At 40.1% G+C, this 245,997-nt stretch overlaps 2 protein-coding genes across 6 annotated transcripts; one reads left to right on the top strand and one right to left on the bottom strand.

Moving 5' to 3' along the window:
- Positions 1–31,841: 31,841 nt before the first annotated feature.
- Positions 31,842–175,142, bottom strand: mid2 (midline 2). 4 transcript variants are annotated; one of them, XM_022760087.1, is made up of 12 exons: positions 175,002–175,020; positions 141,407–141,465; positions 102,768–103,651; positions 77,053–77,118; positions 75,085–75,180; positions 64,197–64,304; positions 59,048–59,196; positions 57,481–57,608; positions 56,914–57,057; positions 50,984–51,145; positions 35,409–35,616; positions 31,842–35,054 (listed from the first exon to the last, which is right to left on the bottom strand). In XM_022760087.1, exons 3-12 carry the CDS (start codon positions 103,593–103,595, stop codon positions 34,631–34,633), a joined length of 2,313 nt encoding a protein of 770 aa, XP_022615808.1. In that variant the 5' UTR covers positions 103,596–103,651; positions 141,407–141,465; positions 175,002–175,020; the 3' UTR covers positions 31,842–34,630. The 4 variants fall into 4 exon arrangements, with proteins under 4 accessions (XP_022615808.1, XP_022615810.1, XP_022615807.1 ...); XM_022760089.1 differs by lacking the exon at positions 141,407–141,465 and having other exon boundaries at positions 175,002–175,142; XM_022760086.1 differs by lacking the exons at positions 141,407–141,465; positions 175,002–175,020 and adding an exon at positions 125,583–125,709.
- A 22,699-nt stretch (positions 175,143–197,841) lies between these two features.
- LOC111232363 (TSC22 domain family protein 3-like) lies at positions 197,842–235,435 on the top strand. 2 transcript variants are annotated; one of them, XM_022759848.1, is made up of 3 exons: positions 197,842–198,622; positions 230,701–230,752; positions 231,481–235,435. In XM_022759848.1, exons 1-3 carry the CDS (start codon positions 198,282–198,284, stop codon positions 231,754–231,756), a joined length of 669 nt encoding a protein of 222 aa, XP_022615569.1. In that variant the 5' UTR covers positions 197,842–198,281; the 3' UTR covers positions 231,757–235,435. The 2 variants fall into 2 exon arrangements, with proteins under 2 accessions (XP_022615569.1, XP_022615570.1); XM_022759849.1 differs by lacking the exon at positions 197,842–198,622 and adding an exon at positions 229,833–230,139.
- The last annotated feature ends 10,562 nt before the right edge of the window (positions 235,436–245,997 follow it).

The raw sequence follows: 245,997 nt of genomic DNA, 5'->3' as shown, positions 1-245,997 counted from the left end.
GGATCAGTTTGTCTGATTTAAGATCAACCTCAAACCTAAACACACATTTTATAAACCTGTTGCTGAGGTATAGATGAACTTCTCTTGTCATACATCTCTGTCAGCCTTCTCTCCCGGACAATACGCCTGTAAGGTGGTCTGTACTTATAGCCCCCAGTGAGTCACACTGTCTGCCTACTTGGAGGGTTTCAAACTGGGGACATTTGAGCAACCTGAGAGCCACATTATGTGACAGAACATTGAAGCAAACAACATGACCTTTAAAGCTTGTTTTCCCCATAACACAGAGTAAACATAACTCAGCTTTATATGGAAGAGAATGGGCAGAGGTGGACCACGGGTGAGGATGAGAACAAAATGAATGAAAATGTAGGTAGAAACTGCAACTTCAGTCTGAGAAAATTACCCCTGACTTTTCAAACGACTTGTAGGCTGCAAGTGTAGTCTTTTCTTTGCAATAGGCGACCTTCAGTTTGAGAATGATAGCAGTGCTAGGTAGACACATGGGGGATGATTCAATGGAAAAAATTTGTTATTGTGTATGACTGTGAAAAGAAAATCCAAGCCTCCAAACACTCTGAAACTCCTTTGAAAACACTGTTTATTGTCTGAGCTTTTCGATCAAATATAAATTCAGAGCAGAGTTTTTTTGGGTTTGTATGTTTTTTTCTTTTTAGTTGTTTTGCGTTTAATAGTCATATTGGTTATTTTGATCAGACTACATTTCAGTTAAGGTTTTCATGAAACCACACTTTGTTACCTTTTTCCTTTCCCAAATCTGTCATCTAGAAATTGCATCTATATACTATTCAGCGGCTTTGCCAAATACATTTAGGAGGAAATGTAATTGGTGCCTGTATACAAGTCTTGCTATTACTACAACTAAACTAGAAGGCATTTTACTCTTGCAGTCTTTGCTTCATGAAGCACAATATAATAATACAGACAACGTAGAGATGACAACACAGAGCCAGATTCAAAACTTGAATGTTCCTCATTTTTCTGCCTGTCCCTGCCTTTAAGCCCTGGAAACCTTTTACACCAAGGTGATTCTTTTTTTATTAATCTCTCTTACTGAGTGTTTCCTGGCTCTTCGCTTATACATTCCAGACTGCCTCTGACATTTGTAACCATCAGATTCTGTGTAACCTCTTTTTGTGACACACTTTTCCATATTATGCCATAATATGTCCTGAACTGCATTATAATCATCAGTGTTAGCTCATTGGCGATGCTGCATGCATCTTCTGGCCTGTGGCAGATTCCATGCTCCAACAGCGGTGGTTAACAACAGGCTCTTCCCAGCTGACACATGCTGGTCGGAGAGAAGATGGAGTGAAGAGAGACCTAAGGCGGGGACACACAACATATCATGTACACACATGAACACACGAGCTTTGACATGGTTTGTGGAGGGCATACTTTAGAAATGAATCAATAAATTATACAAATGACATTGGTAAATATTCCCAAACAGTGTGAAGTATCTGCAGCTCATTACGAAGGATGATAATTGCTTGACTGCATGACAAAGAATCCCTATTAAAATGAACGAAAAAAATTTCTTCTGAATCAAATAAGAGAACCAGTGTTATCCCAGATCTTCAGTCATGCTTGCAGATGTCCACAGATTATTTCAATAAATCATTATTTGAAGCTTTTGGAGCAAAGTAAACAGTAATGCTCCAGGCTAATGTTGCGTGGAGTCTGTGTTTGCCAGACTCATTTATCAGTCGCATCATATTTCACTTCGTCTACAGATGGGTCAAAGCCAAAGTTTTAGGACAAAGTTTTGTCCCATATTGGTGAAGTTACTCACCCTCCGTAACACGGGAACCTAGGATGACACACGCTTGCCGGAAGCGTAGTGTTTTTTTTTTTTTGCAGGTTGTATCCAGTAGCTTTAACCCCCAAGATGAACAGTTTCATCACAGATGAAACTTTAATTCCTGTCTCTTACAATTTACATGTAGTCAGAAACTGTGTTATGAAAACTGGTAAAAATGATTTGTTTTTGGTAACAGCTTTAATCTGCAGCCTATACTCAGCAATTCTTGGATATTTTCTCCATTTTTCTCTTTGCTTTCTGTTTCCAGTCTTTTCCTGCAGAGCATGTTTACTGTAAACTGTCCTCAACAGTGTCCTCTGGCAGCAGAAAACACTCCACCAAGTGTGGGAAGTGTGGGGATGTCTACTATACAATCACTCTAAACTGATCTGAGGGAAAAAAAAGAAGCATTTCTGATGAAAATCATTGGATATTAAAGTACAAGAATTTCCTCTATGAGCTGTGTAACAGCTGCAGCTGCAAATGTTGATCTTGTTGGTGTTTGTGTGGGCCAAACAAGCAAGCCAAACTAGATTAGCCTTATGTCCTTCACTTCCTTCCCGCATACTTCATATTTTGTCTGCTATGAACTTACATATGAGGGTCCTACATGAACGCAACATTTTCTGCCAGAATTAAAACAGCTCTGGTTATTTCATATGATAGATTTCTTGTTTTCTCTGTGCTCTTCTCTTTGTTCTGAAGTGACTGGGTTCAGTTGGAAAAAGGTGTAGTGACACATGTCCTTACACCAATCAGGATCAATCAGTTACAATCTGATTAAAATAGGTGTGTTGTTTGGTTACTGCCAATCAAATCTGATCACACCACACCAAGACCATGTTGAGGAAGCAGATTATTGAGAGTTAAACCTCCTGAAACATGTTAGTCTAAACTTTAAACTTGAGACATGAACAAAATGCCATTTAATGTTGTTGACCAGATCTCCAGTCAAACCTCCAAATAAGTACTAGTTTTAGTAGTTTAGTCGTTTTATTTTCAATCTTCCTTTTCCATCAGTAAAGGCATACTTGACACTTCTATGTTTCACATACATTTATTGCAGAATGTTGTTCACATATATTCAGAGCTGAATGTATGAAATAAAAATAGACAAATGGACAGTACAGACACTCTCCTGTGCTACCCTTTTAATTAAAAAAGCACCAGGAGTAAATCAAATAGAAATAATTTAAGCTAGACCTTCTGAAGGCAATTGTGGGAGATTTGGCTGGACAAAATACAAAAACATGCCTACACAAATGATAAAAGGCTGAATAATTTAGCCTAGTTAAATCCTTAGCCTACAAGGCTACACTATCCAAAGAGTAATGACTCATCCTTTGGTTTAGCACATATACTGTAGATCTAGCCCTAACCTAATCATCTAGGTTTTTAGCCAAGAAGACAAGCATATTTACTGTGGGACCGGGTGACTGTTATCCCGTTGTGCCGAGTGTTCCTTCAGATGCAGAGGTATTTGCAGATTAATGTGTTACCTGCTTTTTTCACCACTTTCTTGATGCAAAAAGTGTACTCAGCTTCATCTGTGCTGCCTGTCTCACCTTGGATCTGAACCCAGAATATTCTTAAAAAGGGGAGAAGCATTTTTCGTTTTTTTTTAAGAGTCCTTTGTCCACAGAAATATGCACTTAATATTAGAGCTTTTGTAAGGCAAGGAAATGACACGTGATTTACTGCAGGAAAGTAAGAGGAGGTAGAGGAGGTGGGAGATTTTTTTCTTGAAGAGATGAATTTTTGGATTTAGACAGAATACAGTGTAGGAAGCTGTGAAGGTAAAAGACATTTCACCTTAGATTGAGTTTGGAATGAGGAGCCAAACTCAAAGCAGCAGCTGTGTGCAGGGCCTGAGCTAGACATGCAAGACTGGACTGTGACTTTGTGAATCCTTTTACAAACTTAAGGGTCTACACTTGCATTTTAAATGTGATGCACGCAGAGGTGTTAGCAGCCAGAAAAGAGGTGGAGAGAAGACGAGTGTTGACTGCGTCCAACCTATACTCACGTAAAATAGGGCATCATCCTCAGGCTACTACATGGGTGAACATCTTATCAGATTATTGGATTGTTACATAGACAGGCACGTGCACACATGAACATACAGTATGACTACACACAACAGTGCCGCTAAACAAATCCGACCTATCTTATCTTGCACTGGGAATCAGTGCATTAAAAATCACCTCACTCCCAAGCAGTTTTCTCTGTGGCGCTAACAGCACATATTGCCCTCATGAATAAGATAATAGAGCAAATTTTCCTTGACTGTTCAGGAATTACATTATGCTACATTAATGTGAATTATAGTCTGCAGAGAGGATTAATTTACACCAAGATTTTCTGCTATTTCTCTAATAGTTTATCTGCAGTGACTCTGCTGTTGAGCTGTCAAAATCTCTGTTAGTAATTATTTTCCTTCTGTAACAAGCCAGGATGCTGTGCTGTTAGCATTAATAATCCCTCTTCTTTTTGAGTAAATAAAATGCAATAAAGTTTCAATGGTCATGATTAGTAAGAATTTCCAGATAGGAGTGTATAATGTCTGCTGTTTAATTACAGGAAAAAAAAGTCAAAATTTAGGTTTAAGAGTCTGGAGGACGCTGACAATTTCACACCTCCGTTCATAGACCTTCTAAGGGATAACAAACTCTCAAACTGAACTGAAGATGAAAACTAATTAGTCCTTTCTTCAACACATGTACTGGAAGCTTCTTTTTTCAACATTAGATATTTCCCCTCTCTTCTGCTTTCATGTATGCATGATCCTCACATATCCCTACATCAAATTTGTATCCTTGGGGAATCACCTTTAACCTGACCTCTCTCTCGAAATAGCCTTTGCATTCCTGTGGGAATGGACTGATGCTCACGCCATCTAGCAAGCTGCATGGAAACTGTGTTTCGCTCAGCTGTGTGGAGGCTGTATGGAAAAATATACAATTTGCATTATGCATTGTGTATATCAGGATATTCAAGGCTGCTTTGGCAAGTCAGTGGCCTCTGTATTATATTACTGTCACGTTTCCTTAGGGAATGCATACATGAAAGTGGTACAGAAAGTTCTACTCATGTATACATGAATGAACTTCACGAACATGAACAGAGATAGACATAATGACAAGCTTAGTCACTCACACATCATCCACTGACTCACTCACTAACAGTCAATTTGTAGCATGTTTAAGTAAAAGGTACTGAAATAGAAGTTGTTTACACTCAAATTTACTTATATTGCAGAATGACAAATTTCTCACGCAACACAAACAAAAAACAAGTAACATCTAAATGACAGACAACCCCTTGCAGATGGGCTGACTGAAACAAAGCATACATTTATGCATCAAGGTGTTTTTCAATCTTATAATTACAATAAGTGGATTCCACAGGATTACCAATCAATTCTTCTTTTAGGATAATACTGGGACACTTAACTGCCACAAGTCCACACAAGTCAGCTCCTGATGCATTCTCGATAAAACAGGCGGAGCGAGAACACTGGATATTTGATCCATAACCTATTTGGCTAGGTGTGGACTTTGAACTAGAACATTACTTGGACTTTGACTGATCTCACAAGTCCAGAAAAAAACAACTGCAGAGAAGATCGCAGATAGAGAAAGGCCTATGGAAACATTAGACCCTTAAAATATCATTTACAAACCAATCAAAGACAGTTATTGTGTTATGTTATTCAGTATTTAACAGGAGGCTTAGGGGATCTTTGTGGTCCCTCACAGAAAACATGTAGAGGACTAATATAATAGTGTACACAGTTTTGACAGACCACGAGCCATATTATATACATGACACACTAGTATGCCTATTATGGCGACATTTTAATATTGGCTCAGGTGAAATGTCAGCTTGCTGTTGAAAGTGGCCAGTTCTCCACCCTGTGGATGTGTTTGCAAGAGAAGAGGACGGCAGATTTAGAACTGGTTCTAAGCCAACTGAACCATATGTGACCTGGTGGCCTTTTCTCCACGCCTTGTGCACATTACACTGTGATATTATATCATCATTGCGGTTCTTTTTGTTGGAGCTGGAGAGGAGAGAGAAGCTGTCCACAAGCTACTGTACACTGCTGAGAAATCTATATTCAGTTCTATTTCAGTCAGAGTCAATAGAGTGAGAAACGCAGCAGGCAGGAAGAATCCTCAAGACCAGGTTCATTATGATCAGAATGAGAGGCTCTGCTATTTATGGGACATCAAAGGTAGATGAGAGAAGGTATTGATGTGAAACTGTGTGGGGCGCTGCAGCCTGAGGATAACAGCATCGACTCTTCTCTAAGGGAGCTTGCTGTCCATGTCTTGAAATAAATTGAGAGGGGAAAAAAATGAGGCCAACCTTGCAAAGGAAGGACGTTCTCATCACAATGTTTGTCCATTAATTTGATCACATTTTACCACAATGCTGCCAGCACTTGCAGACCGCAGCTGTGTCTCAATTCAGGGACCGCAATCTTCGTATGCTGCATTTTAACACCAGTTGCATCACAATGGGCTGCCTCATTTCAAAGGCTCCTTCTATTGCCTTCTCCTGAGAAATGTGCCCTTCTTTTCCTGGGCAATGAATACACTTTGACACTTTTTAAATGTAAGATGGCCTACATGGTAGCAACTTAATCAAATAACTAATGATACAAATGTAAAAATACCAAGGGGCCTTAAAACTAAAATCTTCGTTAAAATAGCCATGTGTTGAGTAACTTCACCTTCATGAGGTGAGCTAATGAGCTAGCTACTTGTATCCGCTGCACTTACTGCAGCTCGACTGCACACATCTGGCCTATAAACAGCCATTGAAATTAAAACTGGGGTAGACAAAAATCTAGGAAGGAAAAAAAAAAGCCAGAATTTAAAAATACAGCTGCCCTCCTGCAGTGATCCCCTCAAGGGACATGCATTCGCTTCATGCACGCTCGCAACACAGCCTCAGCCGTGTGCCTTTGGCTATGGTTTGCAGAAGGCTAAACTATTAGCAACATTCAGCATAGCCACTCATCACCTGCTTTCATGGTAAATCTACCTACACAACCAACCTTTGATATTTACTTTACATTTAGATATTACAGTAAAAATGAAATAAGCTGCCTGTTACCTGTCCAGGAGAAGTACGACAAGTTCTCTCCATCTCTTAAATGCTTCACGGATATTCACCTGTATCCATCTGAAGGGATGTGCACATGAATCTGCATTTGTAGAACAGTCAATATGAACGTCAATAGGAAGTCTCCTGTCATGGACTAGATTTTTGAAAGCCAAGAGGAGGTGCAGATGTATAGTCTGCTCTCAGACCCTTTGAAGTAGGAAATGCTTAAAGGAGATTTAAAGAATTTTTGCCCGTTGATGCCCCAGCTTTAAAGCCTTCACTTTCAAACTTAAATACGTTTAAAGGTTGATATCTCACCAAGACTGTAGCTGTACTATAATTTATACTTATTACTTATTGATACTATATTATTATGCACAGAAATGGATCAGGTTGAACAAATTTAGACAGGTTGTGAATCCTGCTTGGTTTTCAGTCAGTTGAATATCACTTTTAAAGTCCAGTACAAATGTTGGGATTGATTGCACGGCTAACCTGTACTTAATTATTTACTAGTTTAGCTCCTCTTTGTTGGTGGTGTGATGCAAAACTTACTCTAACCTTTTATTTTGTTGTAGAGAGCAAGGAGCGGACTGCTCAGGTTATTGAATGGTGGGGAGGACAATGATGGCCTCATCAGGACCAGAAAGTCAGCTGTTGTACCTTGGAGGTAAGGCAACAACTGGTCATTTGTAATTCAGTGTCGCCATTTGCCCATCTTACGCTTGAAGGTTACACTTAAATTGCCATCCTAATATAACAACCAGTGGATGTGGCAATACCCTTTTTCTTTGTTGTGTGTGTGTGTGTGTTTTTTTGTAGGGCTGTCATACTTTCTTGTATATTTATTTTTTTAATTCAAAATGGGACATCGAGGTTAATGATTTCTAGGGGATTTTGTGTCTGTCACCTTTTCTAGTCCTCCTGTGTTTCCATCCCTTTGTTAGCATGCTTGATAAGCGTTCCCCTTTTCACTTGCTTTCTCTGTGATTAGGAAAATTCTTGAGAAAATGGGTCTGCTGAGGAAGGCAATAAACAAAAGCAAAAACGAAAACAAAAGAAAAACCTTGTTAAAAAATACAAGGTGATTTTAAATTGAAAATGTTTTTGTTTTAATCATGCAAGTTCATTAATACACTTCAGCTGAAATTTGTTTTACTGCTGTTTTTGTTGACTGCCATAATGGATTTCTTCTGCTTTAGAATTGCAAGTGTCCAGGGTCAGGAGAGGGATTGAGTGGGAAACCCCCTGCTGCAACTTGGTTTGTCCTCATGAATGAGATGTTGGGGACAAAGGGATACCACCACTCACTCACCCCCCTACCATCGTAATTGCCTCCATCCCTGAGGGCACACCAGGGCCAATTGTGGCTGTGGATGACCAGGAGAAGGAAAAGGAAAGCCAGCCAGAGAGAGAGAGGGAGGGAGAAGATGAGCTTCTACAGCTCATCAAAGATGATATGAGGCTGCAAAAAGAAACAAAGAGAGAGGAGAGCACAAAAAGAAGCACAAGAACAAGCTCTTCTCTCTACTTGAGCGAAATTAAATTGATGAACTAAAGTAAAGCACATATTGTGTATTTCATTCCCAGCGATCTTTACCTCTATTTATGTGAGTTATGAGTGTTGCATTTTACCGCTGTAGATGTTTGAAGTTGAACTAATTTGAACTATATATACTGCTGGGTAGTTTAATCCACAGCAATGCACCATATTCTATAAGACCATCATATGTTTGTAGTGTTGCTGTCCTGTGAGAACCACACATCTCCAAAAAGTCCACTTTTCATGAGCCCTGTTTTCAGCTTAGTGACAATGCATTCCCAGCTAATCCAAAGGAGAGTTAAATAGCTTATTTAGATCAAGGAGTAGGAGAATGTTCTCAAACCATAAAGATACAATTAATGCCTCAGTTTATCACAAACATTCACAAAATCAACACATTTTGAGATATGTGGTTTTCACTGGACAGGAAAGGTATGAAAAATTGTAATCTGAGAGTAACTAGTCACTACATCTGTCAGACACCAAGATAAGGTGGGGCCCTGTAAAGAAATAAAAAAAATGCTTTTGAAATATTTGTGTATGTGTCATAGGTGTAGACAATGATTTACTGTGCACACATGGAACATGTCCTCCAAGCAGATTTTTCAGTCTTCTGGGGGCATTGGTCCACAGCATGGACATTGTCTCCACTAACTAATAATTACCTTGGCTTTTAGCTGCTACTACTACTAGCTGCTGATCCATTATGTTCAGTAACAAGTTGCCAACTTTTTCCGTCTGCTGTTTGGTGCTGGGCAGCGAGCAAACAGTTTACAAGAGCTGCATCTGGAAACAACGCTGATGAGAGTGGAGAGAGTCAACCAAAAGAGTAATATTGCAACCTTAATCCCAAAACAATGAATTCAAAGACTCTGAAATGCAGGGATGATGGGCGGATGATACTTCTCTGATGCTTTGTCACTGCGAGCAAAACCTCTGATATTACACAGGGATCTGATCCATTGTTATTTCAAAGTTAGTTTTGAAAATAACAGTTGGAGGCCTTGACATTAGATCTTGTTACTGAGCAACCATCTGTGGCTGCATGATGACCTGGTAGCAATAGCTGAATTCTAAATGCAAGTAAGGGACAAACCCTTTGATAAAACCACAAGGACCTGTTTTTAGAAAGATTTTATTCTGATGGCATCACAGTATGCCCATAGTGTTTTATCCTTCCTCTGCCATCACTGCCATCTCTAACTCAGACAAGGCAGACATGTGAGAGACAAGGACAGTGACAGTGTGAGCATATCCAATTAAGTCAACATGTCAACCTGAAACCATCTGCAGCTAATGGGCTTCCATCAGCATGAAAGAATGATAAATATCAAAGGCGAAGACAGACAAAATGTGACAGCTTAATATTAATGATAATACAAGGGATCATTTAGATGGAGATGTTTTGGTGCATGGATCATATTCATGGATCAAAGAGTCAACATTGTACACCTAAAAAAAAAAAAAAAAATTGAGCTGCGTCGACTTTTGATTATGATCTCTTCCCAGAGAATGTTATGTTAAGAGTTTATATAATCAATCATAGTGCAGTCACTAGGCTTCAAAGGGGCCCGCTTTTGTTGCTTATAGTCATATTACTGTAAAAACTGCTTCAACAAAACTCACTTCTTCTGCACTGAGCCCCTGTTGTCAGTCTACATTTACTTGCATGGACCCTCAACGGGAATTTATTCCTCAGAAAGAGATTGTTCACAACTGTCTGAAGTTTTGACATTTTCATTTGGTGGTCTGTATAAGCTATTTCAACAAGGGTTATTCCATCATTTCTGCTACTGTCTATGCAAAATGATGTATGGGAACATATGCACACATTCTGACACCAATGTTTTTATCTTCAACCATCAATTTTAAAAAAGCACTGTAAACTGCAACCTTCAACTCCTCAAAGTCCTCAGTGTATTTTTTTTTAATCCATTAACCTGTGAAATTGGCTGTAGGGGATGATGAAGAGCTCCTCTGATACACTCTCCCCTATGGCTTATCCAAAACCTCTTCTGGATTGTTTCATCCAAATAGAAGCACTCAATCTTTAGGACAGCTTGGTCAAAAGAGATGCTGCACACTGACTGCAAGTGTGGGTCACCAATAAGTGCTATAGAGACACTTTTAAGGAACAGAACTGTCACAATGATGTGGAACTGATACCTGAATAATTTTATCCTCTCCAGACATCTAATATAAATCAGCAGAGCTCATGAAATGTATCAGTGAAGTGTACAATATCTCTAGAACTGTATGTTTTGATACTAAGAGAAAAACACAGCAGGGAAATGTTATGAGGAAGAACATGAAGAAGAGAAGTGGAGATGTACAAAAGTAATCTTTCCATTCTCTCATCACTTTCTTTCTAACATAATTTGGCTGCCTATACTTTTTTCATACAGTTTTTGCTTTTAAGGTTACAAGAGGAAAGTCTTTCAGGATGAGGACTTATGTGTTTACATAATGCAATCTTGAGTCATGTTGCTTAGGGTTGCTGAATCTTCCACAAATTCCCAAAGTAGCTGCTAATGTTACACTAGCATCCAGGACTGGCTTCCTTACTTCCTACTACTTTCTTTTGCATTAGCATAACCCCTAACACTGTGTCAGCCACTTCCAGTTGTGAGCTAACAAAAAGCATAAATAAATAAAAGATGCTAACTGCCAAGGATGTAGGTTTGGTCTCAACATTGGTAGGGACACAACAACCCTGCCACTCATCCAAAATAAAGAGACTGGCTTTTTAATGCTGTCAACCAAAGGGTTCATTAACATATAAGATCTGAATTTTCATTCAAGAATGCCCGTATGCAAGTGTAATATATGAAAATGTTTTGAATTTTCAAATGTGAAACATATGTACATATGAAGTAAAATCATATATGTATGTAAAGTATAGCCTATGTATTTAAGAATTACATATGATATCTGTTAGAAATTGGAAAAATATCATATATTGACATATATGCCTAGCTAATAGAAAGATGTATTTTAGTATGGCTGTTTTTATTATAGACATATGATACATAAATATACAATATATCTGCCCGAAAGCCTGTCAGTATATGTTCATATTATATATGTAAATATAAAAGATAGACTTGTATGTTTATATTTAAAAAAAAAATTGTTATATGCAAACATGTAATTTTAAGAAGCATGTTGTTTTAATAAAGTTGCATTTTAGTATTAGTATTTCATATATGTTAAAAACTTAAATCTTCATATAACCAGAGAATGTACTGTATATATGTCATAATAATATATCCTCTTATGGAAACATGACCCTTGATATACAGACACATATGTCAAATATATATCATAAGTCATAGTAAAGTAAGGCATTAAAAACATCATAAAAACATCATCGAGTAATAAGGCATAAAAACGTTAAAAAACGTCATGAAACAATATAGTATAGTAAGGCATAAAAATGTCATAAAAACATCACAGTATAGTAAGGTGTAAAAAAAATCACAAAAATGTCATAGTATAGTAAGGCATTAAAAATGTCATAAAAAACGTTATAGTATAGAAAGACATGAAACGTTAAAAAACGTCACAGAAACGTTATAGTATAGTACATAATAAAAATTCCATTGAAATGTTATAGTATAGTAAGGCATAAAAACGTCATAAAAACATAAAAGAATAGTAAGGCATAAAAATATCATAAAAACGTCATAGTATAGTCAGGCATAAAAAACGTGATAAAAACGTCATAGTATAGTAAGGCATAAAAAACTTGATAAAAACGTCATAGTATAGTAAGGCATAAAAAACGTGATAAAAACGTCATAGTATAGTAAGGCATAAAAAATGAATAAAAACATCATAGTATAGTAAGGCATAAAAAATTAATAAAAACATCATAGTATTGTAAGGCATAAAAAAATCATAAAAACATCATAGTATAGTAAGGCATAAAAAAACAGGATAAAAACGTCATAGTATAGTAAGGCATAAAAAACGTGATAAAAACGTCATAGTATAGTAAGGCATAAAAAACGTGAATAAAAACGTCATAGTATAGTAAGGCATAAAAAACGTGATAAAAACGTCATAGTATAGTAAGGCATAAAAAATGAATAAAAACATCATAGTATAGTAAGGCATAAAAAATTAATAAAAACATCATAGTATTGTAAGGCATAAAAAAATCATAAAAACATCATAGTATAGTAAGGCATAAAAAAACAGGATAAAAACGTCATAGTATAGTAAGGCATAAAAAACGTGAAAAAAACGTCATATACAGTAAGGCATAAAAAACGTGATAAAAACGTCATAGTATAGTAAGTCATAAAAAATGTGATAAAAACATCATAGTATAGTAAGGCATAAAAAATTTCATAAAAGCGCCATAGTATAGTAAGGCATAAAAAACGTGATAAAAACATCATAATATAGTAAGGCATAAAAAACTTGATAAAAACGTCATAGTATAGTAGGGCATAAAAAACGTGATAAAAACGTCATAGTATAGTAGGGCATAAAAAATTTCATAAAAACGTCATAGTATAGTGAGGCATAAAAAACGTGATAAAAACATCATAGTATAGTAAGGCATAAAAAACGTGATAAAAACATCATAGTATAGTAAGGCATAAAAAACATAATAAAAACGTCATAGTATAGTAGGGCATAAAAAATTTCATAAAAACGTCATGGTATAGTGAGGCATAAAAAACGTGATAAAAACATCATAGTATAGTAAGGCATAAAAAACGTGATAAAAACATCATAGTATAGTAAGGCATAAAAAACATAATAAAAATGCCATAGTATAGTAAGGCATAAAAAATGTGAAAAAAACGTCATATACAGTAAGGCATAAAAAACGTGATAAAAACGTCATAGTATAGTAAGGCATAAAAAATGTCAAAAAAACGACATAGTATAGTAAAGTATAAAAAACATGATAAAAACATCATAGTATAGTAAGGCATAAAAAACGTGATAAAAACGTCATAGTATAGTAAGGCATAAAAAACGTGATAAAAACGTCATAGTATAGTAAGGCATAAAAAATGTCATAAAAACGTCATAGTATAGTAAGGCATAAAAAACGTGATAAAAACGTCATAGTATAGTAAGGCATAAAAAACGTGATAAAAACGTCATAGTATAGTAAGGCATAAAAAACGTGATAAAAACGTCATAGTATAGTAAGGCATAAAAAACGTGATAAAAACGTCATAGTATAGTAAGGCATAAAAAACGTGATAAAAACGTCATAGTATAGTAAGGCATAAAAAATTTCAAAAAAACGTCATAGTATAGTAAGGCATAAAAAACGTGATAAAAACGTCATAGTATAGTAAGGCATAAAAAACGTGATAAAAACGTCATAGTATAGTAAGGCATAAAAAACGTGATAAAAACGTCATAGTATAGTAAGGCATAAAAAATTTCAAAAAAACGTCATAGTATAGTAAGGCATAAAAAACGTGATAAAAACGTCATAGTATAGTAAGGCATAAAAAACGTGATAAAAACGTCATAGTATAGTAAGGCATAAAAAACGTGATAAAAACGTCATAGTATAGTAAGGCATAAAAAACGTGATAAAAACGTCATAGTATAGTAAGGCATAAAAAACGTGATAAAAACGTCATAGTATAGTAAGGCATAAAAAACGTGATAAAAACGTCATAGTATAGTAAGGCATAAAAAACGTGATAAAAACGTCATAGTATAGTAAGGCATAAAAAACGTGATAAAAACGTCATAGTATAGTAAGGCATAAAAAACGTGATAAAAACGTCATAGTATAGTAAGGCATAAAAAACGTGATAAAAACGTCATAGTATAGTAAGGCATAAAAAACGTGATAAAAACGTCATAGTATAGTAAGGCATAAAAAACGTGATAAAAACGTCATAGTATAGTAAGGCATAAAAAACGTGATAAAAACGTCATAGTATAGTAAGGCATAAAAAACGTGATAAAAACGTCATAGTATAGTAAGGCATAAAAAACGTGATAAAAACGTCATAGTATAGTAAGGCATAAAAAACGTGATAAAAACATCATAGTATAGTAAGGCATAAAAAACGTGATAAAAACGTCATAGTATAGTAAGGCATAAAAAACGTGATAAAAACATCATAGTATAGTAAGGCATAAAAAACGTGATAAAAACGTCATAGTATAGTAAGGCATAAAAAACGTGATAAAAACGTCATAGTATAGTAAGGCATAAAAAACGTGATAAAAACGTCATAGTATAGTAAGGCATAAAAAACGTGATAAAAACGTCATAGTATAGTAAGGCATAAAAAACGTGATAAAAACGTCATAGTATAGTAAGGCATAAAAAACGTGATAAAAACGTCATAGTATAGTAAGGCATAAAAAACGTGATAAAAACGTCATAGTATAGTAAGGCATAAAAAACGTGATAAAAACGTCATAGTATAGTAAGGCATAAAAAACGTGATAAAAACGTCATAGTATAGTAAGGCATAAAAAACGTGATAAAAACGTCATAGTATAGTAAGGCATAAAAAACGTGATAAAAACGTCATAGTATAGTAAGGCATAAAAAACGTGATAAAAACGTCATAGTATAGTAAGGCATAAAAAACGTGATAAAAACGTCATAGTATAGTAAGGCATAAAAAACGTGATAAAAACGTCATAGTATAGTAAGGCATAAAAAACGTGATAAAAACGTCATAGTATAGTAAGGCATAAAAAACGTGATAAAAACGTCATAGTATAGTGAGGCATAAAAAACGTGATAAAAACATCATAGTATAGTAAGGCATAAAAAACGTGATAAAAACGTCATAGTATAGTAAGGCATAAAAAACGTGATAAAAACGTCATAGTATAGTAAGGCATAAAAAACGTGATAAAAACGTCATAGTATAGTAAGGCATAAAAAATTTCATAAAAACGTCATAGTATAGTAAGGCATAAAAAACGTGATAAAAACGTCATAGTATAGTAAGGCATAAAAAACGTGATAAAAACGTCATAGTAATGTCAGGCATAAAAAACGTGATAAAAACGTCATAGTATAGTAAGGCATAAAAAACGTGATAAAAACATCATAGTATAGTAAGGCATAAAAACGTGATAAAAACATAGTATAGTAAGGCATAAAAAAATTCATAAAAACATCATAATATACTAAGGCATAAAAAATTTCATAAAAACGTCATAGTATAGTAAGGCATAACAAAACGTGATAAAAACATCATAGTATAGTAAGGCATAAAAAACGTGAAAAAAACGTCATATACAGTAAGGCATAAAAAACTTGATAAAAACGTCATAGTATAGTAGGGCATAAAAAACGTGATAAAAACGTCATAGTATAGTAAGGCATAAAAAATTTCATAAAAACGTCATGGTATAGTGAGGCATAAAAAACGTGATAAAAACATCATAGTATAGTAAGGCATAAAAAACGTGATAAAAACATCATAGTATAGTAAGGCATAAAAAACGTGATAAAAACATCATAGTATAGTAAGGCATAAAAAACATAATAAAAACGTCATAGTATAGTAAGGCATAAAAAATTTCAAAAAAACATAGTATAGTAAGGCATAAAAAACCTAATAAAAACGTCATAGTATAGTAAGGCATAAAAAATTTCAAAAAAACGTCATAGTATAGTAAGGCATAAAAAATTTCATAAAAACGTCATAGTATAGTAAAGCATAACAAAACGTGATAAAAACATCATAGTATAGTAAGGCATAAAAAACGTGAAAAAAACGTCATATACAGTAAGGCATAAAAAACGTGATAAAAACGTCATAGTATAGTAAGGCATAAAAAACGTGATAAAAACATCATAGTACAGTAAGGCATAAAAAACGTGATAAAAACGTCATAGTACAGTAAGGCATAAAAAACGTGATAAAAACATCATTGGAATAGTAAAGAATAAAAAACGTGATAAAAACATCATAGTACAGTAAGGCATAAAAAATGTGATAAAAACATCATAATATAGTAAGGCATAAAAAACGTGATAAAAACGTCATAGTATAGTAAGGCATAAAAAACGTAAAACGTGATAAAAACGTCATAGGATAGTAAGGCATAAAAAACGTAAAACGTGATAAAAACGTCATAGGATAGTAAGGCATAAAAAACGTAAAACGTGATAAAAACGTCATAGGATAGTAAGGCATAAAAAACGTAAAACGTGATAAAAACGTCATAGGATAGTAAGGCATAAAAAACGTAAAACGTGATAAAAACGTCATAGGATAGTAAGGCATAAAAAACGTAAAACGTGATAAAAACGTCATAGGATAGTAAGGCATAAAAAACGTAAAACGTGATAAAAACGTCATAGGATAGTAAGGCATAAAAAACGTAAAACGTGATAAAAACGTCATAGGATAGTAAGGCATAAAAAACGTAAAACGTGATAAAAACGTCATAGGATAGTAAGGCATAAAAAACGTAAAACGTGATAAAAACGTCATAGGATAGTAAGGCATAAAAAACGTAAAACGTGATAAAAACGTCATAGGATAGTAAGGCATAAAAAACGTAAAACGTGATAAAAACGTCATAGGATAGTAAGGCATAAAAAACGTAAAACGTGATAAAAACGTCATAGGATAGTAAGGCATAAAAAACGTAAAACGTGATAAAAACGTCATAGGATAGTAAGGCATAAAAAACGTAAAACGTGATAAAAACGTCATAGGATAGTAAGGCATAAAAAACGTAAAACGTGATAAAAACGTCATAGGATAGTAAGGCATAAAAAACGTGATAAAAACATCATAGTATAGTAAGACATAAAAAAACGTGATAAAAACATCATAGTACAGTAAGGCATAAAAAACGTGATAAAAACATCATAGTACAGTAAGGCATAAAAAACGTGATAAAAACGTCATAGTATAGTAAGGCATAAAAAACGTGATAAAAACATCATAGTATAGTAAGGCATAAAAAATTTCAAAAAAATGTCATAGTATAGTAAGGGATAAAAAATGTGATAAAAACATCTTAAAATAGTAAGGCATAAAAAACGTGATAAAAACGTCATAGTATAGTAAGGCATAAAAAACGTGATAAAAACATCATAGTATAGTAAGGCATAAAAAACATAATAAAAACATCATAGTATAGTAAGGCATAAAAATTTTCATAAAAACATCATAGTACAGTAAGGCATAAAAAACGTGATAAAAACGTCATAGTATAGTAAGGCATAAAAAACGTGATAAAAACATCATAGTATAGTAAGGCATAAAAAATTTCAAAAAAATGTCATAGTATAGTAAGGGATAAAAAATGTGATAAAAACATCTTAAAATAGTAAGGCATAAAAAACGTGATAAAAACGTCATAGTATAGTAAGGCATAAAAAACGTGATAAAAACATCATAGTATAGTGAGGCATAAAACACGTGATAAAAACATCATAGTATAGTAAGGCATAAAAAACGTGATAAAAACGTCATAGTATAGTAAGGCATAAAATATTTCATAAAATCATCATAGTACAGTAAGGCATAAAAAACGTGATAAAAACGTCATAGTATAGTAAGGCATAAAAAACGTGATAAAAACATAGTATCGTAAGGCATAAAAAATATAATAAAAACGTCATAGTATAGTAAGGCATTAAAAAACTTGATTAAAAACGTCATGGTATAGTGAGGCATAAAAAACGTGATAAAAACATCATAGTGTAGTAAGGCATAAAAAACGTAATAAAAACGTCATAGTATAGTAAGGCATAAAAAACGTGATTAAAAACGTACGTTTCTGCTTGAGGTCCTTGCCACTGTTACCTAGTGCTTGCTTTTGTTAGGAATTGTTGGGTCTTTGTAAATAATGTTTTAAAGAGTAGGTCGAGACCTGTACTATTTAGAAAGTGCCTTGACATAACTTCTGTTATGAATTGTTGCCATACAAATAAAAATTGACTTGATTTTATTGTCTATTTTTTATTGTCTGTTGATCTACCTACATTTTATTGTACTATGGGAATCTTTCTTTTATTTCAAAGCACTTTGTGTCAAAAGTGCTCTATGGATAAAGTTATTATTATTAGTATTAATAATAAATCATAAAAACATCAAAGTATAGTAAGACATAAAAATCTCATAAAAATGTCATACTTTATAGTAAGGCATACAAATGTCATAGTATAGTAAGCCTTAAAAATTGTAATGAAAATATCAAGTAAAGTAAGGCATGAAAATGTCATAAAAATTTTATTAAAATGTCATAGTAAGGCATATTAAGGAATAAAAAAAACATCATAAAAACATCATACTATAGTAAGGTATAAAAAATGTCATAGAAATCTAAAGTATAGTAAGGCATGAAAACATGATAAAAATTTCATACTATAGTAAGGCATATAAAACGTCATGAAAACGTCTAAATAAAAGTTGTGAAAACATCATAATACAGTAAGGCATGAAAAAAGTGATTTAAACATCATAATATAGTAAGGCATAAAGTATGTTGTAAAAACGTCATAGTGTAATAAGGCATACAAATATCATAAAAACGTCATAGTATAGTAAGGCATAAAATATGTCATAAAAACATCATAGTGTAGCAAGGCATAAAAAAAGTCATAAAAACATCATAGTATAGTAAGGCATAAAAAATGTTATAAAAACATCATAGTATAGTAAGGCATAAAAACGTTAAAAAATTTCATAAAAACATCAAAGTATAGTAAGGCATAAAGTATGTCATAAAAAGGTCATAGTGTAGTAAGGCATAAAAACATTAAAAAACATCATAAAAACATTATACTATAGTAAGGCATAAAAATTTCATAAAAATGTCATAGTGTAGTAAGACACAGAAAAGGCATAAAAAAACGTGAAAAAAACGTCATAGTACAGTCAGGCATAAAAACCGTGATAAAAACGTCATAGTATAGTAAGGCATAAAAAACATGATAAAAACATCATAGTATAGTAAGGCATAAAAATTTCATAAAAATGTCATAGTGTAGTAAGACACAGAAAAGGCATAAAAAAACGTGAAAAAAGCGTCATAGTACAGTCAGGCATAAAAACCGTGATAAAAACGTCATAGTATAGTAAGGCATAAAAAACATGATAAAAACATCATAGTATAGTAAGGCATAAAAATTTCATAAAAATGTCATAGTGTAGTAAGACACAGAAAAGGCATAAAAAAACGTGAAAAAAGCGTCATAGTACAGTCAGGCATAAAAACCGTGATAAAAACGTCATAGTATAGTAAGGCATAAAAAACATGATAAAAACATCATAGTATAGTAAGGCATAAAAATTTCATAAAAATGTCATAGTGTAGTAAGACACAGAAAAGGCATAAAAAAACGTGAAAAAAGCGTCATAGTACAGTCAGGCATAAAAACCGTGATAAAAACGTCATAGTATAGTAAGGCATAAAAAACATGATAAAAACATCATAGTATAGTAAGGCATAAAAATTTCATAAAAATGTCATAGTGTAGTAAGACACAGAAAAGGCATAAAAAAACGTGAAAAAAGCGTCATAGTACAGTCAGGCATAAAAACCGTGATAAAAACGTCATAGTATAGTAAGGCATAAAAAACATGATAAAAACATCATAGTATAGTAAGGCATAAAAATTTCATAAAAATGTCATAGTGTAGTAAGACACAGAAAAGGCATAAAAAAACGTGAAAAAAGCGTCATAGTACAGTCAGGCATAAAAACCGTGATAAAAACGTCATAGTATAGTAAGGCATAAAAAACATGATAAAAACATCATAGTATAGTAAGGCATAAAAATTTCATAAAAATGTCATAGTGTAGTAAGACACAGAAAAGGCATAAAAAAACGTGAAAAAAGCGTCATAGTACAGTCAGGCATAAAAACCGTGATAAAAACGTCATAGTATAGTAAGGCATAAAAAACATGATAAAAACATCATAGTATAGTAAGGCATAAAAATTTCATAAAAATGTCATAGTGTAGTAAGACACAGAAAAGGCATAAAAAAACGTGAAAAAAGCGTCATAGTACAGTCAGGCATAAAAACCGTGATAAAAACGTCATAGTATAGTAAGGCATAAAAAACATGATAAAAACATCATAGTATAGTAAGGCATAAAAATTTCATAAAAATGTCATAGTGTAGTAAGACACAGAAAAGGCATAAAAAAACGTGAAAAAAGCGTCATAGTACAGTCAGGCATAAAAACCGTGATAAAAACGTCATAGTATAGTAAGGCATAAAAAACATGATAAAAACATCATAGTATAGTAAGGCATAAAAATTTCATAAAAATGTCATAGTGTAGTAAGACACAGAAAAGGCATAAAAAAACGTGAAAAAAGCGTCATAGTACAGTCAGGCATAAAAACCGTGATAAAAACGTCATAGTATAGTAAGGCATAAAAAACATGATAAAAACATCATAGTATAGTAAGGCATAAAAATTTCATAAAAATGTCATAGTGTAGTAAGACACAGAAAAGGCATAAAAAAACGTGAAAAAAGCGTCATAGTACAGTCAGGCATAAAAACCGTGATAAAAACGTCATAGTATAGTAAGGCATAAAAAACATGATAAAAACATCATAGTATAGTAAGGCATAAAAATTTCATAAAAATGTCATAGTGTAGTAAGACACAGAAAAGGCATAAAAAAACGTGAAAAAAGCGTCATAGTACAGTCAGGCATAAAAACCGTGATAAAAACGTCATAGTATAGTAAGGCATAAAAAACATGATAAAAACATCATAGTATAGTAAGGCATAAAAATTTCATAAAAATGTCATAGTGTAGTAAGACACAGAAAAGGCATAAAAAAACGTGAAAAAAGCGTCATAGTACAGTCAGGCATAAAAACCGTGATAAAAACGTCATAGTATAGTAAGGCATAAAAAACATGATAAAAACATCATAGTATAGTAAGGCATAAAAATTTCATAAAAATGTCATAGTGTAGTAAGACACAGAAAAGGCATAAAAAAACGTGAAAAAAGCGTCATAGTACAGTCAGGCATAAAAACCGTGATAAAAACGTCATAGTATAGTAAGGCATAAAAAACATGATAAAAACATCATAGTATAGTAAGGCATAAAAATTTCATAAAAATGTCATAGTGTAGTAAGACACAGAAAAGGCATAAAAAAACGTGAAAAAAGCGTCATAGTACAGTCAGGCATAAAAACCGTGATAAAAACGTCATAGTATAGTAAGGCATAAAAAACATGATAAAAACATCATAGTATAGTAAGGCATAAAAATTTCATAAAAATGTCATAGTGTAGTAAGACACAGAAAAGGCATAAAAAAACGTGAAAAAAGCGTCATAGTACAGTCAGGCATAAAAACCGTGATAAAAACGTCATAGTATAGTAAGGCATAAAAAACATGATAAAAACATCATAGTATAGTAAGGCATAAAAATTTCATAAAAATGTCATAGTGTAGTAAGACACAGAAAAGGCATAAAAAAACGTGAAAAAAGCGTCATAGTACAGTCAGGCATAAAAACCGTGATAAAAACGTCATAGTATAGTAAGGCATAAAAAACATGATAAAAACATCATAGTATAGTAAGGCATAAAAATTTCATAAAAATGTCATAGTGTAGTAAGACACAGAAAAGGCATAAAAAAACGTGAAAAAAGCGTCATAGTACAGTCAGGCATAAAAACCGTGATAAAAACGTCATAGTATAGTAAGGCATAAAAAACATGATAAAAACATCATAGTATAGTAAGGCATAAAAATTTCATAAAAATGTCATAGTGTAGTAAGACACAGAAAAGGCATAAAAAAACGTGAAAAAAGCGTCATAGTACAGTCAGGCATAAAAACCGTGATAAAAACGTCATAGTATAGTAAGGCATAAAAAACATGATGAAAACATCATAGTATAGTAAGGTACAAAAAACGTGATAAAAATGTCATAGTATAGTAAGGCATGAAAAAAAAAGGTCATAGTATAGTAAAGCATAAAAAAAACGCATAAAAATATAATGCTCTAGTAAGGCATAAAAAAGTCATAAAAATATCATATTATAGTAAGGCATTAAAATTTCATAAAAACGTCATAGTATAGTAAGGCATAAAAAACGTGATAAAAACATCATAGTATAGTAAGGCATAAAAAACGTGATAAAAACGTCATAGTATAGTAAGGCATAAAAAACATTATAATATAGTAAGGCATAAAAAAACATAATAAAAAGGTCATAGTATAGTAAGGCATAAAAAAACCGCATAAAAATATAATACTATAGTAAGGCATAAAAAACATGTTAAAAACGTGATATTATAGTGAGGCATAAAAAACTTCATAAAAACATCATAGAATACTAAGGCATAAAAAAGTGATAAAAACGTCATAGTATAGTAAGGCATAAAAAACATTATAATATAGTAAGGCATAAAAAAACATAATAAAAAGGTCATAGTATAGTAAGGCATAAAAAAACCGCATAAAAATATAATACTATAGTAAGGCATAAAAAACATGTTAAAAACGTGATATTATAGTGAGGCATAAAAAACTTCATAAAAACAACATAGTATAGTAAGGCATAAAAAACGTGATAAATACGTCATAGTATAGTAAGGCATAAAAAACGTGATAAATACGTCATAGTATAGTAAGGCATAAAAAACGTGATAAATACGTCATAGTATAGTAAGGCATAAAAAACGTGATAAATACGTCATAGTATAGTAAGGCATAAAAAACGTGATAAATACGTCATAGTATAGTAAGGCATAAAAAACGTGATAAATACGTCATAGTATAGTAAGGCATAAAAAACGTGATAAATACGTCATAGTATAGTAAGGCATAAAAAACGTGATAAATACGTCATAGTATAGTAAGGCATAAAAAACGTGATAAATACGTCATAGTATAGTAAGGCATAAAAAACGTGATAAATACGTCATAGTATAGTAAGGCATAAAAAACGTGATAAATACGTCATAGTATAGTAAGGCATAAAAAACGTGATAAATACGTCATAGTATAGTAAGGCATAAAAAACGTGATAAATACGTCATAGTATAGTAAGGCATAAAAAACGTGATAAATACGTCATAGTATAGTAAGGCATAAAAAACGTGATAAATACGTCATAGTATAGTAAGGCATAAAAAACGTGATAAATACGTCATAGTATAGTAAGGCATAAAAAACGTGATAAATACGTCATAGTATAGTAAGGCATAAAAAACGTGATAAATACGTCATAGTATAGTAAGGCATAAAAAACGTGATAAATACGTCATAGTATAGTAAGGCATAAAAAACGTGATAAATACGTCATAGTATAGTAAGGCATAAAAAACGTGATAAATACGTCATAGTATAGTAAGGCATAAAAAACGTGATAAATACGTCATAGTATAGTAAGGCATAAAAAACGTGATAAATACGTCATAGTATAGTAAGGCATAAAAAACGTGATAAATACGTCATAGTATAGTAAGGCATAAAAAACGTGATAAATACGTCATAGTATAGTAAGGCATAAAAAACGTGATAAATACGTCATAGTATAGTAAGGCATAAAAAACGTGATAAATACGTCATAGTATAGTAAGGCATAAAAAACGTGATAAATACGTCATAGTATAGTAAGGCATAAAAAACGTGATAAATACGTCATAGTATAGTAAGGCATAAAAAACGTGATAAATACGTCATAGTATAGTAAGGCATAAAAAACATAATAAAAACGTCATAGTATAGTAATGCATAAAAAACTGTAACAAAGATGTTATGGTATAGTAACGCATAAAAAATGTCATAAAAACGTCATATTATAGTAAGGCACAAAAAACATTATAAAAACATAAAAAAACCTCATAAAAATGTCATAGTATAGTAAGGCATAAAAATGTCATAAAATCATCATAGTATAGTAAGTCATAAAAAAAAGTCATAAAAACATCATCGTATAGTTAGGCATAAAAAACTGTCATGAAAACACCATAGTATAGTAAGGCATAAAAATGTCATAAAAACAACACAGTATAAGGAAAAAAAAAACTCATAAGAATGTCACAGTGTGGTAACGCATGAAAAACGTCGTAAAAAAAGGTCATAGTATAGTAAGGCATAAAAAACTGTCATAAAAACACCATAGTATAGTAAGGCATAANTATAGTAAGGCATAAAAAACTCCATAAAAACATCATAGTATAGTAAGGCATAAAAAACGTGATAAAAACATCATAGTATAGTAGGGCATAAAAAACGTGATAAAAACGTCATAGTATAGTAAGGCATAAAAAATTTCACAAAAACGTCATAGTATTGTAACGTATAAAAAACGTGATAAAAACGTCATAGTATAGTAAGGCATAAAAAACATGATGAAAACGTCATAGTATAGTGAGGCATAAAAAACTTCATAAAAACAACATAGTATAGTAAGGCATAAAAAACATAATAAAAACGTCATAGTATAGTAATGCATAAAAAACTGTAACAAAGATGTTATGGTATAGTAACGCATAAAAAATGTCATAAAAACGTCATATTATAGTAAGGCACAAAAAACAGTATAAAAACATAAAAAAACCTCATAAAAATGTCATAGTATAGTAAGGCATAAAAATGTCATAAAATCATCATAGTATAGTAAGTCATAAAAAAAAGTCATAAAAACATCATCGTATAGTTAGGCATAAAAAACTGTCATGAAAACACCATAGTATAGTAAGGCATAAAAATGTCATAAAAACAACACAGTATAAGGAAAAAAAAAACTCATAAGAATGTCACAGTGTGGTAACGCATGAAAAACGTCGTAAAAAAAGGTCATAGTATAGTAAGGCATAAAAAACTGTCATAAAAACACCATAGTATAGTAAGGCATAACAAATTTCATAAAAACATCATAGTATAGTAAGGCATAAAAAAAGTCATAAAAATGTCATAATATAATAAGGCATAAAAATGTCATAGTACAGTATTGCATAAAAAAGTCTTAGTATAGTAAGGCACAAAAATGTCACACTACAGTAAGGCACAAAATGTCATATGAAGTCAAATAATCATAGTATAGTAAGGCCTAACAGGATATAGTAATGTAAGGCATAAAAAGTCATAGTAAAATCAGGCATAAAAAAGTCATATTATAGTAAAGCATGAAAAGTCATAGTACAGTAAGCCATAAAATGTCATGGGAAGGCATAAAAACGTCATAGTGCAGTACGGCCTAAAAAGTTGTATCATGTCATTAAAAAAGTAATAATATAATAAGGCATAAAAAGTCATAGTATTTTAAGGCATAAAAAATGTCTTAGTAGTCATAGTCATAGTAAGGCACGTGCTCATAAAAATCTCCAAATTTTATGCCTATTCTTCTTTTTGGAATAATGGCACTGATATAGGTAAGCTAGTTAGCCGGACATGTAAACGTAATTACATTGGCACATATTAACAGTTTCATGCATATGTTACACTTTTTCTATTTTGTGTTTTTCTGTTTAGAAAGAACAAAAGAAGACTCCATCCTCCAAACTGTCAAGTATGGAGCTAAAGGGGAAGGGGTTTAGCTAATGGTCAAGAAAAGAGAGAATGAACCCGCTAACACCCATCCTGTCCACAGGATTCTTTCTCTCACAACTGTTAATCAAAATGTCAGTGGCTGTAACAATATCTGTATGAAACTAACACTCTGTCATCTCCATAGGGAAAGATGGAAAGGTAGAGATTTCAGCTGAGATCTCTTTAAAGCATATGAACATATCGCTCTCTTTCAGCAGGACCATCAAGCCTCCAGGGCTCTTTCAGATGCCACTGGGCCGGTTGATTGATTCCACCCTCACAGATTAATCTAGATATTGACTGTGTGCGGTGTGAGTGTTAGTGTGTGTCTGAGAGAGAGAGACGTGTCTGATAGAGACAGAGCCAGTGGGCTCGGTGATCTACTGCTTGTTTAGATCCTCATTTCCCAGGGTTCATAGCTCTCTTCCATCAACCCGCAGGCAGGGAGCCAAGCCTTTACTCTCTCCTCCACGGTGGTCTAATTCATCCTCACTTAGGAAAGGTAAAGGCTGACTATGTCTGCCTCAACAGGTCCAAAGGCAATGCATTTTTATCACTTCACTTTGATCCGTGCTCTCTGTTTTTCTTGTCTTTGATTTATTGTGTGGATTGTGTGATGTTGCTTTTTTTTTGTTTTTATGCATCATGCACTCAGAAGAAAAGGGAAAGGAAGCCTCGTGCTGAAGAATTTCCTTAAAGCAAAGGTTAAATAGACAAAAATGAAGCCAAGGGAAGAAAGCAACCTTATTACAAGACACGTGCAGCCACCCACATCTAAGCAGGCATAAACACAAAAACACAGGCAGCATTAGCCACATTTGCACTCCTACACACACTGTCAAACTCTCCCATTTGAAAGCAGATGAGCCTCTAAGTCAGCCAGATTTAAATAAAGTGTCTTACTCCAAAGCAGATGGCAATAAATGAGGCTTTTTCTTTGGAAATCGCTACATTCTGCTCAGGTAGGTGCAGTTGGAGCAGGTGTCTGTTAGTGAAACAGGCCAGGGGCTTGATGCAGATTAGCAGTTCATTATATCCAGCTGTGCATTTGTAACTCTGACAGACCTGAGCTGCAATGACGCCTCTGTCACACACAGATGGTCGTCGACAGCTGATGACAAATTTGGCTGGATTTAGTGAAGGGGGCAGTATTACTGTGAAGTGAATAGTAATGACACATTTTAATGTTGGGAAGAAAACCCTGGTTTACTGCACAGACACATAACACAATGACTGGCCCCAGACTTGCTTTTGGTCCAACTTCTTTCTCACATAAGGAGATATGTGTCAAACACCTGGGGAAGTAATAACATATGCTAACAGAAAGCAGTTGACAATGGTTTGTATTGCCTTTCCAATAATTGTGTGCACAACTTATTAGGTTATTGATTTGTTCAGACAAAATGCTATTTACCTTAATGCAGAGGAAATGGGACACTGAGTGTGTTGGGGAGAGCAGCACTCTGGATGCATTGAAAGATTCATGTACATCTATAGTATTTATAGAGCTGTCGAAATCAATGCTTTGAATAACCCACTAAAAAGTGCATAATTTTGTGCAACCTCTGTCTGAGAAACTACAGCAGCAGCAGCAGCAGCAGCAGCAGTGGCAGCAGCAGCAACAACAGTAATTTTATACAATTCACTGTATTTCCCAATGAAATCAAGTTTAAAACTAGACTGCATAAAGCCTTGGTCAGACCACAAAACCTCGGCTGGATGCATTTGTACATCCTTGTGAAATAGGTAGTGCTTGTGTGCTCAGTGACCAGTGTTTGCAGTAATGCATTATCTAGTAAGATGTTACAGTAATGTGATTACTTTTTTAATAATGACAAGTGTAGGGGTTACAATATGAAATGCATGAGTTACAACAGTTACTAATCTTTTATAGTTACATTTTTGGGGCAACATCTTTGTGGCTATACATCTACCAAATGCAAAGGAATGCATTTTCCAGTGACACCAAAATTATCTTATTTACATTTTGTATTGTTGGTTAACTAGCTTGGTTGCTGACAAGACAGTAAGTCAACACAATTCATTCCAGAAATGCTGACTGTAAAAAATTCTGCATCTCTTGTAGATTACTGAGAAGTAGTTTATAGTTTACAGTAGTCTACACAGGCAGGGCACTGTTAGGCCTTCATAAAATTGGATGTTGCCACACTGCCAACTAATCTCCATGCCTAATAGATCAGCACTGCCATGACAGTTTGCGCTTATTCTGAACATAGGACAATGAGGACAATTTTTTAAATGTCCTGCAAAAACTCACAACGGCAGTTGTAGCTGAATTACTGTCCTTTTTGGGAGACCTGAAGTGAGAGCATTACAATAATCTATTGCCTGCTGGTGATAAAAGCATACATTAGTCTTCACTATTCTCTGGAGAAACACATTATCTGACCTTGCTGAATTTTCAAAGGTGGAGTGAAGCAGTTTGGCCACATTTCTAATGCTGCCCAAACTTAAAATGAGACCACTCACATTTATACTGTATATTGTGATTAAAAGCTCATGATATAAAAGTATGCTGCATCCCCAGTAGACAAAGTTATGACCCATTCAGTTATTAGTGGTAATGATAATAATGCTAATAATAACAACAATAACAATAACAGCAACAACAACAACAACAACAACAACAAAACAACAACAATAATAATAATAATAATAATAATAATAATAATACTTGAATTGATGGAAAATGGTTTATCAGGCAAAAGTCAGGCCACTGTTGTGAAATGCTCCTCACCATGTAGACTTTTCATTCGCTATAATTAGAGAGTTGTTGTATGCTGCATTAGAGGCTTTGGTGACAAATGACTTAACGAGCTACACAGGGAGTCCTAATTATTCTGCAATTAGAAATGTAATTATGGGTTGCTCCAATGGCTTTCTTGCTATCTGGTTAGCAGTGTGAGGGAACAGTGAGCATCACATTTAACCAACAGCTAATCTGTCACACATGGAAAGGTAGATGAGCCTGCAATCACAGCTCCACTATTTAAACTTGTGAGCTGAAGTGGATGGAGTTAAGGCATTGAGGCCTGTAATCCATCAATACAAACCAAACTGGATTAGAAAAAAAGCACAAAGTACACCTTCAGATAAGCCCAACTACAGTATACACAGTAATCAAACTGCTGCTCTCCAAACCTCTCAAGCTGGAGATATAAAGTCATAGACCAGAGGCAGAGGTAATGGGTTGTAATTGGATTTCCCTCAGCCTTTCAGTGTTGAGAAAATTTACTATAGGCACCACGTGATGAGCATCAGTCCGCTAAACGTTAATCTTGTGTAGTCAAACTGTGTTAATGGAGCTCAAAGCAGTCTGGAGAAAGTTGAAAACAAACTGTTTGGTAAAAATGAAGCAGCTACCATACCTCAAAACAATTTATTATGTTAGAAATGATGTCAGAGTCCGGTGAATAATTTATTAATTCAGTACAGTCTTAAGTAATTTATCAATATTGTTGTTGTTCCCAAACAAGAAGCTTAACAGTGGTGCCGTTTATGAAGGTGGACCATTCTTTTCAACTGTTGTCCAATTAAATGACTGATAATGGATTTTTGTTATTTTACACACCTGTTGTTTGCTAGTAATTTCTTTCTAATTTGGTATTAATTACATTACATCGCTTTGATGAGTTTAAAAGCAGTTGTTGATTCCCGAAGGAATGTCCCTGAAAGAACATGTTATTTTGCCCAAGCAAATATTAGATCAACATTTTTTGATTTGATTTTTTTTTCATATACATTGAATTATATGTACATTTACATTTCTCATGTTCAGCTGAATAAAAGACTGAAAGTTATCTTTTCATTCATAAGAATTCATGAACTGGAAGTGTATCAACTGAACTCTGCCTCTATTTTACTTATAATTAGAGCAAAATTACACAGTTCTTTTCAAAAGACTTCTCTGTAATTATTAGGAATTAACATCCATAAAATAAAGGATTAGTATCTTTTCCGAGTTGTCCACTGTGAGAGACAGTTAAGATAGATAATAATGTAATGAGTTTTTACTTTAACTGGTTTAGAACATGCAATCTACACAAACTTTAATAAGCTTACACCATGTTGACTTTTATCTAGCTCAACAATGCCAGCGATAAACCAGAGAGAATTTGTTTCAGTCACAGCAACACCCGCCTTCTCAAAAGTGATGTCATTGCTGAAGGCGACATCAATGTTTTCATACTCCTTGGGGCATAAATGTCAAAGGGTGTGCTGTAGTTTGGCTACAATGCTCCTGACTTTGGGTAAAATCCATTAAATATTTGAACTGATTGTTTTGGGCCTTTTTTTTGTGTAGCACATTTTCTATCTTTAGGTCAGACATCTGCACAGATTTGCTTCTATCCAAGGTCATGGGTATGATGCATGTGTGTGATACCATATTGATCCCTGAGGGATATAATCAGCAGGGGAAGCAGAGTAGGGTCAGGAGCACAGCAATGACCTTGGAGCTGATATGGTTTCAGTACATTGCTTAGGGATATAGCAGGGCATCAACACAGGGTCACCAATATGAATGATACATATTATTTGTTTCTGTGCTCACACACTTTTATCATACCGTTTTATATGGTCGTCAGTATAAACTTGAATGGTTTTGGATTGAGATTCCCCTAGTGACACTGCGTGAGAACAGTCCTGCCTCACAGGAAACAAGCTACAAAATAAGTGAGCGCGTTGTTTATCGTTTCAGGGTCACTCAGTGTGTGTGTACGCCATGCTTGCAGGCAGTGCCTGGACCCGTGTGCCACAGTACTATTTTGTAGTAATGAGGCACTTGTGCCAGTGATAACAGATGAGGGCTAAGAGGGTATAGCCCTACTAACCCCTGAGCTCTGGACGACCTGCCAGCCTTACTCTGCCTTTAACTGTTCAGAGGCTTAGCCCCCTTTGGAAGCTTTGGGTTGAATTTGTGAGTGATCCAGAGCAATGTTTGTGTGTGGCATACCTCTCAAAAGAAGATTTACTACCAGATCTTTACACAATCACAAACCAGCTTACAAGTTTAGAGGCATTAAAACACCAACATTTTAAAAGGAATTGTTCAACCTTTTGGATAATAAGCTTAGTTGCGTTGTTGCTGAGAGTTAAATGAGAAGACTGATACCCCTCACATGTCTCTGTAGTAAATATGAAGCCACAGCCAGTTAGCTTAATTTAGCATAGCTGTTTTCCCTTGCCCCCAGTCTTTATGCTTCGCTAAGCTAACCATGGCTCCAAGGCTACTCCTCTAAGAATGGCTTCTTTTTGGATTCCTTCCCCATTCAGTCATTTTCTGCTCAAATACAAGCAAATCTGAATTATTCTTTGATCGCATCTTCTGCAAGAAGGAGGCAACACAACTAGAAAAGAATCTCGACTCCAACACATCTGGGATCAGACTTTTAATTGGACTTAAATTCACATAAATAACATTGGTTCATATATATTTTGTATATTATACAACTTTATATAATATATATTTCCCCCTATGATTTACATTCCTCTCTGGCTAAAATTATATCTATGGAAACAGGAAGCCTTGCATGAAAGCAAAGCTGCTCTTTTTGTGCTGTTTGTCAAGGTCCAAATGCCAAAAGGAGAGGAGCGTGTTTCTCTTTGAGTCGTAAAAAATAATTTACACAAACAGAAAAGCAAAAAGGAGAATCTATTGCATTGTCTCTAGGGTATTACACTGCACTACGAGGAGTGGGTAGCTATTGAAAATCATTCACTGTATATATTTTACTGTATTGACTTGTGACACAAAGAAAGAAAGAGCACTGCAAACGATCTGATATGCATGGCAATGAACATTTCTTGTCTTGTTTTTTTTTTTTTTTCTTTTTTTGGGGAAAAAAGAGAGAATATGTTTGACTCGAGATAAGAAACCTCATCATGAAGATAAGGAAAGAGTTATGAAACCTGCGGCAGGGTCACATAATCATGCAGTGACCCAGCCAAGCACACTTGCACAGATGGGTTGAGCTTGTCAGTCCGGATCACAAATCAACACGTGGCCGTTTCGAGGCTGTGACCAACATTATTCAACAAGATGGGTGGATATCTGGAAGTCAGGTAACATTCACTAATCTCCCTGGCAGAAAAAATAACCCTCCCCTCATATTGGAGCTCCCACTGTGCTCTCTTTGACCAGTGGATTCTCTCTGTCGTCAAGTTGCACTCAGGCAATCAAAACATCAGTCGTGACGGACGTGTTACAGAGTTGCCCTAAATAAACACTGCAGGTTGAAAGGTACACTGGGAGGCCATGACATGTCAGATTCTAACTTTCTTTCCATAGCTGAGCGTTTTCACTGGATCTTTGCTTTGATGTGTTAATAAGTAACCAAGGCTACTAGGAATTGATAGAAATCAGTGTGTGTTTGCAGGGTATGTCTGTCTTATCAAGTCAAGCAAATCATAGCCTGCCAATACAAAATGTTACATGACATTCAAGATCAAGTACATACCTGGTGATGTGTGAAGAGAGTAAAAATGGCCATAAAGTGTCAAGGTTTTCATGTCAAATCTAACACGATGGTATGCAAATCATCTGCCTGTGTCAACACAACCTCAAGTGTCACTTTATCACAATCCCTCCTTACACAACCTCTTAAATCTGCATAAACTGTGATACATATTTGATTGTCGGAGTCAGCGACGCTTCCTGAATATCAAACCAGAGAGAAACTGCCACCCACACACTACACCTTCAAAACCAAATAATAAGCAAACAATGGAGCTACAGCTGTTATTTGAGTGATGGGTGAAAGACAGAGTTCAAAGTCAAGTCTGTTGTAAGCAAATATTCAGGTGAGTGATGAAACCGAGATTTGATGAAGGTGAAAGAGCTACTTAAAATTACCCAGTGAACCATTGTGGGATCCTACAATGTATCATGCATTTATCACGACAAGGCCAACCTAAACGAAACATGACGTGTGTTGGTGTGTGTGTGTGTGAGTGTATGTGCATGTGTGTGTGCGTTAACAAATCACAGAGGAAAACACAATCATGCCATGACATTGCGACAGACAGCAAGTTAAAGTGTTAACCGCCCCCTTCCCTGAAATAGTCGAAAACAGAGTGAACTCTTTTTTTTTAAACAGCTATTAGTTTATCATCGTTTCATCGTGATTAAAATCCCATAAACATCATCATTATCATATCCCTTTTCTAAAGAAGATAATTTTATTATATGCTATTGGAGAGACCAATGGGGAGGGAAAGCCGCTGGTTGTGTTCAAAGCACAGAGAGAAAAACCCTTTTCAACTTTACAGCAGAGATTTCTGTTTTATTGCAAAGTGCTTTGAATGACCAGATTAGGTGTTTGCAAAACAAACAAAAAAAAGTTTTAACAGTGTTTATTGCAATAAACATTTGTATGTAATATCTAGTTACCATCATTAATTACTGATCATAAATTATTTTGTAAATATGACTAAACACAACCATAGTGCTAGTTGTCACTTCCTCTCCCCATTACAACCCTGCCACTTAGCTCCATCTATTCAAATACTCACAGAGGGGAAATAGTGTTAATTAAAAAGTGCATGAATATGTTGAGATTAATAATAAAAGTAAACCATCTTTTTTCTCATAAATAACACTTTTTCCTGTAGTTTTCAATAAACCTCTTATTATACAATTGGAGTAGTCACATGATGCAAATCTTCCCCCTGTGACCTTGTTAATATCTGGGAGCAACGTTAACACTTCCTGAAACTTGGAAGCTGCTGGGTCAAATCTAGGAGGAAGACCAAGGAAAAGACATCAACAACGACCACTTACAGCGACTGTGGGTGCAACACATGAACAGTGACACCAGAGGATTTTTTTAACGCTTCCCGTGCTGTGATGCAACACAAAAATTCCACAGCTAGCATGTATTTGTGTTAGCAAGGTGGTAGCATCTAACTCACACAGTAAAAACTCAAAGGAGACATATCTACACATTTAACTTAATAAATGTTTTGAGACATACGCTTGTTCACTTTCTGACTCTTGCCAAGAAAGCAAATACCAAAATTAAAAATACCAAACTAATCCTTTAACACTTAATTAAGATCATTTCATCAGATTTTTTATTTTTATTTTCTGCTGCCTCCGCTTTTGCTGTGTTTGTTTTAATCTACCGCAGGTGAGACATTTAGGAATGTCGCTGTTCAAATGTTGTACTTCAAACTCTAAATGGAGAGAACATTCTCCTCCTTGATCTTCTGCCTAGGGTCAAATCAAGAGGAAAATAAATCAAAAAGGAAGACCTTAAATGGTCAGGAAAACCAAGAGTCCTGCGCTACCCAATGACAGACCAAAAAAGCTCTCTTCCTCAGTGACTCCAGGGCATCAGATGAGTTTTACATCCACTGACGTTAACAGTCAACAGACCTTGTTCCCATTCACTGATGGACTTGCAAAGCGTTGGATGGCTACAAACTAACAACATTTTTCCAGACTCGTGTGCATGTTTCCATCACTTCCTATAATCCATAAAAAAGTAACTAGTCCACTCGTAATGAAGATTAGAGCAGAACTCAGTCACTCTGTCAGTGTCTTTCAGCCCCCAGTCAGCCTTTCAGTCACCGGGCCTGAATGGACTCTGATAGGCCGTCGGTGGGCCTTTCTCAGTGGCAGGTCTTCATTCCGGTCAAGTATGGCGACTCTTGTCGGCACAGGCCCATCTGCTGCTGTTGCTGCTCTTGCAGATCTGAGGCCAAACCATCGACAAAGTCGGGGACGGGTAGCCCTGAGAGTATCATGACTGACTTGTTCCAGATCATGAAAGTAGGTACAACGGGCAGGAGGAAGGAGATTTCAAAGGTGTGAATGTGTTGGGAGTTCATGGCATCATAGAAAGACAGCGAATTGTTGTCATAGTCCAGCAGGACACCCAGCCGCCTCAGCTGCAGGCTTGCCTCCACCAGCATCTCCTTGCCGTCGTGGCGCACCATAAAGTTGTTGTTGCAGCGCGAGAACACCCATGAGGATGAGTTCTTGCCGCTCCATTCGTTTTTTGGGGCTGATTTGTAAGCCACGCCAATGGCATACCTACAGGGAGGGAACATTTTGGAATGCATTAGTGATCTGAAACCAGTGTCCTCCTTAATGACTTAAATTGCACAGTCAAGCTACCTCATGCTGAGGACACACAAGATAGGCTCGGGCCCTTTGGGTCTTCCCTGCATGAAGAGGTCTACTTCAGAGCCAATTAGTGAAAAGAATATAATTAGAATAAGAGTATACACTGTGTGTGGGGAGTGTGTGTCTGCTGTGTGTGTGTGTGTGTGTGTGTGTGGGTTAGCATAACAGCCTAGATTTAAACTCCCAAAAGAAAAATATTTCAGTTTACCAAACCTCCTTGCAGGCTTATATAATGCACTCGTGTGCGTTTGTGTTTCTCACCATGTGGACGCTCCCAGCAGCACCTCCCAGTAGTGACACCCGCTGTCAATGAACACATTACCAGCTGCTCCATAGGAGCCCGTGCCACTAAAACGCTCAGGGGTGTGGCTCTTCTTCAGTGAGCTCTCGTCCTTCTCCATGGTCAGGCAGTCGTTGGACAGACGAAGCTTCTTGTGGGCCGTTTTCGGGTCCAACTTGAAGGGTTGACCTGGAGGGAGACAGAAGTTTGTGCTTTAAAGGATCTGTTACTGTTACTTCACTAACATCATTATCATTTCCACCTTTTTCACTACGACTGTTTTCCAAAGTGTCTTCCTGAAAGGCATAAAAACTGGAACATACATGTAGGAGAAGAAAAATATAAAAACTAAATATCTAATTGAAACTTCCATGCATTCCCTCAATGTACTGCAGAAACTGAAAGCAGTCATTGTGCAATCAAAGCTCTTTTTTATTGATTGAAGTTCATTGATTTAAATTTAAATTGCCTTGTTAAACAAAAGTATTTGTAGTGTGCTACAGAACGTGCTTCTTTATTTATCACAAACCAAATGCAAAAAAAAAACCAAACAAAAAAAAACTGACATCCTGAGAACCCTAAGCATAACTTAAGCTCATAAAGAAGTCATCATCACACACTGCATGAGAGGATGAACACTTTTGTTTCCCAAAATATCAAAGTTTATTTTGTGTAATATTCTACAGCAAAAATGATAGCGACAGTGTCGGATCTCTTCTTGCCTATTTACACTTCCAGCAGAAACATTAGCATTCATTTGAAGTCATGTTTCTGGACTGTTTTTGGTCTCCACCAGCTCCTGAGAGAGCTGCCTGGCCTGTGGATTGCTGCTGGGCATGTAGTATACAGTCAGCTATCCTGCTGTGTTTGAACATGCTTGGTAGAGCTGAGAGAAACTGCAGAGTTGGGTGATTATTCTCTGTGCATCTGACCCTATGAGCAATCCCTTTCACATCACACACAATTCCAAATTTCAATTTATTTGTGAAGAAAAAAAAACCCCTAAACACTTCTTGCTATTTTGGCTCTCGTGATATTGTCAAGCTGAAAAAGGCAAAAGATACCGCAAGATCAGAGGACAAAAGAGCTGAGAGTAAGAATAAAAATTAGAGCATGATTTTAACTCGAAGCAGCAGCAAAAGAAGGAAAATAAATAGAAAGTGGGGTGAGAAGTGCTAGCAGAGAACTCACAGGGAGACACACAGAAGAGGAGGATGTTTGAAATACAAGGGCGAGAGTCTGAACTTCAAAGCTGCTCACAGCCTTTGGTGAAAACATTTCATAACAGTGGAGGAAGCCACCCGGCATTCTCCTCTGTGCCTCCCATCACACAGACTCCGAAATTAGCTGAAGGAAATAGCCTTCACTTCCAATGCACTAGGTACTGTTCGGGGCTATTCAGAGGAAATGCTGCTATCCGGACGCAAGAATTCAATTTGCAATGACACCAGTAATTTGGGTGTAATGGGTGGAAAATTGAGAGGGTAAAACTAGGTGAGTGGCAGAGAGAGAGAGGGGAGTTAAGGAGTGAGGGGGAGAGGAGAAGTTGAGGGAATGAATTCAGGCTGAAGATTCGGCAGAAGATCCCCTCTCTACCTCTCTGTGTTCGTATGTGTGTGTATGTGTGTAGGTTTCATGGAGGTCAGCCGCGTCCCTTCCAGACCTGACATTTAACTCTGACACCTCTCATCTCATCTCTCTGCCTCCCTGAGCCTCCCACGGCTTAATGAGCGACACAATGAGGACCCCGACTCCTCCTCCTCCCCTCTCTCTATCTGTCCTTCCCTTCATCTCTCTTCCCCTATTCTCTCATTCTCATCCTCTCTATCCTCTCGCCTCTCTCATACACTCTCCTTCAATAATCCGTGTGGTGAGTGTGTGTTACCGCATGTGGATATGAGACGACGAGGCCAATGTGCTGCTGGCAGCCAATTACATTAATGCGCTCTCTTCTTTGAACTGCTTATCGCTGCCAGCACAGCCATTTCCAAACACTGGGGCTCTGTCATGCCTTTCCAGGGGATGACTCCTGAGAGGCCGGGCTGGGCCCGGGGTTGGGGAAGGGGAGACACACGTGACAGCAGAGGACAAGCAGACACACACACACATGGCATGGATTCCAGCCTACACACAAGCAGACGTACAGTAAGTGGCCAAGTGGAAATGTTTTGAACCAATGCCAGCAGGATTCTTATAAATGGAAAAAAGTCATGCATAATAAGCTTGGGTTTAAATGTTGAATTCTGCGTATGTGAGAATAAATGTGTATGTACATGAGGCTGGCAGGATACTCCAAATGTAACTGAGGGTTTTTACAAGCAAAATGGCAGGTGCAACACTGACAGAACTGTTGCATTTGGCTTTGGGTGCTATAATGTTGTCAGGCTGGCAAACCAAACTGTTGCAATTTTTCCTCACACAACCTCAAATGCATCATCGTCTGCAACTGGTCAACAGATCAACACTTTCATGTGATGCTGTGAACCATTTACTTGCATTGTTAAGTATAATTTTAATTGTCTGTTTTGAGGAACTTGCCAGCCATGTCTACAAGTCACAAGCTCATCAGTGGTGGAAAGGAGCACAGTACATTTAGTGATGTAATTAATTAATTAATTAATTAATTAATTGTTGAGGTGCTTGTACTGTCACTTCCATTTTATGCTACTTTATACTCTATACTATTCTACGTCACTGCACCACAGGGGGAAATACTGTACTTTTTACTCCACTACATTTATCTGACAGCTGTGGCTATGAGTTACTTGCAGACAGGTTTCACAAACATGTAAAGACCTAAGTATTAAAACAAAATTAGAATATCATGATTAAAGTATCATTAGGATACTTCAGTATATTTTGCAGTTGTACTTCTGTACTTTTACTTAAGGCTGAACGCAGGACTTAATTACTTTTAATGAAGTATATTCTATGCTGTAGTATTTCCTTTACTTTATAAGTAAAGGATCTGAGTGCCTCATCCACCACTGAAGCTCCCTCATGTTGCAGAGATGCCATGAAATGAATAGACCCAAAGTCTCAGTGAGTACGCTGGTATTTGCTAGCAGCACTCGGAAAAACATGCCAACTTTGATTTCTTCTGGAGTGCTACACTGCTGGCCTAAAGGTGTTAAGAACCAGTGTGGAGTGACAGATTAAATTCAAACTAATTAAAAATAAATAGCCGATGTTTACGTCTAAGAAAGTTTATAACCTTTATTTTTAAATAAGCTGCCTGTAGAAGCAACACCCATATTAAATGAAAAACATTATTAAATAACCAACTGTTACAAAAGAGTGTTGTCTTGTTATATCTACAAATATGCTGCCACACACACTCATGTGCTGTCAGGTCCTATATTGCAAAAAAAAAAAAAAAAAAAAAAAAAAAAAGGACAGGACAATGGAACAGACTGGATTCATTAGCAGTGTCAGTGATTAGTCTGCTTCCATTCTGCAATAATATACTCGTAATTAAAGATGTTTGCAACTGTCTGCAGAGGTGATAACTGTTCTCTGTTTGACTGCGTTAAAGCTGTACATTATCTCGGGCTGGGAAGTCTTTAATGGAAACTTGTAAAGCACAAAAAGAAACAGCATCATGGAAAAAAGGAGTGGAGAGAAACAAAAGGGGCTACTGTTGAGCATTTGTAAAAAAGCAACTTCATTCCAACTTCATTCCACTGGGTCCTTGTTGAAATACTTGCACTCGGATAGCATCTTGGTAATCTACTTTATTTCAATTCAGTCAATTTGACTCACGCTACTTCTTTTTCCTGGCTCACATTTTTGCTGAGGGATAGATTGAGCTGCCTCTGTAATGAGGGAGATAGGAAAAAAAAAGATCCATTTTACTGCATAACCAAACAATTACTGCAGTAGAAACAGAAGCATCAGGGACACAGAGCGCGCTCCTGACACATCAGCAGACTAATGCAACCTTATATCTTTTTACAGGTTTCCACATCCCTGTTGAACTTGCAAATCATTCTGTGTCATTAAAATGCATGACTGCACGCCACTTGGCTTCTAATTGACTGATCTACATGTAATGTGGTATGTAATCCAACAGTGCCGACTATTTTCATGGAACGGCTAGGACACAGATTTACACTGGTGAGATTAAAAATGCATCCATCATACAGCATGGCTGGGGATACTCAATAGCACAGCAGGAGTATGAATTCCTGGCAAATTCACATGTTTCACACCTTGTCTTCTTACCTCTTGCTGAGTAGTTTTTGGGTCTTTCTACTGAACTTTTACAAAAGCGGAAAATGTCAAACAGTAGTCTCCCATATTCTCCAACTTCACCCTTTAATGAACTCAGCAGAGTCTTTCGAGACCACTGCTAGAAAAATGAGGCTTCTGGGTCTGTGTAGGATTTCATTGTGATTAAGAACCCATTTTTTGAACGAACATTTCTGAAATTGTTTAAGTAAAAGCACGTGAAAGACAGAGTCACTGTCAGTATTATTTTGTGTGTAAATGTAGTTATTTATCAAAACTCCTGCCTTAATGATACAAGTCTTTTTTACTCCTGTATCAATGCAGATACAATTAATGTATTGCATAAATATAAAAACAAGAAAATATAAAAAATGGGCTTGTTGTCGATCAACATCACAGCTCACATTCAGTCTCTTGTTTGTCTTGGAGAAAACAACAACAACAACAACAACAACAACAACAACAACAACAACAACAACAACAACAACAACAAAAAAACCCCAAAACTCCCAGTCAACACAATCCCTATACTCCCGTCCACCTGCTGGCATTTTCACCTGCTCAGTGAACGGAGGATGGCGCTTTGAGCAAGTGAACACATCATAAAACTCTTTGCTGTCAAGCCCAAAAAGTCAAAAGACAGAACATGGTTTTAAATGTTAAATATCAGCTCTAATTGGCTCACCAACTGCTCTGCATTATAAAAAAGTGACAATGTCGTTGAAAAGGGCAGTGTTGTAAAATGAACTGTCTTATATCCCATGATTATGATGGAACATTAAAACTCGCTGCTGCTGTATATTCAGCTAATGAGAAAAGCTGATTGGGGTGTTGGATTGCACATGTCCTTGTTGACAGTTCCAATAAAGAAAATATATTTATAGTACAGTCAGGTCTCCATGAAGGTCAAAGCCATTAACTCTATGAGACTACCTGGAAACAAAGAGCTGAGACAATGTTAAAAATGCAATAGTGCATTTTTATTTTTTATTGCATTTTGCTGTACTTGGAGGACAACATGTGGAAAGTTGCAGATTTAAAATTGAAAGGTTAAGGCTGGTGTTATTCTGTATTTTCCTTATCGCCAACAAATCCCATGAAAAGACCAAAACCAAAAATACTTTCCGACTTCCTTTTCTGTTGCACTTAGCCCCAACCACATCTGTTCCTGAAGAAAACAAAAAGCTTTAAAAGCAGGTGATAAATATGTTGTTTCATTCTTTAGAAAAGCTCTGTACATTTATAAAACTGGGCACTATATCTGTTAGAAAACCTTTAGCAGTGTATTTATTTGGAACTCCTTTCAACTGCACATCTACTGACAATTTACAGCACCAGGATGGTGTATTTGGCATTGACTGTGCCCATTTTCATTATAATGTAAGGCCTGTGGCACAGAGGAAATGGCTACTGTATATCAGGCTTTGGTCACGTATAGGAAGATGATGATGATCCATGTTAGTGCAATTCCTATTGGTTGCTTGATAGAGCTGGATAGAAATTCATAAATGATTAAGATCAATGTGCCTTTATTCTGATACCTCAAAAGGGTGCTGCTCTGTTTTTCACATTAAACTACAGTGAACAAAATATAAACGCAACACTTTTGTTTTTGCTCCTGTTTTTCATTAGTTGACATAAAAGATCGGACTCTTTTTCTAAGCACACAAAAAGCTTATTTCTCTCAATTTTTGTCCACACGTGTTTAAATCCGTGTTGGTGAGCACCTCTCCTCTGCCGAGATCATCCATCCACCTGACCACCTGTGTGTCGTATCAAGACGCTGGTTACACAGTATGATTACTGCACAGGTGTGCCTTGGACTGGTCTCAATAAAAGGCCACTTTAAAATGTGCAGTTTTACTTTGAAAAGAGACATTTATTAGACAGTGAACGCTAACATTAAAGAAAAATAAGCCCTCTGTGCACATAGAAAAAATCTTAGATCTTTTATATTACCTCATGAAAAATGAGAGTAAAAACAAAAGTGTTGCACTGATATTTTTGCCCAGTATGTTTTAAAAGCACCTACTCTACCTTTTTCTCTGGCAAAGAAACATTTCAGATACAGTTTTCTTTGCTTTCTCCTCTCCTTCTTTTCCTTAGAGTTTTTTTGTTGTTGCTGTTTTTGCCTTCATTTGACAACAGACCTAGAGATACACAGGAAATATTGTAATTACAAGGCATGCATCATATACCACTATTCCACAAGGACAGCCGTCTCCTTTCCTTTTTTTATCCCCCTCTTCACCTCTTTTTCTTCCTTTACTCCCAACACTCCTTTCTCCTCTCATCCCCTTTTCCCTCGTCTCCTCTCCACCTTTTACTGTTTACTTTAGGGGCTGTGTGGTAGCTTGAGGCCTGTCATCAGAGATGGATGCTGGGTAAATATTATTGCTGATCCTTTTACAGGAAGTAAAGAGGTACGTGTACCCCTGGGGCACCTTGACTTGTGATATTTTCAGCCTGGATTTTAGCTGCTTACTCAATGTAGGGACTGGGATCTGAGAAATACACACATACTGTACATACACTCACACACGCACATATACACACACTTACTCGTACGCTATGTACACACAATATGGACACGCAGGACAGTTTACCAACAGAATGACGAACATCATAAAGTCAACAGTCCAGTGTTTGACTGTCAGCACAGTAGCTGCCTAGTTGAATGCCGGCATGCATTCAGATTAGCTTTTGTTTTGACACAAACAATATGCTCAGTCAAAATGGAGCGTAGTCCTCACTTTAAAACAATAGAGCTGCTCTATGAAGACATATCTAAGCCTGGGTTTATGTTGTAGGTACTCCTACTTCACACCATGCTGCAGCTTTGTTCTTCAAAATGACAAAAGTGGATGTAGATGTTTGTATGCTTTACACAGTGGTCCAGGTGCAATTGCCAAGCTAGGAGGCTGGAATGTGGACAGAGCTAGTTGTAGTGGAAGCACACATTCGTACCTCAGCCGAGCAGCTTATCACTAGTCAGGGTGGGAGGAGAATTTTGGGGAAGTATAATGTTTTAAACAGAGTTGGATCTTTTTTCAAATGTACCCTTTACATTTAGAAAAAAATAATCATTTACCTTCCTATAAAAATCACATTCAATAACCTGTGAGGAAAGCAAATATCAGTTTTTGTGAATTTGTGAATACAATGAGTAAAAGAATATTCACATATCACACATCAACAGACTTCAGACTTAAATACATCTTAAAAAAAGGTTGATCTCAGTTTGGCTGCATGTGCTGATTCCTCAGCTGAGGAAATCACATCTTAAAAGTTGACTGCCAACTGCATGTGCAATCAACTCAGACACTGTGAGAAGCACTGTGACCGGACATGATAGTCACTGGCCTGCAGGATGGGAATACTAAACAGAAGAAAGAAACATGCACCTACAGAAACATACTCCATGATAATAATGTAAGACCTCTGTACCAATCTACAGCCTTCATGAAGCTGTTCTCAGTCTAAATCTGAGCGATTTCCTCTGTCCTAAACTAACAAACTGTTTTCCTCCTCTACTGCAATTTTGTGTCCTGTCGGTATGAATTCATTACTGAGACAGGCAGCCAATTAAAAAGCATAAACAGGGCACAATCTAATAAAAGCTGTCGAGATTAATGTGATTTCTTTGTCAGCCGCCACTCTAATAAGTTGTGACCAAACTCGGGCGCAACCTTAATTCGATTTCATGCTTATGAATGCATAAAAACATGGTGCTTTAAAAACAAATATAATGATTATTATGTTGTTCGCCAGAAGATGCGGCTCAGACTTTTTAATCTTAAAGTGACTAGATGCATGTTTGGCTTTGAATTAATTTGATAAGCTTCATTATTTTTGTTTTTCAGAAAAAAGGAATGTAAGAATTTATCTGTATTCATTTTAAATATTGAAAAAGGCCTGAAAATCTGGAGTCAATGAGAGAAAAATCAATATAATACCTGCAAACTATGAGGCTTAGGAACAGAAAACAAATGATTTTATTCTTTATTTTCTAATATTAGTTTGTTTGTATGAAGGAAACATCTCATCCATTGACTTAAGATTTATAAACTGCAACTGGCTCAATCTTACTTTGACAATCTGTGTACATCGCTGAGGCCTGGACTGTAGTAATGGGTAAAAACCAGTGGATTGAGGGCACTCATGTCTGCAGACACTCACGCCTGCAAAGAGCTATTTGGTGTCTCTTATTCACTCAACACTCTTACTCTAACTCTGCCACTTTTCATCCACTTCCGTGATCTCTCTGTCTCTTTGTAGGTCCCTTTCCTTCACTTTAGAAGATAGTCGTGTAAGAGCCTGGTCACAGTTCGCTCTGAGGTAAATGCAGAAGTATGGTCATGGCAGCAAAAGGTCACACACACACATGCACACACACACATACACACACTCTCTTCTCAACTGCCTTCTTCATCATACTTAATTCATATGTGTTTCAAGAAGATGTGAGTTACTTCACGTTAGCTGTGAGCGTCTAACAGCACAGTGATACCGCTATATACTACAGCATTAGCGCCTGTGTTCACTCTGAGCCACTCAGCGTTCAATGAGTGGTTTCACTGGTGTGGCCTAGAAAGCCTGTGAAAGCTGTAAGACTTCACAACATGATTTTAAATGTTGTCTCAATCAAACCAGCTGAATTGCACGAGACAGGACTGCAGTAGATGTGTGAAGCCATTGAAAGAGCACTCCACCAGTGTAGTATTACAGCATGGTCGAACTCATGATGGACTTTCTGCTTTTATATATACATAAAAAAAAGGATGAAAATGAATGTAGCAGAACCAATGATATCATCTTTTTTTATTCCACACTTTTGTCTTCCTTGTCAAAACTACATTACCTACAATGCAACTTGACTGCCGAGAGTGAAGTTGGAGAATCAGCTGTGTTATGCTGATGGAGTCTAATGTAACTTTGAGCTGCTAGCCTCATGCAGAGATGAGCTGTAGAGGTCTGGTAAGCTCACTTCTTTCGAACTCATCAACTCAACTCATTAGATTTTGTGCAGCTTCCTCTGTAGCCACAAAAGGCTTTATGCAACTTTTTTTCACATGCTGTATGTAGTAGTACTCCCCTGTAAGACCTGTAAACAGACTTTGGCGTATGGTGGAGTTCCCTTTTAATGTTCCTGGGTACCATGACTATAATGTCATCATATCTCTTCATTTATCATGATTTCCTTTGGATACCATTTGATAAGGATAACAATTTAAATTTTCAAAGGTCTCCAGAGCTTTTTGGCTCCCTGCTACTGTTAATCAATTTCACATAATTTGCTGCCCTTGACCTTCCTCATACATTTATGCAAATAGCCTCAAACACAAGTTATTCTAGGTGTCGTCATCGCGATGCCAAGTAGGGCCCTTGAAGGCAGATGCTGCAGCAGCAAAACAATGTCTTGTTTTTCCTCTTCCTCCCTCTCTGTGTCTCTGTCAGACAAACATGCAGGCATTTACACACCCACAAATGTGTATACAAACCGTCAGCTTGTGTACATCTGTATGGGATTACAATAAGCACGTGTGGCCTCTCCTCGCCATGAGACAGAGAGTCGCGGCATCTTGAGATGAAAGGCTTTACCTCTGGGATGAATTGACAGATGGCACAAAGATTGAAGAAAGGGCACCAGAAGAAGAGATCATATGCCATAGCCAGGGGTAACAGAGGACGGCGTGCCAATAGAGAGGTTACAGAGGGACATTAAGGAGGAACATGAAGAGTCTGAGGCCAAGACAAGACGTTGCATAAGAGAGCAGACTTTAACAATGCTTTTCGAAAAAACAAGTCGGTGTCAAAATCCTTCATTTGTTTCCAATACTAGCAGTTCCATCAAATCTTATTTCAGTATTTGTTGTTGTTGTGATGTAAAACCTCAGGTGCCTGAATGACCTTTGCTTGAATACTGTGACAAATTGTGTCCTCAGAGTTCAAACTAGAGCAGTTTATTCAATTGCTGCTCTGAAAACAGTTCTGATTTCTATTGTTCATTTTACTATTTGATTAATTTGCTCTTTGTTTTGCAGCAATTTACATAATACAGCTGGAAATTGATTGACATTGCTCCCCTGTGCTTGCTTTTGTGCTGCCATATTTACACAGTTTACCACATTCAGATTTGTTTTACACTTATACAGTGCTGCATTTTGGGTGTACTAAGTAGTTACTCTTTAGAACAGGGAGTTGTGATGCATGACTTTCCAGTATCTGTGTGACTGCGTTCTTTGCTTTGCAAGCTTCTGCCTGAAATATGATGAGCTTAGGCTAAAAGCCTCCAGAGCCTCTCATCTTAAAAAATGTGACAGCTAAACCCTCCAATCTAGTCCCAGACAGAATGAGAGACTTCAAGAGCAAGGAAAGAAGTTGTGGTTCTCAGCTCAAAAGCTTGCTACTAGAGCTCGTACGGCAGCAGAGTCTATAGAGAAACCTAATAAGCCTGTCAAAGTGAGATATTTGTGATCAGTTTTGTTGTGACCCATTTTAATCCAGAAACACTGCTCGGCTTCACCAGAACAGATGAGTGAGCCACTTCAATCTGAATACCAATTCCTCCGAGAAAAAGGGGGAGGAGAGAGTGGGAGATATGAGACAGAAAGAGGGACAAAGACATGAGAAACTGACAGATGCACACACAAACACACATGGTGCAGGTGCCATAATGAAAACCAAAAAAACCTCAATCATGGATAAAAATACAGGATTGTTTTTTTTTTGTTATTTTGACAGCTTGTCGAAACCATTGCAGCAGAGAGAAGTGTTGGTTGCCAATCAGAGGCTCAAAATCTCAACCAAACTTGGCTGTGGGTGGACAAGCGTTTCCCCCTGATAGCACTGGCTGCCAGAGAACAGGAGGACTGACAGCGAGTAGGAGAGACATGGGAGAAATTATACAGCATTATATGTCAATATTATACAAGAGAAGTTTTGGACATTAAACTAGTCAGTGTTATATACTGTGCTTAAACTCTGTACTATATTTAACTTTAAAATATAGATGGTAATGAATGCAAAAAGGCTTAATTTTGATTTGAAACAGTCAGGTGATAGAAATATTCTTGACTCAAGGTCCACTTACTAGCTTTTTTTCAGTGCTTTCAACCACACCTCACAGTATTCATCGATGTATGACCTGATCAAATTTGACTTTTGGTCAGATATGTTTAATTTTTTGTGTAATCTATGTATTTAAGATGCATGGAGCATGTAGACCTTAACAACAGGGGACACAATAATAATAATAATATCAATGATAATAATAATGAATTATCATTTTGATTAATGCTCATTATTATTTTCAACTAGTTTGTCTAAAAATCTTCATTGATTTTACTCCTTTTTCCACTGTTCTCTTTCCCATGAGGCTTTGCCACAAATGTATTTGTACATAAGGCCAATAAAGAAAGCTGAAATTCAAAATTCAAAATATTGGAGTGTGTCTTGCCTTTCCTTCCTAGAAAAAAGCCCATTCAAGCTGCCTGTTATGTAACGTGGCACAACTGGCAGAAGAGTAATGTATAACTGCTTTATACCTGTGTACTACTAGTAATTATTTTGGTATGATTCTACGCAGTGTAAAGTATGTATCTACTACTTTGTTATGCATGCATTAGCCTATATGTATTACATACATATGATGGGGTATATGCTATGGCAACATGTTCATTTGATCTAAACGTCATGCCAATGAAGCTTCATTTGACTGAGCTGGATTGTGAGAGAGTGAGAAAAAGAGACAGCGAGAGAGACAGCAATGTAATAGAAGTGAGACTGACGATGAAAGATAACACCTATACCACCTCATCATTTGTCTGTATCAAGGGAGGACATTATAAATTTAACTGCTCCTAACTGTTATTTATATTGTTCCCAGTAAGGCGGCAAGTCCTGAGCATCTGTGACAGTGAGCTGAACTGCCAGCTCCAGATACTCAGCGCTTCACCTCTAAATGCTCCTCAGCTACAAGTCGTGCCTGCATCACACTGAGGCAGTAATCCACTCTGATGCCATAAGAAAAGAGCTTAAGTGCTGACATGCTCCATGTCCCACAGGCAGGGCGTGTCTAGAAGAATTTGGGTGTGCGGGATGAGAGGGAGCACAGATTCAGATGAGAGGGCCGGTGATATGATGGATGACGGCAGAAGCTAAAACCTGTTGTGCTTAAAAGTACCAGATGGCAGCTTCATATGCAGGACAGGTGTAGTGGTGGAGAGGGGGAAACTCTCTTTAAGGGCCCCCTCGTCGCTAATAACTAAAAACATATATTTAATTGGTAATATGAACATAAAAAGGGATAAAATGCAAAGTATGCCTTTGTGTCCTATTGGCTATAGAAACATAATTCTGGAGAGAACATTCCCACCAGTAATAGCACTTTTAAGAACTTAACTTTTAAGAGCTACATATACTCTGTGCTTTATCTGTCAACGCAAAGCAATAATCAAATCTCAAAATCTAATAAAAAGATAAAGTGGGAGTGACAACGTGGACAAAATTACACACAGACTAGATTAGGGAAAATACAAGTTGTGATTGCAGTAACTGATCATTTAGCAGTTTAATATCAACTCCATAACACCAGTAGGTCCAAGGGTCCAATCAAATTTTGTCCCATAAAGCATTAAGTACATCAGCAGCTAAAACTATCAAATATAGTCGCTTAAAGCAACACCGAACAGTTTTACAGCCGCAAACAGACATCACAAAAGTCTTGTTCCTCTCATCTCTCACACTGGTGAAAGATCTCCTGCTAATATTTTTTATTCATTTAGTATGTGTTCTGACAATGCATGGCTTAAATCCAAGATTGATTGTTATATCAGTTATATAGTTAGCGTACTTGAAGCTTGAGCTGACATGTTTAGATTATTCATTTTAAGATGAGCACACATTTAATTACACAGAGCAACACACAAGGCTTTTAAAAGGAAAGATACACTAAAATAGTCACATACTGGGACTCTCTGGTGTGTGTGTGGGCTTCAGTTGATCGATCCCCTTGTCCAAAATCTGGTAGTGAGTATATTTCTTATTATTATTTTCAGGTTCAGTATCTGGTGCCACCGCTGGACCTCCCCCCTTCTCACAGGCCCATTTAGTATGTGCGTGCAGTTCCTGAGAGGGAGAGAGATCATCCCTTGACTACTGCAGTTTCCCACACACCTATTTTACCCAGCAGAGTGTATCCAGATTACAGTTAATCCTAAATACCACAGCCAGACTCCTGACAGCAGCTACAAGGAGTTGGCATATCAACTCCATTTTAGCTTCGCTGCACTACTGCTGCAATTTAAGACTGATTTAAAATTTTATTGAGCACCCTTGAGGCACATCCTAAATTAGCTATATCGCTGAGGTTTTAACTCTTATTGTGCCACAGCTGAGCCTAAATAGGCTTTTTATTAACTTGAAGTAGGATCTGTTTGTTATGCTATACACCTGTACCTTTGTGTAGCATTTTCTAGACTGAATTTTCTCTATTTTTTCTTATTTCTTTGTGAGTATGAATATTAGGTTCACCGTAGCCTTACGTGCCCCAATCAGTGTTGAGGCTTTTATACACATTCTCTGTTTATCTGCTCACATCTTGTTAAGTGGGGAAGCATATAAAAGAAAAAAAAAAAACAGAGTTCAAAGCCAGGACAAGATTCTGCAGCAGAAACCACAACTTTAGGGGGAAAATGAGAGAAAAGAAATACAGACTGAAAGGTAGAAAACGTGTCAATTAAACATCATCTTTTCTGTCTGCAAAAACCTGCCTTCACCTAGTTAGAGAAACAACTTCTTTATATATTCCAAGGAACAAGTATGAATATTGAAGAAGAGAAGATGTCAAAAAGACAGCTTCCTCAAAGTGTAGGAACTCGCTGCTAAACAAGAAACCCGGGTGACTTAGCCGAGTAAAAGATAGAGAGGAACAGTCAACCAAAAAAACAAGCGACAAAAGGGAGATGTCATGCTGCCTATTAACATTCTCCAGTTGCCGTTGTTGTGCAACATCCCACAGAAACTATAACAGCTTGGAACAGAGGTGCTGGTGTTTGGAGGGGTGCGGAGGGGTTTAATCCCTGCAACATCTGCAGAGGTACATGTGAGTCTAAAAGTGATGCTTTCGTGTAACTCAGTACAAGCTGACAAGGTGTGTAGGAGAGGTAAATAAGGAAAGAGGAAGCTGTCATATTCGCTGTATACTGAATTCTGCTACTAGCATGTCTTAAATTAGCACTGACGCCTTCTTCATATCATGTGATTTAAGCCACACCACAGATTACTTGAGTAAGGTGCTGCGAATACATCGCAGCAAAGTTTGGGAAGTAAAATGGACATATGACCTTATGCATACTCTTGGGGGGATTAAAGTCTGAGTTATAACAAAGCTGTAAATAGTGAGAAAATGCTGCACATACTTCTACGTACCGTGAACTGACCTAAATAATCCTACAATACTTGATGCCTAGTTTTAAATTCAGAAGTATTCAGGCAAGCCTAAGGGGTAAAACTAAATAACTGATGCTGATATTTTACTACATGCTCTGCCTGATACCTTAAAAAACCCGACTGGTAACAATATGCTTTAAGCAATAAAGACATATTCACCCAACTCAAGACTACTTTGTGCTACAACTTTGCAAAAACAAAGCTACCATTTGTAGCTCCACTGAAATCACAGTCATAATGGCATCTTATCCTGTGACCACAGCAATGCACAGCCACTGCTTGGGAACTGTTTAGGTCTTTGACAAGAGAGACTGTTTTTTGGAACAAATTCTTTGCCCCAGATGATGCAACTGTGAAACTGATTCAATGCATCAGTCAAAAGATGATGACGTCCCTCCTGGGAATATGACTAAAAAGTAATGGCTCACTGTGAATTATTTTTAAAGACATTCATGTACATCCTTACTTTTAGCCTTAAATCATTCAGGGAAGCGCTCATGGAACATGTAATGAAATGTTTCTGACATAAATCTGTCAAGGTGCTGTTTCAGGTTCCTCCTTTCATTTTCACTTTGTTGCCCTCTGGACAGAAAATGTAACGATCAGGCTAGAAACCAAAAGCAATGCATAAATATTCTGTTACTAATGAAAACGTAATCTACCCTAGTCCTAAATCTGCTCCTTATCTTCCACTCATTTATAAATCAAAGATAACCCCCTGGGAAAAGCTCTGAGCAGTGAAAGCCTGTAAGTTCTGTTGCACAAAGGATACAGACAGACTTTGAATTGTATTAAATATCAAAAAACAAAATTTACAAGGTTTGTAAATGTTCATAGGAAAGCAGGCAGAGGTGCCACATGGGCCTTCACTTACTGTTGGTTTTGAGGCGGGCTGGCTCACTGTTGCGGCTTCCTGCCTGGTTGATAGCCTTGACAAAGAAGATATAACGGGTGCCACTCTGCAAGCCGTGCACCGTGTAGTGGTTCTGCTTGATGTTAGGTACGATCATCCAGCTGTCTGCCGAGTTGTACAAACCTGGCAGATCCACAGAAACACACACACACACACACACACACAGACACAGACACACATAGCATGAGTAACCAAGTTCTGTTGATAGTTTCTGGGTAAGCAGAGCTACAGTGAGTCCTGCTGTGAATCTTTTCATTGGTGTTGAACAAGAGTGAAAACAATTCTCCCCAGAATCCAGTCAGAGCAGTGTCTCATTTTTTTTTCAACAATACCATATGACATTTATGTATACATACTGATCCATCCCATCACCTTTCCATCAGGTTATTCATGACGTACTCCCTGAGGTGATATTGTGTGTTGACCAAGCTGAATCTAGTGTAGTACCCATTAAGAACAAGGGACTCACATCATAAGACAAATGCATCTCTGTAGTAAGCGCCTGAGGGCAAAGGAGTGTGACAGCTTTACTGTTCAAATGTATGGAAACATGGGCAATTCCAACATGACCCCAGTTGGTGGGCGCTTTGATTCGAAGTGCCTTGCAGTAGAGGGTTAGTAATGGCTGGGCTGGCTCTGCAGTCACCTGCTTCTAAACACAGTCTTTTCAGTCTCTCAGCTGCAGCCGACTGTGAAGGATAAAAGGGAAATCTCAGCTAAGGGCAGAGGAGAGGATTGTCTACAATGGGGTGCGCTTTTGGTCTCTAGTCTTGTGTGAAATAACAGGGATGAATTTATTCACCTTAACTGACCCACCACATTACCACTACTTTTTTTTTTTTTCTTTTTTTTTTTTTTTTTTTTTTACATATGAAATGGTGTTTGCCTGAATTTTAAAGCTGAAATACACAACTTTCAAGCGCATTAAAGTTGGCAGCGTTGTTGTGGAAGGCTGTGTGGAGGACCACTGGTTACTTGAATCACATATTACAAAATTTGGAAAATATGGCAGTTAGCTAGGTGTGATGATGCTGCACAAACAAACATAGCATCTTGTTTAGTTGAACTACAGCTGAGGTTAATGTTTGTAGAGCTGAAAGTAGAATTATAATCCCTTTCATTGTCTCATTTTTACTCCCCAGTGCAGAATTGCAGGGAAATAAAAACCCTGAAAGGCTCTCAGGGCCATGCCTGCCATGTCCCTTCTGGTGAGGATGCGTTGTGAATTATTGAGCAAGATGGCAACAGCATGCATAAGTAATAACCAAGAGTCTGCTTGTAAATATAAATACTTCACGGGACGCAAATAAGGCCTTTAAAAGTGAGGCAGCTTTAAGAATGAATGAAGGGGAAGGGACTCTTAAAGTTGAAGTGAAGGCTCTACATATCTGCGGACTTCCACGAGCTTTCCTCAGACAAAGAAAACACTGGAGAAAGCATTCATATTCCTTTAGTAGATGAAAGACAAAGACAACAGCCAGCAGATTCAACCGCATTTTATTTCAGCCTCGTCTTAATAAATATGCATCCACTGTCAACAATGAAATACAATTGCTGTTTTCCTCACTAAAGCCAAGATTGTTGTTCTACTATGACAGCTGTCCCTTGTTGTTAAGAAAATTACGCCTCCCACCTGTCGTTTTAGCCACATCCTGTTAAAATTATGGGGGCTACAATGTTCTGTGGGCTTTCAAAAAGAGATCCAGGGAAAGACGAGGGAGAAGGACTTCACGCTGCTTTCCATTTTCAAAGCTTTTGATCTCCATCCGCACCTCTCCATTTTTGCAAAATCAAATTAGGTCAGTACACAGTAACTCTATATCACTACTTTTGCAGCTGAAAAAAAGGGGGTTTCTGATGCTAGTTGTGCTGCTTTGGAGTAGGTGAATGCGTCATTGAAGAAAGAGAGGAAATAGATCAGATGGTGTCTTTCATCCAGGCATCCAGTCTGTGTGTTTGTGTACGCTATGTATGTGTATGTGTGTGTGTGTGTGTGTGTGTGTGTGTGTCTGTCTGTCTGTTTGTGTCCGTGTGCGTCTTGACTCAGGAGTGGCCACATGAGAAGGGAATGGAAACACAAAGTATCCTGGGAATGGAAGAGGCTTAGTTTTTGATGATGCAATATAGAGTGTGTTGTGACAGTGTGTGTGTGTGTGTGTGTGTGTGTTTGGCTGCATGGATATGTGCTGCATGTTTGTGTACATGCCACTCTTTTTAATTTCTTATGGAGGTAAAGTCTGTTTGTGTATGAGAAGCTGTGCACCGACATCCATCTCTTGGTGCCTCTACATAACTTTACAGAGTGTACTGTTTGTCTGCAACAACAGAAAACTCATCATCATTTCATCGAACATTGTTACAAAGATTCACACTACTATTATTCTGACAAAATCCTTGTTGTCATAAAGAGTGAGAGAGATTTTCACCAAACTCTGGGTTGTTGTAATACCCGCTGCGATACTGCTTTTCACCTTTGATAATCATGTTAATACTTCACCACAGGCTAGTGCTTATGAATACACATGAACAACAGATAGCAGCTGGAGTCAGCAGGTAGGTATCGCTGGTGTGGTTAACATACAGGCCTCCCAGAAAAACATATGGATTTCTATTAGTCCAGAAAGATACAGTAAAATTGCTTCAGCTGAGCAATGCAGATGGTAAATGGGTTTCAGTGAGTAAACTGTTCTTTTCCTAGAAATAGAAAACAATAGAAGAACTATCATGGAACTAGTGAGGATGTTTGGCTTCTCAGCCTGCAGTCAGCAAGTTACGTAGATGACAGCCACTGGCCACCAGGAGAGGCATTGAAGCAAACTAAATGGACACAGAACTATAACTGGCGCTCTGTAGTTATAGTCAGGAGACAGTCAACACAAGGCTATTACAAGGCTGTGCCATTTTAAATTACTCTCCTGTTTTTCCATACAAAACAGATGTGGTCAGAATGTTGAAAAATGTGTTTACTTTTACCTTCATTATGAGCATTAATTCTTTCTTACCAAGAGTTAGATGTGGAGATTGATATCACTCTCATGTGTGTATGCTAAAGATGAAGCTATACAGCCAGAGGATGGTTAGCTTGGTTTAGCATACAGACTGGAAACAAGCTAAAAACAGCCAAAACAGCTAGCCTGCTGCTGTCCAAAGGTAAAGAATATCCACCTACCAACACTTCTAAAGTTGAGTAATGAACATGTTATATCTGGTTTGTTTACTCTAAACAGTGATACGGGAAATAGTGTACTGAACTGGCAATCTGTGAGATTGCCAGGCAACCACTGGAGGCCCCTGACATCAATCTGAGCAGTTGGTTAAATTTGTATCAGCACAATGTTTATGGCCATCATTACCTCTTAGTGTCATGTTATTGATGAAACCATTAGGATGTAGCATTTAATTATTAAGGTCATATAAACATAGTGTTTACATCAGAGTTACTGTCTGACATACTAGAATTACTGCCTTGCGGCTGTAATTCCACCAAACAGTCAAGTTGCACTGTACATCCATGTCTGTCCAGACTCATATAATATATGTAGTGAAGACTTTGAAGGGATTAAATAAAAGTTATTAAGTGTATCTTGTGATAATTAGCGTATGAATCCTGGATTTATGGCCAAAAACGTGTTCTGTGAAATTCCCTCAATGCATTCCTTAGATATTGCGTTCATGGGACAGACGGACGAACCAAAAAACACCTCTGGTCACGACTGTCGGCAGCACGGAGGCGTAAAAAGCACAAACTAAAGAGAGTGCAAATCAACACGGACCCTTTTCCCTTTCTAGATCCATTAATCAACAATTACACTCAGCTACTCTGTTTCTCTCTTGTTCTCTCTGTTCCTGTCATCTGTTTTGATCTTCATCGCAGGAATCAAGGTCATAAGATAAAAGATGACTGACTACAATATGTCTGAGTGTGCGTGTATTGTAGAGGATAGAAAGCTGAATATTACATGTGAATACTCAGGAAGGAAAACAACCATTTACAGAGGCGTGAATGCACAATATGTGGATGGCTGGGATATTTGCAGCTTGCAATGGGCCACAGGTAGCAGCTACACAATTACAGTGCAGACATCTTTACTAACAGTCATATTTGGCGGTTTTGACACTGCTTACATTTCTCCATGGTATTTGGATTCACTTGCTGATTCTATTTTCTGCTGCTCTGCTTGGATGCTCCTGCAGAGGCAAGGTTCACAAGACCCCACAAACCCCTATTCACCTCCTCATGGGAGGCCCAAGGCTGAGGATGAGACCAGACGAGAGAAAAGGAGAGAGCCAGGATAAAGCTCAAGTGGGAGCATTTAGCCACTTGGAAAGTCTGAGAAAAATGCTATGGCAAAAACTCAAGTGGCATGGCAAGCTAAATGGGTTTCTCTCTTTCTCAGTTTCTCCTGTGAATCTCTGAGGGCTCTGTGGCAGCACATTGCTGAATATCTGAGTCACTCAGTCTATCACAGCTGAAATGTATCCTGATGTTTCAAATGGCTGGGGCACTTGAGTCGCATGTTGAGATGGAGAAATGTCAGGCTACACAGAGGGGAGGAGAGGAGATGATGAAAGGATCAAAGTGGGGAGGAAAAGAGGGGAGAGGCGCAGGTGTGTGTGTGTGTGTGTGTGTGTGTGTGCGTATGCTTGAATGTGCACGATCCTATACATTAATCATATCCTCCTCATATCAGTAAGTGGTAATTTTCAACTCCCCTATGTAACCATTATCCACTCAGATCCTCACCTGCTCTCCTGTCGCTCTCATCCTCCACAGAGGTCTTTCTTTCCCAGCAATCAATCAATCAATTAATCAGTGATAATGTGATTAGCTAACCCATGAAAACTGACGCCATCTAAATGTACACTAATCTTACACCATAACCCAGACTGTGGGAAAATATTCATCAAATTTTACAGGATTGCAATCAAATGAGTCGTTTATATTTTGATTACAGTTGGACAGTGTGAATTTGTCAACCAATTATGGGAAAACAAATGTGGTTCATTCTGGTATAACATACAAAATATGGGAAAAGGAGCAAAAATCTTAGACACAGTTTGTGACCACGGTGGTGGGCTTGCCTGTAACAAGGGAATTTGGTCTCATGTTATGAGCCAAAACATTAAGGATTACACAGGCAATATTGCCACATGGTGGTGATGTTGGATCTTAATCTGCAACCAGAATCTAACCACCTGCTCCAAAACATTGCAGCACACTGTACAGTGCAGCTAAACTAAACGCAGAACATATGTAACAAGAGAGGGACTGAAGCATTCACATTGGCTAAGTGGAGACAGATTAATGACACAAGATGAGACAGTGTACGAACAATTTTAGCATAATTTGCTAGCTTTTCTAAAATGCTTGCAAAAAATATTCCAAATATAAATCATGACATTTTTACAACTCTGAAATGAAAATGAAACAGCTAGAACACAGGGAGAAATGGAAGAGGTTGAAAGAGGACAGCAGTGATTTTACACTCTCATCTCTTGTGTCTGCAGAGTTTTCACATAATCCCAAATACTAAATAGTGAATCTATTTGAAGCATATCCTCATGATATGTGTATGTCCTATTTTTGTAACAAGTAAGTCTTGATAAGTCAGCTCTGTTGCTCTATAAATACGAGCATGGAGGACAACAAAGACTAAAGCTGGACAGAAAATCTAGGTTATGCAACACAGTTTGAATAAAATATTGAACATAAGAAAACACTGAAAATAAGACTGAGGAATACTGGAACTATTGTGCTGCTCCAGTTTAATTCTTTTTGTAACTGCAGAGAGGTGAGTGAGTTTCTTTGTGCTTCTTTTGGGCTGGTGCATTAGTGTGTGTGTGTGTGTGTGTGTGTGTGTGTGTGTGTGTGTGTGTGTTACGTGACTCACTGATAAAATTTGTCTGGCCAGTGTAAATGGTGTACTGCAGCTCGTAGGAGGTGACACTGAACTCGTCCTCGGACGTCCAGTGAACAGTGATGGTGTCATGGGAGGCGGTGCACAGCTCGTCTCTTATGGATGGCGGGTTGGGAGCTACATCCGGAGGAAATGACAATTATGATTCATAGTGAGACGGAAATGAAGAAATTGTCATCATTAAAGTGTTTGATTTAATATAGAAGTAATTCTTAGAAACACAATGATGGATTGAGGAAAAAAATTACCCACTAAAGGTTACATGAATTTCATACCAGCTGGTGGCTGGGATACATTTCTTAACCTGGTAATATAAATTGTTCATTTTTTCTAGTATAGGAAAACCTTATAGGGTAAGTTACCTTTTAGCTTGGATGCATACATGTAAATAAGTTACAAAGTATACAAAGGGTTTCATATGCCAAATTGTCAGAGAAATTCATCAACCTCGAGAGGACTATTTGTCCTGTATAACATTAAATCACCCAAAGCATAGTTTCAAGATTTTGTCATGATGACGGCAGCAGACTCAACTCTTACCTGTTAGGTAATCTAGTCCTTCTAAAATCTTCTTCTCTCTGGAGAAATCCAGGGCAAAATTGTCAAACGCCTCATTCAGGTTGACGTCAGGGATGAGTACCTGGGAGGAGGCCGTCGCCATGGCAACCCTTTAGCATAGTGGCCAGGACATGGGAGGACATAAAAAGGAAAAAAAATGTCACAAGGAAGGGTCGAGAGGTGAGGGAGCGGAGGAGGGCCAAGAGGTCAGATGAGGTGACGAGAGGAAACGAGCGAAGGGGCAAAAAGAGGGTGAGAGGTGATGAAAAGGTGGAAAAATGTGAGGAGAGAAATGAAAGCGGAGAAGTGACAAGAGGGGAGAGGTGGTAGACAGAATCAGTGACACATGGAAAGGTGAGAGAGAAAGAAAATGTAAAAGAGAACATAAAAGATATAGGAAATTCACACTTTCAAACAGATCTGTCTGCCTCCTGCCCCACATCCCTACCTCGGTGTTGTGTGTTAACCCACAGAGTCCACAAAAACATAGATAAACCAGACACACATTGACACACTGACTCCATAGTCTGTACAGCTTTGTAGAAACTTTTGCCTACTTCTGCTTTGAGCATTAGTGAGCCGTCTGTGGCAGGAGCCAGCCTGAACCACAGTGCTGGCAGGGTTACAGAGCAGAGTAAAGCAGGGCACAGACCAGCACTAGTCCTTGAGACTTTTGTTCCTCAGTGAGGAGAAAGCAGCCGGTCAATAAAGCGCTCAGGCAGGTGCTAGGGAAAAAAAAAAAAAAAATACAGAGTCTGGGCCAAAGAAAAAGATGCTACACTTGCTGCAGATTTTGCTCAGGTCTTTGACTGTGCAAGAGACAGAGAGAGAAAGCTGCTGGCCTGCCTACAGAACGATGCAGGTGGAAATAGAAAGTGCAGCGCCGGCCCTTTAAATGATAGATGATTTTCAACGGAGGCCTGACATTGATCGCAGCAGCCAGAGAGGTTTGATATAATGCTGATTTCACCAGTAAGCCTTACTCTAAGATTGGAAAAAAGTTAATACAGAAAACTCGTTGTAGGCATTTGATTAAAAAAACAAAAACAAATTTGTACTGTCAAATACATAAAAAAAGTTTTACTGTGTGACACAAGTGATTCTACAGAGAGGAAGAGAGAGAGGGAGACTACAGTGGGCATGACCAGTCTAACACACTCTGCTCTTGCCTCTACTTACAATGAATGAAATCACATGGAATCAGTGCTGCTTCTTAGTATATGTTACACTTTTAAAAAAGGAACAAACAACAGCACAAAAGGAACAACAGCACAAAGACGGAGGCTGCAGTAGTAAACAAAGTCAAGGACGGCAGAAATGAGGACAGAGCTCTTGCCTGTGAGTGCATTTGTTCACGTGTCTCATGTTTCTGGTCTTTTTGCAGATATTCCTGAGTGGCATGTGAAAGGGTGTGAACACCTGAACAGGTCTCTAACCAGTGATGTATAGTCATAAAAAAAAGTATGACAATCAAACAGCCATTGATATAAGCAAAGACTTCATCGCTTGTTCTACATCACTATTGTGTATGTTTGTGTACATCACCCACCTCTCTGCTACATTTCGGGCGGTCTGGAGGAAGCGGGCGTGGTCGTTCTCCTTCAGGCTCTGTTCGGCCTGCGTGATGAGGGCGCTGGAGCGCTCAAGACACTGACGACAGTTTGCAATCTGTTGAGCCAGCTTACGCAATTTCATCACCTGGAATACACACAAACACAGCACATGTTGCTCTGTTGCGACACACTGATTCATATTCATTCGCTCAATCTGCATCCGTACACTGTCTTTCATCACCACTTCCCAAAAACTCAAACAAAAAGTAGGTCTTTGGTGTTATTGATCTTTTATGCTCATCTCCTGTGGCCAAAAATAACTTTCTATTTGCTCATGGCAAGTCCCCCTCACTCCACTGCACAAATTCATGAATATGTGCCTCGGAGCATCTTCTACCTCCAAATGCATCACAGCTTTAGTCCAGTGAATTCAGTGTGAGGTATTCATCATTTTGACAGTCAGTAATCTACAAATATGTTCAACACTTCCAGAAAATATTATTATGCATTTCTGCCAAATTACTCCCAAAATACTGATGGGAATCCGTTTAGTCCCCACCCTCCACACCACCACCTCCAACCCCCACCCCTACCCAAAAAAAAAGATTCCTGTTAGGTGAAACCAAGAAGCTAACTCTCGATGGCTGAAGTTTTGTCACTGTAAGCGAAAAACAGCACTTGATAGAGGCTGAATGTGTTGGACACAAATATCAAGAGATGAGGACTCTGAAGTATATGCAGCATTAATTACACAGTGAGCAGATGACATTATCCCAGCTCACGTGTGGAGCTGATGACAGGAGGGGAAACAAGCTGCATTAGGATGTTATTTCATCCTCAGCCGGGCCAAACATTTAACCCTCGCACCCATAAAATGTCTCCCTGATGTAACTACTCTATCGACCTGGTGTCCGACGGCTGTAAAACTCTCAATAAACAATCACACAGTGATGCGGACACAGGCGCAGAGACAGGAGGACACAAAGAATGCAGCGGAGAGGACAGACTCCTGGTTATGGGGCCAGAGTTGGAACAGAGTTGGCTCTTCATTCCAACACTGACCTCATGACCGTGTTGCATAATCGACGAGCAGAGGTAAACAGCATAACGTGCTATCTGATATAATCACAGCAAGAACAACATGTACAGAGTGCTACATATATGTATGCGTATGTGTTCGTCTATTTAAGATCTAAATATTGAGAAAAAAAGATTTGCAAGATGGACTAGAAACCACTATTTGCTCTTGCCCTTTCCGACCAAACAACAGTTATTTCAGCATTGTAAACACTTATCTATCTCCATATACTTGGTGTGGAGATAAATGCACCAGCACAATACAATGCCCCGAAGTCCAAGCAGGAAAGAGAAGATTTTGACCCACAAGTGTCAGTATTAACCTGCTTCGTCTTCATTACAATGAAACCATGCTGTGCACGAGGAGAGGCAGTTCAGTCACGTCAGGGTTCAGACTCTTTATAAACAAACACACACACACACACACACACACACACACACACACACACACACACACACACACACACACACACACACAGGGTTTTATAATGCAGCACCTTTTGACTGTAATTTGTCAATGGTTGTACTGTAATATAATTTCCGACTGAGCATAAGGAAGCCATTCTATGTTAATTCCAAATTTAAGTAATCTATTTATCTTCATTATGGCTCATATCCTGATCCCCAAATTAACTTAGTTTGATGAAACTCTCCACAGGAAATAACACCGGCTGCTTATGAGCGCCAAGCCTGTAAACGAAAGGTGAGCTGTAGGATAAAATACCAGCTTTGGTATGGAGTGCATCTCAGCACTGGTGATTAAATGAAACCTTAGTGAACTTTTAAATGGCAAACAGTGAAGTGACGTGGGCTCACTGTGTGAAAACAGCACACTTTCAGCAACGAACAACAACCCAAATCTCTCAACACAAAATAAAACTTAAAAGAGACCAAATAACATCTACAATTATGAGTGCACTGAAAGGATTACTCATTTATATTTCCAGAAATGCATTTTGTCTTGCAGCACTTGAATAAAGAAGAATTCTGAGAAAGAAAAAAAAAATGACTGGGTGGCAATTGGTTAAGAGCTTGTCATCAGAAGCTCTCAAAAAATCAAAACACTATCTAATGTGCACTGGCTTTCTACTGCTGGAAAAAAGCTGCTCCTGTTTAGAAGCCTCTCTAAGCTGGCGACTTAATGGAGTTTTCAGTCGACTTCTTAGCTGCTTTTCCACTAAGTCCACCATAATCTGTTGTCACTATAAACGACATCTGAGCAGGTTGTTGACCACACGGAGAGGAGAGGCGAGACAGGTTTAATGGATGGGTTATTATTTGGAAACATACGCCGCAAACATTTTAGAGGTGATTGCTCCCTCTCTCTCACTATAATGGACAATATGGCATGGTCTGTGTGTGTCTGTGTGTGTGTGTGTGTGTGTGTGTGTTTTTGTGTGCGTGTGTGTGTGTGTGCGTGTGCGTGTGCGTGTGCGTGTATGTATATGTGTAGGTGTTTTTGTCTGTCTCAACTTGCAGTGTCTGCATCACCCTTAGCTGAAATAGAGCAATCTAATCAAAGCTTAAATATTGAAGTGCCGGCCCATCAGTATTACAGTTGGGTTATCAATACAAACACATACATATACAATTGAATATTGTACTGTTGAGTACAGCAAAAGATTTTTTTGCAAACAAATTTACTTTTTTTTTTTTTTACTCTGTATTTTATTAGCTTAAAAACCGAGCTACCGTATCTTCATTGGTAGCTAACTAACATCTACCAGAGAAGCAGTGGAAGTAGTAAAGTGTTTCATTAGCCTATCAACCTGTAGGAATGATTTATAGTTCTAGTTATATAAGTTATAGGGCCAGGTCTGGAGAAGACAGGGTCTGGATTCAGATCTGGACCGCAGACCTCCTATTAGTGACCTTCTGATCGGCGCTAACCACCACCCCTGAAAGGTTTTTTGATGCCATAACTACACCACCCGACTTTTGGCATTGCCTCTGATATACTATGAGTCACGCAGCCAGACAGATGAGGTCCTTCCTTGTCAGGTAAATGTAAACATAGGTTGTTTTAGGCATTTCGACAAATGCCTAATGCTGTCGTTTTTCTGTCTCTACTCGCCTTAACCTTATAAAACTCACATAATGGACTGTCAGCGGCAAAGCTGGTTTTAGACATAAGGTGGAAATATCTTAAAACCCAAAAAGGGATTTGAGTTGTTAATCCTCAAGTCTATGAAGGAGCAGTTAAAATAGTTTTCAAAATGAGAATGAAAGACAGAGAAGCAAAGAAGATGCCTGAAAGACAGGCAGTCATATGATAAAAAAAAAAATGCATGCACACGTCAGGCCATGGGAATGGTGTGTGTTTTGTTTTGGCAGGGAGAGATTAGGCATGACTGCTGAGTCTCCTTAGAGAGAGACAAAGCTTGTTAAGTGGAGGTGAGACAGAGAATGAGAGCACCTTGCACGGCTCCTCTCACCATGAACAAGCCTGAATAATCCTGTTATTCTGTTGCAGAGTCACCTCTGAACACTTCCCTTTCTGACACTGTCCTCAACAGAAAAATGACAGCATTAGTAGTTTGTTCTAATGCTTCAAACGACCTCTCCTCTCCTCTCCTCTCCTCTCCTCTCTCCTCTGGCAAACATCCATTTTAACACACCTATGATTATTTGAATTACTCAAGGTTGATTCATCTTCCTTGACCCTTAAACTACCTCAAATCTTAACACATTGTCCTGGAGCTGACATCAATCAAGCTCTCCTCTGGTGTTTTCCCACTTACCTCCGTCTCCTGCATTTCACTCCTCTTCCCTCTCCTAGACAGCCTTTTACAGACCCAGACTCTCAGGAGAACAAGCCTTGCATTTTGTCTGCAATCACTGCGGACACACTCTGACACACTTCCTCCCTCTCTGTCTCTGTCTCTGTCTCTGTCTCTCTCTCTCTCTCTCTCTCTCTCTCTCACACACACGCACACACACACACCTACTTCAGTCCTTGTGTTCAGTGTTTGGGAATCTTTCATCTCTCGACAAAGCTCTTTTGCTGCCTCAGAGCATCCTCCACAAGCGCTTAAAACTTCACCTCTGGGAGGGTGAGATTAAGAGTTTGCCTCTGCCCTGAAACCTTAGGCACTCGGGGGTGGGAGGTGGTGGTGGGGGGCACACACTCATATCCACCTCGGCACACACACCACACACACACACACAGCACAAGCACCACAGCACACACACACACACACACACACACACAACACCACACACAGACACACACACACACACACACATGTCTGTACAGTAAGTCCTGGACTCTCTTTGAAACATCAGCAAGAAGTTCAGAGCAGTTTTTGCTGTCATCTCAGATTCTTTGGTTGTGCGAGAGGCCGTTACTGCTCCCTCTCTCTTTTTCCTCACTTGTCTCCTGAAGCATCCATGTGAGATATGTTTGGGTAAACAAGCAGGCAACTACAGAGGTAAAAAAAAAGAAAAGAAAAGAAAAAAAAAACCAGAGCAAATATATTCTGTCCATAGCACTGCTGCTCTTGTATTCATTCTCCTGTATAAAAACAAAGCCTCTCTACCGGTGGACTGTGACCCAGGGCTGAGTTTCTTAAAGATGTATTTGTCAGTTTGGCTTCTTCAACGGGCGGTGAGCCGTAACTGTTTGAACTGATGCAGTATGAGTGAACCACTGGAATGTGAATGCAATAAATCCATACCTCTATTATAAACTGCATTAATCAATATTGTTGAATGAATCAATTGATGACGTGTATTGTCAAAGGGGCTTGTAAATCTCACCGTAACTTATCCTTCAACACAACTTTAAGGAGCCACAGTACATTTTTCAGAAGAAACTTGTGGGACCTGCTCAGCTCCAAACAGCAGACAGACATAATTTTCTACGAAGTTGGTGGTGAAAATCTTATTTGACTTACATTCATTAGTTGGTCAGAAACATGACTCCAATGTCATTTAAATGTTACAATCATGTCAGTGTAGATTTAGCACGCGGAAACCACCTATCTTCCTAATTTCAACTCAAATTTCTCTCTCAAGTTAGACCCGAAACTGACTGAGTATAAAGGCATGCCGGGTAAAACTTTATACCTTGGACTCTTTGATCTTCACAGCGATGACCTGCTTTCTCTGCCGAATGATCTCCACGAGCTCATCGCACTCCTCCACCAGCTTAGCTTCATGCATGGCTGTGTTCACCTGCAGAGAGGAGCAGAAGATATACATGTGAAAAAGCAAATTAAGACGCCCTCGAGAACACACTGAATCACACTAACCCCGCCATAATGTGTCTTATATTTTTTTGTGTTTGTCACATGAGTTCGTTTTTCTTGCTCTCTCTTTGTGACAGGAGCTTTGTAAGATTTCTGGTTTGGCAGCCAGGATGATTCATATCATCACTTACACACAGATCACGTCATTCGATTTTGGGTTTCGTTATGCATTCTGCACACATGGAAAAGCCGCCTCCATCAAGATGTGCACCTGGATTAGAATTAACTTGTGAACTAAAGAAAGATATGCCATTTCCAACTCTTTAATTATGTCACTGGAAACACCATAAATCATTATACATTACAAAGCGCACATTGATCCAGGGGGAAAAAAAACTAATACATACTGTTGATGAAGTGATTGGTCTACAGCCACCAATTTAGTGTGCATTGTAGGTATAGTGAGAGAAGAACAACTCAGTGTAACATGTAGATGGAATATTAAACTAAAATATTCTGTTTCTTGCTGGAGGGAAAGTCTATCACAGCTCATAAAAAAGGGTACATTTAAACCACCACTTGTTCCTGTACGTAACGGTAGGATCTTATTATGCACCACAGACTGCAATGTGCTGAGAAAGTGCCACATGAAATTCATAATTACACTTTTTTTTTCTAAAACATGTTTATTTCACTCATTACAAACAAGAAATAGGTTGAGGATTGTTGGAATATTCAACTCTCGATTAAAAAAATACCCACACCATGCCAATTTAATAGATTCTGTGATTATTTTAGGACCAAAGTTGCCAAGGCAACTCGTCATCAGTTCATCATCTCAGGCCAACACTAAATGAACAGCCAACTCCAAAGTCGTGTGGGTGGGTGGGTGTTACTGAAACATTAAGGGTGTTTGCTAAACTGCAATGCTGAACCACTACTAACAGGCCTGCCAACTGTAAAACACAATTACAGTTCCAAAAGTTTCTGAAACAGCTATGACGGGGGCTCAAATGGTAAAAAAAAGTTCGGATGTGCTGCTCCGACTTCACTGCTGAGGCAATGAGGAGAACAGAAAAACTGAATTTCTCTCATTAAGGGACATCTGAAATGTCACAGTGAGGACTGATGGTTTACCATATAGCTGCCTGTGATTGCTGCTTCACCAGCATCTTTAATCTAAATGCACAAGGCACAGAAAGAAACCTCATCACTGCTCTGTCTGTTCCTTTATCACGATTTTCCACATACAAACTGCACACTGTGTTGCTATCCACTGATGTCAGGATGTAAAAAGTTCCCATGCACTGATCTAAGATGAAATTGCCACAAAGTTGGAGTTGTGCTCTAAGTGCAAGTCCTCCACTGCGATGACAGGAGTCACCACTATTTTGTCTGCGGGAGCCAATTCAGAACATCAGAGAAATTACAGATTTTCTCCACAATATACTTTCAACAAGCCTGAGCGATGACTATGGGAAGCTTTCACTCAAAACAGGCAACTTCAGAGCTATCCAGAAAAAAAAAAAAAGGATTTCATTTCAGATACAGGCCTTAATGGTCACACAGGCATTCACAAACAACACTGCTGCTTTGACTGCTTGACTAGACGCTACAGTGTTTGTTGTCACAAAAGCACTGGTGAGCGTTTTCGGCAGTGCACTGACTGTAGCGAGAGCACTGCTTAGCTGGCAGCTCTCATACAGTAATACAGCAGAGAATTCATTGAGGAGAGACCCTTTAACTGCTCTGACTGGGTGTGGCCATCTTTAAGCGATGCAAAGGTTACTTTCAAATCAAACTGTGCATTGTGACAATAAAATCACAAAGATTCTTTAAAGACACAGTTGTTTGTTGATTTGAGATTTTAATCACTTTAAATGCCCCCAACTACAGGATACTGAAACTGAGGCAGAGGATTTGTTTATTTTGGATTTGAAAGGGCTTCATAATAGAAAATAAAATAAAATTAAAAAAATCGTTTGAATGAAGAAATAGTGAATCAGTCATCAGCATCTCCTTGATTGTCTACAGTGAGTTTTGTTCATCCCATTTTAAACAAATGACTTGTTTTAACATTGTTTTATCATTGTTGAATACAGAACAGAATTCAATGGGCTTTGGGTATTTAAATTTTCTTTACTTTTACAGATAAAATATGAGGCCATTTAATATCTTTAAACTATAACAGTATCATTATTAATAATATACATTTTGATCAATTTTGATTAATTCTCCATCCATAAATTCTACAGGGCTGTGACTTTATGTCACGCTGCAGACCATCCAACTACTTACTCTAACAACCAAGTTCCACTCATCACTGCACAAAGCTCATTACAACACGGCGATCCACTTAAGCCTCATTATTCACACACACACACACACACACACACACACACACACACACACAGACGTCCGCATGCACGCCAACACACAATTAATTCGGCACAGAGTCATATTATGATGACTGCAGGTTAGTAATTAAACAGGATAAATTCAGACGTCCAGGATCACTTTGATTTACAATTGAGCTACTTGGCAGGCTAGAGTTACAGAAACAATCTTCATCTCCGTCCTCCCCCTGTTTCACCTCGCACAAAAAAAACTCGTCCTCCTCCTTTTCTGCCAGCTCCCGACATTATTATCTACTCCCTGCAACACAAACACTGTCACCTACTGAGCATCTCCCTATTCATCAGGCTCCTCTGCAGGTGCACTGAAATCACAGTGCCAACTCCATGTTAAAGTGTCGCTCTATTATTGGAATATGTGATGAGCAACCGCAGCAAGATTGAAAACATTCAATGTGAAGAACTTTCCAGCTGCTCCTGCGATGAAAATTATTGTAAAAATGTGTGAAAACACTGTGAGACAGACTGAAGGGGAAAAAAAATGGAAACAGAAAATTTAAGAGGCTAGAAAGTCTAATCATAAATGGATCTTATATCCCAATTTCTGATGACATTCATTCATTATCCATACCACTTATCCTCCCCAGCTGATATTGAGCGAGGGTGGGGTACAACCTACACAGATGGCCAGTCCATCACAAGGCTGACATATAGAGACAAACAACCATTCAAACTCACATTTACACTTTTTTGAATTTAGAAATTGCCATTTAACCTAACCTGCATGTCTTTGGACTGTGGGAGGAAGCTGGAATACCTGGAGGGCAGGTTCGAACCCAGAACCTTCTCGCTGTGAGGCGACACCACTGCTAACCAGTGCACCACCATTAAACCCATTTCTGAAGACATGATTGATAGCATTATTAAGACTCTAAGCAAACTAATTGGGATTATCATTTCATATTGGGATTATTGCAAACATCTTTGCAAACAAGATCCGTCACACAACTTATTCATTCATCGTGGTCCATGTGTGTGTATTCTCACATGCAAATTCATTTTGCTATAATACAGCTGGCATTTACTGGAAGTGTACGACATTCATCAAAAAAAAAAAAAAAAGAATCACAGCCATGTGACACTCTATTAGGTAACATGACATAATTAGCAACTAACTAGAATTAGATAACTGTATCTGGAGCATTATGATCAAAATCAGAGGACAATCAGACAACAGGATAATTATATAAAAACAGGTGTGCATCACAGTACACTTCACTGGATCCTCCACCTATGGTTCTCTTATAGGTGGGTAACACTGAGCACGTACAGCATACTTCATTCACATATACATCATTAGAATGAGTTCAGCTCAGGCATTATGTGGTGCTGGTGGCGTTATGATTAAATTTATTCACCCATATTTTTTTATACGGCGGAAATAAGTACTGCATCACTTACAAGTTATGCAATTACTTTTTTTTTTCTGGCTTCAGGTGACAGTCACGCGCCACCCACTCGCTGCTGTTTCGGCGAGTAATGGCGTGTCTGATGCGTGGCCGAGCGGAGTGCCACTCATTCGGATGCTGTCAATCACACAGGGGTGCGCTGAAGTCAAAATGAAGCGACTCTTTGCCTCTTAAACTCCTCCCTGATACTGTGATTCAGCATTGTAATCTCTCACTACATTGCGATTCTTGAGAAACTCTGTTGACTCCAGATAAGTGCACTGAATTGTGTGTGTGTGTGTGTGTGTGTGTGTGTGTGTGTGTGTGTGTGTGTGTGTGTGTGTGTGTGTGTGTGTGAATTTTAATGATGTTGCAACTCTCATTCCCTCTTGATAATGCTATGTGCATTTGTCACAAAAACTTTCACGGCTGAAACACCATAATAACATCACAGACCCTCGCAAATGCTGGTAAATCATCTGCCCACCCGCCAGAACAAATCCCAATTTCTTTTCTTGCACTGAATCTTTACAAACTCATGTTGTGTTAACAAAACTCCAACCCACGCAACTGTATTTTAAATTCTTGTGGAGATCCCAAAGTTTCCACACTAAAGCAGGTGTATAAAATGATTTGCAAGGTTCCTACAAGAACATCTTGCAGACTTAAATTTGACATAATGATGCACTGAGAAAAAAAGGTTTGGATTTGAAGTGTTGGAATGAGTAGAAAGAGAATATATACAGGCATGTAATACTTTCACACGATGGAAAAATGATTTTCTAATGTTGGGTAGTTGAACTAAGTAGAAACGTAGGAGTTTAAGAAGTTAATGGCTGACTGCAGTTCTACATAAATCTAAGAAAAAACATTTTGAAAGCCTGGCAATGTAATCTTTGACCAATTATGGCAGTTACACAGTCTATAGTCACGCTGGGGCTGGGAGATGAGATATTTCATGATTAGCTTGTAGTGACTTTCACCAGTTTATACTTGTCTCCAAGTTCATGATTCAAGGCAAGTTGCCCTTAAAAACTTAACAGAGATTTAAGAGCACTGAAGCTCAGTTCGATTATTTCATTAATGAGCATGCAGATATTTTTTCGACCTTGTGATATACATTCATATTGGAGATATCCTGATTAATATTGTCATATTCAACTTAGCCATACTGCCTATAGGCCTTACTCACACCCACCAATTTCTAAATGTGGACATCTGGAGTAACCAGCAGACAACACAGCGAGCACAGACAATTGAACAATGTATGGCTCCCAAAATGAACTACTCTTGCCAAAGTGGCTCCCATTCCAAACTTTAGCGAGGAGTGGTCCAGGTTCAGAACAGCTGTTAACCTCTTGCTCACACTGAAACCCCTCACATCTGATATCAATTCTAGGCTCATTCCACTCCCATCAGCCTCTCCTGCAGGCTCCTATTCTTTATTTTTTCCTCTCGTCTTTTTATTCTACCTGTCTGACTGGATCCCCCCCTTTCTGTCTGGCCCTCACTGACCACTTCAATTTCTCTCTCACTGCCCCCCGTCCCCGTCCCCCGTCCCCCGTCCCCAACAGTGTCTCCCAGACATGATGTCCTTAAACAGATGCAAGGATTCAGTCTGACAGCTTTATCTCTGATGCTGCCCACAGATTCTGGGACTGTTCCTGCAGATTTATGATGCCCCGAATGGCACCTGGCTCTTAAACAGGGAAGAATGGCTTTATGGGTGCAGCAGAGTAAAAGAAAAATGCCACTGTGAGGCATATATTGTAGATGTTATGTCAAATAGAGGTGATAATTGGAAATGAATTTTTTACGACTGGCCTTATAACCTGACAAAGTGTTCCTATGAGCTTTTATATTCTAACTACATTTACTTTTAACATTTTGTCTTCCTTTCACCAGGGCAGCTTGACACATAACATCACTGATCACTGATTAATCATCAAGGATATTACCATAGATGATAATCATCATAGGTTTAGGTTTGCGCTAATGTGAAAGTAGATATAACAAGACTCTCCTATTGAAGGAATAAATGTAGTTTTGTGGCATGGCCTCACACAGCCTGAATGCGGACTCTTATTCTTGTCGATGATTCTTTATCTTTATCATATCATCTGCAATTTTTACTAAAATGTTGTAAATATAAATGAGAAATGAAATCATGGTGTGGCCATCTGTTAAAAGCTAAAACACAGATTTCATCATGTGCCATTATCCCACTGCAGTGATGGACCCACGTGCAGCTGAAAGTGAAAACCACAAATGGCTTTAGAAATATAGCAAAGACAAACAGCATCAGTGGACTGTTCTATCTCACCACTGCTCCAGTAGAAAGGTAAAGACGGGCGAAATGAGACCTGATACAAAGGATTAGGCAGCATTACAGCCATCTCCACACAGCTGATTTATATTCTGCACACAGTGGGACCAGCTTCAGTGTAAATAAACCTAGGCAGATATTGGCTAATGACTTACAGCTCATTGTTTAATCAGTAGACATACATGTCTGAGCATTAAAACCCACTAGGCTTCTGTCTGATGGAAAAAAGAAAGAATCACATCAGTCCTAATACACACACACACACACACACACACACACACACACACACACACACACATGCATAGACACAAAACCTTAACAGAGAGCTAATTCAGTTTCCTTCCAGATGGCAACACAATTGTACAGGTTGGAAAAACTGGCTGCTGCTTTGACTGCTTCCTCAAAGCTATGTCAGGAGGATACGTTCCCCGTCATGACATACACTGCATAAGCTATAGGTGAGCTATACGCCTGATGAGGGAGGGCCCTCATCAAAAAGCCGCTACCGAATACACCTCATCGCAACGCATTCTCTGCTTTCAGGAGGGTTAGCTGAACCGTCACCGCAGTGAGCACAGATACAGAGAGCAAGAATACAGAGGGTACAGTGAGACACAAAGACAGACGATTTGATCAACTGTCAAGTTGCGGGATGTATTCAGAGGAGGGAGACGTTAAAACACAAAATCAAGAGCTTCACAATACACTGACGATGCTCTGAGTCTCATGCACAAGCCTTTAAGGAGACATTATTTAAGTATGAAAGAGGAGACTCCCTGGGAATTAAATGGAAATCTGCTCGAAACTTGTAAAGTGGCAAGAAACAAAAGAACTCATGAGTGCATCCTTTGATATGTCCATTTGAAGAAAGAGGGGAAAACTTCTACTGCTTCAAAGCGGTGGCTGGAGTGAAACCAAGACTTACTATTGGAATTTGGTGACATATTTACATCACAGAGGGCGGGCTGGTTGTTGTGACAAAGGAAAGGAAGAAACTGTGGGAAAGGACTCTGCTCATACTCATACTGTAAAACAGCTTCAAACATACAGTATTTGTTATTGAGAGGTAGCATATTATTATGACTATGAGTATCATCTCAGCTTTTACTTTGGCTGGTCAAGTGGTTTTTTAGTGAAAAGCTCTTTACTGAACAGCCTCTTTAAGTTTCTCTTCTCTGCTGCTCATTAACCTTCAGCCAGCTCCACAGCATTGAATGAATGCAATGAGTCTTTTAGCTCAACAACAATCATTGCAAATGCTCCAGAATGCTGCCATTTGCTCAATGTCTTCAAGAATGCTGAACATTACTCTGAATGCCATTTATCACAACAACGGATTTAACAACCCTACACCAAATATTGTGATAAGGAGAGAGACCTCCCAAGAAAGAAACATCCTACACTTCTTCAAGTCGACGCCCTGAAGAGAACCCCCGGAGAACGGGGCTGCATCGCTGCTGTGTGCGCTGACACAAAGGAAGCTGATTCACACAGTGTTTGATCATATCTTTGGCACCAATACAGTATGATGCAAACAAAGGAGGAGAGGAATCCAGGTCACACTCAGAACCCTTCAGAGATTTCTTACTTTGCACACACCTCTCTCTCTCGCTCTCACCAAATCGCTCTCTTTTTAAAAAAAATTCCTCTGCTTGCCCTCTCAAACCTGCTCTTTCTCTTCCTTTTATCTTCCCTTTCCTTTCCTTCTTTCTCCATCTTTTTCTCCTCCTCATTTGTCTGCCTGTCCTCTCCTCTCTCCTCCAGCCATCCATAAAGAGCTATTGCACGTTAATATGAACTCACCAAAAAACATTACACTCCCTCACGCCTCCTGTCCATAATTATACTCGTCTTTTGACATTGGCATCACATAAGAGAACAGCTCTGTATAAACAGAGCGGGAAAACATATAGTTTCTTTTAATAATTTGCTTAAGAGTCAGCGGAGCATGTTCCCCTCCATGCTATTGCTCCTCATTTCTTTTTGATGAATAAGTGATGAGATTCTGCTGCTGTTGTTGTCGCTGTTGTTGTTGTCGGTGGTGCGACATTGGTATGCACTGTTCATGAACAGTTTGTCTGTATTTAATGAATCACACAGTGATCATTTAATTTTGATTGGGTGAGCGGCTGCATGAGTTCGGTTTCATGGACCCCAGCGTGACTCCGAGAAAATGGAGTCATGCCCGGCTAATAAGAAATGAACTGTGCACAGAGTGATGGCGGCACCAAAGTGCATTTGTCCTCTGCGGCCATTAATGTCAAATCTCACAGAGAAATGATGGTGTTTATTAAGAGTGGGTGCGACACCCACAGAAAGTCTGTGCTTGTGTGTGTTTGAGCATGCACGCATTAGTGATGCAGCACCAGACAACACTCGATGGCTAAGCATTAGTACTCTCAGCCTGGCTTCACACAGTACCTCCATTAAATCACAGCACGAGCCCAAGAGGTCAACAGTGACAAGATTGTCTGGGGTATAATTTTCTGCAGCCAGGTACGGGTTCATGCAAGGATACCGGAGTGCAAACACTTCTCCAAGGTTGTCACTAAATTGAACAGGGTGAGCTGTGAAACATCACTAGCTTATGACAAGTCAAATAAAGTTTCCACTTGAAAGATATATGCCAGTTGACAGATAATCATATTGGCTTTGACTGGGGAGCGTAAATTTCTTATATGGTTGGCACCAGTGGGAATTAAACTGTTGAGTGTTGTAACAATAATTCATCCTAAAAATAATATTCAACACAGTGAGATGCATGAAAAAGTGCAGTTCAGACAATGACCTTGAAGAGGCACCAACTCTGATCTTATGACACATTAAAAGCATTACGTTAAGCTATTAGCACCTTGAAACTAGGGAGTATTTCACAAGAGGTTTTGGTTGTATCTTTGCCCACAGCAAAGTGGTCATTCCACAGTTTGAAGTTGTCTGAATTACATAACTACCCCTTTAAACGGTTTGAGAGTGGATGGTTGCCAAGAGCTACTCCAGCTCATTCTTTGTTCTTGAGTCATGGTTAGAATCAGATTGTCTGGAGAGCTACCAACGGCAAAAGTACAAGAGGTCACTGAGACACGGTGGTTTCATTTTCGCTGCTTTGCGTTACGTCAGTCACTTGATTGTGAATCTGTGATTATATAGAGCCAATTGTATGGATAAGTCTGGGTGTAAATGTCTCTGTTCTCTTTCTTAAAGTGACAATAGACAACTTTTTGGTTCTAACTTATCATTATGAAGTAAATGTTGATTGCATAATGTAATGGCTATAGAATAATGACACCATCTGTGTTTAGATTGGTTCGATATAGGCCTTGCTTTCACTATCCAATCCTTTCTGCCACAGGGCATGAAATTCCACGGAACGGCACAAAGGAAGTGCATCTGCCATTGTGCAACCAAAACAGAAAGAGGATAGTGCCTTTGTTTTCCCCGGTAGCTATTGGTAGACTGCCTACTTATTAATAAAGCCAGGTGTTTCAATCTGCCTTCATCTTGGCTCCGAGATCAGGGGTTTTAGTTCAAATTGTGATTCTTGTTTCTTGCTTTGGACAGCAGCAGCTGGTAGTGTTAACCATGTTGCTAGCACTACCGCTAGCAGCCAGAAACAAGCAAGTCATTGTCCATTGACAATTTCCTGGCTGTGACCTTTCCAAAATGAGCAGTGGTGAGACGCATTTCATTCTTCCTTGCGACAGTGGCATCAACATTAATAACACTTGGAAACGCTAGGGGGAAATGTTGTCTATTGTCACTTTAAGTACAGTTTCTTTTGTCTTTTGCCTCCAAGTCTGTAAAAAAAACCAAAAAAAAACATTGCTATACTCATCCTTTATGAACCCATGGTAAGGAACTGAAATTCACTTTGAAAATTGAGACTAATCAATATTTGATCAGTAGTGGTGAAGGGAACTGAAAGAATGGAGTGCTGATTTTATTGTTAGCACAACCACAACCATGGTACAAGAGAAGAGAGAGAGAAGAAAGGAAAAAAAGCAAGAAAGATGGAAAAGGATGGAGATCCAATTTCTACCACTGTGCTTCCTCAATTAGAAGTCTTCCACTGTATTAGATGAAGTGTAAGGAGCAGGGCCTCAGAGCAGTTGCCCAAATAGCAAAGGCAGTAAACTGTATACAATCAATAACAGTGACAGACTTGGGAGTTAATGGTTTCTCTGAGAGAGAGAAAGAGAGAGAGAGAGAGAGAGAGAGAGAATTCACCCAGGCTAAGGCCTTAACCCTTGTGTCTTGGTGAGTTATTCATGAACCAGGGACCAAAAAGTGAAACCCCAGCTTCTTATGAGACTGTGTTTGAAGCTCGACGCATCGACAGTGCTGGATGAGGGACGGCATCGGCTTTACCTAAAATCCTGGGCAGCTTTAGAGGTGTGGCAGGGGAGCTAAGTTACATCAAGTGACTGTCTTTCAACCAACCCAACTGAGGTTTTAATCACGTGCAAATATCCCCCCAGCTGGTTTCCCTTATCATGAAACAAACAAACAAACAAACAAAACAAAAAAATCAAGATTAAACCCCTGCCTCATTTCTACATCATTTTCCTCTCACACTCATCGGTAAGCATCACTGCCTTCTGTAAACAACTACAGACACAAACACAAAGACATGTTGCATACCTCAACCTGTTGGCAGATCTGGATGAGTTTTGCCATCTGGTTTTCGAGTTCGCTGTTCCTCTTCACCAGGTTGGTCAGGTTGTTCTCCAGGGTTTGCTGAGGGAGGAGGAAAGGGAAGGAGACAAGAGAAGAAAAAGGAGGAGACAAGATATAACATTAACAAAGTAGTCAGAGTTGTGCACGGACAGGACAGGTTAGATTATGGATGCATCAACACCATAGCCATACCCATCAGTGTCAGTTGAGATTTTTAACATGACAGCTATAGGCACTAGCCAAAACTTGACCGCTATAATATCGTGATTTCTTAATTTACAATTGTTCTTAATTACATGAGTCTGACAGAAGTGTCTTTGTTTTACTTTTCGATATACTTGATGCTTTTGGTCTGGTGAACTTCGTCTTATCCCTGCCCTGTCATCAACCTAATACCCAATAAGTACTAGTTCACGTACATCCTACTGACAGGCATACCATTCTATAAGTATATATAATTATACTGTAAATTATACTAATCATAATGCTACATTATCACTGCACTGATAATCCAATGACACTAAAAGGAGCAAACAGATGTCGGTTCTTACTAATGAAGGTTTTCTCAATACATTACATTATATACAAATTTTGAGTCAGTCACATTATAGTCACATATTAATGACCTACTCTGTTCATTCTTCTTGTGGTCATTGCTTGAGGGTTACTTTACAACATATGAAATCCATGCAAAAAAAAAAAAAAAAACTCTTTACACATGTATAACTGCTAATTTTTGGCAACCAGTCATTTAAAATAGTTTAGTAAATGGGTCCAAAATACTATGGAGGCCTGTAAAACAGAATATGTTGCAACATTCCTGGTAAAAATAGTGCAGGGTGGGTCAAGGATGGATAATTTCTACCACAATGGTCATGAAACGATGTGTCCATACTATTTTGCTGACATGTTGAAATACAATCACATACAAATCATTTTTTTCAAAAATTTTCTGCATTAAAAGAAATCTAACCAAAATCTATATCTAATCTATACACTGTATTTTGATCTTAAAATAATTTCTAGCTGAATTAAAGCAAATGTTACAGTAAATATCAGACTTATTGAGACTCATAAATACCTTGAAATCAGCTATTGAAACAATATATAATGTACTTTTAGAAAGAAACCAAATTTGAGAGTCACTCCTTTGATGTAATTGAGTGCTTTTTAACAGCTACAAATGCTTGTATAGCAGTTTTATTACATAACATATTGTCTATAGTATAATAATTTAACTACCTGACTTTGTCAGACTTTACCTTAAAGCCACAAAACAACCATATTAACAACCAATCAACCTCCACTTGCAATTTTAATGATCAAACACCCAGTTACTATCCCTCACCTGTGATTCTTTGTTAAATGCAAAAAAAAAAAGGCACACACATAAATAAACTCACTCAAACACATATGAAGTACAAAAGATGAAAATGGAAACAAGCAAATAGTGAGCCAGAAATAGAACTGCCGTTCAAAGGAAGCAAATCAACGATGGCGGTGGCGACGATGGGCATCAAAACAACAACAACAACAACCACAGCTGCAAAGAGAACATCAGAACAAAGCAGCAGACAAGCGGCGGGTGTTTGAAGTAGCTCTACTCATGCAAGTGAAAGGGAGGTGGGCTGGACAAGCACCTGGCCACGACCCTGACTGTCTGACTGTACATCTGTGTGTCTGTCTCTCCTGTTTTCCAGTATCTCCTCTGCCTGTCGCTCAGCCTGATTTACTCTGTCTGCCTGTTATCTGTATGACTTTGCACCCACTTAATTTTTTATCTGCCTGCTTATCTCCCTCCTTGCATCCCTTCCTTATCCATCCAGGTGTCTACCTGTGTGCCTCTCTGCGTCCCAGCAGCAGGGATGGGGGGTAAGGAGAGGGTGGGGAGGTGGGGTGAGGGATTTGGTAAAAGGCAGCCAGGGAACTCACCGCAGCGCTTGTCTTTGAAGCCTCCATTACCGCATCTGACACTCTGCCCGGGCTCACCTGATAAGCCTACGAACACACACACACATACACCCACATAAGTGCACACATAAACACACACACGGACAAGCCTGATCGCACGACATCTGCCACCTAAACTCACAGCAACTGAAGAGGAGGATTCCTCCCTGATAAAGTTGCCACAAACACTCTTCTCATGGTCTCATGCATGCTCTTGAATGCAGATGAGACAGTGTGGCTCCCTGTGCCTGTTAATATTTGTTTCCCTGAAACTGGTCCTGAAGTTACATCACTGGAACGAGCATTTGGTTGATGTGTCGCAGCCCCGTGTGTGTGTGTGTGTGTGTATATGTGTGTGTGTCTGTTTGTGTGTTTGTGTGTGTATGTGTTTGTGTATGAGGGAGTTTGAAGTGGAACATCAGTGAGAGGGGACAGATGGGTCATTAATTAGCAAGCTGGAGATGAAGATGATTAATACATCAGAACACAGCTGTCTCCCATGAGACTGCAGTGAAACAAACTCCTCTGTCCTCTACATACATGCACGTGTGTGTGTGTGTGTGTTTCTGCAAGAATGTAACTGTGTAGATGTATCTGCATATATACCTTTACGACACAAATGAGCAAGCACATTATGTCTCTGTACATGTAGATGACATCTGCTAATACCTGCATTTGTCGGTAAGTGTTTATCCCCTGAGTGACCACACAAAGTATCTTGTGTGTGCAATCTGACTTGTGTTGGCACTCCTGTGGCTTTGGCCCAGCAGACAGGAACGAGTGGCACGGGGGAGAGGGAAGGGGGGGTGGGGTGTGGTGGGGTGGTTGGGGGGCAATCAACAACCAAGTCATTAAAACACACAACTGACATCAAAGACAGCTAGAACCACTCAGAGATGGCGAGAGGGAGCGGAGAAAAACATGGATGAAAGGAGGATCGGAGGCAGACGAGGATGCGATGGGTGGGAGAAGGTGAGAGCAAGTGTTGGCTAGGTGGTGACATGTAAGGTGGCAAAATTAAATGTCAACCCAAACCAGGAAAACATCTTAATAATATGATATGAAGGCTTGTGCAGTCAGAATTATTATCAGAGCAGCCCCATGGTAACTGTTTCGAACAGGGAAAGACATCAATAATGAGTTGCAGCAGCTATTTATGAATCCATCTCCAACATTTTTAGGGAGCCAAGCGATACGTTTAACTTGTAATTATAGGTATTACTTTTATTTTATTTATAAATAAATGGATAAATATTTGTGCTTCAGTGTTATCAGTATTCAAGCATCTTAGAATGAGTGGGAAATATTTGATTATGCTAACCCAACCAACGTCATGATGTTTTGTAATTTGAGACAGGAATATGTAGGGTTACTTTTATATACATTAATATATGTACGTATAAATACTCATATTTTATTAATATACAAATACACATTATATAGGTTTTATGGAATATCACTCTTTAGTCCAGACTGGCCATGTATTAGCAAGCTAATATTAGCTTTGTAAGTTAGCTTAGTTATCTTTCTTACATCTGACACTGGGTGTATTTAGTTAGTGTGTAAAAACTAGCTTGTGTGTGCAACTTTATCTAATCTAGTGATGCACACATCTCCACATTCATTATTAGTTTAAACTTCCAAAAAGCATATTTCTACCAACAACCACAGGCGTCACTTCAGTGTTCATTTTAGCGCTATACTTTTTGAGTTCATCGACAGGTCCGCCGATTTGTTTACTGGCATGGACAGTAGGAATTCAAGGAGATAAAAGAAAAAGGAACATTCCAGGGAGAGACAGACGGAGACAAGAGATAGAGCTAAATAGAGGAGTGAAAGAAGGATAGAATAAGAGATGGGAAATCAGAGGGAGGCATTCCAGAATGGAGGGAGGAGGAAATAAAAGCCAAGCAGAAGTGAGTGACGAATTGCATTTCAGTTGCTTGAGGCACATGATGGGGCTTGCTGGGGTAGGCAGGGTTATTAGCATAAGGTAATATCATTCAGTCACTGATTCAGCTTTGGATGTGGCATGTCATGAGAGTGAAAAGAGAGAGTATGACAGAGATGGAGGGGGTTGATGAGATGGAAATAGGCGCGAGACGGAGAGGGAAAGCTTTGCAGAGTAGCTCCAGTCTGGCCGGCCCTCTAATTCAGTCCTCCGTCTCTTCTGAGGCTCTCGTTTCCCTTGGTATCTGTCTTTCTGTCATTCTCTACCTTTTCCTGCTTTCTACAGTACGTCTCCTCTCCCTCTAACTTTGACTTTCGGTCTCCTCCTTTGCTCTGTGTCTCGATACTTCAGTCCTTATTCTGTCCATCTTGGCACAGTTACAACTGCAGCTGCTGACAGCCCATCATCCTGGGTTAGATCACCACCCCCTCATATGACTTCATAGTGTCGAGGGGCTCCTGGGTCTCATTCCTTTACAGATGATCCCATTTCTCTTTGAGACAAAAAAGGACAGATCCCTTTTTATATTTCATATTTAGGGAGACTGGAGGGAGGGACTGCGGGATGAAAAAAACAAAAAACAACCTCTTTCTTACAGGAGACTTGCGTATGATGAAGGGTTTATTGAACACCCTCAAGTTTAAGACTGCTGTCACAGTTTAATCTCCAGTCATCACTGTTCAGAGTCTGCAACTGTAGTTTCAGTCACTGCTTAACCATACATTGCACAGAATTACATCACAAAGTAGCAAAAGAGAAATAAAATAATTTGTGTCTAAAAGGTCACAATTGAAATACTCATGCATTTTGAGCAATGCAACAAACCAAACTGAATTTCTGCAAAAGGCTCAACATTTCTCTTCCTTAGTAACAATGAAAGTAAATGTCAAAAATTAGTTGGCAATTTGGGAAAACATATTATGGTAATTCAATTACAGTGTAAAGTGTTAGTCCTCCACTTGCTAAAGGAACACTGAATGACTTTCACCTGAGATCAAGTAAGAATGTAATCACAAAAAGAAGTAAGAGAGAGCAAGAGACAGGAAAGAGAGAGGAAACAAGTGCTATGAAATTCCACATATCAGGCAGGATAGGAATATCTCCTAAATATTCAGAAGTGTTTGGCTCTTGGGGAAATTTTTTTTTTTTGAAAAAAGGTTTTATGCTGCACTGCATCGCTTGCCTAATAAGATGACATCGTCCAGTCGCTGAATCTCTGGGTCGTTACAACAACGTAACAACAAAAAATGCAACCACTGCCACAACAAAAATGGAGCAGAATGCCCTGAGGCTAAGTATCCAACTTCAAAGTCTTTTGCTTTTAATTAATTCGGGATCCTCCCACATGCACAAGAGAAACAACGAGACTGAAATGCAGGCGAGAGAAAGAGGGAGAGATTAAACTCGAGAAAGAGCAGCAGAATAGAACAAGCTCACTTTACAGCTGTTGTTAACAAGAGGCTTTTTAGAGCGTGGACGTGTCAGTAACACAAGCCTTCTGGGAAACGGGGTTTTTTGTCTGAGGATAATATTCCATAGGGCAGAACTCTTGAGACCAACATATTTTAGAGGAATACAACAAACGTGGAATCACGCTTGTCTCATAACCCGCTGGCTGGGGCCCAATTAATGAGCCCAGTAGGGATGCTTAAAACTTTGCTAAAATGTTAGCACGTTCGTATCTCACTACCGAAAGCAGTCCATTTATGCATTTTGGTTTGGCTTGTTGTGGATTGAACTGGGTCATTCACTGCCAGAGTGTTCCCTTATTACCAACTCAACATAAAACAAAACCAAGAAAATGTAACAGTGAATGTCGGATATTAACTTTCCTAGTCTGACTGCGCAGCTCTGAATAAGATGGAACGCCTGAGCGAACTCCTCTGACCTTCAAGCTATAAGCGACTGTGTGAACGTTCAAAGGATCTCAGAACAGCGGGAGTGCAAGAATAAATGGAAGCAGACAGCTAAAGATGCTTACTTTCATTTAGAAGTCTTCTAGGGGGAACTTAAATAATTTTCCTCAGAAACAGCAGATGCGGAAAACCAGGGAAAGGTATACTGAAGGGCACGTCTACTGCCCCAGTCCACCTCCCAATCCCCAACTGCCTTTTTCTCTCAAGCCTTGTTATAAACCCCCCCCCCCCCCCAAACATCTTAAACGGACACAAATCCAGTAGTAATTCAAGTTTTTAGCAACATGAGGGGATTAGGATCAAGAAATTTCTCTGTAGGAAAGGGAATAATGAGTCGTCATGACTACTGAACAGCAGCGAGGAGGCCAGACACAAGCTGGCATTTGATTTTGTTTATAAGACTCCTGGATATCTCATGGGCCTGTGTGTGCTCTTAGCTTCCCAATTATTTGTTTGGGCTAGGAAGACAGAACGACCCAGGACTACTAAAAACAAGAGAAAAAAGGTCAGAGAGAATAAGAGTGAAGTAAAAAGCAAACACATATCCCTGACAATTTTGCAACCTTCTAGAGTCTTTTATTAGATAATTTCATATCAGGTTACAGGCTGAGGTTGGTGTGATCTTTTAATGTAAAGAGATGGGAATTTAATGCCTTGGATTACAGGGGGCTGGGCTGAGATGAAGTGGGGTTAGCAGAAAACAGTGATATGGCTGAATGGGCTTAAAGAATCTTACTGTTTCATTTCAGTCGGCCTACACTGGATTTTTGTTGGAACAGTGCAATTCAGTTTCATGGATTAATAGTGAGAAAGGAAAATAACACATATGCGAGTAGCTTGGCTGGTGTTCAGTACGATCAATATCTCTGCTTAAGAGAAAGAGCCACAGTGTGTTTTTTTCTCTTTTGAACAGTGATACACTAATTGTGTTGCGTGTTAACTGAGTATATCTTTCAAATGAACACAGAGACACAGCACACCAATAAACAAGATTAAGACTAAAGAAAAATTCCTGAAACAAACCAATTAATTTGCAGCAAATGTCACTTCTGTTTATGTTAATATGCGGCAACAAAATCATTAGTTTGGATATATTAATCATAAGGATCTGATGAATGAGGCCATGCTTTAAGAACCACAGAGCTTTCTCTCTGTTTTCTTTTAAGCACACTCTGGGGGCAAGTTCACCAGATACCATAGGTGTTTTGCTGCTCCTAGGATACCACATAATGAGCTGTCAGTCACCTGATAACAGCTACTCTGTACGTTCACACAATACAAACTACAGTAACAACTGACAAAAAAATCGAGGGCACTCATAGTGCATAAGCAGCATATTAAACCCACTGGAATCTATTAGAAAAATGTGCCTTCCACTAAAAATGCATGACCGTAACCTCCTTATTGAGATTTAACATTGTTTTCAAATGCTCTCAGGAATATTGTAATCACAGATTTTGGATGGGGAAGTTATATTTCACTCTGAGCATGAAAGCACTAATGATTAATCTGCACATTTTGTGATCTTGTGAAGAATGCCACCACTGTTTAACCACTGGCTCTGAAAAGGTTAGAACAAAGAAGAGTTTTCTCATTAAATTAGAATTTTTGAATCAAAATCTTTCAACTCATGAGTAAAATTGAAATAAGCGACGATATGATATGAAGTGATAAATTAGACCCACTCTGTGCATTAATGTCAAAGATGTGCGGTATTTTGCTGAATCTGTACTTGTGGATCGTGATTGAAAATGGAATTGACAACCTATATTACAGGCTTGTCAGACATGTAATGACTTGACTTTTAACTTTGGTTAAAAGTGAAGACAAAGTCTAAATTGGAATCTGACTTATACAGCATCTCTCTATCTGTCTGATCCACGATCCTCATCTGCTCATTGATTTGTGAACTACTTCCATCCTTCAGACACCACAGCCTACAGTATATAATAAATCAGCAGGTTGAGTGGATCAAAATAGTTTCATCATCTGAGCAGTGCTCTGTGCAGCTCATGACAAATCCTTGTTATCCATGTCCAACCTTATCCACAGTAGATGATATCATTAGGTTGGTGCTGCTAGCTGTGGGCTAGATAAGGAATATTCCTGCCCTCAAGACTCAAGCTGCAGCCAACCACTGTGGCTCCTGACTAAAGACATTATCATCATGGCGACTCGGCCTGGATGCTTCATGGAGATAGAGGATGGAGCGGAGCTTTGATTGTGGGTCCTGAATAAAACATCAATATTTAAGATCATTTATAGTTTAGGCGCAAAATTGATAGCAACAAAGTCCAGTTATAACTGAATTGGCTATGGTGTGTGTGTGTGTGTGTGTGTGTGTGTGTGTGTGTGTGTGTGTGTGTACAATCTGATGTGCACAGCCGGTAACACTGAAAGGGGCCGAGATTGCAAGATACAAGAAAAATGGATACTGTCACAAACAACTGCTCAGGATGCACCTTGCATGTCTGCGCTTGGTATGCTTGATTTGGTGCTTGGGTATGCTGCTACCCACAGATAACTGTCCAAACAATGAAATCAATGTAGCAGGCCAGAGCCCAGCAGATAGTGCACATATTTATATCCAAATTCAAAGGCCACACCTCGGTAGTCCTGATATCACAGTGGTGGTTTTGTGGCAGGACAATGTGACAGATGTGCACGAAACACATGAAAAAGAAGGAGAAAAACGTCAATGCTATTAAATGCACAGATATGAAATTGATATTGATCTACTCTCCTAACTCTAGATAAGACAGCAAATAAGGGAATTTCTAAAATGTTGGAAAACTCTTTTAAAGGCCCTCAAGAGGTTACGCCGGTGTGTTTCACATTTTAAAATGTAGGCTTTGATTGGCAGCAGACTGGCCAACTCGACAGGGAGGCTACACTCTGACCACATAATCCAGGTTCAATCTCTCGAATCAATGAGCATCTCCAATGAAGTGTCCTTCAGTGAACCCCTGCTGCTTTCAAAGATAATGTCTTGTAGCCGACCTTTACCTCTGACCTCTCTGTAAAATTGGAAGAGTAAATTTCCTATGTTTTTAAAAAATTTTTTTTCATTTTTTTTTTTTTGGTCTTTTCTCTTGCTGTCTTTTTTCTTTTAAATTTGACAGTCTTGGCACCATTTTCACAGAGGAAACAGTTCAGCTCCCATGACATTATCTACAAAAAGCTGGCTTGTTATTTTTGCAGTGTCAGGCAAATTGGCTCAACAGTATACAACAGAATAATGCAATGCTTTTGAAAAGCTAAAATAACCCACATGAGTCTGATATTTCCTCAGCTTTCTCTGTCTCTAATTTTTTAGGGTGTAATACTACATAAAAACAAGCCTTTTGGCACATTAATGAACCAATGGAAAAAAAAAAAAAAAAGTTGTGCACTGTAAATATTTTAGAAAAGATGCTATATGTGACAGTAAGGACACAGCCCAGCTCATTAGGTTGGATTTCTGCGGCTTATTACTAACCACCTGTCCTCTGCATTCACCTCCCACAGCACCAGCTCCACGTGGCAGCCTGCGGCACGACGAACCTCACTGTCGTCACTCTCCTCCTGATTGGTTTCCATTGCAAATAGATTTTATATTCACAAATTAATTTAGCCAACATGCCTGCTTAGTTATATGGCACGAAAAACCAGGCAGGAGGTTACAGAAAGAGACAACGAGGAGGAGCGGCTCACAGCGAGAGAGAGCCGCACAGACAGACAGGGAGCGCGCTCACACGTTTCATTGGCTGTAATACAATTATCCAGCTGTCGGCTCGTTGGTATATTCATATGACACGGTTATTCATTTTGTCTTATTTTCTAAAATGCAATAACAGAGAGAGCAGTGTGTTGGGTCTGAGTCATTCCGACTGATGGGAACCCAGAGGCCATTGCTTTGCTCTGCTTCTCTAAAACCCTCTGACTCACTGCTATAATGAAAAATGTTCAACAAAATACCAACATATTTCCAGCAAAGTACTGCAATGAATTTCCACCAATTTTGTCCCCCAAGGTGATGAAATAAAAATAATGACTTCATAGTGTGATTTAGTTCATTCCAAGGTTCTTGTGGACAATTACTACTGAGTGCTGGGTGTTTCTTAGACACATGGTGAACTGTGCAAACACCGTATTAACAAAAATCAATGGAAGTGTGTGATGGACAAAACAAATCACACTCATGAGCAATAATAAAAAAAAACAACAATATGTTGTGTAGTATGGAGTTGAGAGGAGGAATCCATATTATTTGTGACATTAATTAAGAGCAATATGTGATTCGTCAAAAAGTTGACAATAAATGAAGATGTCAGTGGAAATGCAGAGCTGCAAAGTCAAGTCGTCAGCAGCCACAGGGGGTCACAGAGACGTGCCGTGTACACTCTCACAAATATACCAGAACTGCAGCTGACACACAGAAACAAGTGGCTGCTGCCGAAGATGTTTGTCAAGAGACAAAACAGGCAGCATGATTGGTTATCTGGGCGCAAGCACAAAACCACCTCATGTTGGTTTTCGCTCCTTGGCGCTTCAGGTGATTTCAGAGGCAATTTCATATCATTTTGTAATTCTACATTGGCTGCATGAATCTCTCACCCACATCTTTTACTTGAATAACTACAATCAGGATGTGCTTCTGATAAAGTAACATGATCCTGTCTGATTTCAATTGCACCAATCCTTGTGCAAAAAGTTACTGCAGAGGTGAGATAAGTACAGTCGTCAATAGTGCCTTGTTAGCTGATGCAAAAAGAGCACTGTGCTAAAACCAAGGTGTTGTTCTCACTAAACCTCCCTTAAGCTTTTAAACTCAAAGGCATCCACCCAATGTGGGGAAGAGATAAAGAGATGTCAGAGACGTCAAAGAAGTCACATTTCTTTTGGAGGTGACGAATGTCAATGAATATGTCAATCAGGGACTCATGAAACTTTTCTACTGTTGAAACTTCTAATGGTTTATGCTATAATCTTACTTTAACATAACTCTCACACACGTTGACCATTTTACATCGGACAGATGTTGAAATAAGTCCACAATCAAAGATGGGACATTGTCAAATTTTGGCAAATCAGAACCTAAATATATTAAAGCCGTAAATATACCAAGCTATTACAACACTTTTCACATGCTGTGAACATTTCGTGTCATCTTGGGTGAACATCTGGCTTGGCCCTCACTGGTTGGTCACTGTCTCTCATTAGATTTCATCTCTAAGGAAAACATAAAGATACTTTAAGAGAAATTGATAGAGTTGGTGTTGGTAGTTGTTTTTTTTTTTTTATTCCCTTAAGATACAGGGACTCGGAGCTGTGCACACTTTGCTTGTGAAAGTGCAATGAATAACTGACATGACAGTTGTGAGGTTTTTCATCGCGGCCCCACAGCTTTCAGAGTCTTTGACGGTGTTTTGCCATATCACTTTTGGCAAAGTGACACACCAGATAATCTCACTTCCGACACATGGACCGCAGCACATTTGCGCTTGTGGAAAATTCATGTGCACTTCACAAACACTGGATATGCAGGGCTTTCTGGCTGAGCAGGTTCATGCACCTCAAACCTACTTTCCCCTTCTGACACCAGGCTGCCTGGGAGAGGCATCTGATTCAGGCTGGATGCAAAAGTTATTTTCCTAGGATGGTATCACTGTCATCAACATCATCATGTTTTTCATGTTCACTATCATAATCTATCTTTTTATGCATCTGAGTGCATACATGCATGCGTTCAGGCATCAACATGTAGCCTACACTGCGACTGTCAGTTGTTTTTGTTTTCCCTCCTCTGCAGTTTAATTAGACTGAACTTTGCTATTGCTTTTTTGAGAATCATTTCACTTACAGATGTATCCTATAATCCTCTAAAACGTGATATAATAAAGTAAATTAGCCCCACCCAATGCCTGTCTGAAATCATATAGATCTTACAGAGTTAGCAGCTAATTCAGTTTCTACAGACCTACTGCTGTTTAGAGCAATAAAGTGACAGCAGAAATATGCTTATTTGCTTTTTATGCCAAGAGTTAGATGAGAAGATCAATCTCACGTCTTAATATGTAGGTGGAGCCAGGAGGTGGTTATCTTGGCTTAGCATACAGATTGAAAACAGGGAAATAGCTAGCCTAATTCTGTCCAAAGGTAATCAAATGTGCCAACACCTCTTTAGGTCAATGATTAACACGTTACATCTAATTTATCTAATTTACACAAAAATAGATAAATACATGAAATAAAGTGCAAAAGCAACATTTCACTGTTTTATAGAGGGGTTATGTGCCAAACTATTTCTTGGCCAGGACCAATTGCCAAGCAACTAGTCAAGAAAAACTTTGCCTGTCATAGAGCAGCAAATTGTTGTTGTCACACTTTATTTATTTATTTTTTTGTAAACAAACAAAATATAATTTAAATATATATATATATATATATATATATATAATATACTATATATTAGTATATTACATATATACATAGTAATATATATATATATATATATATATATATAAAATAATATAATTTTAATTAATAAGGTTTAGAGGCACTGGAAGAAGGATTTTTGTTACTTTGGAACAGAGCCACGCTAGCTGTTTCTAGTTAGTATGCTAGGCTACGCTAACTGGCTGCTTGGCTTCAGAGACAACTCTCTCTGAAGAAAGTGAATAAATGTTTCTCACAAAAAAGTATTAATTTTAGAAAGTATTCCCTTAGGAAGACAAACTGCACGGTGAAAGGGTCCTTACACTCCAGTCGAAGATAGAAAATGAATGTTTTTAAGAATTACCTTGCATCACCTTCTTGTAACTGAATCATAGTATATTACCTGTCCACTACTCTAGTGCTCGTTCTGGCCCCTGACAACCTTGCTATTAATTTCCTTATTGTTACTCAAGATGGGAGAATCAAATAAATGCCTAAAATATTTTATATAATGTACAATTACGTTTTTTTCTTCACTCTGAAAACTATTTTAAAATGCTGTGTTGACAGCTGAAGCCTCACCTGTGGGTTTGCTGGAGGCAGGTTAGGTAGAAGCACGGGCTTGTCATTTAAATCTTGAGCAAGGATGAATGAATAGCCCTGAATGTTCATCATGGAATCCCTGCACCTTCTCTTCCTCTTTCCCACCTCTGCTATTTGCTTTTTCTTACCTGCCACTTCTGATCTCACATCCTCACTTTTCTTGCCAGCTGTCGCCCTCTCCTCATTCCTTCCTCAAACCTGGCTTTCGCCTTCTTGTCCTCCACTTCTTCATTCCGCCTTTACTACTGTAAAAACTAAACAACTGTGACAATAAGAGCCCCGTCTCTAAGACTTAGCGCTGTCTCTACTTCTCAGGTTAAATTTATAATGTTTTGTTGGATCAGTTACAAAGCAGCTTAAGCTACCATTGCGAGTAGCAGCCCAACTGGAAATGACGTGTTTTATCTGATCTTTAATAATTGAAGTTCTACAAATTAATCTACTCTTTCTTTGGAGTGTGTTTGTCATCTTACAGCCTGATGCTGCTGTACACGTCATCTTTTTAAACCTTCAGCCACATAACAGGAACAATAATCTGGTGTGATTGACACTTTCCGAGCTAAAAGCTTTACACTTGTCAGCTTCCAGCAAAACCTCCAGAGAAGTTCATCTCAACTCATGGACTATACAGAAATGGGGGGGTTGGTTCTGTGAGAATGTGATAAGGTTATGAGCAAAACAGTTGGCTGATTTTTTGGTGTGAGGGTCGAGAGGCAGCGAACGCCTCGTTTCTGCGAGCATATGAGACATGGTGCTACCAGCAGGAGGGTAAACACACTAATATACGCACATTTACTTAAAAACAAGAAAGATACTGACTCATGATTTGTGGGAAGACGGAGGCACAGAAGGCTCTGACGTAAAAGCATCTGTGATTCCAATGCTACTTTTACTGCAGTCTCCAATTCAACTTCCAAAGAAACTTCCTCTGTGCTTTTCTCAACTACAAGGTTTTAACTCAGTCTGCCATGAACATACTTCTCTGTTTCCTTGCCGTTTAGATTAAAAACCTTTTTTTTTGCACAAACCCATTTTTTTCCTGCAGTTAATAATCTGATCTGTTTGCCTTGTATCTTATTGAACAGGATCCCTGAGCTATAGATACTTCAGGGAATAAATGTTTAGAATTTACTTGCAGTATACAAACTGCAAGTGAAAAAAAAAAAACCCAGCAGAACTGGAGTTATAAAGGGAAACATCAGCTTTATGTTTGCTGCTGTTTCAGCAATATCGAACGTGATAGTGGATAATGCCGTCCAGAGACCCGTTTGAAAGAAACAGTACGATTTCCACCCTGAAGCGTTTTATCTTGCCCACCACAGTGCGACCCCCCCCCCTACTGGGCCCTGCAGGCGTTCAGATGTAGAACAGAAAAAGACCCTGATTCTCTTCTGCCCAGGCTGCAGTCGGCAAAGTGCACACAACAAAATCAGACGTATGCATACACACTTGTACACAAAATGCAGGATAACACGTTCACACGCAGCGGCAGTGGTGAGTGACAAGACAAAGTGTCTCCATTAGTCTCAAAGTGGCTGTGTCCACCCTAACAGATGGGTTTGCTTCCTCCAAGGTGGGCGAAGTGATTTATTCTATCTCTACTGTACTTTGCCTTATCTAATTGGACCGACTGTGCCCAGGAAGCGGGCCAGTAAATCATGTCACTATCATGTATTTATAGATGAGGTCATGTAACTCTAGTGCTGATGGCAGCTACATAACATCTATATATGACACCTGTTACCATGACAGCTGCTGGCAGGATGCCCACAAACTGAGATGGACACTGAAATACAGGAGTGTGAGGAGTAGAAAAAAAAAAAAATGTAAGAAAACATATGAACACATGAAAAATTATGGCCTCCTCAGATGTAGACTACTGTTTTGACTCTGACTGTGGCAGGTTACAACACTTTGGATCCACATGCTGGGAATCCCAGCTCCAGAAGACTTATGGAAACGGAAAGTCTTAATGGATGACAGCCCAAGTGCAAAATCGCACAACTCCTAGCTGTGGTTCAGCCTCACTACTCCGCATTACTGATTTGGCCGGACACCAGAGTCATATTGAAGGGAACCACTCTGGACAGTGTCTGAATATAGGAAAGACACATTCCCCGTGTTCCTGTAATCCTGTGCGGCTGGCTCTCTGGCGTCTGTATCTGAAACAGACATTCCTCTCTGTGCGACTCCCTGGGGAGCTGAACTTCCTTTGCATAACCTGAGCAGGACAGAAACATCCAGGGATGTTCTTGCAGATCAGTGAGCTCAGAACTGGGGGTGGGTGGGTGGGTGGGGGGGTGAAGTTCACTATACAAACAGTGAACTAGAATTTGCTGGTTTTTATATTGAAAACTGATACCGCGTCGACATCTTGGTGAACGGAATCTCTGGTGTGATTTCAGCGGGTGTTGCACAACAAATGCAAACAAAAAAAGGTCAGAGGACTCAGGAGGTCTTAATAAATACACAACAAAGCAATGCAATACAGATTGTGACAGAAATCTGAACTTTTTTTTAAGTTAATTTTTGGGCATTTGTGACTTTATTTTGATAACACAGTGAGAGAGAGAGACAGGAAAGTCAGGGAGAGAGCGAGAGAGAGGGGATGACATGCAGCAAAGAGCAACAGATCGAACTCAAACCCATGGCTGCTGCGGTTCGGACTAAGCCTATGTAGTACACGCTCTACCAGGTGAGCCACCGAGGCGTCCCAGACACCTGAACTTTGTCAGAATTTTATATCTTCTCACTGAGGTGGAGTTTTAAGACAATCAAGGACTCAATAATAATAAAAGAGTCATGGCATTAGCTTGGTGGCTTTTACAAGCACCGGCGGCTGCAGTATTGCAAAGGGAAATCTCTAAAGAGGTCGTACAGAGCTGCCTGGAAAACACTTGTGTGTCAGTTTGTGTATGTAAACTGTATGTTGGGGTTAACTCTTTAACACTAAGATGACAGGTCATTTAAGAAAATATATTCATTTTACACTGACAGAACACGTTTTTTGACATTTTTCGAGAAATAGCCTGTGATCTGCATCTCTGGTGTGCGTGCGTGTGTGTGTGTGTTTGTGGCTGTTTCATGCATGTTAAAATAACATGAGAAAGCCATCTTTACACCATAATCTCTATATGAATATAAAGATAGTGTCTCCATGTTTGTACTGTATGCATGACCTCGGATGCGCACGTGGCTGTGGTGTGTTTCGCCGTGGAGCTTTAGTGGACAGGGTGCTGGCTGCTGCTGTCACCACTACGCTGGCCAGAGAGGATAGGTGATGTGTCCCTTTTTAGAACCCATAAAAGAAGCCCTGCATGCTATTAAGCATGCATCAGCGCCCCGCATCGGCTTTAAGAGCAGGACATCTGAGCACAGCGCTGCTGACCTGTGTTCTCAATCTCTCTGTCACATAAAATGAACAAGCTCCCAGGTAACTCGAGTTTGCAAAGTCATTTTCCCGGTCTTATTGTCCTGCCGCTCCTCTCCTTCCAGCTCCCGTGGTAAAATCCTGTCCTGAGTCTTGTAAATCTACATAACTTGTACATCTGGGACTAAGCCTCCAACTCTGGCTGACTACTAGATGTCTCCTCACAGGGGACTCAGGTTCACTTGTGGTCTAGACGTCATGTAGTGGAGAACCACAATCCCGGACTGCTGAACCCAAGGAAGTAAAGACTTTTTTTTTTTTTTTTAAAAGTGTATAATGAAAATGCACAGTCATTTTGTATTTGGTGCCAACAACAATAGTTGTATTTTCTACACTGATTGACTTTTATTTTCTGGTTCAGATCCAATACAGACATTTTTGGAACATAATAATTATGGTAAATGTGTAATTAGAATTGGTAAGACAGTCAGAAAATAAACTTTCCAACTTTTCTCGTTTCCTAAATTAATTCTTAATGACAAACAACACAAATGGAACTGCTGAAAATACACAACAGTTCACAATATGTTTAAAACTTTTCTAATTCACTGTACACAGAGATTTACTCACAGTACTTACAGGCAGCACATGTCTGCCTCCTAACCTATACATTGTCGGTGTGACTGTGTTAGATAATGATGCTCATGATTGTGTGTGTGTGTGTGTGTGTGTGTGTGTGTGTGTGTGTGTGTGTGTGTGTGTGTGTGTGTGCAAATGTTGTTAGAGAGCATGTTTCAGGAAGTAAGAGATTCATGGGAATGGAATGCACTGGAGAACATTTCTGTCCAAGGCAGCTGTGTCTGAGACTGAGCCCAGTGTGGGAGAGTGACATTCTCCTTCAGCTTCCCAAAACAACACACACACACACACACACACACACACACACACACACCACACACACACACACACACACACACACACACACACACACACACACACACATACTTAGAAATCCATTTCTAGGCCTTTATTTTCCCCTCAAGATGCCCAAAGGAGTTGTTTCTCTCACTCACAGATCACATTACCTTTCAGGAGGCCCATGAAACAAAGATTATATAAATAATCATAATCCATGTCAGAGAGTTGTCTTCCAGTCAATGAATAACTTAGATGGGACATCGAAACTGAATGTATCCTACAGGCAGTGCTATAACACAATAATGATTCTCATTGTAATCTGAATTTGAATATCTCATACTGAGCTTTTTAACCTATAGGAAAACTTTGTTGACCAATCCCCCCCCCCCCCCCCCCCCCCTTTCAGCCACCTGTCTGCTGCTGTAGTACTGGAAGAAAATTCAAATTCTGAAATAATGACAGTCCATGCAGAGATCAGTAGTTAACAAAGAAAACAGCTGGTGATTTTACAAAGAAATCCATCACTTGCCACTATCCCTTTTTGATGAACTCTCCTCCCTTATTTCGCTTGTTCACTCTCTCCTAACTTGTGATTTTGAACCAAGCCAACTGATTCCTGACTGACCTTCATACAGAAGTAATTTCTCTCTGTCACTCTAATGGGATTGCTTAAGCTGGCGGAAAAATTGTAGCCTTGTGGAAGGATAAGAAATGCAGCTTCAGTGACGATGAAAGCAAAGAATGAATACATGTGTATGAGATGATGTTCAACCAAGTGTGATTGTAGCAGAGAGGCAAGATTGGTTTCTCACTAACTTAAGTATGCATGCATATTATGGCCTACACCCAGTTTTGGTCATTTGCTGCTCTAAACACCCAGTAACATTGAGCTCCTCAGCCCTCTGCTGAAAGGGAAATGATGCGTTTTACATTTCAAGCAGTTGCAACAGTGAAGCTGCTAAAAAGGAAACCAGCTGTCTTAGAGCCAAAACTGAAGTGGACAGAGCCACTGGTTTCCAAAAATGAAAAGCACTCCGTAATGAAAATGTATGATGTGAAGTGATTATCACAGAGTAAAACGCCGTATTTCTGAGTCAAAAATCTTTCCAGGACCAGAGGGAATGATGCAAATGAGGCTTGTTTTGCTCCCAGTTATCAGCCACAGTCTACACAGTTGAGTCAGTACTGTACGGATTTAAAACCACTGATAAGAAAACCATGTTTCAGTTTATAACCCAATTTGACAACACAATATAGACAGCCCATCAACAGATGAACAAGCCAAAAGAGTAAAGTTGGGTGCTTTAAGTTTCAATCCTTCAGTCTCAGTCACACTTCCATCAGATCTTCACAGGTTTAGCTAGTACTATCGAGATAGCAAACTTCTGGTGCAACCATTTTCTGATGGGAGCAAATCCCTAAAGTTATATTAATTGATGCCGTAAACACAACACTAATATATTCCCACCTTCTAAACTTGCTATCACGACCATTTTAGCAAAAAGTCGCCCACTCACACATCCAAAAGACATGGAGCAACATTAGCATTAATTTGAAATCTAATGTAATGTAACTGGCTCTTTAGATGCTGCATGCTCCACAATGTACCCCAGCTTATCACGTCTGCTGTTTGTTGCTGAGCAGGTATAGCCTAAAATGGGTTTATCAGCCTGCATGCTATGGTCAAAAATGACACGGATGAGAGTAGTGAGAGTGAACCAATAATAAAGCTGTGGGCCATGAAACCAAAGCAAGTACCTGAGAGATGCAAAAAATGCTCCATAGAGCTAAGGGCAAATCCAAAGTCAGGTGAGAATGGGTTTGCCAATACATCAACCCATTTCACACTATGTGTAGGGATTTAACCCATTGTTGAAAATACTGATTAAAGCAGCTTTAAATGTACACTTTAAAAGTCAACAGGTGCATATTTAATCTTACAACTCACACAAAAAGTAACTTAAAAGAAAATAACAGAAAAATTCAATAAAACTGCTCTTCAACATTCAGATAATAGAGATAATTTAATGCTGAAAACTATTATTAACCATGATTATTGTTCCCGGGGTGCAGCTCAAAGAATAACAACCACCGTGCTATTTTAAGTTTGGGGATGAATCAGAGGTCCCTGTTGTCCTCGGGCCAGTGAAGACGTGCTGTTCATCTCACACCGGTGTCATTAGTTCAACCTAAGCATCTTCCCAGTGGCGACGCGCTATTCCTCCCTGGCAGCCTCACAACAGGATTCAGACTTCCTCAAGCACACAGCACAACACAAAAAGGGAAGCGCGTGCACAGACACCAAAACATTCTACAAAGGAGAGAATAGAGAGTCTCTCAATGTGTCTTCAGCCTTTGTGTATATTCACGTGTATGCACAAATACTTCAGTGCATGTGTGTGTATGGGGTGAAGAAATTCAGAAGATGGACGCTGACAGAAATTCCACACGTTGTATAAATATTCCTGTTATGCTTTGGTGCCTTGTCTGAAGCCCAAAGCCAAAATAGCTACTGGAGGAGGATCCAGGCACCTGTGATTAACCCTTGTGACTGAAAAAGCTTCTTGTATGATTAAAATGAGTCGATCTCATCAAGCCTTCACGTTCTTGCAAATTCCCCAGAGACACTGAAATGTGATTTGTAAATCAAGCTTTATAGTAACGTTCATGGACTGCATGTGTCATCAGTTCCCTCATGGCCCCTCCCCTCTCCTCATACAAATGTGAACTGTGCCACAGATTGTTGCAGATTAATACCAAGAAGTGCTTACTCAGATATTGGAGGAAAATAATGTGGCAACGCCTGAAAGGATGGAATCAAAATGCTTGGAAGTCGGTGAAAAATAACATCAGCATAGCAAGATGAGTTTTCCACTGTTGATTAATGTGTAAATCCTCTTACGCTGTGGTGTGTTGCTGCCAGCCATCTGACTGAAATACATAAATAGTAATGAGTTTATGATCTGCCATGCATTAAGACACCCCATGTTGTATATACACAAATACAGCTACTGTAGCGAAATAGACACAACAGACACGCAAACTCAATCTGGCATGCATGAATGCATTGTAAGTATAAATACATACATATATATATATATATATATATATATGTTTTGTATGGTAGATGCCACAGAGATCCATAAAGTTGTATTTATCAGCTGCTTAGTTAAAATGATTTTCCTTGAGTGCCAAAAGTGTCAGAGGCTCAGCTAAGCTTTGCTATGTTGTCAGCTTCTTACAGCTTTACGCTAAAATACACACAGCACAAGCCTTCAAGTTTAGGTTTCCTTCAGGTTTTAAGCCTCATGAAAAGGCAAAAAAAAATAAAAGAGAAAGGCAGGAGGGAAAATCAAGCAGGGTTCAACCAGCATGGATTTAAACGAATGGCTGAGGTTGATGCTCCTAAATATTTGTGCTGATGTTCAGTGTTTTTGAAGCGGACCATTTCCGTGCTAAAAATATACTTTATAGTCACACACACCTTCACTTGTGAAGAAATAGGGGACGTTTGAAACAGATGTCTACATTAATAAACTTCTCCAATCCACTTGTAGGCTTTAACTCATTTGGTTTTACTTGACAAAGCACTTTGAGGACATCGTTTATCCATGAAATGATGTGTACAAAAATACAGGACAAATTGCATCCCATTGCATTTTTTTTTATAATTCCATATCATATGGGTTGAGGGGCCACCCTACCTCCATGTGACGCTAAACATATGGAAATTGTTGCAGACCAAAAACACATATTTCATAGTTGGAGAGATTGGACCTTTATATGAACAAGTAATTTTAAATAAGTTAATTATGAAGTATAAGTTACAGAGAAAATGCAGTTAAATTACTTTACTAACAGTCGTTCAGCAGCTGTACTAAGTCATGAAGGTCAGTTTTAAAGATGATGAACAACACAGCATTGCACCTCAGGACAGCCCTTAGAAAATACTATAGCTGATCTATTTCAGTGGGTCACATGGGCCATCCTATAGCGGTGAATAGCAGTATCATGTAGCTGCCTCTACTGTGAGTAACAGGCTACGCAAGTGAACCCTGCTCTGGTTTTATGGAGGAAAAATGAGGAGAGGCATCAGTGGATAATGGATAAATGGAATGGATAAATTTGTACATCGTTCTCAAACATACACACAAAAGTCAGAGATGAGTAATGTGGGTTATATCCTTCTTTCTGCATTGCATTGTACCAGTGCCGACACCAAAGCTCTTAAAAGCTTTCCACTTTCTTTCAGCATAAATTGTGCATATGCATGAAGCAGTGGCTGGGAGTGATTTGATAAGTTTTTTTTTTTTTTTTTTCCATGACCCACCAAATTTTATGATGGGGTGGCGTGACATATTTTCACAACACATGCATGATGCATCGACAGGGCGCGCTTGTGTGCGTTGCGAAGTATAGGCTTCGATTCAGACACACACGCTTTCATGCACACTTCCTAATGGGCACGTTAACGCACGTAGGCAGAGTGGCGCACACACAGACACTAAAAGCTTTCTACTACATCCTTGGTGGTTCCGTCATAATGACTAAGTGTGCTCCATCTCACAATGTTCTGCAGATACAGCCATGATTTCCCCTGACATCACACACTCACACAGCTCCCTATCACTCCACACATGTCAGTCTTAATAGCATCTGCTTCGACACACATGCAGACCTGCACCTATTCACAGGCACACACACACATACACACACACACACACACACACACAAACACCTGTAAATACTGCACACATATTTGAAGGCAATCATATTCCCTCCTACACAACAAACACACTGGAGGGCTGTGAGTCTCTCTCTCTCACCAGCCATTGCTGCTGCAGTATATGTGGCTTTGTGGGAGACTGAGGGCGGAGAGGAGTGGGGTTACCTAAAACAAGACAGACTGGCCAGGGGCCAAATGAGGGAGAGGGGGAAGAGAGAGAAACACTGTGACAGAAAGCAGGAGGGAAGGATGATGTTTGTGTGGCTCCCTGCAAAACAGCGAAAGTGAGAGAAATAGGGTGACAGTGTGAGAGGACAGTGACAGAGAGAGGGGGAGCCTGTGTATGAGGGAAAATAATAAGAAAGTTGCCAGTGTATGAGAAAGAAGGAGGTGTAAGAGCAAGAAGAATTCAGCTCGGCTGACTACTTGACATTGCCGCCTTTTAATTTCCTCTTAAAATCATTACTGTCAGAGTTTGGCGTGCAATCAGATTAGATGAGCTGAACTCTACTTTGTGTATTGGCCCGTAACTGTGTGTATGAAAAGAGACTCAGAAAGTACAAGTGAGTTTGTGGGTGTAGATGTGATTAAATGCACATGAATTTGCGTTGCGCACGTGCGTTGGCGTGCACACTCGTGCACGCACGTACAAAACTCGCTTCTGGAATCTGGCAAAGAGAAATGGGGGTAAATACAGCAGCAGTGGAGTCAGCAGCAGCAGGAGCAGACGTAAAGCACACATTGCACAGAAAAAGAGTTAAGACAGTGCCTTAAGGAGCTTAGATTGGGGGGGGGGTAGAAGATATGATGGGGGGCTGGCGGGCGGTTAAGAAAGCGGAAGGGTGGAAGGGCGGGGGGAGGGGGGGGGGGTCTATGTCAGTATGCTATGACTTGCCTCTTCCAAAACAGGAATTAATCCAATAATCGCTTGGAAATGTTTTGCATATTTCATCATTCTTCTCATGTACATAACAGACTATCATCTGGAACAAGTATGCGTGAGACCTGTCAAGACCCTGGAGACACAAACACACACATGCACGAGTGCACACACACACGCACGCATGCACGCACGGACGCACACACACACACACACACACACACAGGCAATGACAAATCCCACTGCTGCAGGGTTAGCGCACACATGACGCGCTGAGTTGAATATCCAGAGTCTTTAGGTTTATCTGCTGCTTATGTCGAGTGCTGGTCTGAGTGTCACAAATGTCAGCAGTTCCCCCAATAGGCTTTGCCGTCATGTCAGCTCATTAGCACTTGATGCTAAAGCACACACACTTCAAACCCTTAAGAGCCTAAAAGTCAGTAAATTAACTGCCAGTATTATGGAAGAGAAGAGACTTTTTCACTTTTTCTCAATTTGTTTCCGTCTTTGTCCCGCAAAGTCATCAATTAATGTTTTGCTGCCTCTGTTCTTCTTCTTCTTCTTCTTCTTCTTCTTATTCGAGGCTTCTTCTTTACCACTTATTTTAATCCAGGTGCCTATGTTCATCAAAGACTACTGTGTGCTCTTTAGGTGCTGGGGAGAAATTAAGTTCAACACACGTAATGTTGAGGAAAGTGATAAAATAATTCCTGGATCTGCCTCTTTAATCAGATCTGAAATTTGAGGCATTCCTCCCTGGCCCATGTCCCATCCCGCCACCAAGTTTGGTGCAAAATGGTTCTGTACTTTTTGTGTAACCCTTGCTGGCAAACAAACAAACAGACAGACACGCAAACATAACCTACCTGGGATAATGGATTACAACTTATAATGCTAGCTAGCAAAGTCCACTCCAGGTAGTAAGTAAGCAGTTTCACATGTTACATTTATTTTCTAGTTAGACAAGAAGATTGATACCACTCTCATGTCTGTACAGTATATATGAAGGTGGAGCCAGCAGATGGTTCGCTTAGCATATCATAATGAGTGGGAGCAGCTAGCCTGATTCTGTCTAAAGTGAACAAAATCCACTTAACAGCATCTTTGAAGTAGAAAATGAAGTGTAAAAAATGTGTAAAAACAAACAATTTGTCATTTTACGATGGGCTTGGCTTGACCAAGAAATTGTCTTTATGCTAAGCTAACCATCTGCTGGCTCCAGCTACATATGTGAGGGCGGTCTTTTCATCTAACACTTCGCAAGAACAGGTATATTTCCCAAAATGTTGAGCTATTTGGCAAATGGATTTGTCCTTGCAACACTCAACTATAGTAAGTAGAAGTAGTAGAAGTTTGCAGATTTAGATTTCCTGCGTATCAAAACAAGCCCCCGTATCTCACCAATCAGTCATGGCTGGTAAGGTGGTTCACTTCTAAAAATAACGTGTTCAGTGGTTGCAACACCTACTTTGCATCTTTGCATTCATAAATGCAAATTAACTCTTGCGTTGTGACCAGTCATGAACCACGTGGTAGACATTAGCCTACAGCGCTGTGATCTTTCAGTGTTACATCACAGTTGTATGACTAAAAAGTCCTGTGCTGAGAGCACACAGCACACACTTTAGATTTTTAATTTTGTCTACCAGGCCTCTGAAAAGGGATGTCAGGCTGCCACAAATTTTACCTAAATTACACACTAATGAGCCTGCAGTACACACTTCCAAAGCAGCAGGTGATGAGATATTCACTGCTGAGACAGAATGTGTCTTAGCTGGAAGTGGTTTCGGTGAATCTGATTGTGCGAAAACAAATAAAAATCTAGAGTGCAGTACCTTTAAGCTGCAGTCTTTTAAGCATATCAAAGCAAAACACCATTACCAAAGTCTGCCAATTATAAGACACAAAATGTCTTTGCTTCTGAGCAAAGAGCTCTGCTTAACGGCTGCCTGGGGAATTAACTCACTTCCCTGCAGTTTCAGTGCCACATTCTGTCTTTTACAGAGCTGGCACTTGGTGGCATTTTCTCTCCTGAAATATCCACCCGCCTCGCCCAAGGGAAGCTTACCTTTCCCATAATGTGTGAGAAACCATTTCGGGACAGTGTAGCTCCCAGCATACACAGCAGACGCAGGAAATAATGTGAAGGGTAATCCAGAGGTCAGAGATCACCCAGAGGGAGGCAGGGGTTAAACTGCAGGGGTCAAATTATTGCAACTTAATGCAATCATTTAGCATTGTTGACTAGTTGCCAGTTAGAACGCCTGATTAAGACATTGCAGCAGACCAGTCAATAACAATATTAGTTACATATGCCTGAAAACTCAACCAAGAGTGTTTAATATATATTAGTCTTGGACAGAAAAAGAAATAGGAAAAAGAGAATGCATTGGAAGACATACACCCCTTTTGACCTACATCTTCCATGAGTAGCATGTACAAATAGGACTTCCTCTCCTCCACTTTGCCATGTGTGAGAAGAAGATTATAAGTTAGCTGCCACTGCCACTGGTGAGCTGAGCTGGGGCTTGGACTGGGGCTGGCCTCCTCCCAGATTTTGGGTAGATTGGTGATTTCAAAGTCAAGAAAGTTCAAAGCCTTGGATGTGGAACATTCAAAAGAACCACAGCCAGCCATGAAGTGGAGAGGAAGGGAGGGGAAGGGCTAGCTACTTACAGTAAACTCTCCCACAGTCTGTAGAGAATGAGGTGGTGGAAGGTGGGGGGGAGGGGGGACTGTAAAAAAAAAAAAAGGAAAAGAAAAGTGTACATGCTAATGAAAATAAACCCAATGCTCCTGTGAGTTAAGTCGATGAGAGGTGCTGAGCAGGTGGATTTTCGCTGACACGTTGGTGCTGAAACTGAAAGTGAGAGCCACAGTTTTGGGAGAGAAAGTCATCAATAATGCACAAGGTAGAATTACTAAAATAAAAGTGATGTTTTATGCCACTGAGCACATCACTGCTGTTGTGTTGTGCTCACCTTGGAGACCCAATGAGATGGATTTTTGTTGCACGTTGAATGTTAACAATGTCTCTTGAAACAGGGGGCCAACACATTCTCACACCCCCACACTTTTGCTTTGTACTGTTCAGCGACAAAAAAAAAAAGCCCAAATGGGAGACGACTGAAAATGCATCCCTGTTTGTCTTTGTAAAATAGAACATCCTCCAACAAAACTACACGTACCGCACAGTACACCTCTCAGCAGATAAGGCCCAGAAAATGCCAATGTAGCACTTTCTCAGGTGTCCGTTTGTGCTAACACAATGCCATTCATTTGACACAATCAAACTGTGGAAACACCCTCACACCCTGGGGACAGAAAACATGATTGGAATTTCCTTAATCTATGTGAATTCAGAGATTTACAGTGTGAAGTACAAAAGGCGCAGAACTAGACATCAAGTAGGAGGTAGAAGTAGATCATTTATATAACAATACAATACAGCCGATGTATTGCTTTGCCTCTTTTACACAATGCAGCATCAGTGAAAACACAGAGCATCTGTAACTTCCACCCTTCACCCTTACAGAGTGGCACCACTTGAGATATCTCTATCAAACAGCAGGGCGAATACCTGAGCCTGGATCTCTACATCAAAAATTCATGTCTGGGCAATATGTGGATATCTGCGCTTGCATTAACACACACAGCAGGAATTTTTTTTTTTTTTCTTTTTTACTTCTTTCACTTTTGGTTTAGCCATCTGTGCGGACACATTTATACAGCATTATAGAAAACAAAGAGAATCAGGAGGCCTTTGCAGTTATCACTGTTATATTATCCCCTGGTATACTGATTTCACTCAAGCATTGTGTTGGAGGACGAAACACCTCTGGTACCTCAGAATTATTCTGTTAATTAGAAGTTTATTGTAGCAATAAGGATGCTCATTTGCAAGGTATCAAGGGCACATGAAAACAGTTTCACCATAATAAAGCCTTAACCAAAGGCCTAGCTAGTAATAAATGAGTTCTTTTATCCCAGTAAACAACAAAAAATCCCTTACTATGAGCTATTAGAGTTCAATATTACTCACAGTTGCAATCCAAACTTATAATCCAATTGAAATATTTAATTAATCTTACATATGTTAGTGTGCAGTCAGTTAGATGGCAAATTGCCAGGAGGATGCTTAATTTTAAAGTGTTCTTTTTCTTTTTTTTATTTGGAAAAAGGATGCTTAAGAAATATATATAAATACACAAAAAGACAGCCACATGTTTTTTATGTACACATGTTCAACGCACACTACTGGTGAAAGTTTTAGGCCAGCTGATGCGGCCGGCAGCTTTAGGTCTTTAGTGGTGGAATTAGCTCCAGCTAGTGCCTCTCTCTGTTGTTTTTCACCCTGATTCAGCAGTCCTGGTCTTTACGCAGAGCCTCTGAAAGCTCAGTGGCCACAGGGAATGCCAGCTCATCGACTATTATAATGACGGCCTCCCTTTTGCTCTCCGTCTCCCTCCGCCCTTCTTGCCAGTGTACCCTCCCAATTGTCTCTCTCTCTGTTTGCAATGTGTCTTTCTGTCTTTCTTGCTGAACAAAAGCTGGTGTGAGTGAGTATGATGCAATTGTGGCGGTATCGAAAGTTCATAGTCAACAGAAATGCACAGAATGAACATCCCTAAGGTAGGAATGGATGGATTAAAGATTTTGCTGTTTGGCAAACTGCAAACAAAGATATCACAATGAATGTTGCAGGCTATGTACGAGAACCTCTCTGTAAAGATGGGAATAGCTTCAATGCTCAGTAGTAAGTCATTGTTCTTTTTCAGTTAAATCCTGCTGTAGGTTGTGACTTACCTTGCTTCACAAACACAGAAGTCAGACAAGAAAAGAATAGGGGCAGAACACAGAAACTGATATGACCTTCTTACATGCTTTGTAAACTGGAAAGGACATGAGGGACTCACCTTGAGCTTGTCAAAGCGTTCGGTGAGTGAGGACACTTGGTGCTCTCGGTGGCGCCCAACCAGCTTGCAGAGGGCACAAATGAGCTGGTCGTCCACCAAGCAGTACATGTTGACCTTCTCATTCTCATGCTCCAGACAAGTCAGGCCGCGGATGTGAGTGTCTGGAACAGGCTCCACCAGGCGGTGGCTGGTGAACGGCTTCTTATTAGGGTGTGTTGCGCGCAGGCATCGGTCGCAGTACGATACCTCACACGTGACACACGTCTTGACGGCCTCGCGCGGCGGATCCTGCTCACAGAACTGGCAGCTTATGCGTGGATCCATTTTAGCAACAACAGCCGGGCTGTGGTTTGCGTTGGTGTGGTTGACGTGATTGGTGTGGTTGGCGTGCGGGTGGGAGTGGCTGGAAGTGGCCGGGCTGCCGCGGGCGCTACTTCCACTTGTGCCACCACCACCGCCGCCGCCAATTGTTCCAGCTATTGTACCGCTAATGGTGGCGGTGTAGGGCCGCTGCGGCTGCAGGCGCCGGCTCTCAGTGGGGGAGTTGGGGCCGCTAAGGGAGGCCTTTTGAAAGCGATCAATGATGTTCTGCAGCGTCACATTGCGCTTAAGGCCCTCCAGGCCGCGGTGATTCAGCGTGATGACGTAACGACAGGTCGGGCACTGAAAAGCTGAGATGGATTCGAGGGGCTTGCTGGTGGAGCAGTGAGACACCAGGATGCGGTGGGCACAGTTAAAGCACAGACTGTGGGCACAGGGCAAGAGCAGAGGATCTTCAAACAACTCCAGGCAGATCGGGCAGGTCAGCTCAGACTCCAGTGTTTCCATCTTCAGTTGAACCAATCTAAAGGTGACATCAAATCCCACAGAAGCTGGCCGGTTACCTGCATGAAAAGAGAAAGACATGAATGACTATTACCATTACAAATTGTAAAGACGCCTTTAATTAGGAATTTCTGCTTTACTGTACTTTTGTTCTTGGGCTATATTGTATTGAACAGAGCAGCTGGAAGAGAACACAACTCATCAAACTGTCCATTCACCCATTTCTATCTCTAACTAATTCAGTCCTGAGGTTATTGGCTTCAACACAAATTGGCCTGTGCAGATTCAGCAGAAACATCACTAACACACATATTTCTTCCAATGTTATAGATCAGCCGCTCCGCTGGCACAACTGTAGATGGGACCCCCCTGCTGCAGCCTGTAACACATGATTCTTCCTGCGGAGGTGTATGAGAAGAAGAGGAATGGCTGAACTAGCAAGGAGGAAAAAGACATGAGGTTGGCTGAATGGTAGAGAAGAGGTAAAAATCAATGGAGTGAAGAGAATAGCGGAGAAAAGGAGAGACAGATGCACAGCAGCACAGGAGGGCAAAGAAAGAAGAACCACATTTCTCGACACAAACCCAACAGACTCTTAACCTTACTTTGTTTTTACTTCCATCCGTCTGTCTCCCGCTCACCGCTGACATTTTATTGTGCCATCTACGGTGAGATCAGTTTGACTTACCAAGCAATAAACACTTTACTTCAAGAACATTTTAAACTTTAAAGCACAGTTCCAACAACAATGTCAAGCGAGACAGTGAAAACAGGGGCCAGAGCTAACCAGGAGAATTGATTTTAGACACCCCTCCCCACCTCGCCCAATCTCAAGCACCTTACAGCCTGCATATCAAGCTGTCTCCCCTGGGTGGCCTTAAAACCACTGACATGAGAAATCGCCAATAACCCCCCCCCCACCCCCTCCCACCCGTGCTGATTCATTGGCACAGGAGCACAGCTAGCAGAGGCTCTCTGTCCTTTTAAAGAAACAAAGCAGGGACCGTGAAACTACAGCATTAAACCGGATGAAAGAAGATTCACAGATGACTGACTGACTGGGTTTTAGTGCTTATGACTCATCAAAAATTACTTTTCACCTTTGGGACTGGGTTTAAACTGACCGTGAGTGACCTCTCCGAAAGCCTAGGTCATTAAGATGACGAAGTTCAGAGATTAAATAAACACACAGGCGAGAACTTGTTATCAAGAAAAGGGCAGCAAATACAAGCGATACTAACATTATTAATGAGACAGCCTGTGGATCTAGAGACATCGCTGAGGTTTCCTACAAGGTTACAAAGTTCAATTTTCAAAGTGAGGAAGTGCTGAGCATGAAATGTGTGAGCATGAGTGTCCACAACATGGTTTTATCAGTAAGTTTATCTAGTAATGGATCATTCATCTTCCTGTTTTTCCACCTTTTACTCAAAATAAAGCAACTTTAAACACAGTGTGCATTTCATTTCCCAGTGTTTCGTCCTCCTTCGTCTCTTTATCAGCACAGACACTGTCCAATGTCCAACGCGGAGAAAAGCCCCAGAGATTGTGGTGAGTGTATCCTGCCCAAACATGTATCGTGTATTGTGCAGCAAAAATGTCCTGTTGCCTGAATCAGATAAGCCTGACTCCAGATGGATAATGAAATTCACAAGCTGTCAAAACATCATGCTCAAGTGACAAGACGCTGTCCTCCTTATCTGTTTAATTGCTCATATTAGGGAATACTGAATAAACTGTGTCAAACGCGGCCTGTTTGTAATGACTTGGTTGCGCTGTGTCGCCACCCTAACTTGAGCATTCAGTTGTATCGAGAGTTACGCATTACACAACCATGCAGCACAGGACCAGCTGCAGACAGGCCTATATAAAGACAGAAACAGGGCTCAAAAACTCAAACTCATTTGCACTAACAAAAGTCTCCTCCCTTCTGCTGCACCAGAAACCATGCCTCGACACTGAGCCGTGTTCAAAGCAAACATGATTTGAGCAGCAGCTAAGTGCTTGGGAAAGGCACTCAACTGAAGAAAGTATAGTCGTACGCATGCAGCAGCTTCGTTACAAAATTCATTACCCGTAAAAGAAAGAAATAACGTCTCGCAGCCAATCATGCAGATATTACACTGATGGAAGCAAATGGACATTGTGCTTGTATGCAAATATGTGTGTGTGTGTGTGTGTGTGTGTGTGTGTGTGTGTGTGTGTGTGTGTGTGTGAGAGTGTGTGTGTGAGTATGAGCCTGTACTGTATAGGTGTATACGTTTTAGTTATCTGCCCATGAAAAAGTAATGTGCGTATGTGTGCACAAGCACATAATGTCCTTCCTCAGTGTTCGCCTTGGCTGCTGTTTATCAGATGCTTTATGTGGCTGTTATCACACAGCACTGCCGCGGTAGGGATAGAGAGAGAGAGAGAGTTCAACAGCAAGCAGACTGAGCAAACATGAGTTTCGGCTTCATCACGCCAACAATAGGTTTAATTTATCTCCACTGTATCAGAGACTTGATAACCAGGGGCAGACGGATGGAAACAGGATGTAGGGGGAGGTGATGAAGGGGAGGCAAGGGCAAACCTTCAAGACCTTTTGATGACAAGCAAGGTCACTGCCCCCCCCCAGTTTGGGGATGGTACAAAAATGAAATCATTCTCCACATAAACCTCAGGCATTACATTTGATTCATTTTTCAGTGGATGTTTCACTTCTTATCAGAAAAAAACCCCAAAACATTTTAGTTTGTTCAAAAAGATGCTCATAAGATAAGCATTTGATTTCTACTTTAAAATACACATATAGGATTGCTTTCTACGGCTTTGTAAAACAGGTAAAGAAATAAATAATGTTAAAATATTCAAAAGTCAGTGTGATCCGTATTTTGAGAGAGCAGCTGTAGGCTGAGCAACACCTCCGCTTCATATGACCGCTGTCAGCAACAGGAAAACAAAGCACACGTTCATTCAGCTTCTCGGGACACACATTCAAGATCATCGGGTCATCATGTGAATATGTGAACTGATGCAACACAAGACCAGCAATGTGTTTTCACCGCAATATCGTACAAAAGAAAACTAAAGTCAATCAATACTTTGTTGTTGCATAACAGGAAATTATTTCCTCCAAATCTTGTCTGTGCATAATCAGTATTTGATAAATAAAACTGTGGAAAAGTCACACAAATCCCACAGCTCCATTTTTACTCAGAAAAATCAACCATATGTCATCACAACAAATATGCAGAGGGATTGTACATCTGTCGAGAAAGCTGTGTCACAACAAGAAGACAGAATCCGAACCCTCAATTATTAAGTCCATCAAGTCTATAGGGAGTGCATGACTGTTATCCTTTCTACAAATGTCCAATTCAAGTGTTGACTGAATCAGCAATCTCTCTTTATTCCCCAGGACAGAGCTCAACAGTGCTGCTTATGCTGATGTTAATGTGACTGTGTTTAACGGAGCATGGTGTTATAATTAACACCAAGCTTTAACTCACCATCAACAGGCCCATTAAGCTTTAGCTATGTCACTCTGGGGAAACAGTGTCAGCTAAGATGGGACTCACTTAGGGGCCGAGTCGCTAACTTTATGGTAAAGGTGCTTGTTGTGCTGCAGACGGGCGGGAGACACGCACAGACATCCACAAAAAAGACAAAAAAACAAATCAAAAGATACAGATTCACAGACAGAGCTGCGCATTTACAAGCACAAACTCTGTCTGTCTTTTCTCTTCTGCTGCTCTTGTTAAGGTGAAGTGTCCCATCTGGAAGGAGAACAGCTTGAGTTGGTACTTGAAGAAAGACACACACACACACACACACACACACACACACGCAGACATAAAGCTGTAAGGCACTCACTCTGATCCATTGTTGTGCTGATTACTGTAGCAAGATTTTTTGGTCTCACTCAGAGCTTTTAGTGAAACAGATGAAAAAAAGGGGAAAAAAATATGGGACATCACTGATGATTCATTATTTTGTCTGAAGAGGCAGAGCTAGATTAATACTTTTCTTTAGTCCACACATACACACACTCAGGCTGTGAATTCTAATTTGCTTATGCTTTATACTTTTGCTTCAGACATCCTTATAAACAAATCACATTCATAAAGAGAAAGCCATTTCAGCCCTGTTGCTCTTTTCATACTGCTGTGTGGAGATGTGGACCAGCATGTATAAGAAAACTAAAACAGCTGTCAGGCACAGGACAGGTTACTGATGGCCCAGACAGTACCACTCCACTCTCAGCATGTAAAACATGGGTTTAACCCCAAATGTAGAGAACAGTGATACTGTGGTTTCTCTTACAAAAGAGGCTTGTTTATTTGAATGGTCATAATCCTGCCAATAGGGAGCAAACAGGAACCTGTAAGAGTTTTATGTAATAGCATAGCAGACAATCATGCGTCTGATGCCTACTCGGGTCTTAATCACATCAGCTTGGGGCAGGGAGGTTTGTTAGGAGACAGTTTAATAGCGTTCGAGCAGATCGCTCGCTACTGTGGAGGTCAAAAGTTTAAACGCCATTAAAGGTGCTGATAAATTGTTGTCCACAAAAACCTTTTATAAGCTGTAAATATCTATAGCTAAAGTGCTGTCCGTAAATATAAAACTACCATTAATAATCTTAATTTATAGAATTTCCAAATCATTAAATTTTTACAAGCCCAACTCAATTCTAGTGCAAGGAGTGCATGTGTACCAAGTAGCTGTGTTTGTGTGTCTGTATGTGTCCAGAGGTATTTTTATGAGTCAATTAGATCATAAAAATGTGGCAGTAGTAATGATTTCCATTACCAGTGTAAGAGACAATCTCATGGAAAGACCCAAAATAGAAAACACTGATGTCACAGTTTCTGTCATTGCATAATCTTGCAAAGATCAAAACAATAAAAGAAGCTGTTTGTTTTCAAAAGGACAGTCGCAGTCCCCCGGGTGTATGGTTGCATGTGTATGAATTCACTTTGTTGACGCATGCATCATTCTCGAGAAAAGGCATTTGTGGAACAAAGACGATTATCCGTGTACAAACAATCCACTTGTAAAACCCAGATTGCTCCCTCCTGAATTGCGCTCGCACAGCTGCAGAGCCAAAACGGGAGTTTAATGGACATTTGATCATGTTGGGAAGACGGGGCAACAGACAAACAATTCACCACACCTAGACCTCGGAATGAAAGACGCAAGTGCATTGCGCAGCAGTTGCGCAATGCACTTTTCTAAAAGGGGTATTGCCAAGAGCATGAAAGCTCTAATTTCTGGTCAATAACAGAAATCCACATTTCATGTACATTTTCTTATGCCAAAGTGTTTGGATTTTGGGTTACATTTATTGAATATCCCATATATAGCCTACTGTACATGTACATTTTATAATTTTGTAATGATGAATTAATACTCACTACCTCAAAACTCTAGGATCATTAACATCTAATCTAATCTAATCTAATCTAATTCAGACAAAACAAGTACACAAAAACATTTCCTCCTTTTTACAAACCTTGAGAAGATGAAAATACGGGACATATAATGTGCTAAAACTGACTGGACACAAGAGCAATAAATAATTTTTTCCACTTCAAAAGCAGCCTTTCACTTCAAAGATACGAAAGACGTGCTGAGGTGAAGCCAGAACCAAAAAAAATCAAAGAAACTTGTTCCGTAAGAGGAGAGCAGAATAAAAGATTACCTACAGGAAAAGGATACTTCAGAACAAGGTAGATTATACAGGTATTAACAAGGAGCATACATGCATTCACATCCATATGTCTGTCCCACACAAAAACACATTGACATAGAGCCAGCTAATGACAGACGCACCCAAACAGACACACAAACGCACACAATGATGTGCCTTGAGTCCTTGGCCACTACTCCACTACTGCAGACTTCATCAGTGGTAACTGAATCAATCCCAGGAGTGTGACAATCTACAGTGAATCACCACTTTCTTTATTGTCAGATTGACAGTGTATCTATCACCCCCTCATCCTGCCCAGACCCTCATCCAATCCTTCCATCTGCACTCACACTGCTCTACCTGGAATCTCTCCATCTCACTGGAGGCTGTCAATCACAGGCTTATCACAGTAAAGGAAGAGGAGCAGAAAATCACATAGTTGAGGTTTAAAGGCTCCAGAGAGTAAGACGACAGTAAACAACAGCGGCAGGGGGTCGCCGCTCTTCCTTTTTTAGGGGCTTTAGAAAACACACCCTGAAGCTGTGGAGAAAAAAAAAATCATTTGTACTCTCATTATGGGAAAATGCTATCACTTGTGCTTTTTGGTGTAAGGGAGTAGGTTGGGAATAATTGAGACATTACTTGGCAGGCAAATAGTTTAAACAAACACTTTAAAGAATAGTTAATTGAAGCCATAGGCAGCGAGGTAACCTCATTTACAATTCTCATTGTCTTTTAACGTACTGCAGGTGATGGAAAAAATTTAGTACAAAATTTTCAGGCAGATTGAAGGCATAGTAAGAACTCTAACAACCCATTTGCCATTTACATTGTTTCCGAGAAAGCTGAATAAAACAGTGCTAACTAACTCCCTGTCAGTATCCCTCTGCAGAAAATGACAACAAGGTGACAGCAAAACTCTGTGGCTTTAACAATCAACACATGCTGTGATAATTAGTTTGCGTTAAAGGTGCTAGCAGGTGGATTTTGTTTCCTTTAATTGGACAGAAACAAAATTTCCCCCCCGTTTCCAGTCTTTATCCTAAGCTAAGCTAACCGGCTGCTGTGAGTAGCTTCAAGCAGTTGTGTAATAACCCATTTGCCCGGCCTCTTGTGTTTTTCTGGAGAAAGCTGCTAGCTAAACTGCAGTGGTGTTTCCATTGACATGAGGGTGACAACATAAAATGTTTTGGTTAAACAGCTGCTTTATTGTTTTAACCCCAGTGTGCCCTGGTACAATAGTCGTTCGCCAGGGGTCTATTAGAGGCCAGCTGCATTCATGGTAGCCATCAGGTTGATTCTCCACAGTGGTCTGGGGCTAAACAAAGACAGATGCTATTCAACTGACAAGCCCAGTCAGACGTCTGACTGTGACCTCAATCTGCTGTGGACCTTGTTGTTATGCAGTGAGCATTCCACAAAATATCTCCGAAACAGGCAAAAGGTTAAAGATGTTAATAACAAATTAAAGGATTTCTTCCTTGGGTTGTTCGTGTGACAGTAAACAGTAACACATCACTAATTAAAAAGCTGCCTGGAAGAAAAACGAAAAAATAAAAATCAAGCTTGAAATTTTTATGGAGCAGGGAAGATGTTAAAACGTGGCACGGCAAGATGGTGGTTTGATTTCTCTCTCTGCCTCACACTCTGTCTTTCTTAAAAAGAAAAAAAAAAAAAGAGTTTCATTCATTACTAAACGAGGTAGCCAAACACCACCACCTGGAGCCAACACGTGTCTTTCCACAGAGAATGGCTGGCCTGTTTGTGCGACGCTGGTAAATCACAGACCTTCACACATTTTGGCGTGGCCCAGGTACTGATCAAGAGCGCGCACATTAAAATGACTAATAAAAACACCCTAACGTAGCACTGCTCTATGAGTACTTTCATTAGTGACCGTGTTAGCAAACTCTGTAGCCCCAGTCCTGGCATTTACCCTAATCACCTCTCCTGAGCATTTAAACCAAAAAGAAACAGGGCATTGTTTGTGGATTCGGTGGAATTCGGCTGCATTAGTGGATTGAAATGCTGGCATTTATTTGGAGGGCAATTCATTATTGCAGTTGGGGTTAAAAATACCCACAAGCATAAGACACATGTCAGGACTAGTCGCTGCTGAGTTTTGCCAGACGTCAAGAGACTACAGTTATTCACCACTATGGTTTTGGAAAAAGGAAATTGGGCAGCTCCAAAAATGAACAGCCCACCAGTTGACCAGAACACACAGCAAAACTGTACACATGATTATATAAGTGGGATCAAGCAGCACATTAAACTTGCTGTGTTACATTTCCGTGCAGTCTTTTGACAGGAGCCATGCGTCTCAATGCTGCTGCTTGATGGGATAAAAAGGAATGTTTTAGCATATGAGAAACTGCCCAGGGTTCCTTTGGCCACCGCTTTCATTCTCGCTGTTTCCCTTCATCTCTTCCCTCTCTTCTTCCTCTGCTCTCACTCTTCTTCCCGCCTCCACTTGCCCAGTCTCCTGCACCCCCCCCGTTGCACTCTGTCTTTTCCAGTGTCTCTCTCTCTCTCTCTCTCTCTCTTTGCAGCAGACCTCAGAGCGGGCTGGATTCATCAAACATGTGATTCCTATTCATAGAATGTAAACAGTAATGCAGCCAAGCCGGTGTTTCACATTTCACATTCAGCACAGTTGAGCGGGCTGGCTTAAGCTTAACCCTCTCACTGCTACACTGGAGACTGGTTTTTACATTTTGACACATCTCGAGGAATTATGTTGCTTATATCTTATATCACATCTGTCTAATCAGTTCAGGATCAGTATTTTTGAGGGGAAATGTATCTGGTAACACTGCACGGCATTCCGATTCCACAATTAAATTACATATTTATTCAGTCACGGGAAACATTTCACTTTTTTTTTTTTTTTTTTTTTTACATATTTTCAACAAAATCCACTTTTTCAATTACTTAACAAGCATCTGTCTGACTTCAAGGTCAGCCTCATACTCAGTGGAGTGTGAAAAAGGCAGCAGGCAGAGCTGTGGTTCACTCTACCAGTTAGCTTTCCCATCCCATCGCCTCGTCACCAGTGTTACCTCTTGATGGGAAAAATATGGGCTGTGATCTTAATTCACCTCATTATGCCTTAGTTGATCTCATGGAAACTCCCAGTATTAAGTAACACATAACAGAAATTCTGTGTGATATTGGCACAGTAGGGAACTGGTGTGGTGGTCCAGTTACTGACAAACTGAATGTCATCAGTTTGCATGGCAGTGAGATTTATCTGTATATTGTTTCCTGTATAAACAATACACACAGTGGTCTTAATATCATAAATGGAGATCTAATGCAAATGAAAGGATCTTTAGTGTCAGAAAACAGGTTACAGATTTATTTATCCCCTGTGTTTTAGATGTTTTCTTATGACACTGATTACAGAAGATTTCTTGCATTTTATCATGATTTGAAAATGCATTCATACCACCCAACTCTGAAACACTGAAACGGAGGAAGCAGTGGGTGTATGTGCATTGCTAGAATCTAATCTCAATGTGGACCTGCGTTTTCTTCTGCCTACATAGATTTAAATGGGATTTTGAATGCTGCCCCAATTCTATATAAAATTAGCTGTGCTGGTGCCTTTGGGATAATGTGTTTGCTTGGCTTATATCTCTCTGTCACTTACACATATCTAGTGCATTTTTTAAAAAGGCAGGTACTTTGTGCTGTTGGGTATTTGTTTTTCTTTTTTTTCTTTTTTGCATGATTAGTGTTTGTTTTGTCTATATGTTCCAATGCGGGTGTGTCAGACCTACACGACTCCTCTGACTTGTCACTGTGTGTATGGTTGCATACACCCACACTCATTCTCAAAGGCCATATTTGTTTCCTATGTTCTTTTGGCTGCGCTGATGAGGGCTCTGATGCAAGTATCTGAAAATAAAATAAACAATCAATACTAACAAATGCAAGACCAAGCCAGACTTGCTAATTGGTTTAATACATTTATACATGAAAGCAAAATTAAATGAGATTTTACCAGGGTTGTGACAGTGAGTAGAGCACACCTCATCTCCTTTACCCTCCACTTAATACTGCTGCCTGTTACAGCTTGGCAGCCTGTGGGTAATAAAGTTAATACTGTCAGACGTCGTCTCATCAGCTCTCTGAGGCTCTTTTGCTGCGGTGGAGAGTCTTATCAGGCTTCAACACAACACTGTGTAGCATCCATGCCCCTGCCTCACTTCACGCTGCTTCCATTATTCATGTGCATTTGCCCAGGTGAGAACAAACCCAGGATCAGAAGTTGGCAGAACAGCTTATTAGATATTTAGACGCCACTGAGCATACTGGAGGGAGGAAAGGATGAAGAGCCAAGGAGAACAGAGGTACCGCTGGTTGTCAACAAAGGCAAAAATATAAATCGGTAAGCGGCCCTGAAGCCCGGTGGCTAGTGTGTAAGTTGTAAAGGTTGACCCTGAGAGTCAGTAGACAGTACCATGTAATTCCTCTCTTCAAATATTTTCTTTTCTGTAGCACACTTACAGGACTTGGATACACTAGTAGTCCAAAACTGACAGGGGCAAGTAGAGATGGATCCACAATCATTCAGGAAAATGTTTCTTAGAGACAATATGAATTTTCTTTTTCTTTCTTTTTTTAATTCACTCTCACCCTCAAACCCCACATTTCCCTTACTTCACTGCCTGGAGTTTAAAAGTCAGATACACTATCTTCTTAAGCATTAGTTTGGCTGCTCAAGTCTATTAAGACTGCCAAGTCTGCTCAAATATACAAAAAATATTGACATTTTCAAATCCAGCTCACCTTGAACATTGTCCAAGAACTACAACACTGACTGCTTCATTTTCTAATCACATGACTGGGCTCCACAGAACTCTGTAATAACTATTATTTTGGAGCAAAACAATTCCCCTACATGCAGTGATGAAACTAAAATGACATAAAATAAGATGATAGAGTGAAAAAGCACACACTGCAGATCGCAAGAAAATCTATTGTCTTGCCTTGCAGAAAACAAACTTTGCTGTGTTGACAGTTGACACCAATTCAGCTTCAATTTTTCTATATTTTCATCTGACTGCGTGTGTGTAAATATATACAAGAGCACAGTGCCAAGTTAATGGCTTACCTTTTACTGGAATTTTCTATAAATATGCAAATGTACTATACATCGTGTGAAAAAGCAATCTATGCACCGTATAAAAAGAACTTTCAGCTTCCGAAAAGAGGATATTTTCTGCGGGAAATTGCATTCCAGTGCCCTGTACACCTATATTAGACTGGAAAGACTGTCAAGAAGACAATAGATTGATGATATACTCCTGAAGAGTTTCCCCATTGCGAAAAAACAGCTGACGACTCTAAATGCATCATATTGGTGCTCTACTCGAGCAGGCTAACTGAACCTAAGGTGCCAGCCACTTCATCAATAGCTTGTCAAACTGAATTAGCGAGTGCTGTTGTCCAAGTTGGTGTTATTGATTCTAGAGGGAGCAGATACCTAGGTCAATATTATAAGGTCGGACTGCTCCTATGACAGCTGTCCTTATTAAGAAACATCTCTGAGATAAAACAGCCCACTGTGCTACTGAGCTACAATGGATTTGTCTACTTGAAAACGACAGGGGTTTGGACATTTCTCCTCCTCACTGCATCCATTTCGTACGATAAAAGCCAAAAGAAGAAAAGCCTACGCTCTTGTGGCTACAGATTCTTGTAGTGTATGTGGTGATAAGATTGAGATTAAGAAAGACAAAGAGTCAAAGAGAGAATGTCTTGGTGGTAAATGTATGTGTGCTACCCCATGTACATCTGTTTGCTGAATCTGCCTACACCGGCAGCTGGGGCTCAATCTTCCATACTGTCAGCGCAGCCTGCCAGCCTAGGGAAATACATTTATACGTCTGATAAAAAAGATAGCGCAGATGAAAGACTTGTTGGAGTTGTCTCGGCTGAATCATCAGTAACCCCATTACACACAGGCAGAGCAACTAACCTCGTTTTGGGGACCACTCTGTCTCCCTCCCTCCCTTTCTCAGTACACTTAGAGGGAAGGGAAAAAAAAAAAAAAAAAAAAAAAAACAGTGTGAAATGACAAAATGAAATCGATGATTTAATATTTTAAACCCAAGATGGATTTTCCATTCCGGCGCTGGTGCCCTCAGTGTAAAAGGCCTTCCTCCCGCTGCACCTCATGCTGCATGTTGCATGGCCACGTGTTCTCGGACGTACACGAGCTACTTTTCTCCAGATGCAAAGGGAAATTTCTCATTACCATTAAATTATACTGAACTGCACTGTGAGAGAAGGCTGCTGGATCAAAAGCTATTAAATACCAGCTTTCTTGCTTCTAAGTGCAGAATTCACCTTGGGTCAAAGTCTGCACCTTCCTCCCAAACACAATACATCCAGGAGGGCCATTTACTACTTCAGCTGTAGTAGATGGTGCCATTAATAAAGCAGGAGGTGTTTCTGATGTGTTACTAGGCCGTTCAGTTATTCACGATGACCCGGTGTCAGAGAGACATATAAAAAATATAAAGGTAAAACAAAGGAGATGGAAAAACGAGAGAGAGAGAGAGATAGATAGAGAGCGAGAGAGAGAGAGAGAGAGAGAAATGAGCTCAAAAATAGATCACACGCCCAGAGAGAAAAACAAAAAGGGCAATAAAGAGAGAGAGAGAAAGAGAGAGAGAGAGGAAAGGGGGGGAGAGGTCGGAGGCCTTGCCATCAGTATGACCCCAGGGAGGGGGTTCCTGTCCTCTATCTGGCTCTCTTGCTCTACAAAGTCAGAGCCTTCTATTTATACAGCACTGTAATGTTTGGCATTTCCTTCGGGGGGGGACAGTATGAGCCATTGTTTTTCTTGGCCGCTGTTCGATTGGCTCAGCAGTCCCCGTGCGTCGAAATGTCAGCAGCTCGTAGCTCTATTTGTTCGATTATCTTTATGTATCGCTCATAAGCAATCAGTTGTTGCTTCTCGAGCTGGGAAATCTTATTATCACGCAGACAGACAGACGTTTGATGGATTTTTTTTTAACCTTTACCCTGTGAAATATCGATATGAGACAGGTTGTAGGTGTGTACAGTCTGAGAGAGGCAACTAACAACACAACACAATAGTCCAACGGCAGACCTGAGCTTGCTGACTGCGGCTGAAGCAACAATGATGTTGCAATGATACGCAACACATGATCATCTCAAACATAGTCATTTGCTGTACCGAGCAGTCACTCCAAACTTCAGCTGCAGACAACTTCACTCACAAAGAGGGAAACACAGGCAATGTAATGTAATAGTGAGATTCTATCTGAAATCCCAGAAGATAAAACGTAGTTCCGGGGAAGAGTTATGTGAGGTAAGAATACGCAGGATCTCACTCAGAAAAAATGACGAGAGAAATTGTCTCATTGACCAATAAAAACACATATAATACAAGTGCATAAGAGAAATATATAAATGTATACATCCAAGATTCTATTGTGGAAGCCTGTAGGAAAAAAAAGGCTGCATTTACCTGGGCTAAGATGCCACTAGCTCTCACATAGACTACTCTCTCAAACATTTAGAAAAATGTGAATTGAGAAAACATAAACACACCCCCGCACCTCTGCCTTACAACTGAAGCTGACACAAATCAATAGGTTGTTAGTTAAACAATAGCTGCCCAACCTTGCCGGCATTTTAAAAATAGCCGGTCCCCAGGGCACTGCAAAACCAAAGAGAATAATTGTGAAGGTTAACAATGCCTACTGTTATATGAATATTGAACTGAACTGATGGCCTGGAGCCGGAAAAGAAAGGAGCTCAGTACAAGGGCTTTTTGCAAGAGGCAGGTTCACAAGAATTCCTGCTCATACTAATGATGGGTCTGAATAAAACGGTCAACTTCAGAGGGGCAATTTCATATTTCAAGGAATTAATAGTGTTCCAATGTGACCTCCAGCAGGCACCGACAGATGATCGATGTATCTATCGAGGCTTTTAAGAGAATATCAGAGGTATTAGATGTACTCACTGTCAACTAGCAAAAGAGGGAAAGAGCTGCTTTTATGGAGGTGTTCCTTAAAAATACCTGCTGAGCAGATGATTGTGTATGATGGAAAGTGTGTATGTCAGTACGTGAGTGCATGAGTCAGTCAAGGAATGAGTGTATTTTTTTATTTTTTTTTTTGTCCTCTATCCCCATGACTTTTTGTCTTTGCTCTCTGCTCTGTGTAGCTATTAACCCTCCCCAGAATCCTACAAACATCCTTGAAGCTCAAAAATCTTTTTTCACGCCTCCTCCTGTTTACACCTACCCTCTCGATCTGTCTCTTTATACTTATTTCTCTCACTCTGCCTCCATTTTCCATGCCCAATCCCACTATTTTTATCACAACTGCATCCTGGCCTGTGCTGGCTGTAGTACGGTGAAAAGAGATGTTCATTATAGTAAGCTACATGCCTGTGCTAAATGGACCATAAACAGACACTGCAAACCTGAAAACAAACTACAACACACTACACTCACATGCCATGTTTAACTATGCATACGCAATTGTTTACCCACGGGTCATACCGCTCCCAGCACCACTCCCTGGGCAGAACTCTACGCTACCACAACCTCCATGGCTCCTGCATCCCCGAGAGAGGAGGTGTGGTACACTCTACCCAACAAGAGTGGCTTCTGGGGTGAGCAGCATGACGGCAGAGCTGGGCCTGATCCCAGGCTCCTGGTGCCATTAGGTGAGATCATGGGAAACACGTGCGTCGCTGTAGGAGTAGACACAGGCAGCTGGCTGTTAACTAGCGTGTTGGGAGGTTGGCTGTCTCCTCAGCTCAGCTGCTGCTGCTGCTGCTGCGCTGAGGTGGAAAAGCTCCCTCTCGCTTCCTGTCTAGGTGGATTCTTAGGATTTAGAGTTAGTTAGTTTAGAGTTTAGTGTTTTGAGTTTTTGTGTTTTGCACACTTCAGATGAACAAGACAAGACAAGTTAAGGCCGAGATCACACCTACAGTTCGCAGTCTACTGTTCAATGCAAACCGTGACCCAAATATTATTTCCAATGCATTTTTACACTTGGTTATTTAGTTTTCAAGCTTAGAAACTGAGCAATGTTTTGCAAACGAAAACAGCAGTCATAGTTTTCAAGGTTAAAATTTTTTGGCAGCCGGGAAGTCAAAATGAATCTCTATATTTACATAAAGTTTTTTTTTTTTTAAAGTTAAACAACCAGAAATTTTTATTGTGCATCTCTGCTTTCTCATGCTTTCAAAGAATCTCTCATTTACATATTCCCATTACCACTATACTGCATCTAACAACCTGAATAAGGATTATTCATTATGTGCTGATGGAGTCTTATTCATTGTAAAAATTAATATCAATATTCACAGTGATTTCTCCTTAATGAACTGAGCATAAGCGTGGGAAGTAGGGGAGCTGGGGGTGTGGTGATGCCAACAGGAGGTGCTACAGCACTCAAAAATATATTTGAAAAAATAAATCAATATAATAAAATTAAATAAAATGAATTGGTAACACTAATGAAGTGTAAAAATAAGCCATTAGTGATAGCAATCTTTTTTTTCATCTCACTGATGTAGGTATTGACCACATCATCACAGAAGTAGCTAACTGACAACCTGTGGAAATGACACAGAAACCTGTTATTGATTTTTTTGGGGAAGCTTCAACAAAACAACCCAGTCCCGGCACCTCCGAAACGATCAATGCACCCTCACCAGAGTTTGATGATGGGGAGCACATTGACAGAAGTTGTGCTCCTGCAATTCAAGCTAACATCTCAGGTCAAAATGCTAATGTTTCAGCGGCAACAGCACCTTCCGTTTTCCTGGAAGGTCGTTGGGCAAAGAAAAGTTTTTTCTTTCATTCTATGCAAGCTGGTTCAACAAAAGTTGAACAAAATTATTGAAGACAGTGTGAAGACAGTTCTTGTTTTTCGAGTATGTATCTCTACACCTTTTCAATATTCATTTTTTCTTATCTAGGTTGGCAATGAACAAGTTCCCAACTTAAAAGTTGCAAAGCACCGCGCCTGAGTATGTGTATATTCCTTCATAAATATTTTATGATAAAGTCTGTACAGAGAGGGGTCGAAAAGATTAAACGTACTACTTAAACTGCTGTGACACATTGTCTCTTGTTTCCATGGTGTTCAGCCAGCACCACTGACAGCGTCTATAACTCTATATGCCCACTTGTAGCACCATTCCTGCCATGCCCAGTTCTATAACCCCCACCGATTTTTTTTCAGCAAACCCCTTATTCAGAATACATTCCCGCAGCTATGGAACTAAGCGTCTGCACTCCTTTCTGAAATCTACTGCTGTGCTATCTAACTCACATATTGAAGCATCTGAAAACATTTATTCAGTGTCATCTGAGTTCAAATTATATTTTTCTAACCTCCCAAAACAAACCAAAACAGTGAAGGAAATGCCTCAGAATTTCAATCTACATCCTCTGCTGCTCTTGGTATGACAACGGCTTTAAACTAAAAGATTACTCTCGTGGCCAACGTATCTGTCCAACAAAGTTCAATCTGGAGAGCTCTCTGGCTAATTAAGTTTCAAATGGCACTACTCTCAAACCAATAGACTTAAGCTGCAGCAGGGGCAATGGAAGACTATTAGATCTTGGCCTCATGGGATTCCAATGCAAACTGATGCTGTGTAATGTCGTGTAATCTGGGCAGCCTTTGCCCTGCAGGACTGCTGCCAACAAAACCTTTAATCAAGTACAAATGCATAAACAATTCACCTGTTATTGTGACAGATCTTTGGATGCTTGTCATCTGTCGCACATATGCTCCACAAGATCATTTATTTACTGAACTGGAACCGAGTATGTAATCCGTTATCCATGTTTACAACACTTGTGTACATCACACTGTCATTAATGTCAACTGAAAGGGTTTGCACTCTCTGTTAGATGACACTGAGATGAGACAGTGAGATGGATAAAAAGAGGAAGACAAGAACCAGTACAGGGAGTGCAATAAATTATAGCCATACTTGTCCTCCATTTTTTTTTTTTTTTTTTTTTTTTTTGTGTATTGTTCTCATCATGTGTTTCAGATCAGTGGTTTCTAAAATCTGTTTCTCTTTCCTGGGTCAGTGGATTGATGAAAGCTCAAACTGAAGTCCAGAGCTGTGCTTGCAGCTTACTGGCTTTCACTGCTTTTACTTTTTAGGACTGGACTGAGACATGTTCTCTGCCTCCACTAGTGTGCCATCTGATCCACCCTGGCCTTCACACATGTAACGTTATAACCTTATAAGCAATGGTTCATATCATGCAATCCATTCCTGGCACTCCACTTGTTACAGTCGACAGCATATAGAATTTGCCCTAAAATATGTTTTGCATTAGTAAGCAGCCTGAGGTCTACAGCATATCCTCTTAGTGGTCCAGAGTGGTACAGCCAAAATCTTGCCAGCTCACTCTTTGTTCTAAGATATCAGTCTGGAAAACATCCACTGGGGATCAATTGAGAGAAACAGCTGCAAGGCGCACCAATCAGCTAACTATGGGAAGAGGATTAGATGATGATGGGAATGAGAACAGCATTTGGTTTGCAGCTCTGGCTGATTAAATACTGACCAAACTGAAGGACAACTATAAGAGATGTAAAAACATACAGCCAGTCTTTGGTGTAACAGCATAGGCTTTTCTTCAGCATTCCCTCCCCAAATGTATTCACTTCTCCTTATTTCTGTGTGCTCTGTGCTGCTCAGATAGCGTTGCATGCCAGTTGACCAGCTGGGTACAACTGCTGAGCCCCATTCTAAAACCAAGTTCAAACAGCGGCATGACGCAGAAAGATGTTTAATGCCAAACCAGGACAGCCATAAAATCATTATTTATATTGTTTTTGGCCAGAATGAGAAAGTTAAGCAACGTGGTGCTTGTGCACGGCTACTTTTTTGCTGATCTACATGCAGCATGAATGTATCTGGGAGACAGGCTATGCCTCTCTTGGCAGCAACCTTCATTGCACTGGGTGCTATGAAGAGATCAAAGGAGCCTGGAGACAAAAACAGGAGGCAATCTGTCACACCATACATTCCTCCATGCTATGGCTGTCTCAAATCCCACATTCATTCCCTTGATCAATTCTATATCACATAGAAAACCAATTCCTCTAATGAATGCTCCCCAGCAAGACTTAGCGATCTGTTAGTTTCATTCATTTTCTATATAATCCATAATCAATTACCTCTGCCTAGGAGGTTATGTTTTCACTCGTGTCTGTTGGTTTGTTGATTTGTTTGTTTGAGAACCCATTAAATTCCCAGTGCCGATCTGGTTAAAGGGGCGAATCAACAAATCTTTCATCCCTTTCCTTAACATTGCATCAGTTTCTCAGGAAACAATGTATGGATCTTGATGTAATAAAATCAGAAATATTTATGGCGTTGGCATCTATGAGTTTGTGCAGCCTGGTGCAGATCCAGATAATAATCTAGATCTTTCATTCTTAATATATAGACTATGAACAGGATGTGAGAACCAGCCCCAGCAGCTGAGGCTCAGGAATGTAACTGCTGTTCCACCTGTTTTGACACTTCCCATTTAACATAGCTACTAGTCATAGCTCCGTCTTTGCTGTGTCAACAGTTGTGCTTAACATGAAGATTGGTACAGAGCCCTGTGGTTTTCTTGCACTTTTTAAACTTTGACATAGATATATTTTGAAAACTAACTTTCTATTGGTACATGTACATTGGCAGCTGCTCTATACTACTCACTACACCCTGAAGAGCATTCAATACCATTACTGTGATGATGCTTTATCAGTGCTCCCCACACATCACATCTTTGCCAACCATAAACATAAGTACTCTTGGGTATTATTAGTGTTGTTAAACAGAAAAATAAAAAGAACTACATTTCATCCAACCACAACAACACCAACACTTAAGGCTAACAGTAGATTAAAACTCAGTTAATTTACTGTCCGTATGTGCAAACAATATGGCCTATAAGGGTAAAAGCTCAGGAGCACACGGTTCACTAAAGGGACCATTTCTGCTAGCTGCTGAACCGTTGAGTAGAATTAGTGGAATTGCTGTGGTCTAGATTTGTTGCAGAAAGCTGGAACACTGTGACGAATGGTGAGGCTGGAAGCAAAGGGCTGGGGTTTTAAAACATCGGGGGTGCAGATTCATGGCTTCTCTTGGTATGTGCCTGAGCTGCATGAAACTGACCACCTCAGTGCACACACACACACACACACACACACACACTCTTTGGCGCTTACCCCTTTCATCAAGGGTGGGATGATGTTATGTGCTAATAAGCACACTAGTGGCAGCAGTACCAACTTCAGACTGTCAGATTGTCTGTTTTAAAGTTTCATCAAGGTAAATGGAAGACTTTCAAGAACTTTTAATGCTGCTTGAAGATAAATGTATGACTTCTTTCACCCCTGAAATGAAAATAAAAGAAGGTCCACTCAGATTACAGGTCTGTCTGTCTGGACTTATGTCTCAGCTGCTGAACATTAGACTTTATTTAAGTCTTCAAGGACTTTGGATGATTTGAATATAGGTGGGGAAAACAACATAATTTATGATCTAATAAGTCCTACTTGCAGACGCCTCGATAAATCAGCTAAATGTCCCAAATCACTTAATGAAAAATTGGCCAGAGGGCAATCAGAGATATATTTTAGACAATCAGCACTGTGGGAAGTAAGGACAAGATGAGACCAATTACAGGTCTGCTGCTGGTCTATTCTGTTTAGTGGCCTGCTGTGCTGTGTTATTAACACCCTCTTATGGTTGTTGCACTATATCGTTGCACTTACAAAAAAAGTCAGAGGATTCAAAGTAAAAGCTGCTATGAGTATTATTTTCTATTTCTTTAGGAAAGATTTTGGGAATGTCAAGACTTCTGAATCCAAACCCTGACTGTTACAAGACACCATGCATGAAAACCTTGTTTTGATTGACAATCTTACTTGATCTCCCTTGATCCATTCAGTCTTACAGCATACATCTGCACAAACAATGCTCCTTTAAAGCTTCATTTAAAGCTTTCTCTCAGTCCCCTTAATGTCCTCTGTGAATACAAAAACTTTAAGCACAAAAGGTCAAACAAAATAGGTTAATAGCAGGTAAAGCAGACACAAAACAGTGAGCTGTGTAATGCGCCTTGGAGCCCAAGGTACAGCACCTTCCACTCCTCAGAAGGGGGAGAGGAGAGAGAGAGGGAGTCGGATGGAAGGAGAGAGGAAAGAGACAGATGATTGAGGCATGGATAAACCAAGAGAGAGAATGAGAGGGAAGGGAGGAGGATGAGAGAGAGAGAGAGACCACAGGAAAACAACCCTAAAGATAGACAGTGAGGGAAGAGAACGTATGGCTTTTGAAGGTATAAGAGTCAGCCCAGAGCAGTGATTCTGTTCTTGTCTATTTGAGATGGAAGCATACATGAGTGTGCTGATGTGTAATCGGCCTGATGAGCCATGTTGTGTAATGGCATGAGACAGGGCAGCTCGGGGTAAACTACTGCTACAGTGCACTTATAGGAACATGCGTAGCTGATTGGGTTTGTGCTTTTAGTCCACCTCATCGTGGCTGCGTGTTTCGCTCCAACAGCTGGCACAGGCAGAGAGAGGGGAAGAGAGAGGCAGAGCGTATCAATCTGGAAACAGGACTGAATACTCAGCAAAGAAGAGCTGATTTAAGTAAAGGTTAGAGCCAAATAAATAAAAAGCAGCAAGCTACTCGAGTTCCACTTAAGCAAGGCAGACATTGATCCCATAACAAAAGTGTTGATCTTCCCTGTTAATGTTACCCAGCCTCCCAGCATACAGAGGCATTCAACAAGCACGCTCTCCCTTATAGTGTCAGCTGAGCTCAGCAGGATCATCAGAACTCAGCTGAGTTCAATCTTTGGCATTCAGCACTGCACAAGATGAATTATGCGTGGTGACACCTTCAACACCCTCCTGACAACTTTGTGCATTTCATCACAAATTGACAGGGTATTAATTCTGGGGCACTGGCTTACTTCACCGCTACCCAGTGGCAGATTTGTTTTTGATTCTGAAGTCAGTGTTTACTGCTTCGGATGAGCTGTCATCAGAAAGGAGAGATTTTGGCGTCATCCATATAAAAATGAAATATGCATTTGTGTCAAAGTATAATTATTCAGTGAGACAGTGTCATTTCTGAGATGTTAAAATTTAAACAGAAATGAACATTTAATTGCTGTTAAAAAGATATTGCACAACAATCACATTAGTACTCCTGGTGCTAATAAGACCATTACAGGAATGTCACAGTGATATGAATGTCAAATAAAGCTACAATCACAACAAGTTCACTGTAATATGATCAAAGACAGACCTCAGACAGACCTCAGACACTGAGGAATGTTGACCAAGCTGGACAGTATGAAGATGCCACAAGGACTCTTATGATTCCTAGCAAAAACATGATAGAAGGTATGGTAAAAAAAAAGTAATATCCCAAGTGTCTGCGTGTTTCATGGCACAGAGAGCCCCCACCCACCCACCCACCCCCATCTGAGCCTGTAAAAACCCCAAAACAATCAAAGGGATATGCTACATGTGCAAGGGTAAAACTGTTCCACATGCTTCACATGGCAGCAACACACGAATCTCTGCTGAATCATTCTAATAACAACAATCTGGGATCCTCTGCGCAGCAGGGGCAGCTACCCAAATTAGGGTCCGTGGCCATCCTGTGGTCTTATGGGAGTTACAGGGGACTTCAAAGCAAAGAAATATGGGAGAGGTTTCATTTCTCTATATTTCACTCAAGTGACCCAGTAAAGGAAACGCATACAGTTTTACATGTAATGTTTCGCCCCCAAAACGAGTGGCCCTACAAGAGGCTGTAATCCGGTTTTGGTAGTCTACTACAGCAACAACACAAATCTGTCCATATTTGGCATAACATCAGATGAGGTCCGCGTGGCTTCACTGTTTTCACAGACGTGAAAACACATGAGGGAGACGTTGCCTGGACCAAGTGTGTAAGTTTGAGCATTGTATATACCAGCAGCCTACCTCAGACATGTTCACGCGCGTGACTCGGGTCCATTCAAGTAAAAGCTAAAAGACAAAACACATCAAGAAAATCCCAAATGGGTTGCGAAAAAAAACAAAAAAAAAACACAACCACCGGTTCCCGTTTCTGTTCCCGGGCGCTTGTGTCATCCCCCCCCCCCCCCCCCCACCCCGCGGGTTGTCTGAGCGCTGCCACCGACCTGAACCCCTATACACCAGCCAGACCGAGCCAGACACCTCTCAGCGCTGAAGGGAGGGGTTTCAGACACCTACCAGCTTTACATGCCGAACACTCTTTTCTTCTGTCATCTTGAGAAGTGGCCCAAAATGAAGTTGGAAGAAACACAAGAGACGTGGACGAAGAACCTGAACCGAGCCGGGATACTGTAGCTATACAGGACTCCCTTCTCCCCTCAAGTGTGCTCCACACGGCGCAGCGCAAAAAATAAAAAATAAAAAAAAATACCAGCCCAGTGCGTTCAGTCAGTGAGGCTGCACCGCTCCGCTGGCGACAGCTCCCAGGCAGGCGGAATATTCAACTTTGGAAAAATGAGAGAGGGACGAGAGAGAGAGACACAGAGAGAGAGAGAGAGAGGGAGAGAGCGCAGGCAGACAATCACAGGAAAGCGGCTCCTCCTACCCTTACAATAGCCTAGAAAAAGAGGATTCAGCGCGTTCGACTGAACAGAGTTGAGCACGTTACCCCCAAATTGTAACGCACCGTAGTAACTCATTTAATGTGTACAGACTTCAGACTACACGTCACTTGACTCAGTCGACACAGTTCATTGGATAATCCACTTGCAATCTGAGGGGAATACTGGGCGATAACAACTAGCATATCGACTTTATTGAATGAAGTTAACTCGTTACCGCCCAGAAACAAGGGGTCAGACTGTGAGGTCACAAACGGTTGAATACACCTGTTATAGACTGGATGAGCAGTTTTTCGAGCCTGGATGATGAATGAATTAATGACCACAATCGCTCTTCATTTTCTTATTCTGGAAACTGATGCAACCCTGGGTAATAAAGCAGGCTTCAGATATTAAAAGTTCATTTGTATCAATAAGTAAAACAGGGAGGTAATACCATGTTCAACTGCAAAAAGGCCCAAAGGCACCAATTACAATATTCATAGATTTAAACTTGAGCAAAAGTGGTTTATAATAATGGTGATATCACACTTTAATTTCTTGGATTAATTACAAGGATGTGTCTGTGTGTGTGTGTGTGTGTGTGTGTGTGTGTGTGTGTGTGTGTGTGTGTGTGTGTGTGTGTGTGTGTCGAGTAATGCCTGTGTGTTTTACTGTGTGTGTAATACCCCTATACAACACAGTTTGTCTGTCACTAAACTGCAGTTCATATGCCCCACATTTTTGCTGTAATATTCCTTTCATACATCTAGAGGATACCACACGTACTGGAGACACAGCACAACAATACATCAGAGACTGACTAGAACTTTGTTTTTTAGGAGGCGCTGCCTGTGTCTGCAGGTGTGTGCCCTGCTGCTTTGGCGTGTGAGTGTGTGTGTCAGAGCTTGGAATCAGTGCAGAGGTTAAGAGGTTTTGCAGAGATTTCCAACAGACTGCTCTAGCCTGTTGTTGCTGCTCTCTGCCAGCCTGTCCTGCACTGCACCTGTCTGACCTAACACTGCTTGTAATACCATTTCTTCCCAGTCCTCCGCTCTCTGCATTAGGGCCACATGTGCTGTGCACAGGCGCCTCATCATAACAGACAGATGCAAAACGTATTCAGAGCAATGTAATATTGATGGAAATGTTAATGTTGGAAATGTTGAAAGAGCTACATCCCTGACAGTTTTAAGAGATCAAAAGCAGTCAAATGAATGTACAGTGTAGAAACGATCAGTGGGTGTAACACAGCAGGTAGGCCTCTGCGGGTAAACAGCGCCAGACAAGGTGTGGCCTGACAAGCAGGTGTGCTCCACGACTATCAACAGCAGCCACCACATATTGTCTGAGAGCCTATCTCTTTATTCTAAGCTCACTGTTTACTATATTTACCTGTCTGTTTATATTGAATTTATCTACAAAACAAAGATGTCGTGCCTTTTCTTGTCTCTCCCCTTCCTTGCCAAACCCTGTCTTCATGTCTGCAGCAATGTCGGCCTCCCAGTGAGCAAATCGTTCTACTGATCTGTTCTGCGCTGTGAGGTAGAATCTGTTTGTCATCTGTCTATCTGCGGCGCTTATCTTTCCTACCAAGTTTTCCATCAAGGTACTGGAGAATCTTGTGTCCGTGACACCAAGGTGGTGTTACCATACGAACAGGTATGATCACAGCACAACACCTATCATTTAAATTCAAGTCAAAGAAAGTGGATCCTAATTGCAGCTTTGAAACCAGCATGAAAAAGAAAAAAGAAATTCATAATTTTACAAACTGCAGTGGGGAGATTTGTTAATTTTTTTTTCTCCATTCTTGGTGAACAATGCAACAGATTAATTTTTATAATATGCTACAGACTAAAACTGTTGAATCCTGTCATATTTTCTGCATGTGATTCCAATTTATCAAAAGAACATTTCTCCTGAGTTCAAACTACAAGTGAATATTAAACTTTAATTCCCAGCGGAGGTATTTTGGATTTTAATAGGTCTTTTGCTCTTTGAGCCTGACAGAATGGTTAGTTGATTGACTGCACATACATAGCCTGGATCCAGCCCCAGGCATCTATCAGCACTGTCTTCACTCAGACATCCTCACTGACCACGTAGACATCTGAATTTCCTCTGAAGTCAGCTTCAGTGTCCAGCGCTCTAAATGAACTCAGCAATTTGTGGGCAGGACAGGACTGATGTATGTTTGCTCAGAGTGTGTGCAAAGCAGCTCTCTGCTGCTGCGCTGTGATTGGTCAGAGGTTTGCTATTGACGTTGTGATAGTGGCCCATTTCATTTTATTTTTAATCAGACACTATATTTACTCAGTCTATAGCTTTGGCCACTAAGACTCATTTACCTCCGCACCACTAGCTGGCTAACATATTACACTCCCATGTGATTACAACAACTACAACAGCAAATATACCAGTGATAAAAATGGGTTACAGCCTCAGAATTTCACTGATAAAGCAAAGTCTGTGAGCTGCTTCAGATAGTCAGCTCAAGTCAGCTGTTACACTCACTTGACATACGCTCTTTACTGCGTAAAATGCACCCTTTTGATTATGGATGTGTACTTAAGCCGTCAGTGCTTTCCCAACTCTTTTGCTGCCATGCCTGCTGCCACACGGCTCATCTGAGAGCTATGCTACTTGCTGTCACTTGCTGCTAAGGCTGCTTCTCCTTTTCATATAGCATTTTAAAAGGCCCACAACCTGTAGGCTTTTAATCCATGTTCCCCTTGGGGGAGAAGTTGTTATAGATGCTCCCCACTCCCTGCTGTGCTGAGTTTGCCACTTCTTTGTGGGGAGTGATGAGAGCCTAGATGTCAAATATCAACACTAGACGAAGTCCTAATTTACATAATAGCCTAAACATTTCCCTGTTTGAATGAAGTTGGGAATAACTTGCATGCAATAGCTTCAATGGAACAATTCATACATGAAAAGTTACTTGGTAAAAGATTTTACATTAACACATGTTGCTATAGGAAAAATGGTTTTACGTCAGTCTAGAGTTCAATCGTCTCATCTCACTGACATTACTGTACCTGCACTGTAAAGCTGTACCGAAGCAGCATTGTTTTGGTTTTATTTTTCTTATATAAAAAGGGTTGCCTTAGGAAACAACAGACGCGATGAAAAGTGTGATGAATACTTATCAAAGACAAAGGGTGACAGAATGAGGACAGGCTGGAGGACTCAGGCTGCTGTGGACAGTAAACACACTGGCCACTGGAGACTTGGCCTCTCTATTGTGCGACTGTGGCCCAGGCATGGGGCACATTACATATCAAATTACCATCAGCGCCAGTACGTAACAATGTTTGTGTGTGCCTCTCTAACACACACACACACACACACACACACACTCACACACTTAGAAGTGCACACTTGCATGACAAATCACCAACACTACCAAACAGTATGTGTCCAGAGGAAATGCATCAGCTCCTCTTTTCCTCTTTCCTCTCCCAGCCCCCAGAACAGCGCTCATCAGGGACTTATTGTACAGCAGCAGTCTGTCTGTGTTCTGCAGCAACATGAAGTGATCGGGAAAAACACTCGCTGCAGAGACATACAAAAAAAAATAAAAATAAAATAAAATCCATGTTCCCTTCAGAAGATAGGGATTTTTGGCCGAGCGCAGAAACCTCAATACAGTAATCCTGTTGTTAGTATTCTGTGCCTGCATGTATTTCTTACTATTCTGGTGTGTTTATATATACACTGCTTGGTAGCTGTGGTGATTTTATTTCACTACATTTTTACTGAACTGTAATCATTATTTCTTTGATTACAATCACCCATTGTTAACCTAGCGAGGTGGCTGGGAAATGTGATACGGTGCTGTGAACATTTTGAGCCATCTCACTTTCATTTGGCAATAAATGTACCTAATCTAACAGCGCTTCACAGGGCAGAACAATAATAGCTTTGTAACTGAAACAACTTATGTATATTTTCTCCATTATTTCAGTGTGATAAAGTGCCGCAACTCTGTAGTAATTCAGTTGAAGGTATCATCTCGTCGTCCTTTTCCCAATTTAAAACTGATCATGATGCGCAGATCAATAAAACATTCAGGGGGCATAAACAAAGAAGTTGCTGTGTGTGGCATCGCTTCATCAGGTTTCTATTAGTCTCGCCACCTCAAATTTGATATGTTCTGCCAATAGAGTCAGGCTGCAGACATTTGTTTTTAGCTACATAGACAAAAAAGCACAATTCATATGCAGCAACATAAATGCCGTCTGTATTGAGTATTAAAAAAAAAAAAGACCCCATCAGATCTTCAAAACTTCTTCAAGTGGGGAATTGTGGCTACTGTGGGTTGTTGAATGTTGCCATTTTAACTTTTATAGATCTGAGAGGGTGTGCTTAAAAACCTCTGATGGCCATAGTGATGTGTATATTTAGACAGTGAACAGGTCAGTCCGGTGTCACATTGGGAGCAGGATCAGATCTATGGTTGGTATGAGGAAACAAGATTGGAGCTAGTAGTGTAAACCAAACTGAAGACATGCTGACCCTACTCTGATGAAACAACACTGTGTCCTGTGTGTGAATGTGTGTGTGTGTGTGTGTGTGTGTGTGTGTGTGTGTGTGTGTTTAGCAGAGGGAATGCCCAGACTTTCTTATCATAGTCGCATTTGCCTTCTTCACCGTCTGGCTCCACACCAAGACAGGATGGAGCCGAGCACAGGCTGTCCATGGACATAGAGCCAAATCCAAGGAGTTACTACTACTGTGTTTATTTCTGCCCAGATTTAAAAAATGTCCACTTTCCACATGGACTAAAATATATTCAAACAAATTGATCATTCTAACTGTATTTGACCTTTGCAGCGTCACTGTAAGCCTGGACTTTATAACATACATTGACAGGTATTTAAACAGAGATTTTAATAGCTTTTATAGCCTCTTAACACTAATCACCATAATTACAGTCGTTATCCACTAAGCACCACAATCTACACTCTAACTTATATTCGATAATATTGTGACATTATAGAATTCAGATGCATTTAGGGTACCACATTAGGATTAGCAAACCAAACACATGCACAAAATGAGCTCAAAGTCTGATGGGGACTAAAGCTTAAAACATGAAGTCAGCCTGTTCATTTTGGGAGGATCTTACTGTACAGTGGATGTATTTTATGGTTAACTATAATGTGTCAGTGATATAGAAGCTTGAGTTATGCAAATATCTTGGCATCCTGGAGATACACACTAAGAAGGAAATGATCAACGGAGCCAAAAGAGAAGATAAAAAAAAATGAAAATGGAAAAAAAAAACAAAAAAACAGAAGGACATGCATATTTGTATAATGAGTCAAGTGCACATTCAAAACAGCCAACACACATCAGCATATAACAGCAACACTACACTACAACAAGGATCCTCTTTGTAAGTCGAGGCCAATGTTTCATGACAACGCTGTAACACTTATGTTACTTTATCTGACAGGCTTTCATATTAACATGACCGTCTGAAACCTTTAAAAGGAAATCTGGAGTCAAAGCCAGCTTTAAAAACTTATTTCCATAATGTCACGTTCATGTTTTCCGCTTGAGTAGCTGCCTGGCGTGGGAACATGCAGCTCGTTGTCAGCTGTCACAATCTGTGGGATCATTTTTTCCATCTAACGATGCAACAAGTTGAGTTTTGGTTGACTGTAATACTGGTGGCCTGGTAGAACTAGGCTGTATCACAGTTTAGCAGAGAGGCGTGAGGATGACTTGTGAGTATGTGTTGCCATTTGACTTCAGTTCTTAACAGTTAATGGGTCCCACCCTTTTACTTGGGTGCTGATGTTTACCATAAAGCCTTTAATATATGTATTTCATTTTATAGTGACCTACTGAACTGCAGAGGTGGATTTAAGAAGGTTCACTAAAAGAGTAGCATGAAGCAAGAGATATACAGAAAACAGCCCGTTTGTTTGTCTGAACCAGACTTCAAAGATGAGGGAGAGGGCAACATGTGGGAGTTAATTATTACAGTGCTACAATATCTTATGGCAGCCCGCAAGTGACTTACATCCATTCTTCCATCTGAAATACAAAAACCCAAACCTCTCTTAGAGCCAGCCAGTCAGAGGTCAGTCTTTATTATCTAAATAACTATATACACTGTTGCTCGTGAAGTTGGAATAAAATATTTTTTTACCTCTTTCCATGAAATGATTGTGACAATGTGATTTATTCTTGACAGATAAAGTGTATATCTCCTCAAAACTTTAGTAGTCAATCTCTTCCAAAGTGATTACTGATGCATTTAAATAGGAATAAACAGAGGATTGTGTCTGAAAACAAAATTATTCAAATTTTATGGGCAACAGCATATATTTACATTAATAATTTAAGAGTTTGACTCTATATATGGAATCTTGATCTTTTTTGTTATTCAAGTGAATGTTTACAAATATTACTAATGTGATGAAACTTGCTTGAAGAAAAAAGTATTAAAAGTCTGGTCTATTTGAGAGTGATATCACTTTTGATTACATCACACATCAGGCCTTAAAAAGTAATTTCAAATTAGAGTGGTGCTTAGTATTGGTCAATTATGCAGATAGGGTCAATTATATAAAATGAGAATCTCACATCCTCTGGGTATCAAGGACGTCGTTTATGATTACAGACACTTGGAACTGGCTCACTCACCTTATCTCTGTCACAGTGGATCAATACGGCCCTCCCGCTAAGCACTTATAATTTCAATATCCCCTATGGCAAAGACCTTTTGCTTCCTCTCAAGGCTTTGCTGCTAAAACCTGGGATTCTGCAGAGTAGTCGCAGCCTCAATAACACATAGCTCTACTGTGTTAAAACTGAATGGTTGTCACGAAGGGAGGCTGCACCGGGGCCATTTTTGATGACAGATGACTGGAGGAGAAGTGCTCAACATGGTGATCAGTCAATGTATATAGTACATGTGTACACACACTAATCACACACACACTGACTCACACACACCTCTCTGATGGCACTGGATTCACCATGAAGTCCCACAGTGAATATTTATTACATAACCCACAGCACAGCTGCAGCCCCAATGCAAAACAAACAAAACAATGAGAGTGACACCAAATGAACTGAAATAATCAGATCTGACAGCACGGTGTGGGAATTAAACCCTCACTGGTGTGGAGTGGATAAAATTACTGGTTACTGGTTAACAAAGCGTGTATCCACGCTGCTACTGCAGCAAAAGGCAGGCAGCAGAAGTGGGAAAGGTAGAGAGCCTGAGAGGGAGACTGGAGACATAAAAAGAAAAAAAAAAAAAAAACTTGGAGGAGGAATATGGAGAAATATGGGTCAGACAGAGAAAGACAGGGAAAGCTCAATGTAAATCAGGATGTGTAAACATGTACAGGCCTAATCTCATTATCCCTCGTCCTCCTGGGCCTATGATCAGATGCTTGATTAAAGCGGGAGATGAAAGAAGAGAGGTAGAGGACAGAGATGGAGGCAGAAGGGAGGATAGGAGATGGATTGAGTATCCTATAGAGGGGAAATAAATAGAGACTGAGAGACAGTATGGAGCAGGCATTATGTCTCAGCTACATGTTTATTATTATTGTACCTAGGGACTATATGGATGTGAGCCGAGTGATATTTGAGTAATAATGTGATAGACTGTGGGTACTGTAATCATAATTTCTTTTTCTACAAATGGATGATAAACATAAGATGATTAAAGCAACTTAAAAGCAACTACTTTTTAAGTGTATTTATCATCATTGACTACAGAGCGTACGCCAAGAACACAACGGTCATATCCAGATCAGAGTGGAACCTGTATTTCATCCACCCCCTCTCACTCCTGCCTTTCCCATTCTTCTTTCATCTAAGGACCATCTAGTCAGTGATGACCATTATTACATATTCATAGTTAAAGATCAAAGTGATGCTAATCAGCACGTCAAGTGAATTTCTACCTGTAAGAGAAGTGCCAATAAGAAGGAATCTACTGTAATATACAGTAGTAGTAGCAGTACTAGTAGTGGTAGTAAAACCATGATTTATGCATACGTTAGACCACTGGGATAAGCAACTAAAAAACCCCACAATCTTTCCCTCAATTTATAATTCATATTGAGCACTGATTGCATATCCTACTCACTTTCTTTAAATTGCATAATTCTTGGTTCAGCAGCAGATGACCTCAGGAATGGGTAAAGAGATGTCAGGCAACTTTGGGGTTGAGACATCTTCTCTTGACATGCACATTACGCCGTATCAAGCGGCCACCTCCAGGGCCGTAAAATGAAGCCAACGAGGGACTGCTAAAAACTTAGAATGGCTGCTTGAGGCTGGCGAGTCAATCCGCATAGACTCCCATATTAAATCTTTACAGCAGAAATAAACATGTTTACGGTGAATTTTTTTTATATAACTCACCCATTTAAATTTTATTAAAAGGCTTAAAGATATCCATGCACTGAAGTCTCGGCTCCACACTCGCACCCACTCGCGGGAGGTAGACCGATTGAGGCGCTGCCAAGATGGCGATAGCGGAGCAGCCCACTCTGAGCTTCAAAACCGCTCTTCAGGAACCTATGGGTGACGTCACAGAGGCCACATCCATCTTTATTTACAGTCTATGCGCTGTATGTGTGAAGCCAAATATAATTTTGCTTTACCTGAGCAACTCCTTTTTGGCTGCTCTGAGTTACCGACCAGGTTGGGGTGTGGTCTTATTGAGTCAGTTGAGCATAAGGAGCTTTGAGAGGAGGGTGTGATGAAGTAGCCGGAGGCTCCTTGGAAAGATATGTGTGTGGGAAAGTCATTTAGATGAAACCAACAAACCAATAATTCTGTAAAATGTACTGCTAATCAAAGTTGCCTGCATGAGCAAGCAAGGATAAAGCCAACTTTGAATACTCAGAGGAAGAAGCTGTTTGGTACAATGTTGTGTCAGGACACCAGCACCACGACCTTGCAGAAGTAGCAAAGCTTAAGTCATTTCCTGTTCTATCTTGATGGCCCAACCACTAATCTAACACCTCTTGTCGTTTGCTCACTGGCAGTCGAACAAACTTGCTGTGCAATCTTTAGGCTGACATTGCTGCAATGGATAAGAACTCTTAATGCTCTGTAAACATGTTTACTCATTTTCCTCAGTATTGTTGCTGGCTGTGACACTTCATTCCCCTCCGTTTCTGTCTTTTGCTTCAATTTCATTTCATTGTACTACAGAAAAGAAAAGTGACGCCACACAGATACAAGCTCAACAATGAAATCTTTATTTTATAAAGATTCTCAATCTGCTGGTTTATAGAGTGCAACAGAGGGCATTAGCATCAGCAGGCACATGTTTTTGCATTGTGCTATCTAGACTCCAGACATAGAAGTTAAAATGACATAAAAAGACTGCAAATACACAAATACAGGTGCACGCTACCACTTACCGACCCTTCATTTCCCATGTGAGCCTCAGCAGACAAAGCTATGATAAAATAAGCACGTCTTGACTCTCTTTTCTCATTTAATTCACTTGAATCTGTGACAGCAGCAGAGCTTGTTTATTGAATCTCATTGGACTTTGGCTGACCTTTAAAGTTACATTTACAACCCAGACGCTGCTCCCAAGTAGAATATTTCCCTTAAATATATGTATATATATATATATATACACACACACAGGTATATATACATATATTTTATTTTTTTTATTTATTTATTTTTTAATGAGTATAAAATTGACAAAAAAATGAAATAAAGTGCCCCCAGTTATTGAGTGTGAGCCAACAATGCAGTGGCATTTCACACTTGAAACACTTTCTCAAACTGTTAGAGCAGACACCATGAAATAGCCTATAAAGTAAAAGTGTTGTCAAAACACAGACTGGTCTGCTCTAAAAATGGTGTGCAGAGCTGTTAAAGTGCTGTTACGGTAACTGTAGCCACATCAAATCACTTCAGGTGTTGGTAAAAATGTCTCCTTTTTCTCCTTGCCCGCCCACCCATATCCTCTCTTCACCCTTTTGTCTTGATCTCCTTTTCTCCCTCTGTTCTGTAAAATCTTTCTTGACTTTTCTCCAATGTCTATGTATTAATATATACAGTGACTCAACCCTTTTGCTTATTTCCTGCCGATTCTCAGTTGTTCATTATTGCCTCTTGCTTATCACCCAGCTCATCCTNAACAAACTTGCTGTGCAATCTTTAGGCTGACATTGCTGCAATGGATAAGAACTCTTAATGCTCTGTAAACATGTTTACTCATTTTCCTCAGTATTGTTGCTGGCTGTGACACTTCATTCCCCTCCGTTTCTGTCTTTTGCTTCAATTTCATTTCATTGTACTACAGAAAAGAAAAGTGACGCCACACAGATACAAGCTCAACAATGAAATCTTTATTTTATAAAGATTCTCAATCTGCTGGTTTATAGAGTGCAACAGAGGGCATTAGCATCAGCAGGCACATGTTTTTGCATTGTGCTATCTAGACTCCAGACATAGAAGTTAAAATGACATAAAAAGACTGCAAATACACAAATACAGGTGCACGCTACCACTTACCGACCCTTCATTTCCCATGTGAGCCTCAGCAGACAAAGCTATGATAAAATAAGCACGTCTTGACTCTCTTTTCTCATTTAATTCACTTGAATCTGTGACAGCAGCAGAGCTTGTTTATTGAATCTCATTGGACTTTGGCTGACCTTTAAAGTTACATTTACAACCCAGACGCTGCTCCCAAGTAGAATATTTCCCTTAAATATATGTATATATATATATATATATACACACACACAGGTATATATACATATATTTTATTTTTTTTATTTATTTATTTTTTAATGAGTATAAAATTGACAAAAAAATGAAATAAAGTGCCCCCAGTTATTGAGTGTGAGCCAACAATGCAGTGGCATTTCACACTTGAAACACTTTCTCAAACTGTTAGAGCAGACACCATGAAATAGCCTATAAAGTAAAAGTGTTGTCAAAACACAGACTGGTCTGCTCTAAAAATGGTGTGCAGAGCTGTTAAAGTGCTGTTACGGTAACTGTAGCCACATCAAATCACTTCAGGTGTTGGTAAAAATGTCTCCTTTTTCTCCTTGCCCGCCCACCCATATCCTCTCTTCACCCTTTTGTCTTGATCTCCTTTTCTCCCTCTGTTCTGTAAAATCTTTCTTGACTTTTCTCCAATGTCTATGTATTAATATATACAGTGACTCAACCCTTTTGCTTATTTCCTGCCGATTCTCAGTTGTTCATTATTGCCTCTTGCTTATCACCCAGCTCATCCTAGTCCCCTCGCTCCTCTTTCCTCTCTCACCCCCTGACCCCTTCCTCCTCCTCCTCCTCCTCCTCCTCCTCACACAGAGGAACAGCAGAGCTCTTCATCAAGCAGACGTCAGGCATCTGTCAGAGTCCGGGCCAGTCTCAGTGTGATTGATTTTTGGCCCACCTGCGTCTTTCGTAATGACCAACTGTCAGATGTTTTACTGCCTGCACTGCCTCCTCTCTGTTGCTGCAGCATCCAGAGGCTAAATCTCTGAGCTCAGACCTACAGCGCATTATCTAACTTGTCTTCAGATAAGATTTATGTGAGTAAACCATACAGCCAGCCTGTCTCCCCTTCAATCACAAAGGTTTTCAAGGATGTTTTATTTTAAAGAAACAAGCACAATATCTCTTTTACACATGAAGTTTTCAATTATTCCCAGGCAATGAGGTTTGTGACAGAAGCTAATAAATGTCTGCTTGGATTTGCAAGCAGGGTGCCGTGTTTTGATTTGGTCCGGTAACGGTTTGTAAAGCAGTTTGGAAGCTGAGACTATCTTGTGTGGAGTTACATGGTAACTCTTGAGCTCTGCCGCACACTGGAAGACTGGCAAGACATATTTCCTGTGTGGCAAAACAGTGTCTTTTTAACTAGAGACTCAGGAAAAAAATGTTTTGATTAGTTTGAAGAGAAGAAATGTAGGATTTACACCAAAACAAAATGCAAGAAGTGAATCTCTGTGTGGTATCTGTTTTCCTCAAGATCAAACTTCTTTTATAGACAAGAATGTTGCTTATTCTGCTCTTTGATCCACATGTGTTCATGTGTGTGTGTGCGTGAGAGAGATAGAGGGAGAGAGAGAGAGGACAGCCTGCTCATGTTGTAGCAAACTGATAAAAAACAAATCTAGCCTAAATATATGTGGACATCAATCCTGACTTGATTGGGAGCTGAAGCTGAACAAGACATTTAAATTTCACCTAAAGGGATAAAGTTCAATTGATTTTGTTGAGCGCACAAGATGTTACTTTTTCAACTGAGCCTTAGTGTGACTCCAAGACATCAGATGATGAAAACATGTCAGGAACACCTTCAAAAAAGTCTTTCATGTCCCGTGGCGGCCTCCAGACTGAGTAAGGACATATAAGCGTAGCTTCAAACTGGAGGCAGAGTGAAAGAAGGGGCGCATTGCTTCCCCTAGCCGCACTCACCTGGATGCCAAGCTTTCTGATCATCACCTGGAGTGGAGGTAAAGTCCGAAGATCTCACTCTGTCTCTACTTTCTTTCGCTGTTTGTCTCTGGTTGTCTTTCCTTCACTCTTCCCCCCCCTTTATTTCTTTCCGTCCTGTCCTTCCCTCTCCCTCTTTCTCTCCATCTGCCTGGCTGGGACACCTGACTGCCCACAGAGAGCAGAGATGCAGCAGAAGGCATCTTTGAAAGCGAGCTCTGGCTACAAACCTTTCATCTAGTGCTATACCTGGCCAAGGCTGGCTGCAGGGTACCTCTGCTGTCAGAAGGCATACACCAGAGGAGGGAGGGAGGGAGGGAGGAAGAGACCAGAGGAGAGGATGGGAAATGAAATGCAATGAGCGGGAAAGACAAAAGTACAAAAAACAAAAATGCCTATCTAGTATTAATTTATACTGTCGCCATGCTCGAAAAAGGAGGGAGGAAATGAAGATGAGTGAGAAACAGACATCAGAGGGAAAAGAGGGAGAGCAGAGACGGGGGAAGCAAAACTAGAGCAGATGATGAGAGATGGAGAGACCCTTGTGGCTCATAGAAGACAGCCAATTTACAAAGCTCCTGCTAATGCAGCTACTTGAGTTTCCTGCTTTCACCTAAAGTATCACTGGAGAAGACAATATCCGTCACAAATCACTGGAAGTGCTTAAGTCTGTTTAGGATGAGCACTTCTGCCCTATTGATTAGTAACTGCAGAGACACAACAGAGGAAAAAGACATGCTACAAACACCCTGAACTGGATTGTAAAGTAAGGACATACAGTATGACATGCTTTTTACTCAGGCAGCATTTTTTTCGGTGAAAGGGCTGTAAACATTATGCCCAAGTACGGGAGTGCACTGAAATGACTGCTGTTCATTCAAAGCCAAGACTCAGTGCTGCCTCATGACATCACAACTTTCTACATTATCTCAGCAAGCCACTGCTTGGCCTATTGCATCTGCAGAGGAGTGTGCCTCCTTGACAGGCAAAGACTGAGTATTTGGAGAGTGTGCGATGTGCCTCGACAGGAGGTGTGCGAGTATGTGCGTGTGTGTGTTTGCATGTGTGTATTTTTGTGTGCCTATGTGTGTAAAACCCCTCCGAAAAAACCTCCTGCTGAAAACAGGCAGCATGCTTCTTTTGGTAAGGCACATAATAACTCAAAAGCCTCCCATTGACAGCGGTTGTCTATAGCCGTGAAAGACTGTGAGTTTGACAAATGGATTCTCTCACAGCTGTCTACCTGTGTAGGTTCTGCATGGGAAAATCAGGCAGGAATGCTGCAAGGCAGGTCTGTCCTCAGTCCTTAATGCCACGTCTGGGAACACAGACAAGGATCAGTGCCGAGTCAGACCATGTAGTTAAGACTGACAAAATGGTGTTTACCTCAGACATGGCCGGCCCCCTCATCTGTCTGGTGGATATTTGTCTTTTAAGTCAGCAGGTTTTTAAGAGTGTAATCTGTACTTTAGAGGCCATCATTAAAAGCAAACAATGCTTGCCAACAGGCAAAAGCCTGGCTTCAACGATTTTTAAATCTTCATCAATATTTTTTTGAGTTCGTCCCTCCTCCCCTTTTGTATCATAGACAACCTTGATCAAGTACGTATTGAATGTAAACGCTTCACATCAAATGCAAACAGTGTAACCATAGGAACCAAACCCTAGTTCATAAGAACAATATAGTGCTTTTTTTTTTTAGTCTGTAGTCCTCAATTAAGCCTTACAAGCCTTAGGGTGGAAACTAATAAACAGACAGCATATCACTGAGAATCAATATTGCATTAATTAACTAACACTGTATATTACCGGATCCCCTCTGATGGGATGAGATAAAAAAGACAAACCTGGAAACCTTATTACAGATAGAGCTGCAACTATGAGCTGCATCATCCAAATGAGACGCTTTGTTTGCAATGAGAATAAAGAGATCCTCTATTTTAGAAAAAAAGGATATTTTGACCCATTTTCCTTCTTAATAAATTATGTAAAATAGTCTCTACAATAAGACAGAAAAACCCACTAAGCAAATGCCAAGCTATCAGGGCTATACAAACAGCTCAATCCATTTAAGGCCATTCTTTACCACCGCAGGAGTGTAAAGAACTAAAGCAACTGTTTATACGAGAGAACTGCAAAGCCACTCAACCTGTATATAATGAAGTCGACATGCTTCTTCCACACATATACAGAGAGCTTCCAGTGCATGGTACTCGTCCACTGGAGGATGTTATGTGCTGTAAGCTTTTGTCAGGAGGATATGCAATGGGAAAAGCCAGTCGAGTGGTCTTAAAAGACAAGAGGCTGAGGGAAGTGGGGTGGTGGGGGTGGGGCTGACAAGGCCCCGGACTTCAGCCATATAGTCCAACAAGTGCATTATGTTTCACTCAGTGGGAGGGTTTAGATGGCTGCCAGGCACCGCGTGAGGCTAATTGGCAGCTTAACAAAGCAAACCGTTTTAGACATGAATGAACATATCCACTGATAACACACATCAGTGTTAACCAGTAATTAAAGTCAGTGTGGCTCTCAGCAGGTTTTGGTGCATCACATGTAGAATTTGGTTGTGTCCTCCCTCCCTTTTTATCCCTCATGTCCTCTACCTCCGCTCACCTCACCGATTCCTCCTGCCATTTTACACATGCTTCTTCTCTAATTCACTTATTTCATGGCTTTAATATGATGTGTATACAAGCATAGGTCACCAGCTAAGGAAACGGGAAGTGTGGCTCGCCACTCACTTCTCATAGATATTCAAAATGAAGTTGGCAGGCAGCATTTCTTTAACAATAAAAAGTAGAAAAACAAGCACGGGTATAAATTAATAAACAGGTATTGGTCTACAGTCTCCTACCACTTGGCTGGAATGGCAGAGAGGTGCTGCCAGAGATGCGAGTTGGGGTTGGAAGGGGAGAATCATGGGGAAGGATCCTGCAGAGTGGAGTTAAAAATAGAGCATGAAGAGTGGAGGAGGGGGAGGGGACGTACCTGTGGGCTCAGAGGCAGCCTAGTTAGCGATGAGCAGCACCGCTGTGGACGTTGATGGACTGGAGAGGGACACAGCGACAGAGAGAGAGAGAGAGAGAGAGAGAGAGGGGAGGAGACCAAGAAAGATGGTGATAGGGATCGAGGGAGGGACAGAGAAAAATGAGAGAGAAAAAGGGGGATGAAGTAAGGTGAAAACCAGAGGACAGATAACAGGCAGAAGGAGGAGGAAAGGGGGAGGGATTGGGGAGAAGATAATGAGAAAACAAGTCAGATTAGCATGAAACCCCAAGTTTGAGTCAAAAAGAGACAATCATTTCACAGTAGGCTGCGGATGGGCGCAATGATTAGCAGTAGTCTGCGACAGATGCACATGCTGAACATACAAATGATGACACACAGGCACACACACACATACACACACGCTGGGTGTTATATTGTGGCTGCAAGAAGTGGGGAGTCCATAAATAATCCCTCCAACAGAGACAACTATACAGAGACAATACAGCCATATGGAGAAACATATGTTTGTGTCATGTGTCATTTTGACTGCTACCTAAGAACTAGTGACTCAAACCACAATAAAGCCAACTTCATCAGAAAGTTATTGACCGCTGTGCACTGATTTGGTCACCAGTTCTGGCACGTCGCACTTCATAGAACATCTTTGATTTTATATTAGTTATAACAGCAGCTCAAATAAGATCTGTCGCCCCCAGAGAGGCCACGGTTAAATATTGACACCAGACGGCAGCCACACAGAGGTAACAGGAGCCAGTCAACAGGAAGAAGTGCCACCATGGAAAATCAGTGCATTGTTTACTAGAGGACCAGCCAGGTGCGGTGTTACTTCTTTGTCAGTGTGAAATAATCTGAGAAAACAGAACACATGGCCCGTCATTTGGTTCCTAATAAGCTTTTGTTCCCAGTCGGTTCAGGAGGGATTCCAGTGAGTCATCCATGATCGACAGAGAGGAAGAGACTTGGCAAGAAAGACTGAGCCGAGCAGCTGTATTGAAAATGCCTCCAGACTTCAAAGCTTAATACCTGGATACTGGAGATAATGTAGTAATCATGAAAAAATAAGAAAATGTTTGCATTGCTTGTGATTTTTTTCTGCTCATTCATATCGTACTTGGACTGTTGATGTCCATATTTAAAAGTAGAAAACATGATAAACCCAATAATAGTCGGGTGTATTAAAATACATCTGCTTTGGTAAATTAGATGTTTTTTTACTGTTATTTATGACTCATCATGATTTTAATGTTAGACTGTGTTTTGAATTTGTTTCATGCTCTTTGTGGCACTAAGATAATGAGAATCAGAGTTGCCGGTTTTCCTCACAACATTTGTGTGATCGCTTAATTCACGTTTTTCAATTAGGCTTATTTGCTGCACACGGAAAAATGAATTATGGTTGTAAATCAATCACTCTGAAAGCATTCATTAATTCTCAATACAGCTCATTATTTAGCATATTCACTAATTAACATGAGGTGTGCTAACAAAACCATAGTTAATTATATACAAAGTGGCTGCTTGCTGCCAATCTCTCCTCTCTCTGTCGTCCACCAACACTGCCTCTTAATCATTGATGCACATCAGTGTGCCATGACTCACCACAATAATTGCCTAATAAGAGACATGAGGACAACCGGCCTGTCAATGGACTGCAACAAGTGTTCATCTCCCCTGAATGCCAAGTAAGTAAGTGGTCACCTTATCACATACAAAAGAGAGAAATAGAAAGAAAGCCAGAACCTCAGCTCTCCATTCAAATCCATTCTGTACTCTTTTAGTTTACAGAGACACACTCACTGTGAAACCAAGCCAATCTGAACATTGAGGGAATGGAGGATACTCAAACCCCAGACAAATACATTCAAACACACAGTGTAGAAACTATGAAAAATGCGTGTTTTAAAATATGAAGGTTTAAGATTCACAATTAGCTCTAGCTTTCAGATAAACATCATTCTGATAGTAATCACTGGCACTGCACTCATTCTCCCCTCGCTCTGGATGTTTGTGTCAGTTAATGTCTTATTTCTAAATGTAAATGTGAGATCAGTGTCTGTACCAGCAAATATTAACCATCTGCCACAGCTAACGTAATGACAACGGAGAATGGTCTATTTATTCATCAGCTAACAGTCCTAAAGAGAAAATGTGACCGCTCAACGATGCACTAGATATCTGACAACCTTGTACAGACAACATGGATTAGAAAAGCATATGTTCCTCTAATATTCAAACAGTTTATAGTTCTTCTTTCGCCTTTAAAGGTTATGATTGATGTAGTTTTTTTAAGGACTAAGTTTCAAATTATACTAAACAGTTTAATCTCTAATAAGAAACTCAAAAAAGGTTCTGGTGTCTAAATAAAGTCCCGAGGTCAACTAACGTTCAAACACTGGGAACTCTAATGAACAGATTCCAGCAATGCATCCAGCATTTCTAAACATTTCTTTATTTAATGATGCATTTTTCACATTCCCTGGTCAGCTGTAGACAATGTGATGTTTAGTTGTATCAGTTATTATCTGTTAATGGAATACTTTTCAGCTAAACCTTCACAATATACCTCAATTTTCAGCTTCCACATAGAGCGGCCAATTTGCACCTCGGTTGATGTTAAGAAATCCCATCAACACTTGCATCAACACCAGAATAAAATCCAATTTTGAACAATGTTTTTGTAAAGAGAATGTCTGATTTTATGTGTTGTTGCCACACAACGTGTGGCTAAAGGGCTATATTTAGACCTATCAACATGTCCACACACCCATCATGGACAAAGGTAAAAGGTTCACACACTCTCTGGGGGCTGCAGAAAGGTATTTTAGGTCATGTAGAAGTTTGCTAACTAAAACTGATACAGGTTAACAAGAAAATGAGATGAAAAAAATAAAAATAAAAGCATGTTTACACCAACGTTTTTATCAAAGATGCCCTTCACATGCGTCAGGACTGTACCCAGGTTAAATGGGATGGTTCTATAACAGGATAAAAATTATTCATAAAAAAATCCCGTCTCTCCTGGACAATCTATATGGTAATTTATATCATCACAAAGTACCTTCTGGAATGCATTATCGATTGACCAAATCCATCTACCAACCATTTTCCATCACTTATCCAGGGTCAGGTTGTGGTAGCAGCAGCCTATGCATGGTAGTCCAGACGTCCCTCTCCCGTGCAACATCCTCCAGCTCCCTCTGGGGGGATTCTGAGGCGTTCCCATGCCAGATGAGATATATAATCGCATCCAGGATTTTTCTGGCACATCCAACTGGTCTCCTACCTCACACCCTTCTAAGTCGGATGTGCCAGGAACCATGAGGCATTGTTATCAGACCTCCTTAGCTGACTCCTTTTGATGCAAACTCTTTTTGTCCACTTGTTTCACACATTCTGTTGGCCACTATCCAAAATTTATGACCATAGGTGAGGGTTGGCATGTAAATGGAACAAAATATCATGAGATTGGGCTTCAGGCTCAGCTCCCTCTTCAACACAAAGGGTACTTGCTGATTCCAAACAAATCCTCTTGTCGACCTCACACTACGTCTCACCCTAACTCGTGAACCAGTCCCCAAGACACTTGGGGCAGTGTCTCATTCTCAACCTCTAGGGAGCAAAATCGACCCAGTGCGTGCTGGTGGTCACGGTTTGATAAAGACAACAGAACCACATCATTTGCAAAGAGCAAATGATGTGGTTCCCAGCATCACCTTGAGATCCTGTTCATAAAGATCAGACACAGAATCAGTGCCAGGGGGGGCAACCTAACATCCACTGAAAACATGAAACTTCCTGATGAGAATACAGACACAGCTTGGACTCTGGTTATATAAGGGATAAATGGCTGTTAGCAATGCCCCGGTACCCCACAATCCCATATAATCCCTGAAAAGACGCCCCCGTGGGACACAGACATAAGCCTTCTCCAAGTCCACAAAACACATGTAGGCGGAATGGATTAATGACATCTAACTAACAATGTAGAAATTGGGTGTACTATCCTTTAATCTTCACATTGTTTTTACAAGAGGAAACTATTTAGTCTGAGTGGAACATTCTGCTCCTCTGAATAGAAACAGGTGTGGCCGTGAAAAGCAGAGGTCAGCACATTCATACATCGGTAGGGCTCGTGATGCCAAAGAGGTCCCTCTCACTTCACAGGAAAACACTGTGTGTAACTTAGAAACAGGTTTGTCATCATCCACCTGCGAACAGCATAACAAAACGCCTTCCTCGCATGCTCACTCGCTCGCTCGCTCACCCCACCCCCCACCCCTTTCTTTCCTCTTCCACTTTAGTTTTCAACCGCTGCTGACAAAAAAATAACGGTATCAGCCCACAGTTTTCTTCCTGTGGGAGCCAGAAAAGGAAGATAATCAGGAGGACACCCAGAGAGAAATATCCAATCTGTGAATAAAAATAACTCAGGAATTCTGTCCCTCCCTTGCAGGCTGTAAATATGCTCTGGGAAGAGACAGGCAGTGATTTTGACTTGATGAGAGCAGACTGTCAGGATCCAGACGTCCCAGCTCAGCTTCTTGATTTATTTACTTCTGTCCCTTTTCCTGCTGAGAAAAAAAACTCTGTGTGCATGAGTGCAGCATGAGACAAAAAGTTGAAGGGATTCGTGTTGTTAAAAGCTCAGATGTAATAGCGCACAATACAATTAATGAGCTAAAAAAAAATTTTTAAAAAGTGTTTCCTGTCATTTGGCCACAGGTTACACTTGAACTTCAATTGCAGTCTGGCAGAGTTACTGCTTCAAAAGTCAAACTGGTGTCAGCGAATGGATGTTTTTTTTTCTTTCACATTAGCAGGTGATTATTGCGAGGAAATAAAGCCAACCATGTGTGAGCAACATGTGTTGAGTAGCAACGAGCCTTTGATGTGGATGAAAGGCCTTTCTCGCCACAAATTTGTTTTGAAAAGAGTTAAGATGTTAGCATAACATTTCAAGAGTGTTTTTGTGAATCAGATCTCTCTGGTTCTGATAAGCGTGGATGTTAAGATTTTTATCAATCAAAAGTTTATTTATACAGCTCATCATTCGATTATTTAATGATGACAAGCCCAGCTCAGTTGGCAGAAACTCATCAACGAACCTACCCAGTATCATTTGTATTGATTTATAGCCCCAGCTGTGTGATGAGCTGAGCAGTGTTTTTCTTTTCCAGGACTCACAGCCACTGTTTCCTGCTGGTGGCCACTGGGAACTGCTCAGAGCAACCACAGTCCTCTATACTGTTGGCTACTGACCAACAGAACAAATTGCACAAATGCACCTTGACATTAGCTGTCCTTCACTTTGCCCTACCACATTCTTTGCACTGGTCTCGAGGCTTGAGGTGACAACTCTCTGGTCACAAACCCACATAATACACAGCAAATACCATTAAATAATCCAGCTCCTTATCTGTCTTGATCAAATTAAAATGGCTCCCTTTTCTCTGCAATCGTAAATCAGCTATTAATATGCCAAAAGGGAGTATCACGTGCAGATAAATGTCAGCAGTGCAATGTACACAAGCTAATGAGTTTTGAACACGGCTGACACTGTTTGGCTCAAATAAAACACAAAGGACAAGAGTGATGACTAGTTCACTATATTCAATTATCCTGCGTGAGCAGAGGCTGTCGCTATGCTTGGTCAACTCAACCTCCGGTGGGGCATCGTTTCATTTTTCAAATGAAGAGAGTAAATTAACTGTCAAGGCTTTGATGGAACAGACCAGAGCAAAAGCTACAAAGATTATCAATATTCTTCAAGATAAGTACTGTTCTGACGTATTTTCTTCATTTCCCCACCAACTTAAAATATGGTTAATATCAGATAATATGTTTTCTCCATCTTTATTTTGGGTGACACAATGTCAAAAGAGTTCAGCTATAGCATTTATTTTCTTCTTGGGAAACACAAAAAACTTTTCAAGTCTTGGGGCGACCATTTTATGGGAAAGGGTGTTACCTCTTCCACAATTAGCTCAGCACACATAACGTCAGTGCTCATTATCAGCTACACCACAACACACAGGGGCCACTTTGTATCGCCAGGGAAACGCTCACACATCCTTGCCCCTGTTTCCTGGTATGAACTCACTTGCAACAGAATACAAACATTGTACGTCAACCCCTCAGCATTTTTCCCAGCATGAGGCAAGCAGTAACACCACTCTATATCATCATGCCTGTGACACAAGGTGCATTGTTTTGAAGACGAATGTCCTGGACTCCGTGTTTCCATTCATTTTAAGAGAGCAATTTCATTTTAATTGGAGATTTGATTCATTTCCTGTATTCATTTGGTCTTTAACAACTTTGTTTTCTGTGCCTTTAAATAATTCTAGGATTAGAGACTACACATCCTGTGCTGTTTAGTTGGCTTGACAGCATTACCACTGCCATTTGGTGGGCCCTAATTTAATCACAGAAAACTGTTTAAAGTTTTTTTTCTTCCTTTTTTTTTGTTGAGAAAATGCTGAAATCCAAGAAGAAAAAAGTGGAGATATGCCTTTCCCTTCAGTCAGAAACATTGGTCTCTGATATATAGCAACATGAGCAGTGGTCACAGATTCTACATGATGCACTGTTGTTACATCAAATTGTCAGGTACTCATTAACATTGATGAATAAACTTTAAGGTAGAGATATACTTGCTTTTTGTGTGTGCATGATGACTACTTTGTGTATCCTGCACCCCTTTGGAGCATTGGTTGTACACATCCTCAGAAATTAATGCTATGCATACACAAGATAAAATATGCACATGAACTCTAGGGACTGTGTAGGGGAAGCGCTGGGTGGGATAATCAATGGAGGAAATCATCAAATGTCTTGGCAGGTTTTCGTAAATGTTGGTGGTGTTTGATTTCTCGCATTGGCAAAAACTAGAGAAACATACCTTTCCATGGACTGTATATAAAGATGGATGTAGCCTCCGTGATGTCACCCATGGGTTATTGAAGAGCGATTTTGAAGCTCAGAGTGGGCTGCTCCTCCATCATCATCTTGGTAGTGCCTGACTGCACCTAACTCCCGGCTAATCCAAATGCTGGTTTATGGCAAGCAGATGCTCACTCATCTGTCACTCAAAGCGGCCACACCCTCAACTATGCATAACTTTAAGCCTTAATGAAATATAAACCGGTGAGTTGTGAAAAAAGCCCTCCCCCCCATACAGTTTTCATGAAGGAGGAAATTAGCTATAGAAAGCAAAACCGTTTATTTCTGCTGTAAACTTGTGCGTTTTAACATGGGAGTCAATGGGGATTGACTTGCTTTTTTAAAGCCAGCCTCAAGTGGCCATTTGAGGAAATGCAGTTCTCATCACTTCCATGTTGGCTTAATTTTTCAGCCACAAATTTTGCTGTTTGGGCCCTACATACCATCTACAGTGGCGCCGCTGTAATCTTTTCTGCTGTGATCTCACACATTTGTAACCTTCTCAAGTGTCGCCATTTTTATTGTCTAAATCATGAAAATCTGTTAATTCTATATGGTCTGAGTGCTCTAGAGTGCCTTCCTGAGATATCCTCCAGTAACACACAAAGTACTTGGCAAGTATGTGAAGGATTACAGTCACGACACAGCCGGTTGTCTGAAAAGCAGGATATCTCTAGCTTTAGAGACTAAATTACAAGCCCCCAGTGCCTTCTTTTCTTTGGAACTGAAAAGAAGTTTATGAGAGATTTTTAAAAAAGATATTCACAACGTCTGAGCATGCATGAAAGAATAGTCCCATAATGACATAAATAATAAGAAATAGAAAATGTAAAAGAGAAAAAAAGGAAAGACAGAGCTGTCCTAGAGCAGTAGCAACATCAGCCTTTTGTCATCATTGTCTCATCCTGTACATTTTCCTCAGATGTGGCACCATATGTATGAGTATGCAGTGGTCGCACATGGCTCTTCAATTTGCACCAAATTACATTACAAGTTTAGCATTGCGAAATTAATGAGAGGGACTCAGTGATTTAATGAACTTGGACTGTGCTGTGCACTTGTGGCTCATAACCAACCGTCTCTGTAATGGGGCGCCAGCTACAGCCGGGTCTCAGTCCCTATGTAGACTGTTCAATAAGGCCAAACCTCTCACCTTAATGACTGTCGACTTTTTTTCCTCAGTCGGATGCACTTTTAATTATCAGCTCCAAGGCTCTCTGTAGCATCTGTACTCAGAGGACAGGGCTTGCCTTTTAACTAAGAACCTCCAACTTTACAGAGTTGGCTCAAAGTCAACCTCAAAAATCTGTTAGCTTTGCTAAATTCAGCCACACAGCAGCAGAAGTAAGGTAACCCTTTCATGGCAGTGTCATCTTTAGCCTGGCTGCTACACTAATAACCTGCACTGCTGTCGAGCTGGTCTTCATTTTATGAGCAGCAGAGTGTCCTGACAAAGCAAACAACTATGACGTAACACGAGTAATGACAGCCATGATCCAAATATGTGGAGAATTATTCACAGTTTAGCTTTCAGTAGACACATTTCTAATACTAATGAGAAAACCCTTTGCCATATTTGTTATTCGGTTGAAGAGCAGTATGACCTTGAGGAGTCGGGTGGGAGAGCAACTTTAATGCTAAACTGACTCTAAAAAAAAAATATCATAAATCCTTTCAGAATCAGCCTCTCACACACTATGTAGCTACATCATAGATGCTCTTGGAATTCAGGATGTTGCCAACACATCCTGAAAGCACAAAGTTCCTCTGTCTGACTACATCCCTCTCAACAATCTGAGGTGTCAGTCATGTGCAGAGGACTTCCTTGAAACAAAGTGGAGTCTAATCAAGCTGCACAAACAGAGTGCTGTGTTTCCCCCGCTGCAGAATGCTGCCTATTCCTGTGGTTCACCCAAACAGTCACAGGCAGCAACAATGGCTTTCTACCAAAGCAGCTGTTTCTCTCTCCCTGCTCAAACCCTCACTGGGACATCATTACTGTGGAGCACATTTTCATTCATCAGCCTCTGAATGATGCATCAGTTTATGGAAGGGCTTCTCAAATGAGATTCATTTCCATTGTCATACTACATTTTGCTCTTGTTTAAATACATTTGTAAACAATTATGAATTCCGATTGTTAATCTTTAAGAATATCATAAAATACATTATTTGATCCTTCTTTTTACGGCAATGACTGTTTAATATATTCATGTTCTGTAAATGCTCTGTGTTATTTTACATTCCTGTGCAACATTCAAGGTGACAATCACAGAGATGCAGAGGAATGTGATTAGTAACAAGACAGTTCCTGTGTCAAGGGTTTCTCATGGATGTACATGTTGATAGTAGTTGTCTTGAGTATTTATTGCTGTGTAATTCTGTTAAATGACTATTATTACCCTCCCCCAACTATTCAGTTGATGGTCTTTAAAAATTTCAGTCTGCCTTCTTGTGTTGTTTGATATTTCAAGCCTGTAAAATATCACTTTGAATGACATTAGAAGTACATCCACTCCGCTAACTATCTGGTTGCTAAGTCACTTTTTTTCACTTCAGTATATCAATATTTTACTAACACTACTTAAAAAAAGTTATTTATTTTTTAATCTTAATAACCACAATGCTTTTAACCTACAGTACTCGTGACTCCAAGCCCAACATTTCTCCTGTTTCCAAAGCCAGTGCAGCCAGTTTGGGAAGTCCTCAAAAATGGCATTTTATGTCTCTACTGCATATTGGAAAAATAAACCTCAGAAAATGAATCTTCACACTCTCGTACCAGACTAAACTCTAATAAATGGGTCAGTGGCATTCTGCGATCGCAGCACAGGTCCTGAGGGAGACTGAATAAGTATAGTTAAAATGGCACTACAACAAGTGTTTAGCAGATAATCTTGCTGGGTCAGCGGATATTTTATTTAGCAGGTAACTCAGCTGGATGGGTATCTTTGAGTCACTGGGTGTTCTTCCTCCACCACTGTGTTGGGGCTAAGTAACAGCCTTGTTAGTCACTGGGCTGCAGCAATAGTTTTTATATACTATGTGGTAAATGGCCCTGTCTTATCTTCAACTGCAGGATCATCTTTTAAATAAAGCACGTTCTCCATGTGCTTCTATTTATGGTTTAACCATGCTAGTTTGTTAGAAGTTTTTTTTTCAAGTGTAGTTCAAATGGATGACATGATATTCACCTCAATCAAGTTTGATTTTGCAGAGAACTCTATGTTAGCACATGACACTATTGACAAAAGCAGATAACGTTTAGGATTAACACTTTTAAGTCGTTATTTTTTAAATTATGTATGTGTTTGAAATGATTCATTGTTTTCCTCAGTGAGGGGCAAACAGCTTGAGTGAACAGTATCTCATCACAGATGAAAGCATAGCCTGAATGCAACATGCTAACGCCGGCTCAGTTCTGCTACATTATTAATAAGCTTCTTATTTGTAAAGAACATCTAATAGCATTCCTTTTTTGATGTGCAAACCAGACTTTGTGCAGCAAAATAAATCACCAGTTTCTCATCTTCTGGAAACTCTAATGTGAGTGTGCTATTTAAAAAATAGCACAGGACTACAGAAGGAAAAAAAAAGAAAAAGAACTCTTGGATTTGTGAGCCAGACACTGAGCATGAGAGTCATATTTGGGCCAAGATGACTTATGGGATGGACAGATGTCTAACATTAGTGAGAGAGATGAGGAGCAAGTGTAAGAGGATGGAAATACGCTCAAATCGAACAGCGGAGGAAAAAGTAGAGCATAACAGACATTAAGAGAAATCTATTTAAAAAGCATATACAGGCCCACATCAAACACACCACCAGGAGGAGAAGGTTGCTGAGTGGGAGTCATCTCATTCCTCTCCCTCTATGTTCTTCCTGCAGTGCTTCCTGCAGCTCCCGTTTTGCTCTCTGTTCTTGCTCTACTGTCTTCCTCTGCGCCATCTAAATATTTCATATGTAGCCTGATGTTGTTTTAGGGATGTGTCCCACTCTTTGATCAGACAGACTGTCATTGATTTGTTGCTGGAGCACAGTAAGGCATCGACTGTTTCATCACAGAGGAAAAGACAATCAAGACAGGCTCACTGAACAAGGACAAATCAATAAATAATGCATCATCAGCTTGTATTCAGCTGTTTTATCAATCATTAAAAGGCCCAATACAGTGCAGTCCCACCATTACACGTTGTTGCCACCAGTGAAATGAATGTGTGTACATGCTATTCTGTGTGTTCCGGGGTCAAACCAGCTTGGAAGTTGTGTTGCTGTGAAAAGAAAAAAGAAAAAAGTCACTATATATTGCTTTTACACTTAAGTTCAATATCCTGTTGTACATCTTGAAGGGACTCTTTGGAAATGCTAAAAATCAAATAGCAAGTGCAGCAGTAATTACAGAAGGACACTTCTGAGTCAGGGAAGATGAGCTGTATTCTACAAAATCATATCGGCTCTTGCTGCATTACTGAGCCAAAACCCACTGACGCTCTGGCTTTGATGTTCAAACTGTGGTCCTGCACAGCCAGGAAAAAAGTGTTCTAAAAACGGGGGCCTAAAATCTGGGAGTGAGAGGAAATGTTGCTGCTGCCATAATCCTATGGGTAATCGTTTACATTTGATCACCATGCATGAATATGAATACTGTTCTGCGTGTCCTTGAAAAATCCCCCAACTTACAGTCACTTGCTGGGTTAGAGAGAGAGAGACAGAGAGAGCGAGAGAGAGAGTGATGTGAACATTTTCTGCACTTCTTCCGTTGGATGACAGCTATTCAAACGGCTTACTCCAACCTCCAGCAAAACGACTAGCGTGAAACCGAGTCACAAGTGGCACACATTTAAATGCACTCAGTGTGGTGTTGCGAAAACAACACGAGGGAGACAAAAAAAAAGAAAGAGAGAGAGATGAATAAGAGCGGGCGCTACAGTGCCTAACAATGCCAAGTAGAAGATTACAGATGGCTGGCTTTGTGGAGGGGTGCTTGAGCATGTTTTCAGGCTCATTTCAGTGTAATTTTCTCCCTTTATCCATGGGCACGCAGCCTGTGAAGGGTCAGAATGAGGCATGGAGCCTCGTGGAGAGAGGAAGGCCAAGCAGTGCGGACATGTAGGCAGAAAGGAGACGTGATGGGGCGCTGGAACGGCTACTGCTAATCCCTGGCACAAAGGGGTAGAGAGAGAGAAAGAGACAGTGTGTTTGCTGAAGCATGCATGCATGCACAGACAATGAAGCACATCACTATGCTTTGGATAATTTCATCTAAATTGCGAATGCGACCTGAACTTCCCTTCTAGATCGAAAAGTATTGTGCTTCAAAATTAGCTGTAATGAATAAGTTTAATTTCAGGATTTATTACATACATTCAGAAAAAGCTTAAATTTAAATTCTGCCATTGCACAGATAAAGAGGATTCTGATGTGCCAAAAAGCAAAGAGCATACTGAAATTCAATTAAAAAAAGAGGGGCTCCAATAAATGGACTGAGAAATGGGAAAGCGTTCGTGTATTGTTGCCTTCAAAATGGGCATAAATTGTAGGGACAAGCTATTTTTAACTAGTGACCCATTTATTTAACTGTGTTAACAGAAGTTCAGTTGAAATTGGCCCAATAGAGTTAGGATCCCAGCAGGGTAGTATCAAGTTAGATAAAAATTTAAGCTTACAATCCCCTCTTTTAAAACAGATTTGATGTTTTCACTACAATTTTGAAGTTCAGTCTAGATTACAGAACATGAACAAGTCATCTCAAGAGGCCACCAGCAGCATTTGAGATTTTTCCTTTGACATCCTCAAGAGGTAAAGCCCAGAGTTGGTCTATTAACAATAGATGGAGAGCAACTTTTATGGTAATGTGGTAGAGCTGGAGCTGATTCTGTAGGGATATAATTTGGATTTATGCTTCAGCGTCAAGGTGTATTGGTCTGAATGAAGATGCCTGCAGCATAATAATCAATTTATAGTTCAACATAAGATTTCACACGTTGCACCAAAAGTACGAAAGGATCACTACATGTTGTAGCAAACTGTAAATTATCAGGCCTGATTATGCATCCCAAAGTAATCATAATAACATTTTACTTACTTTTTGATGCAGAACAATGATACGATATTGCCTGATATACATAGCTAATGAAAAGAAAACCATACTGAAATACAGCACCTGAAATACTCGTGTTTACATTCTTTCATTCACTTTATGATATTAACACTCACTGTGGGCAGAAGGTTACTGTGTTTACTGTGTTACTCACTGAGCCTTACTTATTGATTACTGAGCCTTTCTCCAATTTGTTTCATGTTGTCTTCCATATTAACAGTCTTGGGAGAACACAAGGAAGCCTAAGATGACCAATCAAAGTTCATTCACTCCTGGCATGGCACCTTGGTGTTGTTTTGTGTCCATTTTTTTTCATCATTTTTGAGGAGGTGCACGCACGCCACCTTTGGTGCAGCCTGGGGTGTAGCTACAAAGATGAAAGCCATGAGTTTCAAGACATTTCATACAGTTTCATGTGATCAAAGATGGTGGCTTTTGCAATGACTTCTGTCAATTTTTGTTTCAATTATCTTAAAAAGAATTGACGCATGGAGATGGAAATGCCTCTGACAAGAACATTTCTTACATATAGTGGCTTCAACATAGGCATCAATGTGGCCTGGGAGTATGCGAGAGTATCTACTGAATGTGAAGAGATTGGTTATAGTTTCAGCTGAAATCTCCCCTTTGGGACATGAAGCAATCAAAGCTGATGCTAAAATGACCTGCAATGACTTCACACATACGCCGTCTGTTCATAATGTGGGAAATAACACTATGATATGACTGAAACCAGAAACATGAGACTCACAAGTCACAACAGTACCTGGTTCCCATGAGTCAAACCAAGGACAAAAAGCCCCAAGCGAATCCGTCACAATGTAACCCTCTACCCACCCAGTCACATTTTTGATGTATAAGCTTCTAAAGAGATGGGCATGAAAAAGGCCCTTTGTGCAAAGCAACGTTTTATAGAGAACAGTGGCTTAATATCTGGTGGGTATTCCCCTCGAGTCAGGGGATGTCACATATGCACATGACAAATCACACACACAAAAACGCACACACATTGAGTTGGACAAAAAGAGTCTCACAGAGGGACCATTCAACTGGATGCATGCAAAGAGATTCCCTACATTTCAAGTTTAACGTACTCTCACTCACACACATGCACACAAACTTTCTCTCACCCCTCCACTCTCTTATGACAGAATATGCCCTTTGTTCATGTTCTGTTAGGGAGTGTTGGGGGGCCGGGTTTCTGGGGCTCTGGGAACGGACATGAATAAATGGACTGTCCTTCATGGCAGCAATGAGGAGAGCAGCCAAACACCCCAAGCAGGAGATCTTACATCCATTATCAAAGGGTCTTTTGAAACGGCTACAGCTACAACTACGACATGTGTGAAGTGGTAGTTACACACAAACTTGTCCGAGCCCACATGTATTTGCAGGATCACGTTGTGAATGAATGCACAGAAATGCACCACCAAGTACTATGCGCGCACGCATGCAAACACACACGTGCGCACACACACACACACACACACACACACACACACACACATTCCTCTATGTGTCAGATCCAACAAAAAAGCCTCTTCTCTTCTCTATCCAAAATACAGCAAACCAAATGGACAGTGCCAAAGACCTAGGCCATGGAGAAATATTGAAAAGGGGTCTTTCAGAACAGGAAATTAATATTTGATTCAAACACTGCTGCTTTTTAGAGAGTGCTGTCTTGTATGCCTAGAAATGAATACATCACTAGGACCATCTGCCCACTTAGACTTAAATGCTTAAAGTGAAAGACTAAATTGTGTATAGGCTACAAAGAGGATGAAAGAATATAAGTACATGTTCTCATTCATTTCCCCAGTAGACCTGCTTTTTCCACAGCAGTGGCTCAAACCGGGCCGTTAATCTTAACATGGCAATGTCGCAGACTAACATAAAAAACGCTTAAAACGTTGAAGCCATTATTCCCCATTACTACTGATGTGTCCAGGCACCTACATCACGCTATCGGACAGCAGAGCTCTTCTGCAGGTACAATAGTTCTGGCTTTCTTCAAGTTACAGCCATCTAAGGAGGGATGACTCTGAAATACTATAGTGCCTCTAGGGTGCCACAAAACTATGATTACCATAAGATACTCTAATCAGGGGTGCTGCTACACTAAATCCCACAGGCACCAACTGGCTACACTTTGCAAAGAAACAGCACTTGAATACACCTTTTCAATTAAATGAGCTATTTGTAGATTTTGCTATTGCTACATTGGCAACGTTAGCAATAACAGCTGTTTACTTACCAGTCTTGCTGAGAGTTTCAGCCACCATTGCATTTACAGGACAAGAGGTTATAATATGTCCTCTGAGCAGCGCTATTTCTTCAGAGCAAACTGGACACTATAGTGACTCGGTATTGGAAAATTATGAGATTGGCCAACTGGGCCAAGGCTAGCTGGTTAGCATGCTAACTTCAGTGGAAGTTAAAAAAATATAATCAAAACAAGAGGGTTGCCTTCCAGCTCTGGAGACAGCGCTTGGTGAGCAAAGGAATGAAGTTTGATGCAGAACTCGGAACATTTCTTCTAGACTGATAAGTAAACAGCTGATAATGCTAATGTTGGCAAGTGGAAAACTTACACATAGCACCTTTAAGAGTAAACTATAATTAGAACTAAAATTAGCTAGGATTGCCTGGGGCAGAGTTTAATTCATTCTCCTACCTTCAAGTTTGTTTTAATTGCATTTGTAACATTAGCTCTATCTCAAAGACAGATGATTGGATCACAGGGTCAAACATTGGTTCACTTGTGTCTGGATTTGAGAGAGATTTGTTCAAAATCATGACTATTGATCGGACTGCTCTAGCCCATCAGAGGAGCAATGTGAATTCTAAAAACCTGAGTCAGAGACACATTTGGATTCTTTCGAGTTACAAAGTTTGAAGGACTTTACATCACAGAAAATCACGTTGCATAACATCTGTTAACTGCACACTCCTTGTACCTACATTTACTCATCTCGTTCTCTGGAGAGGGTGAATGTGGTGGAAAGATTTAGCCACTGTTAGCACTGAACATTCTGCTGCTTTTTAAATACACTTTTAAGTTTCAGTTAACCACATCTAATCTATCGCTTTTCCGTTTGGGGGATTGAAGTCTGTGTTTGCATTAAAAATCACGCCTACTGGTGAAGCCTCACATTAGGTGCTATTTTCATTCCTTGTTAGAACGGGAGAAATTGCCATGTCATGGTTTTTCTCCAAGGCCTTTCCCCAATACTCTCATCTTTACAATATCGCTGAGCTGACAACTTTAGTCCAAGACACCTTGAAGAGTGCAGCTGCCTGGAGCAGTCTTCTAATAGCCATCTGTGTGAGACTTTATAAATCACTTAACCAACAGCTCTCTCGATTACTAATCTCATCACTTACTCAAATAGAATCTACTGGATTTTTCCCCTTTCTGTGGAGAGTGGACAAGCTGTCCTTGTGTTGTTGTGTCAGTTGTAGCGGCCTTGTTGTGGATTTTCTGAGTACCGTCAGTCAACACACACATGCAAACACAGACATACACACACTGCCGGACCACTCTCTTGACTCTGAAGTGTTCTAATTAGTGTGGATAAACACCGGAGTTGATAACAGTGTGCTTGTTTAAAGCTATTAGAGCTTCCTCCATGATTGATCTGTTAGTTTTGTTTGGCTAAAGGTCACTGAGAGGCAAAAACCAACAGCTTTGGCAAGATGTGAAATGACATGATGCTGTCTACACAACGCAGCAACAGGTCAATCACAAACTATGTACAACATATATAATATGGGCAACCTTTCTGGTGGCAGTCTGCAGCTGTGTGTGATCGAGGGCAAGGACAATTTTGGCATTCATCCCACCCAAATGCTATAGCAGGTCATTTCACTGATATGTTCATTCAGACTATAGAACTGTATGTTGTCAGTTGTATATACTGTATACTACACATGGAAATCCATCCAAAAATTGGAGCGCGGATCAAAGTGGTTCACTGACTGTCCAGCTGGTCGACACTGCCTACAGCCACACTGCTGGCTAAACATTACTCTGTTGTTAAATTCAAAACATCTTTAGCCTGTGGAGCCGCTTCTTGTAATTCACAGGCAATGCGCTTTCAGATAAAGTAATGTCACGGGGAAAACACTGAGATCCATATGTCAGCTGTTAATTTTGCCGACAAGTGTTTTGGAAAGCATCCATTAACTAGGGTGCAAATGTTGGCCAGCCGTTTCCTGTTGGTTTGGCAGCCTGTTTGCAATGCTTGAGATGTTCAGTTAAAAGTTGAAGAGTTTCAGCCATAGAAGAGTGTTTGTTATCTATAATAAATTTCACAATTTTCTCTGTTATCGGTTTTGTTTTATTGCTGTCACGCTTCTTCAATGTCTCCAACAATGCTTTTTGCTTCTGCAAGTCTTTTATCAAGTTTGTGTCTTTGGATCTTCCAATGCTCCTAAATTCCAACAATCCAAAAAAGCAATTCTGCTTAATTACTTATGTAACAGAAAATCCAGCCACATCATATTTCAGTGTTAATTGTATATAGTTCATATCAAATTGTAGATTTCTTCTGATATCTGAGCCCATTCTTCTGTCTAGACCGATGCAGATCCTGAGCATTTGTATAGTATTGTAAAGATCTCTTGGGGAACAAAACAAATAAGATTCTGCCGAAATAAAATTACTGAGGATGTCTCAAACTATACAACATTACCCATGTACCTCATCAACTCCACTAAGCCACGTTTTCCTGTGCCGTGAGAATTAAAAAAAAAAAGCATGCATTCCCTGCACACACAAGAAGAGGTGGCCTTGATCCATGTTTCCTTTAAAGTGTGCCTGCTCGGTTTTTGCTCGCTGAAGAAAAACTCTAATTGTTGCACCAGAATGTCAAACTTATACTGTATGAGATTTGACTGAAATACGCTGCAGGCAGGCTATAGATCGTGGTTCTTAAAATCTAATTCTGCTTACTATCAAAATTGCATTGAGAAAATGCTTCACGGGTCAGTGTTTAGTTTCTGAAAATTATTTAATGAGAGTATGTATTGGATTGATTACTACTGAGGGGAACCATACATGAGTTGAGTTGAAGATACTGTGACAGAGGAGAGGAGAGGAGAGGAGAGGAGAGGAGAGGGCATTCTCTCTGTGGACGGGGAGGCTAATCCCAAACATAGAGCAGATTAAGAACATGATACAAAATGCACATCCATGAGCCAGAGCCCTTAGCTGAGAAACAATCTGCTTAAAGGGATCGAGAGCACACGCACACAAACACATGCAGATTTGTGTCCCTGCAATGTTACGAACACCTATCACACACACAAACACACGCAACCTAACCTTTGGTTATATCATACCCAGGTAAAACATGCATTCCTAAAATGTCCTCAGCTCTTATGGGCTTTGCTGAAGTCAAACAGTTGTGTAGATGTTTCATAGAAAATGTAATAGAAGACAACAATAATATTCATTACATGACTTTTTCTTTTTACAAAGTTAAACCAGCAACAACGATACTGCAAATACAGAAACCAGGTGCTACTGGAAAGGAAAGCAGGGACATGCACACATATGATTACACATGCAAACACAGACAGATGGTTACAGATTATACTGGCATATCCATCTATAAAACATATGACAATGCTGTCGAATTCTCCTCTTTACATCAACCAACAAACTCGTGTCTGTGATTTTGTGTGTGTGAGAGAGACAGAGAGAGAGAGAGAGAGAGAGAGAGAGAGAGAGAGAGAGAGAGAGGTACAAAGATTTCCCAGGGATTATATATCCATAGTGCCATCTAGTGTTTCCTGGAAAAACACACACAAACACACATGAGATTCCAGCTGTGACTGTGCTACAGACAGTAAACTGTTTTAAAGCCTTTTCATGTAGGTCATTACATAAGATGAAATAATATCAAATCATTTCAATAGTAGCTATCCCCTTCAAAATTCTCCATGGGCTGTTTGTTTACATTTCTCTATTGCGACACAAGAACTGTACTAAGGCTTTATGAGAGCTGAAAACCAATTTATAAAATATGGAACAAGTGAACACATTATATGCTAAAATTCCACTAAAATGTGTATACATAGAATAAAATGTGAAAAAATAGAATTGAGGTTCAAATCAAAGGAGAGTGGGAAAGAGTAGAATCTAGATTCTGTGGAGAGTGGCGACAATGACTTAAAAGTGGGAAAGCCATAGGCAGTTCTCCTGAGAGACTAACTACATATTAGCATATATAATTAACAACAACATATTAGTAAAATGATTCATTACATAATAACTTGTGAGTAAAAGCATAAACTGACTCATTACATCAGTAATTATGTCTTTGTTATATGATATATCCACAGTAATGATAATTACACCATATAACTTATTATTAGTTATGGGTCTTGTTTAAATATTTTAGAGCTGTCTGCCTTAGATAGAAAGGATCAAATCTAAGACAGTTGCATCAACAGGAGCTGATGTAAAAGCCAGTTGTCTGTTGATGATGGTATTAAACAGCAAAAGCAGCAAAACAGGATTTTTTTTGTGACACTGGGTTTGTATTGTGTTTTCCTTGGACCAACCAGTAAAGGTATAAGTGTAAGTCATTGCCTGATCTATTGTAGGCTAATATGTGTGTAGCCATTACAGAGAATTAACTTTTCACATATGTACGGGAATAAATTCACATCACTCACTGCTACACACTAATTAAAACATCAGGAGACTGAGGAGAGGCTTCTAGCTGCACTAGAGACCATGAAAAATTCATTTCCAATTACATTTGGACACGGTACTGTCAAATATACCTAATCGTTTAAATATTTTTCTCACCATGACAGGAATGTTCCCGCCAACCTACATTTTAGTGTCACACATCAAAACAGAACACTTCCTGTGATGCTGCGCTCACACACTCACATCAAAGATACATGTACACACACAAACGAATGCCTGCATGCCCACACAGGTTTAAAAAGAGGGGCTTGTTACAAACTACAATGCGCAGCAAACAGAAGCTCAACATAAACATGTCACTTATAGCAGTAAAAGAAATTGCATAGTCCTGATAGAGCAGAGAAACCGATTAAATGGGCCACCTTCGTGCTCTATTCCACTGCAGGATTGAATAGCAGTGCTATAGGAGCTGTTGTTGCTGTTGCCGCTGAAATTCAATATACTCTGGCTGGAAAGCCATGTCCTGCAAAATCCATTATCAAACAGGCCTCTTCTTAAGAGCACAAAGGCCACAGCTTTGCATATCTATGTGTGTGTATGTGTGTGTATACAGTGTAATTGCTGCGTAGGACATTGAGCTTATAGGGGCACTGACTGAGTATTAAACTGTCCCTACTCCCAAGCCCCCCCTCTGTCTTCCCATCAGTGTCGTCCCTGCTCATCTACTTCTCTCTCCATCTGTTTCATCTCTCTGCCGTCCTCCAGGCTGCATCACTCCCCAGTGTCTACTCCACACTCTACTTCATCAGCCCCTTCAGGATTTAAATGACTTTAATGGCTGGATTTTTTTCAGCAAAATTAAAGGCTTCTTGTAAATACTGTCTATGGTCCACATGAGATTTAATTTATCTCTGATCTTTTCGGGTATAAAACCTCTCAATTATTTATACAGTGTCCTTCTTTTGGATCAATGCCAATTATAGTATTTGGCCTTTAATATATGGAAATATGTTATGGAAAGGTATGATATCCACTTGTCTGTAGACAGTAGGTCAAACTATGGCTGGTGGACATTACCAATGGTGGCATCAACTGTAACATTAGCCTCAGATTATGTAGGGATTATTAGTGGAGAGGATGCCTGGTGAATTTGCCTGTTTTTGCTTTCAATTAGATATTTCAGTTCTTTCAGTTCTTTCCCATAATAACATCTTTCATGATGTTTTATGGAAATAAATCCCCTCTTTATACCGGTGTCTCTTCAATCATAAAATCATAAAATGGGACACAGAAATGTTTTTTGGTGGGTCTTGGTGAGAGAAAAAAGACTCCACTTTGATTCTCAAGCTAAAAAAAAAACTCCCATCTGATTCTCTGGCTGAATTTTTGTTTTTGCTGGAAGCTCCAAGCCATTTTATGTTCTTCCCTTTTCCCCTTGTGCAGTTTTCCTAGAGCATCTTGAAAGAGATTTCAAAAATGTCATTAATTATTAGCATCTCCCTTGTCAGCGGAGTTCAGTGTGAGAGATAGAGAATAGGCCTACATCTCTTGTGGGTTGGCAGTGAATGGTAAACATAAAGACGCTACCCTAATTCAAGAATAAAAGTAACTCTGTACATCAGGGGGATATTTCAAACTGTCACTGCATGAAACTGATGCAAAAAGGGGCTGGAGAGGAAAAGTATGAAAGCATTATCTGAAATATACAACAACATTTCATATGCCAAGGGAACTTCTGAACAACTGCAAGCTATCTGTTTTGATCCATTCAGGTTGATTCACCTTGATACGTATCAAAACTTCAAATTCTGTTAAGTCCTTAATTATTACAAGAGACACATTTCACCATTTTGTTCCCAAGAAAGACACACTGAATTAAAAAAAAACACACACACACACAAATGCACACAATTAGGACTGTCAAGGTTCTCTCTCTCTCTCTTTCTCTCTCATTATACCAATTAGGTTTGTTAGCTAGCTAGTTAGTTAGCTACCCATTGGATAGCTCTTTGATGTGAACAGTTTAAGTTCACAATTTTTTACATAAGTATTTTATTGAGGCTAAACAAGTTTTGCTATTGCTACATAGCCAACGTTAGCATCACCGGTTGTCTATTCACAAGTCTTGCTGGCAGCTTTAGCCATCGCTATGTTTACAAGACATTAGGTTATAATAAATCTTCTGAGCAGCACAGACTGGACACTACAGTGACTCAGGAAAGTGATGAGATGGGCCAACCAAGCTGGGGCTAGCTGGTTAGCATGCTAATTTCAGTAGAGGAAAAGAAGTGAACAGAAGCAAATATAAGCAAAACAAGAGGGTTGCTTTCCATTTCTGGGGACAGCTCTTGATGAGTAAACCAAAGTGTTTTATGCTGAACTCGAAACATTTCCTAGACTGGTCAGTACACAGTTATTGATGCTAACATTGGCTATATAGCAATAGCAAAAATGTACAAATACCTCCTTAAGATCAAAATCCCAAAATAATTTGCTATATCTGGCCTCTTAAAGTATTCTTCCAACATTTTTGAACACATGCTTAATCACTTTATTGCTATTCGTTATAGGAGAAGATTGTTACCACTGTCATAAGAAGCCACAACTAGGAGTTAGCTTAGCTTAGCATAAAGACATCATGAGGAAACAGCTAGGGTGGCTCTGCCCAGAGTTCCCCCCTTCCAGCATCTCTAAAGTTCACAAATTAAAATGTTAGATCTTGTTCGTTTAATCAGTACAAAAACCACAGTCTAACAACGTCACTGCTTCCAGCCAAGAAACAGTCCAGCACATAAAACTGAAACTTGTTTTTGTAAAGATTAAACAAACAAGACAAAAGGTGTTAGTTAGCAAGGTTCACAGTTGCTTGTAGGTGAATTTTGTTACATTTAGACAGGGCCAAGCTCGCTGTTTCCACCTGTTTACAGCTTTTGTGCAAAGCTAAGCTAACCAGCTGCTGGCTGTAGCCTCATATTCACTGTACAAACATAAGTGGTATCAATCTTCTCATTAAACTCGCCACAAGAAAGCAAATTAGAATGTTTCCCAAAACATTGAGCTGTTCTTTTAATCACCTCTGAGCCAAGTTGCTACAAAGGAGAAATTATAGCTCCTGCCAGTGTGTAATTTACTGACATATTTCTAATTAAATTTTCTGTTAACCCTAGCTGTCATTTGTGGATACAAAAATCCACAGCTTCCCAGTGCAGCTTCAAGTAACAATACAGTACAAAATCTGACGAGGCTTTTTCATGCATAAAAATGTGACTGACTGATTGACTGACTGATCGATTGGAAGTCAGGTCAGAATGTTGTCTCTATCTTATGCGCTATAAACCTGTATGTTTTCTCACTGCTCTGCTCTTGGGATGGGACAGCAGCATGAGTGTGTGAGCTCCCACAAGTGTAAGCAAACTTCACACACTACCACAGTATGAGCAGTGGGAAAAGACTGGGAACAGGACTTGTAAGACAAAGGCCCAGAAGTGAAGCCTTATCATTCTGTGAGAAATGTGCCACCATCAGTCAGTGAGGGGGCAGAGAGATCATACTGCCTCTGGACCACAGTTTACATGCAAAGCAGTAAGGATCTAATTACAAGGCAGAGCAGGGGCCTGATACTGTATGCCAGGCTCCATTTGGGAGGCACAGGCAACATCCCTTGGGAATACAAGAGAAACTTGGGCTCGATACACTGTCCACTTCTCTTTCAACGGCTGTCATTCTGAAAAGATTACCTGTCTAAAAGAATTGATGGCTTGATACAGTGTTAGGGGAACTGCTTGTGATCTTGCTGATGTTCTTCTGCTTAAATTCTATGTGGAACTTGAATATTGTTAGGGAATTTGGGGTTTTCTTATAAAACGTTCCAAGTGATCAATACAAAATAGTATAGGGACTTCTTTTTGTATTTGTTCTACACATTAGTGAGAAAAAAAGCTGCACTTTATATGGGAAAGGATGCTGCTAGTTGTCCTTTTTGTCAGTTCTACACATGTCCAATGTATAGTAGCAATAAAGTTCTGTCCTTTCTGTGCTGAAAAACCTTTAATACAAATTGACATAATTTATCCAGCAAAAATACCAAACATTTGTTGGTTTGGATTTGCTGCTTTTTACATCAATGTAAACTGAATATTTTGGGGTTTTGTACTGTGGGTTGGACAACACAAGCAATGATATCGTCTTGGGTTCTGAGTAATTGTGGTGGCCAATTTTATTAATTTCATGACATCGTATTGAATGAGCAATTGGTTGAAAAAGTCATTCTGGGATGCAATTAATCTGTCAATTAGAACTGAACCCAAATGAAAATCAACAGCTGCAGCTTTCTTCCTAACACGTGAAATTTGGTGCATACTACAAAGAATAGTTGCCTGTGCATGTGAATACTGCCTCATGAGGACAGAGTCACTATGAACTTGCTATAATGACTAAGTGAATGAATGCTCGTACTGTGTTTCATCACAAATGTCTTTCTCCATAGAGTAAAACATATCTTAGATCCAGTCAGAAAAATTCAGTTCAAACTGCTTTGAACAATGTTTGGATGTTTAGGGGGTGGGGGGGTGGGTGGGTTGTTTATCAAAGAATATCACAAGGAAAATAGCCTTCATCTCAGTGAATGTGTAAAGGGTGAGATTATGTAGTCACACAGGCAGCGGTACTGTGATAAAATTTTGACATAAAGGCTCCACTTCATTATCTCAACCTATTCAAAACCCAGTCATCATGACCATAGTTTTACATCTCAGCACATATGAAAGAAAGACAACACCCACCTGCATTCAGAGCGCTGTATGGCCTTTTTCTGATAACCCAACAAAAAAAAGAAAAAAAAAAGAAACGAAAACACACTGCAAGAATGAGTGTTTTTTTTTTGGTATCTTAGATCACATCCTCAACACAGCTGCAGAATGCCAGGGGGTTGGTGGTGATGGGTTGGGGAGGAGTCAGCATTTTCCCAGGATGCTTAGGCTACACGAGCTGTGTGAGTTTGCTTTTGCTGGGGTTTTCTGAGGACAGGTTTCCTCTCTCACTGGTCGAGGAATTTAACTATGTGATCCGAAAAAGCCATGATGCAACAGTAAGAGAATTTTTTTTTCAAGTGTGAAAACCCTGATGGTTGTGGTGAAGGCCAGAATGCTGGAGCTTGTCTAGCCTCTCTGAGCAGGAGGGCTGATTTGAGATCATTGTTAAAGCCTTACTTTTGTGATCAGAGCTGACCAGACCAGTCTTATTAAATCCACAGATCTACCAGAGCCTCCTAATCATAAAGTACTATCATCTTTGATTTATAACATTCAATGAGAATTTAAAAATTTTAAGCACAGATCAAAGCATTATAGCAAATACTGTGAAAGAAACCCTTTTATTTTTACATTTAAACTTTTCATCTGCCTTACTGTAACTTCATTTTGATCAAGAGGTCAACTCCTTAATTCCAGAGTCAGGCAATTCCTAAAATACAAGTGATAATCTGCCGAGTACAGCCCTCGAGTCCTATTGCATTTTATGGAGTTACTGTATCTGTCTCGATCATATGATCCCACAGCTTAGCATTAAAGCTTTCAGCACTCTTCAGGTTCAGCCTGGCAATCACTGTGTCGTATCGTTTTATGGAGCGAGACTCCCTCGCCCTGTATTCTGAAGTGAAGTCACGGCCATGCCAAAGCTCTCCATACATGTGAGGTAATATTCCACAAAATGACTGTCTGTCTTTGCTCCTGCTAATCATTCATGTAAGAAAATAACTCATCGATTTATGATGTTGATGATTCACTAACCAAGCGTCTTCATGTCTCCAAATGAGGAGGGGAAATTACAAAGTGGTGAACACAGAATCTGAAATTAGACCCCCCCCCCACAAAATACATTTATGCAACTATAATTATGCCAGTATAATCACTTGATTACGTGGAATACAGAGACCTCAGATAACAGACTGCAATTATATGGCATATAACAGCCCAGATTTATCACAGTACTTATGGCTCAATATAATGTGAAACCATATAACACACATGCATCATTCATTAATGCAAGACATGTTGATCAGAGCCACCGCCACCCCTGGAGACTCACAGGAGTGTCAGTTAAGTGAGGATGACTGGCCGGTTTTTCTGCTGCTCTGGCAGCTGTATTGGCTGACTATGAGGTTAAGCAATTAGTGTGGGGTCACTGAAAAAAATCTATGTGACCTTATAATTTAGCACCGTATGCTTGTGACAAATTGTTTCTTCTCTCTATAAACCTAATAATTAACACTCCTGTCAACACAGCAGAGGACACGTAACAGATAATCCGGCTGGAAACTGGCAGTAGCGCGCGGAGAACGGATAGGGCCTGCTAGGGAGATGATTAGAAACTACAAAGGAAAGATTTAGATCATGTTTGTAGGCGGGGTGCGTGTAAATGTGTCGAGCGAATCTGAATGAAAAGGACAGGTAGACAGTAAGTGGGATAGGCAGGAGGGAGGAGATGATGGCGAGAGAGAGAGAGAGAGAGAGAGAGAGAGAGAGAGAGAGAGAGGAGCAGGAAATGGAATCGAGTATGCTCGTGCATGCATCTATTTGGAAAGCCTTACATTGCAGTTTGCCAGCAGAGGTCAGCAAGGCAGTGAGAGGTTAGGAGTAATTTATCACGGTGAATTAAGTAAAGAAGATGTCCTCCCCTGCTGCGATTACACACAGAACAAGTGGTGACAGAGGACAACTAGAGGTCAGTGTCATCTTCGATTCAGCTTCCACTCAAAACTACTACAGCCTCTAAACCCTCTAGAGGGAGAGAGCCACTGATAGAGTATGTGATCATTGGATGCTTATATATACACATCACTGCATTATGAGGGAGGAGGGAGGAGAGGAGTACTCAGATAGAGGACAGTTTTAAACAAACAGCTTTAACATATCTGCAGATACAGTATATCACGCCAGACATAGGTGATGATTTCACAAACAAATTTAAGGCAGGGTTTAAAAAATGTATTAAGCTTCATCCAACCTGGCTGTATTGGAGCTATATTTGTTTCCGAACCCGTCAGAAGACAAAACACCCTGTGCAAAATAATGTCTAACCTCTCTACGGAACATCAATCTACAGTTATGAAGGGACATTTACCCATAAATCCCCTGGTGTTTCTCAGGAAGGGATTATAGTATAGCATTATAGTAGAAATAAATAAAGCAAACCATCAGGTGCACGAGCTGCAGAGACTGAAACCTTTTCATTTGTTAATATACAGTCAAAGGCCACAGAGCATTTATGGTAAGAATGGCTGGCAGCTGTGTCCCTCCCCTGGGTAAAAACAATTTGGATAGTTTAGGATTATTTCGAGCAGGTCCCCGCTGAAGTCACAACATTAGTCAACATCTCTGCCCCTTGTGTTGGATCACTCAGTTATGCACAGCTTCACCCTCCCTGTTCTAAATGCAGGACATGTCGCCGCGGTCATGCAATCTGCCTCTCATGAAATTACCCCGGGGGGAGCTGGGCGATAACATCATGGGGCTTGACTTAGTGTCATTCAGCTAGTTCTCTGAATGCAGAGACAGTAAAAATCGTGACAATAAGAAAAGCACCCTTGTGAAATGTATCATATTCGCATTTCACACACGGAATTTTTATATATTTTGAAACACATCTCAATAAACCAACCCAATAAATTTTATTATGTTGTGACTTTTCTTACGTTTAGACATGAGGAATATGTGGAACATGTGGCCATTCTTTCCACAATGTATGAAAAGCTGCAATAACAGGTATACTTTTCAAAATATGCAAAATATGTAATATCAAATATTCACTGCACAAGGGAAGGATAACACAGAAAAGATGTATTTTAAAAAGGCCCAATCAGTGATATATACTCATATATACATGTATAAACAAAATGCTGGGATCACCCAATATAATGCTGGGTGATGTGATCCCAGCATTCTGTTTCCCAAAAAGATTCTTACTGCTGTGTTAAGAAAATTATGAGTGTGAATGAGCTTTAGAAAATATGAATTACTTTCTTTGTTACATTTAAATACTCCCAATCAATTTGGAACTGGTAGTATTTTGCCGAGCTGCTACAATTACTTGATTTGTCAATTTATTCGAGAGAGAAAAATAATCAGCATCTGTTTTGATAGTTGATTAATCATTCAGGTCACGTTTCAAGAAAAAATACTGAACATTTCAGCGTCTCAAACGCTGAGATGTTGTCAGATATGCTGCTTTTCCTCGTCTTAACATTTTAGTAAACTGACGGGCAGAGGTGGAAAGTAATGAAATACATTTACTCACGTTACTGTATTGAATACTTTTTTTGTGTATTTTGTATTTTTTTAAGTACAATTTAAAATCGGTATTTTGTATTTTACTTGAGTACGTTTTGACTCAAGTATTGTACTTAGTTACTTTATAAATCCTATCCGTTACTGAGTAAAAATAACAATTCAACCTACAGGGGAAAAATACGCACCATACCCATAGACAGTAAAACAATGGCCAGAACCAACAGTGACAAATGATGAGGGTGAGAGAGAAAACGTGAGAGTAAGCATGTTTAATGTTGTACCAATAAATGGATGAGCTCAACTAACTTTAAGCTGCTACTTAAACTGAACAAGAAGTTCAGTTGTTGTGAAGTTGTTGTTATTGCACTTACATTTGTTACACTTGTTCTTTAATTAAAAACAAAATAGTTTTGGATTTCTGACCCCTTGTCCTATTTTTACTACCCTCACACCCCACACAAAGAAAGTAACTAAGTAACTTTTACTTAAAGTACATTTCAAATGAACTACTTTTTACTTTTACTTGAGTACATTTTCAGATGAGTACTTTTACTTCTACTTGAGTAATATTTCATCAAAGTATTGGTACTTTTACTTGAGTACAATATTTTTGTACTTTTTCCACCTCTGCTGACGGGTTGGTTAGACAGTGCATGAGATTTGATGTTCGCCATTAGGAAATTGTGATTGCGATTAATTGTGAAAATAAATCAGCAGATTAATCACTTACGAAAATAACGATTAGTTGTGACCCCAGTATGTTTCAGTCCTGGGTTTTGAAAATTTTGTTGTGGGGGTTGGGGATTGTTCCTCCAGATATGAAACATGGTAAAAAAAAAAAATTGATATCTCACATTACATTTGAATGCATTTTTCTGCAGAGGCAGTAACATACCGGCTACTACAGCACACACCAACTGCACTTACAATCAGTGACACATAAACATTTGATACCCAACCATGTGTTTTTATTGTGCCTCTTTGGAGGAGGGGACAGGATGTCTGAATGTGTGTGTGCATGTGTGTGTGTGTGTATGTGTTTAGGCGTAAATGTGTGCACATGTGCATGAAGGGCATGGAGGAGGCAGCAGTCTCCCCAAGGAGGAATTTATTTGAAAAGAGCCTCCCATGACCTGGCTTGATCTCGTCCCTTCATTCTTCAGTGGGGGTTGCGCGTGCATGTGTCTCTGTCTGTCTGTATGTGTGTATGTGCGTATATATATATATATATATGTGTGTGTGTGTGTGTGTGTGTGCATGCTCTCTGTTGGGGATTTGCAGATCTTTGTAACGGCTGTCTGCCCCCCCCACCACACACACACACACACACACAAGAGGAGAGGACAGGGCTGCACTCCCATCAATGGCTCACAGCACTAATCTGACTGACAGCTTGGTGCAGTTTTCAGCCAAGAAACGGCCCACCAGCAAGGTCCAAATACCTGACTGCTGAAGAATCTTATCTGCCACGAGATGACGGAGGAGGAGCTGCTCTCCCTACGCTGCGCCCAGGCAAATGCTGAACCGCCTGTCTCACTCTCTGCCTCTTTTATCCGTCTGCTTGTTGTTTGTCAGCACTAGACTGTGAGACCTACACTTCTTTGGACTCAGCTGGATGTGACAGTTTGACAGACTGTCACAGTAACAAACTAAAAGGCTTTGGCATGACACTGTCGTAGTACCATTCTTCAGGCATTTGAAAGAACACCTTTAAACTTTCACCCTTCACATTTCATTTTTATAGATACGCACTTAAATGCATGTCTTTTTTTCCCCCCCTTACTTCTGTGATGTTGCATGTCTGTTGGTCTTAAGAAAGAAAGAGTGAAACGAAACCCTTTTTAAAAAAAAAAGAAAAAAAAGAAAAAAGAAACAAGTTCATAGTTTCTCTTAAAGCTGACTGAACACTTATTCTCTATTGTGCTTCTGTACCACTAATAAGGCAAAACTACAAAAGAGTCCTGCCACATCAGTAAAAACACCCCCACAAGCCATCTGCCTCGTTTCTTCCTCCTTCAGGGGCAAACTGTGAGCCCATTTAGTTAAGATGCCCACTCATCAATCAGTGGGGCTTTTCCACAAGCCATCCAACTCAGCTTGAACTAGAGGACCCTCATAATTGAATATTAAACCCCTGACGAGTGGCAAGGCAAACTACCGCGATGCTGACTGGAGGCTGTTATGTGTCGCTGCCGCTGCGATGGCAGATACGTGTGGTGCTGTTCAGAGCAGCATCAGTCACATCCCGCCTGCCCTCAGGTTAATCTGTCACACTGTCATAATTTCAATCTTCTGAAACGATAAGGTATCTGCAGACAGACGCACACAAACACTCGCACACACAGAGGTCCCAAGATGCAAGCAGGCATGAATTTACTTGGCAGGGATATACATTAACACAGCCGGCTTTAGCGGCAAAGCAGGGGCGCTGTTGAAATGGCTTTTCGTCCAGTTAGGTCAAGAAATGTATTTGACTTCTGGCGTATTTATTTTGCTCCATGTTTAATGCAGCATACTGAAGGAAAACAAGGAGGGAGGGATATGTAGACAGCAACAGATCAGACATAAAGATGAAGGAACAACATGTGACTCTGAAGTACAAATTTGATTGATTTCTAATATGATTTAAAAGCAAAATGATGAATCATAAGGATTTAAGAAACACCGAAAACTGTTTTTTTCTGGTGTTGTGCCAACATAATCTGATGTACGAAATGGATGTTGAGGCGGAACATGGTGTGGGAAGGTACTCTTGAAAAGTTCAAAGGATGCTTTGTAGACTGTTACAAATTTGGATTCTTCAAAAGTAAAAAAAAAAAAACAAAACTAAACAAAAAACACTTTCAGCAACAAAGATGCAACCGTAGTGTTTCTGGAGAAGCAAACTGAGTTTTCACATCTGTGCACGCTGATATGGCAGAACAGTGTAAACCAATTTTTGGGCGAGAACAATGACTTCAGTCCGGTGTCCCTAATGATCTGACACAACCTTTCTATTCTGCTTTTCAGTTGCCATTAACTGCCGACGCATCATACAATGCACTGCCAGCATACTCTGTTAAATCAATTATGAAAAATATGTAAACAAAACCAAACAGACCACACAACAAAACTGTTGTTTTTTTTTTTCACAAGATGCCGGGGAAAAAAAAAAAACTTCAACGAAAACAACATACCAGCCCCCCTGCTGTTTTGTGAGGCTCCCCGTGAGAGCCCGGCCAAGAGGCTGACTCTGAGAGAAATGCCTCTTTCACAGTCAAACTAGCATCTACTGTTGACAGACAGCCCAGAACAAAAACATCCTCATGATGCGTGCCCTCTCTGGCGGACGGATCTGTGAGGATAAAGCGATTATAAATGTGTGGAGAGCCTCCCTGTGCAAACAAAGAACGTGACCAATTGGTTTTTTAAAAGATAAACGGGAGTTAAGATGTTTCATTTTTGGGCCAGAGAGTAAATGATCTGTGCAACATTTAGAATCGTTCCAACTCATCAATGTTTAATAGAGTAAATCTTAAAAGGAGGGTAATGGACACTGTAATATTATGACCAAGCTAACTAATTTCAACTAAGAGTGCACTAATTATGTATGGGTGTTACGTTTCACTAGATGTGGGTCAGTTACATCTCCAACATTTTAATATTGCATGGGGGCTTTGCTATGGCAAGCAGAAGAGCAAAATAGAAATGCATTTAGCACACCCAGCCACTCTGCACATTTCTCCAACATAAAGTCCTCAGGTATATTCAGAAAAACATGTACTTGGCCAGTTTTTGATTGGCAGGTCCAGGTAGCTTCACGATCTTGCAAGCACACACGTGAAATTGACTTCAAGCAGGAAGAGAGTCAGCCAGGTGCACCGTCGTACAGTAGGTGTTTACTTCTATTCTTGGAAATCCTTGCAGCAGCAGCATCAACACAGAATGCCAACCTTCTGTCACAGCTATAATCATCCAAGCATTTAGAAGCTGATGCTCCGTCTTTCTCCTTGAAAAAGCCACTGCTCTTGTCATCATTATAGTGTCTTAATAATTTCATCTAAGGGTACAATTGGGGAGAGAGGGATAGGGAGGGAGGGAGAGAGGGAGAGAGAGAGAGAGAGAGAGAGAGAGAGAGAGAGAGAGAGAGAGGGAGACATGGAGAGGCTGAGAGAGCAGGCAGCACCCTGTAGATGCATGATGAATGAGGGTGTCAGCTGTAGTCACCAAACTAGCAGCGCTGTCTCTGAGAGGGTCGGGCCCCATGCGCCGAGACCTGTCTCATTAACCACAGTGATCATGCATTAACAAGAGAGCAAGTGAGAGTAGAAAAATAAATCATTCCCTATAAGACGGTGCACCACCAGCTTTTGAAAGTATAATAACCGTCTCAGTGGATTAAATGTGGTATCACTGCCACTCAGCGTGGCTCTGACATCATATCACACAGCACGGCATCAGGATTAGAATGTAATTATTTTGGGTTATAGTAATGACTTTAAGTAAATTTAAACAAATCATTTTTTATTTATTAGTGTCTGAACACACATTCAGAGGAAGGGACAGGCAGGGGCCGACACTTCTCAACACTGGACCCCAATTTCTGGCTCCTCATTGTTTTGGTATCCTGCATTATTGATGTAGAGCTGACAAAACCACAGTGCCTCCACTGTCACCTGCGGCACTGTCTCCACAACAACCACGCCGACATACTGTCACAGCTACTGCTGGGAATGTTAAGGGTTCATATTGTATTTGTTAGTGAGTTTGCTTCACCCTATGGTGCTACTATAGCATTCATATGGTTTCTGTAATATTCTATATTAGCCTATATGCATAGAATAAGAAAATTAAAAAAAAAACAAAAAACAGAAAGCATTCACAACTTTGATAACAACAATGATGTGATGGCTGTGATTAAAAAAAAACAGAACATGATCTCTCTGGTCCTCATGGATAGGAAAAAAAACCTTAGCACCTACATTACCTACTGCCTGTCTGAGTGGTAGCTGTCAGGGGCGTGGTCGGGAGACACCTCAGGTCAGTACCTGGGATCATATAGTACTACGACACTATGACGGAAGAGACAGATGCAACAAACGTGAAAATACTTCAACAAAACCCTCAAAAATCACCTGAGTGCGCTTCAACGACCGCAACACAGTCTCATTCACAGTGATTCCAATGAGAAACTGTCAGTTGTGTAGTGTTGTAGTGTAGTTTCAGCGTCCTCTAACACTTCTTAGCACCATGGTTTTTTTTTTTTCAAGGCACCATTTTAAAAACAGATTAAGGTATCAATATGAAGTCAGTGATGATGTGTCGCAGCACATGAGTGATGTGCTCTCTCGCCGCGCTCTTCAAATCACCAGATCAGTCACACTCTTTGTTTTTGCATCTTTCTTTCATGTTTGTGTGCAGGAGGGAGGGGGGGGGGATAAAGCTTTACATTCACTCTCAAGCAGCTGATCTGGATCATGATCCTGCTGCAGCCCAATAGCTATCCCGCGCACTACATTGCACAGCGTTTGCACATTGCACAAACTAACAGTGTGATTATTTAGCCAGCGTGTATCCAAACCACAGGAAAGAAGCGCAGCCTACCTCGGTCCGCCGTGACAGCTCCGTGTGTGTCGACTTGTAGCAGTGGATGGCAACAACGTGTGACGCTCGCAGTAAAGATCACAGTTGGGAAGCGCAGAAGTTTTGACGAGTCAGGGACTGAGGGATCACACACGCTGACAGTTGCCGGTGACGGATCTGTGTTTCACACACCAAGTGTGGAGTGTGTATGACAACGCCCCAAAACAAAACTGATCTGCTTGATCTACCGCCGGATCATTAACGCTTGTTAAGGATGTTGCTGTCCAACTCGGCTGTGCGCAACCAACGCTGCGCTCCCTCTTCCTCCCGACGTGGTCCCCAAACTAAAAGCTCCCCAAGGACACGTGACCAACCCACGGGGGACGGGAATAGCTCTTATTCCCTCACGGCAGCAGCTGGGATCGGTTACACCTCTGCTCCACTGCCCGTGCAACAAACTCAAGCTGTGCGCACCCTTACTCCTCCTCCACCCGCCCCTCCATCCCCTGTGGCCTCAGGGTGTCGCTGTCATTTGTCTTTACCTTGATATGCATCACATGAAACCTCTTCATGTGAAAATACACCAGTCTCAGCCTAAACCCATAATAAACTAAGAAAATTTGCCCAGACACCTTGTAGTGTTAAAACGTAGGTCGTGTTGACCCTGATACAGTGATTATTAAAGAGCATTTCAAACACCTTTGTATTAGACAAACCTTTTAAAGGGGCAGTGTGGCCAACTGTCCAATTCATACTCCAAACAAACAGGGCACAGCATATTGCCAGAGGTGTCCACCCCTATGGCAAGAAAGAAGAAAATGCACTCTTTGGTCCCTGCTCCCCCCTCCCCCCTCCCCTCCCCCTGTGTCATAGTTGACTGGCCAAAGGGAAAACTGGGACAAATTCTAGTAGGCTGCCGCATCAGTGGCCCAGTGTACTGTCAAAAAATCCATGAAATTTTTACCAACCCTCTTTGTCTGTCATTCAGAGTGCGCATGAGAGGGTGACCACTCACAAACAGGTTTCAGTCCACACCCGTTGTGGTTGAGCTAACATTGAGCTAACATTAGTCGTATATTTAAACTAGAATACTTACATATTGCTCCTTTAATCAGGCTTTCATTCATTCACACACCCTCCTGCTGGAAGAAGGAGCTAAGAGTTTTGGTAGCCAGACATGAGATTTCCTCTGACTGTAAACCTTTTCAGCCTGTGCTTCTAACATGACATAATCTGTGGCACCATATCTTTGACTACTTGCTGATTTTTCTTCCTGATCTATTTCTGCAGTATAAGGGCATGGGGAGATGTTATTTCCTCCTTTCCTCTCACTATCCCTGTGACAGCAAAACATGGAGCACTTCTATAGGTTAAAGTAGGCTGACTAGACATATATGGGGCTGACTAACTCTAATGGACACATTGTAGCCCAGCTGAGTGACAGAGAGAAACCTGCGAGCCAAGAAACATTAAGGCTACAAACAACCCATAATACAACCCTGTACTGGCTTGTAACTGAGGCTGCAGTCTGTTTCCTGTTATTCTCTTCTTGTAATGTTGTTTTATTTTATAGCGTAACTGGATACAATCTTTGATCAGCGTTTCTGTCGTCGTCTGCTAATCTCTCATATTATTAGGACTGGAATTCATCTTTAAAGAAACATTTAGTTGTCAACATGCAAAAGTAACTAAGAGCAGAATCTTGTTGCATGGCACATTATTTAAATGACATGGAGTACACAAACAGCCATGAGAGGGGATGCAAAGTTTAGGTTTCTCAGTAAGAATGATGTATTTCCAGAGTTGCTAACATGCACAAAGCCCCGGTTGTGCTTTGCATTAAAAACAAATCTTGCTTGGTTGAGAGCAAGGACGGATACCAGTTGCTCTACAGTTGGGCTCACACCAAACAAAGAATAATATTGTTTTTCTTGTACTTGCACTCTATGCACAATTCGTGTGTGCTTGTTCACAGATTCATACTCTGGAGAATAAATTGGAGGATATCCTGACCATATGTAGTGCAACAACTGGCTTGACCCGAACAAACAAACTGTATATATATATATATATACATTGTTATAAATAGAAGAAATACTATATAATCAGTAAGAGCATGGAAAAATGAATGCAAAGTCAACTTTATACTTCTATGAAAAAGAAGGGTTAATGTGCTGAGCCTGCTCTAGTCCCTCCAGCAAGCAAAGCAGCCTCCACAAAACAAAAACATATTGTCAAATTGTTGAATATTTACCTGTGTTATTAATGTTAATGTCAACTTAGAATTATGTGCTGCCTGTGCTTGACGGTGTGTGAAACGCACAGAGTTTTCACACTCGTTTATCAAACAAGATGCAAGATAATGCAAATGAAGTAGAGCAACAACTTGAGACCTTTCAGGCTAAGCCCACCTCCTCAGCTCCCTGTGGTCATGATTTAGAGGTGGGCGAATGGAAACATCTTTGCCTCTGCGATCATTAGCCTGCTGTGCTCATGCAGGCGGGGAAATGTCACATCATTACTGCTGTCTGTCTGCTCTGCATGCACAATGGAAACAACTTGCTGCTGCAATGGAAACCTTGGATTTGTGGTGTAATAAGATAATGATTATCCAGGAATAGGCCCTGGAATAGATGCTTGCAATTTGAGCATTTCCTTCCCTGAACAGCGTGGTGTTTGCATGGGGATTAAGCGATCAGTTTTTCAGGCAGCGATGATCAGACAGACCAATGGTTAAGTGCCATGTTGAGCTGACGTGGGTGTGCTGCTGAGAAAGACGGATATATCTGCTGAATTAAAGCCTTCAAACAGCTCGCAGATACAAATGGGACAGATGTTGAATGGTGGCAGAGCTGCACTGTCGTACAAGTTGCCATCTTAATTAGTTCCTCTGTGACAAGCTGCTCCTTCGGTGGAGACTAGAAGGACAACTTAATGCTGGAGGGGGAACTGATTGGTGGTCTTTGTCTCTCTGTCTGTCTCTTTTTCTCTCTCTCTCTGTCACATTAACCCACTCCGATCCCACACATACTGCCACTCACCATCTCCCTCCCTAACACAGATCATTATTGATTGTGTTTTGTTATACAGTGAATGTGACATGTGCAGTGCCAATCACGGTGTTTCCCAACATGCCTTTTCAACTTGGCTTATTCAGAGCTCAGTCTCTGTTTGGCCTATAAATGCAAACCCCAGAGATGGTATATAAAGGAAGTAACCAGGGGAGGGATCCACACCGAGAAGCAGCATTGAACAGGAGCTGAAGGCAAACTCCTCACAGCTTTGCCTGGAGAGTATATATGAATATTTGCATATGATCTGCGAAATAGGACCACTTACAGTAAGGTGTGGTAAGGCAGATGATGAGGGCATAGGGGTGCTGTAAATCCCTCCCGCCTTACATTTATGTTTATGCAGGAAATTTATAAGCTGGATCCCGCAGGTACAGTGTGTCCACAGGGCTGAATATCAAAGGTTGTGGGTGTGACTCTGCGCCAGTTTGAGAAAATTGAAAAACTGTCCGTTTCCCTCGAGGACATGTCATTTCTAGTTAGGCAGGTTTCATCTCGGTCAGGGTGTGAGTCATGTGAGGACACAGTGAAAGATGCAGAAACCACCCCTGGCCTAATGATGGCTTTTTACAAACATAGTTGTTGTGGTGGAGTTTTGGGGTTTGGCTGTCACGTAATTTCTAAGCAATCGATGTATTATGACACAGAATACACTTTTTAGATTGATGATGTCACACTGACTTATAATGTCACCTTACTCTTTTTTTTAACTGTAAACTACAGTAGCATCTCAGCATCTTTCAATAACACATTATCTGCAGTTGAAAGAGGTGTATTTTTCCTTTCAAAGAACTCCAGATGAGATGTCCTTATCCTTCTTTATCTTACTTGTGTTTAGGTAGAAAAGGATCATATCATCCTCTGGCCCAAACAAAGAACTCAACACACACATTGATAAAACCATTTTATCTTACAAATATACAAAAACAAAAAACACAGAGTAAAGCCTGATTGACTCTTACATTTGGATGATTTACACTCTCTTACACACTGTTCTCCAGACGTTCACTCACGTTGTATCACAGCAAAAAATGTGAATGAATTTGAAACTGATTAATGATGGCTCTTTTATATCAAACATATGCCATATTGTCTGATTTGATCACAGCAAACTGAACAAAAACAAAATCATCTCTTAGGCAGATGAAACCTGCCCAACTAGAAATGGTCAACACCGAGCATCTTATTAAACTCAAGGCCTCGGTGATGGTGAATTCAGTGCTCTTTTTTTTCTATGTAGATAAAGCTATGATAATCACATGGCGAGGCACAGCTGTCGTTGCTTTCCCTCCCATGAAAGATCAACCATCTCCTGCTGCTCAAGCTTTTTCAAAAGAATCAACACTATTATATTAGATGAACCAAACTGACAATGCCCAAAATTCTTTACTAATCATTGACAGTCAAGGTCGTAAAACATGGCAGTCTACACATAGAGGCTTTAAAGGTACACTGTGCAGTGTTAGACCATTAGTAGCACCATGGAGCAATACCTCTGTGAGTGGCTCCCTGTCTTGTTTGTATCATTCATGCACATGCTCACGAGCCCGATTTGACTGATCGACATTTGGTATTGTTAATGTGCAAAGGCGCAGAACCTGCAAAGGCAGAGAAGAAGAAGACTGCTGGCAAGTTAATACGCAAGTGAAAACCGCAGGATTTTAAATATTCAAAAAATATTGGCTTTCCAAATGTTTTTTTTTTGTGGATGAAAATCAAGGACACACTCAATAGACTTCGGTGAGAAGCACAGTCTTACCTTGTCTCAGGCTATCTCTGACTGACCTCAAGATCAACTTCTTAGTTTGTTTGTTTTGAGACTTCTTGGCCCTTTTCCAGAGGAGTTTTAAAACCTGATAAATTACACAATGAAGAAATACAGATGAACTTGTGAATCAGGACCTTGTTCTATATATATATATATATATATATATATATATATTATATATATATTAAATGAAAAGAAAAACACACATTGTCCTTGAAGTAAAACATCCACCCCTCATCAATCTTGCCCCCTTGGAGGTCGATAAAGAGTATTTAGTAATGTGTGCAGATAAGTGGCAAATTGCATTATCTCTCACAAAGCTCTCTTAATTTACATAGAGATTAGCCCAAAACATATTGTTAATCATTACAGGGCTTATGAATAGTTAATTGGAGAGGGATAACTGAGGCTGGGGAAAAGTAATAATTAATGAGGCTGGGTGCAGATGGGACAGTACGGGATACTTAATTAAATTTTGGCACCAGGAAGTGACCCATTTTTGAAGTTTTTTGGAGTGTGAGTAAGTTTAAAGTCAACTCAAACAAATCAAAAATGACTCCCTCCAACAGTTTTTATTCTTGTTTAAAATAATTTGTACATTTTTCTTAGCTGATATTTTTTCATCCTGGGAATTGTTTACATGTTTGTAATGAAAGTAGAACAGTTGTTAGCTCATTAGCTCACAGTTTTAAAAAGCTACTCTAATGAAACAAAGAGACTGAATAATCTTGGAACTTCTGATCAGCGCTCAGCTGTATGCCTGCACGGAGGCTAAAGAAACATCATCATGCCCAGTGGAGTCTTCAAGGACTGCATAATACTGTATATTATACATTATGTAAATATCGCAGCGGCTGAGTCGCTGCCCTCCTACTGTGCATGTTTAAGCATCTGAAGTTTGAAAACACTCCTTTGTTAAACAGCTCTGAGGATTTGGCTGCGTTTGCTGTGTGTCTGGGGTTTCCCGCTGCCAGCTGCTGTCTTTCAGCTCACTGTCCAGTCGCTTCTCTCAGTCTGTGAGCCGGGCACAAATAAAATCCTGCAATCACGCCGCCTCATAAATGCCTGAGCAGGGAGACGTCTGCTTGCAGGTGGCTGCTGGTTGAGCTATCACACACTGCGGGGACTGTTTTTATCTGTTTCGACGCCTCAGCTGCAGGTCAGCGAAAAGCAGGAATAATTGAACAACACCCTGGGCGATCAGGAGGCCTCTATATCTTGGTGATGAAATCCATGTCCATCAAATACACTGTTCACACCTTGACACAGTTTCAGCACTTTTTTATATGTCATTTTTTATAAAATTCCAAATTTCAAACATTGTACACTCCTCTCAGGTTTTTCAAAACTAACCTCCACCACTCACACATTCACATTTAATAAAAAGTTTCAGGTTCAAGTTCACTTGAACCCAAGTGTGCTTAGAAAAATAGGTCAGAGACACAAAGCCATTGAGAAAAAGAGTCGTAATTGAAATCCTGAATAATATTTTCTGGTTCCAAAAACATTTTAAAGCCTGCAGGAACCACAGAGCTGCACTTTGTACCAGGACTTTGTATTTGCACTGTTTGGATTAAAAACTAAATCAGATCATATAGTTTATGTTATGCAAGGTATGTTAGTTTGAACTTTACCCTTTGGAACAAATTGTTAAATTAAACATATTCATCTCACATCTACGGTAAAATACAGTAGCCTACATTTAAGAAATCATGCTTTTGTACCAGCTGAACAAAAGATTTTCTGAGTGACTTCGCTCTACTTTGAAGCTTATTGTCACAGAGTTTTTGCTTTAATTGTCATTTTAGAGAAGCTTTGGTCTGAAATTGTCTTCCCTGCCAATAGGTAGCTATGCTCGTTTCTTCTGTAATTGATAAGAGATTTGGGTCAGATGTGGTGTCACTGCCGTATCAGGCTCTGTACTGGAGGGAGTTCTCAAACACAAAATCATAAAAAAAACAGTGAAGTTGGAAAAGTGGATTGTTTGGGAACAGATTGCAATCGGATTAGCCCGGGTGTTCGTCAGCTGGGAAAAGGTTATCTTGCCCTCTACCACCATGCCACTGCATACTGACACACCACTGAGGAGACACAGACAGGAATTTGGATGTGTCTGATAATTTAGAAGCAGATATGAAGTGAGGTGATGAAGATGGTGTTCAGAAGGGGGGGGGGGCTGAGTTTTAAAACTGTGAACACCATCAGCTCTTCTCACTGTTGTAAGGCGAAGATGAAAAAAAAAAAAAGACAGAAAGAATTAGAGATGGAGAGCTAGCTTGGCATGTGAGTGTGGGTGTGGATGAAACAAGCTGGTGAATGAGTTGATCAAAGCTTGTGGTAGCTTTGGCATTTATTTCTTTGAACTTGGAAGCAAACATAGAAAACTGTAAAGCGATGAACTTAAACATGACATGGAACTTTGAAATAGTTTTTTCTCAGTTTTAAAGGGAAACCATGTTCGGCAGACGCTCTGGAAAACTTATAAGTAGCAAGTTTTCTAGGGCTTTTGCAGAACATGGTTTCTTGCCGGCGGTCCTTTTAATACAAGAGGTTATAATACAGAGTGCTACGTCTTCAAGGCAGATTGAAGGGTTCAGTGAGTCACTATTCGAAATTTATGAGACAGGCTGGGGCTTGCTGGTTAGCATGTAAACTTTTACTAACAGTAGAAGAAAAGATGTAATAGAGACATGAGTTAAAATTGGAGTTGCTTTCCGCCACTGGACTACTCTTGGTGAGTAAAGTAACGAAGCATGATGCTGAACTTGCACCATTTCTTCTAGACTGGCAAGGGAACAACTGCTAATGCTAACATTAGCTATGTAGCCATAGCAAAACTTCCAAATAGCTCCTTCAAGTGCTTTCTTCATCAGTATATCTCCTATATGTTTTGTCCTTGTGCCCCAAATGGAGCGGGAAATAATAAATTGGTCATTTTAAACACTCATATGTTTTACCTGCAGAAGTGCATTGCATCGTGATGTTAGGTTAAGGTTTCATTTCAGGATTGCAATGTGTTACATCTATCTGTACCAAGTTCCAAAAGTAAGCACTGATTGTTTTGTTTACATCTGAAGAATGAAAGCCACCAGGGTGGAGTAGTGGGTATCGCTTATGGCTTCTTAATTCTCGAGCTGATTAAATGTCCCAGTCCACCACTACATGAAGGCACCTGACGCCAGCCTCATACTGGCAGGATAAAACTTTACCCAGCTGCAGAGGCTTGTGGGAGCTGTCTTATGTCACAGCAGACTTGAAAAAAATATCCAAGAATATGCTCCTGCTTGCCCAGGAAACATCGTAGGATTAGAATACCTGGAGGGGTCTCTGATTATCTCGGGGCCCTGTCTACGACAGAGCCCTGGTTGGCTGTGGCCCACAAGGCAGTGTTGCCATCCTGAAATTGAATTTGGAAGGATTTAGTGGGTTTAAAGGCTTTGGCTCTCAGTGTGATGGAATCAGATAGGGGTGAAAATGCCAGGAAGTTGTGACAGACAGAAAAGGTTCGACAGTGGAACACAGAGTGAGAGACACAGAGAGAAGGAATTGGACACAGTTAAGGCAAACTGATGGGAAGAAAGTGATTATCCTGATTAAGTAAAGGTCGTTTAGTGTCTCCATGGCTTCGTCTCTTATTTATCTGACAGGCCTCACGTAAACATATTATTGTCATCAGGGGAAAATTGTGCAAACAACGATTTCATTCATGAACCATGTGACCTGATAATAAAACCGCTGTATTGTTGACAGGGCATACTGCTACACAGCAGATAGATAAGCCTGAAACTATTCACTCTGTTTCCGTTAGCACAGACAATGAGATTACAAGAAGCTCCAGTGACACCAAACACAATTTAAAAAAAAAATTGTACTATTGTGTTAACATGTGTATAGAATTCAACTTTTAATGCTTAATTTCTTAATGTCCAATAGAACTCCAGCATGTTTCTCCCCTGGGATGAATTCAATCAACATGAATATTTCAGCCACTGAATAATCAGTTTTGCTATTCTGTCACACTTCTGACTCGGTGAAAAAGGACAATTAATCCACATGAAAACCTGCACAGGGGAAAGGGAAATGAGTGATTGCTAAAATGTGAAATGATTATGGTGCTTGTGTAAAGAATTATGTAGGTGTGACAGACACATTGTCTTCAAATTAATTAAGAAAAAAAAAAATCCCAGCCTCAGAAATATAATGCATTACTTCTGAAAAGGAGACAGAAGCAAGTCAAGTTCCACGTGACTACATAATACTGACTTCAAAACGTTTGTGCATTTTAGATGGCACACTTACAACCCGATCTGAAAAGAAGAGCATCGTGCGGCAGTATTTCACTGCTTGATTCATTCATCATTCAGCTTTGACGTCCACCGTCTGTGTCTCTTTGATCTTGCTCTTTGTTCTCAATCAAACCCAGTTTCCTCTCTCCAAAGACACTATATACTCTCTGAGAAAACTCAACTTGATTTAGGGCAAAAATGCCATGTCATACCCCATGTCAGTTTTCTAAATGCATGGCAGCTCTGCAGGCATTGCACACTCGAGAGGTCATCAGCAGGGAGAAAGCACTGGCCAGTATGTCATCAGTCCTTTTGTGTTATGACATCAGACCGAGTATATTCTGTGTGGAAAGGGAAACGTGCTCAATGGTGCTGCACACCTTTTCCCAGTGAAGCATAAGAGCTTATAGGTCATCAATACATCCAGATAGTGCTGCCACAGCGGTAAGGGGCTTGTGAAAAGATGAAGAAGAGTGTATATGGGCTAAAACAGTCACTGCGACAGCAGGGTGTTTAAGCTGCAAAAGGGGCTCTGGCTTTTAGTGGTTTGGTAGTGAGACCTTGGAGTGGCAGGTACAAAGTGACAGCACTTTAACTTCACTTCCCTGATGGCTTTCCTCCTCAGCTCTTGACTTGTCGCCCACCCCCCCACCTTACCCCACCCCACCCCCCTCTCTCCCTGCTGTTCCCACTTTGTAGACCCACGGAGTCTTAGTGACGCCTTCCAGAGGCGGACGTTTCTCTCTGCCCAAACCTGAGGGTTGTGACCATTCACTTGTTGTCATGGTTCCCAAACAATCTCCCAAACTGTCAGTCCTCCAGGAGGGACTGCCTCGCCTTCAGCTGGCCACAGACTCAGCTTGCCTGAGGCATGACTGGAAGAAATAACTCAGAGGGAGAGATGGAGGGAGGAGGGATGGTAGAGAAGAGGTACATCTTTATCATGGGAGTGGTAAGGAGATACATTTACTGTAAAACAGATGAGCAAGTAACAGAATCCTGAACGCGGCAAGCCGACATAATGAAAATGTTCTGAGGACATTTCTCTTCAGCATTTCACGGAAGACTGCCTTAAAATATTTGAAAGCTCACTGGAGATGGTAAAAGAAGCAGCAGCTACATATTTAGATAGATGTTCAGCTTTTGTAGGTTTATCGTCAGTTTACAGTAAATGAAGTGTGACTTTAATGAGCATTCCCCCTGAGTGCCAGTTTGTCACTGGCAGAGAAAATGAAACAAAAAAAAAAGAAAAAATAAAAGAACCGAAATTGATAGCGAGCTTCATTTTGAATATGATGGGAAATGAGATGCAGCACAGGAAAGCACGCCACAAGCAGCCCAACAGCTCACAGACGAATATCACGCTGTGTTGTTGGGCAGACATCAAAGGCAGAGGCCTCAAATTTTTTCTCTGTCACACTGGGTGACCCAGCGGCACTTCGCTTCCTCCATATGTACACAGACAAGTTGATGCGTGACGCGCACTAACCCGTACAATCACACACAAACACATGACACTCACACACTCTATTCACTCCCAACATGCATGCTCCTTTACCACCTAAACTATCTATTGTCGTCCTGCTTTCCAAGAAGTGGCATTTTATTTGCTTCCAAAGTCAACTAACCCAGCACCCAGACACAGTATCACAGTTGGGAATCGGTCACAGTTGTCTTGACCTTTGATCCCAAAGTCTTTGAAACCTGGGCACCGTGTCCCACCGGCACCACCGACCCCACACAGCCCCTCCCTGTGTGACATCTGTGGAAATGTACACCAGTGTGTTTGTGACTAAAGTTAGCATGGGAGAAGTGGAGCCACACGGGGAGAGAGGTGAGAGGTGAGGATGTATTCACACTCTTACAGTCCTGGAATGCTGGGCTCTGGCTTTCAAAGGGACTTTGGTTCCTCTGAGGACATATAACATTTCAGTGGTAGGTTTAACTCGCCGCATATGGAAATCACAAATGATTCTGTATTATTTAAGGAATAAAAAAAACAATAATAACAGGACTGTTTTAAAGCCAGCTGAAAGTCATAGCTAAAAATGTCAGTTTCCTATCACTACATTTTTTTCTCCAAAGTCACTTCCTGATTTACAAATTGAGGCAAATTATCCGGATTATAAAAGCCAGTCATTTTTATCAATCAGACGCCAAGGAGTCCCACGGTAATCACAAAGGAGAACACACAGACTGCTATTCAATTAGCATTTCATTACAGGACTCTTTCCAGTAATTGACTATTTAGGCGACTTATAAGTTTTGCGCTCTGACAGTTATGAAATAGTGTCGTAAAGAAGCTTCATTTTATTAATATAAGTGCTTTATCCACACACACACACACACACACACACACACACACACACACACACACACACACACACACACACACACACACACAGACAGACACACACACACACATCCATGCGTGCAACACACACACAGTAAGTAAAAACAGCACATTGCATTTAATTGCATTCTCCCAAAATACTGAATGAAAAAATGAAAAAAATGCTTTTGCTACACAAAACATAGTTTCTATTAAAAACAGCTGCAGGCTGCTTATCCTCTTTTGATGACCTGGGAATTCATTACAACAAAGCACACGAGCAAAATTTCAAAATGAAATTATTTCATTAATTAATGAATAATCCCCATTAGTTTACGATTCCCTACTCTACAGTGTGACTGTGCTAGTGGATGGACTTCAGGCCACCTGCTGTTGCCCGTGTACTTGGTCTAATGATGCTGGTCCAGAGTAGATAAGGCCCTCTCCATGGAACAACTGATGGGATTTAATTAACAGAGAGTGACAGGGCCTGGTAGCTTTTTTTTTCTTCACTCTGTCACGCAAGATACAACTCTGCTGCACAGTGCAGAATGTTTCATTTTAGTTTTGGGCTTGAGGGAATTACTCCAGGCAGAGTTTTTTTTTTTTTTCAGAATGGTGACGCAAGAAACAGTAGACATTGCCTCTAACCCTGGATTAGTACTTCCACTGTGAGAGGCTTAGTCACTGACACCACTTCATGCCTCAATTTCTCTTAAATGTTGATGTGTCATCATCCTAATGACCTAAAAAAAATAAGAGTGAAGTTACTTTTGGCTGCGCTGAGGACATGGTTTGCTGGCGTGTTCGCCTTCAACCTGCCACCGAGGACACACATCCTCTCTGACCGGCCAAACAAATGCTGAGTGCCAAAACCGGACTCACAAGCAAACAAACATGCATTCATCAGCAGTGTCAGTCAGTCACTAAACTGTCACAACACGGCAGCTTTCAGACACACAGGGGGGCCGTTTCACCCTGGTCAAGATTGTTTTTAAATCCATTTTTAACCCACGTCTCCCTCATCACTCACGCAGACAACAAATGAAGTGGTAAAGTTGTAAATAAACATGTCCATTGTTCTAATGCCCTACGAGGGCTACGCTGTAATTACCCAAGAGGAGGTGGACTCTAAAAGCCAGACAAGGCTAATCAATGCTGATCCACAGTACAGTGAGCAACAGAAGCCTCCTCTGAAACACAGGGGTCAATCAGGGAGAGTGCTTCTGCCATTTCCAGTTTATATGCAGTGGAACATAAAAAGGGCTGGAGAGGTTGGGGTGGGATGCTTTTGATCTTAATTCTGGGCACCAAATTTTTAATTTTCCGTTCTCTCGTCATAGATATTTTCCTCTGTGAGTGGGTGGTTTTTTTTGTAAACCACGACCAAAGCTACATTTTCTCATGTAATCTAACCGCAAGCAAAGACTTAGCTTCCTAAAACCAATCTTACCTCATAATCAGGTCTTTCTTTCTTGCCTAAACCTCACGATCTGACTGCTAACCTTTCCGCCTGACAACACATACAAAAACTTGTCTTATTTATTCTGTTGTCTCATTTCATGCAGAAGAAACACAACACGGGTAGATCCATAATTTATGTCCACAATTGTATTTCAGAAGACACTTTTTGAATATGAATCTTATTTTTTGTTTGTGTCTGTTTCAGGGTTGTGTGTCTAGTGTGTGTGCATGCATAAGCACCAGACAATAAAAGAGATTAGATGTCAGGGTTTAGAATGGGACCCTCTTAACTGTGTGTGATTAGACAAATATTAAAATGTGGCAGATGTTTTATTGCATGCTTTTAGCTGCGACAGTTTCATTTATTTTCCTTCCATTAAAGATAATCAATACTTTATTGATTACCATTACCATTTTTGCTCCATTTCGTGAGAGGCTCCTGCACACGATCGTAATGGAAGCGCGGGCACAGCTGGGTGATTATGAGCACATGTCAATACCGATGTGGTTAAACAGTTTTCACGTTAATCAACAGCTCATATTTTATTTTCAGAAGCACCTCACCATGCTTCCGTGCATATTGTTAAAACGTTCATAATTGGAATTGCAGTGGATTCTATTAATAGTGATAAGGTGAGAGCTGTGTGGAGGCGTGATTTTAAGAAGCTGCACTGGCAGAATTATAAGTTCAGCATCAGCAGCAAGACAGGTCTTTGGTAATTTCTTTCTTCCCACTCATATTGCATATTTCAGAAAGCTTCCAAGCTCCGTTCCACTTTCCCAACAAAAATATCTGTCTGGAGCTGAGACTCTACGTGTTACCAATTATCATTACGTAGGCTGCAACCCGAGTTCCCATTTAGTTGTAATGTTTCCCAAAAGATAGCAAAACCATAATGAAAAAAAAAAAAGCAAAAAAAAAGCCTTGACTCAGAGATTGTTAGATGCGATATCTAAATGCTGCTGTTGAAAGTGCATCAGCTGCTAGGCATGAATCCGTTTGAACTTCAAACAAGCTGGAGACAAACGTAGGGGAGAGATCAAGCACGTAAATCAAAGTAGCAGCACTTCAAAACACTGACTGCAGGGACAAGTGAATCGTAATTGAGAACACTTAAATACATTTGAATGAAAAAACATGTTCTTTTAAATTATAGCAACGTGTTTAAAAAAAAAAAAAAAAAAAAAAATCTGATTCACTATTCCCTTTGCTTCTCATATATCAAATCTTATCATTCTTTATTTATCATGCCGAGGTCTGAACATAAAATACATTCGACATCATTACATTATGGATTAATGGACATCATGGTTCATTCACAACAATCTATTTGGTCCAAATGTTATATTTAGCCTGAGCTCAAAGGTTTCTCCAGGCATCTGTCGGAGACAGAGAGGAGAGGAGTACCAAAGCTGATTCCAGATCTAGAACTTGTCGAAAAGCACCATCAAAGGATGTGCAGTCATTTGTATTCGACTTTAATCACCCCAAGTCTAATTAGTGGACAGCAGCAGATAAAAGTTTTTCTCCAGCAATTCTAGGGGTGTTGAGGAGGTATGAGATGGGTAAAGCCTGGGCTCTGATAGAAAACAAAGCTGAAGGCAAACAGTGAAAGGTACTGACACTGAGTCAATACAGGTTTCCTCAGCCAGGAAGACAGACCGAGACGGAGCGGAAGATACCTTAATGGTGAGATACAGAAAAGAAAAAGGGTGAAAGCATACAATTAAAGTTGAATAGCGAGAGAGATGGTAGGGGAGAGCACTGGAGTGCGTGAGACCGAGCTTTGACAGTAGGGGGGTGGGGGGGTTCAGACCTCAGTTTCCTGACAGCGGTAATTATTTCCCTGGCTTAACTCATGGCCTGAATCTCCTTCACAGCCAACTAATGCTCGGCACTTGAGTTCGGCGCTGTATGTTCCTGTGATGAGAGATTGCCTGTAAAGAGTTTGTGCTTTACTTTTCTACAATCCAAGCCAAACCAGTGAGGCACACTTCTTAAAGATGACTGGACAGTAAATTTAATCCTCAGAGGGGGAGAGGAGCTTAGGATTATGTGCCATATCTCACCAACCAATGAGAGGATTTTAGACTGTCTGGCCCCGAATTCTTGGCCAATCACAGCCTGAGGCAGAGGATAAAATGCACATGGGAAAAAGCAGGGGTGACTCTTTACTCTTTGCTGAATTACAAAATGTGTCTGAATGAAGTGAAAGAAAAAAGAAGATCATTGGTTTATTTGGCTATCTCACTGTTAAATGATTTGTGTGCTTTTGTTTTATTGAAACACCCCGCAATGATTTTGGTGTAGATGTTTATACAACAACCTCTTCAACTGTAAACATGTCAGTTTTCAATGCTGTTGATATGAATTTTGATGAAATATTTATAACGTTCAGAGAACATTTTGTGCTTTCGTTTGGATTTGCTTTCCCAGCATGTCAGCATCTGTCAAATCGATGCTGGGCATGAATGCATAATGGCTTTCATCTGTTTGGCTTGTTCTAACACTTGAAAGACAAATAGAAATTATTTGAATAAATTACATATTTCAGCGTCATGTGAAACAAAAATATTCTTTCCTTTCCTCTCTGTTTTCTCATTTTGCATATCTGCAGTCGCTCTAACCCACATTGCTCTAATGTGCCTTGCAGTGCACCATAACAACCAAAAGTTATAAACACAAACACAAAATGCTCAAACGTTTGTTGACCACAAGTTGTTTTTTTTTTTTGTACTTTTTAAAATGGAATGTACAGTAGCAAAACAACATACAGAATTGGAATCAAGCTGCAGCACCCCCACCCATTCTTACACCACAAACACAACGGCATATGGTGCAAACAGTAGCACGGAGGGCACCCTGCCTCCTCTGAATACTGCAGTGTGAGTATCTTCTGTTTGCTTTCACTGCCCTCTAGTGCCCGTACACTGGTGTTACTCAAACCATACAAAGATCCACTGAACATGGATCATTATTACAGGTCTTGTTAGCCGTATGTTGCATGTACTGAAGGAAACCTTTAAGTATCCATTTATAGACAGAGATCGTTTGTGTAGTCTTATGTCTGATCTGTCCATTTGAATATAATGAGTCTATTCTCCTGCATTATACTTCATGTGACAATATCTATGTTTATGTTTATCTCTACTGTATTCCGCAATGTAGCTGTCTGACCTACATAACTTCCATGTGTGGAGAGTGTCATGATGCCTCCCCACAGGGATCATTAATGTTGTTTCAGTGGATTGCCAAAGAGGGGCGGTATAAGAGGGATGTCCCTCAGCTGCGGCTGGAAGATTGGTGCAGCGTCATAATTGCTCTACAGCTGAACTGATAAAGGAAATCAAATCAGTGTATTCGCGATGCCCGTGATAAGACTGACTCGAATACAAAGAAGTCAAAGTTCATTTGTAATTGGGAATACTCTGTTCTGTACACCAAGGGCAGAGGTGGATTCACCTTCTCAACTGGGTCACCTTTTTGATTTCCAGCAGAGCAAACTTTGGTTCTTCCATGATTGGCAGGAAGGTCTTTCTGAAGTGCACTTGTTTTGGATTAGTGTTCTGCATGTAAAAAATCAGTGCTGTGCACAGACAAGTGAAAGATCTTAAATCCAGCAAAGTAAAAGATTTGCTGGAATATGTCTTAAGAAACAGCTTAACATTTTTCCATCAGGAGACACAGATCTTTTTTTAAAACATTCACATTTCTATTTTGCAGTACTGCCTTGCTTCAGCTGCAGATGAGCCAGTCCAGGATATAAAGTCTATAGGGTTTTTAATATCCACCTTGTGGGAGCATTTAAGGCAGATGACTCAGTTAGCACTGTCCTCATTCATTCACACCATATCTCTCATCAACTGTTCTTTCAGTGACAGATAGGCGTGATTAGTTCACACGGTCATGTCACAACAATGTGAGAGAATTTGAACTCAGTCACTGCACACAGCAGCATATATCTGCTGCTGAACTTGATGACCTGTTGTTGATACTACCTTTGACCTGTATATGTAATTGTGCTGGATTCCTCTGAAGTCTGCAGTTCTACACTCATTAAGGACCATAATGCAGCACTTTTTCTGCCTGAATACCAGTGTTTTCTTAGCAGATCTCAGTGTAGTTCAATGGTCACTTGTTTAATGATTCAGATGATCCTTATCAGCTTTGCTCTGGTAAGGTCATATAAAACCTAAACCTCAAGTGCACTCAGAAAGTGCAGACCTCCACCAAGGACAATGTCCAACAACATACACCACACTTCAGAGGAAAAAAAAAAAAAAATCAAATTCATAGTAAATGATCTGGATCTGCCCCAAAATGAAATGGGTTCTTCTCTGGCCTCATCCTTCCACCCAGTTCAGTGCAAATCAGTTCAGTACTTTTTTTTGCATAATCCTGCTGACAAATAACAGATGTGGTTGAAAACTTGGCGGAGGTTAATATTTCAAGAAAAGTATGTTAACTGAATTAACCAAAAAAGCAACAAGATGAAAGTGGCACGCAGACATAATCTCTAAACACTATTTGCCAGTTGTCTATACTGTAATATGCTGAGGTGAGATATCATGACTTACTGTATACTTACTTCAACTTATCAGGTTTCAGGGAATTTGCCCCAGTTTCTGGTATTTGCACTTTGTCAGCTGTTTGAGGGCAACTCTCTGGTGATGTCTGACATTAGTTTGAGAAGCAGCACCCGAATGTACCCGTCACTGTTGTATTGAGCCGGTTCAGTCTGGCCTTCGTGCCTTCTGAGGGACTTACCTCTGTATCACTTAAACTAGGACACAACTTGTGAGCTCTATGAGATTGCAACTGCAGTTTACAACTTCATTTCCTTCTGGTTAGAAATAATTATTTATTATTTGTCTTGACATCTGCATTACGGCAGTTGTAATGCCGGGAAAGTCTTACATGAAACAGTGAAGTCTGGACTAATGCCCATATCACTATTGTATATAATGTGTTCTTTCGGCACATGCAGTTAGAGAAATCTGTTATACAGCCTAAAACGCTGTGGACAGAAATCAGATTTGCTTTGACTCACCCTGATGCCAGACTTGGCAGCCTATAAAAACTCATTCCAATAAACAAGCCATCAATAATTCCACTTCTCATAAGTTATTAGGCATTGGGAAATGAACCAAAAACAACTTTGTCTCAGTGCTGCAGACAGAAGGTGTGAGTTCACCATGTATTACTTTTGTGCCAACCAATACACACGCTCTAACCACTTTGGAAAAAGCTCTGTGGAGCTCCTGTAACTTCCTCAAGCACAGGACACATGTTTGGCATAGTGATGTAAAAGGGCCCAGACTCAGGTAATTTTCAGTGTTTTCCAAATGAGTATATGTTGTATATGAGTATATGATACTATAATAAATGCTGTTGTTTTTCTGGAGACTTTTTTCAATGTTTGGATGTTAAAAGGAGCCCATAATACAAATGCAAGAGTAAATAACATTTAAAACTGTACATAGGTAAAAACTGAGACAAAGGATCAAGTTATAGCAAAGTAAATAATCTTGATTGATCAACTGATTCCTTTCAGAGTTCACTGACGGGTTATCGTGCTTTAGTTAGGCTTCAGTAAGAATACATTAGAGACCTCACATTTTACTTCTCATGCGATTGAAGAAAAAAAAAAGAAAAGAAATCACGATCATAGGAATGAGTAATTTGTGCGACTGTGAGCTGAAGCCATTCATTATTTTTTTCTTTTGTTCAGAATTTTCATTCAGTTTTTAAATGAAATGACGATTATATCAACAACACACGGCACACATCACTTGCCTGCCTACAAGCTGCACAGGGAACAAAAGGCGGTCATGTTTAACTCGTGGCCTTATTGAACTTATCAGTGTTATTTGGACAGATTTCAGGAATGTGCCACTGGTAGCAATGAGCTTCAACTATCCTAGTTTCACTGACCTAGTTTAGACAGCTGTGGGAGTCAGTCTGTAAAAGGCAATTCTCTTCAAATTAATAATTTATATAGACTGTCCACATCATTTAGCTCAGTGCAGTCTATTTTTCTGGAAGCTAAATTTTCACCCAAAACAAGAGAACAAAGACCTAAATGTATTACACATTACCAGCTGCCATTAAGACTGAACATGAATATGTATTCACGAAATCTGCTCAACTCAGTTTTCTTTTTTACACCTTTTAGAATTACAGGCAAAAATCCACACAGAATCACACAGTGTTGAAATTATGCAGCTACACAGTCATACTTTTTCAGGAAGAAAGCCAACTTTAACAAGACTGAAATCATTTTTTGTATCGTCTTCTGCAAACATCTTTTCTGTTTTTGTGGTATATACACAACCTTGAGGAATACCATAGTTTTGTACGCATATCTTTTCTATGCAGTGGGTTAATGCAGCTAACATTTCAGGGGAACTTCCCATTGATTTCAATATTAAATAAGTGGTGTAGATAATATATATTGTCGGGGACACTAAACGTCATTAAGTCGAGCACAAAAACCGATGTACTCACCAGTCCACCTATATAGCCTTGCTGTTTTTACAATCACCCTTTTGTAAACTAAAGGAAAGGCTTTAGTAGAAGAGGTAAGCAGGCTAAATCAAACTACAAGTTGGAAATTTAGCAGTGGTGACGTTTATATATGGTTTGCTCGAAAGCCTAGCATTAGCTCTTTACATCGATTATATTTAGGCTTCAAAATTCCTAAAAGTGATGTCCATTTGTGATGATTATCATGCGGAACAAAACCTGTAAGTATCATAAACATTTGTTTGTCACAGAGCTGATTTACTGCAGTAATCCAAAAGCCAGCGTACAAATCCCATTAGCTTTTTGTCGAGGGACTGTCGAGGTCCAGGGCACTTTATTGTAACCACATTGTTTTATATTAATGTAATGAGGAAATGTTGTTCATTTACATATTGTAATTTTGAAATTCCTTTAGGCCAAAATATCCAACCTTGCAGCAGATTATCCACTAGTATGGAGCATTATTAAACTTTTGTAGGGTTATGTTTTGGCACGATCACTGGTTTAATCCCAAAAACATCCACAGCGACTTGAGACGCAATGTGATTGTTTGCATTTAACTTAAACCACACTCTGACCCAAACCTTAACCAAAATGTTTTTGTTGCCTAAACCAAACCACAGACAGAGATGCTGATGAACCCCAGTCTCTGGTGTGATAGTCATGTGCTTTGTATGTCCACCGTCCACCCTAATCACCTCCCGGCAACAGATGCACTGTTTTATTCACTGAAAAAACATAATGATTACAAGTTTCATCAAGCATAATCAACAGACCAATTTTGCACTATATAAATGTCATTTCCAGGAGATAGATATGTTCAATTGCACCTAATGGCAGAGAGTTAGATGAGAAGATCGATACCACTTTCATATCTGTCCATTAAATATGAAGCTACAGCCAGGAGACATTATTTTAACAGAAGGACTGGAAACAGGGGGAAACAGCTTGTCTGCCTCTCTCAGCATCTCTCAAGCTCAGTAATTATTAACACTTCATATCTTCTCTGTTTAATCCATGTGCAAACCTAAGAGAAAAAAAACAAAAAAAACTAACAAAAACAAAACAACAATTCACAGTTTTATGGGGTTATAATTCTTGGCTGGGAGCAGTAACTGCCTGCAATCTCCACTGGAAAATGAAAACATAAAACAAATAATTTGTCATTTTTATACTTCAGTTTTTGTATGGATTAAACAAATGAGAGGTAATGTGGCACTTAATGAACCATCTGCTGGCTTTAGTCTTATATTTAATACACAGGTATGTGAGTGGTATTCATTTCCTCATCTACTCTTGGCAAGAAAGTGAATAAAGGTATTTCCCAAATGTGGAACTATTGCTTTAACCAGTAATGTTTCTCTGGCGATACTACTTACTTGCATGACAACAACTACTTTGATAGTTAGAATATGGCTTCTTTTATGAATTTAGTTTCCTTGTTGCTGTAGTAGTTCGTTTCTTTGGTCTAACTCTTGTTTGTGGTATTCTTTTCTCATTTCATCTGTAATCCATATCATTGACTGTATTATTTTTCATAGTTTCACTAATTGCCTCCAGGAAAGGCCAGCTCCCATCCTCAACCTTTGTTGAGAGTGTGTTTAGCTCGCTGCCAAGTTGTGCACCTACACATATAGTGTACATTAATGCATAAGAATGTGAATGCAATCAGTAATAATGTAGAGCTTTTGACATGGTCGATGCAGTGATTCCACTGCTCAATTTGTCCTCTTACTTTTCGACTGAAGAGATCATTTTTGTCTTCACCTCCACTCAAAAACACACATAAGCTCTGTTAATCCACCTTTTTACAGGCTTATACGAATCAGCATGACTTGAATTCAGACTATACAGCCATTTTATTTTTCAGTAGAAAGGATTTGCCTTTTAATGCTCACAGAGGGTGGCTGCTAAAACATCTACATCAATGACAATACTTACAGTTGCCCACTAGAGGGAAGCGTCTACCCGCATGAGTCGTCAAACCCGTCCTTCCAAAACAAAGTGTAGCAGCCCCGCTGCCCGAGGACATCATTACACACTCAATAAAGCAATAGTCAGTCATTTTCTCTGCTTAATTGATCCCACTGCTACCCAACAATGCGTGGTGTCACTTTTTTTTTTTTCTTTTACTGCCGCAGACACAGCAACATACCTCAGAGTCAGACATGCTATTTGTAATTATCTTGTTGCTGTGTTGTTGCATGACCGGCCGTCTGCATACAGCATGCAGTACACTTGTTGGTCAGGAGCTGGGGGTCAGGGGCTCAAGCAGTGCATTCCTCCTGGAACTCCGTCTGTACGGCTGTAATGATATTGTCCTAGTATTTATCAGGGCTTGTGAAACACTCGTCTGGAGGAAAAGAACACACGGTGCTCTTGCCCAATCCAAAACTGTTTGAGAACAGATATGGAAATTGACAAAACCATAAACGAACACAGCGGAGGCTTGATAAGATAATGTTTATGTTTACTAGGCAAGTCAACAGTGCAGTCTCCCTTGCTCTTACTCACACGCGACACACATCCGCACGTGCACGTGCACACGCACACACAACAGACACCAATGCGCATTGTGTATTTCATGAAATCATGATTTCAACTTTACTTGGTAAATAAAAACAATATCTTTGCTTTTCCCTCCCTATCTGTTGCCCAGAGTGTCCCAACTCTCACCTGCTGAGACGTGAGAAACACCCAGGACAGGTAGCCAGTGCAACCCACTAACACATAGAGACAACCATTTGCATTCACATACTTACACACAGGCATTTCAGAGTTTCTACTTCACCCATACATTGAAACCCAAGCAGGAGAGAACATGCAAACAACATACAGAAACTATATGCTACTGCTACTACAATGCTACCATTGTATATATAAAAACTCATTCAATATAGTATGGTGATGGATAAAAGCACACAAGCTCAACAAAACAAACATTTCCTTTCATTTGAAAAGCATGTAAAATGCAGCACTGGCAAATCACATCTACTGGAAATAGATTTTTCTCTTCTTTTCACAAATTAGCAAGACAGACATCATGTTACTGCTTTGTGTGTGTTCCCGCAGCCTCCCTCACTCAGCCACTCCTTGTGCTGTCAGCATGGCAGGGTGGAGCTGACGGAACTGCACATGTTTCAAGCATGCTCTGACGCTTCACTCCTTCCCTTTCTGTTTCCCTTCCCCTAATGCGTGCGCGGCTATGCTGAAAGAGAAAAGAGGAGGGCCCAGTACGTGTAACCAGCTATGCTGTTTACCAATCACACGGGTTTCCCCACCCTCTCTCGCTCCCTCCCTCTCTTTTTGCTCCCTCCCTCTGTCTCTAGGCACGCCAACCTTAGAAAAAAAAAAAAAAAAAAAAAGTGCAGGGAAAAAAGTGATAAGCAGCAAGCAGCTTCTGGGTTTTGCTTTCAAGCCACTCCTGCTGAATCGGTGTGAGTGAGTGTGTATGAGCGTGTGCGTGTGTGTGTGTGGGGCGTTCACTCTTTCTCCTGCCACAGTAGCAACACATTGCAGCAGCGTCGCCCCGAACAAAAGGCTAAACGCAGCAGAGCCGCAGGAGGGGAAACTCAGGGATAGAAGCAGGCAGAGTAGCCCAGCGTGACTGCACTTCTCAGGGAGGAACTCAACCTGCCATTTAGCCCTCCTGGCCCTGGAGTGGAGACAGGACGGTACACTAGACCAGCCCACGCTGCCTGTCTGTCTCTCTGTCAGTGCTGAGGAGCACACCCTGTTACTGACAGCTCTGTCTGTCATTCATACACCCCAGTCTCTGTCATCCTTTACTGAGATTCCTGCACCTGCCCTTCTTCACCTGGGCGTCCTTCCTGTTCATCCACCTGTCCTCCGAGATGTCAGACGATGACTGCCGCTCGCCCATCGGCCTGGACTGCTGCAGTTGCTGCCTGGACCTGGCCAACGGCGGTGACGACTCCATGTCTGGCAGTCCGGCTCAGGGCCTCGGTACTACGGGGGGCCTGCCGGGAAGCCCCACCAGCCCCAGTGTCAATCACTTCCGCCAGCTCCGTAACCAGCTGATGTACCAGAACCTGAACACGGACAAGCTGAACAACATCATGAGGCAGGACTCCCTGGAGTCAGTTGTGAGAGACCCCTGCTTCCTTCTCAATGAAGGGATCTGCAACAGCAACATTGACCAGACCATGCTGTCTATACTGCTCTTCTTCCACAGGTATGTCTGTTGTTTGCTTATCTGACAGGTACATCATGCTTATCTGATGAGGTAACAAGTGAAAATAAAAGGTCTCCATCTGAAAGTTAGACTTTGCTCGTGCTCGAGACAGTAAGTGCAAAGTCCACCTCTCCACTTTTGGAGAGGTGGACTTTCGTTTTGTTTAAATGAACAGATGGTTTTGGAGACTAATCAGTTCTCCTGGATCAGCACTTCTCCTGAAAAGGCTGACATAAGTATTTACTGTTATGCATTAAGTATAGGCCAGGAAGAGGGCACTCATTTTGATTATGCTCCAGAAATGAGTTTCAGATAAGACTGTGAAAGCACACCATTACTTACATATCATTCACAAGTATATAGAAACTTGCAGGTTCTCAAGTTTAATTTGGATGCATCTTTGTCTATGCCTGATAAAAAAAGCACTGTGTGTTTTTCTTTCATTTTTATTTCACATTTAAGTAATTACAATATGTATCCAAAACTTTCAAATGTCCAAATGTTTATGCAGCTCATCGTGTCTATTTACATCTGCACTCTCCGTGTCTTTCATGCAACATATTTGATACATTACCCAACAGTGTTATAATTTGTTTTCCTTGAGTAAGGCCATGCAGTTTAAGGACAATCATAAATACTTTTTTTTGTTTTTTTTTTTACTCTTGAGAAAGAAATGTTGTTCCTGGATTCAGTCTGAAAGTAGAAGTGATGATTGGTATTGACAGATCTTTACTTCAAAACAACAAAACGGTACGTGGAGAGAGAGAGAGAGAGAGAGAGAGAGAGAGAGAGAAAAGCCAGAAAACAAAACCTAACCTAAAAAGAACGTCTTACAAAAACACAAGGTTACTCTAAAACAGCAGTTTATGGTCATGCTGATTCAATTAAAATGCTCTTTTATTGCTAGAGGTCAATTAAAACTGGCCTGACTCCTTCTCAGTCTCCACCAAATAGTGTTTATAAAACAGTGTTTGGCAGCTCACCTCGCAGTTTTTGTGAGGAAGAGAATGTCCTGCTACAAAGTTGCTGCCAGTTGGACAGTTTGTTTGGCAGCTACTGTCGAATGACTTCAGCCTCAAATTAACAGTTACCATCTTTCCAGTCGGCTACAGTTCTGACCATCACTGAACTCCTGAACCCGAGCCAGCACTTACTGTACAGCGCTCGGTGAGAAAAGCTGTCATTACATAGGGTCTGCGGTGGTTATAGGAGCAGGGAAACGTACAGATCTGAGGGGAAATGGCAGTTAAAACAACACAAAGCTGTTATCATTGTAAGGGCCACCTTTGAATGTCATATACTCTGTGGTCGTCATTTGTGTCTGTAAAACAGAGATATGTGTTACAGGATCATGACATATGTGTCAGACGTACAGTACATACGACATGTGATAGCACTGATCTGATAATTTGGCAATAAAAGAGGGTTTTCTTTTGGTGTACAAAAGGAGTCTTGATCAAAATTGACCTTTGCCCCCAGCCTCACTGTATATTTGAACCAATAGCTGAGTTCTTCCATTACATTTCAAGTTAAAGCAATAAAAAAAAAGGAAGAAGAGTAGAGGTCTGTCACAACTGCCATGTCAAGAAACGCCTTGGAGGAACTTCTTCAAATTGGGCACAAACATTCACTTGGACTCAAGGATGAACTGATTAGATGTTGGTACTCAAAGGTCAAAGGTCAAGGTCACTGTGCCCTCACAAGAATTCATACGCTAATTATGACAAAACTTCATGTCTAAAAGGATAAAATGATGGAGTCATGACACTTTATATTGAAACGGTCAAAGGCCAACTTCACTGTGACATCATGACTTAATGTCTGCAAAAACACACTTCTCTGCACATTGCTGAACACTAACACAGGAAAGGAAGTGCAGATTGTGACTATACGTATTTCCTGCAACTTAACTGGTCAGTGGCGACATACAGACAAATGTGAGGTAGCAATTCTAGCTTTAAAAAAAAAAAGACAGCGCGTATACAGCTTTACAACACAAGTTGCCCTCTGGTATGTGAATCCATAAAATACCCTTGTTTTGAATGACATTAATTAACACATCTCAGGTAAAACCCGTTTTTTCCCATCCTAGTCAGATAAAGGATATCTGTAATAATGTCTGTCCTGATAAAAAATTGCCTAGAATGAGTATGGTATGATATTTGCTATCACTGCTTCAGTTATTTAAGGGCGATATCATATCAGTAATGTTCTCTGGCCAAGACATGTTATCAGTATTTTATCAAACTTCTCCAGAAGCCCGGCTGCTACAAAATATCCAAATACGTTAAATATTAACCTGATTTAACTTTGCTATATGTTATGGCTGTTAAAGACCGTTCTTATCTCCTGTGACAGTTATCACATGACTACAGATGGTACAATAAATGTAAGTCCATTTATTGTGCACTGAAAGTGATGGGGCTGATGGTGATGATAATTAGACCATAACTTGGTTTAACCTGATTTTGTTGCTCTTGGCTGTAAAAGCTTATCAGTGCCAAACTCTCAGGCTGATGCAGAGTATCACATTTTATATCACTTAATAATTAGACAACAAGGCTAAATTGTCCCTGAATAAAAGATCACATACAGGCTATCTGAAAGACTCCCACACTCACTTTATTTTTCCGTCTGTTAAGTTACACAACAGCTGCATGTTTGAATGCTAATTAATCTGACACCATTTTAGGTGATATGGTTCTTGCTGTGGAGCTGCATTATTGAATAGAGGAACAAGTTGTTCTCTATTTATTTATGATAGCAAGGGTGTGTCATTAAGGATGAAGAACATCGGGTGAAGGAACTTTGGGCTGAGGACTGCAGCTCCAGCTCCAGCTGGTGCTCCCTTCTGACTAAGAGAGCTAAATAAATCAGTGAACAAATACTGCTTTTCAAACAAAAGATTTTTATTTCAGTACAGTGCGGTCAAATTGTTCTTAGGCGTCTTGGATACGCTCAGTTGACTTATTATTCACTTCATTCAGTGTTTACAATATCATACTTTGAATAGTGCCTGCTGGCAATGCTTTGTTAAAAGGGTTACACAAGAGCTTTTCTGCTCTGCTTCATTTATTTCTTCACTAACCACAAAGTTATACTTTCAAGGTTATCCAATTTATTAGAATATTCATACAATGTCATTAGGAGAAAATAATTCAGTATTAAAATTTGATCTTTGTATCTGCTTATGTGAAAAATGAATCACACACAGGACTGGCATCTCCCAGGAGGTGAGAAAAATCAGGTTACAAGAGCCAATATTTGTGACGTTTCTGGCTCAGAGGCAGAGGCATGTGTTCGCCCATGCCATTGGCCAGTGTGACCGTGCATCTGTCTGTGCCAGCTCAACTGTTTGCCTGACAAACAGAGTCTTTAGTCAGAACACTTTGTTCCTGAACCTTCCCTTCTCAAGAGGGAATCACAGACACGGATCATGTGGCTTTCATGGACAGGCTTTCTTGCGGGATTAAAACATTGATTTCTAACGTGTACCCTTACAGTTTTTCATGCAGAAACACAAACGCACTCATTCATTCACACATGTGCTCACAGTCTAATCCAGTCAAGAAAGCTGCCTTGCTGAGCTGAGGTTTGCAGAAGTTCATGCATTTTTCAAGTGCTCACTTCGGGAGGGCCCAGCTTCTGATGAAAGCCTGGCTGAAGTTTTTACTGTGTGACTTCACCCTGGGTGGTCAATCTGCCAAGCAGCCATCACTCTCATTTGCCACTTGTTAACAGAATAAAATGTTCAGCATAGCCCATGGAAGGATGCCAGGATGCTCTTTTGGACTTGTTGAATATCAGTATGAGGCAGTGGCCGCGGCCAGCAAACGTGTTATGTAAATGATTCAAGGGTCACGGAAATGTGCTGAGAGGAGAAATTGAACTCATAAGTCCTGTTTGGTGTTTGAGGCAGAGCCAGAGAGCCCCTGAGGGGGACAGGATCTGTGATTTCCACAGGATAAAACCAGAGGAAATGTGCTGATTTACTTTGAGGCTTAGTGAGCTACACTTGGCTGGAATGAAAGAAGTACTCTTGCACACCTTCACCCCAGGCGGTCAGTCAGTACTTAGCAGCCACTAAACACCATCACATGCCAGGGTTCAGAGGGGTGAAGAGCCCGCAGCGGTGACACAGTAACATTTATCGCAGGACTTCAGGTCTGTGACCAGTCAGTCAGTCGGTCAGTATAAGTAGTCAAAACACAAAGGAAGAAGAACATCAAAACCAGCGGCGGCACAAAAGATGTCACTGACTGTGGCAGCCACTAACCGTGGGGACAGGGCTGAAGAGTTTACATCCTTCAGTCAACAGAGACCTCGATAATCCATCTATTAAACCTTTGAAGAGAGAAAATTTGTTTTAAGAGATCGAAAGCATTGATGTAGTGCTGCTGGAACGCACCGGAACAATGCTCTGCCACTTTTTTCTCTCCAAGTGATGAAATAAAATATCTGAAGTTCACATGATACAGTTGAAATTCATCTAAATCTTTTTTAAGCAATTGAAGATCCAATCATCAGTTAAGCCTGTATCTGATAAGAGAGCCAATAAAAACAAACTGAAAGGTCAGAGTTCTCATATTGACATTTAAGGTGAGTGACGCAGAAGAAAACATTCCATCTTAAAAGTTGCCAATAGCTGCCGGTAGCCTTCGAGCTGCACGGTGAATTAAACTGTTGATTGTGTCACTGTCCTTTCATCCATCATTCACCCCTTCTGACATTTCCGTACTTGTGATGCATTCACACAATGCTGCTGGAAACGAAAGCTAACTTAGCCTGTTAGCTTAGCTTAACTCCACCTGAACTGCAACTTTTGCCAGAATGGATGCTTCCGATGTGGCTTCATTTGCTTGGCACAATCAAGTAAATGCCATAGGGGCGCTCCAGTACTTAATCAAATAGCGCGACACCTCTGACTGAAAGGTATGCAGACTTTCATGTGGCCTACCTGTCTGTAGCTCGTCACCATAGGAGAGAAAAATGCTTCGAAACCAGTTGAGAAAGTTTGTTTGTAGCGCGGCATGCGTAAAGGGCGTATGGTATGTGTAACTACCATCTCTTGGTTCGGGTCTGTTGACTGAAAAAGAGAAAGAATTGCGCCGCCTCGCTGGGAAAGACTTTGATTGTTATGTCCGAATACAATTGAATGCATCAGCCTGTCCGTGGGACAAGACTGGAGGTGCTATTGTGCTTTATATGAAAAACTCTACAAAAAAAAAAAAAAAATGGCAGTAAAAGGATTCCCACACCACAGTTACAACCTCTGACTAGTTGACATAACTATTTATACCTCTGACACTTTGTTGCCCTGGCAACCTATAGTCCTCATTAAAGTGGTAAAAGTTCCTCTTTTTGGCCTGAGAGGACCATTGGCCATTGGCTGTCGTCCAGTTGACTACTGAACATGACCTAGCCCTCCCACAATGGAGAGGAGACAGGATCCAGCTGTGTCAGAGACCCTGCTGGGTGTTTAAGCTCCACTCTGTGATCCAAATATAAACCACTAAATAGTTTTGCTACCAGCCGTCAATTTTTTTGGAGTGGAGACCTATGTTTAGTTATCCAATGTGGAAAGGTTATGGAAAGTAAAGTATCTTTGCCATGTGTAAGCGGCCCAGAAATCCATACAAGTATATTTAGCAGCAGTACGTTTTTCAACTCCAAGGCGACTCTACTAAGCAGTTTCACATTTCTAGTTTTAGTGCATGACAGTGAATCAGTACTCTACAGTGCACTAGAATAAGAAGTAAATAGCGACTTTGTGTTGGACATGCCTGGAGATTGACCTGTTCAGTTCATTTACATGTAGGTGACACCTGGAAAACTGCTATCTGCTATCAGTCACAGGGCAGTTCTGCCTGCCCAGACTATGACGGCTAATCATTTGCATAGAAGACTTATACTTACACAAAGGCGATACACACTTTCGAAGCACTCGCACAGGGATCCTCTGGATGTTTTTGTTGTGTATAAATGATTTTACAGGCTTTATGCTTTGCTATTGAAAAAGCTGGTGAAAACAACACGTGGGAGGAAGAGAGGAGAAACAAGCTGCTCACTCACATCTGAACTTGTAAAATTATAAGTAAATGGCATCTGCCTATTCCCTGCGCCCGGTGTACTGAGGCTTGTTCTGCAGATAACATTGTGTCATTGTAGAAGCATAGAAATCAGCGAGGAATGTAAAGATGTGGGATAAGGCAAACAAAACACAGTTTCCTCTGTATTATATACAGCTGGAAGGTTCGTAGGATTTTTTTTTTTTTTTTTCCATTCTATATAACGAAAGAAGATCCCCAGAGCATGGGGCACAATCAATACAAACACACAGCACAGTTACAGCATCATTGTCTACGAATCACCATATGTAAGCTGCTACAAGCTGTAACAGGCACAGGGATCAGAGCGAAACTAACTGCAGCATCAGTGTTGAAATTCAAATTTCACATCACTTCCACTGCTACAAAGAAATCCCTCAGAGAGAGCGGTGTAATCTAAAGTCCAGCGTAGGTACAACACAATATATTATGAAGGAGGAGAAATATGCTGAGTTTGAAAGTACTCTTCTCATCCCTGTTCTTTTCTCTCCCAGTTTTGCCCACATGAAAGGCTTATAAATGTCAGACACATCGTTGCTGACGACAGAACCTGTATCCAATTACACTTTTTTTTTTCTTTTTAATCCAAGCTCTTTTTTTTTTTTTTTTCGCAAAGAAAACTAAACAGTGTAATTTCGTGTCTCCTGTAAAAAAGACAAAAAAACAAGAACACAGTGTCCCACAGAGGTTTGAAGAGAGTTACGTAACTTCATGGGTTGCAGGTGGCAGGGGAGACGGATGTAAACAAAATTCGGGGATTAGTAGCGAGGAGGCAAAGGGAAGGATATTGGGGTGGAACAACAGATTCATGGCCGGGCAAGTCTTAGGAGCCGATCCCTAACAAACAAAGGCCGTGAAGGCGAGGTCTGAGCAATGTCAGGAGAGAGAGAGAGAGAGAGAGAGAGAGAGAGGGAGAGAGAGAGAAGGAGAGCGAGTGGGAGAGATAACTGTAGAAAGAGTCAGAGGTAGACAAACAGCCAGACAGGAGGCCCTGCGCAAAGACAAAACATAGACAGGACCCGCTAAAAATAGTGCGCTGTTGACACTTCAGTCGAACTCTCAGATATAGGCGGACTGCAGACGTCAGGGGTAAAAGTAGCAACCTTTTTCCATAGGTAAAGGAAGTCATTCTTTAGTCGCGGCAGGAAGTAAAAAGCTATGAAAAGTGTTTGTTTTACGGCTGTTTTTATGAGTTTCCTCAATAACACAGGCTTTGACCACTCCATTGTGGAAAACTGACAGAGAGCAAGAGATTGATTAACAGTATTGGAAAAGATTGGGTTTTTCGAACACATGTTTGTCTACATTTGGTGTGTTTGCACCACACATTAGCCCTCTGCCCGGTTTTATCACTGTGGGCCCAGTTTAAAGAGGGATGTACAATAATGGCTTTTTAATGGACCTCTTGAGTTACTGCCTTGTTGTGTTGTGACTGTGTGAATAGGCTGCCCTTGGTCCTGTGCCAGAAGATGCCTGGAGCCACTGTTGACTGGTTTGTGCCCAAGTGTATGTACATGTGTGTGTGTGTGTGTGTGTGTGTGTGTGTGTGTGTGTGTGAGAAAGGTATGTGGTGCCTTTCAGTGCTCACACACACAATATATGTCATTATTCCCACCCTCTTCAACAGACAGTGTGTGTCAACTCTGAAATGCACATACACACCCTGTACCATAGGTTGATGCAACCTCCTGTGTACAAGCCCTTTTTTCTTTACCAATGATGTTGTGGTTCCGTGTTCCGTTGCCCCTAACAACATGATAAACATAACATGCTAATCAGATGCTAATCAGTTACTGCATCTCTGCTTTCTGTGCACTTTGTTTCGACGGCTACAAAAGTTTCTCTCCATGTAGAGAACCTTCTATGTATTGTTTGTATGAGCCAGACAGTCTTTATTATGATGACCATGGGGACTGAAGTTTATTTTGACCTGACCACTCACACAGTCCTAGCACCTATTAGCAGATTACAGCTAAAAATAGATAATACAGTATTTACACTTGCTTGAGAAAATTTGTTTCAGTGCCCATTTGATTTAAGAAATTATTTAGCCTTGTAATTGTATATTCATGCCCTGTTTTTTTTATAGATTTATGTCTTCAGGAGCAACAAATGGGCATGAGGCTGACAGCACAAACAGGTTCGGGAAGTTTGAACACATTGAAAGACGAATTCAGGGATTGTTGGTTTTGGACTTTTCACAGGAATCATTGCTGACAATGATGGATAACAACCAGTTCTTTAAGGTTTAGTTAGAGACTCCATGATGACCTTCTTTGGAAATGTTTTGTTATTGTCTCATAAATACATCCTGGAATCTCTTAATCAACCAATGCTCTTCAATGACAGCTGCAAGGGTCAGGAATTAGTCATTCATCCGTCCGTCTGGGAGACATAAGACACACTCTTTGGCAACACTGACACTCACACACGAATATGAACACACTTATCAGTATACAGTACACAGAGGTGACCCACAGCATTATGTTGTTGTTGACACATCACCACAGCAGAATCCAGCTAAGCTCTTTTGTCCTCAGTGACAGAGAGAGTTGAGATACAGTTTGTACCAGAGGTGGATTAGAGATGTATAAGCAACACGTCACGTTTGCCATCTGAATCAAATCCTCAAGATCAGAGTGTGCTGGAAAACTCATCTTCTCAACTGCCTTGTTTTGGAAAAAATTATATCAAATACATGAGAAAGAAACATGTTTGTTAAGGTGCTTTGAAAGCACCACAGTATACTAATTTTGCAGTTACTGTTTGCATCAATCTACTTTTGTAAAATGTGCTAAATATATACGCATTAGACCATGAAAATCTTATTTATTTGGGAGTTAAAAAAAAACAACAAAAAAACTTGAGACAAACTAATGAACTAATCTGCAATTAGTGAAACATCAAAGGGCAATTTTCTCATTGCTTAATTTCTGTGTCATGACTATTATCATGCTACAGTCATAAATCATAAATATCCAGAACCAAAGTGTAAAGTAAATACTTTTTTTTCCCCATTTTTTTTTTTTTGTGATCATGGGGCAAAATGGGTTCAGAATAATACTGTGGTTTCTGTTTAAAAAAAAAAAGAACTCTTTGTACTGGAGCCCATGAGGCTCAGCTGTGCCACATAAACATGACTTAAAAAGATGATGAAGGATTCCTGAAACAAGCCCATGAAAAATAAATGTGAAGCCGAAATAATGACATGGATCTCCACCCCAGTACAGCACAGCTGAGTGCAGACACCTGTGAGATGGTTATGGAAAGTACAAACTGGGAAATATTTCAACAACGGAAAGAAGGGAAGCATTCTTAAAAAAGTCATTCCACAAATACTTCAAAAGACGGATGTAGTACCACCCATCCATTAAAATCCTTTCATGCTTCATCTGCATGCAACTCTCTCCGTCCTTCCCTCTTCCATTCGCCACATCCCTCTCTCTGTATCCTTGTTTTTCCCTCCCTTTCTCCTTCCTCATTTTCTCTCTCTCCATCTCAGTTGTTCTAGTTGGCAGCCGTTGGACTTATGTAAGTGTGTGCGTGTGTGTGTGGGGGGGGTTGGTTGGAGTGACCATGGCTTGCACTCACTGCCTTATCTGTTTGGACCACAGCTATGGCGCCTATTTAGATAATAATGCAGTCTGTCAACACTTGCCATCACACACATTCCCCACCCACACACACACACACACACACACATATACACATACACAGTGCCTTGTACTTGACAGTGAGTAAGCATGTCACAAACAGTCAATATATTAAAATTACTCTCTTTAAATAGGCATTAGACAGTAACACAGCTTGCATAACGCTTGGTATTAGAGGTTCGTGTGATTTGCTCTTTTCGTCAAACTGCAGCTCGCACACGACAACCTACGGTACCACAGCGTTAGTCAGGCAATGGAAAATATGCGTATTGTCTAGAGTGGAGTTCATAGTGTAAATGGAGGGAACCTGAAATGATTGAGTTATTAGACTTAGCACCACCCAGCCTGAGCGGCACAAGCTGTGGGCTGGAGGGCAGTAAAAATGTGGTGATGTCCTATTTTGATCACTATGGGATTCCCACTCTTTCACTAACTCTGCATGGGAAGTGCGAATGTGGTAACCCACCCTGCTGCTGAGGGCCAAGTTACAGTTTGGCAGAGGTGAGGAACAGTAGATCTGGAGTGGAAACAAATTCTTTTCATGAGCGTTTTGTTTCTTTCTCCAGATCCAATGGGTAGTCAGTCATTTTGCCGACTGAACACGTGAAAACTTGTCTCTTTGTGTATCCAAAGAGTTTGTGTAAAAAACAACTTCACTTTTTTTTCTTTGCCTGGCAGCATCCTTTAAAAGGACTGACATACCCAGAGTCTTTTCAGATTCATTCTGACACATATTCCATCTGTTTCTCTCTGGACGCTGGTTTCATAATCCTGAGTGCTGTTATCCCACAGTGACTCAGTTTTGTTTTCTTACCACAATAGTCTGCTGCACAATGCAGCCAGACAGCGCTTTTGTGGAGGCCTATCATTAGCCTATCTTATTCCCCCTGGGCACTATTCACACGCAGGTTGGGTACATGATGTACCCTAACCAGAGTGCACACAAGCACACACACTCAGACACACACATGCACAGGGAAATTGCAGGGAAGTTAGGATGCACATGGAAATCACTTTGTATCTGCTCAAAACACACACAAATGTGTACAGCCTTATCAAATATACATGAGTACACACACATACACACACACACACACACACACACACACACACACACACACACACACACACACACACACACACACACACTTACATACTCTTAAGATGTCTTTTACCCTGCAGGGCATGGGGCTAGTATTGGACATACTTTAGCAACGATGTTGCCACAGCCCATTACTGAGAAGTACTCCTTGAGTCTCGAGGAAAAAACAATTTCTTCTCCAGGTCATGAAATCATGATTACCACAACACAGGAAAGGTAACAGCACCAGGGCCAATCACAGGTTCTATTTTTGAAGTTACTAGACATATGCAGTTTGGCAACTCCCTGTGTTTTTCTTTTCGGACTGAACTTCTGTGTTCGCTATAGCAAACAATTTGGAACTCTTTGAGTGGATGTGTAATTTTATTGCGCAAAGTTTCCCAAACATGACTTTCCTGCCACGCAATGGGCAAAATGGTAATGATTTTGGTATTAAGAAGCATAAAAAGAACACAATTATGGTCAGAGAGTTTATGTCAAACTCAATTAAGCACATTTATGTTGTTTTGGACCATTAAAAATTATGTAATGTGGGTGTTTAAAACTAAATGTAAATGTATAAGTGGCTTTATACTGGAGTCAGTGACATCTGCTTCCCATCACACAATCACATCCTTAATTTAATCCACAGTACCTCAGTGGTGTTTTAACATTTAGTTCAATTAAAGCTCTCTGAAGTTTGAACCTCACTGTGAAAGCTGTGTCACCCCAATAACACCTGCCCCGTGTCTGGGAACTCCTGTGTTGTGCTGTCATCCGTAATTGCATCATTAATTGGGCCTCTGAACAACATTGAGAGAAAAAGAAAAAATAAACAAGCAAGGGACTTCACAGAACTGTCAAACGGAGTGAGAAACCTGTTGGGCAACCTGGTGCAATGCATTTGTTTCATCAGATGAATTGGGGTATGCAGTGAACTTCGTTGCTAAATGTTTTTTTTTTTTTTTTTTTTTTTTTTTTCGAAGGCAAAAGCAGAGCTTGGCAGAAACTGAATGTCATATAACTGCCACTCTGAATTACAGTTTACAGTATACATGCTCTAAAAAGGCCAAATGACTGGCAAATCCCCATGAACCATAATCAAACTCTGACTCTAGTGTAATGAATATGGTTTCCTGTTTGTTACTGGTGCTTCCAAATTTCCAGACTCTCACTGGCCTCAAGTGCTCCTGCACTATTGGAGAGGCACTCTGTGAGAAAGCAAAGAGAGACAGACGGAAATTTAAAAAAGAAGAAAGCAAACGATTGAACTAAACAACACAACAAAGGAAAAGAGGAAACCAGAGAAATGTGATGCAGGAAAAACCTCCAAATGTACTATTTTCCCTCAGTGATGACAATGCAGTTATGGCAGCGAGTCACGGACCATAAAAGAAAAAAGCTGATTATATCAGCATTTTATTGCATACAACTGTGGCTCTTAAAATTAAGCCAGTTCTCCTCAATGTGACTTCAGCAGCAGAAAGGAGAGACATGAGGAGCAGTTTGGTTCCATTGGCAGGCAGCAGTAGTGAAATGAAAAGGTGGACCTGTTCTGCCAGGCTCTTTTTTTCTCTCTCTCTCTGTATAACTTTCTGGCAGACAAGAGCCTGCCAGAGAGAGAAAGAGAGAGAGAGAGAGAGAGAGAGAGAGAGAGAGAGAGGAGAAAAATGAACGTATGTGCCAAGTTTCAGTGAGTCTGAGATTGTTTCTGGCCGCCCCTCAGCAGAGAGACAGAGAGGGAGATGGAGAGGGAGGCACTAACAGACTCAAATGAGCGAAAATAACAAGATGCATCCTGTCCAAGCCCTCACTTCTGTCTTTGTGTCAGAGCGTTTAAAAGAGGCAGGCAGCCGTACCATGGGGCAGCCTGCGCTGGTCGTATCTGATGGGGCATTATGCCTCTCTCCCCTGCCATCTTACTGTGCCATCATAAGGAGCAATTAGCACCAGTGACATTAAATGACCTCTTTCTGCATTCCTTCCAGTATGCTGTCATGGAGAGGAGTGAGTCACAGACTCATCATTATGTTTGCATGCCGTGGTGTTTACACAGTCTGCGATTAGGCTAAACAACAGCCATCTGAAAACATGTAGATGCTTCTGCAGCAAAGTAACACAACTCCGATGACCAGCGAGGCCGCTGCCAAGAAAGTGTGGGACTCTGGGAGGAATGTTGACAAATGTTGAAACTCTTTTTTCCTTTCCTTTCTTCATCTGTTGACTCCAAAAACTCCCATCTCTCATCTCCCTCTTGTGCATGTACCCGTGCACGCCACGCACTCACACACACATTCCATCCAGACTGCCATCCATGTCTCTAACACAAGTCTTTTCAGGGGGCTGCAATGCACACAAAGACCTATTTATTACTGGCCTGAATGCAAGGTGTCATATAAGGGGAAGTGGAGCCTGCAACGCTTTGAAAGAGAGGGAGAGAGGGGAATTTATGTAACACTCGAGGTCACGACCTTTCAGTACTCGTGAGCCAACGGTGTGGAAGTTGGTTAGGGTCAAGAGGTTTTATTTTTTGCGTCAGTAGGAGCGTCTTTTGCTGTGGAAGAGCTCGAGCTGAGAAGGAAGACTGATAGTTGACCCAGTCTTCACCTATAAAGGCACAGCTTAGTGCTCACTCTGAACAAGTCGAGAGGAAAGTTTCTAGCTATACAGATTAAATGGATTCCAATGAAAACGATGTAAGCAATGAATATGTTATATGTTGGAGTCATTTTTTTTTTTTAAAAAGGACCCATCTTTTTTAATTTTGAGCCCTTTTTTAAAAATCCTTTTCCATGCTGCCAAAGTAGAGGCTCACATCTACAGGAATTCAACAGGAAATCATAGTCATCTGTGTGGTGCACATGTCTCTTCTCTCTCTTTCTCCTCCACATTTCCATCTGTCTTTTCCACACACTTGCTCTGCCCAATCTTAATGTTTTTACTGATCCATCGCCCTCGGGCTTGTTTAGCATGATTTAAGCATTGCTTTGCTGTAGGCTAACCTCATACGCCAGGTCATGATGTGTGGGAGGGAAACAGTGCACATACAGAATAAAGCTGTTATAAAACTTTGCTTTTTCCCTTCTGAATGCTGATAAGTTGTCAAGTTTCTTGGGCCAGAATGTAAAGTTAAAACAACTGTTGTAGCTTTGTTAGCATACGGTGGTAGTACTGCATGCAAGAAAGGCAAGAAAGACAATTTACAACAAACTTAGGGCTTTGTTTTCAATCTGAAAGACAGACTTTCTTACATGCATAAATCAAAGACAATTGTTATCCAGTCATTTCCACCGCAGTATTTTAGATTTGGCCTGAGAAAGCTGAAAACGGACGCGCGCATGAGGGTAAACCGGGTTTCCAGTTCACATGCATCTGTGGTCGGAGCGGTGGATAGGTGAATGTTCTAACAGTCCAACCATGAATAATCTGTAGGTTTACAATGGCTGAGTGCTCCGCCTGATTCCAAGACAGTGACCTGTTCTCACCAGAGGTTACACAACAAACAGACAGACACAACAGAGTGGAAATGTTGGCAAAACACTGGCAATCCGTCCATGCTTTTTCCAGGATTTAGTCAGGAGACTCATTAGTCTGAATTGGAATGAATGTTGTTGGAAATCTCGGAGCAGAACGCAAGACAAACACATCTGAGGCGTGATGCATTCCAGGCAATCCCCAAATATTCACTTCAGCTTTCGGACTTAGACTCTTAGTTCTAATATCACAGCAGTAAATTGGTCGTGAGGACATTTCCTGCTCTGACCAGAACACCAACTCTAATCCAAAAATGTGCAAAGAGGTGCGGCACTCCCTCAATTATGCATAACTTTAAACCTTAACAAAATTTAAATGAGTGAGTTATATGAAAATTCACCCCCCCGTACAGTTGCCACAAAGGGGGAACTTAGCTGTAGAGACCAAAACCGTTTTTTGTATCTGGCTGTGAACGTGTTTATTTCTGCTGTAGAGTTGGGCATTTTAACATGGGAGTCTGTGGGGATTGATTTGCTTTTGGAGCCAGCCTCATTCTAGGAACTGCAGTTTGTGGCACTTGGTGTTGGCTTCATTATTCAGTTCCAGAAGTTGCCGTTTGGACTGAGCACCCAGAGAAGGAGTTTTATTGTTAGAACTCTTTCTTAGTTTTATTGTGCTGATCCCAAAATGATGTTGCTGGTCAAATAATTGAAAGGGTTGTGCCTGATAATTGTGATTAATGCCATAATTCCCCTAACTGAGCAAAATTTTCCCTACTGTTGTTATGCAATCTATTTAGTGGCTTGAGTGAGTGGTGTATTTCTGGCACTCTTTTTATTCATGGGTCTACCTCCTAACCCTCTGGAGGGAAAGGATGCTATTATAGTTGATATCAGTGGGAAACTCAGAGAAACACCCTGATAAAAAAAACAAAGTCCCTCGCTGTTATTCCATGACAGCCAGCAAGAGGTGGATATAACAGAAAAAAAAAAACAAAACTGGAAGACAAGTAGCAAGACACTTCCTCCTTTTCATATTCAAATCAGCTTTCTAGAAGTAGATATCAGATTCAGACACAGTAATACTTGTCCCATGAGTATTTTCTTCTTCTTGCAATGTTAAGTGACAATAATATCTAGGCCATCGCACTGAAAACAGCATCGCTAAGCACCTCTCCCCACTGTTTCTTTGAGTCTGGAGCCAACATTTTTTTTTCTCATATTTATTTATCAGGGGTAACTTTCTTTGTTAAAAACTGATTCATGTCTACAACAGATTTCCACATTGTCCAAGGTCCTAATGGTTTAAAACAAACAAACATGTGCATTTACTGTAAAAACTGTTGACCTGGGGTGATAATCTAAACAGTACACGGCACCTGCTGTCACAAACACAACGAGACGTGCAGTAGGACAGATTAAAGACTTACATTCTACTTATCATCTTGATCCCATGATAAGAAGCTAACACGTTTTGCAGATGTCTGCACTGTTACTCCTGCACAACAGCCGACTGAAGAAGTTTAAGGATGTGTCATCTTATAAACATAAAAAGGGGGTTTGATCTGTACCTTTAAAGAGGTTTCATCACATCATGTGATCAAATTTTCTTTTTTTTTTGCCCATTGCATAAACGAAAGCAAAAAGTGCATTCAGTTTTTTTTATTTATTTGTCATATCAATCTTACCTTCTCTTTCACAAACACACCCGCATGCCCCCTTCATATCTCAAGGTAACCATGTTTTTTGACAGTTTACCTAAAGAACTGGGAGTACAGCCAAAGCCTCCTATCAGAGGAAACACTGCCTAACAACAGCTGTGAAAGCCCTCTCCTCCCTCCCTCTTTCTCCTCCTCTCCTTTTCTCTTCCTCATTTTTGCATTTTCCTGTTTTGGTGTTTGGTAGCTCTCTGCTCGGTCTTTAGTACAAAACAAGGGGCTGTCCTCGGGCTGCAGGGTGCAGACACAGGGTATCTGGTGAACAGTGATCTGATGAAACGCGATACCATGGATTCTTGTTATTGCCCTAATTTGTGTCTGTCTGCTTGATAGTTGTGCAACTTTTTTTTTTTTTCATACAGACAAACAGCTTTGGTAAAAGAGCATAGAAACAATAGAAATCAAAACAACAAGACGCATTATAGATATTTTCTAGTCATACAGTTACACTGTGTCCGTTTAGTTAAACAGAGGGGATATTGCCTCAAAGTGCGGTTAGCTGTATGTCAGTGTTAAAGGAAATATCTTGCTGCACTTCCTTGACTTCCATGGGTGTGTCAAAAAAGCGTTTAATCTGCCTGAACACAGGTCATTTACAATGCTGACATACATACTATGTGTGTGTGTGTGTGTGTGTGTGTGTGTGTGTGTCACACGAAAGACAACCTTCTGCAGTAGTAGTCTAAATAAGAAAACACCTAAAGTTGCTGTATGATGTGTGTGTGACTGCCCAATTTGTACTTTGCTTTCCGCACTTCAACAGCTAGTAGATGTGAGTAGAGCTAGTATGTGTGTTTTAACAAGAGGATGGAAGGGCATGACCAGACAGCATCACTGTGCGTTCACCTTTACTCAGGAATACAGCCAAGACATGGTACACTGACAGAGTAAACACAAGTATCTTACTTCGATGTGCGCAAGGCTGTTTTTTCTTGTTTTTTTTTCTTTTCTTTTTTACACTGTGATCCCTCCTACCTTGCATCCAGATACAGCCTCACAATTACACACACAGAGAACAGTCTAGCACTGTCTTGCCCCTTGTCGGATGAGCGTGCAAGGCGCAACAGCAACACCTGTGCCAAAAATAGGTGTGCATGTACCAGACAACAGCGAGACAGGTCAGACACGGGATAATTATCTGGAGGTAGAGTCAGGGTTAGGCGCTGTCCTGAAGCACGTCAGTCATATAGGATTTATTGCTCAGAGACGGTGTGAGAGGGCAGGAATAACAATAGCTGTTTGAGGAGGAGGAGGCGTGCAGCACAGACAGAGGAGGAGAAGAAGAACGGAGGCCCAGACGGCAGGACAAACGACTGTGCACAAGGTGGCAGACAAGACACAAAAGTAACACAGCTAAATCAACCAGTCACAAGCAAGATACTTTCAGCTCAAGCCTCTCTAATAAACAATATTTACATAAAACAAAACAAACAAGGGGCATATATATATTATGATTTTTATGAGGGGTGTCCATCTTGTAAAGTTTGGCAGCTACCTTGCAGGCGCCACACTGTGCTCCTTCCTTTTGAGGTTGGACTATAATTGTACTCTCACTGAGTAAGAACACCACAGTCACATAGGCTGGAAAACAAAGATAATGACTTGCAGTTTTTCACTGCATGCATGAACTTGTGTGTGTGTGTGTGTGTGTGTGTGTGTGTGTAGGTCAGGAGTTGTCCAGTGGGTGTGGGAAACTGAAACACCCGATTTTGTTTCAGTTCCTCAAATCCCTTAATAGTTCCTCAAAATAGCTCCTATAGCGTAACTGACATCAGTTTCATTCATGTGACAATTGAAATTGAATTGGCCACAGTCTTTAAACATATTGTCACAACACATTTGGATGGACTGAATGATAGGTGGATGTTTTAATTGCGGAAAATATATTGTGATACCTCTCTCTCGCTCTTGATACATATGCTGGCACATACCTGCTCTTCTGTGCAAAGATCCTGCAACAACAAAGCTCAGCCTGGCATGTTCATATTTCTCCCGTTTCATGATTGTGCAGGCTGCTCTCGTGTTGTGACAGGGTCGAAGCCAAAGACAACCCTGGATCAGTGCGTTGGCCCGGAGAGCGTTTGACCCCTTTGACCTCTCCCATTCTCTTCCTCTCTCTTCTGCTGGAGAGTTGTGATTGCTTTCCAGGGAACATATTTGAATACGTTGACCTTAATTGCATTCGAAACTTTCACTTTGCTGCCTCGTGTTTCTCCCCCATCACCTTGCCGTGCGGATATAAAGCTGAGGCGACACAGTGCTCGTGGGAACCTCGTCCATCAATGTCTGAATGCTGCGATTTGGGCATGAAGATAAGGTGACAGTTTACTGGCTCCCAAACAGCGCTTACGGGGGCAAATCTGTCCATCTTCAAAACAATGAAGGGCTCTTACGTACATCTCCGCGCCGAGATGCCAGATCTGATTAGAGAGTTTACGTCAGCCTCAGATTTCTTTTCGGCAGATCTCAACCATGCTCATCATTATCTTCTTGTTCTTTTATCATTCGCTATCGAAATGGTTTTCATTTTTAAGCCAGAGAATCACATTTTCAGAATTGATCTCAGCTTCTGGCAGTCTTAATCCTTAAATCTCCAGGAACATTTCTCCCTTTAGTGTATTTAATCCAGCAGAATAAAGAGTTCAGCCCGACCAAAGGTGTCAAGTTAGTAAAGAATTTCTCTATTTCAGTGTCTTAAGAATGCGAGCGGGCGCCTGCCAAACACTGTAAATTTACACGTCCAGACAGACAAAAACAGAGTGTGTTGTTCTTGTGCCTGCCTGCTTGTATGCATCTGTGCGTGTGTGTGTGTGTCTGAGCTGACTTTTTTCTGCATATGCCGATTGTGACCTCAACATCGTGTGCATATGCGTATCCGTTTCCGTGAACTCGTGTATTCGTATCTCGATGTGGGTTTGTCCTTTTTGCATGCATACAAAGGTATGAATCTCTCTGCGTTGCGAGCGTCCACGCTTGAGCGCACGCCTTTCCTTTCATGGGAGTGCGATTGTGTACCTGTGTGGTGCGTGCGTGCAAAACAGACACCAGAGTGTTCTGTGGTTTCATGAGTGAACTTTGGACCTCTTGGGTACACGCTGGAAGCAGGCCAATCCAGCCGACATTGTTTACCCTCGCCTTTTATACAATGACTGGTATGGCAGATCGTGTTTACTCGCTCTTCTGTGCAGCTTCGACACCAGGAAAATTACATCTCGAAAAAGGCTGTTTGTCTTGTGTCCTCTGACCAAGTCCAAGTTCAAGAGTCACTTCAAGTGGACGTATTTCCTGTTTGTTTCTGGGAAGAGAGCTTGAACCTCAACTTTGCTGTCAGACAACTATCTTGCTGTAAAATCCTCAAATTTATTTTATTTTGGAAAATCATGGGGAAAGTGATGTTGGATTTAAGCTTATACTCAGTGGTAATCATTCACATATGTTTGAATTTGAATGCAAAAAACAAAAATATTCCCTATGAAACTATGAAGCTCCAACCTCACAATGATTTTGCAATTATTCAAAACCAGTTTGCTTTTTGCAGAATGCAAGGCAGTCACACAGTTAATTTGATTTTCAGCAACTACAGCACAACGTTTCAGTTCAAACATTTGCATTCTTTACAAAGCAGCACGCTCAATGAGCTGTTGCTGAGAGGTGCTGTCAAGAATGATCCCATTGGAAAAAGACAAGCTCCTCATTTGTTTTGCCAAAGTAACATTCACAGCTCAAAGTAGCCAGAAAACCACACTGATGGAGATGGCATCTTCAAACTCAGTGAATGCAATGTGTTATTGTGATATCGTAGGTGCTTGTATATTTACTTTATTCCTGTTATTTTAGCATTCATGCAAGGAAAGGTGGCACCCCACAATGCATTTGTCCCACAGATAGTCTGAATTCAGCAATGTCACCAAATATCCCGAAGTCAACTTCTTATCTGTTCCTTTCTCCTCGCCTCTGCTGCACGTCTGCAAATGGACTGTGACCGAAAGAAAAAAAAAGAAAAAAAAAAAAAAAACTCAATTGACCAATCAGTGAAGCTTACAAGACTTGCGTCTTTCTCTGAGGGGCCGGCTTTTTTGGCTTTTTGAAGGCAGGATAGGCTGGGGTTCCTGTGAACTCCCAAACAACCTCTCCCAGCACCGCACAGTGCTGGATATCACCGTGTTCCCAGTTTATTTGGATCACACAGCAGCTTTTGATGCTGATCCTTCCCCTGGCTGAGTCACATCCTGAAATAGTGCTCTTGTGTTACATTAAAAATCCTGTTGGACTGATATCAGTTATAAAAAAAACAAACAAAAAATGTAGGGACAACTTGAATCAGGCTAAACAAGTGTTTTAGTGGCCGAGACATAACTCTAACCTGTAATAAATGTAGCATACAGTAACGTATACAACAGGCTTGGACCTCAGGACACAAGATGAGCCAAGTTTGACTTCCTGCTCTTCAAAAGGCTTGTACCAGACACACAGGCTTACAGCCACAGCTCAACAGCCCAGCAGAGAGGAGGCAAGTGAATGATTCTTAGTAAATCAGTAACCATGTGGGCATCTCCACAGCTGAATCAGATATAAACTGTCCGTGCGGTGACAGATCCACTGTAACACAGCACTTCGTAGGGACACAGTTTTTTGTATAACTGCATGTCATCAATTTTACAGATGTTTTTTTTTTTTTTTCCAGATGTTGTGTAAAGTACATAGATCCAGGGCAGATGTGGGAATAAACCTAACAAAAAACGTGAATGGACAAAAGAGACACACGTACATACGTGCATGCATGCGTACATGTACACTGGTGATTAGCGCATCATGAGAAACACATGTAATAATACCTTTTCATGTAAGTGAAGTATAATGAGATCAGAAAAACTTTATGATTGTCACCCCATCAGTTAAAATATCAACCAAGTGATGTAATGTAATGTTAGTACATTATCCAACCATTTAATACTTTTAATACTGTGACAATTTAAGACCTTATCAGGGATTTAACGAAAGAGATAAAGCATCCTCAAAGCAGCAATTACTGCTCTCACTTTTTTTTCTTTTTAAAGTGCAGTGTAATTAACACTAATAAGTCCTCCTTAACTTTCCTGAATTTAGCGGCAAGAATGATGATGTAATACGCATGTTTATAGCCCGAACGTATTTGTTTTACAGTTTGCATGCGGGTGGCCGACATCTGGATATACATTTTTAGTTTTACTCCTGAAGGAGATGGGGCTGCCTTAATTGCACTTTCTCATTAGCGTTCCTCGAAGCTTTCTTCTATTAAACCTGCAACATGTTTCCTTTTAAGACTCAGCTGAACGGGGGCCCGCACATCTGGCCCCGTCTTTGTCTGTCTCGCCCTGTCCTCTGTCGGTAGGGGATCCTCACCACGCAGACAAGGCTGAGGAAACATTGCGTACACCGTGTTCTCTCAGACCTCAGCCCTCCTCTCTGTTTGCATGGGATCCACACTGTACCTCTGTGGGACTGCGCAGACCTATTGCCCCCGCACTTTTTCAGACCCCAGAGCTGAATGGTTTTAATACGTGATGTTATTTAGAGGGGAGAGTTATGTGAGGTGCTGAATATACATGAGTTCCCTGTTGCACCACTCCACAGCTGCACTTTTGAGTGATATCAGGTTCCCCTTTGAAAGAAAGTAATAGTGGCCTGTGAATGGTTTTAATACAACTGCGTGGCTCGGCTAAATTTATGTGCATATTTACATATGAACACAGCATAGCTTAATGGCTGACTGCACAGATGCTGCGAGTGTATAGCAGTCAATCCAAGTTTTCAATTGTGCTGCCGCAAGTGAAAACACGGAGGGTAAGATCCCTGGAGTGAACGTTAAAGCGCTAAAGCAAGAGTACATTCATTACCAAGAAGTACTCAATGTCCTGTTTCTATTCATATTCCTTCTTTAAACTCTTAAGTAGCCCGTAAATGTGCCTATAGACGTTTAACTGGACCATGTAAGAGAACAAAAAGATCTTACACTTTAAAAAATAGCTGCTATACGGCAAAAATAGCCCAGCTCCTTCTCCGTCTGTATACATTTTAACCTGATTTTATACATGTAATTGCTATACATATACCCCTAGCAGATCGATTGCATGTTACTCCATTGTCACAGTTTGGATTTACAGCTCCCCCCTTGGAGTCACAGCATGATTGAATTATGAGTTCTGAGTAATTCCTGTGGTCTTGTTGAAGGAGGATAATATGGTTTGTTTGGTTCGAAGAGATGAGTGGAAAACAGGTGGATGAAACTTCTTCAGGCTCATTTGAGTAACTTAGTAGAAATGCAGCTGTGGTCACTGCTTTCTCAGACTTTTAAGAAACAATGGGATTTTGCATCTGATTTCACAAGAAAGTCCTTGCTGACGTATCAAACAATAGTTATTGCATGCATGATTTATGGTTCTGCTGATAGATTTAACCTGCTGATGCACTTTCCTTCGGCAATGACCGCCAATGACTTGTATCAAATTATCCCTGGGAACTTAGTCGTTGCTCCATTGTCATCTCGCAGGTGACGAAGGATTAGCTTTAATGCTCAGCGGAGAAGCCTGCTGGAGTCTGTGGGAACGACTCAGTGTTTAGATGACACTGACAGCGAGAGCTAGCGGGGCGCCTATCATCCAGTTAAATCCAGACCGCGCTGACGAGGCCAGACGTGCATGAGCACGCACGTATGCAAGCGTGTGGCCAACCGCACGCATCAGCATACACACAGGCGAACAAAAACACACGCAAACACACAAACACGCACCGGGGGACGGCTCATCGAGGGCCCAGCTCCCTCCAGTGTTGTCCCAGTTGATGGTGACTCGGGTCACACAGCTGCAAAATCAGCCAAGATACATGACTGGAAAAAGGATGCGAGTGTTGTGTTTGAGGGACGTTTTAGAGAAGAAGAAAAATGGAATAATGATGTGCAGCTAAGCAAGCAGAGGACAAGAGTTTAATCATCCTGTTTCTTTATTGTTTAACTTGAACAACAGGCTGCGCCAGTTGATTTTACAATTTTTTTCAAAGACAAACAAATTAGTAAAATGACTTTCTATTTGTCCTGAAGATAACGCTGCTTCTTGACACTGTTGTTTTGCACTGACAGATATGAGCCATTTTTGATTTTCTCTGTCATTTGCCCTCTCGACAAACTCACACAGTAATTAAGTGGGTCTGCATAAAGATTTTCAACCATCATTTAGCAGATCTATTAATTCACAGCACAGATGCTGCCAGTCGTCTTTGCTTATGATAAACATACAGTGCCAAAACAATTTTTGTAATCACTTATTGATGTCAAAATTCCACATGCAGCACATTTTAGCCCAACAGATGGCACAGCTTGCAATAAAAAAAATAAAACCTGCCAACTTAGAGCTGATAGAGCGGTAGAGCCCGTTGCTTTGCCTCAGAAAGACTCTATGTGTGTCAATCAGTTTCACAGCACATGCTTCCATTTCTCAGTGTCAGGACAGTCTTGTGATGGATTTCAGTGCAGCGTGTTACCCATTAGTCCGATGTCTGCATTCCGTGGCTGAAGGCAACTCAGATTAGACATAGATACACACAACCACACCAGCTCAGACAGCTGAGGTATACAGTACACTAAAGTAACATAGGCAGATGAATATAGACAGATGGCACTGAACTCTGTAACCTTTTGTTCTTGGACATGATCCACGCAACAGTGTATTTGTCACAGGTGTCGTGCAAAGTGACAGCATGTTCCGCTCAGTGTGTTTTGGATCTATCACTATTCGTGCTTTGTAAGTAAATGCAACATGTTTTATAAACAAAGGCTTTATCTTACCATATTAAAACATCATAGATATTTTAGATTAGAAACTCCAATTAATTTTTAATGGTGTGTGCCTAAGTACACCAGACCAGAGAATATAATGAACAGCCTCAACAGCTCTCTCATAACATTTTGTGGTTAACTAGTCAACCCGTGACAAGTCAAAGGGCACTGACATAGCTAATAGCAAAGTTCGCTGCTATTTAACACTGCTTGGCCAATTGAGTCCACAACCTTCGACCTTTTGTAGAGCATCCGCAGAGCCATTGGTGAGATCACTTAACTGCATCCAAACCCTGAGAGTTTAATCCCTTATCTTTCAGAGCGGACATTTTTACGTGTGTGTACGTTCTCATGTGTACACTCATGTGCTTGCACTAAAACACAGATGGGAATCCTATGGGCTGTGGACTAGAACATAGTGTTATTCCGTTTATCGCCATACTGTGATACTCAACGTCAACACACTCCTCTGGGACTCGGCTCTATTTCAGTATTTTCACAGTAAATGTAGCCAGGACATTCTCACCCGTTAGAGCACAAGGCATATCTTTACATTATGGCCTGAAGCTGTCTGACTTCTGCTGAATCACAGGCTGGTGCCAGATGCTGCAAGACCCCAAGCTTGTTAACTGCAATATACTGCACAGCACAATTTGCTTCAGTACTGCTTACCCTGTTGTAAACTGCTATTAGTTCCAGTTAAAGGCGACTGTAAATTAACTGTATGCCATTTTGTATTAACTGAAATTAAGTTTGGTCATTTCTGGTAATCAAAGCATTAAAGTGGATCTTTCTGTTGTCTTGGGAGACTGAAAAAGGCAAGTGAGAGGCAGTTCCTGCCTTATCTTCTCAGTGGTAATGAAAAAAAGATCAGCAATGTCACCCAGGCAGATGTTAAATAGCAAAGGAGATTCTCTATCAAGGAGCTAATCAGTTAAATACAATTGCCCACAGATGGTGAAAGGTACAGATGTGAACAAACACACACACCTGCTTGTTGGGTTGTAGCAGCTGCCTTTAGGATAAAACAGAGGAAGAAGTGGTTCTATGTTTCCCTACCATGGAAATCAAAATATAAACCTTTCTGTAGCTAAGCACAGCCCTATTAAAGAGTTGGTCTTTTGGACTGTGCAACTAACATTTGGCAAAATTGCTTTACACAGCAGCTCAGACTGATAGTTATATTAACTTCATTACATAATGTTGGAGCTTTTACGGCCTTAAAATACAATGTGAAATCTACCTTTACTGTAATTCCATACACACGAGATTTATAACCTTTTTATGACCTTTTATTCATGAGCAAAAATCGAATTAATTTTTCTGATTCACTTGGTGCCTTTCTTTGGAAACAAATTGCTGTGACTAAAAACTGCATGAGAAGTTGACAAATCACCTTGTCAGTCACTTTTGTTGTTCTTGTAGCCATTTGTAGAGACAGCATCGGTCGTGCGTGTGACAAGATAATTGTGAGAGGACATGTAATTACATGACACTTCTAGTGTGGCACAAAACCAAAAACACAAGTAGCGCTCCATGAGTTTGCAGTAGACTGTAGAGAAACATGGATATACAGATATACCAAGTTACATGGGGTTTCATCAGAGGGAAAGTGTCAGCAAACTCGTCACTTGCTGGAGGCAAACAATTGTGAAAATACATATATGCATTTGAATATCTAAAGCTCAGGACTACTTACAGTACTGAAAAAATAGCTGGGCGTCTTAATGTTTTTAGCAATGTGACTCCTGAATGTGTGGATGGTGGAAAAAAAACATGAAAAAGAAAAGAAAAAAACAAAACGTCCATCTGAGTTTGACCTACTAAGCTGAATACAAAAGGATTAAATGTTCTCCATTTTAAATTAAGTGCTCCTGACGTGATGGGTCTATACATGCCCAACACCAGTCATCCATCCCCTCTGCTGATGCTGTGCAAGAACATCAATGAGCTGTTGTCCAATGACTGTGATTAGTGATTGATAGAAACTGAACTGAGTAAACCTGAAATTCCAGTGCTAAGTGCATGGAAATATAAATGACCTTTTGTTGATGTAGAGACTGTGTGTTAAGAATTGACCTGACCAAATCACAGCAACTGGCAAATTACACATACTTATTTATTTCATTAGGTCTAAAGGTCGCTAGGTACAGACAATTACAAAATTAAGTCTTATATAGTGATATGTGTCAATATGCAAATGTTATACACCAAAAGCAGGAACTAGTTTCACATGATTGTCAGTCATTTAACACCTCAGTCATCTGTGCATCCCAGTCTGTGTACAGTATCAAATATCAAAATCCTCCACTTGTCAGTGAAATGGATTAAATGGAAACAAAACTGTGAGACAACCTGTCAAACTAGAAAACACCAGGTAATTAATTATGGTGAGAGCAGCTCACATTTGCTGTTACACCTTCACCAGCAGCAATAGCTCTCCAAACATTACTACATTAATTACACCCATGATGACAAAAGAGGATTACTAAAACTGACAAACCTACTTAATCAGAATTTAGAAGTGTTAAAGGGATCAGGAATGCCACAAGCATAATCTGAAATGTTACATAAGACTCAACTAATTCATCTGCCTCAGTTTGACTTTATGTACCACTCAGAAGTCATTGTGTCGCAATTTCTCCGGTGGCGAAGAACTCTGAAACGGTTCCATTTAAGTGGCCTTTATAAATGATATCAGATTTTCACCATATCGTGGCCAAAAAGAATTCACAATATCAGTCAAATTCATCTCTTAACTAAATGAATTAGACTCAAATACGAGTGTAGGGAGGTGGAGAGAGAGTCTGTGACCATAACTGTACAAGAGCGTACAAAAAGAGCAATTGCACTAAATGGATAGTGAAAAGGCAAGCAGACGAACTGATAAATGATATTATTATATGTGTATTATTAACACTATATCAATTATTCATTTTTTAAATATCACTGTTATCCTCAGTACCAATGCATTGCGACACCTAGTTCACATCATGGAATAATGACCAATCTATAGACATATCACTACTGATTAAACAAAGTATCTAGATAGACATGATGATTGTTCCTTTCAGGTAAACTAGTATAAGGAATATTTTTTTCTTTGTCTGCCTGAAACGGCAACACTCCAGCAATGTGTATATATATATATATATATGAATCACTTGGTGCCAACCTGTCACTTTCATTCTGACTCTGGGGCCATTGTGTTCCACTGAATTGGAGACACATCATACAAGTGCCAGTCTGAGCATGGCACTCACAGTTATGGCTGCATATCCAGAGGTATCAGTGCTCAATTGTCTCTTTGTGCTGTGAGAACACAGTTGTTGAGAACAAACAACAGCAGAACAGTGAGCAAACAGTCAAAGGGCTGCTGCCTCTTGAACAGCCCCTTCATTTGGAAGCCAAGATGGGACAGTCGCAGACGCGTCCCGCAGAATTCGCCTCTTTTGGGGCTAGGCCGCCTTCTCCCAGGATGGTATGCGCCCTCCGTTTGGCTGAACCCTCCCAGAGATACTGCTGTCACTACCAGCATTTCAGCTATCCCGAGAGAGCTATGAGCTACTCTCCCCCTTACTCACCGAGTCTGTTCAAGAGGCCAGATCGGCGGTAAGTGGGGGCAGCAGGGGGTAGTCAGAGAGTTTATCTTGTGTGTAAGTGGATGTTTGGCATGACAGTGACGTGTGACAGTGACATATGTGCACATTAAAGACAATTCAGGAGAAGACGGATGATAACGGCTGTGTGTCAGTGTCTAAATGATATAAAACTGTGGGTGCAGTATTTGTCATGAAAAGGCTCATGCTAAAGCTCTGTTCAGTGTGTATCAGTGTATGGTCAAATCTCTGCATTCATTTGAAGCAGCAAACTGTTAAACTTTTCTTCATTTTCAATCTTACTAACTCCTACTGTTTTAAGAGCTTTTCTGACATAGTAACACATCTCATTTCTCTGATGTAAACCCTGATGATCTTGTAGTTAAAAGTTGTCTAAATTTCCACTAATGGTGATTCATTGCACTCATATGCACATTGTTAGCCGCCGTGCTTGACTTGTTGATGTGAAAATTGACTGCCTCTGGCTGTCCTGGTGTTCAGTATTCATTGTTTGTAACGAGTCCTGTTGCCCACACTGACAGCTTCCTCTGAGACAGCCTCTGGCTGATGCCTATGGCGGCCCTGTATTCTCAGGCCACACCCTCATACACGCCATGCATTCCTAATCGTGAGAGTGCAGATGGGACACACAGTGAAAAGAAGAGAAAAAGCATCCTTTTGCCCAAGAAGTGATCTCAAACCAATACTATTGTTTTTTTTTCTCTTTGAATTTGATCATGCTGTTTTTTTTTTTTTTATTGAGCTGTATTGTTTACATCTTAAATTTTGTGCGTCAATCCCCCAAAAGGCTGCTCATAACAAAAGCTAGGAGGCTGGCGGCATGTCTCTGCCTCATTCTCTTCAGCCTTTGGTGCAGATGAATCACAGTATTATATAATGCGGTTGGCTCTTGTGCAGGGGACATCTGATGGAAACCGTGGCCCAAAGCCTAGATTTAGAGTGACTCACTGACATGGTTAGGCAGTAAGTGTTCCACCGAAATATGAGGGACTTCATTTCTTGTAAAGGTAGGATAGGTCAATATCTGTGGCACTGAAACGTTTACAAGCATGCTGCTACAATTTAAACTAAAACATTGTGTTTAAATGTCTTTGTCTTGTTAAGATTTGTGTTGAAGCTGTTGTTGAACAGTGAATAAAGCAGGAAGGTTATGAGCATCCTAGTTTACACTGTCATCATTTTGCTGTCTGTGGCTCATTAGGTGTATTTTACTTGACCAGTGCAGAAAGGCCCCCCACTGTCTGCTGTGTGCATCTCAGCTGAGCCGCAGGTAATCGGTGTGACTCGCCCCTCCTAAAAGGGACTATCACAGCAGGGCAAGGTAACTCAGCCCCTCGTCACCAGAACAGGGCCTGCTATTAAACCTGGCAGTTGTACTGTCACAGCACGAAATCTGAGACGACAGGCACTATGGGCCCTAATACCCAGTCAATGTGCTTTCTGCTTAGCCTTGTTAGGCCCACCAAAAGTCAGCCTTTCCGATCTCAATTGTTTTGTTACGTAACAGAACTCCTTTTTCTCCAAAAAACGTGACAGACCTTGCCCATGCACCGAGGAATTTGGTTTACTACAGAGAGTTGTGAGTTAAAAACGTGTGGACTTTATTCATCACTTATACTTTATTGTGTTATTATAAGAAAATAGAGCTAATAAAAAGCTGAAAAAATGTGAATTTTATGGGCTTATGAGTATTTTAAGCATACTATTGTTGGATGCGAGGACCATTCAGCAGGGAAGTTACATAAAAGTTTTTTTTTGTTTTTTTTGATAAGCCGATAAGGTTCTATGGGTCGCTGGTGTTTTGGAGGAAAAATTATTTTGCAATAGAGGCCCTCTAATAGAAATTTGTAGCGTAATATCAGTATTGAATCAGATAATTGTAACAACAAAAGGGAACATAATGTGACAGCTGAGAGGCGCCGGGCAATTACATTCAAGCTATTAAAACCTGCATGAACGCCTCAGTGAAAACAAGGTCTATTGCTCAATAACTGTCAGTGCTCAGTGGAAAATGCTGTGAAAAAAAAGAGAAAAAGATAACAGCGGGTTGCCTATGTTCTTCTCTGTGTCTTCTGTGGAGTGTTTCTACCCTAAATTGTTTATTAAGCTTTGCATGAGGCTCAGTGCACCTGTTTCACATGCGGTAACATGCAAGTTCAAAAGACTATCTGATGTGCAGGAGGTCATACACCAGCAGACAGACTGGATACTGATACTAAACATAACTGTGGTGGTATACACAACAAATACGTGTCTGTGTTACCTTAAATTATTAATTCAAGGTAATAAACTAAATTATTAATTATTATTATTGTTGTTTACTCCACACAACACAACTGCAGAGCGATAAAAACTAAAAGAAAAAAGGGAGTAGTACTGTGGCATATGAACTGTATTAAATCAATAAATGTCCTTGAGTGTCCTTTGAGAATTTCCCATATGTTTTCTAAGCAGGAAAACAACCTGGAGTTGCTGGAACTATGAAATTATGAAGCCAGGAAAAGGTTTATGGAAAATTCCTTAGTAAACACTGTGTAGGAACAGAGCTGAATACTGTCCTCTGCGGGCCACTGTATTATACGTTTTCACCACTAGAGACCGATAGAGTTCAAATATAGACTGAGGGGAAATTTACCGGGAGAACGGATGGAAAAGTACCTATGCAGAGGACCTGTGCATATGTGAGGAGGGTGCAGGACATTCCGTTATAGCCTACTGTAACAAACAACAATAAAAAGATGGGAGCAAAATGTTGTCATTATCGTGTAAGAAATCAAGGACAGTTTGCAGTGATTTTAGGTTGTAAATATTTTCAGTTGAAAAACCAAGACTTGATGAATAAAAAATGTGTAAGACATCAGATTCTAAAACATCCTGTTAAATAAGTTTAGTAAAAATCAGATGGGACAAAACCTCATGGTATGCGACATTTCAAGTCTTGTTTTTAATTCATTAGCAACACGAGTGACTTATTTGTGCAGACATGGTATGGTAAGAATTGCTCTGTTGGTTGTTATGATGTTGTTGCAATGAGAACAGATGAATTTCGGTCTGTGGCAGACGAGAAGTTCAGAAGCGGGGCAGATGGAGTGCTGCGTTCAAATGCCCTTCTCACGCTCGTTATTTCGAAAACAAATTCTGTTTACTTAAACAGGCTAAAATGCATCCTAAGATGCACCGTTCCAGTGACTTTTGTTTTGCTTATAAATTAACTGGTTGAGACAAAAGGTCCTGACATAAAAATTGAGTTAAAATAAAAGTAAATTAACGATGTAGTTAAGTATTTTTCTTTCTGTAAAATACAGTAGTACCTGTGAAATTAATGCATTGACCTATATGATGCAGTTTATGTTTCTAGGCTGTACACATGATCGCATCTTATTTAATGGCTTTATGTGTTAGCCCACATTTTAATCTTTATTCTGCACAATGGCGTCAGCACAGAGGAAAAAAACATCCCCTAAACAGTAAAATAAAAGTGTCACAAAACAGCAAGAGCGGACCTCGTAAGTACTTGAGTTGTAGTGCGTGACCAAGCGTGCTTTGTTATTTCGTCATCCGAGTTTATTATGCAAAAAGTTGGCGTGGGGGTATATTTATCACACTGCTACACGGTCCAGTTCTAAAATACAGGTTTTTCCTACGGTACAAGAACGAACCATAAAACCTGACCCGCCAACTCGTTTGACTAATATATGCACGCGTCAGATGACGTCAGCAAGCCAGCCATTCAAATAGCTGCCGGTGGCAGAAATAGCATCAGACAGTCGCTAGTAAAAACCAGCGAAGCTTCACACACCGACACAGCACTGCGCGCGAGTTAGTGCATCGCTACTAAAGACCGAACAAATCCGGATATACACTTAATAGTTGAACCAACCAGTCGCAAACGTGGCGAGAAGTATAATCCAAACGAGTCTGGTACTCAACATGAGCACGGAGATGTTCGCTAAAACACCAATGGAGGTGGCCGTCTACCAGTTGCATAACTTCTCCATCTCCTTCTTCTCCTCGCTACTCGGAGGAGACGTTGTATCGGTCAAACTTGACAACAGGTAATTATGCGATTCAGCCACCACACGCTTGAACACAGTATTTCGTTACAAATCCGTTTGGTTTGTTAGAAACCGGACCGAGCACGAGTCTATTTTTCTCATTCTGCCGCAGGCCTCCACATACTGTATTTTCACATGGCGGTTCATAATAAATGTGTGCAGTGTCTAACGTTGTTTGTAATGACCAAATGTCCCTAAATGCTGTCTGCCCAGCTGTCTTTCTAGCTGTCTTTCTGTTGCTGTTTATTTGGACTTTGACCAGTTATCTGCTCTCACTTGGCCACAGCCTCATGCACTGCTGTTGTACTGTAACCTAAATAAAAGCCCAATCTAACTCTCAACATGCAGTTTATACTTTACAAAAAAGAAACCAGATAACAGCTGGGTAAACAGTTTTCCTTTCTGTTCTGCAAGCTTTCTGTTTCACTGTCATGGACCAGTGAATTCAGGAAACACCAGCATTATACCTCTTGTGAACAGTTTGGAATTGAGCTGAAGTTAACTTAAGTTGTGGATATGAACAGTTCATTTACGGCCTTTTTTTTCTCTTCTTTTCTGCAGTGCCTCTGGTGCTAGCGTTGTGGCCATCGACAACAAGATTGAACAGGCGATGGTAAGCTGAGATAACACACAAACACCAGTCAAAGACAGTGTGTAGCCTGCACTATACACTACATGCATGTCCTTTGAAACAATCTGTGCTCAAATCTCCATTGACTGAATTCTAAAATACACAATTAGCAATTAAACCATGAATTGATGCTTTTATTCAAATGGATTTGAAAAAAAAAAAAAAAAAGACAAGGTACTAGTAGAGCTACATTACATTACAAGGATCTAAACTGTGACCTTTTTTAGATGGCCTCTTTGACCTCTAGATTACGTCCTGAAAGAAACTGATTTGTACATCAGTTATAAACTACTGACCTCCCCAAAATTCCCTTTCCCCCAATGCATTCAGCACAAAACCAGCTATCTATGAATGCACTGGGAAGTCTGTCATGTGAAGGCAGCACTGGCTGCTTTCTGCTTTATTCATGTGACAAGGTAGAAAACAAGTGCAGGAGCTGACAGTAAGAAGTCCAAAAAAAAAAAACAGGGACTGATGAAAATTTTGGCAGCATAGAATTATTGAAAACACCCTTGTGTCAATGTTGTATCATGTATACTTTACTGTATACAGTATTTCACAAGAGATCCATGCAGGTAAACAGACATAATAGTAGATATCCTGACAGCAAACTGTCAGAGGTGCAACCAAGCAGATCAGCCTGACAGGTCTTAAGATTGGATCTGTTTTTCTAGCTAAACTGATCCATCTCTTCCTCTTTGTTATGATAGGATCTGGTCAAGAACCACCTGATGTATGCTGTGCGTGAGGAGGTGGAGATCCTCAAAGAGCAGATCAAAGAGCTGGCGGAGAAGAACAACCAGCTCGAGAGGGAGAACTACCTGCTGAAGAACTTGGCCAGTCCAGAACAGCTGGAGAAGTTCCAGTCTCGCATCCCGACAGATGTGCTGTTACCCCTGGATAATCAGAGTGCCCAGGTGACCCCGGACCAGCAGCAACAGCAGCAGCAGAAGACCTGCAACCTCAGCACTGGCTCTGCTGTATAAGTGGCTCTGCCTTGGGGCGGGCAGAGCCACTGTCTCCTTACAGTAATGGACCTCCATTTGAATGAAAGTATTACAAAATCGCCGCTGAGATCCCTTCGAAATAATGAAGGCGAAGCATCAGGGCTGTAAATGATCGATGGGACACAAAAGAACTGCTGACACTGATAAGCACAAAACAGAACTTAAGATGCTCTGACCGGTGCGGTGTCAGGCCCGTCCTCTGATACCGTCCAACTCTTTGTCGTAGTCTCTCTTTGTAGACAAAAGCGCTAAGAATAGAGAGAGGGCTGACTAGTCACCGACGAGCGCTTGCTTACAGACAGAGGGGTGGGGTGGGGGGCTTTCCCTGCCTAGCCAAACCCTTCCAACAAACACCCTTTGCCCAAGAGAGGGGCGGGTGAGGAGGTGTTGATCGGGCTGGCCCTGCAGGTGCTAACTTGGAAAGTGTGCGGGGGAAGTTTGCTCCCTGCTCGCCCAGAGGAGACCCATCCGAGACGGTCCTCCAAGTCTCAACCAGAAAAGCCCCATCGTGCAGAATTGTCCGGTCACAAAATACAAGTTTCAAGGACTCCCAGCCACACGTTTCAGCCACATAACGAAGACTTTTCCTGTACCTACGATGTATTACTCATGTGTTCATATACATTTGTTCATGCATAACACGAATAATCAACAGGATAAGCTAAAGGCAAGAGAGGTGGAGGTTAATGCAGTATAGCCTATTAGAGCTGGTGGACCGCTGCAGTAGACTGATCAGTATACTGTAATGATTCAGATAATGTAATCCTGTATTGTCTGCAGTTGGGGCTTGCTGCTTTTGGGGGAAATTAATCCTGCTATATCTTCTGTTTTTGTGATTCTGAACAAAAATCAGTCGTTGTAAAATAGGAGCATTGTACAGTGGTCTTAAAAGATTTTGTTTGTATGCTGGGGCGTCAGGCATATCTGCGCACCTAGTTTGCCTAGCTCTTCACATTAAAGGAAAACTACAATGTACATAACAGTCAAAAACGTCCTGAGGTAAAGGCAGTGGAGATGAGTGAGCAATCAGACCCCCTGCATTTCTCGCTGCACATGCACTCCTGATTTTTAGCAGCGTCGTCCAGTATCTGGTCCGTTTTTAAATGCTCAGATGCCAACTTGAAAAACGATGGCATGACAACAGTGCCTGTCCGTAGTAAGAGAGGAACACGTTTCCACTCTGTTGTTGTTGTTTTCTAGCTACCAAAGATTTCGCCTTTTTTTTTTTGTTTGTTTTTTGTTTTCAACAACAACAGGAGTCGAGCAAACCAGGACCATGTGTAAAACTTCACAGGGAGAAGTCTTGTTTGTAGCTAGTGCTAAAGTTTCTATGTGTTTTGTAAAGATAACGGTATTGTTGCTGTACAGTATCCTGGAAACGGTTGTTCACTATGGTGTTTGGATACGACTGCACATTTGCAATAAACCTTATGTTTACATAATACAATACATTGACATACTTGTTTTTTGTTCATTCCATGCACAACACAGACATACAGACGGTTAACACTTAAAGGAAGAACCAACATAAGGTGTTTGGTCTATTGGTCTATTCTACAAGTCTCTAGAACTCTACTGGAGGGATGAACAGCATTCTTTCAAAAGATATTCCCTCATTTGGTGTTTTGATGATAATGGTGGAGAGTGCTGTCTAACATGTTGCTCCAAAATCTCCCATAGTTGTTCAATTGGGTTGAGATCTTGTGACTGCAAATGCCATAGCATACAATTTCCATTTTCATACTCATCAAAACAGTCAGTGACACCCTAATGCCCAATGGATGGGGGCATTGTCATCTTGTTTCTCCACTCATTTTCCAGGATTTTACTTTAATTAGTCACCCGTCTGTACATAAAAACCACTGTCTCAGGAGTTTGAACCAATAAAAAGAGATTCATTATTTAGAATTTGACACCTATGGGCACCCATCAGAGAAAGACTACTGGAAGGAAAAATTCATTCAAATACAGTATCTGGGTGTGTCAGAAACAAGTTATTTGTTAAGAATGAGTAATGAATGTAGAGTTACATATGTAATGTGTATATACTAAATTGTTGCTGCTTAATTTTCCCAATGCCTAAGGCACTAACACACTGCAGTTGAAGGGGAATACCACAGAAATCAGAGTGGGCCAAATTTGGAGTTTTTTTTCCCCTTACGGTCGTGTTTTGAAGGTTATATATTCTATGTAATGGAGACATTTATTCAGTGGAAACCCAGTCAGGGAAGACAGATGAGATGTCTGTAACAACACCCTGGATGATTTCATTTTCTGAAGTTGGAGCAACTCCATCACAACACTTATTCGCATGTATGCTGATTTCTGTGCGGCTTTGTGAGCCTTGTTTATGTTTACGAGGTCGGTCTGACAGGCATGTGATTTGTCAAATTCAGCACAATGTTGCAGTGAGCCCACTTCAGACAAAGCTACTTTTAATTTGGCATGTTGGCTCCTCAGACGTAGGAAAGACAAATCTCATTGTTAGGAAGTAAAAATTCAATGTTAGTAAGTACACAAACTTTTTTTTATTTTCCAAAAGTTTAAAAACAGGGTGACCACTAATGATAGTGAAGTAATAATAGCTGGTTGCCAGTGGATTGGAATCTGCCAGAGAAAAACAGTTTGTCCTAGTAGCGTTTCCCTTCAGACAGATTGGCAGCCAGTCAGTGCAGCCTGTGTGTAACTAGATATGATGTGGCTTCCCTGGTGCGTAGACCAGGCTCACATCCATCTATCGTTGAGAGGAGAGAGAGACTCAGCTCTGGCCCAGAACCACCGCCACAGATCAAATAGCACTAGAGTAAACACAGTGTCTTCCCCATTGCTCTCTTTTACACATGAAACTGTGGTGTCTCCTGGTGCTCTGTGTCAAAACAACTGATTCTATGTGAAACCGATGGTCCCGATCGATGCTGCCTGTCTGAAATGCATTCTGCATTTAATTAGAGGCTGGAGGGATGCGTAGCGTTATCGACTGAAGAGGACATTTGTTTAATGTAATGTAAAGAGGAGAGGGACAGGTGTTTATTGGCTCTTTTGCACAAGATAATTAGAGACAGTCTTTATGCTTCCTTCCCAGACACCTGAACGCTTCGTGCATGTCAATGGAAAGAGGCTGCAGGGTCAGCTACTGCAGCTCAATCATACTTGTGCTAATGGCTAATGCAGCCGCAAACACTGGAAAAAAATCATCTGCCGGTGCAGCTAGTTTGCCAAAGACTAGAGGCTCACAAAAAGTCTGAAGACAATTAGGACTTTGGCTTGATTTACTGTTTTCATTTAAGACTCTCTCTCTGTCATTCTATTTTGGGACCGGTTAAGCAACACTATGTTCTAGAATTACAACAGTGCATGTGGCTTTTTATTTGAAATGGATTCGCCATAAATCTCCAGTTCGCAACTTTAGGCAAATCAGGAAATTACCTCTGAAGACATATTTGACTTTTTTGCCAACATGATGTTTGCTGTTTAGGCTTGTTCACTGGCCTTTTGTTTATTTGTTCCCTACAGTTACCCCTGAAAAAATGCGTGCAAAATGAGGGTTGAGTTTTTGCACTGTGACCATAGAGTGTACATGATCTGGTTTCACTGTTGTGTCACCGTAACATGTCTGGGTGGATGTAACAAGTGTATGAATAAAGCATGGAATATGTCATCGAATGCTTCCAATTTTCAGCACAGTTTCGGTGTTGAAATCGTATATCAAACATTGACCCCTGGTTAAAAGCTCACTAGCTTATGAGCTGGACGTGTTCACATTCATTCATTTGTTAATGACTAAAGACTTGCATCCATTTTTGGCTTCCGCCGGACTTTCGAAAAAAAAAGGCAAAGACACAAAAACACTGAGTCAAAGCGGCAGTGACTCCACGTCACAAACCCGTAAAGTACAGTTAAATATTAAAGCGCGGGAAGAGCCTTCTGTGTGGAATTAAACTTTCAATTGGAGCTTACTTGAAACCAGGCAGCCAAGAGAAGAGTTTATGTTGGATTACTAGCGTTATGCAATGAAAAAAGAGAAAAAAAGAACATCTGTTTCAGATGGAAATTCAGGTGTTGTGCTGGTATAAGCAAGCTCTGCCTCAATGCGGTCGGGTTTGCATGCAGGGGAATAATTTGGTCCGACTGCTTTTCATGCAGACATATACAACTTGTGTGTCCTCTGAAAGTCAGCTTATTCATCACGTCAACATTAAAGTCAGAGCTGAAGGAGGAAAATGTCAAACTTTTTCTTTATGTCATGCACTGCATATTCCCCGAAATATGAACAACGAATTGCTATGTTTTTTTTTTTTGCCAGAATAAGTAGTTCAAAAGAGTTGCAAATTGTTGATGACGGATGGTTATGTAATATGCAAAATGTGACATTATTGCTACCGCTCATAAGAAAAGTGTTTACTAGCTTCAGGGACACTTTACACAACTTAAAACATGACTTCAATGATATCTTCCTTCACACTACTTATTATTTAATTATTTTGTGGAAAGTACAGTGTGATCTCTTTATAGTGTGTGCATGGGTTTGTTACAACCTGTCAGAGCCGGAGTGGCTTATTGCTGCCTTTGTGCCCTATTGAAATTTGTAATACTTTATTCAGTTTGTGCCTGCACAATTATCATACAAGTTACCTTACACCTTTATTTCTGTCTGACTGTGTGTCAGTATGCTTTACCTATATGATGTTTAGTGGACACAGTTCTTGCCTCTGGGACCTCCTCAGATGTACAAAGTCTATCCTCACAGACTAAGATGTTGTTGCGCCACATAATCAAATTAATCTTTGACTGAGCCTTTGTATATTAGACGTACAGTAGATACGTTTGTCCTTGTACACACAGGGTTCTATTTTAGTCCACATTTGACGTGATGGCCAAACAATAATCCTCTAAATTGTCAACATTAGAAATGAGGTCAGAGGGTTTGACGTGAGTGGATTTTTGGCTCTAAGTGTTTACTTCGTTTTTCCCAGCAGCCATGACTCTCTATGTCTCTCTGTGTGGGTTGCAGCACAAACCTCTGCAACACTCATCTCTGACACAACAATCTCCCTGCCATAATTGGTTGAAAATGTTATCATTGAACTGCCAAGTAAGTAGTGCTCCGAAGTGCTATACAAAGGCAACTGGACCTGCTTGAGATTCTTGTGAAACGTCTTCAAGATCTTCATATCAGGTCCAGTTGCCTTCGTATTGCACTATGACGTGAATAAAGGGGAATCTTAACAGACAAGTACCTAGCTAATGATATTGCTATTTGGAAGATGAACCCGATGAACCCTTTTGAATTTTAAGTATACAGATGGGAATCTGTGGGTCAAGTGGGTGGAGTTTGTCATGTTTCTTAGAAACAAGCTGTAAATTTGATAATGTTCGTCATACCTGACGATGTTGGAGAGCCAGACCTTAATCCAAGCTGTAGGTTTGATATATTATAACTAAATCTAGTTAGTCTGTCTGTCTAGTGATAAATAAAAACAAAAGAACAAGTCATACCTAAAAATATACTTTTGCTCTGAACAGTTCATTTGTTATAAAATGTTTTTCATGTATTTCAGAATCAGATTGCAAATTATTTTCTGTTTCCTTTTTCCATGATACCATGTGAAAAAGCACATTAAATCTGATTTGGTTGTTTTTCAAGTGCATTTGATTGAAAGTAAAGACAGTATAATTAAAACAATACAGTTAGTATTTTAGTGGCTTAGGTCTTGGCCATTGTGAGTGATCACTTGAGAACCTCTTGTTTTTATTCAAGGCGGTGTCAGCCATGTTTGTATCCCAGTGGATCAAAGCCACTTGAGGAATGCAGCCAACTCAGGACAACTTATTCTAAAGACAAAAGGTCAGGTCAGGCCCCTGGTTTCGGATTTACACCGATACTCCGGTTCATGGCACCACTGCACAGCGAGCGCCTGCACATAATTTAAAGCCCTGCAACCCCCGACCCTAACATGTGACATGCAGGGTCAAAGGGGAGACGGTTGCATAACCTGCACAATACAGAAAATGGACAGTGGTTACCAGTCACAAGATCGTCTACTGACTGTTTGAACAATCTTAAGATAAAAAGAGAATTTTTTTTCACAATAATCAGTACATTAAATGAAGCAGAGCAGAATTCTCTACTTCTAAAACTGGTCTTTATAGTTTGAAATAAATATAATTTCTGGTAGGCCAAAATGAAAACAAATAGACTTTAGTGCAAGTGTGTGTTCTTTTATGCAACACCCAGTGGGTACTGGGTGTGGCTCTTCATACACATTTTTCAAGAGCTCTAGTAGATGTAAATAAAGTTAAATTAAAATGCACAGAATAGCCATGCTGTTGTTTCAGTATGATGCTATGCAGCTGTAATTCTGGAAAAGGCCATCTTTGATCTATATTTAACCTCTTGTATATGTAGAATGCAAGTGAACATAGCAGCAAATGAAAGATGTTGAGTTTAATGTGGCAGTACTTTAAGATGAGGGTGGTTCCTAAGACTTCAGTAAACCTCCACAAATGCACAAAGACAACAAGGCCGTTTGCAGGTTGACGTTGAGTTTATGGAAGAGTTTACGGCAGCGTTTTCATGGTCATATTACTTTCTACCACAAATACGGATTCAACAGTTATTTGGTAGAGTTTTTGAAGGATTATGCAACCATCCCTCCTCCATTGCGGTCAGTGTGTGTTCCCTTTTGTGTGGCAAACATTCCTCATCCTCTGTTCTAGTTTTGGCCCATGTGAAGAGAGCTGTCAGTGGACTGCAGGAAGTTTAAGATGTAAACAGAGAGGGAAATGAACTCCAGACAACCTTGGGAATAGGTTTGTGTTATAAAGAGCTGGTAGAGGGTTTCCTTTCGGGCCAATCATATACAAATGATGAACAACAACCGTTCACTTATGAAACTTTTATTATTAAATGTGAAAAGATTATACTGTAAATTATTATCATAGATCATGATCCTTGGGGCATAGAGACTTTTGAATTATAAAATCTGACAGCATCAATTGAGAAATTTGATACATTTTAATAAGAAGGCTTATGTGGGATAACGTCCTTCACATATGAGCCATTGTAACTTCTTGACATCAACACATTGTTCCCAGATCCAGGTTTAGTCTCTTTTTTATTGCGTGCTGTAGGGCGGGGTTGGCTGGGTGTCCACAGCAGCAAGTCATGTCAGGAACAAGACATGTGCAACAGAATATCAAAACAGATGATGATAATAACTGTCACTGCCCTATTTGTATTAATATAAAAGGGGAAACCCTTCCTTTGTTGTGACACGCCAGGCAGTGAAACACACAAACAAGTGAAAAAAAAATATGGACAATGTAATGGAAAACTAGCAGAATAGCAGGTATTACAGATGCTGCTGTGATGAACACCCAACCCAGCAATTTGGGAATACATGAGATAGTGACAAAATGTAATCTACTGATTTAGTGTACTTGGACATGAATTTCACATCATTTTCATAACCACCAGGACGACTTGCAGTTCGTCCAAGAGTCAAGAAATGTAATGTATTGATTTGTTTAGCCTACATGAACAGGAAATGTCCTCTGTTTCCTGAAATATCATCATGTTGTGACTACAGCAATACTGAATACTGATTTTTAATTAGTATTTGAGAGGATGGTCAGAGAGAATGACATGCAGCACGGATCGGATTCGTACCCTGGCCACTGAGGTTCGGACTAAACGTTCATGGTATGCGCTTTAACAGGACACAGCACACAGAGCCTGACAGTCTAATGCTCATTGATAAACTTCTCCATTCCACTTGTGGGCTATAACTGGTTTGGTTTTACTTGACATTACCTTATTTACAGCACTTTGAGGACATAGTTTATAAATGAAATGTTACACATGAAATGTGTACCAAAATATGGGACAAATTATACACGACACAGCATTTCATTTTCAAATACGGGACGATCACGAATGAAACAGGACGGATAGTTTGGACATCTACCCTTGACTGGAGCGGTTGGGTGTGACGCCGTCTCCGCCGCAGCTCTTGGTGAGTAAAGGAAGGAAGTTTGATCCTGAATTAGCAGTGTTTCCTCTAGACTGGTAAGTATGCTAACGGTAGCTATAGCGATAGCAAAACCTTACATACAAGCACTTTTAAAGCTGTTGTAATTTATTTGCTCAACCATATTTTGGGAGGGTATCTCTCTTTGCTTTGTGTAAACGTTTTCATCGGTACCACATTATGAGTTACAAATGTATGTGTTAGAAATGATGTGCACAGCAGCTAAAGCTAAATGAACGTCAGAGATTTTAATACCTGTGACGCACTTGGCAAATTTGTTATACTAGTTATTTGTTCTGTTGAACCTAGTGTTCTACTACTTACCAGAAGGATGGAGAATGGACGCTCAAGGCATTTCTAACCCAATGAAGGTGCAATCCAAAATTTACTTGTCATATCAGGAAAAACACAGGCGTTACTAATAACACTGTTGCATAAGTGTGTCAGTGAGCCATGCACAAACACCAACGCTGTGAAAATAGCTCAGCACAAGTAACTGAGATGTCAGTGATGTTATTAATTACACCCATGCTTCTCCTGCTATGACATGTCAGATGTCAGCTGTGAAAAAGGGGTTCCAGGTTCACTGAGGAGGATGTCTAAGGTATCAAAATGGCAGCCGTTCATGAAATACAGAACAAAAATGTGCAGGCCAATAAATAGTAGTCAGGATTCCTCATTGTTAAACTACAGAATTCCAGCAATCCAACTGAATGTGGTGTGGCTGAACAGAATTTGTTACAGTCACAGATTAGATACCCATTCTGTCTTGTGAATGTTTACTCAATGTCTGGAAAAATATTTTTTCCTCAGCTTCTGTGTTTTTAAGAAAGACATTACAACATTGTGCAATTTGAAACAGGTTGGAGTAGGAGAGTGTTATTGTTAATGGTCTTTGTCACAGTCACACATTTTCCTCGTTGGGTTATAAAAACATCCATGGCACACAGTAACACATGGCGTGAGCAAAACACAATATGTATAAAACATGATTTCCAGTGAGCGTTTTCTCATGTTAACCCGAAAACAGCTGTAAGATAAAGTATTTGCTCAGTGTGTCACATGATCATCTGTGGATTCCTTCTTTCTCGTGGCCAAATTGTATTTTTAAGTGTCATGCCAGACTGCAATCTTGTGAGCATTTACAGTTTCCTCATTGATTTCTTATAAATTCACAAGGGAAATGTTGTGGAAAGAACAGGCTGACTCAGCAGAAGAAGTGCCCAGTGTTTTCCAGTTTCTCAACTTATCTTGCTCAAACAAGTTTCAGAACTACTTAATGAAAATTTGTGACCCGTCACTTGTTGCATGAATTCATTCGTGTGTGACGGACAGAAAGTGGCCAGACAGGCTTAGGATAGACAGTATCAAACAAAAACATGTCACTTTCAACTTTCCTGTGTTTTCTCAGGTGTGTCTGACGGGCTGACGTCACAAAAGTTACCAGCAGGCAAATTGGAGGTCAACTAGGTGATGGCAAAAACTTGCGTAAAGTATTTTCACAAACAATATTAGAATGAAAAGACTTTACGTAACGATCCGTTTTAACTTGGTCCCAGGCCAAGGGTGAGTCAGAGTGAGTAGTTTAATTATAATTTGTTTTTTGTTGTTCGTATTATTATAGCCTACAACACAAAACAGTGGAAAATCACTATATTATCATTTCTATTTTTTCATTTTTATATAATCATTTAATTTAATTTACCTTAATTTCATGTAATTTAATTTGAAGGAATGATATTTCAGTGGTTGCACCAAGAGGGGGAAGAATTATAAATTAGTATTTGTTTACACCCTGCTACACAGTTGGTTTTGAATCATAAAATTGGGAACATATAATTGAATCCCGCAACTGAACACATAATTACATTAAACAGCAGCACACTGGATACCAGACAGAATAGAGTTCATCAAAGTTCACACCTGTCCCGACCTGTCTTCATGTTGGGAGGCTGCCTGCTTATGGATGGCAGAACAACATGTTTTCTGAGGGTTCATTGCCGTCCTGCGGTTTTCCGGGGTTGTGAACTTTATGAGAGTTGCTTTACAGCCGTTTAACCTGTCCCCAGCTGTGTGGAGCTATTGTGGATCAGGAAGGATTGTTTGCTAGTGGGCCAAATCTTTATGTTCCCATACTGGTAGTTAATTGGTTATGCTTTTTTAAAATTACTTTCTTACACAACTGCTGTTTTTTTGGTTTTGTTTTTTTTGTTGTTGTTCGCTTTATACAGCTGTTGCATTCCAACAGCTATTCAATCACAGATGCTGCTTCTTCGAGGAATAGCAACTAACATGTTTTTGCACTCTACTTTTATATAAAAATTGTGACAAACAATCTTAATTAAAAGATTCCACTCAGTCCTGATCCCTTTTGCACCTTACACTTTTCTTTTACACAGGAAAATAAATCCTAATAAGTGTGCAGATGGCAGATGTGCACAAATGTACACACTCATACATGAATACAAATTAGCAAAACTATTAACAAAATCTGAATTAAATCTTTTTAGAAACAATTGCAGCTGTGAAATAGACAGATCTGAGAGGTCTGTCCTCGCCTCAGAAATATGTAAAACAAAACTTTTACCGTGCAACCGATTTTTCTTTTGCTTTAATTTTAAGCCCTGTACAGTAGGTCACACAACACTTAATGTCCTCATGAATAAATTGTATTATAATTCACACAATGACACTTTCATTAAAAATGCACTTGGTGATATCTTAACTTTTCTATTTTTTTAGTATTTGCATTTACATGTTCCATTAACTGCCATATGAATTGACAATTATGGTTAATGATCAATTATGGAAGCAGAACATTGTGGCAGCTGTCTTTGTCTCCCCTGAGGATGAATGACAAGTGCTATCTGTGCTGATGTGCCTTCAACCCACTTTTGTCACCATAAGTAGCAGCATGTAATTGACTTTTCACTGCTGAATGTAATTTTCAACAATGAGTCCCATGAGTACACTTCCTTCCTGCAGGGAAGAAAGTGACGAGATTGAACTGAACTGAAATTCTGGTAGTGATATGAAATGAATGAATGGTGGGTATATGTATGTGTTAGTGTTGAGTCTGCATCTTAAATGGACTTCATCATAGATAATGCGCATTTTGGAAGAAATGTGTCACTGTCTGTGTTATTTATAGGACGGTTGAAGAAGTGTAAAAGCATGAAAGAAAGGAATAACTTGATATCAAACTCCTTTCTTTATTTCTGAATTTTATGGATTTGAATTTTCATTCAGTAAGTGATAAACTGTGATAACAGTACATACCGTACTCATGTATTACATCTTTCACTTTTATTTATACTAATTACTGCTGATTAATGAAAACAGGATGAAATAAAAAATAAAATAAAAAAAGCATCATCATCCAAAACAATGAACTTAACATCACCGGAGTTCATGCATGAAATGAATGTGTTTCAGCAGAGCAGTTCACACTTTGCATTGATTACACACGTTTCATTGCCAGCCACACAAATTAACACACTCACACGCATTCTGCACCTCAACCCCCAGTGTAAAAGAATATGTAAACACACACATGTAACTCTTGACTACATGATACCTGAGAGCAATTACACTGATATTTTACTGCCAAACATGACGTGCAAATAAAGTCATTTAAAGGTGCTATATGTAGCCTAGGTTTTCTCCCCCGCCGAACGTGGTTTCTTGCTGGGAGCGGGTGGTGGTGATGAGCTGGTAACATTTCTTCTAGACTGGTAAGTAAATAGCTGTTAATGCTAACCTTGGTTATAGCGATAGCAAAAACTTACATATAGCACCTTTAAAGAATGTCTGTCAAAATGCGTAAAGAAAACAACAACAAAGAAGGAATGGTTCAAATGATTTATAACGATGCAACTATAGCACAACTTTGTCAGTGTCATTAAAAGTCCACCAGCTACTTGTGTCACTTGTCTATTTAAAATAATTTATGCAATAGTTGGCCATGCGCTACCAGAGTAATTTATCAATCGTAAACATGTGCATGTCCACAGCCTCTTTGATCTGTAAATCGTCTGTCGTCAGGTGTTATCGGCGAACTTTGAGGCTACGAGGTGTTGATTTGCAGAGGAGGCACATCAGCAAAAAACATTCCCAGCTGCTCGGGTTCGGATGACTGACAGTGAGAGAGAGGAAAAAAAAAAGGCCAGACAGATAACAAACCATTAGCGTAGTGGCGTGTGAGGCGCTCCACTCATAGCCTGGGTGATAGATTTGACAGATTTCTAGGCAGCAGATACTCAACCACTTGCACAACAAGCACATTTTGTACATACTCCAAATATTAAAATACACAGCACTGCACTGCAAAAATGAAAAACCGTCAGTGGGTCAAAGATGAGTTGAACTCAAAGGCCTGAAGGGGAAAAAAAATCTGTTCACACTGAACTATGAGTGCTGTGTGTGTCGTTTTAGAGACAAAACGTTTTTTGCGGGGAGAATATTATGTGGAGACTGTGTGTTTTGACGTAATATGTCTGTTTCAGCAATAATGCCAGTGTGTTTCATCTGATGACATCATCCACTCTGCCTCTTTTAGTATCATTGCCTATTTAGGCGGTGTTGTGGTCATCCTTTACCCTCCCAGGCTACATTTGTAGAGGTGCTGAACATTGTGATCTTATCCTTGCCACCATTAGAGCCGCAGTTGCAGACGATAAGGTTAAGAGTATAAACATAACTTGGCCTGGATTCAGGAGTGTCGCCCTGCTGTGTTGCAAAGGAAGTGGCACCATTGGCATGAAACATGCACTGCTGTGGCATGGGAAACACTCATACACATACACATACACAGACACACACACGCACATGCACTCATTACAAATAAACTGCAGGTGTGTTTCCAGAGATGCATTCAACTCAAACACAAATGTCCCATCACAAGCAAACCAAACACACACACACACACACACACACACACACACACACACACACACAGATAACGTAGCAAGCACAGTCAACCACACAAACAAACACAACTCTGCTGGTGTACATTCTCTTTGTGCACTCACGCTGAAGCTTGTGCAGAGGTTAGTTATGCAGAAAGGTCACCAGCACACAGCTCATTTTCTACTGTATCTAGAGTTGACCTTCACCTCTGACCATTAGTTTGGATTAAAAGGACATCGCTTAACTCCAGACACATTCCCCCAAACTGAGGTGATCAGAGCATACAAAAATCCTTTTGAGTAATTAGCTGGATATACCTGTTCGGTTCAAAGGAACAAACATGGTTGATGACCTCAGTTGCACAGAAAACAATTTGTGAGGTGCGGCAGGAAGTACTGCAAGGAAGACTCCACTTATGAAACTGGGTGCTAGAGTCCACAAAAACAGGAAAAAAACAAAGGGTCTGTTCAAATGCACATGGCACACTGATGCACACACAGAGTATCAGAATCTGAAAAAAAAAAACAAAAAACAAAAAAAAACATTATTGATCCCTTATTTTAATTGCTTAAAGATGATTTAGGCTGTATGGAAGTGTTACATAAGATTACATTCTTCACAGGTTAAGATCACATGAGGATGTTCATTAGCGTGACAAGATAGATGACTCCTAGAATTATATGTGTCATGGTGTCTGTCTAGTCTTTCCGTCTGTCACAACAAAGCTTCATTCAAAACATCAAGTGCATTTATATGGCATCTCAAGTAACTGTTACTCTACATGCATGCTAACAGTCACAATAACCATTTACAGGCACATAAAAGCTGCAACCTGTCAACATTGTGCTTTCAAGTGATCACATGAGATTTGGTCTGAAATAATGGGTTTCGCGTTTCTATTAGTCCTTGTTTTCCAACTATTGCTTCAAAGAACAGCTTCAGTGTGTGTTGCGGTGTTTACTCATTTCTTGCTGTCCTTTAAGGAAAAATGGTTTACCACCGTTTCAACCTTGTCATGCAGTTTCTTAGTGTTATTTTTCACATCTAATTGATTTATGCGCTGCCATTGTTTCGGTTTTCACCTTGCATTAAATCTTGCTTCCAGATAGATCACTTCTACTGATTAGAAGAGCTTTCTCTTGGGAACTACGCGTCAAGTCAAGTTTATGTTGCATAAAACATCGTTTATATCACCCAAAAAGATTTAAAGGTTCTCTGCAGTTTTCTCTGCAGTTTTTAAAGAATACAATTCCTTAACTTTAAGAAGGTCTCATTGTTAATT

This window comes from Seriola dumerili, unplaced genomic scaffold (genome assembly GCF_002260705.1).
Source record: "Seriola dumerili isolate Sdu_G_001 unplaced genomic scaffold, Sdu_1.0 BDQW01000331.1, whole genome shotgun sequence".
NCBI lineage: Eukaryota > Metazoa > Chordata > Actinopteri > Carangiformes > Carangidae > Seriola > Seriola dumerili.
This window is presented reverse-complemented; position numbering and strand designations above follow the sequence as displayed.

What these genes read in the sequence shown, in the direction of transcription:
- mid2 (XM_022760089.1), bottom strand. Translation starts at nt 103,595, where the DNA reads ATGGAAACACTGGAGTCTGAGCTGACCTGCCCGATCTGCCTGGAGTTG. An exon ending in AACGCTTTGACAAGCTCAAG is followed by an intron (nt 77,119 to 102,767) that starts GTGAGTCCCTCA and finishes GTGTGTTCGTAG; the next exon opens with GCTTATCAGGTGAGCCCGGG. An exon ending in AGGACTAGATTACCTAACAG is followed by an intron (nt 57,058 to 57,480) that starts GTAAGAGTTGAG and finishes CTCCGGATGTAG; the next exon opens with CTCCCAACCCGCCATCCATA.
- LOC111232363 (XM_022759848.1), top strand. Translation starts at nt 198,282, where the DNA reads ATGTCAGACGATGACTGCCGCTCGCCCATCGGCCTGGACTGCTGCAGT. An exon ending in ATACTGCTCTTCTTCCACAG is followed by an intron (nt 198,623 to 230,700) that starts GTATGTCTGTTG and finishes TCTTTTCTGCAG; the next exon opens with TGCCTCTGGTGCTAGCGTTG. An exon ending in ACAAGATTGAACAGGCGATG is followed by an intron (nt 230,753 to 231,480) that starts GTAAGCTGAGAT and finishes TTGTTATGATAG; the next exon opens with GATCTGGTCAAGAACCACCT.